General features: G+C 28.7%; 7 protein-coding genes and 1 non-coding gene across 11 annotated transcripts; 4 read left to right on the forward strand and 4 right to left on the reverse strand.

The window, feature by feature from the left end:
• Positions 1–15224: 15224 nt before the first annotated feature.
• Positions 15225–63157, forward strand: LOC129989217 (polycystin-2-like). The gene is made up of 17 exons (XM_056097597.1): positions 15225–15347; positions 20440–20642; positions 26757–26873; positions 27792–27922; positions 33518–33774; positions 35789–36013; positions 38953–39115; positions 39546–39611; positions 40977–41207; positions 44249–44370; positions 44458–44578; positions 44666–44764; positions 44846–44976; positions 47914–48135; positions 52734–52881; positions 54045–54161; positions 62857–63157. Exons 2-17 carry the CDS (start codon positions 20441–20443, stop codon positions 62875–62877), a joined length of 2373 nt encoding a protein of 790 aa, XP_055953572.1. The 5' UTR covers positions 15225–15347; position 20440; the 3' UTR covers positions 62878–63157.
• Positions 60093–60176, reverse strand: Trnal-uaa (transfer RNA leucine (anticodon UAA)). The gene has a single exon. It is a non-coding gene; the product is annotated as a tRNA-Leu (tRNA).
• A 145-nt stretch (positions 63158–63302) lies between the features above and the next one.
• LOC129989216 (chromosome transmission fidelity protein 18 homolog) lies at positions 63303–83503 on the reverse strand. 2 transcript variants are annotated; one of them, XM_056097595.1, is made up of 23 exons: positions 83272–83503; positions 82890–83051; positions 81473–81607; positions 80686–80829; positions 79656–79840; positions 79477–79554; positions 78016–78162; positions 77539–77676; positions 76241–76273; positions 76054–76151; positions 75845–75968; positions 74207–74325; positions 72426–72519; positions 72238–72336; positions 69975–70102; positions 69781–69892; positions 69207–69377; positions 67393–67542; positions 67094–67224; positions 66462–66546; positions 66254–66382; positions 66085–66142; positions 63303–63507 (listed from the first exon to the last, which is right to left on the reverse strand). In XM_056097595.1, exons 1-23 carry the CDS (start codon positions 83360–83362, stop codon positions 63410–63412), a joined length of 2709 nt encoding a protein of 902 aa, XP_055953570.1. In that variant the 5' UTR covers positions 83363–83503; the 3' UTR covers positions 63303–63409. The 2 variants fall into 2 exon arrangements, with proteins under 2 accessions (XP_055953570.1, XP_055953571.1); XM_056097596.1 differs by having other exon boundaries at positions 63304–63507; positions 81494–81607.
• Positions 83504–83799: 296 nt separating this feature from the next.
• On the forward strand, positions 83800–151533 carry LOC129987545 (extracellular matrix organizing protein FRAS1-like). Its single transcript, XM_056095513.1, has 31 exons — positions 83800–84071; positions 86907–86938; positions 101201–101354; positions 111195–111331; positions 111420–111497; positions 111658–111741; positions 113362–113503; positions 113827–113976; positions 115456–115596; positions 115715–115858; positions 119521–119658; positions 122679–122825; positions 123720–123881; positions 125591–125731; positions 125817–125960; positions 127710–127868; positions 127949–128092; positions 128995–129135; positions 129221–129361; positions 132997–133137; positions 133238–133378; positions 134764–135036; positions 138745–138951; positions 139574–139770; positions 140450–140606; positions 143848–143990; positions 144981–145085; positions 145399–145651; positions 147367–147645; positions 149373–149576; positions 151388–151533. Exons 1-31 carry the CDS (start codon positions 83957–83959, stop codon positions 151531–151533), a joined length of 4740 nt encoding a protein of 1579 aa, XP_055951488.1. The 5' UTR covers positions 83800–83956.
• Positions 151534–151723: 190 nt separating this feature from the next.
• On the forward strand, positions 151724–223423 carry LOC129987994 (extracellular matrix organizing protein FRAS1-like). Its single transcript, XM_056096059.1, has 36 exons — positions 151724–151908; positions 154215–154377; positions 154463–154595; positions 156093–156437; positions 156516–156598; positions 159081–159264; positions 163140–163451; positions 166082–166386; positions 168299–168439; positions 170750–170989; positions 174490–174582; positions 177334–177484; positions 178608–178834; positions 178989–179069; positions 181479–181638; positions 181852–181932; positions 184828–184997; positions 188745–188868; positions 188977–189173; positions 192871–193009; positions 195324–195532; positions 196852–197002; positions 197096–197299; positions 197402–197589; positions 198624–198707; positions 200664–200840; positions 201775–201898; positions 202996–203138; positions 205833–206162; positions 208813–209071; positions 210789–210949; positions 212725–212840; positions 212970–213136; positions 215375–215580; positions 218967–219113; positions 222785–223423. Exons 1-36 carry the CDS (start codon positions 151805–151807, stop codon positions 223292–223294), a joined length of 6609 nt encoding a protein of 2202 aa, XP_055952034.1. The 5' UTR covers positions 151724–151804; the 3' UTR covers positions 223295–223423.
• A 14375-nt stretch (positions 223424–237798) lies between these two features.
• Positions 237799–263778, reverse strand: LOC129988289 (vacuolar protein sorting-associated protein 33A-like). Its single transcript, XM_056096477.1, has 16 exons — positions 263644–263778; positions 261476–261541; positions 255763–255890; positions 255578–255662; positions 255069–255173; positions 253726–253842; positions 252723–252897; positions 251930–252120; positions 248711–248801; positions 248530–248604; positions 248366–248445; positions 246612–246698; positions 245476–245607; positions 244936–245104; positions 240678–240800; positions 237799–238063 (listed from the first exon to the last, which is right to left on the reverse strand). Exons 1-16 carry the CDS (start codon positions 263749–263751, stop codon positions 237972–237974), a joined length of 1824 nt encoding a protein of 607 aa, XP_055952452.1. The 5' UTR covers positions 263752–263778; the 3' UTR covers positions 237799–237971.
• A 372-nt stretch (positions 263779–264150) lies between these two features.
• Positions 264151–271201, forward strand: LOC129988247 (growth hormone-inducible transmembrane protein-like). Of its 3 annotated transcripts, none has more exons than XM_056096427.1 (8): positions 264151–264296; positions 264670–264906; positions 265462–265573; positions 265655–265796; positions 267327–267525; positions 268330–268428; positions 269223–269394; positions 270969–271201. In XM_056096427.1, exons 2-8 carry the CDS (start codon positions 264699–264701, stop codon positions 271051–271053), a joined length of 1017 nt encoding a protein of 338 aa, XP_055952402.1. In that variant the 5' UTR covers positions 264151–264296; positions 264670–264698; the 3' UTR covers positions 271054–271201. The 3 variants fall into 3 exon arrangements, with proteins under 3 accessions (XP_055952402.1, XP_055952403.1, XP_055952404.1); XM_056096428.1 differs by having other exon boundaries at positions 264155–264296; positions 264675–264906; XM_056096429.1 differs by having other exon boundaries at positions 264181–264296; positions 264722–264906.
• A 2528-nt stretch (positions 271202–273729) lies between these two features.
• On the reverse strand, positions 273730–282398 carry LOC129988557 (C-terminal-binding protein-like). Its single transcript, XM_056096807.1, has 2 exons — positions 282243–282398; positions 273730–275316 (listed from the first exon to the last, which is right to left on the reverse strand). Exon 2 carries the CDS (start codon positions 275174–275176, stop codon positions 273980–273982), a length of 1197 nt encoding a protein of 398 aa, XP_055952782.1. The 5' UTR covers positions 275177–275316; positions 282243–282398; the 3' UTR covers positions 273730–273979.
• Between the last annotated feature and the right edge of the window lie 5960 nt (positions 282399–288358).

Consider the following 288358-nt stretch of genomic DNA (forward strand, 5'->3'; position numbering starts at 1 on the left):
CGACCTCGTCTTCTGACCGTGGTTCAAAATTACGAGGTTTGTCCAAAAATAGCCCTAGTGTTGCTTTAAAATGGGACGTTAATATAACCAAACTATCCAAGAATAAACTACCTGCCCAATTTGGCAGCTCCAAGTCCAACTGCCGCTCTGTTCCAATTTTAATCTCATTCGGATCCAATTTCAACTTACACAATCCTCTTTGACTGATATATTTTATGTAAATATATTAACCCTTTAATGGGCCATTTTTTTCTAGTCATATTATGTTAAAATATTTTTAGGTTTGAAATTAGAATAAGAAAAGAGATTCATTTAGCTTATTAGATAAATTTAATTTGATTAATTAATTAATTTGGTTCATTAATAATTAAATAACTAATCAAGACACATAATTTTGTCTGAGATAAAGAACTTAAGCATCTAAGTTTCTGACTTACTAAAAAAATTTGTCAGAACTTACGCCAACCTACATAATTTCATACAAAGATTGGTAAATTTGGTGGGAAGAATACTTCCCTCGGCCCTAGAAAGGGTTAAATATCAATTTTAAAGAATAAAATATTTTGAGAAGGATTACCCAAATTTGATAGAGATAGTAAGTTATCTTCGAATACCAACATTTTCTCATTTGCTTGTGACATTGGTTTTATGCATATTAATTAATTTCTCACTATTCAGAACCCTTTTTCTTTTGAGTATATTGAGTATACTATTTCATATTAATATTATTTTAAGATATGTACTTTCACTTGATCTGCGCTTGGCGCAGCTTGCCCAGTATTAACCCTTATGAAATAAAAAAAAAATATCAGTTTGTTGTGAGTTTTAAATATTTATTTTCATCATTTTTCGCCATCATCATCCTAAAGTGATAAATTACTTTTATACAGTTTCATTAATTTAAATCAAGTTTTTTTTAAAAATATCAACTATACGATATTTAAAATAATCAATCAAGATTTAATATATAGTATATCGGAGCTAAAAGCATCTGAATTTGGCTTATTATTAAGGAATTACCTATAAGAATTTTAAAAAGTGCATTTCAATATAAAAAAACATCTCAAAAACATCATATCAGAAGTTATTAAATGAATTACTTGAATGATTTTTTGTTTATACACATTGAAGTTAACTAATCTCCAAGCAAAAAAAAAAAAGACTTTAATGGAATCAAATCCAGAAATCTTGGCGGCCAGATGATTGAACATTCTCTTCCAGTCCAACTCCCAGGAAATGTCATATTCAAAAATACGATAAAATTTTCCTGATAGTAAGCTGGAATGCCATCCTGTTCGAACAGGAAACCAGATGGAATTTGTGGAATAGCAAAGTAGCTTTGTACTAATATAAGCTGCTCTTTACTAACAAAACTAGGACTAAATGAAAAAATAATTAAATTAAACTAAACTAATTAAAAATGAAACTAAAACGAAATCGTTACTAATAAAAACTTGTTGAACAGGGATTTTTTTTTCCTTCATGTCACTTTCTGACATACATGTGCCTAGATCTAGTTTGGATCTAGATCGTATGCGCGGCTGAACGGTCTGGACTCAAAAACGTTCAGAGAGGTTTCCGATCCACGGAGGAACAAACTATTCTATTCTAATAGGTAGTTTCGTAATAATAAGTCATAACTTAGGGATACTTTCAGCCTGGGCATCGATATTATAAAAAATTTCAAAAACACAACACAAACATATGATACCAAATTTTTGGCTTAAATAACAATCTGAGATACCTGTGGAAGCAGATATATTTGGCGGTTTCTTTTGTGGATGCCCATATACACTATTAATGCTGAAACAGGCTGTTGGCTCATTGATTTTATTTGGACATGCCGGAGCCAAAGTCAAATTCCTGTTAAAAGATAAAATTGAGATATATATACTTTAAATTAGGTTAGTAAATAAAACAAAAGTGAAAATGAAATGCATGGATTTCATTTGGTTCTTTAGTGAATATAGCACATTGTGTCATGCTAATATAGAATTGTTTTTAGAAAGTAGTAAATTTTATTTTTATTTTGTAATGATGGAATTTTGTATTCTTTTTATTGTTGTAATTTTTGATGTGCTACAGTTTTTAGATTTTGATTCTTGTATTCTTGATTAAAATATATATTTTTAAGGAATTCAATTTTCATTCAACCAGTTCTTTTAATTACAATTTCATTACATATACTATAGAACCATTTGATAACAAATTTCTGGAAAGAAAAGTGATTTCAAATTCTATAATTTGAAATCCCTTTATATAGACTTTAACAGACTTTATATAGACTTTTTATAGAAATCACTTTATCTTGAATTTACTTTATTATAGACCAAAAACTTAGCAATAGGAAAAATAATTGTAATAAAAAAACATATATTTTAGTACACTAATAAAAGTATGATTTTTAAAACAGTTTTTTAACAAATGTTATTGTTATACTTTTATTTTCTAAATTTAACTGTCCGACTTGCTGTTTCTTCCATAATTAAAAGACTATGGTAGAACTCTGAACATATAGAATTTTTTTTACATTTTTAGAAAATTTTCGGAGCCATAAAGTTAGCATCTAAAAATATAGAGATTATTTTCTAAAATGTTATATCAGATAGTTTTTTTTTCTCAAATTATGAGTTTGCATCAAAATTTTCCCGATAGAAAGGCTTTTCATAAAATTCCCACGAATTTGATCTCGATTCTTCTTTTTCTACTTTCCAGAGTCCATTAGTCGGGGTGGGTTTGCATTTAGAAAGCAACAGACCAAAAGCACAATAATCTATAGATGAAATGCCAGCGGTTTTGCAGGAATATGGTGGCAAGGAAAATTTGCAATATCTGTATCAATCTTTATTTGATCATGGAATGAAGGCGATACTTTTCGAAATATGACTCGTAACTTTGTTTCGATGAAGCTACATTCTTTAAAATTCATTGAGATAAAGAGATGAAATTTGGTCTGTAAAAATCGAAAGTAAAATTTTTTCTTGATAGTACGTTGAATATATTTTAACTTTTTTCCTACTCTTTTTTTTATTAATATTTCCTTCAGGTGGAGAACGGTGAGATAATCATAAACACCTAATTGAAAGTTTATTTGCATTAAAGAAACCAGACTTGTACATTTTTTTCTCTTCATCTTCGATAACAAACCCATTTTTGGTGCAGTTATTAAAATAAACCTACATTTCATCAAAAATCAAAGTGTATAGTGGAATTTCACATAACAAGCATAATTCGTTACTTGTAATGAGAAATGCCCATTAAGTAAACCAATAAAACAATATTTCCAGTAGGAATCCATCTGAAACAAGACAATGAATTCCATTCGGAAAAGAAATAAACAAATTTCTAATTATGTAATTTTTTATTAATAATAATATTTTTATTTACAAGAAAGTTATCTAAACATATTTGGCTTTGACTAAGCTTCAATGTTTGGAGAAAATTAGACACAGCATTATCATAATAGGATTTACCAGAGCTCACAGCTTTTCCTTATTAGGACGATGTTTCGCAACGTACGAAGCAATAATTTTCCATTGTTTCAGCATCTCCCTTATTTCACTAGAAAGTTGTTTTGTCAACAGCATTCCTCTCCAGACCAAAGCTGGTCCATAGCTTTTTAGTATGACAAATATGCAGCTGCATATTCATTGTTCTTCAGTAGTTCGTTCTAGAGATGTTATTTTACCAGCTCTTTATTAACACTTTCGTATTATTTGAGATAATAGAACACCCGCCCTTTTAGTTGATGAAGTTTCAATTAGTCAGCTCTATATTTTTTTACATTGAATGTACCATATATGTTTTTAAGACATGTAGTTAGTTATCCATGTATGTTTTGGTACATCGCCAAATGTTAACATTAAACGAAGCACTTAAAGAAATCAGCTGGTTCACAGAGAATATTGATTATATACAATTCAGATAAATCGCTTAGATGTATGATTCCGCTGTTTATTATGTACATAAATCTTTCTATTAGAAACCAGTTATAGCACCAGTTATATAATATTATAGCACTATTTAAAACATAAATGTCTGGTTCATCTGTCTTCTAAATTTGATGATGTTGTAACTTACTTTTTTTTAAATTTGTCTTATAAACTGCGCAGATATTATTCATTGTTTAGCTTTCAACAGCGGAAGAAAATCCTGCGATTAAATATTTGATGAAACAATAAAAACGGTTTGACATTCAGAACTTTGTAAAATGTCTACGATGTTGTAATGGATGGATGTTTCTATTGTTGGGAAAAAAGGTAAAATAAAATTTAAAAAATGTAATTATCAAATTTAGAAAAATTCTGCACGACTATAAAATTGGCATTATTTAAAAGACATTTTTTTAATTATGAAATGGTATAGAACTAATTTTTGTGTAATAATATTTTTGGAAGTTATCGCAAAAAAATGCCAAAATTTAGCTTAATTTTTAATTTATTAAAATTTTAAAAAATTTACTTCGAAGGGCACATTTATATATATATATATATAAAATTTGGTAGCTATAATCCAACAGATTTGGCCTGTAAAGTCACAACATACATACAGACAAACACACACGCATGCATCTTTATTAGTGGTAGAGATATTTTTATTTTCTCTTCAATGATGTTTACATCATATAACTGTTATAACTTCATATGCAATAATTCTGACCTTTGTTAGGTTTCCGATACTTGAAATTTCCCTTGGAAATAGTCGAGCATATGGAGCGATGTAGATTCCTGTTTTCATGGGAATAAATTAGTTTTTTTTTTTTATTTACAAAAGACATAAAAATACCTAATTTCGAATAAATCTCGGTATGCCAATTTGTAAAAAATATATCCAAGTTTCATCATTATAGTTTAGAGAAATGAACTTCTAGAGATGCGGTTAAAGGATTAAAATCTGATTCACATGAATTGCAATGTTCGAAATGCTTACCCGCAATTTTTCACAACAGGTAAGGGCGGTCGGTTTAGTGAACAGGAAGTTACGAAGTCTTCGCCTCGTGGCATCAGATGTCTCCTGTCTTCTTCAGCGAGAAAAAAAGTTCGGCTGATATCACCCACTTTTAACGGAATCTAGAAGAAATTTTTCTGCACTTAAGTTTTTCAGTTAGCATTTCAATAAGAAACATGCTTACTTTTATCTTTAGAAAAAGAGCATTATAAAACTCTATAAAGTATCTTAAACATTAAGAAAAACACCAGATTTTTTATGAATTTTCACATTTCAGAGCCCCTAAGTACTTAAAAATGCCTTTTTCATTATACCTATCTATTTGTCTTTTAATATGCTAAATTAAAAATACCTTGAACTAGACAAGTGAAATTCGGTATAATTAAAACCAAATTTGCAGATTTTCATCAAATTTAGAATGAAACGTATTCACAAAAGGTTTGGCTGGCTGACTGTTTGAATACAAGTGAACTCATTAATTATAAAACACAATGAAATAAATAAATAAAATTCGAGAGAAAATATTTCAATTATCAAAGAATTTAAAGTCGAGATTTTGAAAAATTTTCCATATTTGGGACTTCCCTTATTCCAAAAAAATATATTTCACATTTGAATTATATCTGCCTCTCTGCGTAGACGATACCTCAAAAGCAATCTGATCTAAACGGATGAAATTTGGTATATGAATTTAACACCAACTTTTTAGATTTCTCTTAAATATTGAATGAAACTCATTCAGAGGAATGTTTATCCAATCGCTCAAGTGCAAATGAACACGATAACTATAAAACGTATATTGCTAGACAGATGAAATTTGGCATATAGGTTTAGCATCTAAAATGTAGATTCTTATCAAACTCCGAACCAAAACTATCAAAGAGTTGACCAAACGTTGGTCTGTACTATCGCATGCATGTAACCGCAATAACTTAATTCAATGAATTTCGGTATGTAATCTTGTGACTACAACAATAGTTCTGTGTTTCAAATGGGCGAAATAAAGAGATGTCCAAAATACATATTCACATCATAGATCCAGTTAAAATACTAGATTCACACCTAAAATCAGTATTTCATAACTATTGTTCTCAAATGCCATGTAAAGCAATCGCGACAATTCCACACATCCACAATTTTATGTGGGGGTGAAAGATATAACCTTTATTGGAGAATATGAGAGAAGGTTTCGGAGAGACCCCTCACGCTGGTTTTTTTCATCAATTTCAGGACGATCCCCTAAATGCTCCTAGAACCGAATCTGCGAAATAAAATGGAAGTTCAAGTCTTTGCATAGCCGAAGTTCAAAGTCATTTCATTCAGATTTCCTGAAGATATTCGGAAAAATGCGTAAATGAAAAAGTGGCTGGATACTTTTGATCATATAGTGAAGTATTTCCAGGTCAATTAAATATATCTTGAAGTTATTTATCTGAGGAATTGTTGAAATTTGCTTATGCTAGTAGAATTCCAGATCATAATCAGGACATATAACCTTGAAAATCATTAAGAAAAAATTTCTAATTACTGATTTTTTTTAGAAATCAAATAAACCTGAGGCAGAGAAAAATTCATATTAAAATGTAGGGAGTATTGTAGAAAAATTATTTTTTTCTTTTTCCTTGTAAATTAAAAATATAATCCCTCAAACACATTTGTCTTAAAGAAATATTTTTTACAAATTATGATTTTTCAAATACTATCACCGAGGTGGAATTTTAAAAATTTGCCCAAGTTTTTTTTTTGTTTTGTTTTGTTTTTGTTATCTTTGTTTTACGTTTAGTTGGATATGATTCAATTGCCTATGCAAAACAAACCCAATAATAGCATACCCCATATAGTGAGCTCACCATTCTCAGGTGGTCAGACTAATCAGAAAAGGGAAAATATTTACTATTTAACACTTATGGCTTACTTATAAGACAACGCCTCCTCACTCTAACGCTCGAAATTACTTCTAATGAGATTAAATTAAAAATAAAATAATTGCACTTAAATATAAATAATTTATAACTAAGAAAATTTCTAAATTACGGCAAAAATCAAATAAATTTTTATCAATATTTCTAGATTTTCATAATAATAAATAGTCAATAATTACCATGATCCCAGGATAAAGTTCTCTCCTATTGCAGTATCTTCCTGCAGGATAGCATCTACAAAATCGATGTTCTAACAGAGGTTTCCTACATGGATAATGTTTGCAGTACAATGACAGCCTCACCCTAAAATGAAAATGGGTTAAAAATGATCAATAAATAAATAGATAATAAAAAATATAGAGAAATGAAGGGTATATTAAAATTCAGTATACAAACAATTAGGAAGTTATAAATCTCAAATTTGGGCAAGAATCATTTCGTACCAATGTTGTGAATTGCATAGTGGTGTCAATAGTATGTGTGTCTGTATGTGCATATGCTCGTGTATGTGGTTACAGGCTTTTGTATCAGTGGCATAAATAAATACTTTCGGCAATTATTCAGCAATAATTATTTCCTAATGAACAGAATTCTTAAAATTAAGCAGATTATAAGAACAAAATGCTCAGTGTAATTTTGTGGAGCTTATCTAGTTTGGGTAAAAAGCCTTCATAGCGAAACCCATTTACAACATAATATCTCTTATTCGCAAATGAATATATTTATGAGACTAAAGGGTAATGTTTATTCTTCCAGATAGGAGCCTTGACATTTCTTTTTTCATACCATAATTTAGTGTTTTTTGGTCACTGAAAAGCAAATATGGCTAAGAGAAAGACAAAATATTGCTTATTCCTTGAGATCTACAAAGGGACACTTTGTGTAAATTTTGCATTTTTAAGGAAAATGTTACAGCGGTTGGTGGTTATACAGTAAAACTGCTCAACAGGTTCGAAATGCTTTTTCTTCACAAAGACATGAACGCACAGACAACGAAACACAGTGCACACAAAAAAAGCATTTGCTGTAAACAGTAGCACAGAAACAGCAATTTCATTACAAATAACCGTAACAGCACAAAATACACAAAGAGAATACGGAGAGAGATACTTCGTTCATGCATTCACATCTCCGGAATTGTTTACTCCTCGCTTGAGCTGAACTCAACTTCCGACGCAATCGAATAATATTCGACTACAAGCCCAACTTCCATATTTGTCTCGCGATTCTTTATAGTTTCCATGACAGGGCAACGAATGCTATAGAAACACTTACATAACTTGCGTCCTAAGAGAGCTATAGCCTAGATTCTGGTTGTTTCTGGTATTTTCGATTTTATGATCAAAGTCGCCGTATCGTTAGTGGAATCAATGTTATAATTTTATGATACAAATAAGTAGTACGTATTGCAGTGTTAAAGACAAAGTATAAGGCGTTACGAAATCGGGAAACAAGCAGCGTTTTAAAAATGCGAAGTTCTTAGGCACTGTAAAATGTATTTAAATATTTAATTTTTTATTTCTATAAATCTAATTGTAATGCATTTTTCAACACAGTATTTGAATTATTTGTCTGCTCCGTTTTTTAAAATCACCTAAACTTATAAATGAATATTTTAAATTTAGTTCTCTATTGAATAACTGTCTTTCATTTCTTTTTTAACTCGAGAAACTGATTGTCTATTTGCTTATTTTTCCGGATTGATTCTTTTTCTTCCCTTTTTTTATGAAGAAGCGTTATTAAATTCCATTATAGTTATATTTCATTCCATATGAAATCAAGTTGTCGAAATTTTGCTGCTATTTTAACACTTACACTGCATCATGCTAAAAAATGACTCCTGAAATTTAATTAATTTACAACCAAATTGTAAGAAAAAATCTTGGATGAAGTTTTGGAAAACCGAGTTGTGCACTTTGCCATACTTTTTACCTTCGACATCGTTCTATAATAGTATTGTATGGAGTTTTTTTTCATATTATATCGTCTTACAGTTGCTTCTTATATAAAATGGTTTACTGGTCAATAGAAATAAATTGAAATAAACCTAATTGCAATTCAATAAAAATAAATAATGTTATGTAAATGTTACAAAGTAATCCTCTTTACGACACCCTTTTTTTCAAAGGCAAAAAAAGAGAAATACGGGTTATATATACCAAATGATAAGAAAGAAAACTATCTATAAAAATTATTCTAAATTAATTTTTTAAAACAATAAAGAGTATTGTATTATTACAGATGGTACGATTGCACTTAACATTTCTGTTGTATATTGTGTTGAGATGAAAGCGATATTGCCATATGTTGTGATACTTGCTTTACTCACTTTGCGATGTATTAATGGACAGATAAAAACTTAGAAAATGTCTACAATTTTTTCTCGTAAACGTAGTACAGAGAATTGTAGTAATCGTGAAAAAAATTCAAACTTGAGATTTTGACGAACCTACACTTTTAGACCCTCTTGAGTTCGAAACACACTTTTGGAAAATGTCCGTCGGTCTATCTGTGACAAATATAACTAGAAAACACTTTGAACTATACTGTTGAAGTTTGGTGTATGGTCTTTACTCAAATTTGCAGATTTCTATCAAATACTGAGAAAAATCTGTTCAGAGGAAATCAATATGTTTGTCTATAAATAATTACAAAATAAAGAGAGCTAGATAGATAAAATTTGGCAAATAGATTTAAACTTTATAGAGTAGACACTTGTCAAATTTTGCAGTATATCCAACGAAAGGTTGACTGTCTCTCGGTCTGTATTTTCATAGACATGTAAAAGCGATACTTATGACTTAAATATATCAAATTTGATAAAGGATTTTGTGACTACAAGCGCAGTTTTTTGTCAGATTTTTGGTTCATCCAATTGAAAAAAAACGCGTGGAAATTTGATATCGATTTTGGTATATTATTAATGCTTCCCAGGGATTAATCGCCAAGGATGGCATGATAGATTCGGTAAAAATGCTACACTCAGGCCAAAAGTTAACATTTCGTTAATATTGCATGCCAATGCCATGTAAGGCGTTCTCTGGCATGACAAGTTTATTAGAGTCTCTGCGAGAAAGTTTTGGTGGGACTACTTCCGCTGGTTAATTATAAATCTTCCGTGTGTATTGTATGTGCTGTTGTAATTAAATTTCTTATGGGCAGTATTCATCCCGAACTTCCACTAAATCAATATTTCTATATTATGAGTGTCTTACCCATTTGCATCACATGAAGTTATAGCTCATTATTGCGAGTGTCTTACCCATTTGCATTAATGCAATTATAGCCGATTATTATGTCTTACCCATTTGCATCACAAGTAGTTACAGCTGATTATTATGTCTTACCCATTTGCATCACAAGTAGTTACAGCTGATTATTATGTCTTACCTATTTGCATCGCAAGTAGTTATAATTGATTATTATGTCTTACCCATTTGCATCACAAGCAGTTATAGCTAATTATTGCAAGTGCCTTACCCATTTATATTAAACCCATTATAGCTGATTATTATGTCTTACCCATTTATATTAATTCAATTATAGCTGATTATTATGTCTTACCCATTTGCATCACAAGCAGTTATAGCTAATTATTGCAAGTGCCTTACCCATTTATATTAAACCCATTATAGCTGATTATTATGTCTTACCCATTTATATTAAAGCAATTATAGCTGATTATTATGTCTTACCCATTTGCATCACAAGCAGTTATAGCTGGCATCATAATTTCGTCTTTTCGTGTGATTTGTATATCCAAAATGGTTGGATACTTCCAGTAGAGATCCATAAAATCAAGAGACTGGTAGATGAATCCCACTATGCAGCAAATGAATATCGCCAACCGTATCAGACGGACTCTCCAGCTATTAGCAATCACTATCTCCGGGATTCCAGTAACCAATGAATTGCTGTAGAGATTTTTCGCATATTCTGAAAACTCAACTTTCTTTTTGTTCCACATCCTTTGAGGATACATTTTTTCTTGTCTTTATTTTTATGATGATGTCCCTGAAAATAAAATAAAAATTATATCATAAGACTTCTTTAATCCAGTGGTTTCAAATCAACTAACAGTTTTTGCCAAATTTATTATGATTTTTTAAAGTCAATTGCTCCGATTTGGAAACAAGAAAGATAGTCATAATATGTAATAAGCACTTTTAAGCAGTTGTCTAATTTGCCTATTTGATAATCCAGTCTTGATATATACCAATAAAAAAAATATCCTTGTTGGCCATTAAATACAGGGTGGTTATAATTAAACTTCCTCTATAAACAGCATCCTACAACGCAAGCAATTGAACGGATTGCAAAGAAATTTGGGATATAGACTATACAAGAGATGCGCTCACGGAATTTTGAAAAAAAAATAAATAGTTCCAAAATGTCCACTAGAGTGCGCCTTGTCCGGAAAAACACTTAACTTAACACAATAAACGACAAAAAAGGGAATACAGAAACAGTATTAACTATCCAGAACAAGAATTATGAGTAATAAAATGAAAAACCGGGAAACGCTAGAAACTCCATAACACTTCATGTGCGAAGCATCACAACTTATCTGTTATGATCTGCTGTTGAGCACACTGTCCATCGACTCGAAATTTTGCAGGTGAATGAGGGTGGTCACTTGGAGCACCTTTCCCTACATCGTCCTGGACACGATTAACAACTACACCTCTTGAGTAATTTCTTCCTAATATATTCTTTTTTCTGCAAATTTGACTTTTTTTTTCTCAAACAGCTTATTGTTATTTTTTCCTTACCTTTACTTAATGTGGTTCGATGACAAAGTGATCTGAAACTAGTCAATAAATGATAATACTGTTTCTGTATTCCGTTTTGGTCGTTTATTGTGTTAAATTTAATGTTTTTCCGGAAAAGGCGCCCTCTAGTGGACATTTTGGAACTATTTTTTTTTTTTCCGAAAATTCCGTGAGCGCATCTCTGTATAGTCTGTATACCAAATATCGTTGCAATCCGTTCACCCGTTTGCGTTGTAGGATGCTGTTTACAGGTGAAGTTTAATTATAACCACCCTGTATTATGGTCATGTCTTAGTGAAATGCACATAAATACTGTAAAAGAAATGAAATTTTGTGTGGCAGAAATTAAATTCACTACCAATTTAGACTGGCTTAAGGTAAAAGAGAAATATGCACGGCCGTCGATAATAGCCAAGATAATTTTGGGGAATATATAGATTATTAAAACGCAGACCAATATTTAATACACAGCCCTTTATTAGTGACAAAGCCTGAAAAAACATCTTAGCGTAAATATAATTATAGGAAGCTATTCATTGATGCAAAATTAATTTCAAATAAGAATGAACATTTTTTTCAGAAGAAAAAAATTACACAGTTCGTAGAATGATTAATTATTTCTAGCAATGTTTTGTGACTCTCATTTTTTGCTATGTGTTACCCAGGTACACAAAATAAATGCAGAAATGCTTTTAATCAACAAACTTGTTTCACTAGTTTTTTCTAAGTGTTTTTTTTTCTATATTTGTCTTTATTTATTTAGTTATTCATTTAATGCATAATCATGATTTATGAGTTCGGTAGAAAATGAGTAATTGCACACAGAATAATGCTGAAATTAATTAAATATATTTTTCCTTTCCTCAGATGGATTTGCCTATTTTTATAGAATGAAATATTTATAAATAGACTTCAGTTCTTAATTACTTCATTTTATTTAAGAAATATCGTCTCTTTCATTAATAAAACTCTCTATAAATTAAATATTACTTTAGAATGAGTGAAAATATTGGTCTTTTCTTTAATTCTGTAACATTAATTTAATATTTGTTTCTTCTTTAATTGTTAATTAAATTGTTTAATTAAAGTTTGCAACAGTAGATAATTTAAATGAAGATAAAGGTAAATAATGGCATAAAAATAATTATTTAAATAAAAATATTTAATATTCCACATTTTTACAATAGACTAAAAATTGTGAAATAATTTCTCAAGCTTCATACAGATAGTCTTGAAAATTAATGATTATGAATTTAAAAAATTCATGGACTTATAAATCTGCATGGGGATATCAAAAATTATTTTATATATTTTAGTCTGTTTTAAAAATGTGGTATATTAAAGATTATTTTTTTATTTAAGTGACTATTTTCTACTTTTTAGTCTTGTGTTTATGAAATTACAGTTGACTTTAATGCGTCATGACTTGCCATGGAGCTGTCTGTCGGCAATGAAAACTTTTAATCAATCGAAAAATTTATACCAAACAGACAAACAAGAAAACGTGTTAATATTGAATTGTCTTCCAGTTCGGAATTATATCCAATTCAGTTTCAGATCTCTGGCTCCGGGAATTTAGTTTAAAATCTATTGCAAAATTTGAAACGGACAGACAGAGCAGAAAATGAGTTGGTAAAAACATCTTGTTCTTAGATCTTGTTAGAAAGATCAAAGAAATGAACTTTTTTTGGCTTTTGGTTTCATGCACTTTTATCTAGTTTAACTTGTTTCAAATTTGTAATGTTAGAATGGTGCAATCGATATTTTTTTCACTCGCTTGCTGGTGCATTTGATCCTTGAAGTTTTCTACAATTATATACTTGTTATAAAAATGGCACTAGAGCAATTTTATAACTTCACAGCTTAATTATTAATTAATCGATTCATTTAAATAGATTTTTATTCCATTCAAGTGGTGCCATCTGGTAATAAATTTGAGAAAAAAAGGTTTCAAAATGCCATATTTTTAAAATAAGGATTTATAAATTAAAAATAGAAAATAATTCTTCATTTTAGAATATTAACTAGCAATACCCGCACAGCGTTATCCGTGGTGTAACATCCAAGAGGAAAAATTAGCTTTAAACTTAAGTCTACATTCACCCGATATGACATGGGCATGTTACGTAACATGAAACAAACATTAAAATATATTTAGAAATCATCAAAAATAACTACAAAACCATTCTTTGATAGCGCACATTCAGAAATAGACTCTTAAAAAGGTGAAAATATGATATGTTCATTCGATGTTTAAAATCAGAAGTAAGCAAAGAAATATATCGTATATGCATGCCACAGCTCTTGCTGTTTGCGCATGCGCAATTTGAGGTTTTCGCACTTGAATGAATAAGTACAAAGCACAGATACTGCTGTTTTACGCTATAAAACTCCTTTTTTTATTTTGATAAGACTTCAATATACTAAAATCTTCTCCAATAAATGCCCTACAAAATGGTACAAATATCTCCAATATCAGTTAAATATTTCTCGAGTTTTCTCTTTCAAACCTACAGACGCTTTCAGGAGACATCATTTTATACTATGTATAGATAAAAGAATGTTTAAAAAAATCTCTTATTTAAATTTATTGAAGCAGGAAAAAAAGCTAAGACTTTTAATAATTAAAATACAGTAGTTTTTCTGTCAATTAATTAAAACACAGTGCCGGTGTCCTGGCCTAGGGGTAGCGCGTCTTCCACGTGATCTACGCGTTCCGGGGTCGATTCCTGGTTCGGGCATGGTTGTTCTCTTCTTTGTGTTCTTTTTGTGAGGTGCGTGAATGAGAGTGTGTGTGTGTGCTATCTTCATTTGAGCTAGAAGTCAGACTTCTGCCCTCGGGTGCTCAGGGGTCTTTACCCTCAGAAGCTACTGCTCAATAATTTCGCTTAAAATAGTCACACGACAAAAAAAAAGTTAAAATACAGTAGTTTATTCTGTTAATACTTCTTGATTTTATCTTCTTGAAAGATTTTATGATACCATCATATTAAAATGTTATTTTAATATTTTTTCTACAACATATGAAATTAATTAGGGATATCAACTACCCTCGATAGAGTCTATAAGATTTAAAAAAATTATTTTTTTTAAATTGTTCTTTTTTTCGCATATTATTTTTTCATATTCCAAATAAAAAGCATTTATAAAAACTCAAACCGAGTATTAAAAATAACTATACTGATTTCCTCCTCTCAAATCCGCCTAACGTTGACGTGCGAAACAGCTCAAAATAAAATATAGTTGTTAAAACTCCGAAATAAAATATAGTTGTAAAAAAAAACTGCCGTTCTTCACTATTTTTACCACTCAGATTAATGAAGGGGTTCCGAATACAAGACACACATTTTTGCACACAGGTCACGAAATGTAAGTCGCATCAATTTGTTGTTTTCATGAGAATTATAGCCCTTTCCCATAAGGTCGGAACCGTGTATAACTAACGTGCGTGCATCCAAGTTGGTGATTTCCATTGTGTACTAAACACGCTGCACGAAGACCCAAGTATCTCTTAGCAACAAAGATGCGTTATATCTTTTAACATTCCCAGGCTCTCTTTAATGAATCTAACAATAAAAGGAAGGTTCAGAAAGAGCTAGGCGGGGACCGGAGAAAGGTTTAAATTACTACTAATAATGAGATTAGTTTTGTGTGGTTCCATTTTCTACTTCTGTAACTAAGTCTCAGAGAGGACCTTAGAAAGAAGGTAAGGATTTAATCTCTTGATAATTATTTCGTTGGAAGATGATTTTTCTCAATATAAAATTTATTGGAGTCAAATCAAATTAGTAATCATTATTTGAAATTTTCTTGCTTAAAAGAATACATTTTTCTGCCTTTATTTTTTTCAATTAAAGAATTTGAAAAAATAATAAGAAAATTTATACAAATGAGTAAATGTTTTCATATAATAGACAAAATAATGTTCTTTTTAATTTCTTTATGTATTAATGTTATTTCTTTAAAAAAATCACTTATTAACCCATTAATTCCCGTTTAATTTGGAATATAAATTTAAGTAATACTCTTCTAAATTATGTTGAAAACACAAAATTTAAGACAATTATACCGAAAAATTTCAACATTAATAAAAAAATTTTAAATAATCAAAAAAAAAATGAAGAAAATCGGGGTTTTTTAAAGAAATATTAATTTTTTTCCAACTATAATAGCCAATAAAGAATATTTTCGCTTCCCTTTCATAACTTAGAAAATAAATTTAAAAATAATATAAATACTAAAATTTCAATAATAAAAGAAAAAAATATTTTTTAAAAAATAATGGAAAAAAGAAATAAAACCATTTTAAAAATTTTATATAGATAAATATTAATTTTTTTTTCAAATATGATAGCCAAAAATAAAGAATACTTTCGGTTCGCTTTCATAATCTCGAAAACAAATTTGAAAATAAAATTAATGCTAAAATTTCTGTACTAAAAGAAAAAAAAGCATTTAAAAAATAATGGAAAAAAAAGAAAGAATTTTCTTTTTTAATTTGCTGTCGATAAATATTATTTTTTTTCAAATATAACAGCCAATAAAAGCGAATACTTTCTGTTTTCTTTCATAACTTAGAAAATAAATTATAAATAAAATTAACATTAAAATTTCACTAATAAAAGAAAAACTTTTAAAAATTATCTAAAAAAGAAAGAAAATCGTTCTTAAAATGTTTTTATTAATAAATATTAATTTTTTTCAAATATAACAGTCAATAATAAAGAATACTTTCTGTTCCCTTTCATAACTTAGAGAATAAATTTGAAAATAAAATTAATACTATAATTTCGACACTAAAAGAACAAAACGATGTCTTGAAAATAACCTAAAAAGAGAAGAAAACTATTTTTAAAATTTTGTATACACAGTTATTAATTTCTTTTTCAAATATAATAGCCAATATTAAAAATAATTTCGGTTACTTTTCATAACCTTGAAAATAAATTTAAAAATAAAATTTAAAGTGGCAATACAAATTGTGTCCGATTTCATAGTCTAACTAATTAGTGGTATATACAAGTTGAAAGTTGTTTAATAGCTATAAACTATATATTTTTATAGCATTTATAGTAAGCAAAAAGAAACAACAAAATATGGTCAGTTTAATCATGAAATTGGGATGTAATTGTCTTCAATTGATGGTATTGGGTTAATGAATTAATTAGGATTTTTTTAGAAAACTGCAAATAATTTTATTATACTAATTTTATAATTAGATGTAGCCTATTAATAAACAACTATAATTTTATAGATGTCTGCTTCGCTATTGGAAACTGTGCCTGAGTGTACCTAACTTATTAACTGAAATCGAAATACAATCACAGTTGATTCCGAAATAATTAATTTATTATTTGGAAAAATACTGGATGGAAATATTTTTTTTCGTTTTCTACTGCGTAAATAGTTTTATGAAAAATACTATTTTAGAGTTGATTACTCATAATTCATTAAATGTGTTCGTTAGATATATAGCTTTTAGAGCAATTATTTATTTTTTAAGCATCTTTTTACTGAAATTCAAATTATTTAGAGGTCAGCATTCTTTTACCCTGATTTTTACAAAAAAAGTTTTAGAAGTATTTTATTTTAATTAGTTTTTGCATTAATTATTTCCATTAGTCAATAATTCATAGTACATAATTAATTTGTACTACTAACTATGAATTTGTAATAGTACATAATTCATAGTACATTTCCAACAGTACATAATTAACGTAGAAGGAAATTTAAAAAAAATTAGAATCAAATTGATAAGAAATATAATTAAATTCGTAATTAAAAAAGACAAAGGGTGTGATCGCCCCAAAACTTCCTCGCATATTATCTAGTAAATATATTTGTGTGTTATTAACTACATGGCACTGCGAATACTCGTTACAAAAGAGCCTGTTAGAGTGCGATCGTTCGTGATTATTTTAAACACAAGACTCTATGTCATATTTCATATATTTAAGTCATTACGTTTTTGATTCATCGCTTTTACATGCATAAGAAGGAACATATTGACAGACGGACAACCTCTTTATGGATTTGGACCCAAATTTGATACATATCTATGCTTAAGAAGTTAAATACATGTATAAAATTTTAACTGACTTTTTTTTTATAGTTATCGAGTGAACTTGTGTTCGAACAGTCAGACAGGCAGACTTCCTATGAATTTCGTTCAGAATTTCATAGGAATTTACAAATTTGTTCTTAAGTTCGTGAATCGAATTTCAACCATCTAGTTCAAAGCAGTTCACAGATATACAGACGGATGTAATACCAAAAATATGCTTTTCGAATTCAAGGGAGGTCAAAAACACAGATATTCTTCAAAATCTCGAGGTCAATTTTTCGACGATGCCAAAATCTCCTCTTTGTATATATCCCGTATATGGGACACTTTTTTAGCTTTAAAAATGTTTAAAAAGTCTTTCAAAGTTTTCTTAAAGTCAAAAATATATATTCAAAAGTGAAATCGATTCTCATTCCAGAAATCTTTTATGCCATAAAACTACTAAAAAATTATAAATTCTATTTTAAACATCTATACCCTCAAAGGCAAAGGGTTTTTTTATGCAGTTTTTTTTCAGAGAATAAAACAATGATTTTCAACCAGCTAATCTGCACCAATTGGAAGAAAAATAAAAATGAAAAAAGAAAAAATTCAGAAAAATAACTTAATGAAATCTAAACCAAAAAATGAAAATGGGAATGTAAAATGGAAGCAAAGTACTGCATGTAGGTTTCATATCCTTGGTGTTACTAAATAATATGATCCCTAACTATATTTTGTAATATATATATTGTAATAGCAGATTTGGTAACCAACATATTCATCTGGAATATTGGATTTCTCAGCTCTTAAACTATTGATATAGAATGCAATTATTTAAAAATTTCACGAACCTTTTTATGATTTAATTTATGAATTTAATGGAATCAGTCTCAAATTATTTCCTATGCAATTTAAAAAATGGATTTATGGCGAAATAAATGAGGAAGTGAAAATTCCAATCTCCAAGGAAAACAATTTTTTGTCTTAATTTCAACACAGGTAAAAGCACACGATTGAATGATTTGGCAGGACAAGGAGTTCAGTTTAAATTTGATTGGAACAATAAAAATATTGTTATAGATTGTGAATCAAATTAATTTTAAGAAATTCATAACTTTATGATTGTGTCATTTAATTGATAGCTTTCAACGGAGCAATGATTTATGTAATATCTTATTAAAATAAAATATGAAGATGTACAGAGAAGAAATTAGTTATTAGTAATAACACAGCAACTTCTTTCTCCCTCTCTCTCCTTTTTAGATTAAAAATCATTTTTGTAAATTAATATTGTCAAAAGATTTAGCTAAAATATATCAAAAACTTATTTAATTTATATTTTAGTTAATTTTTACACTTTGTAAATTGACATCAGCTTTTGTTTGGTCTTGAATGTATATATGCATATATATTTGGAAATTGTGGGTTAATGTATTGAATAAAATCGCATTTTTGTTACCGAAATTTTTTTAATGAAATAATTTTATTTCTTTAGCTTGCAAAATCTGATTGAAATCTGATTTTATGTTTTCAAATATTCGAATGCAGATACTTGTTTTTATATTGGATGAAGTAACATTACTTTTAAGCAATGCTTCTTTAAATAGAATGATTTATTTTTCTGAACTTTAAGATCTGCTGAGATCTATTTGAAATTTTTAGAACATGCAAAAAGATTCGATTGTTAGTTCAATGAAAGAAATTACAGATTTTTTTTTATCTTGCATTTTAGAACGAATAAGCAGACTGGCAGATTTCCCTGCGGATGATTATTTCGTCCAAAATTTTGAAGTTGCAATATTGATGGGAAAAAAAATACCAAATTTTTTCCATTTAACTCATTGTTTTCAAATTTATTGTATTCACATATGAATCAATAGACAGAGGTAATTTCATTTTTTTTCTCCAAAATTCAGCATATGTATCAAATTTAATTAATGTCGGACAAAGATTGTTAGATTTGTATTAAAGTTTGTGAAACAGAGATTATCGATTGCTCTATATATAAAAGCCTATATACAAAAGCAAACATTTATCTTTATATATAGACATAGAGGGGGAGATAATTTTCTGTGTAATTCGATGTATTTTTAATATTATAGGCAATGATAATAGAGTTTTAAGATGCTGTTTAATATTATGGCAATGATAATAGAGTTTTAAGATGCTGTTTAATATTATAGGCAATGATAATAGAGTTTTAAGATGCTGTTTAATATTATAGGCAATGATAATAGAGTTTTAAAATGCTGTTTAATATTATAGGCAATGATAATAGAGTTTTAAGATGCTGTTTAATATTATGGCAATGATAATAGAGTTCTAAAATGCTGTTTAATATTATGGCAATGATAATAGAGTTTTAAGATGCTGTTTAATAACAAAGATAAAAGAGGTTTACCTATCAGAATATTTGGCTATCAGCTATTTAATAAAATTCAACTATTCCTGAGATTTTGAGAATTCGACGATCTTCTAATCTCGTATCAGCTGGATTACTGAGAGTCCACTGCAATAAGATTATCAACAGAAATTGACAGAACTATAATTATGAGTGAAATTATTCTTATAATTAATTTCCTTGAAGAAAGCTCAAATTTGAGAATCTCTCACTGTTTTAGTTAAATTGGGCATGAGTTATTGGGATCTAAAGCCCTTTAAGTCGAATCAACATCTTTGAAACAACTTGTATTCATAATCATTGTTAAATAACTTATTCCTATTTGGCACAAAATTTCCCTTATTCATTTAGTATGGCTGGACAACAGATCGCCAAACGTCGGCGACCCTCCATTGCTGATGATGAGATTGGCGAAGCGTGGGGCAATACAACCAAGGATAACGATGATGAAGGTATCATGGTTGATGATCTGTACATTCAGGCCGATGAGACGGATATTGTGCCTGAAAAGGAAAGAACCGGATGCTGGCATGGTTGCATGCGTAGCATTAAAGGTGAGAATATATATTCTGTGTTTTCCAGTATATTCATCATTTTCTTGACCTTTCACATTCATTGCAAAGGAATACTAAACAATAATTTGTAATTATTGTTTTGTTAAAATTTCTTTAGTTATTGTTACAATAATGTTACAATTATCAGAATGCTTCAATTTCCACACTTTAAGAGAATTTTGTTTTATTTATATTATCATCCCACAAATGCTAATTTGGGACGAACCTCGTTATTCTGAATTGGAATCAAATGAAGAAGATGGCATATAATGAGCATACTATTGCTCTAAACTTTCAGGTCCTAATTATGGAAAAAGGTTTGACCTTCAATGTTGGATATAAAGTGCCACAGGTGCACATTCTCCACAAATCTTTGTTTTAACCCTCCATTAGGATACCAAAATTAGTTTACACCAGGACATTGCATTTCCTATTTTGTAAGAAGGAAATAATTTATAATTAATGTCTTTAAGTTGCTATCCAGTGAATAACAGAATCGATAAAATCATAAAGATAATTTAAATGTTTAGAATACAACTTAAAAGATTAAAAATTTGAAGTTATGTTGTACGTGCTCCTCCTCTTCCAATTTAAAGATTGAAGCACTCATAAGAATTTTATGCAATGATAAATAAATAAAATCACCGGGGAATACTGTCAATCATTTAGAAATCCCATCAAATTGAAGCTGATTCATCAGGAACATTGGTTGTACTTAATTTCAGATGCATGTTAAAATGTAATTTCATATCCATGGTCTCGCTAAATTAATAGGCATTAAAGCCACTTTAATTTAATGATCTTACTTAAATTCTATTTATTATATACATGAAGGCTTCTAATGGAGACTAATCCTATCAAAGAGCTATTAAAATCTTTAATGCTTTATAAATTTAGAGGTATTGCAACTTCACTTTTTTATGCGTCTTGTAAACCATATTGGTATTAAACAAAATCCGACTTTTAAATTTCCAAAATTGTTTTTAAGAAATTGGTAAAATTCTGGGACAATTTGCTTGGCTACTTAATTAGTATCATTAAAAAGATAATTTTTTAATTTTTAAAACGAAAATATAAAATTTATTTCTGTCTAGTAATATTTCTGGAAGTTATTGCAAAAAATCATTAAGATGCCAATTAATTTTTAATTAATTAAAATTTAAAAGCAACTACTTACTCCGAGGTGTACATTTCTTGCCTCCTAGATATATATGTACAAAATTTGGTATTTATAGCTCAAACAATCTAGCCTGTATAGCACCAACAATAAACATTTATCCTTATTATAAGTAGAGGTAGAGACGGAAAATTATTTCTTTCGTATAATACCCAAACATTAATTATTATAACTTTTACAATAATGAGAGAATCAAATTACTTTTCTCTTAACACTTCATATATTTTCAGCTTACTGTTATATATCATTAAGGCCATCCGCTTGGTGCAAAAACTACGTATATTAACAAATTTGACTCTAAAAGAAAATCATATCTATATAAAAACATAAATTTTGTAATTATTTTTATATATTGCATATCTAACCTATCTTATAGAAAGTTTTCATATATTTTTAATAGATGTTTATAATATAAAGATTTTGAAAACAATTCTTGTACTTTAAATATTTTATCAATTACGCTTGATCTTTGCCATCCTTCTATTTATTTTTATTTTTATTCTTTTTCTAAATTTCTTAGATTTTTTACTTAATTGGATATTTTGAACAACATTTTCGAATGTTCGAATTCTGTTCTATCATAATAAACAGAAACATTTTTAACACAAACTCTTTAATACATATGTTTAAATGACTATTGTAACATTTCTACATTTTTTTTGATAGATGAATTCTTTTCAAATAGAATTCTGCTTCAAGCTCCACATATCTTTTTTAGATAAATTTTAGGAATTTTTTTCCAGTCAATTGGAGATTTTTCTTTTATTGCTAACAGTTTTGCCTATACAGATTTTAGATATAATATTTCTATGACATTTACAGTTTTCTTAAGTAACAAATTGGGAATATATTCTAGAACTTTCATTAATCATTTTTCATAATTATGTTTTAATTTATTATTAATCTACAAAAAACATTCTGTAATTTAAAAAATGCTATGAAAAAGCAGACGATAATTTTACGTCTAAGCAAATAACTATAGAAAAATAAAACTATTTTAATCTAAACTATTTATATATATATATCATTAAAAGCGTTTCAAGTTGCTCCTCATATACCACATTACCTCTTTGGTATCATAGGAAAAAAAATAACATATTGAGCATAAAGTTTTCACCTTTTACAGTGCAGAAAATCCTTGCCTTAACGACGTAATTCCCTCTTTCGAAATAATGTAATCCAAGGGAATCAAATAAACATTAAGTTTCTAATAAAGAACACTAGTGTGTTTATGTCAGTGGGTCAAGTATAAAGACGTAAAAGTACTTCTATGACTATCACAAGCAACTTCAAGTCAACCATAAACCAACTCTATGAAAGCTAACATTAAAACTCCTTCATTTTCCTTCAGTCGTTAAATGTTTATTCGAATTCTAAGCAATTTTCCACTGACTATAACACATGTTTTAACTAACATAGTAAACTTGATATGAAAAAGCCACTAACAAAGAACAGATTTAATCACTTTTTCAAAACGTTGACGACGTTTTAATTTCGTTGTCATGGCGACAAATATATTTTCGCCGTTTCACACCGGTTACCACTTCACACAATCATTCCTAGAACGCCTAAGTAGAAAAAGTAATCACGGAATCATATTTAAAAAAACAAAAACAAATGAAGTGTATACGTTATAATTACAATGAATTTCTCTTTCATGAAGCAAAGCTCTATGTTTATTCTTGTTTTTAATAAAGACAGAAAGATTAAAATGTTGAAAGTATTTCTTATTCTTTGTTAAATATTTGTTTTGTTTAAGAACACCAATGAAGACTATAATCCAGTATAAGAAATCCTATCACTTATAAAAATATTAAGGTGTGTAATTGAGTGAGTTTTATTTGCTAATTTCTCAAATTTTAATATAATTAATTTTTAATAAATTTAATAAATTTTTAATAAAATAATTAATTTTTGAATATTTGCATAAATAACGTGAAATTTTCCATCTTTTTTTTCCCACATAATGGAATATTAAAACAATTATAAAATATTTCTAAATGAATAGATTACTTATTCTCTATTTCAGGAATTGCAACATATTGAGAAATTATTATATTAAATTTGAACGAAAAATGTGCTTTAAATTTTAATTTATGGGAGTTTTCGTAAGAAAATTTAAAATGTTATAAAAAATTAAAATTTGAGAAATTAGCAAATAAAACTTTAAAATAGTATTAAAACGTATGTAAGTACAGATCTAAAAATTTATTATACATTTTAATTATATTGTGCGTGTATTATTTGATAAAATTTAATGTATTTAATTAAATAATATAAATTAATAATACTTAATATAATAATTATAATATATATAATATTAATATAATAATTACTTCTATAATTATAATATTAATTAATAATACTTAAATTTAATGTATTTAAGAATGTTAATGTATTAAAAAGTGATAATCTATACTTACAATAAAGCTCAGTGTGTGTGTGTGTGCGTGTGCGTATGCGTGTGTGTGTGGTGAATAAAGGGAATTTTCCTTCGTTCTTATTTTAGTGTAAAAATTCTTACCAAAACTAAAAATATTCAAACTTTTTATGTAATAAATGATTATCGAAATTTAACAAAACAACGTTTCTTTTTTTTTTTTTAATAAAAAGCATCTTTTTTTTCTTTTTTTTTTTTTTTTTTTTTGTCATTTACATAGCCCAATAGTATAAACATTCAACCACAAAAGGAATACTGAGCGGAAAATACTAGAATAAGAGATAATGAAGAAATTTAAACAAATCCGATTCCAAATATCGTATAACATTGTGAGTGACTAAATTGTTTGAATTCGAAATTAAAATTCCTTTTCAGCTAAGCTATATAAAAGATATCCAAATCTTTTACAATGCCCAAATTTTTGAGCATAAATTAATTTATACGAAAATCGTCAGCAATTTACATTCCGATTGGACATTGAGTCTCCTCAGAAGGCCTCCATTCAATAATCGCAATGTAATGAACTAACATGAAAATAATTGAATGAGAGAATGGAAATAAGAAATTGTTTATGTGAAATAATAACCAAAAAAAGATTTAAATATATTTTATTATAAATAGCTTACAATAATGTAAATGATACTGCTTGAATTTAGCATTAAAATTCAATTTTCAACCAAGCAGTGTTTAAAAATATATCCAAAACATTTACAATAGCTAAGCTCCGATTAACACGAAATATGAATGACAACGAGCTTCCTGCAGATTGAACTTTCAGTTATTTTTCTCAGTGTAATGAATGCTTCTCATACGATATTAATTAAATGAAAATATCGCCGAATACTTTTACCTGTTGCCCTCAGGGATTGTAATAGATCATTTTTATTATAACAATGCCGAATGTGAAAATGCATAATGACTATCCCCAATAGCTCATTTTCTAACAATATTCATTCCCACAATTTTCTAAGCTTATATGAATGTAAAAAGGGTAATCGTGTAAGAATTAATGCTAATTTTACCAAAGAGCCAAATTTAATTGAACAGCCATTCTGCCTGGAGAGCGCACAGGGTCATCTTCGATGAAGTCTCTAACCCGGATTCTTGACAAATTTCATTTTTGCCATTTTTATATTTAGCCCTCTTAAAAGCAATCCCTGATAAAGCCTCCAGACCGATAATCTTGATTTTTGTCTTTTTCACATTTAAAATTGATGTCTACTGTCCATTCTAAAATTCAAAAACATTCCGCGCTTTTGCGCATGCGCGAGGATGTGTTTATTTAGTCAAAATAGGGGTGAGAGGAAAGATGAAAAGAGGAGATATTTACATTTAAGAATAAGATGAACTACGGTTATACGCGGACATAAAAGCAGTGAATAAGTCATAATATTGTGGGGAAAATATACATATTCACAGAAAAATACTTTAGAGCAGTTTTTATTTACCACAAGGAACTTTAAACTATGATTAATAAATAAAAGATTTTCATTCTTGAAATTCGGTCATTCGCATTTTTACAAAATGGTAATAATTCTTCATTTTAAAACATTTATTTCTTTTATTTGTAATCGAATTTTTTGGATGACATTTTGAGATGAACAACGATTGATAATCTCTGTCACATTTAATGATATTAAATAGAATATTCTTCGTACTACTCTTGAAAGCGTTTTTGACACTTAAACTAGCCATTTAAGGAATCATTGCAATTTTGAGTTAAAATGATATGTTCAGAAATGACACGACACTCACATACATGTGGAAAAAATTTAAGGAAATAGCATCTAATGGAGCAAAAATCAAGGTCAACGAATGATGAAGAATTCCGGAAATGCGCTCATCCTTAAGCATCATCACCCTTAGCAAGATAGTTTGGTGAATAGCATATAAGCCAGTTAACAACTACGCCGCACATGCAATTGCTTTTGCATAATGGTTTAGTTACTGGACTGCGAACCACAAGGTCCCAGGTTCTATCCTAGCGCATCACATATCACTAAATTGGTGACCTCGGACGATGAACCTTCAACCTTCGTACAGCGGTTGTGGCGCCATCTACCCACAGCAAACCAAAGTCGTCAGACTCACTTGACGCAGCAACCCAAAGTCGTCACACTCACGTGACGCAGCATCAGAAACCACTCACCCACACACACTTGCTACTCAACTGGGTACAGGCGCATTAGACAACAGCTACTAAAATACATTACCACTCAACAACCATATCGTTCGTTTCACCTCCGACTCACGGGAGGGAGAGTCTGTGGTGAATAGCATATAAGCCAGTTAACAACTACACTGCACAGACAATTGCTTTTGTATAATGATTTAGTTACTGGACTGCAAACCACAAGGTCCCAGGTTCTATCCTAGCGTTTCACATATCACTAAAATAGAATTGCCGAAATGTGATAGTGTCAGGATACTGAAACGAACAGTATGTTTATATAACTAATATGTCTTGTATCATGAATGCCTGTGTTTTTGTTTGCAGGAGTGTGGGCCACTCGGCAAATGGCTGCCAATGGGGAGACAGATCGGGAGTGGTACGTGAAGACAACCATCAAGGAACTGGTCATCTACTTAGTTTTTCTTACGATACTGTGCATATGTGAGTATATGGTGATAAGACCCACGTCATTTTGTCTTCTGTCCAAATATCTTCTTCTTGTACTTATTTTTGGCATCTAACATCATCAAGAATATCAAGTTTCATAGAAATTAATGAAATATAATTTTTTCGATGCCAAATAGATATATATCTCACCCGATTTAAGAAAGGTAGGAAAATCCATATCCGTATCCAAACACAAGAGGGCTTAAGGTTTTCTATTCTCATTCCATTAACCTTGCAATATATTTGGCATTCAGGAATAGTAACTTCTTTTAGTAAAATATGTTAGATAGTATTTTAAAATTATAAATGTATGTATTGCATCCCTCTTTTTTTTTACCAAAAGCATTATATAAATGCAGTAAAAATATGAGTTCAAATCTACCCGTCTCATAAATTGACTTGAAAAGTATTTTTTTTAAAATTATTCTAGAGTTAAAACATTCTGATATGAAAACACACTGATATTTCTAACTGTATCATCTATCATCTCTTATCTAATCACATCATTTAAAAAAGACATTTAAAAAAACGACATATCATCTGACCTAAACAAATTTTTGTATATATTTTATTCATTATACTCAGGTACATTGAACTGTGACGATTTATTAAAATTTCTCCTTAATCGATACGAATTAAGCATGGGTGTTTTTCATCAAATCCTTCTAAATTACAAGAAAATTTCAAAAGAAACATTTTATTTTAAGCTAGAAAGATTGCTTTAATTCTAAAAATAGTAAAATTCCTTCTTTGTTTGAACTATCAATGTCCAAAAATAGCATGAAGAATTTGGATGCCAGAACGAATAGCATTGTTTACTTCCGGATGATTTCCGTTGATTAGCAACTTTATCTTTCGCTTTATTAGATTCTTCCCGAGTGAGTCCTAATGCCACTTCTTTTATGTATCTAGTGACTTTCGGAATGATGAGTCCTAATATGTATTACTTGACCAAAGTCATCAGTGAGCTATTCCTGGAATCGCCCTACGAAGATACCAGAAACAATGTCAAGGGATCAACACAAATAATCGACTTCTGGAGGGTAAGATTTTTTTTTCCTACCTTTTTAGTTTTTGTTTCATTTCTATCAATGACTTCTTTTAGTATTCATCAGCTTAACAGCATAAAAATATTCTCTAATTAACAAGTTTTCTCTTACTTCCTTTACTTTTTTTGCTGGCAGAGATGTATTATAAATCAATCTCGAAATATGGAGATATTTTGAGGTTTTTAGATACCTCTGAGTCAGAAATATATGTTTGTGTGTAATGATATCTCTAAATATAAAATAAATCCTAATTAATTTCCTAATTTTTATCTTAATTTAACCCATATTAACTTAATTCTAAAATGTCGTTCTAATTTCTTGATCCAATTCCAGCTTTTTCATTTAATTAATGCTACACAAGCTTTATAAAACTACTAACATCGGCAAGTTCCCACACTGCGAGTGAAGGGATAAAAATCTGTCGAGCTACGCAAATTATTTTAGAAGATACCTATAATCCCCTTACCTAAATCGCCAAGCGTAAAGAAATCCCTATAAGAATTTCATAATAATCACCGGGGGGGGGGGGTAGTATTCCGTTCTTTTTTGCTCTTGTGTCACGCTATGACTGACGTAGCTCGACGGTTCTTTCTTATTCATAAATTATGTCTCCCTGGATGAAATAAAAGCGAATTTAAAAAAATTAAAAGTGTTTTTTCTCTCTTCGGCCATTTTACTGTTAAATTTTTTTTTTTTTTTACATTTTATATATATCTATGGGATGCGTACCTAATCAGGCATCGCCATCTATTATCCAAAAGAGAAGATAGAGTAATGCAATTGCTACATCCCCCCCCTACACCACCTAAAACCGTTTCGGCGAAGTGGTGTGATTTTGGATATTTTTTGCCTTTGATTGAAAAGCCATTTATTTCGCAATTACTGAAATAAAATAGGAAAATAAACAAGAAAATGTGAATATAAAGGATCAGTTATACACCTATCCTCTGCTTTGAAGATACAAAAAAAAATAATCTTTAAAGTAGGCAGAACACAAATTATTTAAATCTCCGGGGATTTTTTTAAGAAAGCAAAAAAAAAAAAAAATCAAGTAGGAGATAAAATATATTTTTAGCAAAGGAAAAAAAAATATTTATGTTCAAAATAATTTTATGCGTAAATATTTTAGATGAAACCAACATAAAAACGGAAATTAAGCTCAAAAATATATAAATTTTTAATTTTAACTGCAACTTCATATACACACTTTATAAAGAAAGACAAATGTTTAATTTTGATAAACAAACAAAAAAAGATATGTCTTTGATATAGCAACAAACAATTGTGATTAAATTTGCGTAAGTAGAAAAATTTAGCTCTTCAGAATTCTTAACCAAAAAAAAAAAAAAAAAAAAAATTAAATAACATGCTGAGAATCAGAAATAAATTTGCACACTTTATACGGTTAAAAAATGGCATATGCTGAATCATTACTCTGAAAATAAAATAAATCTATCAAAACAGTTCTTTCGTTATACCAAACAGAAGGAAAAAAGAAAACATATTCAATACTTGTTTAGACTAATCATTTTGGGAGCAATGAATCAGGAATGCCTAATGAACGACTGACGTCTCCCAAGGTCAAATGCTGCATTCTCGGCTTGAAGAGAAACACATCAGATAGGATAAATCAAATCCGATTTGAATAGAATATAGAAATACTCAACCTTTGAAAAATTCTATATGGAATAACTTAATTATTTAAAAGATACATTCTTACGCTCTTTTCAAGGATTGAAATCAAGTAACAACACAATACAGATATTTCAATATCTAAACTTGCAACGAAGAATATGCTATGAAACTTAGTAAGAAAGAAGAAGTAACTTGGAAAGTAATACATATTAGTAGAAGTAACTTAGAAATTAATAAATATTAAATAGTATAAAAGCATTTCACACAAGACGAAGAATCTTGATGTATTCAAACATGAAGAAATGTGGTATTTCAACGAATCAAATGCTGGATGCTGTTGAATTTGAACAAAAAAAATACAGACATGTTATGACACTTTTCTGATATCGATCAGGAAAGAGCCAAAAACAAAACTGATGTATAATAAATTTTTAGTGCTGTAAATTGGAAAAAACACACACACTCCTTCTTTACTGGATTTAAAAGCAGATTTTTGCTGGAGATGCACAAATAATAAGTGACGAGACAAATAACGAATAACAAATAACGAGTGGCACAAGTGTGTCCGTTTAGAATTTAAAACTGAATGCTGGAATATTCCTTGGGTCATCAACGACGCGAAGATGGCAGACGCTGATTTATTTTGAGGCCTGGATGTCTGGAACACAATGGTGAACCGTTCTGGGGATGGGAAAAATTATGCCTTGTGTCAGGACGACACGTTTCATTTTCGTTTCATAATTTGCTGCTGGCGGGAAAATGTTCTTGCTATCGTCGGGACGACTTAACTTTCGTTTCATCATTTCACAGGAACACAATGATGAACCATTCCCGAGATGAGGAAAATTCTTCTATGTGTCAGAAATTCTTTTTCGTTGGGCGCCAAAGTGGTGGAATGAAGATCATTATGATCCATGCTGTGGAAGCAGGAGGACACATGTTTTCAGGAACATTTCTTTAGAGATCACATTTCACACAAAACAGAAGACAAGACAATAAAGCGCGCACACCTTAACGGAACATTATCTCTTTTCATTTCTTAATATTTGCAATCGCAATGCACGATGAGATGAGAATCTAATCTGGCATCGCCATCTATTATTCAGAAGACAAGAAAGAGCAATGTAACTGCTACATGTGTGTGTGTGTGTGTGTGTGTGTGTGTGTGTGTGTGTGTGTGTGTGTGTGTGTGTGTGTGTGTGTGTGTGTGTGTGTTGCTGACAAAATATGAAACGTCGGAATAGAATGCCTAGGCATTCTATATATAGACCGGACGTTTTTAGGCAAAGTATGAAATGTGAGAATTATGACATACTTTGCCTAGACACTGTATATAATATCTAAGTGTTCTGTGTAATGACAAATGCTATTTCGGCAACGTATGAAAAAAGCTCCTGATAAGGCTATAATATAAAATTTATTGCATGAGGAATTTGTTAATATTAATCAATTTCAAGAACAATTAATAGAAATACAAAGTGACCAAGCACTTCGATACAATTTCTACAAAAACACTGAATATTTATGTGCTTTCTGGTTAAAATTAAAAACCGAAAAGCCAATCATTGTTAAAGAAGCCCTAAAAGTATTATTGCCCTTTTCAACAACATATATGTGTGAGGCTGGATTTTCGGCTCTGTGTGTAATCAAAAACAATTACCGGGAACAAGTTAAATCCTGAAATAGATATAAGGTGCTCCTTGACAAGCATTCAACTGAGGTTTGAAGATCTTTCAAAATGTATTCAAGCACAAGGTTCTCATTAAAACTGTATAACTTGCATTTAAAATTTAAAAGTCTTAACATATGTATTGATATTTCTTTTTTTTTAGGAATAAGTTAAAATGTCAATTATTTTCAAAAAGTTATAAATATATTTTAATTTGGTCAATAAAAATTATTAAAAACACTTGATTATTAATTAAATTTTCCTTGGGTCGAAAAGTACTTTTGTTTATCTTTATTATTAAAAAAATAAATAAAAAATTTGTAAGTTAAAAAAAAAATCATCATCGTAGGATTGAAGATTTTTTAAAAATACGATCTAAAATAAAGCAATGAAAAAATTTTGACTTTTTCTCAAATATTTCTCAAATTTGGGTCGCGGCTTAAAAAGGTTAAGAACCACTGCAATATGGTAATAATGGTGATGTGAAAAGAGCCTTAATATTCCTTTTAATATCCTCGTTACTCTAGAATGTGCTTTGACCTCCTAGCCAGTTCTTAAATTCTGAGAAGAGGTGAAAAATCATTCGGCTCTAAGAAGTCGCGTTCTTGATGAAGAGAGACAAAGAAGAAAGTCTGTCGCAACAGAAAGTTTTGATCACAGAGTGGATCACGTGCCAAGAAAGAAACGGATGATGCCTGAAACTGAGACAATAAACTGACCGAAAACGAAACAACATTCCACAATTGCCACTTTGTAGCTGAGACATTCCTTCTCCAAACTTGAAATTTTATTTTGATGGCTACCTCGCCACGTTGGTATTTACGGCAATGCATTTGCCGATGCTGCCGCAAAGACAGCTTTCGTTTCTTTAACAACGGCCACCTTCCTGCTTTGACGTAAAAAGACATCTTGGCAAAATTATCCATAGATCTTGGAATTTGCAGGTCTCTAACAAATTACAGTTTATTCATCCTTCTCCCAATTTGTGATCGATTCTCTCGGTGCGAGAGTATGATGTCAAAATGACTCGGTTGACCATAAGTCATACCCGTTTCGCACACAAACATCTTTTGTTAAGTGAAGATTGCCTTGTTGAATTTACGGTAATTCATATATTATCAGAATGCCCTGTGTTTAATCACCACCGAATGCACCTTTTCTAGTTCATTATCACCGAGCATCTGAGACTTAGTGCGTGTGTGGGGGGGGGGTCCCCATCGTAACATTTTTACATTTCAGAAAACAATTGAATATTTAAACACTACTTTTTTTTACATTTTCATCCTTATTTAACAGTAAAATTATTGCATTTTAAAATGTGCATTTCGTAATTACTGATATATTTTACCGTACCAATTAATCAGTAAATCCAACCATAATATTGGAGCAGCATGGCCAAATCCGGCTCTTACGTCATTAAAATAAACTAATTAACTAACCTAAATATTCTTTTCTTTCAAGAAAACTTATTCCAGATTAAAGATAATTTTTTTAAAAAAAATGTTCAAGCCCATCTGGTGACAACGTTCTTCGGAGATGAGGTTGGAACTGATCCACCAATATGACAAATACCTGAATCTTCAAGGCAATTTTGTCGAAAAAAACAATGTTTGCGTAAAACGTATAGTAATAAATAACCCCTACGTTATCCCTATAGTAATAAATAACTCCCGTCCTTTTATTTTTTATGTATTTATTTATTTTGTTATTGCTATTGTTGTTATTCATCGGAGATTGAAATAAGCTTGTGCATTTAAAGATTTAAACTATCTATGCCGAATCTTTCGAAATCTGACTTTACCTTTCTCTTAAACCCCCGGGGGGGGCACCACGAAATGAGGATGAGATGCTTCCGGCATGGTGGTTGCATCTCGCCACCCTGGAGGGTACACAAATAGGAGGGGGGATCTGACTCCTCCCATCGATGACGGGACGTACTTCCTTCGGGGAGGGTTGTAACGTGGCCGGTGATGGCCCTTAGGACTCAACCACAGTTCCCGCCATTATTGCTGTTGCGGCGGTCCGGTCATTCAGCCTTATGGTTTAAATCCGTGTGCCTTCGTGGCGGGTCGGAGAGTCAGTTGCCTGACTTATCTTTCTCTTAATTTTAAGGAGAAGAAGAAAACCTCACATTTAAATTTGGAATAAGGATGTATTTATAAAATTCGATTTTCGTTTTAGAGAAATATAAAATCATTATATTGCAAATATTTGGGACAAACTGATAGTATAATCATGTAATCTGAAGTAGTAAAATGATGTGATCAGTTTATTTTTCATTCTAGTTTGATCAGTACGTACTGCACGACTGTTTGTTTTGGGAAAAATGGTACGATAATGATGGCACGCCCACTCTCCAAGAAGATAGAAATGTTCTATACGAGAATCGACTTCTGGGCTCTCCAAGACTTCGAATGCTGCGCGTTAGAAACGATTCCTGCGTAGTCCATGATGATTTCAAATCCTCCATTTCAGAGTGCTACGATGTGTATTCTCCTCAAGTAGAAGACAAAAGGTCATTTGGTGTGATGAACGGGACCGCGTAAGTATATTTTTTTAAATCCTAATTGGTGTATTATTAAAATTTAAAATAAAAAAATATTCTCTATGACTCTTTTATATAAAGTAAAATTTGGCTAATTAAAAAGTGCTGGGGTCACAATAAGACTTACATTGTTTGTTGACATATTCTGAAAATTGATTAAAAAAATAAATATAACAAAGAAAACGATAGTTTTGAAAAGTGACAGAAAAAATATATTTTTTGTATATGATAGTTTAAGAAAATAAAATATAATTAATAAATTAACAATGAGAAATTTTAATAAATAAGGTGTTAATAATTATAAGTAAAAATATTATAATTTTTAAATGTATAATTTAATTTCACCTAAATAGTTACATGAAACAAACAGCAAACAATATTTTGAATACCACAGTAACACGACAAAAGAAAATTCGGTTGATAATAATCCTTCAGAAGTTAAAAACACCTGTGCTATTGTTAAAAACCGTATTCAAAGTTTTTTAAAGCAGAGAAAGTTCTTATTGTTTTTTTTAAACATTGAACAGCAGGAAAGTACTAGTGGAATTAAAAGTAAAAAAGATTATTAGAGATAAAAACTTAAATATAATGTTCAGTTTTAACCTCTATTTAACCAAAATAAATTCCAACCAAAGAGGATATTTTATTATTATGTTGATAGCAAATTTAAGGAATTATTGAAAAATTTCAATGAATTCGAATTTAAGCCCTCGAAATAATAAAATACATTTTCCTTTAAAACTTTAAATTCTTTTACTTGTTTAAAATGTCATCTTACGTTTCATAAAATAACAGGTAAAATTAAATAAAATGTATAATAATTTGATAGTTTTGCATAATGATTTTTGGATCTATTTAAATTCTAATTATTCTATAACTTAACTAATTGGAACTATAAAATGAAAACATGATTATTTTTTCTATTAATAATAAAGGCGTGTATGTATGTGTGTGCGCGTGTGTGTGTGTTGTCTCTCTACAGTCTAGACTGTTTGACCGGCAGCAACCATTTTGACACATGCATACCTTAGTGGTTGGTAATGTGCACCTCCGAGCTTCTTTTCTAGAAATTAAATAAATGTAAGCCGCATTTTACTGCTCTTTCCGATAGCTTCCGAAAATATTATAGTATAAAAGTAAATTTTACTAAGTTCAAAATTTAACGACTTTAATTATATCAGTTTAATAATAAATCACATTTTTCCTGAATTTTGGTATTAATTTTTTGTGTGCATAATTTCCCTTATTTTTTTCCCTGAAATTCAAAGAGTTTTCTTTATTTCACTAAATATTTAATAGCATGATTTTATTTCCATTGTTGAAAGCTAAAGAAGAAGAATTTAGTTTTATATACATAATTTACAAAACAAGTTACAATATCGTGAAATTTAGAAATTAGATTAACCATCATTTGCTATTTTAATGACACTATGATATTATGGGACTCAGCTCTAATAGAAAAATTCATATTTCGATAAATAGAACTTAGAACTATTAAAATAATATGCCTTTAATATCAAAAAATTCGGTAGAATCAAGAACATGAATCATATTTAAATGACCTATCTGAAATTAAATATAACTAATATTCCCGGCGACCAACTGATCACCTGAGGCGATTGGTCATTCATAAGTAAAGAATTATTCTGCTTCTTATCACTCCTTCATAATAAAGAAGAAAGATCCTTTCCTCTGTTGTATCTTTATAAAGTTTTCCTTAATAGTTTAATAGAATTTTTCAAGCATCATGTCTTCTTTTCTCAAAGTTTAATTCAATTTGATTGTTTTAATATTTAATACTTTAAAATAAGAAACTTTATTAAATCAACCCAAACTGGAAACTTAGTTAATGTAACTAAAGAAATTGATTTGTTGCCTATTTCATGTTTTTATTTTAAGCAAAATAAATCGTTTGCTTAAGAAATAAATACTTAAAACGATTCTATAATTAACATTTGCTTATATTTGAATATTTTTATATATTTTATTATTCAAATAAATTATCTTCCAGGTGGAATTACTTTTCTGAAAGAGAACTGGGAGGATCCAGTCATTGGGGTTTGCTGGCAACCTATAGTGGAGCTGGTTCATATGCAGATTTGGGTACTAGCCAGAACGAATCGAAGACAGTGATGGCATTCCTCAAAGAAAATCTATGGATTTCAAGAGCAACCAGAGCCGTATTCTTAGATTTCACGGTTTATAATGCAAATCTGAACTTATTTTGCATTGCAAAGTAAGAAATGCAAATCCGAAACTCTTAGTGAAATGCAATATAATTAATATTTCCTAATCAGATACAGAATTTCAATGTATCGGTTAAAAAATCTGGATCTACTGCTAAATTAAACCAACGGGTATAGTACCCTATAAACTTTCTCGCATATTTCCTAATAAAGATGCTATTTCCTATTACACCAGCATAAAAATTGCGGAACAAGAAGAACAAGGACCTGGATGTAATAAATGCTCAAATTTTTAATTTTAATGTTCCGTATTTGACCGTTTTATGCTTTGTAGAGTGAAGGGGAATGAGTATGCATTTTGGACACCTTCTTGTTAATAGATTAAAATCAAAATATCGTGCAGAACTGCAATGGTGATAACAGTATCACATCCAAATTTCAATTATATAAATCGTTACTTTTGTTTAGTCATCATTTTTAAATTCATGCGAATACACAGACAGACAGATGGTCAATCGTTTAACGGATGCAATTCAAAATTCAATATGGATTTATAGTTTAGTTCCAAAATTGTATACGAAATTCAGACGATTTCTTTATGCAAACAATTTTTTTTTATTTGTGGATGGTTTCGTTTTAAAATTTGATAGAAACCTACAAAGATAGTATAAATATTGCATGCAAAATTTCATTCATATAGATCAAAAGGTTTTCACAGACAAATAGACATGGTCTAAATGAGGTCTAAAATGAGAAAATTTATCAAAATACCACAATTAAAATTTTTGAAGACTGCAATATTTTCTCTTTGCATACTTCATACAGAAAAAAATAAAAAGATCCAAGAGTTTTTATATTTTATTATTCTACAAACTTGTATTACAAAGCAATTAAAAAAACAAATGCCCATTAAATTCTAAAAGACGGCATGCAATGTATAAACTTTCAAACAGCACAAAAAAGAAATCGCAGAAATATTTTTCACGATTCTTTGCTGTAGATTTGTTTGGATGATTTAACAATTTTAAATTATTAGACTTATTTAATTTAACGAAGCAGTTTTTATCATAAATGAATGATTTTGACACAATACAATCAAATACTTTCATAGTAGTCTTTTGAATCTAATTAAATCAAAAATGAACAATGACGCAAACGATATTTAAAATAGTGATTTCTATTGAGCCAAAGTGCTTACATTCAAATATAAGATTTAAATACTTTTTAACAGTACTGAGAGAACAAATTTTAATGTCTGGTTAATGTATTCCTTTTTTGTTAACACCAGAATGGCGGTCTAAAAATGTCTTTCTAAAATGCTTATTGTGTTCTCTGAAACAAAGTTCTCAGAAAGAAAGAAAGAAAATCTATGTTTGAATAATTCATTTATAACAAAAAATATATAAAAGTAGTTAAATAATGCGTATCACATAGGAAGACTTTTTTTTTTTTACTTAAATGCTAAAGTTATGTACTAATAATGCATTAAGGTGTCTGACTCAAAATATAGTGCCAAAAAACAGAAATAGTCTTAAAAAGTCACATTTAAAAGAAAGAATATATAAATTGTCATCACTTTCTTTTTGTAAAAAAAACTAGTAATGGAATTTTAGTAAAATTTTCAGTATCATAAAAGCAACATAATTAAAAAGAATCAAAATTTATTTAATCTTCATTCACATTTACACTTCTCCAACTATATATAAGGCAGGAAAAAAATTTAATTATTTCAGTCATAAAATAAAAATTATTTTTGTATTAAATATTTTACATTAATATTTTTTTGTCAAATTTTTACGTTTTTTGGCTGAAATATTTTACTTTTTTAACATAACTTTATTAATTCATATTTTACAATTATCATAAAATTTACCGTTTATTATAACTTCGAAGGTTTTGAAACATTTAATTCATATTTTACAATTATCTTAAAATTTACCGTTTATTATAACTTTGAAGGTTTTGAAACATGTGTACCAATTTTCATTGAACTATTTTGGAATATCACGTTTTCCTTGAACCAATCGTTGTGAAATATTTAGCATTAAAAAATGTATTTAAAACGCACGTTGGATCATATCAAAGCACTAAAAATAATCTCTGTCTCCAGGGTTTTTAACAAAATCGTTTGGCAAACTGCAGCTGTGTAAATAGAGAGATAATATAAACATTTCAAATAATATTTTCGGAGAATTCATCTTAAAAATAAAATAAATCACTCGTTTCCCATTTAAGCAAATATTATTTCCGATCTTTTGTTTATTTATTTTTTGTTATTGAAATTGCTTATCTATATCACATGCATTAAAAACAAAGACTGTAAGTTTATTCAAAGGTGAAGGAAGGTTAGATTCTAAAATCTAATCGCCTAATTAAATTTCGAATTACATTTTAGAATCTAAAGATTTAGATTCTAAAAAAAATCTAAAAAGTCGGCACTTTATTGTTGAACCATAAAAAAAATTTAATTTTTCCACTGAAAAAAAATCTTTTTAGTCAAGTCAGAATCTTAAAAGGAAGGAATCCATAGAAAGCAATTATACAAAAGAGGAAAAGATAAGAAACGTTTGAAAGAGTATAAATTTTTAATGTTTCCCTAAAATGTAAAGTAGTTTGTTAACCTCTGCATTTGAAACAACGTGGAAAAATAGTTTTTCTCAATTTGTATGTAATTTGCCGTACACACTAAGCAATTTTGAAGATCAATTAGAAATTTTCGAAGAAGAGTTGAGAAACATTTACAAGAAATATTTCGAGATGAGTTGAGATTTTGAGAGAATCTACATTCGAAATCAAATATCTATTCCTAACTGTGATTAGCAAATTATTTATTCTTTTTGAAAAATATTTGTGCAATAATCTCAACATGATTTAACCCCAATGAGATTTTTAAATGTTTTATATGTGCTACTATCTCAATTATATTGAATTTAAAAACAAAAAAACTAACTTTTATTTTTAAAATACATAATTTATTCCTTTGACATAGGATTGTTTTCGAATTTCCGGCAACAGGTGGAATGATTCCTTCATGGAGTTTCAGAACAGTCAAGCTTCTTCGCTATGTGACAACAAGCGATTACTTTATTTTTGTATGCGAAATCATCTTTTCAGTCTTTGTTGTATATTACCTAATCGAAGAAATATTAGAAGTGAGTACTTACTTAGAAGTAGTAAAAAAAAAATTGATAACACTTCTTAATGCATTAACTTTAATAACGTAGTTTTTTAAATATATATACCTGTCTTATTTAAAAAAGTCGTACAAAAAATTTAAATATCATATATAATCATAATCAATTGTAAATACGAAATAAAATCTGTCATTTTTAAAAAAATTTTAATCGAAAATATTATTTAAATTTTTGAATAGTTTATCAAAAAGTCAAAACTTTTCATAACATATACTATCTATAAAATGTGAATATTTTACAGAAAAATAATATTTAACTTGCAAACTTTCCCCTCCTAAAATATTAAAACAATTTAACGAATAAAAAAATAAATGTAAAAAATGTAACTAGATTATAAATGCATGTACACTTCTTGTTCAAATATGTTTCATCAAATATTTTTTTACAGATAAAACGGAATAAATGCAAATATTTCAAGGATTTTTTCAACATTCAAGACATCTTGGTTCTCACAGTGAGTTATCTTTAAAAGTTATATATCTTTAAATGTAAATGAATAATGTTAATTATATCATTTTTAACCCAATCTTCTTAGCTAGAACTGTTTGGGACGGTCAGCTCTTCATCCTTATATTATGCAATATCCAGGAAGTATATCCTGTTCAACAATATAATAATAAAATATTAGCATATTATACAATATTAAAATGATGTCCAATATTGTATAATATGGTATCGAACAATATTATGCAATATTTTGCGAAGTTATATTATATTCTTTAATATTCCACAGTATTATACACTATTGTAAATATTGTTTAATATCATACAATATTGTACAATATATGTTTGCTACTAGGTATGGCGGTTTGATGTTAATCTCAAGGCTAAGTTCTCAAATAATTGGAAAGAATTCGATTAGAATAGGAGGAAAGTGAAATTATTAATTTCTGAAATGGTAACTTGAAATTGAAATTTCAATAGAAAAATTGTAAATGCATTTTGTAATAAATTCTGTATACGTTTTTCTCTGAAAAGGAGGATCTAAAAATTATTGACAAATTCCATGTAAAACACATACTTTTCACACGCGCAAAAAAAATATGTTCATGATATTTCGTGTGTCATGAAAGTATAATAAATATTTCCATAAAGCCATTTATTTTATATAATATTCTTTAAATAATTAAAAATTAAGAGCATTTGGAAAATTATTTTAAACTAAATATTTCGCCCATACTATATCAAAAATCATTGGTAGAAATAAAACTAGAGCTCAATACTTATTCTGTTTCTACATAAAATTTTTGTTTGAAAATGCTCATTAAATTAAAAAAATGTATATATGACGAAAAATAATAAAAATAAAATTAAAATTTATAATTTTTTTATTTTAATTTTGAGTTAAAAATCTATCAAAAATGAAAAATTTGTGGAATTTTACCAAAGAATTTACCCGCATGCCTAAAATGGTCAAAATAAAGAAATTTTGATCATTCAATTTGAAATGCGGTCGCGGATATTGAGATTTAGTAGCTTCAAAAAGCTCAATTTTAGTGCAAACAGTTCAAAAAGTACATGATTTTTAATATTTCTCTGCTAAATTTCAAAAAAATTTGAAATCATAAGATTCTATGATTTTTTTTAAAAATAAGAATTAAAAAATTTAATATCAATCCTAGGAAATCAGTAATAAATATGCTTATCTCTTTCTTTATAAATTACGATGTTTTACAAAAAAAAAAAAAAGATTGATACAAAGCTACAATACTTTAAATGCTAATTAACACCAATTCCTTCCCTTTTAACATTAATGTTGTTTCAATATAAGCTTAAAATACAATACGTTAAACCATTAAAAATCCTTTTCTTTTTTCAGGTATCCATTATGTGCATCGGCTTTAGTGTGTACAGGAACATGGTTATGGATGATTTGCTCCAAGAACTGTTGAGTCAGCCCGACAACTATCCGAATTTCGAATTCTTAGGATATTGGCAGACACAGTTTAACAATCTTGTTGCGCTGACAGTTTTTCTCGCATGGATCAAAATATTCAAATACATCAGTTTCAACAAAACCATGACGCAGTTATCATCCACATTGTCTAGGGTAAGAAAATACCTAAACACAAATTGTACTGCTTCGATCAAGAATGGAAAAAAAAAAATGCCTTAATCAGGAAATCAGCGAGAACAATACGTGTTGATAGTTAATGGCAGTTTATGTTTTCATTTTTATTTTTGAAATCAGTTCTTATTGCCAAGTTGAAAATACAACTTAATGCTGTTCTTATTGCCAAGTTGAAAATGCAACTTAATGCTGTTCTTATTGCCAAGTTGAAAATACAAGTTAATGCTTTCTTATTTCCAAATTGAAAATACAAGTTAATGTTGATTGTGACTTATCACATATTTTTGCATCTTTGTTGCAAGTGATTAATTTCCGATTGATACATTCTTTATTATTGTATTTTCATCGTGACAATATGATCTAATTTCTAGAAATTAGTACTGAAACTAGAACTCATTTTTATGGAGAACATCCTAATAATATATTTTAAAGAATTGAATTTACGTTTTTGCCAGCATTAAAGATTAATAGGCAAAATAAAGTTAGGCCTACGAAATCCATTTCCAAAATATAGTAAATTTCAAAAGATTTTTACATCTGCACTTATTTATTATTAAATATTTTTTATTTAAATATTTTTACATAAACAAATATTTTAAAGAAAATTATTTTATATAAATCCGATTCTTAAGCTCAATATTTATCATTTGCTTCCATTTTAATAATTTGATGAAAAAAGTTAGACCTATGAAGTCCATTTCCAAAGTACAGTAAATTGTAAAATATCTATTTATCTGCACTTTAAATAAATTCACATAAAAAAATGTTTTAAAAAGATCGATTTTATACAAATCCTTTTCTAAAGCTCAATATTTATCGTTTGCTTCCATTTTAATAATTTGATTTGAGAACAAGTTAAATCATTTCTTCTTTTTACTTGCCATATTCACCGTCTTGTCTGTCTTTTTTCTAATATTTTTATAAATGAACAAATTCTTAAGAGAGAACAGTTGTCATATATCATATTTTTCTAATAAATATAAATGTTTATTATGTAGATCTTTCAGGCAGCCAGCATTGCTTTACCATACAGAGTTACAAATAGCATGGGAAATCCAGTATCAATCTAAGTCAGACTGGGATCTTACTCGCCGAAAATAGATAAAAGGAAATATCTGAATCGAATTCAAAACAAAGAATCGAGAGAAAGTTCGAATAAAAAGATGAATGCAATGCATTTCAGCAGTGTGTGTGTGCGTGTGCGTGTGTGTGTGTGTGTGTGTGTGTGTGTGTGTGTGTGTGTGTGTGTGTGTGTGTGTGTGTGTGTGTGTGTGTGTGTGTGTGTGTGTGTGTGTGTGTGTGTGTGTGTGTTTCAATCAAACTTTGCACACTTATTTTTCAAGGCAATGGAAAAAATGGAAGTAAAAATGAAATTAACCGAAATTTTACCGTTTTCCCGCAGTAACTTTGAAAACAAATATTCTTACAATAAATATTTCAATATCTTTTTAAAATTCAAAAATTTACTATTTTAATGAGATCAATTCTAATTTTACATATTATTTCTTTCAACTATTATTAATTTTTTATTTAAATTTAAATTCTTAAAAAAATCTAAAAGCATTAAAATTAATCTTCAAATATTTTATGCCTTTTTTTTCTATTGTTCAGAAATTACAGCGAGTTTTTATTTACTACAATGCAATGATTTAACAATAATTAAAAGTAAGCATAGATAAGTATTTAACATCATCTTAAAATTCAAAATTTTACCTTTTAAATGATATCAATTTCATTTCTGTACAATATTTTCGATAAGTATTATTTTTTTCAAATTTAGTGCAAGTAAGTCTGAAATGCAAAAAATTTATAGATACTCCATTGCTAAGCAACGTTAAGACTTTAAATTTTCCTATAACTATTTTTTTTTGTTATATATATATGTTAAATATGTTAATACATATAAATATAATAACAATATAAATATAAGTTAGCAATATAAATTAACAATATAAATATATGCTATTACAATATAAATATGTTAACAATATAAGTATGTTAACACATATTTGTAGTCAATATATTTTATTTAAAAATAGTGAGTTATGATATACCAAAGAAAAGAATGTGAGTGCACCACTCAAATTCAAATCAACGCTCAGAAAGCAAAACTTTCTTGAGCAAATTAAATATTTTCTTACTTTTGATGAATAAAGAATGCATACGAAGAGCTATTTCCAAAATACATCAAAGAAAAAACTAAAATCAGAAAGGATTAACAATTTGAATCAGGAAAAATGTTGACTTAATATATTTTGAAGTTCTTATTAATTAAAAATTAATTATTTATTCAATTATCTCTCAAAATGACCTTTAAATCTTTCTTATAATTCTGCATTTAGTGAACAAAAATTTCATTACTTTATTTGTTATATAAGTAATGCAAATTTTTGAATAAGTAATTCAAACCAATGGGAAAATCCAACTGTCGGCGATTTTTAAAATCGTCTGTTTCATTTGATATTTTCTTTTTAATTTAAAAAACAACAATTCAAACGATAAAAGGATTTTGCTATATTATTTCTGCATATTAACAGAATAGTAAAGCAAAAATACAGGACTGTTAAAAATAAAAATATTTTAATGTTTTATAAAAAAGTAGTTTTATATTTAAAAAATTAGATATAAAAGTGTTTTATTTCCGGGTAACGTCAGGTGTATCATCTAATTATATATTAAAAATGTATTTAATAAGAAAAATTAAATGCTTTGCAACGCTTATCCGTATTAAACAAGATTTGTAATAGAAAAATAAAGGTAGAAGAGAGATCATTTTAATTCTTTTTTACATCATAAATCTCACGAAGTTAATATTGAAAATTGTAATTGAATTATTCCAGAATTCAATTAGAATTTTCAAAAAGTGAAAAGTAAATCACATATTATGTATTTTTAATTGGAAGGAATTATAAATTAAATACAAGAATGATAACATAACGAATGTATTTCCTTTAACAAAATGAGATATAATAAACGAATTGCATAAATAAAATAATAACGAATTCTATTCTTTCTTTTAGTGTTCTAAAGATGTGGCAGGATTTGGAATTATGTTCTTCATAGTCTTCTTTGCATTCGCTCAGTTGGGTTATCTATTGTTTGGTACTGTTGTTCGTGATTTCAGCACATTTGCGAAAGCTGTGTAAGTCATTAATATCTTGTTTAAGAATGAAAACATGTAATTTCAGCCCATAGAAATACAGAAAATAACCAACTTCTTCATTTTCAGATTTACACTATTAAGACTTATTCTAGGAGACTTCAACTTCTACGAGTTGGAGGCAGCCAACCGAATTCTAGGACCTATTTACTTTCTAAGTTATGTGTTTTTTGTGTTCTTCGTTCTGATGGTAAGTTGAGGTTAATTAAGAAACATCATATATTATTTTAGTGTACATTTTATAATAAAAAAAATGTTTTATTTTGTAATTTTCTAGAACATGTTCTTGGCTATCATCAACGACACATATGCTGAAGTAAAAGCAGAGATTGCATCTCAGAAGAATGAATTTGAAATTGCTGATTATTTCAAAAAGGTAATATTTTGGTGCTCTTCATCAAGTTAAAAATATTAAGGACTAGTTTTAATTGACTGTTTTCAAATATTTTCCCGATAGGGTTTCAACAACATGATGGGTAAGCTTGGAAAAAGAAATCAGCTGTTGGATCTTCAAAATGCTCTTAAACTTGCTGATTCTAATGGTGATAACAAACTGACTTTTGAAGAAGTTCGTCAGAAATTAAGACAGTAAGTACAAATTTCCTTTTTTTAGTAAATGATTTTAGTAAGGCTTTTAGTAAATAAGATGATATTTAGTAAATGAGTTCTTGAAATGCTAATATTTTAAATAAAAAGAATTGCATTCCTAAATCAACTAAATCAGTCATTAAAACTGACTGATTTACGAATATTTGAATATCACTATTCAATAAAAACGGATGATACTATACCACTTCATCGGCCATTTCAAAAATGGATAACAGAAAGTAGTAGTTCATTTACTTATTTAAATGTTGCAGTGTCTAGAATATTTCGCAGAATATGATTCTTTAGGACCAAAAGACTGTATAAAATTTAGATTTCATAATTTTTTGAAATATATTTGTAGACCAAAACAAAATAAAATATTCTTATTGACTTCATTTAAATCCTTTTGAAAGCAAAACTAAAAACTGAATTTTATGATGAATTTGGGAAATTTTTGTAGAATATTTCTTAAGATACTACATAAATTATGAAAATTTTTCTGTAGTATACGTAAGACTTAAATGCTGATCGATTCTGTTTTCAGTATTCATTTAAAAAAATATTTGATTTCAGTAAAATGTGTTTTTATATTGTTTGCAGTTTAATCATTTCCATATTAATTTAAAGTTGAAATTTTAAGGGAGCTAACTGAAAATTAAAGAGATACATGGTGCATTATGGCTTAAGGCCTTCTTCATAGTAGGAATGGATTATATGACTATCAAATTTTGAAAATTAAAAATATTTTGATGAAGAAGCTATTAAAGAAAAGTTACAGAAAATATTTAACTGAAAATTTTAAACAGCATTAAGATCGGCGAAACGGCTGGTCACCTAATGTGGCTAGTATTCAATAAAGTTCATAGAAATGTCATAAATTTCATATTGTTAGAAATTTCTTTTAAATGTGCGGATTGATAATAATCACACATTTAAAAGAAATAAAACTTCATCTATTTTCTTTTTTACTTTAAAATTACGAAATTAGATGCACATGATCGAAATTTCCTTCTCCTTTATTTAGTTAGCTTTTTTTTTTTAACTTTTAAGATTTATTGGCAACATTGCATAAAATTATCCGTTTTAGACGGCTCCAAAGCTTCTGCGTGATGCATAAATTTAAGCGCATACATGAGATCCTTCGAATTCGTTTTATTGTGACTTTTATTTTTTAGAAAGAGAGTGTTTGGAATTTCGTTTTCTTTTTACATCACATTTTAAAATAAGGTAAATTATTTCCTAAAACTGGCTTTTTTTAATGATAATATATTAATATTTTAATAAATTCTGAACTTTTCTTTAACTAAGATTATGTAAGTTCTATCATTCAATTCCAGCAAGAATTTGTGTAAGTTGAAAACTACTGCAAGCAACAAAAACTTTGATACATCTGATCTTCTCTAAAAGTAATAATTTTAATGAATTATTTTAATTAATTAAAAAAAGCCTTATCAAAAGTTTACTATAAAAATATTATTAACCAGTCATCTCAGAAGCCCATCTGGTTCCCAGAAATATTAATTACATTTCATTTCAGATAAATCGTTTGGATATAACTTTACATCCATGATTCCTCCAAACTGTCTGACATTAAAGTTGTGTCATTTTAATTAATTTATTATTAGTTTTGCTCATTCAATGCATAGACCTTTGTAATAGAGATTAGTTCCATAATACCATAGTGCTATAAAAAAAACAAATTTCTGATTCATATATTTTTTTAGGCCTTACGATGTCGTTATTTCAGTTTTTTATTTGTCTTGTAAACTACACAGATACTAAACAAATTCTTCCTTTTGTAGTTTTGAAACAATGGAAAAAAATTAGGAGATTAAATATTTGCTTAACCTGCGAAAATGGTTTAATTTTAGGTTGGGATTAAATTAGGATTTTAGGTTTAATCTATTATTAGAAATCAGTGAACAATTTTTTTTAATTTCTAAAATTCAGGACTACTATTTAAAATAATATCATTAAAAGAATGTTTTTTTTTTATTTTAAAATGTAGAAATTTTTTTGTAATAATATTTTAAGAAGTTATCGAAAAAAACGACAAAATTCAGCTTACTTATTAATTAAAGTTTCAAAAATCATTCCAAAATATTCATATCCTCCAAAGTATATATGTGCCAAATTTGGTAACTATAGACTAAACGGCTTGGTCCGTAGAACATTACCACACACACGCGCGGGCTCACACGTGATCTCTCGGGGGTCACGGCTCACATCTCTCATATTCTTAATACTCCAACATTTTAAACAAAAAAAAAATGCATTCTATTACCTAAAGGGATTTACTTATGATACTTTAATATTATTGCTTTAGACAAATTTTGTTCATTTCAATAACTGCATCGAGGAATACCCACCAATCAAACAGTGGCATTTGCTCGAGTCAGCTGCTGATTGGCTTAAAATAATGAAATTCAAATCTTCGTACGGTGGTCGATTTTCAGTTACAGAAGAATGGAACTTTAAAAAAATATTATTATGGATGGAATATTTTAATAAGTATAGCTAATTGAACCAAAGTACTGTATAACAATGCAGATTGTAATTTTTTCAGTAGAAATTAATTGACTGAAACAATATCGGGAAAAAAAAGATTTTTCATCGCTTAAAATATTTCTTCATGCTGAAGCATATCCTGTCTTTAACAGTTTAAATAAAAGTTATTAAGTCACGATTAAAGTAGTAACCTTACATTTTTTAATTTAAATATTTATAAGTGAAATGATAGTATAATTGCCTTTAAATCGGACAAATCTGAGCTCCAAATGTCTCTAATTTCGAAAAAATTAACGAAATTTCTGAAATTTAACAAAATTCTCAAAATTTTTTTCCAAATAAATGAAAATCTTGCGAAATTTCTTTGAAAATAATTCTTTAAAATGCGTTTGTATATTTTAACTATCCGATTCCTTTTGATATTCACAGGCAAAACTTTACGGACATGGAAATCGAAATGCTGTTTGCCAAGTACGATATCAATAACGATCGGGAGTTGGATGCAGATGAAACGAAGATGATGCTCGCGGATTTGGACAACCAGCGCTTAGAAATCGAACGCCAGGTCCACAAACCTGAATCAAATGAATCGTCCAACGCCGTCAATTCTGTTGCCATGGCTTCCCTTGTCTCGCAACAAGACTTCAATGGGTGAGAGCACACAGAAGGATAACGGAATTTCATTTTCTCCCTAAATAGGGATTTTCTTAGTTGTAAATTTTCCCCGCGGGAATTCAAACGACGTGTAACTGTGAAACACAGATTTGAATTAATTAGATATCAATTGGGGTAGTTTAAAATTTCACAATATTTCATATTTTTGGTGATAGAAATAATTTTGATTGTGTGACAGCTGACTAATTAAAATATTGTTTATAAATATCCATTTACTTATATATATTATTAATTGCTTCTAATTTTTCTTATATCAGAAAGGATTTTTTTTTTTAATTCAGCACGTAGAAAGAAAATGGAATTTAATTTTCCGCATATAGGGATTTTTTAGATGCAAATTTTCCCCGCGGGAATTCAAACGATATGTAGCTGTGAAACGTAGATATGAATTAAGATTTCCATCGGAATAATTTAAAATTTAATAATATTTCATGTTTTTGGTGTTAGAAATAATTTTGATTGTGAGACAGCTAATTAATTCAGATATTGTTTATAGTAAATATCCGTTTATTTATCTATATAATACTTTTCTTCTATTCAAAAGGAATTCTTTTCATTAAAAATTTATATGCATGTAAAAAATTTATGAAAAAAACAGAGAATTATATAAAATGTATGACATAAATATGCCCATAATTAATATGATTAAATATATTTTTAACAGTATTTAGATGCTAAATTCGATATTTCAATTATTTTTTTATAAATAATCTCCTAGTAAAGCATCTTCGAATAAACTGGGAAAATTTTCAGATCTTGAATTTTTGATAACCGAGTTTACAAAGTTCCATTTTAAATTCTGTAAATATCAAGTGTAATTCATTGCACCTTTTTTTTTTTCGATTAAGATATTAGAATGAAAATTAATTATGTAAACAAAGTAAAACTTTCGAAAATTTTCCCATCGTTAAACAGAATTTAATCTATGTAATCCATAGCTTGAAAGCATGGCGGAAATGGGTAAAACAAATTTTGAACAAATTTTCTTATTGAAACCGAAACAAGAAAAATTCTTCTAATACGAAAATTATGTTCCGTCTTGAAATGAATAAATAATATAAAATATATAACGTGTTCTAATTTAGGGATTTAAAATTTCATACATTATTAAAAAGACAAAATAAGAAAACTGATCTTATGTAAAAAGATTAGATTTTTTTCTTTACTCACTTTTTTGGTATCTGAAGAAAAGAAAATAATTTAAAAAAAAACATCCAAATGAATTATTTCCATTCATTTCAAAACTAATAATTTAATGATTTCTCAAAATTTTACATCATTTTTCAAAAACTACTAATTTAATTTACGCATCAAAATTGAGAATCATTATCTAACGTATATTGATAAACAAATATTCCGTGAACCATTTCTTTAATCGCACGGAAATAACTTGTATATTTTCCCTCAAAACAGAGAACCAACGTTATTAATATTTTAAATAGGGATTTTTGTCACATAGATAGCGAGAAACTTTAGTTTCAGCCGGTAACGATACGAACACCGCATTTTGGCACTGTATGAGAATTGTAGCATTCGAATTAATTCAGAGTGTACATTCTTTTTCTCCAAAACAATGAAGGATTTGATTTTAAATGTAAGAGAATTTGAATTGAACAGAGATTACGGCTATAATGAAAATCCCAACACATTTTGTGAAATAGAAGCAGAAAGCTCCAAATGCGATGTGCAAAGGTCAGTTGTTTTGTTTCATGTTTTCAAAGCATTTATTATATTTGAAAAATATATACTATATCGAACCCATTTTTTCTCTCTTCTTCGTGGAATTAACTTGTCTTGTTATTAAATACAAAAATATAACTTTTAATGTAGTATTTGTAATTTAAAAATCCTCTTCAAACGATTTCAAAACATAAATTGATGTAAATAAAATCTGAAGTGTTTTAATATAGTGAAAACTTTAATTAATAATGCTAATGATTTTCATAATTATTTCTTATCGAAAAATATGTTGACATAAAAAAGAATAGGGAGTTATTTGTTTTTAATTTTCAGGAACTTTGGAATTTCTAAGGATCCTATTAATTTAATTTATAAAATCAGTGTGACTTCAACAATATCAAACAGTTTATTTTCAGGAAATATATTATATGCTAACATTATTTGAATATGTAAATTAAATCATTTTTATAGATTTTATTGTTTTTAGAATAAAAAACAAATTGAAGTAGTGTCAATAAAAAAAAGAATAAAAACTTAGTTAAAAATTGTTATTCCTTTGAATGAAAATTATTTAGAAAAATCATCATCAATTTAAACAAAAGAATAAAATGTATTAATAGTTGAAAGTAAAAACTTAAAGCAGTGCAATTTTTAATGCAAGCAGGGAATGCCAATATTATCTTTGAAGATTTGCGATACACTTTTCTATCTAAATTTGTTGGAATTTACGAAATGGTTATTTCCTATTGACGAATTTCAATATTTAACTTTTACATAATGATAACGATAAAAAAGATAACCCATTTATCATTTTGTTATGGGTTTTTTTTATGAGTATAAAAAAGAACAATTTAATTGAAATATATCACTACTCGGGTAAACGATTGCAATATTCAAAAAACACAAATTTAATTTACTGAATTAACTCTATGTTAGATATTTAAGAAAATTCTTGACCAAAATGAATTATCAAAAAACAGCAAAAGACAAATATATGGAGATAATGATAACTCTTTGGATCATAACGGTGTTCAGTCTTTTTCAACTTTTTATTACCAAACCTATAAATGGTTTGTATTAACAACTTTTCGTCCTATATATTGACTGATGCATCTTATAATAGTGAATCATTACTATTTCTTTCCCTGCGGTAATTAATGGGTGGCGAACAACAATCTGTTGATCAAATACCGATAAATATTCAAGCTAGAATCGTTGCGAATGATGCACTAGTTCAACGATGGTGAAGTTGTTAAAAACATAACACGAGTGAGGAACGCAAATCAAAAGAAGGTTATCAACTCTGTCCTTTGGATATATTCTAATTAGAATTATTCAAAAACTGATTGCAGATACGTGCTTTAACAAAGAATTATTCTTTACGCTCTGACAGCCTTATTAGTGCAAAATGCTTTATAATATTGCTACAGAATATCTTATATAACATCTACAGAATATCTCCATGCTTTGTTCACAATATCATGGAGCATAAAGAATATCCAAAAAAATTGAAAAAAATCATTTATACCATATGCTAAAAGAGTGGTCTTTGGAGATGTTCCTGCAAGCAAAACGCATAGGTGGATTAATGCCAAAAGACTAGTTCACATTGACAAACAAAAGGTCAATCATTTGACTTTCATGAGTTCTTGATTCATGGTTAATTAAGAAAAAAATTAAATGAATTGAGTTAAAATTAAATTAATCAAAATTAGAAGGCTGGTTAAATTAAGAAGCAATAGGACACTTTTATTAACTAGAAAGTATATGCATATAATACTTGAATGATTATGGAAATAGCGACAAATTTTCCAATCATTTGGATAAAAGGAATGTATTCTCATATCAAACAATAAAAAATCCTCATCATAAGAGTTATTTTGAGATTTTCTTTTACAATTACAATGGTAAAGTATTTAATACACCTTGTACAGTTTTCTTAATCTCACATATTATTTATTTCGGATAACACAGGACACATTAATCTTATAAATTTAAACGATTCTTTTATATATATAACAATTCTTTATATATATATAAAATATTCGTGCATCTCAGAAACACCTCCAACAATTCCAATAAAATTTTATACTGAACTAAAGTTTTGCTTTTTGAGTTTATCTATATAGTTGCTTTTCCTGAAAAAACGCGTTTTTATGCACAAAAAAAAAATTTTCTAACTATTTGGATATTCAACTGCGGCTTCGAAGCGTGAGCAGTGCAGTATATGAATGACATGTGTCATTCATGTATAAACAACATGAATGGCATGTGTGTTGCGGATCCTCGGTTCGAATCGTGCCTTTTGCTTTATGTTTTTACTTGTGAATTTATATTTAATAATTTAAAGTTTTAAATTTATCGATATAGGTGTCTTTCCTGAAAAAACACGATTTTAAACAGAAAAAAATTTTTTTTTACTAACTATTAGAGCTTTTTTCTATTTGCTCTCATGCTTACAATACCAGTCTCAGACCCGATTTCAACATTGTAAAATGAGTGTAAATTCAAAAATCTAAGTAATGAAAGATAAACTGTAAAATGAATTATGTAACATAATAGATTGTTTCGAATAACATGTTAAACTAAGTGCATTCATGATTTTTTTTATTTAAATGACCAGTTCATATGTAGGTAAGATGGAAAAATATTCATATGTAATAAGTTTGTAATTTGTATTTAAATATTTTCCCCTGAAAGCACAGTTTAAAAAAACTGCCGAGCGAAGTTTGGTTTTCTAGATACTAAAATTAACTGACACAAATTTTCTATTTCTTTTTTAATGAATTTAGATCATATAAAAACAATATTACAGAAGAAAAATGTTATCAGAATTGATTTCAAATTGAAAAAAATTTTTAACTGAAGATCAAACGATTTTGCATTTTTCACAGTTTGTCGGAAAGAGTGGATAAAATGGAGAATTCCATCGGCAACATCGTATCTAAAATTGATGCAGTTTTGAACAAGATGGCGGCTATGGACAGGGCAAAAGTGAAAAGAAGAGAAAATATGAATAAAATACTGAACACTATTTCCGAAGTAAGTGCCAATTAATCGTTTATTATATCATAAGCACTAACAAAACTGAACAGAACTAAATATTTTCAACAATGTGAGCATGAATTTATAAATCAACTTTTCTTATATTTAAAAAACTGCTTTAAGTTTTCGACTAGGTTAAAAACATGAATTTGGATGGAAATTCGTATTTTGGCAGTTTCAAAAAATGGATACATTTCTGTTTTGTCTATATGTCAATTAGAAGCCAAACTATAGCAAACTATTGACATGTAAATGATGCTTATTTATAAGCATTTAAAAACTTTACATGCATTTTTTGAAGAACGAGTTTTTTTTAAAATCGTACTGTACGGACGAGTATCGTCGTATCACAAAAAATAATCGAGAAATCTTAATGCAATTTATAATTAGTACTCGTTATGTTATGCAGAATGTAATGAACTATGGATTTGTTGTTGAATACTCTAAAACTGGATTTATGGTTACATAATGTAAATATTGTTGAAAACTTCCAAAATTTTATCAATAATTTCATATATTACACACTGAAATATTATTTTTGAATATAATAGTTAAATAAGTGTTAGTTACACTCTGAGATATGTTACCCATGTAATGTTACAAAGAAAAATGAAAAACTGTAACATTTTTTTCCCTTTAGAACAATTCTAGATTTTGTAAATAAATGCTAAATTTTACATCAAAATGTACTTTTTATTCAAAAGCTTCATATATATTTAAATAATTTCACTTTTATTCATTCTTTTATCCTTATATTAATAAAAAACATCATATAAACATTTTTTTTTTGAAAATCTCCTCCAAACCTAATCGGATATTAAAATGGTTTTAGTAAATTTCATGTAATTTAGTTGCTTGTGAAATATTAACTCATTGGCTAACAGTGAATATGATTAAGCTGTGTTAGGGTTGATTTGACAAAGTTTTACATTCTAATGAACGTAGATGGATTTCTCTAACAAAATATTTCTTGTGTTGATAATATAAATGGTGATCACCATCTTTGTCATTTTAACATTCGTAGAACGATTTAGTTTTTAAAAGTAAAAATAGCATGTTCATGCTCAAAATTGAAAATAATTAAATTAAGTAATTGCCGTAATTAAATAAGTGGTGTATTATTTTATTTTTGTGTATAAGTACTTCTTCGATTTTTACAGAGTGGAGACTTAGACGAAAAGGCAAAACGACATCACATGGAAAAGATGGTTCGTGAAGAGCTCCAGAGATGGGACTCGGAGTCGTCTCTTCGAGTACCAAACACCAGCTCCATCCCAGTGAGTTAGAATTCTTTAAGTACATTAGAATTTTTAATATTTTTTTCTGTACATAAATTAATGATTGATTTATCAAAGTTCAACTTGGAATCCAGAATTATTTCATAGTTTAGGTATAATTATTAAAATTTATACTTTACGATGCAAGCAGTGTCTCTTGTAATCGATGCCTTTGTAATAATCAACATATTATTTGAAACAAAAAACGAATTTTGGAAAAGATCGCACTCTTCTTACTAAGAATGTTCTATGTAAATAACTTTATTTCCAAACGTGCTTTGAAAGTTATTCTTCATTGATTAACTACATCTGGTGAATGCGCTGAAAATTAAAGTTTTCTGAAATACCTATAATTAAAAACTTTAAGGTGAATTCAATGAATTCCAGAAAATTTGTTCTAAGTGAAATGTTTCAATAATGCAGATGTCCTAGACATAATTAATGAAACATAATCTTCAAAGATTGTTTTAAAATAATATTGTATATAGACTTGTATTCAATGTAAATTGTGATATATTTGAAGCAAAAATCCTGTACTCTGAAGGCTGAACAGTAGGACTTAATAATTATATAGCAAATTTGACGTACTTGGTTCTTAAGTAATGGGTGCTCACAAAAAAAGGCATTGTTCGAAATTTTAATTATATTTTTAATTAAAAAGTAATCAATATTTTAATTTTTTCTCAATAATTTCACAGCATATTATTGCACAAGAGTTTTTCACACTATTTTAAAATTCAAAAATAAAGATTTTTATTGACACCAATTGTGTATCCGCGCAATTTTTCTCTTATTTTAGCAACTTTTTCGAAATATTTTTAATTAGGTTTTATAGCAATACTTTTCATTGTTTTGTTGAATTTGCATTCAAGCGTGTTGTGACGATATTCATTTTTTTTAATGTTGCTGTAGTTACGAGTAGATTTTTAAAAGTAAGATAAAAATAGACGGATCAAGCCTAAAACAATATAGTGCTACAATGTTTCGAAATAGAGATTGGAATCATCAACTTTTTTAATATCACCTTTTCATCCTTTGAATCTATTTTCTGTTTTATAATCAATACATATTGCAACGAAATGATTATGGTATAAAACCAGGGAAAGAGATCTTCCCAAACCTTTCTTGCATATTCTCTAATAAAAATGCTATGCCCCTCCCTCCGCATAAAATTGTGAACCTTGACTAAAGTCGAATGATATTGATTAAAAATAGTTACGAAATAAAGATATATGATATATGGCACGTTTGTATGATATATGGCATAAAGATATATGGCACGTTTGTACTGAATCTGTTATGCAATCTTTAGTGATTAATCCCACCCTATTAGCACAAAATGCCCAGCAATATTGTTTCTATATCTTCACGATATTGGCCGATATTTAGAATATCGTAGCGATATCATACAATATCTTATGCCAATAAGCATTCATCCGGTTAATACGTAAGTTAACAGTATGCAACAAGCAATATGTTACAAGTTATTAACCTTCCAACAGTGGTGATGGGGATGGGATAGCCTGGTTGGTAGAGCATTGGATTCGTGTCCCTTTGGTTGCGAGTTCGAACCCCGCCGGCCGAAGATTCCCTGCGTGCTTGGTGGCTGACGCGCGTATAAATCTGTCGTGGTCAATAAGTTCTCCATGTCTAGAGTAATACCACTGGGGTTACTGGATGAGGGGTGCTCGTTCTCTGATTCAGGTCTAAATTATGAAGTCCCTCCCGTAGAAAGGGTTGTGACGTGTGTGTAGTTAAGTCGTACTCTTGGCCTTTGTTGACTCTACGATAAAAACAAGAGGCGCTCCCCCTTAGGCTTAAATCGGCTGTCTTCGAATAGCGGGCTTGTCTGCAGCAAGCGCCATAAGAAACAACAACAACGGTGGTGTAGAGGGCCTAGACAAGGCTTAAAGCTTTATATTGTGTAGTCAATAAGGTATACATGTGGACCTTCGGCTTCGAAACTCCATATCAAAGATGGATCGTTGAACAATTTGTACTTTGAATAGTTGTTGATATCCAAGGACTAAAATGCGAGGAAATTTAAGGAAATGTTGCACGTCTATCACATTGTAGGATTCTCGTCAATCATCGATGGTGCTTTTCATCAAGGCCTTTCTCTGGCCGCACTGATGATCTTTGATGTGTACTGAATATTCAGTATTCAAGGTACACTCTTAAGATGTTTATACCGAAAATCCAAATTTCATCACTATTGGGAGATATTACGTCACATCTCTATAACTATACGCTCTGTTCAGATTCACTTACATATCGGTAATTTACCATTATAACAGCCAGGATAGATCTAAAGCTTTACCAGACTGCAGTTCTTCGGTATTTGAAAGAAGTAAGCGATTTGGATTTATAGCATCAAAGGCTGGTATCCCCTATTTCCAGATGAAGAGAGCAAAAAATTTATATCCATAAACACAAGAGCGCGCACTCACACAAAAACAAATTGAAGTTCCAGTCAGTTAACAATTACAAAGCAGTTCCGCTGATGCGATTTAGTCCATATTCGAGATTCTAAAGTTCCAGTGAAAAGAAGAGGTACAATAAGTTGGGACAGTTCCCGCAATACGGAATGTCGATAAAGAAAAGAGACTCAAAAATTGCCTTATAAAGGCGTTGCCACCGGCATCTCATTATGCTGATTTATTGCTTACCTCCGTAATTTGCAAATACCTCCAGTGTTTTTTGGCTCTTCGGTATAGTTTGTTGTGTTTTTGAGTTCGCATCTTGTTCGCGCATATATGGGCTGGCAAATAAACAATCTGTTTTTGGCGGATTTACACCAAAATTAAACCGAAGTTTATGATTTTGATATAGGGAATATAAATTAAAACTCCAACTAGACTCAGATGTTATTGCTTCTTTGAGTTATGATATTCGCCGGCGTCCTGGCATAGGGGCAGCGCGTCTTCCCCGTGATCTGGGCGTCCCTGGTTCGAGTCCCGGTTTGAGCATGATTGTTCTATCTGTGAGATGTGTGAATGTGCCCTCCTGTAAAAGGGGTTCTGCAAGCGAATGAGTGATGCAGGAGTAGCAAAGTCGTACTCTTGGCCCTAATTGGTGCTACTATAAAAACAAAAGGCGCTCCCCCCCTCCGGCATAAATCGCTGCCTTCGTAACAGAAGGCTTGTCCGTGGCAAATGCCATAAGAAACAACAACAGTTACGATAATCGCATACACACAAACAGACAGATCGACTGGGAATCATTCCCAAGTGAGATTTGGTCCAAAATTTGATGCAAATCTAGAATTTTGGCAGTAAAATTCTAAACCAAATTTTAGATCTATAGTTCAATGCGTTTTTGATTAATCATGTTCACTACCGAATCATGTTCTAATCACACACTACCGAATGTCCCAAAAATGATTAATGGAATTTTGAAAATTAATTTTAAAGAAAAGATGAAATGCGATAGAAATGCAGCTATAAGCTTAGGAAATCAGATAATTATGTCACACCAAATTGCAAATTTGATTTTTAGGGGATATGTGATGCGCTAGGATAGAACCTGGGACCTTGTGGTTCGCAGTCCAGTAACATGACCAGGAAACAAAAGCTTATGCTGGTGTAGCGTCGTTGTTAACTGGCTTATATGCTATTCACCACAGGTTAATATTGCCCCCAGAATATGGTGGTGCAGGTGATTTTGTAACAAGTGTAGTTAAAAACAAAGTATTTGGATCTGGAAATGTTTGCTTCGAATTGCGCTACCACGTTGCTACAAATTGTTGGTTATATTAAAAATATTGTTTAATTTTTTTCAACAGTCCTTATAACAATTTCACACTGGTTTTTATTTTTCCTATTTTGCAATGCTACCTGCCGATGGAAATAGTAATTGAATTTCCAGTTTGGTAGAATAAAATTAAATTCCCGGATTTTCCAAGCGTGTAAAGCCACAAACTATACATTTCTATCGAATCCCATTTTTTAGAGATTTTCAAAAATCTGTCAGCCATTTTGGGACATCCGGTGTATATATATATATATATCATATTTTGGTTGAAGTAGAATACAGGTTCAAAGCGGTGAAGAGACTTGGTATTTTTAATTTCGTTTTATTCTATTACGAGTGGTAGGCATCATTATATACAAGAAAACGCAGCGCGGCACACACAGAAGTAAGAAAAGGGAAAAAAGGGACGAACAGATGACGACTTGCCTTATATAACATAGGATTTCCGGCCACGCTCCGAGGGAATGACCTTTGACACCTGTTCAAGGGTACCGAAGTATCACTCTCATTTGAAACGTAGTTCTTGATGGCGCATTATTTTTGCGGCACACACAGAAGTAAGAAAAGGAAAAAAAGGGACGAACAGATGACGACTTGCCTTATATAACATAGGATTTCCGGCCACGCGCCGAGGGAATGACCTTTGACACCTGTTCAAGGGTACCGAAGTATCACTCTCATTTGAAACGTAGTTCTTGATGGCGCATTATTTTTGCGGCACACACAGAAGTAAGAAAAGGGAAAAAAGGGACGAACAGATGACGACTTGCCTTATATAACATAGGATTTCCGGCCACGCGCCGAGGGAATGACCTTTGACACCTGTTCAAGGGTACCGAAGTATCACTCTCATTTGAAACGTAGTTCTTGATGGCGCATTATTTTTACAAAGGGATTAATTAAACTGAAAGTGGAATTGGATCACGGAATAAGAGAATATTTTAGAATGAAGTTGGGAAGGGCTAAATTAAGGTAAAGTTTTGGAAATTAATTTGGATTAAATTAAGAGTTTAAAATATCATTACATACATATATAATATAATTTTTATACTTATTTACCTTATTTTATAAATCTTTTAGAAAGTAAACACATTAATAAACCTAAATATATATGATATAAAATCTTTAATTTCCATAATTCGGTTGTATTTCTCTGTTACCACCCTATTTTCGTATTATCTTAGGATCCTTCCCCCACCTCACACTTAGTCTTATCAGTTATTTATTTTATTCTGTGTTCTATTCATCATATGGTCACGCAGATTTTTAAGACACAGTGTAGGGTCAGATTTAAAAAAAAATCCTCAGATCGCCTATGAAACGGAGCATAAATCTTATTAACTATGCGAGAACTATAAGAAAACAACTATTAATCACTTGAACTTTTAGTACGAAACATCATAATATCATGTTTCAGGCTTGATTCGTCTACATTTATCTTAATTTTGAAATTTTCTCTAACTTATATAACAGCAATTATGTGAATAAAAAAATGTATTTAATATCGTCACAGATTAGTCTTAGTATTAAGAGTGTAAATTCAACAACGAAAACAATGGAAAAATATTGTTGCAATGCACAATTAAAAATATTTTTTAAATGTATGGAAATATGACATTAGGAATCAGTGAAAAGCTTAATTTCTGAATTTTAAACTCATGAGAAAATGATTTTTTTAACAATATACTTAATTACTGAAGAAAAAAATAACATTTTTTTTTATTAATATTTAACTAAAAATTTTGAAACCCACTATTTTATTGAGCATCTATTAACAATAAGTAAACATGAGCCAATATTTAGCACTCTTGATTCAACGGTCTATCCTGTAGGACGTTTTGAAGGTTCATTCATGAAGTAAGTCGCATCACGTAACAACAGAAACATGAAAACCTCATAAATATTAAACAGTTAAAAAAAATCGTAGAATCAATCCAGTAAGCCGATGACGAATTTGGAAATTCGCCAAACGGAGTGAAATGATTCACTATTTACAGCGAAAGGGAGTAGAGCAACAATTCAAACATAGCAATTCTAAATTAATAAGAGGAATCGCATTCTAAAAGTTTAACAGGTAGTTTAAAAAAAGCCCCATTGGAAGCTGAATCTCTTATTTTCCAGGTAATGACCATACAATTTTAAAAAACGGCGTGAATTTCTCAAAAGAAACCATCGATTTGTCAGGAGTGGGGTTCGAACCCACGCTCTCTTTCGAGAACCAGAGCTTAAATCTGGCGCCATAGACCGCTCGGCCATCCTGACTACACACACCAGTGTTACTGTAAACTTAAAACACACATTTATCAGCTGTCAAAAGACAAACAATGGAATGCAGCTGTAAAATGACTCGTAGTTTATTTGCGAAAGAACAATAAACCTGAAAAAGGCGTTATCATTCATTCACACAGATATTTATCAATAATCTATGAGATTTGTTTCTCCTCTCTTAAACTTGAAGTTGACGTTTTGAAATAATCATTTATTTTTGTGTTTACATTTTCGTTCATAAGTACAGTAGAAATTTAATTAATTTTTATTTATAAATATTTTTTTTCAGTTCTTAAATTTTGACCATTTAATTAAAGAAATTTTTACATCAGCGTCATTTGTGCTTTTCAAACAGTCTAGTTTGATCTAAATTGTATTGAGACTTTTCGAATTTTTGATTTATTTAGTTACTAAAATAACTTACTAAACTAATTTTTGTTTATTTTTATAATTTAGTTCATGTAACACCAGTATATTTAAAAAGCAGCTGCGCTTAAAAGAATATAATATGTAGCATACGTCTTCTATTCGAATTTTGCAATCTATGCTTTTAAAAGTTAAGGATTGTTAAAGTGAAAACTTAAATAATGGTTTCACACAAGAATCTTTTTTGTATAAGAGCTAAAAATTAAATAATACATTTTTGTTTGTTTCTTCCTCCTCTAAAAAATTGTGTAAACTATCAATAAAGTAAGATGTTAGTTGGATAAAATATACGGAGTGAAATTTATAGATTAATTAGCATACTATGTTAAATGTGCCATGTGATGGCACTACATTGATAGAATCTATCAATAAAAAGTATTCATCCGATTAGAATAGAAATACTTTTGTGCAATTTACTCGTAACTATTTTTAAAAATATCTAAAAAATCGATTATGTAAAAACTTGTTGTTATTTAGTTACCTTTGTTATTTTTCTTTCAAAAATATCCTCAAGTTAAAAAAAAAAAAATTTTTTTTAAATCTTTTTTTTCCTTAAATATTTAAGAGTTCTAATTATAAAAAATAATAAGATTTTTATTTCTAATTTTATCTGCTTAAGGTAAGATTGGATTATACTTAGTGATGATGCTGCATACAGGAATTTTTGCTTAAACTGTTTTTTTTTTTTTTTTTTTTTTTTAATTGATCACTTAACCCTTTCACTACTAACCCAGTGCCACTGAGACCCATGGGAAGACAAGCAGTCATGAATTTCTCATGAGTCATGCTTTAACCTAATCATGAAAGTTCTATATAAATTGGCCACTGTGGGTCTGGTTTTTGCTTCAGATAAGGGGTCCAAGATGTGAAGCAATTATCACTAAAGATGTCCTTGCTTTGGGGCGAAAAAAAAAAAAAGCCACTGAAAAATGGCTCATTAGTATGGAACTTGCATGGCCGGATTAATAGTGACAGAGTTAAGGATGCAATAGCATATAAGATTTATATGATATTGTAATAATCATGTGCTGACACAGATGTGAATTGTTCTGCAAATCTTATAAAAATGGGTAGCCCTTGGTCAGCTTTATGGTGTAAAAATGCAGCATTATAGCAGCAAGATGATAATATGACTTACTTTGAACAATCAAATTTCATTCTAAAATATCTTTTAAGGTATGAATTTGAGACAACACAAAATGATATAAATGTGCTGTAGAAGATTTTTTTTTTGTTAGAAAATGATGCTTTTTTACTAAATAAAAATGAAAAGCATATATGAAGGCCCTTTTTATTAATTTTAGTTAATGTTTGTCAACTGCTCTATAATTATATCTTGCTTACATTAACAAATGTTTTCTTAAAAATATGCATTTTGGTCTTCAATGCATATAATACTATTTAACATATACTTTTTTTTCAAAATGTGCTGCGTAATTGCACTATTTTCAATGATGCAGCATTTTGAAGGAAACAATTTTAAAACTTATAAAAACTTTTCATGATATATATTTATATTTGTTCTTATAATATGGCATTATAATTCTTTTTATAGATATACTGGGTGTTCATTCTAATGATAGCTCAATAGTTAAACTTTAAAGCATTGTTATTTCATAAGTGTTAGAAAAAGGCATATACTTCTATTTGGAAAAATACAATATTTTTTTAAAAAAAGTTTTATTTTATTTTATCAGAGTCAGTATATGTACTGCTGAAAAGTTATAGAATCTAAATATTTATCCAGTGCCCCTGGTTCTATTAATCATATTTTGTGAAACATTCTTGACACATTAATACATTTCTATGAGACTAACTGAAACTAAGTATGTAGCTTTAAGCATCTAATATTATAAATCTTTAACCACCTTTCTCTATTATAAACCATAATAAAATCCAGAGGTTCATAAAACAGCCAGGTTAGGTCGCTAAAATGTAAAAAAAAAAAAAAAAAAAAAAAAAAAAAAAAACTTAATGCATTAAGAATATTTTAATGAGTATGACTAATAAAACATGGATTGCATATAAATAATTTCATAAATTTTACAGTAGTGCATGTATTCATTCACATATGAAAGGAAATTTGTAACATCAATTAGAATATTTTTTCGACTGGAAGTATATGCCTAACTCTAAAAGTTTAGAAATTAGCCAATGAGCTATGATTATGGTGCGTTCCATGTAAATTTCAACAGACCTGTGATATGTTATTTAATTAAATAATTAACATACTTATTTATTTTTATAGTCCCCGAAAAAGAAGAAATAAGTGTCTGAGATGCTATACTCTTCCTCTGTACTAAAAGCACCCAGGACACAATTATATATATATGTCTAGTCATACAGATTGAAACACTAGACACACACACCAACAAAAAAAAAAAAAAAAATATTTGCCTTTGTGATGCAGTTCTGTAAGTTAAAAACTATTCTATCAGTTGCACTAACAATAGAAATTACAATAAAAGTAATTTCAAAATGCAATTTTGTTGTTGATCCAAATATTCCTTTGCTTAATTTTGAGATTTTACAAAGTTCCATTTCCTGATTAGTATGTGTAACATCAAATATATAAAGAATTTTTTTATTAGTAACAAAACAATTTCTAATTTGAAAAAGCATATACCACTTTTCTAAGAGAATAATAAATAGTCATTTTAATTCTTAAACCTTGAAAAAATACACATCCACTTTGAAAGTAAAGTTAAATCAGTGAAAGCGGTGATAGTTCTGTATAAATTATGTTTTATAAAAATAGTCATATAACAAATAACAACTGCAAAATAAAGTAAAAATAACTATTATAACAAATTTTTTATATGAACTGTTCTTCGTACGGCATTGCTATACCCTTCTTTAAAGTGGAACCAGACTTCTTCATCCCTTGGATCTTTCTTGTCTGAAAATTGTAACATTTAAATTGTTTAAATTACATTTGTGTAAAATTGTAATTATTAGAAAAAATAATAACTAACTAATTTTTGTAATTAAATAGGAAATACTCAATTAAAAATTTAAACATATTCAAAAATACATTATTATTTTAAGCAATGGATAATTTTGTTTAATAAGAGATTTTTAGATGGAAATGTAAAATGATTCATGCTTAAAGAAAAAAAAAAGACATAAGTCTTTCTAATACCATATAAAATTTGGAAATTACAGATTATAAAAATATTATAGAGAAGATCCTGAGAAATTGATTAGGAAAAAATAATTAAAAACCAAAATGCAAGATTATAAAAAAAATCAAATGAAAAATTTAATAATAAAATATACTTATTACAATTTAAATTACTTTCAATATTCTGAAAAATGAATTTTTAATTTTTTTTAATATGGATTATCACTGAAAATAACTGTTGCAAGTAATAGAAGATAATGAAAATGAAAAATTCAGAACCCTTCTCTTCAGTAAATATACCATAGTATTTATTTGAATAATTTATAGTAAACTAAATAACTTATGGTAAGTTTCAAAGCAGCATAAAATCGACCACAAGATTTTCAATCAAAATAGGCTATTTACTTCTCTTTTATAATGAAAAGCCATGCATTAATGCTTCTCATTACAATCACTGACAACACAACTAAAGAAAGTTAATTATTAATTGAAATTAATTATTCAATTTTTAATTGAAGTAATCCAAATAAATTCCAGAACATAATTTCGATTTATTTATAAATATATATATTTGAACAGAATTTAGTTGTCAGCAGCCAAAATACAAGCCTGAAAAAAGAGTTAATTTGTGACATCCACATTGCATATCTGCTTTTTATTTTTACTGTATATTTACTGACATATTGAGAATGCCTTTGTCAGCGATATTAAAAAAAATTAGAAAAAAGAGTAATACAAGGTGTTCAATCCAATTGCGGCTTAATAACTCTCACACACTGAGATAAATAAATGCTTACAAATGAAAAAAAAAAAAAAAAAAAAAAAAAATGCTCTAAATAATGGAAAGAATTACATTTCATTTTTCCAAATATTATGAAGCCTACATTTTTGTGCTGTCACCAAATGTCACTACTTATATACAGAAAAATATTCTAGCCTACATTTTTGTGCTGTCACCAAATGTCACTACTTATATACAGAAAAATATTCTAAGCACAAAAAGAAAGTTCCACTTTTCTGTGATCAAACCTGATTGAGTTAAGGAGCTGTGAATTAAATTATTTTAGGCCAATCAATAAAAAAATACTCTGTGTTGATTAACAGATTTGAAGATTAACTTATGCCTGTCACATCTAAGTCAATTTTGGTCATATAAGAGTCAAACTTTTTAATATGGTTAAAATATTTTACTACATATGACTACAGGGCAATTATACAAAAATTTAGGCAATGCTAATTTCACAAAAATACATTTATTGCTCAAAAAAGCATTATTTCACAATTTTCCAACTAGAAATATATATCTGTCTCTAATGGATATACTGTTTATTTTTACAAAACCCAGGTTGGCAACTTTCAGATTAAGTGAAGGTTGCCAAGTTCCATTATACTTAAGATGCCAAGAGAGTTGACAATTTTTAAATTTTTTAAGGGGAACATAAAAATAAGCAAGTAACCTAATAGATTAAAAATTGAATTCTGATAAGAATAGGCACCTTGCTTATCTATCTATATTTCATCACACAGCAGCCACAATTTAAGACATAAGAAAATAAGAGACATAAGTATTGAATGCATTCCATATTTTCTAAAATCTATCGACTTGAATATCATCGATTACAATGATTAATTTTTTAGCATAATATGAGAAGATGACAAAGTAATTTTCCTATCAATTCATTATATTCTTCTTTAACAATTATTGTGCAAAATATTTTTAATAATTCCATATTTAAAGCAAAACTTCAAAAAAAAGTTAATATAAACTTGCCAGTAATAAAACAATTATAGGAAGGCAGACCCAATATATTTCAAATAAATTAACATGTATTCACTATAAGGGTATGTTTCATACCTTAATTTTTATTTAAAAATCACAAATTATAAATATAATATCTTAGTCACTTCCTTTGTCAAATCATCTTTACATCCTTGAAAATTTCTCAACAAATCTTTCTTCAGTTAAATCAAATAATTTAATTCCCTTTCAATTCATAATATTATTATAAGTACTGCAACTAATATACTGTCAATTTAATAAAAATATCAAAAATTTTTATGTACCACCCATGCACAATCATCATCAATATACCTATTATTACCAACTTCCAAGTCCTTAAATATCTTTAACAAGGTTACAATGAATAAATACAAAGGTCAACTATGAAATAATGCTATTAACTGAATAATAAATTGATATCATTATACTGAATCACTGAAGATGACCAAATTAATGCATTTCAAATCAAAACATATTGTTAGTAACAATGAATATACATCATAATATTAGCTATAAATCGTAGAAAATAAAATGTACAGATATCAATGCAAAATTATTTAATGGTATCTTACTTTCAGTGTCCTCTTTTGCAGTTGGAATAATTTGTCTCCCAAAGAAATCCAAAACAGGCTTGGGGAAAAAAAGAAAAATTCAAATGTCCATTTGATGAATTTTTATTATAGTTATATTAACTATTACAATAATACTACTCTATTAAATATTTTCAATATAAATTTGTACCCTTTCAGAAATTTCCTTCTGCTGAAATATTTTTGGCTCTGGTTTATGAACAGAAACTTTTTCTTTTGAAACGTTTTTTGCTTTTTCATCTGAAGCAGAATCTCCCTTTCTCATTTGTTCCATTTCCACCTATGAACAGAAAAAATTTTTTATGAAAAATTTTAAGAATAGCCACTAAATATTAAAATAAACAAAAGTGATAAATTACCTCTCTCGCAATCATCTGCTTTGCTGAATAAGTTAAAACGTTTTTTGTTTTAATATCACTAAATCTAATTAATTCTTCAATGTTTCTGGAACGAAAAGATTTAAAGGTATAGTCATAAAAATACCAAAGAACACAGGAAAAGAGTTATTATCAGAAAATAAAAACAAAGTTATACAAAAGTTTACTATAATAGAATTTAATGTATTCATTTGCCTACTCATTACTTTTAGCTAAAACTTTAATGAAGTACAAATATTTAATTATTTGAAATATAATTCAACAAATTAGTGAATAATTAAAATATACATAAAAGAAAAGAGAAAGGAAAAGGAATATAAAAATTTCAAATATTCAATATTTAAAAAGAGACTGATTGATTGGGTTTTTATGGTGCAAAAGCCAATTCTGACCATTCTGCACCAAAAAAAAAAAAGAAAAAAGAGACACAAAATAGAGACATTAAATTCAAACATGATTACCAAAACCAATTTTAAACATAAAATGAAATATTTTTTTTATATTTGAGGTAACCCCAAAATCAAAATGACTAAGTTCATGATAGGGGGGAAAAAAAAAAAAAAAAAAAAACTGAATGATAAATGAAAGTTTAAAAAAAAAAAACAGATACTAACGGATCTAAAACATAATTGTAGGTTCCTTCTAGTGACCTTTCTTGACGATAGTTAAGATTAAATGCTAACATCAACTCAATTACTCGTCTTAGCTCATTCTTTTCTCGTTCACTGTACAACTGTGTATTAACCTAAAGATACAAAAATAAAATAACAGTGTGAAAAATACAAATAAAATTCAATTAAAAACGAGATTTTAAATGATTTTCAGTCAAGTATTTATTTTATGGTTTTCTTTTAAATATCAATTAAGAAAAGAAAAAAAAATTTTACAAAGACAACACATAAATTATACTTACAGGCCTTAAATTAGGTTTGATAATTTCAACCAGAAAAGGGAATACATCTGTCAATAAGATGGCAGAATTCAGAAATGTTTTCAAAGATGCTGTTATATCTTTGATTAAACTTGTTAAGGTGTTGTTCAACTGAGACACTTTTGCTCTATTCTGAAAACAACAATAACATCAAAATATTAGAAAATGAAACAAATTTTGAAGAGCACCAAAACAAATTTAAGATAAATATTATTTGAATAAAATATATATAGCAAGTAATAAAGCATATACATCAAAAATATAGATAAAAACAGATATAAAATTCAAAGAATTTCCAGGTTTTGTAAAATTTGATAGTAATTTTAAATTAAACTTAAAAATTTAATTCTAGCATTTTAATTAGAACAGCAGTTTTTTGTTTATATTAAAGTCTATAAGTTGCCCATAATTTTCTACTTATTGTAATTACATGAAAAATAGCAATTGAAGGGTTTGCTGCAAAAAGGATGTAGCTAAAATTAGGGGAATTTGGGATTATATGTACTATCATGTTGTAAAATAAAAACTTGTTCGTTTGGTGCCAGAAAGATATAGCTCCAATCGTTAGTTCTTGTGTTAACTCAAGCGATGGAGTTGTTTGTCTCATTAGTTTGTTGCAATATAGAGGTAGCTCCTGGTGCTACCGCCATCTTTCTGCACACTTGAATAATTGGAGCTACCTCCTTTTTGAAGGAAACCCTTTAATTTAAATACCATATTTTAGAATTTTTTCCACCAAGCAAGTAGGTCTTCACAAACAAGAAACAAAAGAAAAAATAAACTTTAAATCCAAAACAGGAAACAGAAGTATCATTTACAAACATTCTACATCACAAATTAGTAAAACAATTAATGTAAACCTTTTTTTATAAAAAAAAAATATTAAAAATTATTAACTTGTTTTACCATTTTCATCAAAAATTACCTGATTAAAATAATAAACAAGAAAATCATTCCTGCAATTTTACTTCCAATTGATAAGATACAGGAAACAAAAGTATCATTTGCAAATATTCTACATCACAAATTAGTAAAACAATTAATGTAAGCACTTTATTAAAAAAAATAATTAAAAATTATTAACTTGTTTTATCATTTTCATCAAAATTTGCCTGGTTAAAATAATAAATAAACAAATTAATCCTACTATTTTACTTTCAACCTTTAATTCTTTAAATGTGACGAATTTGATATACCTACTTTTTGAAAATTAAAATTTATATAATGTAATCAAATATTCAATATAATTTTAAACATCATATGTAGTTATCTTAGAAAAATATGCACATATATCATATTTTTCCAAGTTTAAAATTAACTCAAAACAATTAAGCAGCTCTAAATGATATATTTATGTTACTTATCTTTCACAATTGCTCAAAAATAGTTAAGCAGACAGATTTCATAAATAACTAAAAGAAATCAAAGCATAAATGATGATTGGTAACTTCAAATCTGCAATAATTGTTCATAATTCAACATGTAGATTTAAAGACAAATAAAAAAAAATCAAAATTTTCCTAGTTAAATTCAACAAAGCATATTTATCATTTACAAACAGAGATTTTAAATATTAATTAATTAGAAGCTAATTAAAACTTCCCCATAGAATTTGAAAACAATGTTTCAAAAGAGAGAAATAAAATGCTAACACTACTTACCAAAATAATAGAAAACAATGACTTTTCAAGTGATTGTTGCAGATAAAATATTTAAAGAAAAAAAATATTTTAATTGATTCAATTCATTAATTTGATTATATAGTGTTTTTACTGATTATCTGAAACAAAGCTTACTTCGTAAAATGCAGTTGGATAAGACATATGTGGATATGAATTAGATGCAAAAAGTACATGAAAAGCTACAGCTGGATATGGAAGATATGGTATTAAGAAGAAAAGCTGCTGGTGAGCAATCTGTTGCTGTATTATATCAACAAAACAAAGCCATTCTGAGCCCATCCAAACCTAAAATAAATATTGAAATAAAATATTCAATAATTAATCTTTAAGGCTGATGACACATTAAAATGTAAAACTGGAATAACACTAGGAAAAGCAAAAAACATTACTCAAAAGTTAACTTTTGTTTACAGTCATATACTTTCAGTAATAATCATATATTTTTTTCTTAATTGTTTGCAATTGTTTATAAGAATCGATTTCATCAATTTTAAATCCAAAATTAATTTAAGTAATGCACATGAATTAATGAATATACATTAAGTAATGTAAGATCTAAAGCACACACACACACACACACACACACACATTAATAAAAATTATTTACATTAACTCATTTAAAAAATTAAATTCTTTAATACTATAAGAAATTCAACGTATTTATGGTAAACATAAAATAATTACTTACTGAATCTAAGTTCCTGTGCTTAAATTTAATATTTAGATAATTTTCAAATAATCCAATATAGACTTTTTCATAATCTCCAAATGCTTGCAATACACTCAACACATTTGAAAATCTGCAATTAAAAACATTAAAACAATAATTAAAATTTCTTGCTTGAGGAATCTAAGATGAAAGCAACAATGAAAAGAGCTTACGATTTCTTTTCTTTGTAATAAAATACGTCCTGCCATACTCCAAAAAGACTTTTCTGCATATCCTTTTGACCAATTTGTAAACCCTCTAGGTCAGATAACTTCAGTTCCTTTTTGCTTCTATGAAGAAACTGGAAACAAAAATTATTAAAAGATTGAAAATTTAAAAAGTGTTTTTAACAAGTTTAAGAAAAATTTATATGATACAAACATTTTGTGATTATACAATATATATATATATACTAGCCGCCTTTGGCGACCAGCCGGTTCGCCAATCTTAATGTTTGTTAAAATTTTAATAATTAAATATTTTATGCAATTCCAACTTTAATAGATTCTTCAGCAAAATATTTTAAAACTTCAAATTTTGAGAGTCATATAATTCATTCATAATATTATAAAGGCCTTCAGTCATAACGTGATATGTATCTCTCTGTTACCCCTCGTAGAATTTATGCTTTAAATTAAAGTGTAAATGATTAATCTGCAATTAATATAATATTATTTTTTACTGAAACAAAGCATTTTTTTAATAATATGATTACTGATAATAGAGTCACTGAGCGTTTAAACTTTATGGGCACTAAAGAATATGTTTCTTAATTTATGTAATATCTCAAGAATTTGTCAACAAAATTTCTCAGACTCATCATGAACAGATCGATTCATTAACAATGTTTAATTTTAAATGCAGCAAACACTAAGAAAATAAAATGAATCGTTTAAAATAATCGGTCTAAAACAGGTTTAAAATAACTACTTAAAAAACGATGTACTTAAAACTATAAGCATATACAAAAAAATATATAACTAACATAAATACAATTTAATTACAAAAGCATGCAACTAACCTAAAAATAATTTAAATCATTGGAAACAAGTTAAAAAAAAACTACTTAAAAACCGATGTACTTAAAACTATAAGCATATACAAAAAATATATAACTAACATAAATACAATTTACTTAGAAAAGCATGCAACTAACCTAAAAATAATTTAAATCATCCGTTGATAGTGGTTGTCATGACAACAATCAGAACAATGCGCATGCGTGAATTTTCTTCGCCAGTTAGGTAACGCAAATGCGTGAATTTTTCTACGCCAGTTGGGGTAACGCTATGCAGATTATACATTTTTAATTTCCTTTATTCTGTGTTATTTTAATTCAAAAGTACTTCAGAATGAATCTGAAACATGGATTAATTAACAATGTTTCATTTTAAATGCATCAAACATTAATAAAATAAATAGAATCGTTTGAAATAATCCGCCGAAAAATATTAACCCTAGCCTCATTACTGTTGGGAGAAGAAAAAAAAGAATCCTTACTCATTTGGAAATTGAAGATTATTTTGGCGGAAAATTTGGCGGTGGGGAAAATGGAAGATTTTTTTGGTGAGAAAGTTAGTTTTTAATTAATAATTAAAATTTCAAAAAAAGGGACCCCAGGTGCACATTCCCGACCTCTAAGGTATACATGTACCAAATTTGATAGCTGTATGTGAAATGACCTGGCATGTAGAGCGCCAACACACACACACACACACACATGGAGCTTTATTATAAGTATAGATATAGATGATTTTATTAATGTCATAAAACAGATTAATTGTTATAAAATGTGCATCATCTAACAAATCAAGCAGTTTATCTTGATTAGATAGCAAAAAAAAAAAAAAAGTAATGCTTTAAAAACAGATAATAGTTTAACTTTATATTACAACATAATTCATGAATAGTGATATTTAAACGTAGATCTAAATGAATACAATAATTATGCACTAGAAATAATTTATTAATAAAAATGCCTTATATTAAAAAAAATTATTAATATTCCTAGCAACAATGACATAATTCTTAAACATACAAAGTGTTTATTATGCAAAGCATTAAAAAAAAGACAATATTAAATATAATGGCTTTTAAGAAGAAATATAAATATTCTATAACATTGCAGTCTTCTTCATAATGATTTTAATAAAAATTCATAAAAATTTCACAAAGCAAAAACAAATAATAAAATTTCAGCTAATAATAAAAATGCTTCCCAGGAAATAAAAAGGAAGTTAAAATCTATCTGATCAATCAAGAGAAGTCTGTGTCATGAATCTTAATCATTTAAATCGTCCACTAATTTTTAAAACATCAGTTTATTCATACAATAAAAATGCATTAGAAGCATAAAAGAATTAGAATTTTTAAGTAAAATGTAATGTAATTTTTTAAGTAAAATGTAAACTGACTAATCTAATTTGATATTTTTACCTGCAAAGTTGACAAACATGATCGAACATCATTACAGGTTTTTTCACAAAGTAAAGTCAAAGCAGCCATATCTACATGTAAACCTTCTTTTGAAGATATCTGGATTGGTAAAGAAAATGGGGAAAAATCAATCAGCAAAAATACTGATAAAACAAGTTAAACTCTTTAAAAAAAAAAAAAAAAAATACCTCTTGTAATCGAGAAGCTAAACGAGATGTTGCTGTAGAAGGAAAATTTAAAACCAAAGCTAACTGTCTAAGTGGTTTCAAAGCAGCACTGTACCTAAAAAAAGTTTTAACCAAAATTGCTGATAAAAAGAATCATATTTGTGTTAAAAAAATATAAATTTTTGAAAAATACTTAATTCTTAAATAACTAATCAAATGTAAAATTGGTCTTGGAAGTAATATATAAAAACTTTTGACTCATTTTACAATGAGAGATCGATTATTACAGTAAATATCTGTATTTTTATATATTTGATTACTTTACAAAACTTATTATAACCTAGTTAAAAACTATCCATAATCTTATATATTGAACAAAAAGAAAAATCTTATTCAACATTTTTAAAATTTACAATAACTGAAACTCAACCGAGGTACAGATTGAAAGAAAATATTAACTCTATTTCATCAGACAAGTCTACTTTTACCCCTCCTCCTTTTTTTTCTACACAACAAGATTAATTATTAGATTTATATCTATAACTTCTCTTTAAGATTTATATCTTAAAAGATATTCTCTCTAGATTTATATCTATAACTTCTCTTTAAGATTTATATCTTAAAAGATATTCTCTCTAGATTTATATCTATAACTTCTCTCTTGACACAGGGCTCATTAGTATCTAGTTTCCACCTAAACTAAGCTAAGAGTTTAGGCCCAGAGCTTATAAGAACAAGTTGGTATCTGCCAATGAAATTTCATCATTACTTAGTCAATTTGAAAGATGTGTTATGGAGTTCTTGAACTCAAGTTTCTTAATCTCCAAACTTATCTTGCACATCATAATCACAAATAGTTATTTTAATATTAAAAAAAAATACAGAAGAAATTCATTTCTATAGCAGTAAAAGCATACTAAGAGTTTGTGATTTCATAATGTAAAATTCAATATTTTTTTCTTCAAAAATTCAATTTTTTCTACAAATCCAATATCATTTATAATAATGCTAAATATTTTGATTTCTTTTACAGTGAAAGACCAATGAGCTGGTATCTGTTTAATAATTTTGTTTATATTAACATTAAAAAATATGATAATATGAAATAATTTTTGATAAACAGTGGTATTGATACCACATATATATTTTTCTAAATAAAATGAGAGGCAATGTTATTGAATTCAGAATATTTTCACTGAAATTTTATTACAGATTTAGTAATGTCGTATTAATGATCAAGCTCTGAGGAAGGGACAATCAATATGATAGTAAATGAATATGTCAGGAAATCAAATAATACAAAGCAGATAGATTCAAACAGCTTTGAAACATTCTTTTATCTAGCAACCAAAAAAGTTAACTTCTGTTTATTCATTTTTGCAATTTAAAACTTTTAAAATTATCTATAACTTTAGAGTTAGTTGACATTTTCTTTACATTATTTTATCATTCACAATACTATTTTTTTGCACATTAAATAAATAAAAAAAAAACATTTAAAAAATACAATTTTTCCTGCATGGATAAATATTATTAAAGTCTTTTAATTTCAAATACAACCCATGAAAATATTCCTTAAGATCCATTGATGAATACTTCTTTCCCTACCCCTTTTTTAATCTAGTTAAAAACATAAATTCTAAGCAGTAATAATAGTAAAAATTAATTAATTAAAACTTCAAAACAAAACAGCGTAATGCAGAATTTCAGAAACAGTTCTGGTTAGTCTATTTAGAAATTAATTGTTTTTAAACAATAAGTACATAAAAAAAATGTTATATAATATGCAAAAAAGGACTTACTGATCATTACAAATACAAATAATTGGTCTTGTAAGTAGAGGAATATCTCCTTTCTTACGTTTTTGGCCTTTTGGAATGCCAGCAGATTTGATGAAAGAAATCAAAACATTAATAGATGCCTGTAATAACAAATAATACATTTTTATTTTTTATTAATCAACAACTAAAACAATAAGTAACTTTCAAAGATAACTTGACACATATATATTTACATTTGTCCATGATTCATTAAAAAAAAGTGGTATATCATTTTTCTTAAAAATATAAAACGTATTAAAAAAATTTTCATATATTTAGAAAAACTAGAAGGAAGGTGGGGTGGGGTTTAAGTATAAATACATCCAGAATAAAGAGAAAACATTTAAAAAAAAGTAAAACACTGAAAGATTTGATTAAAAATCTAATTTTGAAAAAGTTATTACATTTAATATAAAACAAAAATTATTTAGAAATTATAAAACATATATTTGAATTTTCAAAATCTTATGCTCCAACGGGTCTTTTCTATTTCTGATCAATACAGGCACAGATATACTTTTCCAAGATAACTTTGCAGATTTTTATTATATTAGTTAATATTGACCATATGACAAAGAAAAAATATACCCTATATATAAAATGTAATTATAAATGTTTCAGAAATTTTCTCAGTGGTGATTAATATAAAACAATGGAAACTGCATAATGAAATCTACAAGCAGAGATAATGATCTAAAATAAGCAGACTGTCATTTTTCATTCTAAATGCACCATGATTAATTAACCTTTTAATGTGCATAAAGTCTGTCAAATTTATATTCTTTATTTAGATTAACATAATTTAAATTAAAGCACTTGATTCAAATTAAAATACCTTTTACATTACTTTTTAAAAAATTTGTAATGAAAAACAAATGCATATAAGAATTAAAACTTTCTATGGAGGTAGACTATAAATATTTTTATATTCTTATTATTTCTTTAAAAATGTCAATGTCTATAGTTCAATTTAAACAAAAGTAGAACTCTGACAACAGCTAATCTAACCTCTTCCAATAATAGCAAAAAATAAAGAACAATATTCATTGATAACACAATAGCCAATACCTGGATTTCTTTTAAAAAAAACTCAAAAGGATTTTTTTCATTTCATTTGTTTTATTGTTAATTGTGAGTACCAAATAAATTTATTTTTAGCAGAAAGAATTTAGAAACACTAGAATATGATAAGTTGAAAAATAGTTTATCATGTATTTATGCAATAAACTCTGCAAACAATAATTACTATAATATTCACAATGTGTTTTATAAGCCTCTTTAGATTCAAATCAGTATATCCTTAATTAGGAATGTAATCTGTTCCATTTCTCATTAAAGATATGACCTATTTTAAGGATATAAAAAGTTTACCCATTAATTCAAAGCTCTCCTTTTATGTTTAAATATTCAGCAGTGATACTCGTAATAATGTGTGTAACATTTCAAAGTGGTTGTGGTTTGGAATCTATTTTAAAATGATGTCACATACCTTTTGAAGCATTTTGTATTGATTACAAGAATATCCAAACGTTTTTAGAAAATTCACTATAAGAAATGACAAAATGTACTATGTTGCATATATATATATATTGGAAATGAAAAAAAAAAAAAATTACATACAGCAGGAGCACCATCAATTTCATCCAATATTAAGCAATTTGGACGATGATCTTGATGCAAAACAGATTTCATTTGAGTAGCAGCTTCCAAAGCTGTTCTGAATGCCTCAGGATTTCGGTCATCACTGAAAAAAATTTGTTTCTTAATACATATTAATAGCAATAAATAATATTTGAAAGGAAAAAAATTATAATAAAATACTAACATACCTCGCATTTATTTCTACAACATTATAACCAGCATGTCTGGCAATTATAGTAGCTAATGTAGTTTTTCCTAAACCAGGTGGACCACATAAAAATGCTACCTGCAGAAAATTAAATCCAAATTCTAAAAATAAGCTTTAAAAACAGTATATAATGTCTTTACAAAAATGAATAAAAATAATATTTTTACCTTATGGTAAGGTCTTCCATGCTCATCTAAATCCTAATAAAGTATTTAAAAGATGGAAACAATTAAACATTGTAGTATTAATATATATATATATAATGTAAGCACAGAAAATTAGATTAAAAATTATTTATATTATTATAATTATTATTATCTTCAGACAAAAAGCTTGCAATTTTTCATATATACATAATATAAGGGTTAATTCTGCCTTTATACAGATCAACTTCGAAAACTTTTTAGAAATAACGCAATGCAAGAGAAATAAATAAAAGATGACATTAGATAAAAAAAAAAAGTATTGTAACTTAAAAAACCAGATATCATTAAAACAGGTTTAAATTTCAGAAAGTAATCTGCTTTCTGATTTATAGTTTAAGTAAATGATTTGAATGTTGTGCAATAAAATGTAAAGACGTTAAGATTCATTTATTTTGCTAATATCATGGTGTGCTTGACTGATTGCATAAATGCATGAAATCACATATATATCAAATAAAAATTCATAATATTATCAATTTAAAAAAGAATCTAAAGAATTAAAATTAAAGAATTTAATCAAGAATTTAGATATCAAAGAATTTTAAAAAGAATCTGAAGTTTAAAATTATCATGCAAAATTAATTTTTTAAAAAAGAATTGAAGGTCAATTTTACTTTCAAGATTTTCCTATAGAATCAAACTAAAGCAATTCAAATTCAAAACCTGCTTCAAAGTAGTTAAAATTGTCATTTATTTTTAAATATTAGAAAGAACCAATTATTTTAATTTTCTTGCAATGTTATGAAATTATTAAAGAAGGAAAAAATTGTATTTTATTGCAAATATTTGCAGAATACTAATTCATCTCTAATACTTTACTATTTTTAAAGTTAATTTATTAATTCATTTTTTTTTTCCTTCTGTATGTTATAGATATTTTTTAAAAATAATATTCCATTTGATAAAAATTTATATCTTTTCAGAATTGTGCCATTGTTTTACATATATTTCTAAAGAGATGAATATCAATCAAGAAATTCCTTTCTTTTTTTTTGGGGGGGGGGGGACAGGTAGAACATAATATTGAATTGTATTTACTCATTCAATAAACTAAAGTTTGCTGTGAAAAAGTCTGATCAGAACTCATTTAGATAGTTAAAGCAATTTTAAAAATAAAAGAAATACTCAATTAAAATTCTGAGCAAATTGATATCACTTATAATATCTTTTATTTCATTCATACATATGTTTAAAAAAATATTAAACAATATAAGAACATCTAAAAAAGCATGTTTATAGTTAAAAAAAACAATCCATACCTCAATTAATTCCCCCCAAGTCTTCTGATATTTGTTAGGTTTTTTTGGCTCTGCTACTTTCTTCTTGGCTTTCTTTTCTTTTCCAAACACAACTTTATCCCATAATTTTAACCATTGTAAAAGAGTGCGATTGATGCCCTAAAAGGAAACAAATAAATAAAAAACAATTATTTACATTACTTTTTTTTTTTTTTGTCAAGAAAGGTGAGAAGATAAAATTCCCTCAACATAAAGAACAGAAAAATTTATAAACTATAATTTAAAAATGACATAAAATTGCTTCAAATAAGTATTATTGTCAAATTTATTTAATAAAAGAAAGAAGGAATACTCATCTTATAATTTATCTTGATAGCATCAAAATACAGAAAATACAATATGAGGAAATATATTTAAAATGCATAACAGCATGAAAATATCATTCAAACAAACATATACATATTCATTTGGTATAGCAGATACAAATAATAAAAATACCTCTTCACTTAGGAGATGCATGTATGATAAGGGGCGATATTTTTCAACCCATAATGAATGCTCAGGAATATTTTCTTTATTTTCTTCAAGCATTACACAGTCATTCTCCATTTGTGCCTCTTCTTGTTCTTTCAGTGCTTTCTCTTCCTAATGAAAATAATTTCAATTGTCTATAATTTTCTATCTGATTTTACTATAGTATATCATATACATTAACCATCAGATATGAAGTAGCTCTTTTCCTAACTAATTTCAATTTCAAAAACAAAAAAAAGGCATAAAATGTCCATAAACTTTTAATGCCATAAATCCTTTTTTTTTTTTTTTAATTTTTAAGGGGAAAAAATAGAAAGAAATTTAATAAACATAAAAAACAAAATATATTTATTTAATAAGATTTGCAAAAATAGCAGCACCATACTAAAACAAATAAAATTATGAACAAAAAGAGTAGAAGACTAATGCATCATAGAACAAAAATTTTGTAATTGCATATAAAACATCAAAAAATTGATTTCTAAGTTAAATATTTCTGAATGCAGTTTCATCTTACATTCAATCACAAATGATTACAGAATGAAAGAGTACATCAAATCTTTAGTTAAATCATTCATAAACATTTAAATTTTAAAAAAAAATACAAAAAAATTTAAAATGCAACTGATTTGTAAAAATTATTTTGCATATAAAAATTAAACACAAAAAAAAATTCATTGAATTTAAAAATTGACTAAAAACACCAGTATAAAAAATCCAAATTTCTAACCAACACCAATTTAAAACAATTTTTTAGCAATGAAACATTAGGCAAATCCTTTAATTATCCTGAGATTGTTCTTTTTTTTCTTTAATAGGTATAATTAAAATTCTTCAACCTAATGGCAAATATGACCTTTATTTTATTTTCTATTTTAGGAAGATGAACATAATTTCCAATTATTGCTTCAAAAGGTATGCTAACTAAATTACTTCTGATATTATTTTGCAAATGGAATCCAAGAAAAAACTTAATTAATGATGATGATAATTTTATAAAGCAGCAGTACTCACATTTAAGCTTGGAGATGACTAAAGCCCTGATTTTAATTTTTTTATCCACAAATTTAAAAATAAAACTTCAAATAATGTTGGCCTATATTTTATTTTAACAAAATACTCCATCACAAACTAATACATATCATTACTTAATATACAAAAGGACAAGTTTTGCTTTCTCTTTTCACAAACAAACAAATTTTTACAACAATCTAACAAATATTAATGAAGAACATGTGAAAAGAGAGAAATATAATTTAAAGTTTATTGAGAAAGGAGGTAAAACTCAATTAAAATAGTAACATGAAATCAAAAATATGAACTTAATCTCGTATAAAAATATGTAATAAAAAAATCAATAGCAAATGGAATTATTTTTAATTTTGCATTTAAAATTAAAAAACATAAAAAAACCTTCATAAATACCATGGCAAAATATTGAAATTTAAGAAAATGTATTGGTATTTGAAGTAAACAGCTAGTTTTCTGACTGAAACTTTCAATCTGCAATTGAAAAGAAAATATGTTGAAAAATTTTGAACATACTTATACATAAATGTAACATTAATGTCAGAATTAAATATTTGATATTAAAAGAGTTATACTTTATTAGAATCATCATCTTCATCATTCAATGAAAAATAAATTCTCTGTCCATCTGAACGAGTAAGAGTTAGTGTTTCCTTTGAACTATTTAAAAACGATCTTGAATAAGATGGTTGTTGAGTAGATGTTGAAGGAATACTTGAAATATCTATTTCTGATTCACTAATATTACATCTTCTTTTCCCTATATAAAAATAAACTAAAATTAGTATAAAAGTAATAATGATGAAATTGAACTGAGTTCTTCAGGCATGACACAGGCAAAAGAAATCAAATTAAAAAAACAATAAATAATATCCTTTATCAAATAATGAATTGTACCAAACATAAACATTGAACAATAAAATGAAGAAAAATAATATTTAAAAAGTCCTGAAGAACTTAAAAATATTGTAGAATTATAAAATAAAAGAAAATTAATCAATCTAAAGAATGATAAAATTTGATTCAGAAAATGCTGAAACCAACATTTCCATGGAAATGCATCAATTCAGGTTTTCTTAAACATTCTCATTAAAGTTTTTAAAAAATCACATAGGAAAAAATTAAAGTTAAAAACTTTTTTAAAAAATGAAGAAATGAATAATTTAACCTATGGTTTTTTCTTTTTTAATGTGGCTTTTAGGACGATGAAATCTTATTATGGATGATATCACATATTTTTATTTTGATATAGAAGAACTTATTTCAATCAAATTCTTAAGTCATAGCAAGTAGAATCAATATAAAATAAATTTCTTCGATTTGAAACATTACATTATAATTATTCAAATAAATATATTCAATACATTTTTTTTTCTTATCATTAGAAAATGCTACATTTTCCTGTCCGATTTTTCTGCAAATATGTATATTTGAAATTGAGATTTCCTTTTTTTAAATTTAATCACAAGATTGCAGAATATTTTGTTAACTAAAGTAGGGTAGTCAAAGGAATCATTTAAGCCCTATATATAAGCAGAAGTTTAAGATGAAATTTAATTTCAATTATCAACGGCATTCAGAAAATGCATTTTTATTTCATACTACCTGTATTTCCTGACTGTACACTGTCATCTGATAAATCACTAAGTTTTCTTTTCTCTGTTTGGGATGTTAAAGATTCATCACAATCAAGATTTTCTTCTGTATTATTCAACTCAAATAAAAGATTTCTTTTAATATTAGAAGTAGCTAAAAAAAAGTAAATTAAATAAGAATTACAAAAAAAGAAATGTTATGGTAAACTCATTATGAAGATATTGACAAACAAGATTGAAGGTAAATTATACAAACAAAAACATTTTAAGAAGAAAAGTTCATGGACTAAAGAATAATCATATAGGGAAAAATAATTCATTTCAATTAGAAAAGACTATTTAGTCAAAATCATAACTTTTTTTAACTAAGAATTATCCTTGAATATCTATTATACAATTCTCATTTTATTTTCAATAAAAGCTAGTGATATATATAATATAAAGCATTAAACTTCATAAAAAAAATGTATTTGTAAAACATAAAATTATACTCAGGAAAACAAAATTGCCTACAACTGTGAAACAAATTTAATAACTGTAACAGATTACATAAAATGATAAATTATATGTTATATATTATTATTCTGCACCGATCTTCTAATGTTATTCAAATACATAAAAGATATTACTAATATTTCCACTTATATGCTTCAAAAATCCGGAGGAAATATTATTATTTTGAAAAAATTAATATACTGAATATATTATATATATGAGCATTTCATCACCACACACATTTAATTATTATTTATATCTAAAGCAGCAGGGGTGGAGGAAATGTAAATAGTAATAACTACTCCAAGAAGAGTAACAGGAACCTTCCAATGTGCTTCTCTCTGCACTTTTAGGAGAATTCTCAACAGCATTCTCTGAATGTTCTTTTGATTGCTTTGGAGAACCACAAGAAACAGAAGCAGAACTAGAAGACTTATCTGAAAGAATTTTGTAAAAATTGGAAAGTTGCAATAAAAAGAAAATAATTTCATTCAATACAATTTTATATATTTAAACTAAAAATTAAATAAATAAAAAAATAAAAACTAATTATATAAATAATTATAAAGCATTTAATTCCAAAGATTTAAAAAAAAATTATTGTATAATTATCATCCTAACTGATGTTATTTCAATCAGGATATTTCTTTGAAAACAGAAAAGCAATAAATTATAAATAAATTTACTTGTCTAAATTTCAGTAAAAATGAAATAGAAATAGCTGCATATTTTCAAAAATACTTCTTAAAGCTCTAAGATATTAAAAATTATGAAATTTTTTGTAAAGTAAAATTAGAAAATCTTAAATTTTGTTTGATTTAATATAAAAAAATAAAAAATTTCATACAAAGATTAGTCATAATAAAGCATAAAAGATTTCATTACTATTACTTGCAGCATGCAGAAGACTGATTGAAAAAATAATTTTCTGTCCATAGATCTAAACTGAATTAATATTAATAATTAAATTCATTTTTAACTATACAAGTTAATAAACACTATATATGTGTTTTTCAAAATTGTTTCTATTGAAAAAAAAAAAAAAAAAAAACCTTTTGTTTTTAATTACAAATTTGGTTAATAATAAGATAACAAAACTGCTAACTAGGAAAAAAAAATTCTTTTTCAGCAGTTTTAATTTTGGGAATTAAAAATATTTGGGATTTTTTTTTATTTTATTAGTTAAAAACAATTCAAAGAAATTTAATATAGAAGTAATGAAATTTTTAATAACTTACAGAGCTCTTTTAATAATATACGAATTCAAAATAAACAATAATGAATTAAAAATAAACATTTTTTATTAGTATTTTTCTTAGAATTATGACTTTTGTTTTTACTATTACAAAAGAAAAAAGAGCTATATGAAATGCAGAATATTTTCACATAATTAGTCGTCAAAAGAAACTAGTCTGTTAGTATTCAAGGCATATAATTTTTTGTGTACAATGCAAACAATTTAATTATCAAAAACTTGTACTAAAAGAATATTAAAAATGAAGAATTTTATAATTTGAACAAAAGATATTAACAGTACTACAATGAAAACATTTTATAAGATATAAAAAATATAGCAAGCAGTTAAACTACTCATCATATCAATTTTAAAATTGCCTATACATGAAAGGGGAAAAAAAAAAAAAAAAAATCTCCTTCATATAATATTGGCTCTGTATTTGAGAATTAAATAAAATACAGAATTGTTAAAACAACCTTTACCTTCACCAGTCCTGAAATTTTTATTTTGCAAATGTTCATGGGAACCAATAATAGAAGTACTAACATTCTGATTTGAATCACAATCATTCACTTTTGCTTTCTTTGATACAGGTTCTCTGCTTGAGTAAATTGAAAATGGATCAAAATCATCATTTCCGTAAGCTGAAACAAACATAAAAAAATTCTAAATTAATTTAAAATTAAAACGAAAGTTGATGTTTAATAAAGACATTTTCTTCCAATATTGTATTGACATACGGCACGCAAAAAGTGTAAATGGAATTTTATTTAAAAAGAGACAATCAGCTATAATTGTTTCATAAAAAACAATTTCTCACTAGCACATATATTTTTCTTAAACTAGCATCAATTAAAAGCTTACGGTCAGATGGTTCTATATCATTTAAAGCATCCAATTCATCTTGATGTTGAAGCTCATACAATTCTTCTTCTGTTGGATAATCCATGTTCATATGGATTAACTTTGAAGCAAATAATTTAAATTATTAAGAATAATATATACACATATATGTTGAATCATCTGTAGACCAACAATAACGGCAATATCATCAGCGTTTCATCTTAATATATTCGACCACTCCAGGTTTTTGTTAGTAAACAAATTTCCCACCAAAAGTAACAGTACAGTTGAAGTTAAAATTTCTTCATCATCAAAATTAACGTTTGACATTATCTGAAATTATACTCTATTCTTATTCAGCTACATTTTACGTTTGTGGGAAAATAACTTTTATTTTATTATAAATCAATATAATGAATTGTTAAAGTCTTAATTCGCCCTTTTTTTCTTCTTTGATAAAATAAGAGGCTTTTTATCGATATTCAACTCAACTCGTAGTTCTGTTTTGTGTTTGTTTTTTCAAGCTGTCTGCTAGCCATGCGTCAAGATTTTAGCGCGATGTTCAGACTTCTCTCACAATGCAAGCATTTACAACCCTTTTCGTTCTCAAACGCAGCAATTCGATGCAGTTATGCCGGCATAGTATTAAAATACCGCATTACTGATTCATTCAAATTCAGCTGTGATTTATCTGTCTAATACGAATATGTTTATTAATTCGGACATCTTCAAATGTAGATTTGCTTTTAATAAAAGTTTTAAGTACAAGAAATTCCTTTCGCTTTTTTTCTTCATTGGTGCCATGATTGTATGCTGCTCTGGTAAATATTTTTTTTTTTACCTTTCTTAACTATTTTAATCCATTTTAAATCATATAGAGAATCTTTGGACTAATATTTTCAGGAGTCATGTATTTGATAAATGGAATACAAGGGCTGAAATGAATAAAAATAAGAATGAATTAACAATTAAAATAATTTTTAAGCATATATCATGTTCATATAATCTTATTATATCTTTATATATATTATTATTAAAAAGTCATCACTTTAATTTTCTGTTTGTAAAATACAATTATATAGTTATTGGATTAAAAATCTGCGCACAGCCCTCATGTTTAAAACTATCAGTACTGATCCTGTTTTGTTTAAAGTATCAATAACACATGGTGGAGAGAAATCAGAATGTTAGTATTTATATTATTTTTGGTATTTATTTACAAAATCATTTATTATACACATTTTAAAGCTGAGAGATAATTCAGTATCTGATTTAAACTAAGTATTTTATTTTATTTTATTTCTCTGCTTCTGTAACAAACAGTAAATATCTGAAAGAAAAGGCAGTATTTCTGCTGTATATAATGAAGTAAATTTTAAGTAAATGATCTTCAATATTTTGAAAATAATTTCATACTTAAAATAAAATACTAAAAAAAAATTATATTGAAAACTGCATATTGTAGTTATAAAGCTCATTAAATTGAAAACATGAAAGTAGTATCTTATACTTTATTTATATACATTCATACAAAAGAAATTATTTTAAATTATTGAAATCAAAATTCATCACTATTAAAAACTGTTTAATTTCAAAATTTAGTATAACTATAGCTATTTAGTATAATTTTTTTTATTATCTCATTGTTTTAGTATAAATAAATGAATCTTAAATAATTGTTAGTATGAAAGTTATACAGCATTTGTTGATTAATCATTTACTTGATTATCTTCTAACCATTTGAATAGAATAGTGCATATATAATATAAATACATATGATTTTTTCAAACTAATTTTTGAATATAGGCTGACCTAATGATTTTTTTGTCTTTTTTTTTACTGAAAGTCATCAAATTCAGTTGAAATTATTAGATAATTGATATAATACCTTCTATGTTTAATTAATTTAGGATTTTTTTAATAAATGTGTTTTTATTACATTTAGATACTTTGTTATGTAGTTAATTTTGTTAGTTATTAATTATTTTTATGATTTAAAATTTTATTTCTTTTCATCTTAAATTTGTATGTAGTTTGTTTGTTTTTAGGCTGTTTTGTTTTCATTAGGTGTGTAAGTAGATTTTTACTTTTATATAGTAAATGAAACATTGAAAATGTCATTTGAATTTTTAATAAAGGTGAGCAATATCAGAAGAATTCTCAAATTGTTCATGATGAGCGTTCAGTCAGTGCATGACAATTCCATTAATGACGAAGCAGGAGTTGAAACTTTCATAGGTTTTATTTTCACACATATATGGACACGGACATTTCTAAGCTACCACACAAACACATCACAACACAGAAGATGGGAGAGAGAGTATGTACATGTCGCCGTGTCGGCATATCGAATACATCTGGTTAGGGGAACAGAATTTCCCCTTTTCTCCACCGGAGGGAGTCAAAACTCTAACAATGAGGGTTGATGAAAAACATTCTAATTCTCTAAATGGATATATAGAAACAAATTGTTACTTTAAATAGTGGTAATAAAGTAATAATTAAAAGTTTTAATATTAAACAATTTTTATCATTGAATTAAGAATCCTAAATTTATTTCCTTGAGGACTTTTTTAATGGTTGAAGTAAAGCCAAATGTGAAATAATTTTGGCTGTATCATTATTGAAATTAATAATCTTAACATTGTGGACTTTGTCTTATCTTCGCATAGGGCCTCTTTCTGTTTATGCCTTTCAGGATTTTACATTTTATGTATTTAAAATAAAACCAATGAGAAAGATATAAAAATTAAAATATTGAAGCATCACTACATATCTTAATTAAGATTCTAACTTATATTATTTAGTAAGAAATAATAGGTATTTTTATAAATATTCTAATGAAGTAAAAATGTTGCTACATCAAAGTTTTTCTTTTTTTCCCTGCATAGTACTATGAAGTGAGTTAAATTATTCTGTTATTCTAATAATGTTACTGTAGTCAAGTAAAATGATAAAACATTGTGTACATTTCAGTTTATTGTTTTGTACAATTATTAAATTTATTATTGTACTGCATAAAGAATATTATGTAGCATTGTATTTTCATATAACTAACTAACTCTAAGTAATATTGCCAAATTCTTTATTATTTTCTAAAACTTTTTAATAATTTATTTTCTATAGAAAAATTGTATTAATTTTAACTGCTGTGCAAGGATATATTAATTATGTAATTTATTTTTAAGCATATTCATAGGGAAGAATTTTTTATGTGTCTCTTTATTAATTGTGCCTGTTTTCTTCTTATTATATTTTAAGGTGATGATAGGAATTTAAAATGTACTTATGTTGCAATATTCATACAATTTGTGATTAATCTCTAAATAAAATTTATTTTGTTTTCTTATATTTAATCCTACATTTCAATATTTATTATGGTAAAACAGTTTTGGATTAGTCAAGTTTTTTTTATATTGGATATCAGTATTTGCAAAGCAATATTTATAAAAAGCTTTATCCATATAAAAGTTCAATAAACATTATGCATACCCTGACCATTTATTTTTTAACTCGAAACGACACATCTATCGATTTAAAATCATCCAAAAGGCATAAGACTAAGAATTTATCTAGAATTTTGTATATCATGTACTTAAAACAGCTTTTGTTCTTAAAACACGTTTATTCTTTTTTTTTTTTTTTTTTTCATGCAGGTAGCTGCACGTTCGAAGGCAAAAATTATATGGTGAGTATTTTTTTTTTTAACGTTTATGCTTGAAATTCTTAATTTGAAAAAATAACGTGTTTATCTACAATGAAATTGGTGAAAATGTGCATTAAAATTGTTTTGAAAAAGTTAATAATTTTGCATATGAAGAATTTATTTAAAGAAAGAATCTATGTAAATATCAATGCTTGTTTGTATGTCTTTTTATATGATTTATATAAACAGTTTTTATTTGATTTTGATGAGATTTTGCACAAGTACGTTTCAAAAAATTTGACAAAATATTACCTGAAAAAATAACTTTTACACTGCCTTAAAACAAAAAAAAAACCTTTTATGAATCAATTTTATCTTGATGCAATTTTTTTCTAATTTCAATAATTTTTTCAAAATTTAGTTTGATCCACAATCTATAATGATATTTTTATAATTATGATAAAATTCTTTAATTGGGTATAATTTCTTTGTTTCTTGAAACCATTTAATTGCGTGCTTTTTCCAGCGCTAAAACCAATATAAAAAAAAAATCGTTTTCTTTAGGCATTGACTTACAATCAAGATTGTTCTCTTCAGCTTTTAATTCGTAATACATGTAATTTTTAAATTGCACGAACAGTAATTTGTAGTTGATTGATTCTATTCAATTCATATTTTTTTTTTTAAATCTTATCAGTTAACAAGATAAAATTTTAAATGAATGCATCCCATATTATTAGTTTAATAGCTAGGAGAAGCAATATACGAAGCAAACAAGCTGGTCGCCAAAAACGGCTAGTAGTTAAATAAATAACTTACTAAGCATACATAAAAATAATTCATGGATTTACTCTATTAGTTTTGTCGATTCTATTCTTATTCTTGCTTTTTGTTTAATATAGCTTGTTTAATATTTTAATTTTGCAGAATATCCTTTTACCAGTGTAAGCTAATTTAAAGAACAGTGAAATGTCACTTTCAAATTATTTCTTGGTCTTTGTCATCGTAATTTGTAATATCTCTTGATAGGATTTTTGCATCGGTGATAAGAATTCCATGTTCAGAACCTGAGAGTCGCGGGTTTCCACCACAGATCTGCAGTGTGCTCTCGCCTGCTGCAGTTTTAACCCCTTGACTTAAGAATTAATTCCTAATGAGATAGCACTTCCTATTCGGGACATGTATTGTTATTTCAATTCCTGTGTTAATTTAATGGGAATTTGAGATGTTGGTTTATAAGTAATTTTTATATTTCAAATTATTTTATACTTTTATTTAATTGCAGTTTAGGACTAAAAAAAATTCATTTATTCGATGGCGCTTAAATATATCACTGTACATGAAAAAATTAACGCCGAAGTCAAAAGTCTCCATGCAGGCCTGGTGTGAAAGTTTGGGAATGGGTGCCAGCTTGGATATTGTCCTTGACATCACGTGACTGCGATTTTACGTACGTTGATTTCTTTAAAAGAAAAAGTTCCAAGTTGAAAAAATGCTCCAGATTTGTTTTGTTTTTTAAAAAAAATCATTTGTAATGTAAACCAGCGGAAAAACTGAACCAGATAAAATTTTCTTGTAGACTTCCTAATAAAGGTTTACACCCCTTCCTTCTGTTTAAATTTGTGAACTTTGAGCAAGGCACTGAATGTCAAGAGTGCTCAGATTTTTATTTTCAGTCACTCGCATGAGAATATTTGCTTCGTAGTAAAACATTCCATGAAGCGAATTTGCATTTTAATCAATTTTTTTACAAACGATTATGACCAAAATTCAATGTAGAACTATAATTATAATAACAAGATCCTGTTAGATACAAGATTTTATTTATTTATATTGGTGCTATTTTGACTTATCGCCTTTACATCATGTGAAAGTTAAGACCAACAGAACTTTTCAATATATTCAGGTTAAAATTTGATATTGATATATACTTGCTAAATCTGTGCATTAAATTTTATCTCTCTATCTCTTTACATTTTGTTCACTTTTACTTAGTCAATTCGATCGACAGAATTTCTGTAAATAGAAATCTACAATTTCGATGTAAAGACCCCATAACAAATCTCATTCTTCTAATTCAGTCTTCCCACGGGCCTTAAAAAGATCTTAAATATCAAAATCCTACATAAGACAAATCCTTAAAAAGACAATTTTTTTTTTCTTTTCTGGGTCCTAAAAAAAGCACTTTTTCTATTCTTAGACCTAAATGTTACATATTAATTCAGTTGTATTTTTTTAACACAGTAATAATACTATATTCTTTAAAATTTCTAAGATAAGATTCATCAGAATCAATTAGCACTGACAGTTTTCTATATGTGTATTTAGAAAGGCATAAAAACTTTAGCAAATTATGTAAAATAATACAGAAATCTTAAATACTCTCTCATGACCAAGCTGATATATAACAGCTTTTTTTTTTCTTGTAATCAAAGAATTGAAATTGAAAACCCGAAAGAACAATTTCTCATAGCTCAACGAAGTATAATTGATTATTTGAAATATTCTGAAAATTTAAATAATTTCGAATCTCGGAGGAATTAAGATTGACTGAAGAAGGAACAAGACAAAAATAGTTGACTGTTCTTGAAAATCAAAAGCACCTTTAAAAGGAAAAGAAATTCAAAATAAAAAAATGCTTTTCTGATGATTTAACAATTTAAATGGCCATTTTTTTCTAGTCAAAATATTTTTGGGCTTGAAATTAGAATAAGAAAAGGGATTCATTTAGCTTATTAGATAAATTTAATTTGATTAATTAATAATGAAGTAACAAATCAAGACGCATCATTTTGTGTGAGATAAAGAACTGAAGCATCTAAGTTTTTGTCTTTCTAAAAAAAATTGTCAGAACTTATGCCAACCTACATAATTTCATACAAAGATTGATAAATTTGGTGGGAAGCATACTTCCCACGGTCCTAAAAAGGGTTAAAGTAACTAAAAAATGTATATAAACATTTTTGCAATGTGCAATTATTATTTTTTTTAAGAGAGAAAACAGAGTTAATAAATGATATAAAATGTCTATCAATCGAACAATTTTTGCCGCTCAATGGAAAAAAAAAGGAAGTATTGGGAAAAAAATTAAATACAGTGCTAAAGAATTAAACGAATATTAATTTCCCCTTTTTGAAATGATGTCTATTATAGCTGCTGCATTTCTGTTAGTCAAACATACATAGTTTTCTGACTTCTGAAAAAAGTTGCAATTTTTGTGCTCTTCATGTTGTTATAAAGAGTAAAATTGTGTTGAAAAATGAATAATATTTATTCTTTTGAAACATGATTCATAATCAAAAAAATTTTTATGTATCAAATTGTATATCCTTTATTATTATTATTATTGCTTTATTTAATTATTTATAAAGACAAACTCTAAATGTTAATGTAATCTAGTGGGAATACAGTGCTCAACAATTTTTAAATAAATTTGTTAAACTAATTGTTCATAATATATCAAATCATTATATTCTAGATTGCCTTAAAAAATAGTGACAACAGCTTTTTAAAAAAGCCTTTCAAATGCCGGCCTCAAAATTTTATGAAGATAAAAAGTGGGGACTTTGCCATTCAAAGCATCTTTTGAGTTATTGTGTTTACAGTTAGACAAATATAATTCAAAAATGAAAACTGAACGTGAAAACTCGTCAAAATTTCGAGTTCAATTATTTTTCAGCGATTATAATATTTTCCCTTTGTATATTTACTATACGAGAAAGTAAACTTATGCTATTGATAAAATACTTACTTACAAGAATCATGAATCTGTGGTGAATTGTTATGAGCGAGGATAGAATCTGAGACCTTGTGGTTCGCAGCCGAGTAACAAGACCACAATACAAAAGCAATTGCCTGTGTAGCGTAACTGTTAACTGGCTTATAAGTTTTCTCCACAGACTCTCCCTCCAGTGAGGCGGGGGTGAAACGAACGATATGGCTGATGAGTGGTGATGTATCATGGCTCTTGAGTTTAATGTGCCTTAACCCTTTTGCGTCAAGTGAGTCTGACGACTTTGGGTTGCTGCATCAAGTGAATCTGGCGGCTTTGGGTTGCTGTGGGTAGATGACGCTACAACAGCTGTACGAAGGTTGAAGGTTCATCGTCCGAGGTCACCAATGTGGCGGATTGATATGAGCGAGGATAGAATCTGAGACCTTGTGGTTCGCAGCCGAGTAACAAGACCACAATACAAAAGCAATTGTCTGTGTAGCGTAACTGTTAACTGGCTTATAAGTTTTCTCCACAGACTCTTCATCCAGTGAGGCGGGGTGAGACTTACGATATGGCTGATGAGTGGTGATGTATCATGGCTCTTGAGTTTAATGTGCCTTAACCCTTTTGCGTCAAGTGAGTCTGACGACTTTGGGTTGCTGCATCAAGTGAATCTGGCGGCTTTGGGTTGCTGTGGGTAGATGACGCTACAACAGCTGTACGAAGGTTGAAGGTTCATCGTCCGAGGTCACCAATGTGGCGGATTGATATGAGCGAGGATAGAATCTGAGACCTTGTGGTTCGCAGCCGAGTAACAAGACCACAATACAAAAGCAATTGTCTGTGTAGCGTAACTGTTAACTGGCTTATAAGTTTTCTCCACAGACTCTTCTTCCAGTGAGGCGGGGGTGAGACGAACGATATGGCTGATGAGTGGTGATGTATCATGGCTCTTGAGTTTAATGTGCCTTAACCCTTTTGCGTCAAGTGAGTCTGACGACTTTGGGTTGCTGCATCAAGTGAATCTGGCGGCTTTGGGTTGCTGTGGGTAGATGACGCTACAACAGCTGTACGAAGGTTGAAGGTTCATCGTCCGAGGTCACCAATGTGGCGGATTGATATGAGCGAGGATAGAATCTGAGACCTTGTGGTTCGCAGCCGAGTAACAAGACCACAATACAAAAGCAATTGTCTGTGTAGCGTAACTGTTAACTGACTTATAAGCTTTCACTACAAATTTAAGGACCTTAAGGCTTTCCTCTTTGTTCATAACGCCCATGAAAAAGGAAAATCAGTTTAATATTTTTAATTAAAATTAGAAATAATTATATTTAATTAAATATGTTTGTTTATTATTAAAATGAGAAAATTCCTAATCAGTCATTACAAAATCTGTGAAAATAGTCCGATTTCATTTTAAATTAGCTATCACCTTTTCCCTCCAAAGTAATCCTGTTGTTTTCATCTGTTTGTCTGGTTAATTTTTCTAATTTACGAAAGTTATTTTCTAAAATAAATATAGAAAGCAGATTTTAACGAACTTCTGAATCTTTTTACTTTCTCGTATATACAAAGAGAAAAAATATTGTAACTGTCAAAAAATTTGATTTCAAAATTTTAATGAATTTGTACGTTTCAGATTTCCTTGAGTCTGAAAAACAGTTTTTGAAATATGTCTGTGAACACAATAACAAAAATGCTTTTGGCTAGATGGATAAAATTTTGTATGTGATCTCTACTGTAGATTTTAGTAGAAACGCAATCCATTTGCAGAAAATATCCATTTGTCTGTTTGCGTATCTGAATATAAGGTAACACGATAATTATCAAACAAAGAGAACTAGATGAGTAAAATTTGGTGCAAAGATTTTGTATCTAAAATATAAATCCTTGTCAAATTTGGAACCAAATCCATTTACAGGGAGTCCTGTCCGAGTGTTAGTGAACACTGTGATTATAAAATGGAGAGAACTCGGCGGATAAAATTTGGTGCATGGATTTTTTATCTAAAATATAAATCCTTGTCAAATTTGGAACCTAATCCGTCTAGGGATTGACTGTCAGCTGGTCCATATTTTCACAAGCATATAAATGCGATAATTCAAAAAATTCAATGATTTAAATATATGAAATTCAGTGTATGATTTTCTGACTACAATTATAGTTCATTGTCAATTTTTGGTTTCACTCGATTCGGAAAAACTCGGGTTCACTCGGGGAAATAAGAAGCCCAAATTGCATTTCAGTTTTCTGGTACTTTTGTATTAACCACATGCTAGTGATTAACACCCAAAGATCGCACTATATTAAGCTCTATTTTTCACAATGGCATGCGGTTATAGTCTGTATATTTTCTGTAGGCTGTTCAAGGTCACGTTTTCTACCGCGTTACTGGTACCAGACAACCAATAACGAGGTAGAAAATGTGACCTTGAACCGCCTACAGAAAATACACAGACTATAATAATTTGCAAGTATATTTATTAGAGAGTATGAGAGAAAGTTTCTTGGAGATTACTCGCACGGGTTCAAATGAAAGAAAATTATATTAAACGCAAAATTATATAAAATAGCAATATTTGAATTAACTCCAGTTTATTTTTAAAAAATTTATAATCGCAAAATATATTATAATGTATATAAAATAGCAATCTTTGAACTGAGTGCAGTTTATTTAAAAAATTCATAGTCTCAGAATATATTATAATGTATATTATTTGAAATATTGAAATGATAATTTATTTATTATATTACTCTCTCAAGCTGTCATACTTGTTATTTACCACCATTCTTCCGCCAAAAATAGCATCGACTACCATTTTATAATAACTAACTATTCCTCTGCTCTTTAAAAAAAATGAAATGTAATTATAGCAACAAAGAAAGATAAAGCAACTGAAAAGAGAACATATTCATTAAATTCGGTTAAAATATCAAACTAAGTAAAATAAAAGCTTTATGTGGTGTCATTAAAATTATCCCTATTATAGTCGTCCAATATGGAAGTCACTAAACTTCAAGCTTATTTTTCTTTCATATTCTTCGAATATTAATAAATAAAAATATTAAAGGCTTTTTTTTATTTATTTGTCACTCTTTAACATTTCGTTTTATCATTTATTTACCAGTTTCAGAGTCGTAACAAAAATTTTTGGATAGAAAAAGTATCAAGACAAGTTCTTCCATATAGAAAGAAGTCGCAAATTAAAAAAGTTTAAATCCCATTTGAGTCGTTCATTACCAATGTTAAAAAAGAATTGACACACATTTCATCGAAACTCCTTCACTGTGTGAACATATAAGCTCTAAAACAGATATCAGTCCATGACTCTTTTAGCTATGCAATCCTTTTTTTACGCCTCATATTTTGACTCATGGCGTCACTTCCACTAAATTGCAATACGATATTCAAGTATAACATTCTTCAGGAGTCTAGGGACAGCAGTTCAAAGGTCTTCTCATTCGTGGAAAACGCGAACGAAACAGGAAAAAGCGCGCAAGAAAGAAAGAGAAAAAAAAAAGAATATCCATCTTCATAAAAAGATAACCGTATAAGGTTTCATGCGGCAGATATTGCTAAATAGGAAGGCTAGTTATTGGCCTATCTCTTAGTCTTTTTAGGGTTCTTTTTTTCTTCGTTGGCGAGATCTGAAGAGTGACGAAATATTTGCATGAACTATGGTGTGTTACGCTCTGATAGTTCGGAAGCTGGGCCAATTTAAATGACATAATTGGCGAAAAGGTATCACATTACATATGAATTATGCGTCTTGTGATTGCTGACGTTTTCGTAAACACTGTAAAAGATGACCGCGTTATCGTCTTGCTGATAACCATGATTCTAAATTTAGCGTTCTTAATTAATTATTTAAACATGACTTTGATTCATTCTGTTTTATCATTTCGACTGCCCGTGAAGCTGAAGCCAATACTAATATGTGTAACTTTGTTTTATAAGAGGCCATTAGGAAACGGATAATTAAAAGACTGTGTGCATTTGCTCAGTAAATACTAACTTGTATGTTTGGCACTCAACATTTCCATATTTGTTTTTATGGCGTATCCATTCAATAATTTGATCCTATTGATTGAATTTTGGCATTTTAAATAATTTATATCATATTGCATTCATGTGTTACCTTCATATATTGATTTCATATATTCATGTGGTACTTTCATATTTCAACATTATTATATATACAATAAAGAGCACAAAAGAGAATTCTCATAAAGGTTTTTTTTTTAAAACTATTTTTTTTTTGAAATTATTTTTTTTTATTATGAAATTTAAAGGTTTAGAAAGTGAGTATTTATTAGGGCTCTTAAATTCAAGATATATTTTACATTCCTCGACAAAATGTAAAATCGAAACCGATTATTCTGGACTCTCTGGTCTCTTTAAACATACAAAAAAAAAAAGAAAAAAAAAAGAGAAGTTAAGAGGGAACTTTAAACATATAGAAAAAATATATAGGTTGAGAAGTTTACATTTTTATCGAAATAAAAGTTTAATTCAATAGTTAAATCTAGAACTTTGTAAATGAAAATAAAATTCGGGACTATCTGGTACATGTGATTGAAAAGCGGGACACTTTTTTGGTCTATTATAATAAAAATGCAAATCTGCCCCGGTCAATCTGGGGCGTAGTCAGGGGCGTATAATTTCTTTAGTCAAGATCGGGTTATTAATTAGGCAAAGCAGTAAAATGTCCCGACGCCCTCTAAATTTATAAACAGTTTTTATTTCTGTTTTCAGAATTATTTAATTCTGTGCTTTCATTTGATTTATTATAGTAATATACTTTAACATATTCAAATAAAAATTAAATATTGCTTAAGTTTTTAAACGTTACTTTTATGAGCCAGTTTTCTTATAAACCAGCAGTCCTTATAAACTTTATATTTGATAACTTTTTAAAAATTTTGTTTTAAATAAAGCAAATATTAAATTTTAAAAATTTGAATTTCCTTTTTTTTTTTACCCTATATGTGTGACACAAAAATCAACTTTAGATAAGGCACCCTCAGTAAAATGTTATTTCAGTTTGTCGTAATATATACTATTAAAAAATTGCTTTTACAGAAATTAAATTTGACCTCCAGCAACCAAATTTTGGACATATACAATTTGGAAATTGTGAATGCGCCTACGAACGTTTTTTTTAATTTTAATTATATTTTTTATTAATTAAAAATTAAGCTGAATTTATATGGTTTTTCGAAATAGGTTCCGAAAATAGTATTGCACAAAAATAAATTTTATACAATTTCAATTTTTTTTTTTAAAGTTATGATACCAATGATGATTTATAGTCGTAAAGATTTTTTCTCAATTTTGGCATTCTTTTTTTAATTTTTGCCTAATTTCCAACAGTAGATTATGTTGTTGACCTGAAATTCAAACTATTTTAATTGTTTTATCAAATATCTAATCACGTTATTTTCTTCCATTGCTGAAAACTAAAGATGAAGGATTCTGTTTAAGTGTGTCTTACAAGATGAATAAAAAAAAAGTGAAGTTACAATATCACAAAAGTTAGAAGAAATAGAAGAACCGGATATTTAAATTTTTATTGTGCTATAATGTTACAGGATTGATCCCCATTTGAAAAGTGCACATACACAATAAATAGAACTTAAGTAAGCCACTTTAAATACCACGGCTTTAATGTCTGACAATTATGCGGAATCACAGATGAAGATAGACATCTAAATGATTTATTTGAAATTAAATGTAGCCAACATTCCTGACAAACCAATTGGTCGTCAAAGGCGACTAGTAAAAAGTATAGAACTTTTGCAATTCGGATGAAAAATAGGGACCCTGAATCTTGTATTGCTACTGTTGCTTATCTTACCATGACATGCATATTAGTTTACGCACGGTATAATAATATTCACAGGTAATAAAGTATGAAACTGGATATTAGTTATGTTGGAAAAGGTAGAACTCTTCTTGCCAACTTTTAAAAAATAAATCAAATCATGAAGTATATAAAGGAGGTACTATTATTGTCAGAAAATTCTATTTAAAATTTTGATTAATCTTCACAATTTGATTGCTCCTAAATAATAATTTTTAGAAAATTGATTTATTTTTTCACGTCACCCTGTGGTGAGTTTATCTATCCTATCATGCTTATGATATATATATATATATATATATATATATATAATGAATCGCAAAAATTCATTGTGAATTGTATATTAAAAAAAATACTTTCTTATTGAAATTCAGTTAAATCCTAAGTGTTTTTTGATCTTAGATAAGCAGTTAAAAAATAATTAGAAAATCATTCTTGATTAGCATAAAATCTTTAATATATTTTTTTTATAATCATTTCTTACAAAGGACTAGAAAACGAACTGAGTTTAAATAAGCAAATAATGAAATGAATTTTTAATTATTGTTTCGCAGTAGCTGCACCAGACCCTGAGCATCTCCTATGATTACTCCATTCGCTTAGACTTCTAGCTGCCCTTATTCAAAAATGACATACTATCTTCTATAGCCTAGTTAGTTCATTCCAAATTTTATTAAAATAGTGTTTAACATGTTTAACTCGAATAAAAAAGTGTATGATGAAAACTTTCATGCTGTTTGAGAAATGTCTTTGTTTAGCCTCATTATATGAAATCTATGCTTCTTGGAAGATATCGTAGTAGAACTGTTACTGTCTTTGCATCATGTTTTAAATAATGTTTATGTTTTAATTACTCTCTTTTTTTCAGAGGAATAAATTGATCAAAGGCTTTAAGACAGAAAGCCGCCACTTTTAAGCTACGAGGCTATACATTTCTTATCACTCGTTTTTTTTTTTTTTTTCTTTCCATCCCTGCTCTTTTGAAGCACGTCTAACACTACTTGTAGAAAGGGGAAAAAAATCCCAAACGCCTTTGTCGTTAGCTTTAAACTCAAAAACTAGAAGCCGTTGCAAAAAGAATGCACTTTGCTTGGGAATGAGATCACCTCTTGCTGCTGTTTAAACTAGCCGCTCCATTCATGACCGCTTTATTGAAAGGAATCATTTATGAACACATTGATGAATAATCAAACATGGAAACATTGTTTGATTATTCATCAATGTGCCAACCATCTTATTTTAAAGTGCATGAAATTATTCAAGAGACCGTTTGAGAAACGGACTAACTTAAATTTAGTCATTTTAATGAAACACTTTTAAGCAGCGGAAATGCTATTTTGAATTGTAATTTAGAGCTTTGGTATGATTACAAGTACGACATCTCCATATTTTATCTCCAAACTACCACACCATAGTAGCAGAAGAACATTTCACAACATCGGATTAAACGCTAATCAGGCCGGTGTCCTGGCATAGGGGTAGCGCGTCTTCCCCGTGATCTGGGCGTCCTGGGTTCGAGTCCGGATTTGGGCAGGGTTGTTCTATCTGTGAGATGTGTGAATGTGCCCTCCTGTAAAAAGGGGTTGTGCAAGCGAATGAGTGATTCGTGAGTAGCAAAGTCGTACTCTTGGCCCTAGTTGGCGCTACTATAAAAGTAAGAGACACTCCCCCACCGGCTTAAAATCGCTGTCTTCATAACAGCGGGCTTGTCTATGGCAAGTGCCATAAGAAACAACATCATCAACAGGTCGGTGTACATTGTGAGCTTTTAGAGAAATCACTTCTCTATCCCGTAGCTTTGTGTTTACCACCAGGTCTTGATGTTACATAAGGAAAGAGGAAAAAAAAAACATTTTGTAAGGTGTTTGCAATAATTAAATTAAAACATAAATATATAAATTCCTAAAAATCTTTTCCGGATCAAACCAGCCAACATGGTTGTTTTGTCATCTCATATTCCATAAAAAAAAAAAAAAAAAAAAAAAAAAGCGATACGTTTACCACCAGACATAAAAATTGTGAATTTGGAGTACAGCCATAAATGCATTGTGTCCCAGATTTTTATTTTTACAATCCTTGAAATGAGTGTTTAATGCATCGCAATATAGTGAGGAAAAATCGGGTATGCATTTTGGACAAATTTACGATGGCCGATGAAAATATAAATTTGACATAGGTCTATAAATTTATTACTAAGACCACATGCCGAATTTCAGATTTGTAAGTCATATATATATATATATATTCGTATTTTTAAGCCTTTTCGAGCAATCGCGTTTGCATGCATGCAAAATTACACACCGACAGATAGTAAACCTGTGGACAGATTTGGTTTAAAATTTGATGCAAATTTACATTTAAAAACTGTTTAACGAATTTTATGCACCCGGCTCAATGTATTTTGCAATTATCGTGTTCACTTGCTCTCGGACTGACAGACTTCCTGAAATGAATTTCTTTCAAAATTTGGCTGAAATTTATAAATTTGGATTGCCTTCCAAATTTCATCATTCTAGTTCAAAGCATTTTTAAGGGATGGTTTTTAATGACAAATATAAAAGCATATTCCAAAAATGTATTTTTCGTAGCCGGAAGATCTGAATCGTTGATTCATCCAATTCTCGAATTAGAATTTTTTTAAATAGATTACAATATTTTCTTTTGTAGTCATCCTATATGAGAAAGTAAAATTACAAAATGAAAAGCATTTACACATATTTTGGAATCATAAGTAAAATCAATTCTCTACCTGAATATCATTGAGATTTCTTTAATTAATAGCCAGGTCAATCATTATTTAAAATTGAAGATCAAAATTTAAAGCTTGTAATTTAATTCAAGATCAACTGTAAAACCTTTTTGACTATCGACTCTCTAATTTCATATCTTGATTTTATAATGATTCTTTTCCTTTCATAGTCACCATTCTGGTTCTCCAGAAATACAAATTTAAACTTTTCCTGACAGAATAAACGGCTAAACCAAAACGTAACCATCACATCGGAAAGGTCACCTTCTCCAAATCTCCAAAATGCAGGAATCGCAAATTGAAACTTTTTTTAAGCGAATGAAAGGCACCCCTTTATGTAATGAATTATAAAATATACACACTGCCTTGTGCCTTAAAGTCTGCCGTAAATAAATTTCCGTGATATGTTTGGCGGCACGTCTGAAGGTCGAGTTCAACTTTCTCGCGCCCCTTCCCTCTTAAATACACGTCGCAAAAAAAAAATGATGGTATAGATAAGAGCCTGCAGCATTAGGAAGTTATGTAATTTATTTTCTAGTTTCACTATAAACGCGACAGGCGTGGGAAGAATGCTCTGCAATCCGAAACTTGTGAAAGAACTGAGATGTTCGCTTCCTGGAGTATGTAAAAAAATCTAGTCTAAAACGTTTTAGCATAATAATAATAAATGGCGAATTTCTGATTAACTAAATTAGGCAGCTGCCTAGGGCTTCTGGGCTAAAGAGCACCGTAGACAGGTTGATTAAAAAATATTAATCTAGTTGTCAAATAAATAAATTTCAAGAAATACAATTTTTATGAATAATGAAATATAAGACCTACAATATACATTGAATTAATGAAATAATAATTAAATGAATTAAAATATAATTAGTTATAATATTCAATAATAATAGTAATTTAAATGGTTGTGTTATGTTCCATTTGACTGGTCCTATAAAATGATAATTTTTTTTTTGAAGTTTATGACTTCCTTATAATTTATCATAGCAATTCAAGTCATTTATATTACTTATTATCGTTAAATTCTAAAGAAATTTTTTTTTACTTCAGTCATTTTTTTATATGCATATTAAAAATTAAAGCCGGCATGGGGGTAGCGCATCTTCCCCGTGATCTGAGCGTCCCGGTTTCGAATCCCGGTTCGGGCATGGTTGTTCTTCATCTGTGTTCTATCTGTAAGATGTGTGAATGTGCCTCCCTGTAAAAAGGGGTTGTGCAAGCGAATGTGTGAGTTTCATCTTCATATGAGTTAGAAGTCAGACTTCTGCCCTCGGGTGCTCAGAAGTCTTTACCCTCAGAAGCTACTGCCCTCCTCTTCCGTGGTAACGCGAACACGACATCATCATCATCATCACTAAAAATTAAAAACATGTATTTTTACAAAGCTACTAAAAAATAATTTTTTAACTAAACTAAATTATTAGCATATTGATTAAATTTTAAAAAAAATTGAAATGCGAAGCTAAATTTATTTATTTTTTAATGCTTTATTTTGAGTTACCTTGAATTTCAAAAGGCCTAATTTCACTAATGATGATAATATTTTAAACTTGATTCTATCTTATTTTACTTTTAAAATTGTTTTTTAATTAAACAGCAGCCTTAACTTGTACATAAAATGTATGTAGCTTTTTTAACACCATCGCAACGTGCGTAAATGTAAATTCAGTTACAAAAATAGCAGATTGCTAAATTATTTAAAATATTTTTTCATTTATTAAAATTAGAGAAAAATTGCATTTGTGTGTCAATAAAATCGGTATTAATGAGAAATTTTTATTATTTTTAATTTTTAAATGACGAATAAATATTTTTATACTATAATATGCTCCAAAGATAGTGCAGAAAAATATTAACATTTTGATTAATGATTAATTTGAGATTCAGATAAAATTTTCTGAAACCTTTTTTTATTATTATTGAGTCATTTAAAAATAATATTAATTCTTTTGATTTTTTTTTTCCTCTCAAAGGACGGAGAAATATGGAATTCAGCTTGCAATGTGTGCCACTGCTATGCTAAAAATGTGACTTGCACAAGAGTTGCTTGCCCAGTAATTGACTGCAGTGCTGCAGAAATTCCTGCACCTAAAAACAACTGTTGCCCGCAATGCGATCCATTGAAAAGTAAGTCCGTTACTTGAGTACTTCACTTTAGCAATGTATATTTTCTGATAATTCATTAAAATGGAATCTTCAGGAAATGTCATGATGATATTTTCTTTTAAATTTTCATTTATTTTATAATTTTAATAATATCTTTGCACTATTTACTGGATGTTGCATAGAACAAAACTTTCTTTTCGGCAAGCGGGACAGAATTTTTTGTTGCTGTTGTTGTTTAGATTTAGTCTATTTATATTATTCGTATATAAGACGAATTGGAATCGATTATTGATCTCGCTAGTATCCGGTCTTCGAACTGACACTCTGCCATGGAAACGGATTTTCCATGGAACTGGTTATCGACCTGACATGTCTTCGGTCTCGAAGCCGAGTCTCTACCATAGAGTCGCCTTGTTTTTGGTGGAAAAAAAAAATTAAACTTATATTGCGATGTTTTTGTCTATTAGTGGAATTAACGACTAAGAGATGGCAGATAATAAACCAACAAATTTGTAAGATAGTTATTTATTACGATAAGGCAATTATTTTTTCTTTCTGTCAATATATCTTCAATATTTAGACCGTAATAAGAAAATGTAAACTCCAACTCTCTCCCATCACCATTTCTTCCTTCTTTAAACCGTGATCAATTTCAGAACTAGTCCAAAATCATGCTTCTTCTTACTGCAAAACTCTTATGCAGAAATTTTCTGGGAGTCATATCTTTAGAAATGTTGCAATAGGCGGATTTCTTAAAAGCAATGGCGTAACAATGGGAAACGATGAGGAGTTTGAAATCCCAGGCTATCATTTTGAGGGAGAACCATGGTGACCAAACAACGTGTGTTAAAAAGCGGTGGAGAGGGCCTTCTGTACTCTTGCAAAAAAAAAAAAAATGTTATGCCATTTTTTATAGCTGATTCTGGTTAAAGCTCGTACATCCAATTTGGGTTCGAAGAGCAATTAGTAATACATAATCTCTTAGAAGTGATTAGAAAGATCGAAGTACATTGATAACAGATAGCCACTACACAGTATCTCTGGTTCTCTTCCGATTTTCTCCCCATCTTTGGGGAAATTATGAGTAAAAGTGTCGCAAATGTTTTATTCGACATTTTTGGACATGGAAGTTCTGTGTGCAGTGCCAGTTGCTGTCGGTGTTCTTCTAGCTGCTAATCATTTCACTAGCATTTTGTGTTGCTATTGGCTCTTTCAACACAAATCGAATGACTCTTAAGAACGAAAAAGTAAAGCCATGTCCTGGACGACATTTCAACTTATTAAGCCACTGGCAACAGAAATCGTATTGTTTTTCGTCTAAAAAAAGGGTTCTATTTAAATTGAGCATATTATCTATCCCTGACAAGGCGATTTAAAATGAACAAAGAATTTATAAAAATGTAATCAATTTTACAAATGCTGTACAGGAATTTTCGATTTGAAAATTCATACATTTTTGTGACTGACTGCTTTTCTATTCTGTAAACAAAACCCGCAAAACTGAATGTGTCAAAATCTGTAAATTTTAAGAAAGTTTTTGTTCCATCTTTTTAAAGTCATTTCATCTCTTTGCCATTCCTATTCCAGGATCTGTATTAAACTATATTTTAGAATTGAAAAATAGCGCACTTGCACTTGGGACAGTGGGCACACCAATGCACTTGTGACACACCACGCTGTTCCATTTTTAGTTCGACAATTTGGTTCGATCTTGATACGCGCATTTTACATCAGCTTCAGTTTAAGTCCTTCAATGAATACCTAACCAACTCTTCTTCTCAAGCCCCCCCCCCACCTCTTTTCCACGGCCGCGGTGGCCTAGTGGTAAGGTCTCGGCTTGTGAGCAGTAGGGTTTCAGGTTCGAGACCAGATTCCACCGAAGAACCGTCGTGTTGCACGTTAAATCCGTCTTGCCAGACGTCCTCCCGCTATTGTGGTGTGGTGTGGAGAGGGGGATGCCAGCTCAGGTGTCGTCCTCGTCATCTGACCGTGGTTCAAAATTACGAGGTCCGTCCCAAAATAGCCCTAGTGTTGCTTTACAACGGGCCGTTAATATAACTAAACTAAGCCCTCTTTTCCACTTCCTTTATTCGCCCCAAGCTTGTCTTTCACACCTATATTCATTCAGCAGTCCACCATGCGCCAATTCTGATAGGTGTTTGCATTAACAATTTCAAGCTGCTATCACTCAGTTGATAAGATGTGAAATTGTCGTGATTATTCGTCTTTAAAATCCTGAAGATTTCAAGTGCATTAAAATAAATGAAATTGCCATTATATTGTTACGAAATTTCAGGGGGTTCGTTTGGATAGTGGGAGTTATATGGTGTGGAGAACACTCAATCAGCAGGCGGCAGTAGAAAATAAAACAACGACGTTTATTTACACGAAGACACACAGGGCAGCACAAAGACGACAACTATATACAGCACAGAAGACGATTATCTTCAGCCGAGATGTGCAGCATACAAAACAGCATAAACAGCAGCATACAACAGACTCTACTACAGACAGTAGCACACAGCTTAGTTCAGCACTAGCTTCACTCCGTCGCTGCTCCGCTTATCTCTGGAAGGCCAGTTCTTTCCGTCGGTTCCAACTACTGTTCGACTCCACTGGCTCGCGACTCAATTCACCGTCTGTTTCACAGCTCAATTCACCACCGCTCCCTGGCAGCTGCAGCTCCTTTTATAGGTCTTAGGAGGCGGGGCTAGAAGCCTCTCAACCAATCAGGAACGTTCGAGGCGTATCTCCGTTCCTACTGGACGGATCGGGAAAATTCTAGATGTTTCGGGTATAATCCATTTTGGCGCCAAAGTCGCCCAATTCGTCGCCAAGCTCTGGGACCTCCTATGGACAGGGGTGTTTGTGCTCCGGGGAAACCCCGGAATTCCGGGGATTTTGAACTTCGATCCCCGGAATTTCCGGGGATCGTCGTTCAAAAGGAAGTAGGAATAATAATGAATTATTTATTTTGATCTGGGTAATTTTGTTTGCTTTTAAAGCAGAAAACGCAAGGTCAGTGTGTGTGGTGAAAACTTTTCCTTTCTTTCTCCAAAGGCAGTGATAATGCGTGAAAAGGGGGAAAAAACTTCTTTTTTGTTCTTTCCTTATTGCGAGTTATGACTCATTCCCCCGGTTCTCGGACATTCTCTTCTGGATTCTTTTCGGCAAGTAGGCGCGGCAGAAAAAAAAGGGGGAGACTTCGTTCGACCAGATGTGCGATAACGTGACTCTGGGTTCAAAGGTCTTATCTCTACTGGCGTGGCGCCAATAAGTAGAGAAGGGGGATTTTTCGCCGTATCAGCTATTTGTCATTGATCGCTTCGCAACTTTTTTTTCTCCGCTGTGTAAAATTTTCGTTTCATTTATTGATGCACGTGTAAATTTTTCGTTTCGCTTATTGAAATATTTTTTTATTTATGTACGCAAGAGAATTTCATTTAGAAATTTCAGCATATGAAACAGAAATTACCCCTTAAAAATTCATATCTAATTAGTTTTACAGCATTAGATCCAGAGCTAAGAGGTAAAACCAGTACAATATTAGCTTTTGAAAAATTATCATCTTTTATGTCCCATATTTTTAGTGATAATGAAAAGTCAAAAGTAGAAGCTGAAATAAGGTTATACCAGAGTGATATTGATATCACCAAAGAAATGCTCTACACATCTGATGAAAGTGGAAATCAAGTCAAGTGTACAATTGATAAATATTGGTCTAAAGTTTTTAATTTAAAAGATGATTTCACAAATGATTATAAGTATCCTACATTGGCTAAATTGGTTAAAGCCTGCCTTAGCTGCTTCCATGGCCCATTAGTGGAAAGTGCATTCAACTTAATGGATGCACTTGTCACTGACTATAGAACCTCTCTTAAGATTGATTCCCTAGATGCAGTGCAGACTATTAAATATGATTTAATGGCTTCTAAAGAAACCTCATGTGAAAAATATGGCTCAAAAAATCCAATGACTGATCCAATTCACAAAGATCTCTTACTGAATATGAACAGAAGTTGGAAAACATATCAAGAGGACTTAAAAACATGTATTTCAGATGAGTCACCTATAAAAGTCTCTGAAAAACCTTCTACATTAGCAGAAAAGCAAACTGCTTCTACCTCTGCATGTGCAGTTCTCGAGGAAATTTCTTCAACTGTAAATGAGGAAAATAAAAGTCAACCTTCCTGCAATTATGAAGTTCACCACAAAAGAAAGACAAGCCCACAAACATCAGAAAATAAAAAAAAAAGCAGCAGAAATTAGATAATTTTTTTTAAAAGAATTAATTCAGGTAATTTAAAAGATTTGCATAAAATGTAGTAGTTTATATGTTTGAAAATTTATGGTTATTAATTTTGCAAAAAAAGTAATTCATTGAACTTTTATAATTAGGTCATTCAATACTTCATAATTGTAATTTTTCATTTCTCCCCCCCCCCCTTCTCGAAACTCCAAAATGCCGGTAGTAAGTCCGTAAAAGTTTCCGGGGATTTTTTGGGGTCCCACAAACACCCCTGTATGGAACCCAGTATGCTGGGAAGCCGCATCGCAGATTCGTAACAATATGAATATTATCCTATCGAAGTTTTATAAGCTAAATAATAAAAGTTTTTGTAGTTATAACGAGTGCCCCTCCCTCTGAATTTTACTACAAATCCTCGAGCGCGTACCTAAAAAACTCATGCGGTGCCGCATGTTAAAAAACTCAGATCCGAGCCTGTTGAACTCTAGTATTGATTCAGATCATAAGATTTAATGTTTAAGTCGTAACGCAGAGCTTATACATTAAATTTTTTAAAAGATAATATTTATATCTAATTAAATATAAATAGCTGTACAAATTTAGAGGATTTTCTTCCTTTACCTCTCAATTTTAACAAAGAAGCTACGCAAGATTTTTGAAGAAAAGATTTGCATAAATCCAATTCTCACCTATCGATTAGGTTTGTCAGAAATTCCCTATTTATCCATACTCAAAAACTTTAAGGATTCCAATGCTTGTTAAATTCTCTGATTAATTCAAGTTTTCATCTTTCCAATGCATCACAACAAATCAACGCTCCTACAACATACGGCATTTCAATATAGTTTAGAAATTAAAAATAGAATATTGAAGAATTGTTTTTAAAATATATATTTCTAGTATAAACATCAGTGTATGCGTTTGTAGAAAATCAAAAGAGTTTGCTTCTACAAACAGATAATACTGTAAAGTTTAACTTAATGATATACTTATTCATTTCAACATAATCAGTATCACTTTTTAAAATAAAATGCATGATTTTATTATGTGTTACTTTTGAATAAGATTGCTATGTTTCTTCTTAATTGACACTACTTAAAATAGCTGAATTTATCTTTAATGAAATATGCGTGATAATAATGAAGCCTATCTTTCAAAGTCGAAAAAGTATCTGCTTAATTATAAAGTAGTTTATGTCCTCTGTTTTTTACACAAGTATTTATTTGAGCATCAAAACTAATTAGCTCTTCTGTAATAAAACTTATTTATATCTTCTTGTGAAAAATGACCCTCTCGCTCTCGATCGTTTGTTATGAAGCTGAAGAATTTCTCTATCCATTTGAAGGAGTGTGATTATTTTTCAGAATTCTTTTTAAGCAATAATAAATTAATTAATACCCTAATTCAGATTTCTTTTTTAATTTTGCTCTCCAAATCCTGGAGGATCATACAGATTTCATGTTCATTGTAAAAATTGGTTGTTTTATAGACGTGGTTTGATATGGTTTAGGTTTTTTGGCGCTAGGTCCAGTTTAGGACAAGCTGTGCCATCACAAAGATTTTTAAACGGTTCCATTGTAAAACGTCAAGAAGATCTATGATTTATAACGATTTGTCACAAGAATAAAAATAAATCTCAAATTTTAAACGCTATGAAAAAAAACAATGGCTTTTAAAGAGTTAAAATGTTTGAGTGAGGTTTCTCACCCACCAGGTCCTGTAAATTTAAAATAGGTGAATGAAAGAGAGTTAAACGATCAAAAGTAAAATTAGGACATTGAGTAAGAATATGTGCAGTAGAATTGACCCCTCCACAGTTCATACAATGAGGGGCCCGTTCACCATATAGCAAATGTCTATGTGTATACCTTGTATGTCCAATGGGTAGACGAATTAATTTTACATCTGCACATCGGTTCGATAAAACTGACCAAGTATTTATTTTTGGTTGAATAGCATGTAGTTTGTTATCAACTTGTGTGTCCCAAACTTTTTGCCACTTTACATAGATATATCCTGAAACATCACAAACAGGAACACGGAAATTGAAAGATTATGAAGCTAATTTTGTATCTTGATCTTGACTTGAAGGATACTTGTTGTATTTAAATTCATTTAAGGAGCTATAAGACCTTTAACAACTAAAACAGACCTCGAAAGTTGGTAAAATGTGACTTTACCTTACGCAAGAAAAGATTCTTAGATTTTTACCGTAATTTTACAAGACATTTATTCTTATAATTATGAATTTTTAAGTCAGTGAAATATTTTTCATTAATTAAAATATATAAAAAAATCACATTCCATATAAATTGCCGAAGACATAATTTGCTTGCGCGCAAAGTTTTTCAGAAAATAAGCAACTTATGCTAATAAATATTATACCAACGTACTACCAAAGAACCTAATTTGATAATCATGCAGTGTGATGAATATTTTAAAAGATTTACTGGAATTATTTTACTTTTTTATGTTGATAAAATATGATAACTCTTTTTTTAAAAAACATAACATTTTTAATATATTTGCAAGCATTGAAAAAAAAAGGTTTACATTTGATTTTGCATGATTTTCTTTACTATGTGTGTATAGGCATACCTGGAAATTTTCATATTGATATGATGAACCACTTTAGTTTAATCCTGCGCGCAAGCTCTGCAAATGTAGTAATGAGAAAAATAACTTTTAAGTAAACGTTTCTGAGTGGAAAGTCAAACGTGTCACGCTTTCACGTTTTTAACTACATCTTTTAAATTAATTAATGAACACATGTGTGCAATATAAAAAAATATTCAGATGGGTTTCGGCTATCAGGCAAAATGATAAAAAAAAAAAAATTTAACTTTTAAAGATCCTATATCCCCTTAAATCTCTGTCGATACTGCTTCGTTCAGTGTTGACGGAGAGGTCGGCTGTACACAAGAGCAAGAAGCCCCTTTAAATCTCTTATACATAACTTGGATTTTTAGGATTTCCCCTACAAAATATTTTTGAACATGATTTGGCATTAAAAATGAATAAGGCATTAAATTTGTGCTATTTTAATAGATTGTTCTGTTGATTGTGTGCAAGAAAATTCATAATGGAGTTGAACCCAATGCCATTTTATGGCATTAAAAGCTTAACTCAGTGGATAATCCATCTTATAATTAGTATATTTCCTTTTGCGCTGCTGGAATTTGACTTTCTTATTTCACAGTTAAACTGCACAAATAATACCGAAAACCTTTATTCCTCAACTTTAAAATATGGAAGAAAATCGCGGTGTTAAATGGAGATAATGGAAACGATTTGAAATTCATTTTATTAACGAAATGTATTGTGGAAAATTGTGCAAAAAATTTAGCAAATGGTCAAAATTTAGCAAAATGCTGTACGATTTCTAAATCTGTATCATAAACAAAGAACAGTTTCTTTCAATTTTAAAATATAATTTTTTGCAATTATATAATTTAATTAATTGTCACAGATTACGCCAAAATTTGGCCTAATGCTTAATTAATTAAAATTCGAAATAAAATTTCAAAAATACCACTGGAAAGAGCATTTTTCAATCCTCCAAAATTAGTCCGTTCCAAATTTAACATCTCTAAATTAAACAATCTGGCCTGTAAAGCGCGAATTGATACACACTTTCTCTTTTATTATTACTGGAATTACTCAGATATGGAAACCCTTGTAGCCTATGCGCATGCGCTAAGAAGCGTTTATTTTTCCAAACTGATGTGAGATGGAAAAAAATTGCGTCTAATGGAATGGAAGTGAAGATGAAGGCTGACAACAAATTTCGCAAATTAGCGCATCCTACAGCATATCACCCCTTCGTGATTTTAAATTGTAAGAAAGTGCGAGAGTTTCAGATCCTGAAACAAAGAATTTCTGGAGATTGCACATCAACAATGGCTTTGTAGTTTAACGTTATGGCTTCATAGTGGAGATCCTTTTCTATCCCAAACTCAAAACCTTAACATTTCATACTTCATGAGAGAATTTTCCTCTGTTCCTTCATATCTCTCTTTATGAGGGGCAGTCCTTTACAGAAAGAAGTAAATTTCTTTAATTCTCTTGTCAAATTAAAATTAAAAGCCATACTTAGTTTTTTAAAATCTTATGTGATGGTGTTTCATTGAAATTCCCACTGAATGTAGAAACCTAAAGTCCCCATTTAATGTAAAAGCTTTAAGTTTCCACTGAATTAAGGGGACACCACATTTTTTACTCATCCTCTGTATAGTTAATACTCTTATACACTAAAAAAATAATAAATAGACCACATGATCTCCTCAAAACTTTCCTGCGTGCTCTCTGATCAAGTTCTCATACCTCTCCCATCAGCCCCGAGTGGGCACCTCGAAAAGAGGATGAGATACTTCTAGTATGGTGGTTGGATCTCGCCACCCTGGTGGGTACACAAACAGGTGAGGAATCTGGCTCCTTCCATCGATGACGGGACGTACTTCCTTCGGGAAGGGTTGTACCGTGGCCGGTGATGGCCCTTAGGACTCGACCACAATTCCCGCCAATGTTGCTGTTGTGGCGATCCGGTCATTCAGTTTTCTTTATCTGTGTGCTTTCGGGAGGGTCGGAGAGTCAGTGATATGACTTACCCCCTCCCCTTCCACATAAAATTGTAAACCTCGAGTAAGGTCGCGAATGTCTTGTTTGGTATTGGTGAAAGATAGTCACGAAATAAAAGATCTTTGGTTTGAATTTCGTATTTCTATTAAATCTGTCATGTGAACATGCGTTTTTAAAATTCTTTTTTCGATCGATCGAAACCAAAAGTGAACTAAATTTCATTTAATTAAATCATTGCGTTTATCAGTTGTTGCAATTACATGCATGCAGCAGATTTGATTCAAAATACGATAGGAATCTACATTATAGATTTAAGCCCGTGTATCAAAGTTTATGTATGTTGTTCTTTACATTTTGTAGTCATCGAGTTCACTTGACTCAAGCAGCCAGACAGACTTCCTCTGCATGGATTACGAGCAAAATTCAATAAACATTTAAGAATTTTATCTTAATTTGATATACCAAATTTCATCTATCTAGCTCAAAGTATTTTGGAGTTATCTTTATTGACAGACTAATAGACAAACTAACAATTATAATGACGAAAATATTTTTTTTTTCAAACATCGGAAGGTTTGATTCGTGGAGATGTGTCAAAATCTCGAGTTTGAATAAACAAGCTTCGATGCGAAGATTGATGCCAAATACACAATGGTGTGCAATTCGTTTGACAAACTTTCTGAACTGTAGTCTGTGTTGAGACTGATCGAAAATATAGAAAAGAAACCTAATACATTTTTATTTTAATTTCTATTATAATGTATAAAAATTTATGTTTTACAAAATCATCCCCTCTTAATACCATTTTTTAAAAATGATAATAATAAATAAAGGAAAAAAATCCGTAAGCTTTAAACTATTATTTTTTCTTCAACCATAAAAAAAAATAAGCGAAAAGTAAAATAAGATGCGTTATTTAAAAAATTTTATGAAGTTGTTACCTATAAATAGAAAATTCAGCAATAGAATATTTATTGTGATCTTGTATTCCAACCTGCCCTTCGGAAGTTTTAATTAAAAATTTTTATTTTCAGAACCCTGCTTTGTTGGTACATTTAGATACAGCCATAACGAGGTCTGGCAGTCGCAACTTGATTGCATTTTGAACCAATGTAAAGATGGAATTATCGTCCCATATGTTATTCAGTGTCCATCAATAGTTTGCTCAAAGGTAGCTGTTTTTCTAATTTGTTTTGAATTTATCTGTAAATATGATAAGAAATTGTTTTGTAACTTCCAATTTTTATTTTCCACTGTAGGGTAAGAAACTAAAGACTGTTCCAGGTGAATGTTGTCCTAAATGTATTTCTGACTGTTCATCTACTAATAGCGCATTAGTAAGTATGTGAAGATAACATGCTACATATATATTTTTGATGAAAGTTCACTGGATTAATGATATATTTTTTTGATAAAAGTTCACTGGATAAATGACATATTTATTTTATGAAAATTCACTAGATTAATGATATATACATATATAATATTGCATTACAGAAATCAACAGACAGTAATTCTGACTGCACAGATCAAGATAAAAGTGCTACTAAAGATTGTACCTCGTTACCTGGACCAAAAGAGGTACATTTTTTTTAATTATTATTTTTCTTTAAATGCCCATATTCGTGTTTTATAACAGCTACATTCATGTTATAAGAAAATGCTAAATACTGTGAAATATAATTAATTCGAAAATTTTTAATTCGCATTTTTTGGGTTTAATTCGGAATCAAAATTAAAAATTATTTTCGTATCTGAATGATATTTTGTTATTTAAATATATTCATAACATGTATCCAGAATGATTGCATGAGAATAATTTATTGCTTCATAATACCGCCAATCATAAAAACAGCGAAAAGTGTAATAATTTTTAATACTTTTTAGTGCCACGACTCAATCTCTTTATTCGGACCATATATCTAATTAGATGGCCCCTTTTTCTGCTATCTTTGAATTGTAATAGAGAAGGAGATCATCTAATTAGAAGGTCGGTGTGAATCACTGGCGATTCACGGGGCAGCCAATGTATTAAAAAACTCTGAATACCTTAGAAACAAATTGTACAGTTTATTTTACAGTTGTATAAAAAATTTTTTACATCATGTGTTATTTATAGATTGTTTATAAAAACTGCTTATTCGCATAATTTTCCATTTTTTAAATTATAAAAAAAAACCATTCTTCTTATTAGTTTTTTCGTTCATTTTTGTTTATTCATTAATTATATAAGTTAAATATTAAATTTGAATTGCTTTTTTTAATTTAAAAATAACCCAATAACTTGCTGTCCTAATTTTTTTATTCAATTTTTCTGAATTTAAATTTACAAATTTCTATTATGATCCATCAATGTTGAATTTATCATATTTCTATTCATTTATTTTCATAATTTTTGTTTACATTTTATTTATTAGATTAGAGACGTTTTATTTAATGTAATATGCTACATAATTTTTACAAATCATATCAGTTCTATGTAATATTTAAAACCATCAATGTTATAGGAAAGTAATTAAATGATGGAAGGAAAATATTTACAATTTATTCACATAAAAAAATCCTGCCATTAATTCCATTTCATTTTCTTCGTTGTTTATATTATCTGTTCACTTTAAGTTATAGATTATTCCAATTGCTATTTCTTTTATTTAAGCACACTTCAAGATGGGAAAAAAAATGTTTCCTGCAAAAACATCATTTTTACAAATACCAGATCCTGTTCAAAGCATTACCTTGTTAAATATAATTTTTGTGCAATTTTTTTCATTGGGAAGTCATAAACTAAATTTGAATTATAACTTTGGGAACAATTTATTTTATTTGCATGATTTCTTATTGAAATGCATAATTTTTAGGGTGATTTCTAAAAACATTCTTTTAAATTCTATCAATTAATTTTTTTTAAATTTTTATGTTTGAATATGAATATGTTTTTTACTTATAGTATCAACCTTTTTTCCTTTGAATATCTTTATACCTTTGTCTTTATTTACATTTTTAACATCCTATGACCCATACCATAAGAAATTTCATGACAATATGAAATACATATATGAATATTCTGCAATGATATAAATGACAACTTTGTTGCATTTTGGATTTTTAAAACTATTGTGTAATTTTCAATTAGAATTTTTTTTCAAAATTTCTGTAACTTGTTAACTTACTCAAGCTATTTTCAATAATGTATGCTTTTAGAAACTAAATGTGCACTACAAAGATCCATGCACAATATGTGTAAATGAGAAAAATGAGCAGAAGTGTTATTCCCCTAAATGTCCTCCTTGTAGTTCAAAATCTGACTCTTTCCTTAATGATTCATGCTGTTACTGTTTCCAAGGTTAGTATTGTATTCCAGAATTTTAGTAAAGTATGATTTCTGAAATTATAAAATAATATATTAAAATCAGTAATAAATTACTTTTTAAAAAAATATGCTTTCAATATTTAATAGCTTAAGTTTTAACATTTTTCATTAATATATTACTTATTTCAGTATTTAATTAAAATTATTTAAATTCAAAAAATATTCCTCTTTTACTTATATAGTCATTATACATTCTTTAGTTTTAAATTTTTAGTTTGAAAGTTTTTCTATTCTGTCTTAAACTAAGAGAATATTTTTTTATAGATTTTAAATTTTTTTGTCATTTTTCTTTTTAGAGACATGTGCAGATGAATGTCTCAGTTGTGAAGATGTTAATAAAAATTTTTGTTTGGATTGTAAAAATCGGAGTAAAGTTTTATTTCAAGGAAAGTGCCTTACAAAATGTCCTGATGGTTATTTCAGTGATGAAAACAATGAATGCAAAAGTAAGCAAATTTTTAAGTATTAATAATAATTATTTACTGTCTTTTTAGATATCTAACAAATTTTTCCAAACAAAATTGAATGATGGATATTTTATTATAAGTTTGCTGCTATGAAGATCTATAGTTTTCATTTTGCAACTTTAAATGCTATGCTGTGCCTCTTAGTATTTGAACTTGCCAAGAAGTTATTATAGTCTGTGTAATTTCTGTAGGTGTTTCAAGGACACTCGTTTTCCCTACTTTTCACACTTTCTCCTTCTCAGTTGCCATGGTTTCGACAAAGCTTGTTTTTTTTTCCCACCGCCTTACCTTCGGAATACCTTAACAGCTGTGTAAAAACAAAAAGAAAGAAAAAGAGTGACACTGTTTTCTGCCTCAGCGTTGTGAAGCAGACAACCAGTAAGGAGGTAGAAAATGTGACCTTGAACTGCCTACAGAAAATACACAGGCTATAGAGCCTCTTTTCAATGGATCCTATTGTCCAATAATATACATATTTATAATTTCTGTTCGCGTCAGGCTGTTTGTTAGTTGTTGACACAATGTTACTGAAAGTATTTTAGAAAACCTTGGAGTTACTAAGAATTATCCAATCTTTTTTTTTTTTTTCCTTATACAAATCTAAATTTTTCCTAAAAGCCAATTAAAAAAAATATTGTCAATTATGCTTGGAATGAGAGGCAAATTGATTCAGTATTTCTGAAAAGATTTCTACAAATTTTTTGCTTCATTTCTTTAGCTGATTCTTACTTATTCCTTAAATACCCTTTATTTTATATTGATTATTTTTGTTGTTTGTATTAGTTATGTTTAAGTATCAAGTATAAAGCAGAAATTAATATTCTCAGTTTGTTTGTTGTAATTCTTGAAATAAATAGAAGTAATGTTTTTAATGGCCAACATAAATATAAAGAAAATCAAAATACTTGTTCAAATAAACCGAAAATGTGCTCTGCTCTTTATATCAAAATATGATAAATAAATACATTTTTTAATAATTATCTTTAAGAGGTTTTATTTTAATATCCTTTTATTTGGTAAGATTTTTACAACAAAACTGAAAAAGATTTCATTAAACATTTTTGTTTTCAAATATCATCTGCAATTATTTCTGTAATTAAAACTTGCCTAAAAAGTACCATTTTTTACTTAAGCTGTATCATATTTTAATATTTTTATTCAATTGTTGAAATTCAATTAATAAACTTTGCATTTCAAGGAATATATAAGAAAAAACTTATGAATTTTTTAACTATCATTTGTTGAATAAAGAAAGTGAAAATAAAGCTTTATAAATTAATATCTTATTTATTTTCTTTCATTTGGTAATTTCTTTTTAATTTATTTTTCTCATGATACATAATTTCTCATAAAATAAAAATATTAAATTGTGAGAAACTAATAATAATAATCTAGAATTTTAATATTTTTCTATTCTGAATTCATAATCATAATATGACATCCAAAAAATTTTTATAGGCTGTTCATCTTCCTGCAAAACTTGTTTTGGCAACATGACATCTCAGTGCTCAAGTTGTGAAAAAGGCTATTACCTGCAAAAGGGCCAGTGCGTTAAAAGTTGTGATCCCAACTTTTATGCCTCTGATGGCTACTGTTTGGGTGAGATCAATTTTTTTTTATTTGTATGCACTTCTGAATATATTAAAAGCAACATCATTTCAAATAAGAAAAACACAGTTAGAAATTTGAGCTAAAATCTATCCTTTATTTTATGCAGAATGTCATGAGTCTTGTCTCTCCTGCCATGGTCCAAATTCCAGTGATTGTATATCATGTGCGTTGTCTGGTCAGTTATTGCAAAATGGTACCTGCGTTGATGAATGTATTGGGCATTTTTATATAGCCGATGGTTATTGTTTAGGTATGTATACATTGATTTTTATTAAACTTTTAAGATATGACAGATATATGAGGAAGAGTCAAAAAGTAAATGGACTTTTGAGAAAAGGTGCATTTATTCTAAAGATAGAAAACTGAAACATATTAAGATGTCCCAAAAGTTTCTTTCTCATCGCGCTATGAATGGCCTTATCTGGCTCTGCTTGTTCAAACATGCAGGCTTATCTATTAGCCGTCTAGGTCATCGGTTTCAGTAGTACCAGAGCTCTACTACACTCCAAGCCGGGACAATACCCCCAAAAAGTTCTTTTGTTAATTTGGTGGGATTGGAAAGGCGTAATTTTCTACGAGTTCCTTCCTCAAGGTGAAACAATAAATTCTACGAAATACTGTCATCAACTACATCGATTGAAAACTGCCATAGCAAAAAACCGGCCAGAATCAATGAACCGACAAGGCTTTGTTTTTCATCATGACAGCGCGAGACCACATATTGCATTAGTCATAAGAGGGAAACTCTTATAGTTTGATTGGGATGTTTTACCGCATCCTGCATACTCTCCAGGTCTCGCTTTATGTGATTATTACTTCTTTTTATCTTCAAAAAATTCTCTTCGCGATAAGCGCTTTAAATCACATGAGCGAAATGAAAGCGCACCTCGAGGATTATTTCTTGTCCAAACCACAACAATTTTGGGAAGAAAGCATAATGAGGCTTCCTGAGAGATGGAAGAAGGTAATAGAGCAAAAGGGTTCTTACATAACAAAATAAATTATATCTTAAACAGTAAATATTGTGTACTCATTTCATATAGGAAAGAAACTTATGGGACACCCTAATATATTATTTTTCTACATAACCACCTGGACTTCAACACACTTTTACCAACGTTTCACATTTTTTTTTTTTTCCTTAGGGGGAAAAAAGCTTTCTGTTGTATCTGTAACCCAATGACTTCATTGATTGCAAATCTTCTTCCCATTGGCGTTTTCTTCAATGGTCCAAACATATAAAAATCACTTGAAGCCAGACCAGGCCTGTATGTCGAGTGTTTCAGCTCTTCGAATCCTAACTCCTTTCTTGTTTCGGCCGTCCATTGGACAGAATGTGGCCGAACGTTATCTTGCTGCGGAATGACACCTTTTCGCAGTTTCCCCACGACGTTTGGATCAGATTGCAGGTTTCACTTTAGTTTAGTTTAGTCTGTTTTCCATCACCGTACCCTCAACGGCTTTCAAATTCTTCTCAGTTGGTGATGCGGATGGCCTGTCCGATCTTTCGTCGTCACATAAATTTCTTCTTCTTGAAGTTATCTATCCAGACGTAGATTTTGCTTCATGATAAATAGCTGTCACCATACTACGCTAGCATTCGACGAATTATCTCTGCAAGTTTAACAGCTTCCACAATCAAAAAGTGAATCACTGCCCTCATTTTCACCTGGGTACAGATAGACAATGGAGCTGCCATATTTAACAATCTGTTACACTCCAACGACTAACGAGGGAATAAGTTTGACACGTTGCATACAAGTGAGGCGGTATGCGACGCGCTAGGATAGAACCTGGGACCTTTAGGTTAGCAGTCCAGTAACTTAACAATTATACCAAAACGATCGTTCGGGTAGAAGAGTTGTTACTGGCTTATATATGCGATTCACCACACAAGTGTTACCAAACCCTGCAAAGAGAAATTGCAAAAATCCCTTTACTTTTTGACTTTCCCTAGTACATGTTTCAGATAAGCGCCTTTCATTTTTTAAAGGCATGCAAATATATGTCACCTTATTTAATGAGGCTACTTTATTTAAATATTAGTCATCTTTACCAATAGCTGATTTGCCGGGGATATTGGAAATATTTCAATTAAGTCATTTAGAAATAATTTTATGCTTATTATTCTGTTAAATTGTCAGATATAAAGCTGTGTTATCTTAACTCTCGTATATATTCTGTTCATTGAGTACATGAACTACTGGAGACCAACCCCAAAACATCATAGCGTTATTAAAAATGTAAATGTTTAATTTCTCTATTTTCTAAATTTTGCAATTTCATTTTTTTATTTGTTCTTGTAAACTGCATAAATATTAAACAGAATCCTCCTTTAGCTTTCAACAATTGGAGAAAATCACGCTATTTAATATTTGATGAAACAATGAAAATTGTTTGAATTTACTGTTGGAAATTAGATAAAGAAAATATTTTTAAAAAATCGCCAACATTCAGGAAAATTTTTCATGAATATTAAATTGTTATCATTAAAAAGACAATATTTTAAATTTTGAAATGACGTAAAATTCATTTTTTGTGCAGCAATATTTTCGGTAGTTATTGTGAAAAAACTCTACTTGTTTGTATAAATTACAAATAAACTAGTTGGCTAGTTGTTCATCCGCCAAATTAACATTAATTTAGAAATATCACTCCTTTTTGATGAGCCACATCTTATCATATAAAAGTACTATAGATCTGCACAATTAGTATAAAATATACTGATTGGCTATTATGCATGCAAAGTGGTGAAATTAATTGACAAAATCGATCCTGTTGTTGAGAATAGAGCTGTGTCATTTTTTTTCCTCCCCTGGAAGTTGCTGTATTACTGGCAATTGATGAACTATATATGGGTTATAATCTTTCATGTGTTATAAAAATTAGCAAAATCAGTACAGTCTTCGGATCTGGGAAGATTCTTGATGAGTGAGAGTGGGGGTTCCTCTTCTTGGAAAATACATTGTGAAATAGAGTTTATGAGATTTCTGTCAAAAATAGAAGTGAAAGGTGACTGTCGACCATTGATGACACATCTAAATATCATTATCGTTATTACTAAATAAAAATTATGGAAATAGAATTAGTGTTGGGCCTGAGGGATTTTGATATCGTTTTTTTTATCCTTTTTTATTCCCATATGGAATGTGCAGTCAGATAATATTTTTGAGATTTCTCTCGAAAAAGTCAAATAGTATCGTTTTGGAATCAGTTTATTTTTGCACAAAACAAGACAGAGAGTTTCATGTGGCTTTTTACATAATGATGATAGAAACGTATCAGAGTATTTACGGATGAAGCAGACTGAAATTGATCAAATGATCCGTGCATCAAAGAGATGAAAATAACATAAAGTAAAAGTTCTTTTCTTAAAGCAAACACAACATATTCTACTTAAATCAATAAACTGGATTGCCAGATTCCAAGCTGGAATCAGATGCAACGCAAACTCTAAAATGAAAATAAACAGGAAATATAAAACTTATATCGGAATGGCAGCACTACTGTTATTAGCTACTAAAAAAAGTTAGTTACTACTGAAATTTGGGTGGCGAAGAACATTATGAATAACCATTCATGATATATCTAAGGGGGTCGTGAGCTTTTATATTAAACAAAAATTTGCAAAATCATTGCAGTGGTTGCCAACCAATACAGTGTTCAATCAAACCAATGAACATGGAATTAGTTCATTGGCTTTGCCAATTATTTTAAATATACAAATATAAAATTACTTCTTTTTGTAATTATAGTACCTTTAGAAAATTTGATTGAACGTAAAATGCTTCATTTGCGTTTAAATTTGTATAAGTATATTTAGTTTCCTTTTTAGAGCAAATTAATGTGTTGATATTTTAAACAAATGTATTAATATTTTTAATTTACTTATATGTTTATTTTTTATGGCAGAATGTAATGAAAGCTGTGCAAGATGTTTAAAAGATGGGACATGTCAGTATTGCGAAGATAATTTCTATTTAGAAGAAGAATTCTGCGTTGATGAATGTACTCCGGGCTATTATAAATTTCTTGATGCTTATTGTCTTTGTAAGTTACTGTTTTTAATTTTATAATTTTTAATAATGATAATTTAAATGATGATATGATAATTACTTAATAAAATAGTTCTTACACTGTGGGTAGCATGTTTTTGGCGGTTTAAAACAAGATCTTAAATGTAAACACATTTCTACAATTTGTAAAAATGTGATATTGGCTTAAAAATGTTAATGAAACCACATGATACGAACACGATTAAAAAAATAGCTCAATATCCAAACAATTGACTCGTATCGAATGACAACAAATGAAGTAACAGAGAAGTTCCTTTTAATCTGCCGATGACGTGTATAAATAATCTACATGATACAGCTGTCCCATCCTTTATTGCTCTAATCCCCACTTCCCTCAACGTTATGTCCCCATGCAGATCTCTTTGATCCTGCCCATCTTATCCTTTTTGATATAAAAGCTCAATTCAGTTAGCAAGTTCATTAACTTCGAAATACTTCCCTATCTTTTGTATAACATTTTTTATATATATATTTAATAGCAAATGTTTTTTCCCTCCATCTTTACAAATATCCATTTCATAAAACCTCTTTCGGGGAAAGAAAAAAAACGTGTGCTGCTCATTATCTCAGAAAAGAAAAATCAATACGTCGTGGATGAAGCGGGTCGTTTTGTATTCGGTTTCAAACAAGTAATATACAATATTTAAAAGTTTTGGAACCCATGTCTTAGCAAACAAAGTACGTCAGAAAACTCCGTCAAAGTTATTACATCATAAAATAGAAGTTAATTAATTTCTTTTTAATTTTTGTTCATTTCTTTTTGTCTACCACTTCAATTGTAACATATCTTTTAGTTCAAGTATTGTTTTTTGGCTTTTTTCACAATACCAAAAAAAATAAAGCAAGGAAAACGACAACATGAAGTCGTTTATTTGCTTAATATGCCTCGATAAACAGTGTCTGTTGCAATCTATCGTTTCAAAGAACTTGGCAATGATGGTCAAAGTCCAGAAATTGAATCAAAACGTATTGTGGGCACTTTCAATGGCCATAAGGTTATCAAAAAGCGAGTTCAATGAAATTCGAGAATTTCCATGAGAAAGATCGCTCGTGAACTGGGAATAAGGGGCCGATCAGTGCAACGAATGACAAAAAGAGAGCTTGAATTAAAGCCTTACAAGTTCCAAAAAGTTCAGCTTCTCACTGAAGAAAACAAACTCGTACGGTTCCAAAGACGATTTTGGAACCGTATTTGAAACATTTGAAAGTCAGCCCTAAGAGAGATTCCTTTTCACTAATGAGAAGCTCTTTACCGTCCAAAAGCTCATAACGCCTAGAACTATAGGATCTAATCTGTAGGCACTCCAAGCACTTCAGCAATTGAACATCTCAAAAATCCATTGGCGGTCGTGGTCTGGGGCGGAATTTGTGTAAGTGGCAAAATATCTCTGGTTTTTGTGGATGAGGGCGTTAAAATAAATCAAAAAGTGTAACAATGGGAGATTCTAGAAGTTGGTGTATTTCCGTGGGCCAAAACGAACCTCGGCAATGTAAAGAGTGAGTTCCAACAAGACTCCGCACCAGCTTACAAGGCTAAAAAGACAGAAAAGTTGTGCAAGGCGCATTTTCTGGACGTGATGTCATCTGGAGAATGGGCACAATATTCACCGAATCTCAATCTCATGATTACAGGTATGGTACATTTTGGAGTCTAAGACTTGCACTAAACAACATAAAAGTTTGGACTCTCTAAAAAAATGGCTTCGGCAGGAATGGGATAGATTAAAGGTAAAAGACTTGCGGCCCATTGTTGAAAATTTCAATAAGCGTTTGCGCCTCTGCATCACTGAAAAATGCGGCCACTTTGAAACAAATTAAATTTGTTTATTAGTAAAAGTCTACTCTTATTATTATTTGTTACATTTTGTTAATTCATTTATTTTTAATAAAGTTATAGTAAAAACTGTTTGTCCGGATTTTTCTGCCGCACCCTGTATTTTGTAAGATGGTGATTATTGGGAAAGTTTGCCATTATTTATTGGTTGATATTATTGTAATAATAATAATAAATTCCATTTTATTTTTACATAATATTTTTTTTAAACATCCTAAATGGAATATTATAAATGTATTTCATTTTTTGCAGATTTAAAGGAATTGTTAAAATAATGCTTGCGTTTTCTTGTCAATTATATCACGACGTTGAAGGAAAGAAAGAATAAATTTTAAAACAAAAGTCCAAGATCTCTCAACACAATTATTTATTTGGCAGGGATTAAAAGCCATTGAACTATATAATTTCCTGATTCCCTTTTAATGATATAATTATCAACATTCTCATCTTATCAAAGAGGCATAGCTACTACAATTTTGTAATAATTGCTTGAACAAATATGAATTTGATAATAAATTTCCTGCAATTGAGGAACTTAAGAAAAGTTTGAAGAGGAAATGCAGTTTGAAGAATATAATTAAGTATTTTTCTTGAAAGATGAGAATGTTATACATTAAATAAATGTTGTTCTTAATTTTAAATATTAATAAGCCAACCTTCATTTTTTAAAAAAAAATTTTCAAACTGAGCATCTCATTATTTACTTCGGTCCTTTACCATTTCATTGTTACTACAATCTACAATTCTTTTGCAATTGTGATATATAAATCTTTGTAATCATAAAATAATGAATATTTTCAAAATACGGTATAGGATGATTTAAGTAAAGTATCCTGCTACTGATACTCAAATTTTAATTACTGCTTCAAATTCTACAATTCTACTTTTAAGAGTATTCTCATAATCAGTTAAAGATTTCAGTTAATTGATTAGGCTTTATTGCAAACTCCATTACCGAATTAGCTCCTTAGAATTAAATGATCACCTTTCTTTGCAATGAGTTCCAAAAAAAAAGATGATTATTATAAAATATACCTTTAAAAAGAGAATATTTATTCATCTAATTTGTAAAATAATGAGATCTTAATTTTCTTTGTACCTAAATCTTTTGTCATAGATTGTGCATAATATGTCTATAAAATTGTATTGTTCTTCTTTAGCTTGCCATGATGAATGTCAAGGATGCTTTGGTCCTTTACCATTTCAGTGTACCAGCTGTCCATTTGGTCAGTTTCTTTTACAAAATTCTTGTGTATGGGATTGTGGTCAAGGATACTTTGGTGATCTTGGAGCTGGGATATGTGGAAGTGAGAAGCAATTCTTTTTAGAATGTTAGAGAATTATTTTTATTTCTCCTCCTCTTCAGTCATTATAATTTTTTAAATATAGATACAGATAATAAATGAGATGATATTAAATAAGTAACTATAATTTAAGTAAATATTTTGTTATTATCTTTCTTATATTTTATCTGCAAATTAACTATTAAATATCAATTTTATTTGAAACTTTTGGTCAAGTAAGATATATATAAGCACAAAAAATTATATAACACTATAATTATATTCAAATTATGTTTTGTTTTGAAAATATTTGATATTTTTTATAAAAGTCATCGTTGTAAAATGATCAGTAAAATGATTTTAATACAAAAACAAGTCTGAGTAAGTAACATATCATTATTATAGCCTCTAAATTACATATTTATGTACGGCATTTTATCATAATATAAAAACCAAATCAAATACACAATACTTCAAATATGACAATCATGTTCCATTCAACTTACAGGCGAATTTCAAATTTGCTTGCTTGTTGTAAAAAAATGAAGTGCAGAATACACACTTTCTATTACACACAATATTGATTGATACTTATAGAATGAAATCAAACTGTCAGGCATACCAAATATATTTTTGGCGCCATGTGGTGTACATAAAATTCCAAAATCACCAAATGAGGATTGTGGCATCTAATGGGTTAAAATCATGGGTATACATTTTTTTCAAGAAAAGAAAATCTGCCTTGTAAGATTAATTCTATCTTAATATTTTTAACTTAAATTCAGTTGTTCAGTAATGCAGATGAGATATTTGAAAACTTATAAATTAATAATACATCTTTAAGTTTCATAACTTTTGATTCATTGAATATTCTTTTTTAGTCTTAATATGCTATCTTTTAATAATGTATATTTGTAGAATGCCATCCAGATTGTCGAGCTTGTTTAGGAGGACCATCAAAAGATAAATGCTTAACTTGCTCTAGTGGATACTTACTACCTTATATCGGAACTCATTTTGGAAGTTGTGTGGAAGAATGTCCCACAGGCTACTATTTAACAGCTGATGGAACTTGTGCAGGTAAATGGCATCTTGTATGAACTGTATTTTTAAATCATCATTCTTTTTACTGTCTATGAATTAACATGTTTAAAATATTTATTACTCCCCATGCTTTTTTTATGTTTTTTATTTATTTTATTTATATACATATTTATTTATTTATTGTATATGCTGAAAACAAAGGGATAATACAGGATGGTTATAATTAAGGTTCTACTTCGAAATAGCATAAAAGGTAAACTACTAAACCAAATGTTATAAACTTGGTAATAATTTAAAAAGTGTCTCATGGAAATTTCTTTTCTGCCCCCCCCCCCCAAATTAAGTTTAAAAACTCACCACCAGGTGTAAATTGGCGCTGTATGCAATATTGTTAAGCAAATTAGGTGATGAAGACATCGGTTTAAAATATGTTTAATCGTTTCTTAAATGTGCTACAAAGCATGTTCAGTGTGTGTTATCTCAAAAGCACTATTTATGGTGATAATCTAAACAATTTGGTGGAATTGAAAGAAGCGGTAAACCGACATGTGCATAACTTTCGTCATGATATGCTAAGAGTTACTGTTGAGAAAGCAGTAATGCGATTTAACTTGCTTTCAGAAAATGGTGAATGCCACATTGAACAAGCTTTGTAACACGTTTCTGAAACGATTAAACACATTTTAAACCGATGTTTACATGCCCTATTTTGCTTAACAATATTGCATACAGCGCCATTTCTCCCCTAGTGTTGAGTTTTTGAACGTTTTTTTTTTTTTTTTTGGCGGAAAAGAAATTTCTATGGCTTCCTGTAAACTATTACCAAGTTTAATAAAATGTGGTCCAATAATTTTCCTTTTATGACCATTTCAAAGTGGAACTTTAATTATAACCACCTTGTATTACAATCGACTAAAAATTTGACAACGAGACAACAAACGATTTAATGAAAAAAACGTTTCAGACCTGCCTGTCCGAAAAAAGTATTTTTGGAATTATGTCTGCCTGTCTATGCACCTGATCAATAAAAAAATGCTTTGAGCTCGTTGGATGAAATTTGGTATGTAGTCTAACACCAAAATTGTTGATATATAACAAATTTTGTATGAGATCCATTCTGAAGAAGTCTCTCTGTCTGACTGTCCAATTGCAATCAGTTGCAAAGTGTAAAGAGCTGTATAAAATTTGGTACCCCGATTTTACATCTAAAGTATAAATCATTTATAAAATTTTGAATTAAATCCATCAAAGGGCTGCACCGTCTGCTGATCTGCCCTTTCACTTGCATGTGAATAATATTATTCAAAAATCCTATTTTAATAAATGCAGTTTTGTTATGTTATCTTGTCATTAAAATTATACTTTTGTTTCAAATTTTGGTTTCAATTATCGAAAAAAAATTTATTAAATATTAGGTTTTCTCTTCAGTAATAGAAACACAAAACTCTTATGTACGAGATACTGAGAAAAAAATGAGCACTTGTGTCATTCACTGTCTTGCCCGAGCTTCACAATAAAGAGTGTTAAAAAGTTCCAGAGACTCCATTTTCACTGATGTGTGTACAATTTGTTATATTTGAGTTCAAATAGAGGTAATTGTAGTAAATATATAAGATACAACACTTTACCATATTCACTTTACTGATGATTGAAAAACTTAAGGATTTATATTTTATGTTTTTATTTTAATGTTATTATTACCAAAAGTTAAAAAAATTTACTGACATAATATTTTTTTTTAATAGTGTGTCACGAAACATGTGAGATTTGCTATGGATCAAATGACACAGATTGTTCATCATGTAAAAATCCCCTATTTATTAAAAATGGAAAATGTGTCCCTCACTGTTCAAATGGTTTCTTTCAAGACAATGGAGTGTGTTATGGTAAGCTTCTACTTATTTCTTGCTTCATCTCTTAATATATTGACTAAAAATATTTACATTTATTTCATCCTCCATTTTTTTTCAGCTTGCCATCCATCTTGTGCAACTTGTTATGGATTTAATAATGATGAGTGTTATACTTGTCCTTTTGGCAGGACATTCAGATATGGGAAATGTATACCATCATGTAAAGAAGGGGAATATATGAACTTGGAAGGCGCTTGCATCAGTAAGTAATATGACAGACAATTTTAGTTTCAGGAATTTCCAATACTTTTTTAACAAAAACTATATCATGAGTATTTTTAAGTTCAAAATAATGGGAATCTGAAATTTTTGATATAAAAAAATTAACCGAGAAGTTCTTTGTGTCTATATTTTTATTTTCTCGTATATGAAGTATGCCAAGAAAAATCACTACAATCATTAAAAAAAAATTCAAACTCAAGATTTTGACGAATTTCCACATTTCAAATATTGCTGAGCTCAAAGCTCATTTTTGGGAATTATGTTTGTCTGTCTGCGAACACGAAAACTTCAAAACACTTTGAGTTAGACGGATAAGATTTGATATATTGTCTTTACACCAAATTTTTATTCGATCAAATTTTGAATTAAATCTATTCAGAGGAAGTCTAGTATGTTTGAATAAAAACTAGTGCAATAACTACAAAATGTGATGAAACGCTTATAAGCCAGATAACAGCTACGAAACACGAGTAATTACTTTTGTCTTGTGGTCTTGTTACTCGGCTACGAACCACAAGGTCCTATCTAAGGTTCAAGGTTCTATCCTCGCTCATCCCAATCCGCCACATTGGTAACCTCGGACGATGAACCTTCATACTGCTGTTGTGGCGCCATCTACCCATAGCAACCAAAGTCGCCTGATTCACTGGACGCAGCAGCAAAAAGTCGTCAGTCTCACTTCACGGAGCAACACAAAGTCGTCAGTCTCACTTGACGCAGCAACACAAAGTCGTCAGACTCACTTGACGCAACAGCAACCACTCACTCACATAACGCTTAGCGCTACTCAAATGGGTACATGCACATTAGATTCAACAGCTAATACATCATCACTCAACAGCCATATCGTTTGTCTCACCTCCGACTTACTGGAGGGAGAGTACTGTGGTGAAAAGCTTATAAACCAGGTAACAGCTACGAAACACGAATAATTACTTTTGTCTTGTGGTCTTGTTACTCGGCTGCGAACCACAAGGTCCCAGGTTCTATCCTCGCTCATAACAATCCGCTAAAAAACCAAAGAGATCTACATAGATAACATTTGGTACACAAATTTATCATCTGAAGTGTGTAGATACCTATCACATTTAGATGTAAATCCGTCTAGGAGTTTGTCAGTCTGTGCTTTCACAAGCAAGTCAACGCGATCACTCAAAAGCGAAAATTTAGAATGTGATTTTGTGACGGTAGCTATAATTGAATGTCAAATTTTGGCTTCAATCTGTTGGCGAAATTGGCGCGCAAAATCCATATTGTTTCTGGTGTGTATTACATACATCTCAGCTATTTATCGCCAAAGATGGCATTGTTGTTTATCAATGGCGTGCGGTTAATAATACACAAATTTATTTATTACAGAATAAGCCTGAATATTTTGAGATGATCACTCTCGCTAGTTTATTGTTTTTTATTCATGCTGTAAGTTTAAATTTAAAATTACTCTTTATTCTTGTTCCAGATATTTAAACATTTAAACAATGGTAGTGCTTTCATTGAAAAACAGTATTTTACCTATTCTAAGTTATTTTTTCTATGGTATTTTTTTTTCTTCTTGATATTATGGCTTATTTCTATGCAACTTATTATTATTATGGCTTATTTCTATGCAACTTATTATTATTATGGCTTATTATTATTTAGCTTATATATATCGTGTTTAATGTTTATTAGTTCAAATAATACTCAATGTGACATATTTGTTCAAAATTTTCATTGTTGTTTTCAACAGGTTGTCATGAATCCTGTTCTGATTGCTTGCTAAATAGCACTGAAGGTGAAGGTGTCCAGTGTTTGCAGTGTAAACATCAACAGATGTCAATTCTGTACGGTGAATGTGTTGTGGATTGTCCTTCGAACTATTATCTGAATTCCTACCAAATTTGTCAAGGTGAGATATTTTTAAAAACATTCATTAAGAGCTCTTTTTTTTTTAACAAATAAATAATATTTAACATAATTCATTTGTAGAATGCCATCCTTCCTGTGCAACCTGTGAGAGAAGTGGAGCTACATCGTGTGTCACCTGTTGGAGTGGAAGTTATCTAACTCATTTAGGCACCTGTGAAGCGCAGTGTCATCAAGGATATTTTCCATCTAAAGGCGTTTGCCAAGGTTTGTAAATTAATCTTCAAATATGTATAGCCTATGTGCAGTACCGTTGAGCCCATTAAAAGTAAAAGAAATTGCCAGCGAGGAATAAGAAGAGGGAAAGGAATATGGATTATGGGAAATACCTTTTGATGGGAAATTATAGTATGGATTATGGGAAATTGTAGTACGAAACTTGATTGTAGGAAGAGCTGGATTAGATCCTCTGAAGAACAATTAAACAATGCAAATCTTGTTATCCCCCCCCCTACACACACATTTTTCCATTTCATCTATGACTTCTGCGAAGAAATATTGTTTAACGTCATTCATGCTAGCAGCAATTTCAGAATTTATGACAGTTGGTAACCTTCCCTTGCGTTCAGCATCGCTAATATCTGTATACATTCTTTCTCAAATAGGTTGAATCACTTTACGATGCATTTAACTCCTCACCAATGCAGTTAACTCCTTTTGCCCTCAAAAAACAAATCACTGCACGCATTTCCAATTTGATTACTTCTCACAATAGCCGAGACATTTTTACTAATGATTATCTTAAAAATGAAAATTGATGCCTAAAAGCCGCTATGCCACACGATATCGGTAAATGTCTGAAATGCTGCCACAAAGTTTCATTAAAATTGGCTTTCACTGAAAGTTTTTATTAAGGAATACAACTGACTTTTTGACTGAGCTACTAAATAAAATGACTGATTACAGAAATCTGGCAAATAAAGTGCCCTGGGAGTCCGATGTGAGCAGAGTTATTTGCTGAAGAGTTAAAATCTTAAATAACCCATTTTCTTTAATGCGCTGAAAAAGAATGACTTATATTTTGTACACATTTTACTTTAAAAGCAGATCTTAAATTTAGTTAGTTATCAATATTTTTCAAGAATTAATCTTTTTAATTTTATTTCCAGCTTGCAGTATTAATTGCCATCATTGCGTTAGTGCAACCGAATGTCTTCAGTGCAAAAGAGATCTTGTTCTACAATTTGGAGAGTGTTTACCTTTATGCTCTGATCAGCATTACATCGATGGTGTTAGCAGACAGTGCACAGGTTTTCAACGTCATTCTTGTTTAATTTTTATTTGAGAATTTCTGTTATTTGACCTTTGATATGACTTTTACCTTCTTTTTTCCAGAATGCTCAAAGGAATGTAACACTTGTCGTGGACCATCTGCAAGCGACTGCACCTCATGCTTGCCCGGAAAATTTTTCCAGGATGGCTCATGTGTTCAAAATTGTTCTGACGGATTTTTTGAAAAAGGAATTAAATGTGAACGTAAGCCTTTTGATAATAAATATATGATATTTAAGAATTATGTAAGATACAAAATCCTTTAATATTCACTTTTAATTCCATTAACTACTCAAAAGAGGAAACCAGCTACAAATAACTATAATTTCCTTATAAGCCATTGTATATATTCTTCTCTCGATTTTCTCTTGTATTTGGGCAATCTGTCGTCTTCTGTTTTATTATTTTTTTTGTAAAATTTTGTATGCCCTGAACGTATTATGTGAGTAAGTAAAGTCCCGTTCCGACGGCTCGTGTGCGTTTTGAGATAGGCACATTTTGCCCTCTTTCCTCTCTCTTGTGGTTTTCCCGGGTTCTTTGATGCTTGTTCATTTTACCAACAAATTACGGAAGCTTCCGATCGACGTCCATAAGTAGGGCTAGACCTACAATGGGTCAGATGGCAAATTTACGACCATATACGTAAAGAAATGGGCTGTGGGAACCGGACTTAAAGGTGAAGAGACAGGCAGCAAGCCCTCCAATGTCACTGCAAGTCCACCGCAACAAATTTCCATCTTCGTCATACCCAACTTCTGCTTCTTGTGACTCAATACATATTGTGACATAGTAAAAAACATGGATATGAATTTTATCGTTTTTCTTTCTACTGATTTGGTTTAGATTTTAATTCATATCTACAATTTTGGTCACAAAACGGCTCACCATTTTTCGTTTATCTAAATCGTGGCATTTTTAGATATCACATTCACATACATACGAACACGCAACTAAGTTTGCAGATGATCATCTCTTGCAAGGATTAGTTTGAAAATTCAATGCATACATACTCTTTGTGTTTTTGAATTAGCGTGTCTGCATACAAACTATCTTCTAATCAATGGATTTCCTTCAAAATTTGTTAAAGATCAATAAATTTTATATAATTATGTATCAAATTTCACCGTTTCAGCTCAATGCATTTTGGAATCATCGTGTTCAATCAAAGTAATAAATGCATAATCAGACAATTCCGAAAACGTATTTTTCGGACATAGGAACGTCTAAAATGGGATGATACATCAAAATCTCGAGGTTGAATTTATTGTCAACTAGCCGCCTTTGGCGACCAGCCGGTTAACCAATCTTAATGTTCGTTAAAATTTTAATAATTAAATATTTTATGTAATTCCAACTTTAATGGATTCTTCAGCAAAATATTTTAAAACTTCAAATTTTGATAGTCATATAATTCACTCATAATATTATAAAGGCCTTCAGTCATAACGTGATATGTATCTCTCTAATTTTCTGTTACCCCTCGTAGAATTTATGCTTTAAATTAAAGTGTAAATGATTAATTTGCAATTAATATAATAATATTTTGTACTGAAACAAAGCATTTTTTTAATAATATGATTACTGATAATAGAGTCAATGAGCGTTTAAACTTTATGGGCACTAAAGAATATCTTTCTTAATTTATGTAATATCTCAAGAATTTGTCAACAAAATTTTCTCAGATTCATCATGAACGGATCGATTCATTAACAATGTTTCATTTTAAATGCATCAAACACTAAGAAAATAAAATGAATCGTTTAAAATAATCGGTCGAAAACAGGTTTAAAAAAACTACTTAAAAAACGATGTACTTAAAACTATAAACGTATACAAAAAATATATATATAACTAACCTAAAATAATATAAATCATTGAAAACAGGTTAAAAAAACTACTTAAAAAACGATGTACTTAAAACTATAAGCATAGACAAAAAATATATAACTAACATAAATACAATTTACTTACAAAAGCATGCAACTAACCTAAAAATAATTTAAATCGTCCGTTGATAATGGTTGTCATGGCAACAATCGGAAAATATTGCGCATGGGTGAATTTTCTTCGCCAATTACGGTAACGCAAATGCGTGAATTTTTCTACGCCAGTTGGGGTAACGCTATGCAGATTATACATTTTTAATTTCCTTTATTCTGTGTTATTTTAATTTAAAAGTACTTCAGAATGAATCTGAAACATGGATTAATTACCAATGTTTAATTTTAAATGCATAAAACATTAAGAAAATAAACAGAATCGTTTGAAATAATCCGCCGAAAAACGTTAACCCTAGCCTCATTACTGTTGGAAGAAAAAAAATACTGAAGCCTTACTCATTTGGCGGTGGGGAAAATGGAAGATTTTTTTGGCGGGAAAGTTAGTTTTTAACTAATAATTAAAATTCTAATTAAAATTTCAAAAAAAAGGGACCCCAGGTGCACATTCCCGACCTTTAAGGTATACATGTACCAAATTTGATAGCTGTATGTCAAATGACCTGGCCTGTAGAGCGCCAACACACACACACATTATTATGAGTATAGATTATCGCACTTTCTCATCATATATTTTCTCTGCGAGAAAATAACAATGATATGATGAAAAAATGTTGAGCACAATACAAATGGAAGCAATTTTACTAGCATTGTCCATGTGACTTATCTTGGTCACAAGGATGATATCCAATTGGTAGTCCATTCCACTCATTTGTGAAATATTTTTTTATGCATACCTTCCGTTCTTTTTCTGCTACACGCAAAAGAGTCGTTAAGACATTGCCAATGAAATAAAAACAGAACTAATTTCAAAAAATTTTTATTATCACATGTATCTTTTACATGAGGCTATCGAATGCGCTTGAAGGAGGCGGACATGCTTCATATGAGCAGTATTTCAAAATGATTTGCTTCATTTAAAATGTATGAATTATGCTGTATTTATTTTACAGTACAATAAAATTGATGTACAGTGACCGGTTGTAAGAAAATAAAATCAGGTTAATACCGTATCCTGAGATAAATGCTGTAATTTAATTAATGAAAAGGAAATGCTTTGTGAGAAACTTTAATGCATATTGACATTACATATTTTCACTTCATGAATTTTGTAATTGCCTAGTAATTATATTCTTTAGCATTATAATATTCCAAAATATTTTGGGAAATATGTAAATATATTATGAATACTGAGTAATAAATAATAAATAACAATATTCAAAAGGTGACACATTTTTAAAGCTTAATAATTCACTTCATTTTAACTTAATAATTCACTTCAATTTTTTATTTTATTTCAAAAAATTCACTGGCACATTTTTTTTTATTAAAAAACCAAATGTTGTATAATATTGAACAATATAAACAATTCTTCAGCAAACAATATTAAAAATTCTTCATTGAATAAGTTTAACAATTCTGTGAAAACTATATTGTAAATTCTACATTAAACAACATTGTGATGACAATAACATAAAGTCTGTATTTGACAATATTGATCTAAGTTGCATTGACAATATTGTAAATTCCTTATGTAAGGAATTTATCATTAATTTTTTATACGTCTTACTGCAATGTGTGCAATCCACGATATCTTTTAGCAGATCGATCATGTTCATAAAAAATGTTGCATAAAAACATATAATTTTGGAATATCATTTGTGAATTTGTGACTACTTACATTTATTTTGATGATTTATTTCATTTAGAAAAATTCTTAAAGTGAACACTTTTCTTGTAAATTAAATATTTATGAAATCATTCTAAATTAAAAGAATTTATTTGATTTTCAGTAATACTCAAAATTCAATGCCTTGATTCTATTTGTATTTATTTAAACAGCTTGTGATTTGAAATGCAAAACTTGCTCCAGCTCTTCTCGATGCACCTCTTGTGATTTCCCCCTCCTTCTACGAGATGGTGAATGTGTAGATGATTGTGGTACTGGTCAGTATGCCGATTATGAAGTACTCATTTGTAAACGTAAGTAGGAAATTTCAATGAGCATTCCAATGAATATCCTATAATGTTACTGCAATTTTTTAATAATATTTCAAAAAACATAAGTTTAATCTTTATGTAGCTTGCAGTCCAGGATGTGCGTTTTGTCTGTCTCCAGACGAATGTGGTTTATGCAGAGATGGGTATCATTTGCAGAATTTTGCCTGCATGAAAATATGTCCAGAAAATTATTTTGAAGATCCAGTGTCAAGAGTTTGTAAAAGTAAGTTGCATTTAAATGATATTAGAGTAATTTTTTTATTAATTTATGAGAGAGATTTAAGTAAATAGGGTGAATTTTATTTTTAACATCTTATAACTTTAAACGAGCAATTCTTGTATATATACATTTTTTTCGTGTATCTTGGAAACGGTCTTAACGATCTGGATCAAATTTTATAATAATATAAGATTTTGCTTTTAAAATGTATCTATATAGATGCCTTTCCTGAAAAAATGTAATTTTACATACAAAATAAACATTTTTATAACTAACTATTAGAAAAAGTATATTCAACTTCTGCTTCGAAGTGTGGGCAGTTCAGTATAATGATCAGAACAACTGGAATGATACGTGTGTTGCGGTTCCTCGGTTCGTGTCGCAGTTTTTGCTTTAATTTTTTATTTATGTATTTATATTTAATATTTTTGCTTTTTAAGTTTATCTATGTATGTATCTTTCTTTTAAAAAACGCGATTTTACACATGAAAAAAAAATTATATCTATTAGAGCCATTTTCTATCAGCTTTCATGCTGACAATGTCATAAGTGCCCACTCGGACTCGATTTTACCATGTAAAACTGAGTGCAGATTCAAAAGTATAAGTAATGATCGATATATTGTGAAATGAATTGAAGTCTGTAATGTAGCAGATTATTTCGAATATTATGCTAAACTAAGTGCATTCGGTAATTTATTTATTTATAGGATCAGTTCATTTCTAGGAAAAATTGAAAAAATATCCCTATGTAATCAGCATGTGATTCGGATCTAAATATTTTCTCCGAAAAAAAAAACGATTTTACAAAAATAAATAAATTAACTGCTGAGCGAAACTCGGTCTTCCAGATATTTATTATAAAAAAAGTAGCCACAAACTTTTCTTTCAAACCCAATCTTATTTTCCGAGCTTTCAAATTATTTTTGTTTGCCTCTAAACGAGAATACTATAAAAGAATGAGATTAATTGGGGAAAATATGATATATATTTTCTGGAAAATGAGCAAGAGAACATTTTTTTAAAAACTTTTAAATATTAACAGTTTTAGACTTCATGATAAAGCAAAAAAAATTATTTTTAGTAGCTATTAAAAGTTTTTTATTAAATTCATAACAAACATAATTCCGAAAATATGCTTTTCGTACTCAGAAAGGTGTAAATTTGTCAAAATCTCGAGATAAAATTTGGACGATTGCAATATTTTAACTATAAGAAAATAAAGGGAAAAAAACTTTGCATTGCATTAATTTTAATAATTTAAATTATTTGTAGAAACGCTGATAAGAGAGAACATGTACAAATTTAATTTACTATCTTATCTCTTGTCCCATGGTAAATCTCTGTATGATTTAAATTATCCTGTTAATATGTTTCTTTTAATTCTAGGAAATTTTGGTGCGCCATCAATAATTATTGATAATAATCTAAGAGTTCAGGCTGGAAGTTCGATTTTGATTACCAGTTCTGTCCTCAATGCGTCTCATGTTGAATCAGAAAAATTATCTATAGTAGTGCATCAGTTGCCACAGAATAGTCAACTTCAAAAAATGTCGGACCGAGCAGAAGAGATTTTGTTGAAATCTGGAGAAAATTTTACTTCAAAACAACTGGAGGATGGATGGGTATTTTTTAAATATTTCGATGGCATGCCTCTTCAAGGTTTGTATATTTTATCCATTTTCATTTTTATTATTTACAAGCAGAACTTGCATGCCGTTTATACATGACATGATATCTGCAAAATTAAAACTAAATAATGTAAAATAAAGCTATGAAAATAAATGAACAAAAATAGTATTAACTTTGTATATTTATTTTTCCTTGTGATTATGATATTACGATTCTTGAATTGCAAACGATAAAAATCGAAATGATTTACTGAAAATAAAGACTTGCCAAAAAAAAAAAAAGAGAGAGAGAGAGAGAAATGGAATTATGAAAGTTGTTGCAAACGATTTCATTAGAATTCAGCTTATAGTAAATTAAATTTGGTTTTTTGCTAAATCAGTGTAAATTTTAAAATTGCTCGGCCTTGGATCAGACAAGAAAATCTTAGAAGTCATTAGGAAAACATTTAATTAAAAATCAATGAGGAAAAGTAATATGATTGCATTTGTTTTTTAATTAGAAGTAAATGTTCGAATAATGCACTTAAAAATTTTGAAAATAATAACCGAATTAATTACAAGCTCGAGGAAGAAATTTTAATATTAATTCTTTAATTTTTTTCCATTCGGAAAACTTTTTTTAACTTTCCAAAGATTCAGGAATGCAAAACAAATTTCTTCAGAATGACATTTCTTTCCTAACGCATTGATTTTTATCATTATATCACTTTGCAATCATTAGAAATGATATTATGACAAATATGTGCTAAAAATCATCCAAAACTGCATTTAATATTAAAATTTTAAAAATATCTATATTCAATTTTAAAATATAGCCTTGAAGGCCCATTATTATCATTATAATAAACTTGTGCCAAATTTCAAGGCTATTAGTGCGGTAGATTGTCTAAACACTGTAGATACAAAAAAAAAAAAAAAAACAGAAATAAACGTTTATAAATATAGATAAACAGCATTAAGATTGCAAAATGAATTTCAGTAATTTTATTAAAACTTTAAAAATATCTCATGGCATATATAGACATATTGTTACTAAATTTATTAAAAATAGCTTTAAACGCAGTAAATTGTTTCATTCACATTAAAATATGCAAAAACATATCAAAATTGTCTAATATTTAATGCTTAAGTTCCAGTAATCATATGTGTCTAATCTTCTTCAAACAAATAATTGCATGAAATGAAATTATGAAAAAATTCTTCAGAAATTTTTATTAACCAGAGTAATTTATACTCTTTCAAAATATTTTTTTTATCTCTCTGTTTGTCTTCTTTTGTTATAAATGCAAGATATATTTTATTTTTGGTACCTGCTGTAAGGCTTTTGTTGCAAACAAAATATATTTCTTTGTAAAGAACCCTATAAATTTCTCATATAATCTTAATATTTTTAGAGGGGATACTCTAAACAGCATCTTGAGTTATTGCTCAAAGTTAATATCAAAGGCTAAAAATTTCCTCACTGAATAAAAAGTAATATTGAACTTTTAACATACATTTTCTTTTATTATTTAAAGCAAAGAAAAAAATCATTAATATGTCATTTTTTTTTAAATTTATCCTAAAAGAATCTAATTTAGAGTATATTATTAACTGAGAAAAATTGTGCGAATATTTATAAATGTATATTTTAATATCAATCTGGCCAATGAACATACAATGAGAAAAGTCCATAAAATTCCATAATGGATAACTACGTTTTATTCCAAAGATAACACAAAACATAGATTGCAAAATGTAACCGAAGTATATACAAAGAATAGCATAAGTAAAAATTAACTACATACTAGCAGATAGCAAATCGCTACTTAAATAACAGTAATAGCACGATATCGCTCGGCGCACCAGCTCACAATGCGATAGCACTCCAAAGGCAGAATTAATTTTCGTCCGAATTCCTCTTTCCTTAGAGGCTCACGAGAGGATATGGAATTTTTTCTAAAGAATCTAAAGAATTCTATTCTCTAAAAGAAGAATTTCTAAAAGAATCTTTAGATTTCGGGTTCTAATACAGAAGATGCCATAATTCTTTCATTTTTGTCGCCAAATGATAAATCGCCAAATTGATTTGTCGCCAAAAAAAATCACCAGGGTGATTAATTTGGCATCCATTGAGAATCATTTTAAATTTCTTTCCTGTTAAAAGACTTACATTGTAGGAAAACAATATTGCGAATTCGTAAAAAATTCTTTTTTGACATCATAAAATAAATTTATTCTGAAACATTGCATAATCAGGAAATCAACGGCTGTTTAAAAAAATTTTACTTTTTGTATTTCTTCTTGTTGTCTGATTGATTCCTGTTGTTGATTGTTTGAAGCAAACATTGAGAAACAAAATGTTTGCTTTTTTTTATGTTTCCCTTGTTTTATGTAATATGCAAAAATAAATCCATAAATATATCTAAAATGATAATACGTTTCCATAATATTCTTTTAAGAAAACTACGAGTCTTATATAACCTTCGAAACAAAATTTAGTAAAAGGTTTTAATTGTTTCAGGCAATTTTGGCTTAAAAATTGTTCCATGATAAATATTATTTGTGCAATCATCTACAGATGTACGTTGTTGATGAATTTTAAAATTTTTTTTGAAGTAGCCTTAAACTGATATTTTTTATTTTGATCTTCTTTAATTTTGATATATTAGAAACTGCTTAGATTAAAATTGGACGAAAATGAGTGCTAAGTTAATCAAAAATGGTATAATCGGCATTTGAAAGAAGTAAATTCTGGGATATTTGTAATGCATTTGTGGTGAATAGCATATAAGCAAGTTAACAACTACGCTGCACGGGCAATTGCTTTCGCATAATGGTTATGTTACTGGACTGCGAACCACAAGGTCCCAGGTTCTATCCTTCGCACATCGCTTATCGCTAAATTGGTAACCTCGGACGATGAACCTTCAACCTTCGTACAGCTGTTGTGGTGCCATCTACCCACAGCAAATCAAAGTCGTCAGATTCACTTGACGCAGCAAACCAAAGTCGTTAAGGTGGGTTCACACGAGGCTTTTTATTGCGCGCAATCGTTGTCTCTCTACTGTTGTCCCTCTATTGTCCCCGTGTGAACAGTTGAGACAGCGTTGATGGGACAATGGCTAATAGTTGTCCCGACGGGACAACCATTTGCCATTGTCCCGCTGCAGTCACGTGATTTTCCTGAAGTAGGCGTGACCTTCTATTGCGCGCAATAATAAGCCTCGTCTGAACCCACCTTTAGACTCACTTGACGTAGCAACCACTCACTCACACACGCTCGCCATAACGCTTGGCGCTACTCAGCTGGGTACTGGCCCATTAGACAACAGTTTAATACATCACCACTCAACAGCCATATCGTTTGTCTCGCCTTCGATTCACTGGAGAGAGAGTCTGTGGTGAATAGCATATAAGCCAGTTTACAACTACGCTGCACGGGCAATTGCTTTTGCATAATGGTTATGTTACTGGACTGCAATCCACAAGGTCCCAGGTTCTATCCTAGCACATCACATACCGCTAAACATTAATGTAATTTTAAAAATATTTAGCACAATAATTTATGAATTTATACTTAACTTCATGGCTATTTTCATATTACTTAAATAGAAATAGATATTCTTTTCCCCTGTACCTTTATTTTTTTATTTCTCCCTCTATGAATTATGTTTAATGTATTTATTACTTGAAGCATATTTTCATGAAATTACATTCTTGAAAAATGACAGAATCTAAAAATTATTTACTTTTCCAGGCGATCTTGTTTTGAAAGTTTCTGACGGATATGTGTCCAGCAGTGATATAATTTTGCCAATGCAAATTGTTTCCAAGTTTCCTCCTCAAATAGGACAACTTGATTACATTGTTGTTTCTGAAGAATCATTATTTGTTATAAATCCATCGATTCTTGCAATAGAAGATAAAGATAACATTGCCGATGTTACTCTAAATATCGTTCAAAGTATGTAATTTGAAAAATGATGAACATTTAATTCTTTACTACCTTTTTGCTTTATTTTAAACCAAAAATTTTTATAAAAAAAACTTCTGTCATTACTCTTTGAACATGCTTAGTGATATTATAATAATAATATTTTAATAATTTAATGCAATAAATATATCTTTTTCTAAATATTATAAAATATTTTATCCTAGGAAATTTTTTACCCCATTTTAAAAGTGCTGAAGTTCAAAATCATAATAGTTTTTCGGTGCATGAAACAATTTATTCAATTTTAATTTATGCAATGTATTTGAGTATGAATATTTTGTATTTATTTCATTTGCATTTTATTTACATATTTTCAAAAAACAAGGGGGGGGGGGTTCCCCTTCTTCTTTTTTTCTCCATATTTTACATTTATTTTCTTGCTTTTCTTTCGACTTTTTTATTGAAAGATTTTACTTTCAATAAAATTATTTATTGATGATTATTTTTTAAGTGCTTTTTATTTTTGGATGCAAATAGGCTTTAATGTATATAATTTTAGTCGAAACAATTAATATCCTAGATACTTTTGTTGTTGTTTTTATTTATAAAAATATAGCTCAAAATAACATCTATCTTTCTTTTCTCAATATAGGCCCTTGTTCTGGAAAACTGGTTTTGATGCCTGATGAAAAAGAGATCTCTTCTGTGGCATATGAAGAATTTGCCAAAGGCCAACTTGCATTTAAAAGTGCCAAAACAAATATGATTCAAAAAGATAGTTTTGTCATACAAGCTTTTGATGGTTTTAATTCTAAATTGACAGACCTGAAACTGATTGTTTTACCTAAGGTATGACTGTTATGTTACATATTAATTCAAAAACTAATCATAATATATATTTTGTATTATTTAATTACTTATATAAACATTTGAAATTATCTTGAATAGTTATATTTAGCTTTTGATTTTCAAATTTTCTTTTTTCCAATCAGTATTTCTTAACACTGTAATGAAGTATGGTATACACTCATTTAATGAATAATTTTTGAAGCTAAGTAATGAATGAGCAACCAAACTGATTGATATTTTCTTCATTTAAATTTGCATTAAATGTGTAATTTTCAAAGCCTTTTTTGCTCATTTGATTCAATTTTTTTTTAAATATTGTTATTTTTTGATTAAAATAAATACTTTGGCTCAATAATTTAAAAGCCTTAATTATTTAGTTTAGATTATCTAAACAAAAAAAAATTAAGCCTTTGTTTAATATTGATTTATAATATTTGCTTTTTAACAAACATTATGAAGTATATGTGGAAATAAAATAGAAAATTATTTATTCTAACTATTTATATAAAATTGATTTACTTTATCTTACACAGAGTAGCAAGAGTAAAAAAATTAAGCCTCTGTTAAGTATTGATTCATAGCATTTATTATAAAAAAATTAATCAAGTATATGTAGAAATAAAATGTGAAAATTGTGTATTGAAAACTTAGTTACTTTAATTTATTTTGCCTTTTATAGAATAACAGCGATTTAGTTATTGTCCGAAATGAACCATTTTATGTAAAATCTGGTGAGACATCACAATTAACCAATGACATCTTGCTTTCTGTTGGAGAAAATTTGCCGTCAAGTGATATAATATTTACCATAAAACGTTCAGCAAATCCTTCAATTGGTAACTATATTTTTATTTGGTGAATCTTTCAAATTACATTATCTAGCTTTGAAAATATTTTAAAGTATTTTTATAGTTAAATATTGGTGATGACTCGTCTGTTAGGGCTACAGGTTGGGATTGCAATACCGGACCAAAATTTCAAATACCGGTATTCGGTATTTTTAAAATCTTAATACCGGGATACCGGTTTTAATACCGGTATTAGAAATTTTAGAAAAAGAAAGAAAACACAGGTGTTTCTTTGTTTTATTTACCAGTTTTGTTATAGAGTGTAAATGTCACAAAAAATAATTTATAACTTATAAATTATAACAGTATATAATTACAAAAAAGTAAAGAAACATCTTATTTATTTAAATCACAAAAAAAGTGTAAATATCACTATTCAGTCTGTGGTACTATTACAAAGTTTTGAAATGTGATCCTAAAAAACGTAATGCATCCATTGTACTGTCATTAAGCCTGAAAAGTAATTTTGTGTAAAAATTACCAGCTGTCGAAAACGCTCTTTCGGCAGTTTAGTTGGTGGTACTGTTAGCAATGCGTGATATATTTCCAAGTATTTATCTCTAAATCCCTTATCTTCAAATAAAATAAATCGATCTCTCGTCGGATGATTTTGGATATAGCTGATTTCTGTATTGTATTTTGGTTCGTTTAATTTTTTTTTATTTATCGCTAATTCTAATTTGTGTTCAAGAGACAATTCCTTTTCACTATCGATAGTAGTGACATCATAATCTTCGATAATTGAACCGAATTCTTCTGAATGTGGATAGGTTTGTGGGTAAAAAATTTTAAGAAAATTTACTATAAACTTAATCAGATTTGAATTATTTTTTTTTCTTTTTCATTTTTATTTTTAAAATCCTTATAATTATGTAAATACCAAAAGACATTTTCTATTTCGGTATGCCTATCTTCTGTGCGATTTTTCAATGTAATATATAATTCTTCAGATAATGATGTGTGCTGTTCTTTCAATGACTGCAACATGAAATTTATTGTTGCATTAGCTGTTAATAAATTAGAATCTCTCCGACATAATGCCTCAATCGTCAGTTTTATTGGAAGTAGAGCTGATATAGTTCTGGATATTAAGTCGAATTCACTATCTGAAAAATTAATTTATAGGTTTAAGTCGATTATTGCTTTTGGATTGGATTTCTCAGTTTCAAAAATCGTTCCATCATTAGGAACAAACTGTTCCAACGTGTTTTAGAATCTATTAACATATATTCTGTTTTATTTTCAGTTAGTATATATTTTAGTAATATATCCTTTTTATAGGGGAACGTTTAAATATCTGAACAATTTTTCGAACTTCCTATAAATTATAGGAAGCATTTCTTGATAGGTTAATATTTCATCCTCATTATAAATATCTTCTTCAACAATTACATTGTCATTATCTTCATTGTCAATATCACTCTCACTCTTACACTTTTCAAAGTTGGAATCCGAAATTTCTATATCCACAGTATTTGGATTCGTCTGTTCTTTATTTTTTTTGGTATAATACATCTATTACTCCTAAACTTTTTTCATAATTGTTGCTCCATCAGTCGTTATGGTTACAATATTTTCTTTCAGGGATAATCCATGTTTCGCTAATATAGATTTAAGCAATTAATTAAGTCATTAATTAGCTAATTAATTTCGCCCGTTAGGGAGACATGAAAACAAAAACGTATACTATTTTGCTATGTTTCGCGTTACCTGAACAGATAGTGGAGACAATTTTAAAAATTTCTAGTAAATACCGAAAAACCGGTATTTAAACTTGTGAATACCGGTATTACGAAATTGTACAAATGGCTCGAAATACCGGTATTCGGTATCCCGGTATACCGGTATTGCAATCCCTAGCTACAGGTCTGCAGAAATTCTGAATTTATTTTTAAAACGTGTTTTTATTTATTTATTTATTTTTAATTGGGTTTTTTTCCCCTATTTCTTTCATATTGGATTATTTTTCCATTTCGTTGAACAGTGAAAATTAGAAAAAGAATAACTTAAAATGAAAAAAGAAGCTAAAAAAAATGAATAAAAATGAGGAATACAGAAGCTGGAGGTGTACAACATATAGCGCATGAAAAATAGAAATTCTTTCATTACACAAACGCTGATTGGCTTATTTGGGGGGACTGACATTTTCTTCTATTAAATTTGGGGGTAAATAATCTGCTCAAGCTGTAATCTATCTTATATTTTTAAACAAGCAATTCTTGCATATCTATAAATTTATTTATTTTGTGCATCTTGGAAAATGGCTGTAACTATTTGGATCAAATTTATTTAGATAAGTTTTTGCTATATAAATATCTTTCCTGAAAAAAAAAAGTGATTTTACATTTTAAAAAATAAACTTTTTTTATAGCTAACAATTAGAACCTTTTTCCATCTGCTCTCATGCTGACAATGCCATATAGCGCCGTCTCAGACCCGATTTTACCACTGTAAAATTGAGTGTAAATTCAAAAATAAAAGTAATGACAATTAAATTGTAAAATGAATACTGTGATATAGCAGATTGATTTAAATAACATGTTAAACTAAGTGTATTCACGATTTTTTTCTATTTAAATGACAGTTTATATGCAGATAAGATTAAAAAATATTCATATGCAATCAGTATGTGATTTGTGTTTAAATAATTTCTCCAAAAAAACACAATTTTACAAAAAAAGGGGGGGGGGGACTGCCGAGCGAATCTCGGTTTTCCTGATATGGTTTAGTATATGACCAATTTCATGATGTTACCTTATTCCCCTCCCCCAAAGCTCTTCTTCACTCGTTTATTTGTTTTTCATCACTTTGCCTCGTTTGTTATTATTTGGTTCTAATTTCGTTTTCAACTTGCTTTGGTGAAAACTCGTTTGCTTTAGTAATCTGCATTCCTTTTGTTTCCTTAGAAGAGGCATTAAAAGAAAGATGCATCGATAATTTTATAAAATATGATTCAGATAATTGCTTTAAAAATTTGGGGTCAATTTGATGTTGAAATTCTTTATTTTAAAAAATGTGTTTTGAATATATTCTCATAAGAATTTTTTTTTTTTTTTTTTTTTTTTTTTTTTTTTTTTTTTTTGTTCTACTTGTTTTCTAAGCTCACGAACCGCCACTAAATATTGATTATGATTAATTCAGTATGAAAATTGATGTCTGTATTTTTAAGCACTGGTGTAAAAATTAATTGCTAAATAATTCGCTTGTTGAAATTATTTTTCTTTAATAGGACAATTTTTCAAGAAAACTAAAAATTTGATTGGGTTGCAAGAAATGAAAGAAGAGAAAATAAGTTTTACTCAAGCTGACATAGACAATGGAATGATACATTATAATCATGATTTGAATGGCACTTTAAAGATAAAAGTTAAAGTAAGTTTTATATGATCTCGTCTCATACGCATTCAAATAAGATCGTTAAAAAATGTCGTATTCAATAATTCAGGCAAATTTTAAAAGTAAATAAAAATGTACTTGTTAAAAATTTATGAAAATTCAATTATTAAGCTATTAATTTCTTTAAAATCATATATTATAATTAAATAATCTTAATGTATATATAAAATGTATTTCGCTGTATAAATTGTGCTTTATAGAAATAATAAGACTGTTAAATATACAGTCGATCTCTATTTAAAGAAATCTTATGTTCTTTTTATAAATTTTGTTGTGGAGAAAATTCTCTGAAAAAAATGTGTAAATTAAATTATCATAAGTTATAAATTGAGAGAAAGCTGAGACTTAAACGCCTATTACCTTAATGCATTGAACACATTTAATTTATGTTTTAGTCTACAGTTCTACATCCTACCCAGATAATATAAATAACACATTTTTTCTTAAAAATGTTTACATTTGTAGAAAGATTGAGACACATTACCTCTTGCATTTCCTTAAAATTGTAGATTTTCATCTTATCTCAAACAACGTTAGTATTTATTGCTTTGAAGAGTTTTCATTATTATCTGTATCACCCACTATGTTATCTGTTTATTATCACTTTGCCAAAAATTAGTTGCTAAATATTTTGCTAAATAAAAGTTTTTTCATAATATAAAAAGTGAATAACATGCAAATGTTCTGCAGAAAATTTCGAATTCATCTTGTCAAGATTCTGCCTAAAGTTTTCAATAGACTACAGTAAATATATCAAATTTGTTAGAAATGTGATTTTAACTATTCTTAAAAGAATTGAAAATTAATGATATTTGTATTTTTATCGGAACAGGTTTTAATATATGATTAGTGTTGGAGTTTTGCTTTGAAGTTACATGTTTGAAAAATTTTTAATTGTGGCATAATGATTTTGAGTAAAATTATTTTACTAATGATGGTTATGAAAATTTGCTTTGTATTTTCTAGGTAGAAAACAAGAATACCAAATCTTCTCTTAACTTTGACTTTGAAATTCTCAATCTGGAAGAAGGACTTGAAAACTCATTACAAGCAAATCAATACGGAATGATGGTTAGAATTCATAAAGATATTATTGCTTTCATTTAACATGCAAGCCTCGTTCCGACGCCCCGTGGGCGCAGTGTGTCTGGCACAGTTTGTAATATTTTTCTTCAATTGTGGTTTTCCGGGTTTCTTTGATGTTTGCTCATTTTACCGATAGTTTGCGTGAAGTTCCCGATAGACGTCCACAGACGTGAGTGGTCCTACAATGGATCAGATGGAAGATTTACGACCATATCCGTAAAGACAACGGGCCGTTGGAACGGGGCTTCACACTGCTTGTTTAAGTAGTTGCACACACTAAAAAAAAAACGTTTTACAGGTCCTTCAGAACCATCCAGCCATCATTTCCAGTGACCACCTCTCAACTCAAGTGAATGGAATTTCACCTAATGATATTGTATACATGATTACTAGGAAACTTTTGAAAGAAGAAGGATTTTTAGAAAATCTTGACCAACCTGGAATTAGGCTGCAGTCTTTTACTCAAAATGATATCGATACTTTGAAAATTGTGTATCATCCACCACCTTATGGAGGAGCTTCTGAGAAGCAATTTATGTTCCAATTTGTTGGTTTGTTTATTTTAATTTTTTTTTTATCTCTTCTGATATTTTCAGTTTTAGCTCATTGTTTTTAGAATACAAGCTTATTTAGAATTAACTCTTTTCAAAATCCATTGTTATGGTTTCACGAAAATTTTTATGCTCATATAATGCTTAACTATGCTGTCGTTAGATGTTGATGTATTCAAAAAAATTCTAAAGATAAACGCATTTATTTTTATAATTTCCAAAAGATCCCGATTTTAGGAAAATTTGGATTTTCAAATACAGAAGGAAACATGTCTTTCACATGCCAATACTCGAATTTGTTCTAAGCATTTCAACAAGAGAGATTTTTTTGAGAATTTTCCTAGGAAAGCAAACATTGAAATGTCTCAAATAATCTATATTATTGATTTTCAAAGCTTCATAACTTGGTTAGTTTTAGTTGGGAGAGAGTGAAATTTTTTAATGCTGTATCAAGTATATTTTACAGAATGATTAATAAACGCAGGAGACTGTATAATTTGTTTTTATTTAGATGATAAAACTTAGAGTATTTTTCAACTAGAAGGGTAAGCACAGCTAATAGAAAAAATTAAAATTCAGGATAGATACATTATATTAAAAAAATTAAACAATAATAAAACCTGACCTCATTTTTAAAATTTACAAAAATATTTCGAAGAAATGTTATGTCCGAATAATTTTTGTCTTCACCAACTCTATGGGCTGTTCGTTTTTTATTATTAATTCATTCCAAATTTGAAAATTTGCAAAGTAGGAGTGGAAAAAAAACTTTGTAGTGCCATTTTAAAGGAAGTTAAGACGGCTAAATAATATTAATGAGCCCCGTGCCTCCTAAGGCCGACTCTCAAAATAATAAGGAAACTAAAGTGACAAATAAAATCATTATTAGAAACAAAATAATAAAAAATTTATTGATATAAATAGAGGTCGTCTTTAAAATTAAACAAGTAAGGTACACAAAATTGTCTTAACGCAAATTATTCAAAAATTTAAAATTTCTTGAAAAGCAAAGAACAAATTCTTTTCTGAAAAAATTGAAATGTGTACGATTCTAACTTATATGGAGAAACGGTTTCCCAAAACATTTAATTGAGATTCGAACTTCTAACCAAAAAACATCGTAACATGATAATATTTTAGGCTTGATTCCTGTAATTTTATTTTATAGTAAAAATTTCCTGTTAATTTTACAGCAGAAAAAACGCCTTTTAATATATCCGTGTAACTATAAATCTAGTAACTAAAACAATGAAAAATATTGTTCTAATTTTTTTTTTAAATTTACCTAAAGTAAAGGGAAAAAATGTACAAAAATAAAATTGACATCATGGAAAAGTTTTTAATTTACGTTTAAACTTAAAACTGGCTTTTATGCAAAAGTATACTGTAAAATTTCTGGAGAAAAGAACTTTCATTTTAATTTTAATTTTTGATTAGAAATCTAACTAAAAGTTTGAAAAATTCCTTTCTTAATGAAATATTACTCATCTAAATAATTATTTGCCAAATTTGGTGATTTTAGACTTAAATGTGTGCCTTTTAGAATTTTTTTTTCTTTTCTTTATATATATATCATGGAAGTCACATTGATCATGTCTTATGACACAGTTCATAGATACTAGGTTATAAACACTATCAGATTAAAAGGTTCAAATTCGTTGTATTAGGTTATTAGCATCGTCATGTGACTTTCACCTTTTTATATTTTCTTCCAGTTATTGATGCTAGAATTGGATCACAGTTATCACCTGTACAGAACTTCACTATCACAGTGACTCCGCCAAAGATTGATTTCACATCTCCCGCATCGTCTATCGATTACAAAAGTACTATTTTGCTCACCCAAGGTCAGTATGTTAAGCTTGAACATAACTGGCTGTCAACTGAAGGTCATGAACTGTCAGCTGATCAACTTGAAGTGGTTCTTACTAATGCTCCGCAGCATGGGGTGCTGATACAAATGATGGGGGATAATAGAGTTGAAATTCAAGAAGGTTTGGATATTTTAAATTTCTTAATCACTATCGTACAGGCTTTTATTATATAAAATTTGAAAAATTTAGCCTTGGACCAATTAATACCAGTTGGGTTTTTTTCCATGTACTATTTCTATTTCAGAATTATATTTTCTACTTTATAATATTCAAAGAGAAGGTTTTGTAATCGTCAAAATATTCGAACCAGATATTTTGTAAAACCTAAACATTTCAGATCTTCCTGAGTCCAAAAAAGAGACATCTAGCGTTAAGTCTGTCTATGAAAACAGTAACTCAAAAAGGTCTCGAGTTAAATGTATGAAATTTGGTATGTGGCCTTTTATTATATTTATGGGTTTATGTCAAATTTTGAATAAAGTTTATTTACGAAAAGTCTGATTGTTTGAGTACATGTGAACATGTAAAGAATTGAATAAACAAACTTTACACAGATTACGCATCAACAGTGCAGATTCATATCAAAATTTCAAACAAATCTTTCAAGATGTTGACCATCTGTCGGTTTGTACTTTCACATACATGTAAACGCTATAAGTCAAAATACAGTGGCCGAAGTAAATGAGATATAGTATGTAGTATGTTTCTAGAATTGTAGTTAAGTTCCAAATATTGGTTCAAGTCAGTAAAAAAAAAAGGGGGGGGAGTGCCGAACACATGTATTCAAGTCTTAAAACAAACCTGATATAAAGTGTTGAGAAACTAAATTTGGAAGGTGTTGCAGAAAATAAATATATTACTACTAAATTTGGTTGATCTTTTTGTATAGTGTGAAATTGAAACGCCCTCATCTGTTACAGCTTACAATGTTAGAAATTATTTTTTTCAAAAAAAATTTCTCATTTGTTCAACATTTCTTTACTGAGATTTCGACAGTTTTATGGAATTACAGATTGCAATAATATTTAACCACATTTTGTAATTCAATTTCATTGTTAAAACTTACTGCCCTTCTGCTAAATTTCAACTCGTACCAAAAGCACGCTTAATCGTCTTATTATTTACAACTCAGAATTCTTTGAAAATCTGTAAATGGGGATGTCCGAGTGGCATATAAATAGGAAGAGGAAGAAACTGGTATTGTTAGAGCTGCAAAGCTGTTCAGTATTTCTTAATTATAAGGAAATTTATAGTAATCTTTCAATGTCTTTTTTAATATTCTTTCTCTCTCTCTCTCCCTCTTAAATCTTTTTTATTTTATTTTAAAATCATTTCAACAGTATATTCACCATACTTTCCTGTATTACTTATTACTTAGTTGAATTATTACAAATAAATTATTTATCTTAAATTCCATTATTAAAATAAAAATATTTTTTTCTTCTGAAAGAAATACTATATGTATGTTTTCAATTTCATTTTTAAATCAACATTTCGATTTTTTTTAATGGAAATAGTGTACTATATTGGAAAGATATTAAAACACGTTTCTATAAATGTATTAATATTTTAACATGAAATAGGAAATTTTTAAGTTAATAGAAATCTTTGCCACTATCAGTCTCTGCAAGTCGTTGCTGTTATAAATATATTTTAAAATCCTTTTAAATAACCTGCTTATTACTGGGAATTATTTTAAGGCAATTTTTGAAATTATATTTTGCTTCCTATGTAAAAAAAAAAATTATTATAAATTTTAAACGAAATATTATCATTAATTGTCATTAATACACTGCATATTTCTTTGTATTTACTCAAATTTCTTAAATTTTTTTGCATTTTTTCAGATGATGGATTTGCTTTCACTTCAATTATTAATGATGCATATTATGAGCATGATGGTTCTAATAATTTCCATGACAGTGCTGTATTTTCCATCATGGGCGGAAGGCATTCAACTCTAAATCGTGTAATATTTGAAATTTCACCTAATGACAGAGAGAGTCCTGTTATACTTGATTCCACTACCTTGATGGGCTCTGTTACTGAAGGTTTGTTTTTCTTGATATTTGGTTTCATGTAAATTAATTACTGTCAACTTATCAGTTTCTGTAAAAATTTGTTACAATCTGTTGAATGATAAATAATTTATGATTGTATATAAATTTCCTGTGCTTCTTTACTAGTCTAAATTATTCCCTACATAAATTGATTTGATACCATTTTTTTCATATAATTGTTTTATACTTTTTCTTTAATTTACTCATATAATTACTTTATTACTTTTTCATTTTAATTACTTTATACACCTGTACCATGATTTCTGTCTTAAAAATTTTTTGACTACTGGTTAACCTATTCTAGCTGAGAGATACATATATTTATTCTCAAATATTTCAGCTACATAACTTTGTTCGTGAAATAACAATTTAATATTTCACCTTGCATTTTGGTTTATATTGTTTGTGTGAAATTTAATGGTAACATTTAATAAGGTTAAATTTAATAATGGTAAAATTTAATGTTAAATTTAATAATGATATTAAATTCAATAAGGTTTAATTTAATAATGGTAAAATCTAATGAAATTAAAAATTACTATTGTAATAAATTTATTGTATGACATTCTAAAAGTAGACTTACTGTGAGATGAATGCAGAAAAAAAGATATGAATTGAATTATATCAGAATTTATATTAATAACTACCCTGTGTCATAATTTTTCTTTTATTAAAAAATTTTCGTTTATCGATTTAGTAACGATGTAAACGTTTTTGTAATTTTAAATAAATATTTTGTGTTTTCTCGTATTCTATCTATATAAGTATAAAAGTCTGAATATTGAAATTAAAACATGTCATTAAATACTTTTGAAATATTATACATGTGGATTCTATTCAAATATTCATAATGTAATAAATGTATTACTTTTAACCAAGCATAAATTTATCATTTATACATATAACAGAATTGAACGTTATCTTACACAAGCTTTTAATCGATTATTATTCCATTTATCAGTAAAATATTTGTAATATTTATGTGATTCCATATTCTTGCATTTTTTTTGTTTGCAATTTTTTATGAATTGATTTGAATATATTGATTTTATTATTGGGTATCCAAAAATGAAGTTTCCTTTTAAACTTCTACCACCGAAACTAGTAGTGTAACGTGGGTATCTGTCACTTGGAGTAAAAATCAAATTCGCCGCCCTCTTATTTTAGTATTTGAATCCAAAAGGGTCCAAAATTTACAGCACGAACTTTTCAAATAAAATGAATTTATTACCTTGTATTGTACAAGTTACAAGTAACGAAGACATGTATGCATCTTTTATTAGATAATAAATGCATTTGCAACAAGAGTTTTTACACGTATGCCACTTATCTATACATAGTATGAAATGAAGTCTCCTGAAAGTGTCTGTATGTTTAAACCAGAAAAACTCGAGAAATAGTTAACTCATATTGGAGATATTTGTGCCATTTTGTAGGGCATTTATTGGGAAATGTTTTAGTATATTGAAGTCATATTATTGAAGCCAAAATTAAAAAAGGAGTTTTATAACTGCAATTTTAATTATTTTCCTACTACGATTTGCGCATGTACGAAAATTTCAAATTGCTTTGCACTTCATTAGGCAATAAAAGTGTCCTAATAATCGTTTTCTTTCTTTTAATTACTTTAGTTTCTTGATACCTCTTGTATTATTTTATTTCATTACAGTGATAACCGAACCCTTATTAAGGTTCAAAATTATTCAAAGTAAAAAGCAGTAATTGTTTATCTCTTGAAAGAAAATTACAAAATAATAATAAAAATTTATCTTTCTGTATAATTGTTTTATACATTTTTTCAGGAAAATCCTTGACTCTTCAAAGATATCATCTTGCATTCACCGATTTAGTTTCTGAAGATAAAGATATAGTATTCAGTTTGCTAAGCATGCCTAAATATGGAATATTAGAGAAGGAAGAAAATGGGGAATATTACTTGTTGAAGTAATATTCCCCATTTTCTCCATTCCCCATATCACCAAAAGATGATAATAAATTAATAGTTCACAAATCAGAGTCTCTGTGTTTAAGAAATTATAAAAGGGACAGTAATTGTTTATCTCTTGACAAAAAAATTACAAAATAATAATAAAAATTTATCTTTCTGTATAATTGTTTTATACATTTTTTCAGGAAAATCCTTGACTCTTCAAAGATATCATCTTGCATTCACCGATTTAGTTTCTGAAGATAAAGATATAGTATTCAGTTTGCTAAGCATGCCTAAATATGGAATATTAGAGAAGGAAGGAAATGGGGAATATTACTTGTTGAAGCCAAATGATCGGTTCACACAGTTTGACATTAATGAAAAGCTTATAAGGTACATTTATTTTATTTCATACATTTATAATTTTTAAATTTTATCTTCTTTTATTTATTTAAATACTTTCAAAGAATTACTCAATGAAATTTTGAACAATTTCAAAGAGTTGTTTAATTTGCAAATTGGAACCAGATACTCATTTTATGTATCATTCCTAACGCCATTTAATAATTTTAGAAAATTATCAAAATAAAAAACAGGCATTTTTCCAAATTTTAATATGAGATGCATGTAAACATACTGTCAAGCTATTTTGCTTGAAAAGCTAAAATTGATGTCATTTCAAGCAGAAATGTAGTAAATTTGTTTTTAGAAAATAATTAAAAAATTCGTTACAAATTCAATAATTTTGTTCACATTGTCCCTCATTGCTGTGCGAGTACAATATTTAAGGATGTTCTCGTAACATCACATATGTAAACACCAAATTGCACATTTGTTCTAAAAAAATAAAATTTGTAGATGATAATAAATTAACAGTTCACAAATCAGTCTCTGTGTTTAAGAAATGATAAAAGGGACAGAAAATTCCAATTCTGCCTGTATCCAAGTAAGTCTTTTCTAATAAAAATAAAAATTTAATTCGGTTATTTTATTTATAAAAATTTCATTATTGCTGACTGTTATGTTTCTACTTGTGTGTATGTGTAAAAATTTTCTATTTTGTTTATATTTAAATTTGATTTATACCTATTTTATGAGATCAGTCATTTTTATTTTCTCATTTGCGTCATATAGAGAAACTATAGTAATCGTCAAAGATTTTGACGAATCTGCTAGTTTGATACATTTCTGAGTTAGAAAAACATAATTTTGAAAAATGTCCGTCTGTCTGTCTGTGACAAGGAAAACTCAAAAACGGTTTGAACTAGGGGGTTAAAATTTGGTACACGATCTTTACACCAAATTTTCAGATTTCTGTCAAAGTTTGAGTAAAATTTTTTCAGAGGAAGCCCGGCTGTTTAAATGTAATTTAACATGATAATTACAAAACGAATAGAACTAGATAGATAAAATTTGGTACACAGATTTAGCATTTATAATGTAGACGCCTATCAAACTTTGAGCCAAATTCAACCATGGGTCGACTTTCTGTCTGTACTTTCAGAAAACATGCAAACGCGGTAACTCAAAAACGCAATGACTTAAATATATTGTTACGAAATTTCCGGGGTTCGTTTGGATAGTGGGAGTTATATGGTGTGGAGAACGCTCAATCAGCAGGTGGCAGTAGAAAAAGAAACAACGACGTTTATTTACACGAAGACACACAGGACAGCACAAAGAGGACAACTATATACAGCACAGAGAAGACAATTATCTTCAGCCGAGAGACGTGCAAACAGCAGCACACAACAAGACTCTACTGCAGGCAGTAGCGCACAGCGTAGTTCAGCTTGACTCCGTCGCTGCTCTGCTAATCCCTGGAAGACCAGTTCTTCACCGTCGATTCCGACTACTCTTCCCTGTAGCTTCCGACTATTCTCTACCGTCGATTCCGACTGTTCTTCTCCGCCGATTCCGACTGCTCTACTCTGACTGGTTCACGACTACTCTTCTCTGGCAGCTGCGGCTGCCTCCTTTTATAGGTCTCAGGAGGCGGGGCTAGAAGCCTCTCAACCAATCAGGAACGTTCGAGGCGTATCTCTGTTCCTAATGGACGTATCGGGGAAATTCTCCATGTTTCGGATATAATCTATTTTGGCGCCAAATTCGTCACCAAGTCGCCAAATGGTCGCCAAGTTTGTCGCTAAGCTCATGGACCTCCGACGCGACACCCGGACTCCGTCTAATACAGATGACTCTAAAACTGTCTTTCTGATGATGGAACCAACTATGCTGGGAAGCCGCATCACAGATTCGTAACAATACCAAATTTCGTACAGGATTTTGCGACTACAAGTACAGTTTTGTGTCAAATTTTTGTTTCAATCGGTTCAGAAAAATATGTCTAAAACAAAAATTCCAATTTTGGATACTATTAACACATTCCAGTGATCAATCGTTATATAACTCGCCAAGGATGACACGATAGATTCATTAAAAATACTAAATTCATGCCAAAAGTTGATATTTCGTAATTGTTGTATTACAAGCATTGCAAGTTTATTAGAGAATACGCAAGAAAGTTTGGGGAAGACCTTTCCCGCTGGTTAGTCTTTTGAAAAGTGAGTTTTTTACTGTACAGCAGTTTTGTTATACAAAAAAATATAATTGTCATTTTATATTTATCTAATAATTATACTTATCTTTTTCTTAATTCCCTGATAGTTATAAAGGAATTGTCAAATTCTTTTATGCAGGTACACTGCAAATATGGGCATTGGAGACGACACTGTCCGAGATTTCTTGTATTTTGATGTGTCCGATGCCAGCGGTAATGTTCAGTCTAATCAAGTATTAACAATGAAAGTGAAACCAAGAATAAAGAATCCACCTGTTTTGAAAGTACTCAGCGATGTCCAAGTGAGTAGAAAAACAGCTATCAATTTTTATGGATGTAAATGAAGTGATTATTTGCGCTCTGAAGTATTTTATTCCTCATCTGTAGGTTAATGAAGGCGGGGAAGCAATCATTCCATCCGGCGTTTTAGATGTTTTTGACCCAGACACCCCTTTCTATAATCTCACAGTTATAATCGAAAAGCAACCTGATTATGGATTTATTGAAAATTCTAGACCAAGTAAGCCAATTTTATATATTGTTTGAAATCTCCTGTTTGAGATTACTTATTTTGTAAAGCTTATACAGTAGACTCCCGATTATCCGCGGGCGGGTTATCCGCGCCTGCCGCACTAAGTTTGTTTTTTATTTTTTTGCTTCCAAGCAAAGAGAAAATGCTTCCAAAGCAAGAAGCAAACACAAATGACTGATTTCTTCAAGAAGGTGTAGTTTTACAGTTATGCTTTTGTAATTACATAATACATTACAGTATTAAAACAGTACATATGTACTAATTTTTCTGTGTATCCTTGACGCCTCTCGTAAGTACAAAGCACTTTTCTATTTTCATTAACAAAATGCATTTTAGGTTAGTTTTGAGTGATATGCTAAAATATTAAGCGTTAGTGAAACATTTCGTGCTGTTTATTTTACGTTTTATTGTACATAAAACGGTTTTTTAAAGTTGGAATGACTGTTTTCTCTTTTGCTATACCCGTTTTTAGCTTTTTTCTCAGATTATCCGCAATTTTTGTTATCCGCGGCGGCCGCGCCACCCAATTCCGCGGATAATCGGGAGTGTACTGTACATTGCTACTTTAAAATAAACTTTGTTTTAAATATGTTGGAAACCATAAATTGCAACTTTCACGCTGAATTTGTCTTCCCACGGAAAAAAGTTTTCACCTTGCCTAGATCTGTTCCTTTGTGTCGAACCATAAGCCCTCTTTTTAACAACATATTTAAATAGAACTCACATTTTTCTAGGTGTTTTTGCCATGTCCTGTTTCAGTCGCATAAATTAATGGGTGAAATTTAAATTCAGCTTAATTACATTAACGTTTCGTTTTGAAGCAGCGCGACGGCTATTTTGAGACCGATCTCTCTGTAATCAAGTGATTAAGAAGATTCCAATAGGATAATATTTAGCCAGATGTACCAAATATGCATACAAAGTGGTTCTTCGATTGAATCGGGTTTCGAATTTAGAATTATCTGATTCTGAAGCCGAGTCCTCAACATCAACGCCCAACTGGGAAAATGTTAATCTATATCTTTTAATCTAATTTAAATCCTAATTAATGTTCTAATTTTTATCTTAATTTAGCCTGTATTAACTTCTTTCTAAAATGTTATCTTATTTTCTGATCCATTTCCACTTTCTTTATTTAATTAATTCTACACATGCTCTATAAAGCTGCTGTTTGCATAGTTCTCTCGCGTTTTAAGTGAAGGAATAAAAATCCCTAATGTTTACAACATTCTTCCAAAGATACCCAAGATTTCTTTTCCTAAATCGAAACGTGTCAAAGATATCTCTATCAAAATCTCAGAGTAAAATCACTGAAGGGAAAAATTTCTTTCTCTTTTGCTCTTGTGTCGCGAGTTTGACGCATTTTTTACCGCGTTTATCTTATACAAATTATGCCTTCCGGAATGAAATAAATCGAAGATAAATTTTCATAACGGAGAATATGAAATATTTATATGAAAATATTAATTGAAACGCATTTTATAGTTCCAGGTGCCGAAAACGACCTTGCTGGAATTCCAATCTCAGCATTTCCATACATTGACTTAATGGAAGGTTATATAAAATACATGCAGGTGGGACATCAAGGCGTGGAACCGGAGCAGGACACTGTTTTAATTTATATAACTGATGGCCGTCTGACGTCATCACAACAACTTGTGAATATAACTATACGACCCATGAATGATGAAACTCCCCATGTGTTCGTTGACGTCTTAACCGTTCCTGTGGGCGGTTATGCTAAAATAACAAATTCTACCTTATCGGTAGTAGATGCTGATACAAAGCCAGAACAGTTGATAATTACACTGGATGACCCTCCAAAATTTGGTAAATGAAGATTTTTATAGTTTAGTGATGATATAAATATAGTTACGTTTTGATTATTTTTTGTTATATTTTTTGCAGGTATTATCAAAAAACTGCAGAAAAGTACCATAAATTTCAAACAGAGTCAAACTTTGTCTAAGCAAGACTCTTTTAGTTTCCAGGTAAGTTGGTTCTCTAGAAATTATTTTCATTTGTATGTGGGTGCGTATTAAATGTATAAATATTCTTAATATACAAATAGTTACCGATATTTAAATAAAAGCCAAAGACTTGAAAAAAATTATGATATATTAAGGAAGCATCTTTATTAAAAAAAACCGTGAATAAATGCAAAATTCCTGTGTTTTCTGTAGAAATTAAACAAGTAGGGGTTTTTTCGTTCTAATTCTGCATTATATATTCTAAATATGCTTATTATTTGTATTGTATATCCTTAATATATTTTTAATGTATAACTAAGCAATTCAGTTGTTGTTGTTAAATCTGTGGTCTGTACATCAAATTTATGTTTTATTCTGAAAAGTTATTTATTATTTAATTACAATTCACTTTTATACTAATAAAATAAATACATAAATTTTAATACCTCCATCCTGCCATTTTATGAGCCATTTAACTAATGCTATATTGCTCAGGGTATTCTTAAAGCTTTTAATCTAGCGCATGAAGCAACTAAATTACTGTAACATAATAATATACGAATGAAGCATTAAACTTATTACTAATGTAAATAGCATTTTCCAAGAAATTTTCTTATTATTAAATGCATATACGAAATTATTATTAAATGCATTTTAGGAGAGATTTTTTCAACTTTTGATATGATACCTTTAAAATGACAGCTCTGATGAAATTAAAAAGTAAATATTCATGATATAAAATGAATGGATTTTTACTTTCTCCTATCTGTAGTATAGAGAAAGTAATGTAATCGTCATAAAATTCGAACTCGAGATTTTAACAATATCCACGTTTTAAACATCACTGAGTTAAAAAGACACTTTTTTGGAAAATATTCATTTGTCTGTCTGGGACAAAGATAATTCAAAAATACTTTGAGCTAAACGGAAGAAATTTGGTATACGGTCATAACACCAAATTTGCAGATTTCTATCAAATTTTGAGCAAAATCCGTTCAGAAAAAATCTGTCTATCCAGCTGTTTGAATAGAAGTTAACGCTATAAAAAAATTAAGAAGATAGATAATAAGATAGATAATTAAGATAGATAATATTTGATAATAAGATAGATAATTAATTAAGATAGATAATATTTGATATACAGATTTAACATTTATAGTATAGGCACCTATTAAATTTTGTGCCAAATCCAACAAAGGATTGACCTCTATCGGCCTGTCATTTTCGAAACATGTAAACGCAATGACTTAAATATATCAAATTTGGTACGGAATTTTGTGACTACAAGAGCAATTTTGTATCAAATTTTGTTTCAATTGGTCAGAGAAAATCGTGTCTAAAACACAAATTCGATTTTTGGATACTATTTATCACATGCCAATGATTAATTGCCAAAAATCTCGCCAAGAATAGCATGATATATTCCCGCCAAGGATACATGATGCTGAATTCTCACCAAAGGCTAATATTTCATAACTATTGTACACCAATGCTGTGCAAGGCATGAAAGAGCTAATAGATGTACTATGAGATAGCATATTTATTAGAGAGTATACAAGAAAGTTTTTGGGCCGCGGTGGCCTGGTGGTAAGGTCTCGGCTTGTGAGTCGTAGGCTTTCAGGTTCGAGACCCGATTCCACCGAAGAACCGTCGTGTAAGGGAGTCTGTTGCACGTTAAATCCATCATGCCAACCGTCCTCCCGCTGGTGTGGTGTGGCGTGGAGAAGGGAGTGCCAGCTCAGGTGTCGTCCTCGTCATGACCGCGAACTGACTCATTTTCTATTCTGTAAACAAAACCCGCAAAACTGAATGCCGTCAACATCTGTAAATTTTAAGAAAGTTTTTGTTCCGCCTTTTTAAAGTCATTTTATCTCTTTGCCTCTCCTATTCCAGGATCTATATTAAACTATATTTTAGAATTGAAAAATAGCACACTTGCACTTGGGTCAGTGGACACACCAATGCACTTGTGGCACACCACGCTGTTCCATTTTTAGTACGACAGTTTGGTTCGATCTTGCCACGCGCATTTTACATCAGCTTCAGTTGTCCTTCGATGAATACCTAACCAACTCTTCTTCTCAAGTCCCCCCCCCCTCTTTTCCACGGCCGTGGTGGCCTAATGGTAAGGTCTCGGCTTGTGAGCCGTAGGGTTTCAGGTTCGAGACCCGATACCACCAAAGAACCGACGTGTAAGGGAGTCTGTTGCACGTTAAATCCGTCATGCCAACCGTCCTCCAGCTGGTGTGGTGTGGCGTGGAGAGGGGAGTACCAGCTCAGGTGTCGTCCTCGTCATCTGACCGCGAGGTCCGTCTCAAAATAGCCCTAGTGTTGCTTTACAACGGGACGTTAATATAACTAAACTAAAACTAAAACTAAACTAAACAAGAAAGTTTTTGGGAGACTACTCTAGGTGGTTTTTAACTGTGTTTGAATATCCAAGATGTATTCAGTATCTTTTTTTTTTTAATTTGAAATTTCATACATTTTTATTTACCAATAGGACGTGCTGAATGGGCTAATTTTATATGTTCATGAGGACTTCAGATCCTTCAGAAATGATTCTTTTGCTGTCATTGTTAGTGATGGACATCATAGTCTGCTTGAAACTATACACGTCATTGTGATTGTTAATGATAGGGAAGTGCCATTCTTGGTTCGTAATCTTGGATTGGAATTAGCACCAGGTAATATTTTACTTGAAAAAAAATATTAAATTGATTGAAGTAATGTTTACCAATGAAAATTATTTGAATTTCTTTTCAATGAGTCTAAAATAAATATTAATTTAGACATTGGAAATTGATTTTTTCAATCTTTAATAGAGTTACAAAAAATTTTTCTTCTACAAAAAATACCGCCACTCAATTGTAATAACTCAGCGCATTTAATTGCTAGTGCAGCAGCTTTCTTGCTGTCTAATTCTCCAGTTTTTCTTTACCTGTCGGCGACTCCGACCACTCTCACACACACAACTTCCGCCGATAAACACACTTCTTCTGACGATACACACGACTTCCCCTTCAGATTCAGATTTCCCGTCTTTTATAGTTCCGGGAGGCGGGGCTGGAATCTTCGGACCAATCAGGGCGTACCTGGCTGTATCTTGGGTCTTAGTGGATGGATCGTGGAAGTTCTCGAACTTTCCAGTAGTATCCATTTAGTCGCCAAATTCATCGCCAAACCGCCAAATGCTCGCCAAATTTGTCGTCAAGCTCCGTGGTTATTGACGCGGCATCCACTCAACATGCACAGGACAGATCGTACAATTGTCTTTCTTACGATGGCACTATTCGAGCCGGGTAGCAAAATTACAGATTTGTAACATTGCTCCCCTCTTTAAAGACTGACGTCCCGGCAGTCCCACTTCAATCCAACAGCTGGCGTAGGCTTTCGAACGATGTGATGATGTTAATGCGTTTGGCGAGTTCCGCACTTTCGAAGATGACATCATTCACTAATTTGGAGGCGACTAACGATCCATCCAAACCTTCTCAATGCTTTTGACTCAGACCTCTTCGTCGCTTCGGATTATACATCCAGACTTGATTTCTCTTTTTGAAGTGCAAGATGTTCCATGGAGCCAAACACCGTATCGCAGCAGATTTCTCCTGAACGAATTCTAGCCAGGCTGATCCGTTTTCCATTTTGAACTTTTTCTGTCGAGTTAACCGAATATCAGGATTGTCCAACAGTGCCTTCCGGAGTCTTCTTGACAACCACGGATTCACCTTCGTCGGCAGAGCTTTCACGGGAATACCGATTCCCGGCTCATCCTCATCACTCGAGAATTGTCCGCAGCTCTCCACGCAGGATCTTTTGAAGAGGACATCTGCCTTTGCGGAAAGGGTTCCTCGGCGATGACATAACTGATCCGGATGCACAGAAGATTCCTCGGCTCCTACTTGTATCACACTCCTATACAAATCCACCGAAAGGTTGAATTCTTTAAGGGGATCGAGGCCGAGATTACAGGGATCAGCGATTCCAGCCATGTGGTCTTCATCCATAGCACTCAGTAAGGAGTTATCAAGAGGCTTGCTAAGAGGTTGTCTCGTCAACATCTGGAATGAATCCAATCCAAAATGGGTTGCATTAACTTCTGAATCCATAGGCATCGAGCACGGGTCGCCACTAACAGACCCGTCCAAACAGAGTTCATCTTCTCCATCCCCAAGTGTTTGCTGTTTCGATTCCACTTCAGGGGACTCATTCGGAGAAGCCTGTTTCAGCTCTGCCATTATTTGACAGTCCACCTGTTTGTGCATCTCCTTATCAAACTTTAGTTCATCCTCAGGATGGCTAAATTCCTCTTCAGTGACACCGGTCTCCACTCGATCTTCTTCCACTTGGCTCTCGCTGTTTCTCTCAATTTCTTCTGCGATATCATGGACGTCTTCGGTTTTGTTACTTTTATCTTCTAAAATTTCTATCTTGAATTCATTCTTCATTTTCTCATATCCGGCTCTCAATTCATCTTGTCCTTTCTTTATCTCTGCCATCATGGCAAGTAACAATGCGAATTTTTCATCCATTCCTCTGTTTGAAGGCATACACAGGAAAGTCCAACTAATCCCACTTCTGACACCAAATGTTACAAAAAATTTTTCTTCTACAACAAATACCGCCACTCAATTGTAATAACTCAGCGCATTTAATTGCTAGTGCAGCAGCTTTCTTGCTGTCTAATTCTCCAGTTTTTCTTTACCTGTCGGCGACTCCGACCACTCTCACACACACAACTTCCGCCGATAAACACACTTCTTCTGACGATACACACGACTTCCCCTTCAGATTCAGATTTCCCGTCTTTTATAGTTCCGGGAGGCGGGGCTGGAATCTTCGGACCAATCAGGGCGTACCTGGCTGTATCTTGGGTCTTAGTGGATGGATCGTGAAAGTTCTCGAACTTTCCAGTAGTATCCATTTAGTCGCCAAACTCGCCAAATTCATCGCCAAACCGCCAAATGCTCGCCAAATTTGTCGCCAAGCTCCGAGGTTATTGGCGCGGCATCCACTCAACATGCACAGGGCAGATCGTACAATTGAATTTCTTACGATGACACTATTCGGGCCGGGTAGCAAAATTACAGATTTGTAACAATAGGTTTTTCATTGAATTTACGAGAATTTTTTACATAATATCTTTTGATAAAAGTTATATTGGATACTATTAATCGTATCTTTTGATACAAGTTTATGCCGGAAAGACGTAGACTCAGGAACTGCCTTCTAAAGAACAATATAGCTTGGCCTCCTCATTTATCTGTCTTTGTATGGAGCAAATCATCTTTCATTTCCTATTGTACATATATTAATAGTATTTTCCCTGTAATATTTAAATTTTATTTCTGTGTGTTTGCCTACATATATTTGCATATATACTTTTTATGCTTTGTGCATTTGTATTTTGAGTATTTTATTTTTATTTTGGTCATGCTTCTTCAATTGTATTATATCATTTACTGTATGTTTCCGTTAGTATGTGAGCAATTTTTTTTAATTTTTTTTCTTCTTTGTATTTGTGTATTTTCTTGCTTCCCCCATTTTTCCTTGCGTTTGTACCGGCGTAATTTATATTTGAAATTTCTTCCACTATCAAATAGTATACTGACTTACTTTTGTAAGCCTTGTGGTATACTGTTGACACACAAGGAGTTTATATATCGAGAATAAAAAAAGGGTTATTAAAAATATTCTTACAAAACAATAATATATATACAAAAAGTCTATTCCTACTTAGGCCAACAAAAAAAATTATTTTAATTACTTTTTATTAAATAATTGCAATTAATATAAATATGTATATACATATGACATAATTACAATATTAAGTGGCAAAATAGAGCTTGGCGACCATTTGGCGACATAGCGACGGATTTAGCGATTTTGGCGACCAAATAGAAATTATTAGACAGATTTAATTAATTAATTAATATTTGAAAAAAACTGTATTAGCATCGTGTCATCCACTGTAAATTTTAAAAAAATGTATTTGAACTTGAGTGGATGAATAAAAAGTATTTTATTAACGATTCTAAATTTGAATAAGATATATATATAGGGAGAGTATGAACTAATAGTAGGAATTGAAAAGAAGAGTCAATAAAAATTAGTTAAAGGAAGTACGTAAAGCTTTTACATATGTCAATCATTTAAAAAGAGTTATAATTCTTTTTATTATTTTTAATGACCATCTTTAAGAGATTTGCCAAAAATATATCTGACGAATTGCCCCAATCACAGTAGTGATTCCAAGGTAGTGAAATGTTTTCAGCAATGGAAGGATCGACAAGCTAAGTGTGGAATTACATAGAGCCTACCTTGAAGAGAATTATGTTCCTAATCCCCTCACCTAAAAAATAATTCATTTTCAACCCAAACTTTTAATACAGAGCTCGTTTTGTATCAGAATCCGTTTTATTCAATGCATTCAAAATTCAGTCTATTATAGATATAAATATATAAAACTCCTGAAATTTTAAATTGATTTTATTAATTTAATAAAAATTTCATAATATGCATGTTGTTTGTCCTAATTTCAAAATTGTTTATTTTTCAGGAAACTCAAGTGTAATTACCAACGAGATTTTACGTGCTTCCGATTCTGACAGCCCAGATAACTTGCTAACGTATTCAATCATTTCTACTCCTACATCAGGCCAACTTCTTTTATTTCGTAATGGGCAGTTCAAGACTCTCTCTCCTGATACCTCGGGTTTTAACAGTTTTATTCAAGAAGATATTGACCGTCAGTATCTCAAATATCAGCACAACATTAACAATCCGACCGGAACGCATTATTTCAAATTTAATATTAAAGATCCAGCAAATAATACTCTTATAGATCAAACATTTTTCATCACTATTTCGGGTAAGTTTTAATTTTGTCTTTCTTTCCTCTCTATGTTAGATGTATTTAATTACATAAAGAGATGCATAACGATCTTATCAAAGTTATAAATTTAAGATTTGAAAGGAACAGATGTATTACAGTAAAGAATTGCGCATTTCTCATTTATACGTCGTTTTATCACAGTTCCGATTCATTTGCCACCATTATAAAGATAAAATAATTCGTTTATACGATGAGTATTCGGTTGTACGTCGTTTTCTGCCTTTATAATTTTTCAGATTTTCAGCTTCATGCACGATTTTGTTAAAAACAGAATTTTTTCCCTAGAAATCCAGAATTATCCGGAGTCGCAGTTGCTTGGTGGTACGGATTCGGCCTCAGAGCGGTAGAGTTCTAGGTTCGATATCCAATTCCGCTGAAGAACCGTCTTGTAAACGGGTCTGGTGAACGTTAAATCCGTAGGGGTCAAATGCTTTCCTGCTGGTATAGCGTAGAAATTTGGAGAGGGGAGATTCCAGCTCAGGTGTCGTCCTCGTTTTCTGACCGCGGTTCAAAATGACGAGGTCCGTCCCGAAATAGCCCTAGTGTTGCTTTAAAATGGGACGTTAATATAACTAAACTAAATTATATATAGAATTTTCCTTTCTCGTAGCCCCCAGACCACTACCATCACCTTTTTTATGCATACAGTTATGCTATTTATCAATAATATGCGTACCCCTATGCTAACATATTTTCCAATCCAGAATTATTTTTTTTCAAGTTATATAGTCAATAGAGGGTCCTAAGAAAATTGTGGCAAGAGACAAACATCTTTTTAGGAATTTATTTTGATTATAAATTAGAATGCAAATTTTTTGTAAATGTAAGAATTTAAATTCTAAAAATAAATTACTTTAGTAATCTTAAATTTTTTATAATTAACTTTTACGAATTTTATTTCATTTTGTTTTTTTAACATTTCATTGATAAAGTAACATTCAGCAACTTCATTAAGATTTCTAATTACATTTTTTTAAAATTATGATTGCTCGAATATTAAATGGAAAATTTCAATTCAATTTCAATTATATTTATATTGCATAAATTAGCAATATAAATGCAAGCAATATTATCATTTTAAATATAATGTATATTATTAAAATTTAATTGACAACTTTACTTTAATGAGAATTTTTTAAGAAAATTATTTTTTATAATATGGAAGTCATTAATCAAAACATATTTTATCTAATGGTTAATTAAATTGATTTCATTAGAAGTTAAAGAAGCAAATTTTAACAATAGTTGTTAAGCAGATACCTCCATTTTCGAGCATGTGTTGTTTTATTTGTAAACTAGCCGCCTTTGACGACCAGCCGGTTCGCCAATCTTAATGTTTGTTAAAATTTTAATAATTAAATATTTTATGCAATTCCTACTTTAATAGCTTCTTCATCAAAATATTTTAAAACTTCAAATTTTTATAGTCATATAATTCACTCATAATATTATAAAGGCCTTCAGTCATAACGTAATATGTATCTCTCTCATTTTCTGTTAGCTCCCGTAGAATTTATATTTTAATTAAAGTGGAAAGGATTAATCTGCAATTAATATAATAATATTTTTTACTGAAACAAAGTATTTTTTTGTAATATGATTACTGAAAACAGTCACTGGGCGTTTAAACTTTATGGGCACTAAAGAATATCTTTCTTAACTTATGCAATATTTCAAGAATTTGTCAACAAAATTTTCTCAGATTCATCATGACCAGATCGATTTATTAACAATGTTTAATTTTAAATTCATCAAACACTAAGAAAATAAAACGAATCGTTTAAAATAATCGGTTGAAAACAGGTTAAAAAAAACTACTTAAAAAACGATGGACTTAAAACTATAAGCATATACAAAAAATATATAATTAACATAAATACACTTTAATTACAAAAGCATGCAACTAATCTAAAAATAATTTAAATCATCCGTTGATAATGGTTGTCATGTCAACAATCAGAACACAATGCGCATGCGTGAATTTTCAACGCCAGTTACGGTAACGGAAATGCGTGAGTTTTTCTACGCCAGTTGGGGTACCGCTATGCAGATTAGAAATTTTTGATTTCCTTTATTCTGTTTTATTTTAATTCAAAAGTACTTCAGAATGAATCTGAAAGATCGATTCATTAACAATGTTTAATTTTAAATTCATCAAACATTAAGAAAATAAACAGAATCGTTTGAAATAATCGGCCGAAAAATCTTAAACCTAGCCTGATTACTGTTGAGAAAAAAAAACTGAACCCTTACTCATTTGGCGATGGGGAAAATAAAAAGATTTTTTTATTTATTTTTTTTGCGGGAAAGTTAGTTTTTAATTAATAATTTAGATTCTAATTAAAAATTCAATAAAGGGACCCTAGGTGCACATTTCCGACCTCCAAGGTATACATGTACCAAATTTGGTAGCTGTAGGTCAAATGGTCTTTTCTGTAGAGCGCCAAGACACACACATACACTCACACATTGAGCTTTATAAATAAGTATAGATTAGGTTATTAGTGTTTATTAATATGATCTAAACAGCACTCAAATATAATTTATATTTTCCTCTCTTCTTTTTTACTTTTGTTCTAATGCGAAATTGATCTTTCTTTCTACAGAGGACATTTTTCCTCCAATTATTACACGAAACTCTGGTTTAAAAGTGAATGAAAAAGGGCAAGGATGCATTAATGCTGAAATGCTAGCTGCAGTTGATGAACATCAGAAAACTTTAGATTTAGTCTTCTCAATTGTGTTGCCACCTTCACTTGGTTACTTAGAACATAAGCATAAGAGAATACAACCTTTAAATACTTTTCTTATGTCTGATTTAAAAGCTGGAGAAGTCTGTTACACACATTCATCTCTGACTTCAAATTCATTAGATAGCTTCACCTTCAATGTCTCAGATGGAAGAAATTCTGTAAGTATAATTTTTTTAAATATGTTTACGGAGAAAATTTTTATAATGTATTTTCTGTTAGGATCACAGCAGAAAAATATTGTTACTGAAGTCCGTAAAGTCCACGGGTTCGTATGTAGTGGGTGTATGGTGTAAAACAATCAACAGGCCTCAATATGAATTAACGACGTTTATTAATACAGAGATACGAATACATAAACGATAAAACAAAGGCCGAGACGTACACAAGTAACCCACAGCAGCACACATAGAACAAATAGCAGCCCACAAGTAGTAATCGATAGCTAATAAAACCTCAGCACACATAGTGGCCAGCAGTAGGAGGGAATCTATGTAGCTATTCTCTAAGGTCTCTCCAAACGCCTGCGATTCTCCACTGTCTCCTCGCTTCATCTATATCCAACTGCCGACTCACAACTATACGACTGGCTACTCCACACACGACTCAATGCTGCTTCTACAATAAACTCCAAGATTCGGCTCAGTGCTCAATTCAGCAAACGCTTGAGATCCACACAACATCTGCACTTCGTTGGAATAATCCAACTGATCCGCCATTTACTCTCTATACTAATAAACGACTTCTCCCTTCGGCTTGGACTGCCCGCCTTTTAAAGTTTCCGGAGGAGGGCAGAGAAGGTTTTCCAACAATCAAGTATAGCTCTGTTCCTATTGGTTCTATCACCAACATTCTTGAAGATTCTAGTATCATCCATTTTGTATCACTAATCCGTCGCCAAGCCAGTGGGTCACTCATCCGACATCCGATCAGCATCCAATAAAGCTGATTGTGAAATGGTCTTTTCCTGCGATAGAACTAGTTGTACTGAGAAGCAACATTACAGATTCGTAACAATATGTTATGCTGAAATAAGATAACGCATTTATATTTTATTATTTAATTAAATGTGTGCGTCTGCTATAAGCAGAATAGAACATATAGATAGGTGAATTATTCACAAATTTTTCTTGTATGCTGGATATAACTTTAAAATGTTGTTTTTATTTCATTTATGTGTATAATATGAAATTTTAAAAAATGTCATTCTAATTATAACACGTTGTGAATTCATTATAAATTTATTTCCATTTAATTAATATAATTCTCAATCAAAATATTAAAAAAATTATTCAATTTGAAATTTCATTTTTCGTCTAAATCTTTTTACTTTAATTATTATAATTAATTAAGTATAAATAATAATAGTTGTCTGTGTAGACTATTTATATAAAAATCATCTTTAAAAAAATCTAAAATCGAAGTAAAATTTAATTAATATATACATATATTAATTTTTTCTTGAATTTTTTTTGGGGGAAAAAGCTTAACAATTGTCCTGAATTATATGTACTAAAAATCGATCAAAGAAAGATCTTCTAGAAATTAAAATAACAATAAATGTCGAAGATAGAATGTATCATCTTAATAGGAAGTTAAATAAGTTGGTATGTAAAGGGGTTAAGCTTATTTTTATTGTGTTTAAAATTAATTGAAAATGTTTTAAATCGAAAGTCTTTAAACTGTCAAACTGTCTTTATTATGGAGATTATTTAGTTATTTTTAAAATCATATTTGAATTCAGGTCTTTACAAATACTTTTTTTACTACAAAATACTTGTTACATTTTTTGCTTAATCATATCTTTGCTTATTCAAATCTATATTATTTATAAAAATTAGATCTTTGGCATTTATTTTGGGATTTGTATCCTTTTTAAAATCATCTGTATGTCTTTTATAAAACAAGCACTCTATTTAAGCACTATCAAGTTAGGTTAAAATTTAAGCACTTTTTTCCCTTGTTTTATAATTAGTATTATTGACTTCGATGAACATTACAAAAATATATAACATTTCATTGTCTAATTTTCTTTTAAATTTCCTAATTATTTCTAATAATTGATTTTGACAGGTCTTACAAACATTTTACATAAATATTTCTTCTGTGTATGATTCCTTGCCAATAGTAAAGTTGAGTCCTTTGAAAATCAAAGAAGGTGAAGAAAAAGTGATTACTGAATTTGAAATTGACATTTTTGATAAAGATACACAGGTAGGAATAGATTGAGGCTTTCAAATGCTTTATTATTTTTATAATGTAAAATATCACTAAATCGGTTAAAATGTAATTAAATTGTTCGTAATTAGGGATTGCAATACCGGTATACCGGGATACCGAATACCGGTATTTTGAGCCATTTTACAATTTTGTAATACCGGTATTCACAAGTTTAAATACCGGTTTTTCGGTATTTACTAGAAATTTTTAAAATTGTCTCCACTATATGTTCCGGGATCGCGAACATAGCAAAATAGTATACGTTTTTGTTTTTATGTCTCCCTAACGTGCGAAATTAATTAGCTAATTAATCGCTTAATTAATTACTTAAATCTGAATTAGCGAAACATGGATTATCCCTGAAAAAAGATATTGTATCCATAACGACTAATGGAGCAACAGTTATGAAAAAAGTTGGAAAGTTGATTGGTGCAAATCGTTGATTGGTGCTATGCTCATGGAATTCAATCAGGAATAATAGATGTATTATACCAAAAAATTTAAGAATAGAAGAATCCAAATACTGTGGATATAGAAACTTCGGATTCCGACATTGAACAGAGTAAGAGTGAGAGTGATATTGACAATGAAGATAATGACAATGTAATTGTTGAAGAAGATATTGCTAATGAGGATGAAATATTAACCCATCAAGAATTGCTTCCTATAATTTATAAAATTCGAAAAATTGTTAAGATATTTAAACTTTCCCCTACAAAAAATGCAATATTACAAAAATATGTACTAACTGAAAATAAAACAGAATATATGTTAATAATAGATTCTAAGACATGTTGGAACAGTTTACTCCTAATGATGGAACGATTATTGAAATTTAGAAATCAAATCCATAAATCAATAATCGACTTAAACCTGTAAATTAATTTTTCAGATAGGGAATTGGACTTAATATCCAAAGCTATATCTGCTCTACTTCCAATAAATCTGACTACAAAGGTATTATGTCGGAGAGATTTTAATTTATTAGCAGCTAATGCAACAATAAATTTCATGTTGCAGTCATGAAAGAACAGCACACATCACTATCTGAAGAATTATATATTACAATGAAAAATCGCACAGAAGAAAGGCATACCGAAATAGAAAATGTCTTATGGTATTTACATAATTATAATGATTTTGAAAATAAAAATGAAAAAGAAGAAAATAAAATAATATTCAAATCTGATTAAGTTTATAGTAAATTTTCTTAACATTTTTTACCCACAAACCTATCCACATTAAGAAGAATTCGGTTCAGTTCTTGAAGATTATGATGGCACTAATGTCGATAGTGAAAAGGAATTGTCTCTTGAACAAAAATTAGATATAGCGATAAATAAAATTAAAAAAAATTCAACGAACCAAAATACAATACAGAAAACAACTATATCCAAAACCATCCGACAAGAAATTGATCTATTTGAAGATGAGGGATTTAGAGGTAACTACTTGGAAAAAGTATATCGCACATTGCTAACAGTACCACCAACTAGCGTAGATGCCGAAAGAGCGTTTTCGACAGCTGGTGATTTTCACACAAAATTACTTTTCAAGCTTAAAGACAGTATAATTGATACATTACGTTTTTTAAGAACACATTTCAAAAATTTGTAATAGCACCACAGACTGAATAGTGATATTTACACTTTTTTTGTGATTTAAATAAATAAGTTGTTCCTTTACTTTTTTGTGATTCTTTATATACTGTTATAATTTATAAGTTACATACTACTTTTTGTGATTTTTACACTCTCTTATAAAACTGCAAAATAAAACAAAAAAACACCCGTGTTTTCTTTCTTTTTCTAAAATTTCTAATACCGGTATTAAAACCGGTATCCCGGTATTAAGATCTAAAAAATACCGAATGCCGGTATTGAAATTTTGGTCCGGTATTGCAATCCCTATTCGTAATATTTGTATTTATGAATAATTAATCATTTAGTGGATTTAAATATACAAATGTCTATTTTTCCATAATGATTGCTAAATTAAAATTTAAAGCATAAAATTATTAAAAAATATAATGGAAAATAATATATTTTCACTTTTAAATTTTTACAGTAAATTATTCTTCAATTAAAATATTCTATTGATTATGTGACTATAAATTATTCTTTTGATTGGCCATAATTTTAAAATTCATTATTGAGAGTTTAAAATAAAATTGGAGTTAAATGAAAATTTTAAGAGTAAATATATGTAGTATCCAAACTGTTTCATTTTTGTCTGTATTATTCTGTAATTATTAATACTCTGTATTGTTTTTTTTTTTTTTTTTTTTTTTTTTCCATCTTTTAGGATCAAGATGTTATAATTAAAGTACTCAAACCACCACAGCATGGTGTTCTAGAAAATGCAAATAACTCAGTGATTCAAGTCTTTTCTTTGAATGACATTAAACATGGTCATATAAGTTATTCACATGATGGTTCTGAAAGTGTGAATGATAATTTTACTTTGATCGTTTCTGATGGAATCAATAAGGAATATATTTTTATCAGTAACAATCAGAAAAATATTACATCAAAGAATCCCATTGTAAGTATTTGTACATATTGTTTTTTTAATACATTTGATTTAATTATGACAAAGAAATTGAAAATGAATTCATTTCAAATCTTTATTTTTAAAAAAGCTGCTTAGCATTCATTTTTTTAACATAAATAAGTTGTATTTAATTAAATGGTTCATATGTAAAGTGGTTGGAAAGTCAAAGCCTATCAAATGATCAAAGTGATAAAATGGTATTTCTTGTTTAATCCCAAATTGTCTAAAAATAACCCATAATCATCCATACAAGAATTCATTGGAAAACATTCTTTAAAGGTGCAGATTCATTTTTGTATCAGAAGTATATTATTACATTTTGAAACTCTTGATTCAAGGTTAAATAATGTAAAATCAATATTATTACAAACTTATTATTTAATGTTAAGACAAAAAATATTATATCTTATTTACATTAACAGAGATAAAATTCTGCAGTCAGAAATAATTTAATAACTTATCCCTGATTGCATGACATGTTTTTGTCAAAGGTTATTTTTGTCCCCCTGATTATTAATTAAACAAATATTTAATATACCAAAAGTTTTAAAGTAGTATAATTTTTCACACACACACACACAGAGAGAGAGAGAGACTCAAAAACGCAACAAGTAATTTCGGATCAAATCTGTAGGAAGATTGACTGTTTACCAATCTAAATATTTATTCGCGTATGAATACTATCATATTCGTAACCAGCTAAATGAACCAATTTTAGCATATGATCTTTATTCTGGAATTAAAGCTACCTCTAATTGCTTACTATACTCATCATTTGAAAAGGCTGTTTATAAATGTTTAATGTGTAGTCTTGACATTGAAACCTTAAATTTGAATTTCGAATTGGATAACTAGAAGAATTTCAAAATGCCTGATTATTTTCATTATATAAAGTTAAACATCAGTTTGTATAAACATTCAAAAGAGTTTTTTAAAAAAGAGCACTCCTATTGTTTGAACATATAATGCATTTCAGCTCATGAGCATATAATGCATTTCAGCTCATGCATTGCAGCACAATGGATTTTCTGTTAATGATCTGTCTCAACTACAATGTATTTATTTTGACTGAGAGAGAAAAATATGGTATCTATTAAAAAAAATTTTAATTCGTCCCTTTTTTTACCAATACACTTAGGGAATTTCAAATTTTTTTTAAGAAATTTGAATTATTTGTCTAGTATATACAGGGTGTTTATAAAGTCTCGGACCCATTTTGATGTTTAATAACTCATAAAATAATGAAGATATAAACAAACTTATGGCATTTATCGATAAAATAACTCATATATTTTCCTTTTCAGGTTTGAATATTTTTACTTTTGTAAATATCGTCTGCGCGTGTGGTTAATTTCAAATAATTTCATTTTCCAGTCTAAATATCTGTACTTTTCTAAATATCGTCTGCTTATTAATTGCATTTTTCTCTCTTTTGTTTTTGGCAACTATTGCTATGTTATGTTTACTTTTGATGTGTTTGTTCTATGCAGTACTTTTGTATGTGATGTTTTATTCGAGCGGATATTAATGAGAATGCATACACCACAAGAGAAAGCACAGATTTTATGGTGGTTCATAGAAACGAAATCGATAGTGCAAGCACAGAGAAATTTCAGAATTTACCAAAAAGATCCTCCAACGTTTTCAGGAGGAGAGTGTCGAACATTGATGACCTAAAAGCCAGAATTACAACCGCAATAGGCTCTGTGGATGCCGACATGCTTGCCGCTACCTGGTGTGAAATTGACTATCGACTTGATATTATCCGTGCGACGAAGGGGGCACACGTGAAAGTTCATTGACAAGGGTCATGAAACTTTTTGAGTCTATTTAACCATTTATGTTATTAATTTTAATCTATCTTTATTATTTTATGAGTTATTAAGCATCAAAATGGGTCCGGGACTAAATAAACACCCTGTATATATATATATATATATATATATATATACACACACACAAAAGCAAAGTAATTTAACTGATAAGTTTTTATTTATTTATTTTTTTAAATTTTAGAATGGTATAAAAGTGGATTTTGTGCAATAATATATTCTGAAGTTATTGAAAAAAACTTTTTACAATTTTGATTAAGTTATAGTTAAAAACTTACAAACATTTTGAAAAAAAAAATGATAAGTTTTTTAGTAAACACCCATCATTTTAGGTACCATTTGCCAAATTTTGTAGCTATAGATCTAACAATCTGCTCTGAAGACAATTTTACATGAATTAAATCTTGTATGTCATATGTAATCTATAAATAGAATGCCAGCAAATAAGCGTTGTTTTTTTTTAAAAAAATTTGAGGCTGTTATGATGCATTGTCTAATGTTCTTTTATGCTTGCTGATTGCTCATAGAATAACACTAATTGCTTTTTTCATAAATTTTAGTTGTTTTCTTCTTACCTACTGTGCTTCTCTGTTACTTTGTGTGCTCTTGTTGCATATATTCCTATAATAAAAGCTTATAAAGATTCTTGAGTTGCTGTCATAATTTGTATTGTGCATGGCAAACAATATTGAGTAAGTTCTTAAGTTCTTTTCTGATAAGTTATTATTACTTCTATAAAAAATGATGAATATTTTTGACTATTGGATGATATGTTATTTTGTTCTAGCCACATTTGGCTACCAGCTGGTTCTTCGGGAATTGGTTGTGATTGATTTTAATTAAATCTCTTATGCATTACTTCATGTTCATGCTTTTCTCGACAAAGTATGTTTCACTGTCAAATTGTAAGAGACAATCGAAACTTATTATTTCAGTTGCCTTACACCTGCTCTGTTTGTGTACACGAACCTGAAATCGAGTTCCGTTACATCGCAGTGCCATTAAAAACTTAAGTGTTTTTATAATCTATTTCAAATTACAAATTATCTTTTGCAGCAATGTTATTTCATTTCTGATATCTCATGTGTAGATAATTAACATAATGTTTTTTTCCTTAGTTAACGCGAGGTTAATGATTTGACAAAGTAATGAAAACAATTAAATTTCATGCTGGGATGAAATTATCTTTTTAAACAATACAAAAAATATTTTACAAAGTTGTTCAAAAGTTAAGATAAACTTCCATCCAGCTACGTTGATATTATTTGAAATCCCATTTTTTTTTTTTTTTTCTAAAGTTTCAAAACATTATAGAAATCTGTTTTTTTACAATATTGTGTTTGAGCGTTACTACGAAGAAACTCCAAAATTTCGACTCAATTTTTAATTAAGATTATAATCAATATTCTTTACACATTATATATACAAAATTCTATTTTATTATTACTTGAGATTAACAAATGACTTTTGTTTTGTTTTGTTAAACATAAAACTTTTTTGTTTCCGAGAGAGAGAGAATATTATAATCTAATTCTTTTATCTATATTTATATTTGTATATATATTATGTATTATAAATTTAAGAAAATTATTTCAAATCTTTATATGTCTCTTAAGAATATTTATGTTTACATTTTGTAAATACATAATTTTTATTCAGGTATTTTCCATCAAAATCACACCGATTGATGATGAGTTTCCAAAACTTATAAAAAATGAAGGAATCAATGAATTGATACTACATGAAAATAAGGTAAGTTTTCATAAAATTGAAAACCCCAATTTTAGATTGTCTTTTTATGTGCGCCCATTTGAGATAGTGCTTGTAATCTTTGAAGACAATGACCATTATGCTACTGGGGTGGCTGTCGAGGTCGATGCCGAATTACGTTTAAAATAATTTTGTTAGTAGTTTTTGCTAGTCCGTTTTCATCATTGGCAATTTATCGTATGTCTTTCTTTTATAGATGTTATTTTTCTAATACAATTGAATTCAATTTCGGTGACATTGTGATATTTGCCTCAGAACCCGTTCTTTGTAATTTAAATTTTTCATGAAAGAAAGAAAAAAAGAGCTAAAATCATTGATTGAACTCAATTAAGGAAAAATAACTATGGAAGAAGAAGAATTTACTGTCATTTTTAAATTTTCTTTTTTTATTGTTTGAGTATTTTTAATAGAAGAAATGTGACTACATTTTTGACGAATTTTTAAAAAATGCTGAAAAATATATATGTTTTTGAGTTTTTTGCATAAAATAGATTGAAAAATATTTATGAAATTAATATATATTCATTAAATAAAATTAATATATACTCATTTTTTAAGAATTGGAAAAAAATGGGATTTTTTTCGGCTAAAAAGAGATATAAAACAAAAGCCTTATTAAAAGGTTTGTCAAACAATTTGTTCAAAATCTTCCAGGTAGCTTAAAAACTATATTATCTAGTTTCTGAATCAAAAAAAGTCTTTATTTCTATCTAATCTTTAAATTTTAGTTTCGATTGATAAATAAAAAAAATTTCCTTTTTTTTTTTTTTTTCACTTAGAGAAGCATTAGAACAACTATAAAACAATTCTAAATTGATAGATTGCTTATTGTGTAAATCAGGAGCTGCAGAACATATTGAAAAACAATTCTACTAAATTTGAACAAAAGATAAGCTCTAAATTTTAATTTATGAAGCTCTGCGTGAGAAAATTGAACCGAAATTTAAAATCCAAGAAAATAACACTTAAAGAATGTAAAATAGCATTAAAACTTGTATTAAGCAAATATAAAAATCAATGTAACTTTTCAAGGAATGAAATTATAAATAAAATCCAGATGGATTTGACATTACATGGGGTCCATTGTGTTATTTTTACCGAACCTTTATTCCTACAACCGTCAGTTGTAGACATATACTTCCACTTATAAAAACTTTCAAATCAGTTGAGTCGTTATATTATGGGTTTTTTAAATATTAAAAAAAGATGTAAACATTGTAAACTGGTCTTTTAATTGCGCCACTTATCCATAGTTATATTCGTTATTATTTTATATTATGCAGTGTTCATTTTCATTAAATATAATATAAAATAACGAATATAATATAAAAACATTGCATTGTATAAAATAGATATGGGTAAGAGTTTTTATTTTAAAATTTCAACTAACTCGGCTTATGTGTGATATACTAATTTTTATAGCCAGGATTGCAACTCAATTGGTTATATAAATTCTGATGTCATTTATCCCGTTCTTCCTAAGTAGTTTTGATATTTAATATCTATATTATTATATAATATTTTTTTTATCTAACATGGAAATTCTCATCAACTTAATCAGTTCAATTTTCAAGACAAATAGCTCTTTGCTTTTTCATCCTACAAAACGTTTTCTGTTATATTCATTAGAATGCGTTTAAAATTTTGCTGAACATAATTCTAGACAGCGTGTAACCTTATAATGAGTTAGATTTCTTGACTTTTATGAAAGTGATATCTTTATTTTAGGAAGTACTATACATTTTCTTTCTTCATTTGAAAAGTTTTTGTACTTTTGTACCCAATCTTTATTTTTTTAAAAATGGATGTACAGTACACTCTCGAGTATCCGGTTCGCGACTATCAGGCCTAATTTTTTTTTTAATAACGTAATTAAATGAAGAAGACAAGACACTGTATTGGCAACATTGCCACAGTATTAGAAGCAGGTGTCTGCTGCGGTCATCCTAGGCGTCGTGTGCAAAATACAAGTTGTGACAGAAAAAGAGCAGCGTTCTGCTCGTTGTTCACTGTTTCTTGTGTATAACGGACCTCCATTGCTGCCGCTGTTCCTGATTATAACTGCACAGTATGTACAGTATTCGTAAATTGTTCTTGGGGTATGATGAATGTTTTTTTAAGAGTATCACAGTAAAGCTTCCAAAATGGGTAAAATAGGGGAGGGGGGAAATTGCGTATTATATTTATGTTAGGAATTACAGAATTTATGTTAAAATGTGAACAGTTTATATCCTTTAACTTACTGTTTCTCTTATAAATACTTGGAACATGCAGCGCAGTATACAAACATATATAAACTACCAGTACAGAACCTTCTACTTTAATTCGACACGTTATTGGCAACTGCTTCAGTAATTCACCGGGCCGCTGCCACGTTCACGTTCTACGTGGCTTGAGATAAATGGAGGGCTTAGTACTCGATAATAAGTGAGAAAAATAGTTTCAAAACAGCAAGTTTTGTTATAAACACTTTATCTTCTGGTATTAGTGGGCAAAGAAATGAATTCATAAAATTCCTGCCTGTCCGGCTTTTTTGTTATCCAGCCTGCCCGTCCGTCACATTAGGCCGGATACTCGGGAGTGTACTGTATAGATTTTCAAATCACGGCTACTAAAATAAATGCTAGATAAAAATAACATGTTGCTCTCTATGTACTTTTTCTTAATTTATTTCTGATTCTGAAAATTCCATTGTAAATTATCACTAAATGATTTATGCACGTTTCATTACAGAGACTGGGTGTTATAACCAATGATATGCTGCTTGTTGAAGACTTAGACACAAATGATAGCAATATCGTGTATGCTATTACGTTGCAACCACATCTGGGATTTCTACAACTTTCCTCAAAACCGGGGGAAAAAATATCACATTTTAATCAAAGTAAGAAGATTCTGCTTGCTTCTGAATAAATTGCGTTTTTTAAATCCATTTTTATATTTCTCATTTGTCAGAAATTGGGATTTTAATATTTCGAAATTTATCCCTAGATGTTAACTAGGGCCATAATTATCAGCTGAAGAACCGAAAAGTGCCCAAGTGTCCCGCATTCAGAGATAGCCGATTGAGGGACATTAAAATATTGATTCTTTTTTTATATATAAAGTAGATATTTTATTGATAAAAAAAATGAAAATAAAATTTCGCTAGCTACAATATTTATATTTTCAAGACGATAAATTATAACTAGTTCTAATTAAATGAAAGTGATCTCTGCTATTCTTGGGTGACTTATCAGATTTTGTTAACACTGCCACCAGATGGCAGCGAATATTAGATGAAAAAATACGATGCAAAACGATATTAGGCAGAAATGGCTTCTTAGATTTCAAATATGAAATAAAATATGTTAACTAATTTACGAGTACGCATTTCACTTTTATTGCATATATTACAATTACAATCTATATTATCTCAAATAATTTCGGAAATTATATATATATATATATATATATATATATATATATATATATATATATATATATATATATATATATATATATATATATAAAGATGATAAACGGGGATCAAAAATAGCATAAAATTGCGCAACTAAGGGATATTTATAAAAAGAATTTATGTATATGAAGCTAGGCTAAATTTAAAAAATTGTCAAATAGAATTTTAAATAAAGTGACGAAGATTAGGGAAAATAATAAAGAGTCCATTATTATCTATTGCCCCATAACCTCTAAACTCTTGTTAACGCCCTGAAATTAAGAATAAATAATATTAAAACTACATTCTTTTATAATTAATTGAAAACCTAATTCAAGTTTAAAATATATATTGTTTAATATGAACATCATCAATTGCATATTTTATCTTGTAACTGTTAAAAAATTTAAGCATATCTAACTATTATTTGCTTAGTTTATAAAATTCTGATTTGCAGCATCTATTATTATAAAAATCTTCAACATTTTCTTTAAAAATTGAAATTTCTATTATATTTATTTATTTCTAAACTTCTGATAACATATGTATAATTTCTTTTGTTTTTTAGGGGATATAAATGATGGAAATGTGCAGTATGTATTAAACAATGACGATTTTGTGTCCACAAAAGACCAATTCATATTTTCAGTTGAAGATACCAAACCAAATAAGATGTTCAATAACATATTTAAAATTGAATGGTCTCGTTTCAACTTGAATGCTTCATTTTATAATGTATCAGAAACTGATGGATTCTTAGAAGTTTCAATATTACGAACTGGGAATCTAGAAAAAGTAAGTAATAAATGCTGTAGTGGCTTAATTCGTTTTATAAAAATGAATAATTTTTGCAATTACTTCCAGTTAATTTGGCTGTTAAATTTTATGTTAATTTTAATAAAAATTTGATTTTTACAAAGTTTCCTAATTATTTTTATTAAAATTTTAGGATTCTGTTGTTTCTTGCAAAGCTTTAGAACTGAATCCTCCTGCCTCCAGAGAAAATGCACTTGTTCCTGTAGCAAATGAAGTGAGTGAATCTTTTTATGATAAATTAAATGGTTTTGATTATATATATATATATAAATCAGATTTTAAAATATCATATATATATATATATACAGTACACTCCCGATTATCCGCGGAATTGGGTGGCGTGGTCGCCGCGGATAACAAAACTCGCGGATAATCCGATAAAAGCTAAAAACGGGTATAGCAAAATAGAAAACAGTTATTCCAACTTTGAAAAATCGTTTTATGTACAATAAAACGCAAAATAAACAGCAGGAAATGTTTAACTAACGCTTAATATTTTAGTATATCACTCAAAACTAACCTAAAATGCATTTTGTTAATGAAAACAGAAAAGTGCTTTGTACTTACGAAAGGCGTCAAGGATACACAGAAAAATGAATACATATGTACTGTTTTAATACTATAATGTATTATGTAATTACAAAAGCATAACTGTAAAACTACACCTTTTTGAAGAAATCAGTCATTTGTGTTTACTTCTTGCTTTGAAAGCATTTTCTCTTTGCTTGGAAGCAAAAAAAAAAAAAAAAAAAAAAAACTTATTGGGGCAGGCGCGGATAATCGGGAGTCTACTGTATATATATATATATATATATATATATATATATATATATATATATATATATATAATGATATTTTAAAATCTAATTTAAACTTAATTTCCTAACTTTTAACTCAATTCAGCATATATTAACTTCATTCTAAAATACTTCTTATTTCCTGAACCTATTCCACTTTTTCTATTAATAAATGCAACAGAAAGCTCTGTAAAAATGTTTTCGTCAGCGGTTCCCACGCTCCAAGTGAAGAGATAAAAAATTGCTGACCTAAACAAATTCTTTTAAAAGATCCCTATGATTCCCTTGCCTGAATTCGACACGTGTAGGAAATCCCTATTAAAATCTCATAGCGTGAGAAAATGCAGAAGTAATCATTATTATTGAGCGCATGTTGAAAATAATTAAATAAAAAAGTGGAAAATTGGATCAGGAAATAAGAAAAAAACATTTTAGAATGTAGTTAATATGGATTAAATTAACATAAAAATTTCAAAATTAAGTAAGACTTAGATTAGGATATATATATATCAGTCTACCTCGCAACACAAGAGCAAATAAGAGAGAAATTTTTTTCCTTCAGTGATTTTACTATGAGAATTTGATAGGGATTTTTTTTTCTCCTTGTGTTGATTTAGGAAAGGAAATCTTAAGTATTTTTAAAAGAATGTTGCAAGCACTGGGTATTTTTATCAATTCGCTCGGAATTTGAAAAAATGCTGAAGTTATCTGTTTTCTAGACGCGTGTTAAAAATAATTAAATAAAAAGTGGAAATAGATCAAGAAATGAGCGAACATTTTAGAATAAAGTACATATGGATTAAATTAAGATAAAAATTGGGAAAGAATATAGGATTTATATTAGATTAAGAGATGTCATGACATATATATGTGTGTAATATATTTTGTATATATATCTTGGAGCAGATTCCTTAATTTACTTGTATTAAAGTTAAGAAAAACGAAATTTATATATTCCCTGATACAAAAACAAAAAACAAACATATAAACTGGACTGTTCAGTGTAAAGGAAATAAGTAAAAACTAAAGGGGATAGTCTTCCTGAAACTTTCTGAATACTCCTTAAGGAAGGTACTATCCCTTTCCTCTTGCATAAAAGTTATGGACCTCAGGCAAAGTCGTGAATGCCACAAATGCTCAGATTTTTATTTTCCCTCGAATCACGAATGGTCAGATTTTATTTTAAGTTTCCCTCACATGAGCATTTTGTTTTTCATAGTATAGTGTAAAAAGAAGAATATGAATTTTAGATGTCTGCTTGTTTTTTTGTTTTTTTTTCCGAATGAAACCAAAATTTGATATACCAAATTTCATTCATCTATACCACTTCCTAGATCGACGGTCTGTCAACCCTTTGATAGATTTGGTACAAAATTTAAAACTGATATACTCTTTAGATGTTAAAACTGTGTACCATTTTTTTTTTTCATTTAACTTTTTACGTTTGGTAGCTAGCGTATTCAATAGTTTCCAGATATATATTTATTGTGAATGGTTTTTGCTCAAAATTTGATAGAAATTACAAATTTGGTTGGAAGATCATATTAGAATCATATTCTTCTAGCTTGACCTGGGAGTTATAAAAAAATTATCTTTATTATATACGGTGACATAATTTTTAACATTATATTTACTGACCCAACCAGTAAAATATAATTATTAATGTTATTTCAAGCTTCTTTTTTTTTTCAATGCATGTTTATGCTAATCTCTAATGATTTAGAAATTAGCTTTAGGCCATGATTACAGTGGATATTTTTTACATAATGTAATATAGAATTATAGCAGCAAATTTTTATTTGTGAATATCTTTTTCATCCCTTTAGATTCTCTTTACTAGTAATACTACAACAAAATATTGCATTTTCAAACTGCATGATGATTTAGAGTTTAGTGGCAAGCGAGAATATAATGTAATTATAGAATCCACTTCTTTACTTGGAGATCCTCATGTTGCTGCTGTTTCTCTCTTCGATGAAGAGGATGGTAAGTTTTTTTTTTTTTTAATATGCTTAAAATATCAGGTTTTTGCTTTAATGAAATATTTTATATGTTTTAATGATTTTGTGAATGCTATTTTTTTAACTTGAACATCCGATTCATCTTTGATTAATTCTCATTCTTTTGTCCATAAGAATTATAATTATATTCATATTGCATTAATTATATTGATATTGCAAAAATATTCTTGTCTTACAGAACCAGTCTTAAGCTTTACAGAAAGAATTTTCAGAGTTAATGAAACAGGAGACTATTTTCATTTCCCAGTAACTCGAAAAGGTAAGATGTTTTGCACATAAAAATTTAATAAATTAATGATGATGATGATTTCGTGTCCGCGTTACTTCGGAAAGGGGGTGCAGTAGTAGCTTCTGAGGGTAAAGACCCCTGAGCACCCGAGGGCAGAAGTCTGACTTCTAGCTCATATGAAGATGACACACACACATTCGCTTTCACAACCCCTTTTTACAGGGGGGCACATTCACACACCTCACAGATAGAACACAGATGAAGAACAACCATGTCCGAACCGGGATTCGAACCCGGGACGCCTAGATCACGGGGAGGATGCGCTACCCTTATGCCAGGACGCCGGCTGTAGTAAAATAATAAGTGATAATTTTAAATTTTATTAATGAGATTAATGGGCTTTATTTGTAAGTGTTAATATTAATTTCCTTTAAAATTATGACATCAGTATTTGGAACCGACAACGATAAATTTTATTATTTCCTACTCATTTGAAAATCGTTATACTTGTGGATATTTATTTAATTCTTACAAGGGTTTTTTAGGGGGGGGATTACAGTATTGAAACAAATAATATTAACAGTCATGATACGCAATGCATCATACATACGTCGTTTCATACATATATCTGCATTTGAATTATCAACATTTAGACTGAGCTAAAACTACAATTTAATAATAAAATAATAATATCGATCTATTAAATAAAACAGCGGAAATGGTCTCCCCGAAATTTTCTTGCATATTCTCTAATATAGGTGTCATCCCCCCCCCATCTTGTGATCCTTGGCAATTGTGTTGGATATTAATTCTTCGCATGCAATTAATAAAACCAGAAAATCGAATTGGTAATTTAGACACAGTATTTATTTCCAACCGATCGAACTCAAAATTTTGGTCAAAACTGCCATTGTAATCCCAGAATCACATATAACATTTCATATATCATTGCATTTATATATTTGTGAGACTAGACTAACAGTCAAGTCCTTGAAGAAATTGGATCCAAATTTGATAAGTATTTAAATTTTAGATAGTAAATTTTTGTACCAAATTTTACCTATCTAAATCTCTTCGTTTTGTAATTATTGTATTGTTTAACTTCGTAACCAGGCTCTGAAGGGAGGCTTCTTTAAAATTAAATTGCTGTATAGACTATATACCAAATTTCATCCCTGTAGCTCAAAAATGTTTCTTAGTTCGTATGTTCGCAAGCCTACAGACAGACATAATACTAAAAATGTGTTTTTCGGAGGTTTGCCTCGTTGAAATCTCGAGCTCCATTTTTTAATGATGTCAGTACTTCCTTTACAAGAAAGTAAAAATGCAGGCAAAAAACTCTTCTCAGAATCAACTTTTTTCGCATCTAAAAATAAATAGATTTTGGAAAAAATTGGAAAATTTCTTTAAAATTGTCTGATGATATGAATATAAAACGAAAAAAAAAAGTATTATTTTATTTAGTATTTAATATACATTAAGCAAAGTATTTAAGATACATTATTTTAAAATAACATGTTAATTATTTTGAAAATAGTATTTTATAATCTGCACATTATTTCAAATGCAGCATTATATATTTATTTTTACTGCTTTATTATACAGGGTGTCTCAAAAACCTTGACCGCGGCTTTTATTCCTTAAATATTGATCATAGACATATACTTTAAATTACACAGTTGCGAAAAAAAAAGGTGCAAAATGTTATTAAATCGATTAAAATTTTCAGGGGATTAAACTTAAAGAAATACGAAATTTAAATTTTTATACGGACCCCGTACAAAAAAATTTCACAGTGAGTAAAATGTGCCCCATCCTTTAATAAAGTCATGTACAAAATTTCAGCAATTTATCATGAAATCTCTCAAATATATGAAAATGCATAAATGCTGACTTAAACCACTTTCGATACCTGGATATGAGTTCGCAAACGGGAAAAATCAAGTCGGATGTTCGTGTTTTAGGGGTCGTACACAAATTAACAAAGAAAGCAATGATTGAATAAATAAATAATTTTGCTATTTATTGGTTCAAAAGTATTAAAAATTTGCAGAAATAATAACTTAAAAGAAATATTGCATAACTTAAAGGAAAGATTACATAAGTTTTTTTTTAAGTTCATTGACTGTGCTATTTTTAAGTTGGGTTCTGCAATTCATGATATAAAATTTCAAAGTATTTTTCAAGAAGCGTAGTTTTTAAAATTTGTATTTAAAACTAAAGATATCAAGCATATGTTATTTCCTTAGGATACATTCCTGTGTCGAGTCATCAGCAGTGAAGTTGTAAACATTTGCATTTTAATTTGTGATTGACCCTTCACCAATTTTGTTTTAACATATCTTTGAGAGTTTTCATGATAAAATTCTGAAATTTTGTACATGACTTTATTAAAGGATGGGGCATTTTACTCACTGTGAAATTTTTTGTACGGGGTCCATATAAAAATTGAAATTTTGTATTTTTTAAAGTTTAATCCGCTGAAAATTTTAATCGATTTCATAACATTTTGCACTTTTTTTACGCAGCTTTGTAATCTACAGTATATGTCTATAATCAATATTTAAGGAATGAAAGTCGCGGTCAAGGTTTCTGCTACACCCTGTGTAAGTTTAATGAATATGGAAACACTAAACATTTAAACAGATCAAATTGCTCGGATAGTATAAGCATGTAGTAAGGCATAATTAATATAAATAAACAAATAATTCACTTCCTTTTTTTTATTTTGTTACTTTTCTTCCTTCTTTTTTTATTGATTATTGCTGTTCTTATTATAGCTGTTTTTAATCTTTTGGATTTTTTTTAGTACCATTCTTCTTCAGCTTCCATTTTGAAAAAATAATTACATTAGAACAATTATAAAATATAGTGTTTCTTTTCCTTTTTTCCCCTTCCTTACTAATGGTTCACTTCTATTTTCAGGTGATCTAAGGCATGAACTAAGTGTTATGTGCACCACTGAAAATTTGACAGCACAGGGAAGTAGTGCTTTTGGATTGGAAACGGGTTCAGATTATAAAAGTCGTCCTGCAGATTATAAATCTTACATAACCTTTCCCGCTGGAGCGTCTGAAATTCCTTGTAGCGTAAAGGTATAGATTTTAATGGACTCAGTACATACTTTAAGAAAATAAACCACTTCTAAAGTTTCTAAATTAGAAATTTACATGATTAGAACTATAAAAAAATAATATTTCAGTTATTCTTTGATTTCCTTGAAAGTACGAATCAGTTTTTAATCAATTTTAATTTTACATTGAGACTTATTTTATAGTCTGTGTATTTTCTGTAGCCGGTTCAAGGTCACATTTTCTACTGTGTTACTGGCACCAGACACCCAATGATGAGGTAGAAAATGTGACCTTGAACCGCCTACAGAAAATACAAAGACTATAAATTATTTCATATTTATATGTATATCCGATATATATATATGTCGGATATATATGAGTAATCAATCTAAAGTAAGAAAAAGTTTGAAAACGAAACTAAAATGAAAACGAAACAAAACAGTTTCGAAATCGCAACTAAAATTTATTACCTATTTAAACTAAAACCAAAAAGGAACTTCATAGTATTTAGAGAGCGCAATTGCAGCTACTTCTAAAACACAGATGAATTGATACAAAAGTATTAGAATCAAGTTAATAGGAAAAACAAAAACCAAATAAAAATTAAACCAAAAAAATTATTAAAAAATATTAAAAAAGAATCCGGCCTGAAGACTTTTTCAAGGGTCACCCTCAGGCAGGGATTCAAATAAAGGGATTTTTTCTGTGAGGACATACAGACATTAAGTCTAATAATGATTCCTCGTGACCCGAAAATCCCCCGAAATTATGCTCAAGAGATATATACCATTTTAACAGAAAGGAAATACAAAATAACAAATTAGAAAAAAAACCACAAAGTAAAAATACAATAAAAACAATAACAATAAAAACAAAAACTGAATTAAAATTAAAAACGAAAAGGCCAGAACATACCATCCAACAGTGAACGAAACTTTAAACAATCGATTGTGATTTCCTGTTTTTGAAAGTTAACGGTAAATTATGTAAACAGAGGTAGGCACCCAGCGCCATCTATTGAGTGATCCAATATGCAAGTAAATTTCTATTTTTATTTAAGCCAAAAGATTAATCCCAAACCATACCTTGTTTAATTAAAAAATTGACTTTACAGTAATTTCTAGGAAAATCATTTTTAATTAAATTTTTAAGGAGGATATTTGATGCTTCAATATAAGAATTTTTATTATTGCAAACCCTTTTGATCCTGTTAACTTGTGAGAAAATAAGATTTTTGAAAATTTTATATATGTCGGATATATATGTATATATGTCGGATATATATGTATATCCGACTTATATAAAAATACATATCTTTTCAAATGCATGTATTTAAATTTCTTTCGGGATATTTTCCTAACTCTCATTCCAAAAATTTGGTTTGAATTATAATTATTCTTATATTAGATTTTGTACCAGTATTTTATAACTAAGAATCCATTAAAACTTATTTCAAGCTGGAGTTCCTTTTTTTTTTTTTTTTTTTTTTGGTCATGCAAAAATTTATTTATTTATGAATTTATTTAGAAAATACTTATGTATATTTTTTTGTATATAAAAGGTATCTTTAAAAAATGGAACAAAGAAGTTATTTCACTAAATATGCACCAAGACATATATTTCCAATTACAATGTATCATTAAATAACATGGATAATTGTATGTAAACATTTTGGCTTCTGTGAACACTGACAATAAAACGTTTAAAAAAATTAAATTTTTATACGACACTGGTATTACAAAAGTGTTAATTAGTAAAATGTTTTCTTCTACTTTTATCTATGCATACACAGAGTTCCATATTTCTGTCTACAAAATTTGCAGAGATATTCTTATTTTTAAATTTAGAAGGACTGATCACAAATTTAGACATTTATTTCAGAGAAGTAAATTTATTCAATATAGAAAATCCCATGTAAATATTTATCGAATTGTACATCATCCAATCATCATGACTTCAAAGAAATTTGTTCATCACGAATAATGTTGTTCATTTTGATTGTTGCAACATCAGCTTTATGAAAAAGGGAAGAATAACTTTGAAAAATTTAACATCTAATGCATCTCAGAGAAGTACTGGAATCCCGAGCAAGAAAAGAAAATTCTTTCCTCGTATTTGTATGCTTTCTAAATTCTTTCAAAATCAAAAATAAGGAATGTTTAGACTGACATTATTGTCATTCTAACAATAATGTCAGTCTAATTATAAAAGAAAATAAACATCATTTCCTGAATTGCTGGTGCTCTTCTAAAAAGTGTGTTTACAGAATGATTTAACAATTATAAAGTACAGAATCCTTACTTTCCCAAAGTGGAATGAGACGTTACACACATGAAGCAAAAAGTGACATTCTGGCTTTTTTTTTTTTTTTTTTTCCATTTATCCTTATGCTGGTTTATAAACCGTCAGTTCAAAACTCAACATTTTAAAATCAAAAATATAGAGAATACTTCAACATAAATGTTATTATCCATTAATATTCACCATGGAATCCATAGACTGATACAGCAGTTATATGGACAACTGCTTATTTGACATCTAGAATTTTGCAACTTGGTCTTACCGTAGGTAAAAACCTTATAAGTTATTCTTTCCTGAAAAATGCATTTTGGACAAGCTAATTTTTAATTTTTTAATCGAAATAAAAACGTTAATCTTTAAAATTATCACTTTTGGAACTGTAACTAAAAGATGAATTGGTTTTGGCTCTATAAGCTCTTAAGATCATTACCAATGAATTAAAAAAAAAAGTGTCTTTATATCACAAATGATGAAATGCCTCGCATATACATAAGTATTGTTTAATGGGTGTAATTTTGTATACATGTTGAAGATGTTCATTTTGAACAATTTTTTAAGCACTTTAATTAATTTTCTATTTAACCATTTTTTAAAGAATTATTTTCTATTTCTGATTCTGCCCTTTTAATAATTTTTCATATTCTGTATATCATCCCTGAAAATTACCATTCTCCCTCAAATACAGTTGAGAAGTATAGATAGTCCATAAATTTTCCTGTTAATATGTCATCAAATTTTACAGATAAAATGAAACTTTGCATTTGTAGTGAAAACTTATAAGCCAGTTAACAGCTACGCTACCCGAGCAATTGCTTTTGTATTGTGATCATGTTACTGGGCTGCGAACCACGAGGTCACAGGTTCTATCCTTGCATCATCCCAATCTGCCACACACTCTTGTAAATGTGTGTAAGAAAAACAACTTACCCATTAACTCTTTTTTTTTCAATGGGGACAGTATAAAAATTAAATTTTTATAACTCTTTGTTATTTTCATCTACAGAAGGTACATTTGAGTACCTTATTTGTTAAAACTTTTCTCATTAAAAGTACATGTCTAATTGCAATAGTTAAGGAGATGAATGCATGTTCCACTTTTTGGAAACTTTACCTGCATTCAATTTCTTTAGAACCATTATCACAACTACCCCATATAATTCAACAACTACCAAAATTACAGGAAATAAATAAAATTTCTAGTGCATTAAGTCCATTTTTCTTTCTCAAGAAAAAGTATGCTTGATTTTTGGTTTGTATTGATAATTCTCTTATAAGATTTATATTAGGAATATTTTAGAAATAATGTTCATGTTTATTCCTCCTAATTACATCTTATTTTTTGATAAATATGTTATTTTGCATTTATTGAGTTATACATCCTACGTAAATAAAATTCAGTCAAATTTTTTAGTTATTGAGCTTTATTTTTCTGAAGTTAAGATTCAAAATTGCTTTATTTTGTTTCAGATTATTGATGATAACTTATATGAAGAGGAGGAAAGTTTCCAATTAATTCTGTCTAATGCTCATCCTTTTGGTAAACTTAAGAATGATATCATAACTACTGTGATTATAAATGGACCTAATGATGGTATAACTCATTTTTTTTTTTTTGTCTTAAAAGAATGATGCTGCTGTATATTAAAACTTTGCTTAGTCTCAAACTTTAAATTTTTTATTAATATGCTTTTTCACACAGTTCCTAGGGTGTCCTTAAAAAAAGAGCACCGTGATATAATTCAGGGGCAAAAAAATATCACTGTGACTATTTTACGAGAAGGAGTTGACGTTTCTAAAGAATGTGTCTTATTTTGTGGAGCACGTTTATCAGCATCTTCCGAAGAGAATTTGCTTTCTCTCCAAGAAATTAAGTTTCAACCATATGAAAAAAGTGCGGTAAGTTGTTATATATATCAAAACCTTCCTCCGTTTTAGGAATGTATAGCTTGTTGTAATTCATGCATTAGTTTTAAATATATTTAATGGGAAATCAGGAAATTTTCATTCTATTACAAACTTCAACGTTCAAAAAAAAAAAAAAAATCTACAGCTCATTTTATTATGGAAAAATGGAATGCATATAAAATCTGTTTATTTAGTACTTCTTTCGAAGTAACTGTTCTGAGCTGTTATGCACGCTTTATCATTTTCTATTGAAAAAGAATATGAGAGATTTTTTTTAAATATTCCTATAAATTATTTAAAATAGAGTTGAAAAAAAAGGAATTTATAACCAAACTTATGTACAATCATGGTTATTTTTCGACGCAATCGTCGGGAAGATTCAGAAATTTATTATGTCGGTGGATCAGGTTTCTGATCCCATATTCAAAAAATGTTGCCACCAATGAAATGAAAAGGGCCTCATTGTTCCTGTGAAGCTCCTCATTAGTCTGGAAACTTTGGCCTATTAGCTACATCTGCCATTTTGAGAAGGGATGGGAAAGGAAAAAAAACCATTCGTCTCTAAGTCGTGTTCTCGATGAAGGGGAATAAGGAGGCAAGTCTGTAACAACAAAAGATTTTGTTCAACGAGATTTATCGCATAGCCCAAGGAAAATGAGTGATATAGTTCAGCAACGGATTGTAAAACCCTCCGCGCTTTTGCGCATGCATTAGAATGGGTTTAATTTTTCAAAATAGAAGTGAAAGGAAAGATGAAAGAAAATGTTTACATTTACTAGTATGTGATATGGAAAATCCAATGTCAAAGGGAATACCGGAAATGCACTCATCGTTCCGCGTCTCACCCCTTAATGAGATGGAGTCGTTGAAATGCGGTCGTCTCAGAATCCGTTGACGAACTATACCGGAAACACGAGCAACGAATTGGCTCACCATCGTAGCAAAATGCTGACTTTGGAGAGTGAATGTTTAGACATTCCTGTTCCATATTCTTTCTTTAAAAGGAAATTCAAAGAATTTCCAAATTAATGAGGAGCTTCAAAGCAACTTTAAGATCGATCTCACATTATTGGGGGCAATGTGGGGATTGTAAACATAATCCTCCGATATGATAAATGCTTGAATTTTCACTGTCGAAAAGTAGCGATAATTGTATATAAATTTTGGTAATGCATCCATTTTGTTTACCACCCTTGTCTTGTGTATTATGTGTGGTCCATCGGAGTTAGGGGGAAAAAATAACTCTCTATATGCGAATTACAGGCTTGATTTAATTAATTTTCTATAATTCCATCGCTTCACTTCTAATAAACTCGTGGTGCTCAACCAAGAAGAAAATTACACGGAACGAGATAAGGGAAATAAACTGGTTGTGGAATCACACCGAAAAATTGATAATTAATTGATAATTTGATACCTGTAAACCGGCATTTCATCGTCGTGGAGTACTCACAACTTCTTCACGACGGGAGCTTTTGAATGCTTATAATAAGAAGCTACATGCAGGCACTATATCTATTGGCACTGGATGAAACCTATTCTGAATAGTCATTCGCGTGATACTCTTTACTTGGTACGTGGTAAATGGTATAATTCATTCATATTTTGTAAATATTTTTAAAATGCCGAAATTCTTTTGATGTAAAATTAACTGGATTGAAAAACTGTCAAAAATTTAGTAAGCCCTTGTGCTAAAACCACATCCTACACTATATCTTTCCCTCCTGAGTTGCTTGTTATATATATATATATATATATATATATATATATATATATATATATATATATACTAGCTGACCCGGCAAACGTTGTTCTGCCTTATAAATTATTTCTATTGAATATTTTGGTTGTTAACGAATGCATTGTAAGTGTGTGGGGTTGGGATCTATGACAGAAAGAGGAATGGAGCGCTGTAGATGATGATCGCCGATAAAAACAAAACCATTCATTTTCTCAATACAATGTATTTAATTAACGTAACGAACATATACATTGTTTGAACTCTTAAAAGTTAAACGTAAAGTGAAAAATGTAACAAATTTTTTGTCCTAATATATAAAAATGAAATAAAGAAAGAGTAATTGAGTAACGATGTACGGTATTTTTTCTCAGTCTGTCTTTAGTCAACACAAATAAGCTCGATAGTTTGCCCACGCGAGAACATGCCAAGTGTGAAAAACAGGGTGTGCCCAAATCTAAGCCGCAAACAGACATCGTTTGGCCTTGCGACTTATTGATTGTCACTGCGAATGCGAATCTAATAGGAAATTGAACGCGTTTGGATTCCATTGCCACGTCTGTGAGAATCATTGGAATTCGTGGCAGCAAAACATTTTCTGCTAGGAATTTACCATTCAAAATGGTGGCTCCGATAAAGTTTTTCATCAATTTTATAATGACCAATCGCGTGTCATTGCACAGCCATGGTGGGTTCAAATTCCGAAGTAAAATAACCGGAGATCCAACTTTCAATCTTAGAAGGTGTGGTGGCATGCCTGACAAATCCTGTGGGTTCAAAAACTCTGTTGGATAATTTACAGCTTCGTTAGCATCACAAACTGTATGATACCAAGTCACCTGGCAACGACTGCTGTATCTTAAAGTCTAAATCGTTGACTTCCACATTTTTTGCTGCCAAAATGGTTCTTTCTGCCAGCCACGCATGATTTATGTATTATGTGCGTACATCGGGAAATATGCGGTCAATGAGAGCATTTTGCAAATCAACGACAGTGCAGAAATTAGTGGGCAATTTTATGCATCCAATATTTTCATAGACAGCAAATTTTCCATCGCCGATATATAGCAATTGGTCAGAGAGTGTGTCAGCAGATGGATAGCATTTGGACGGGCGTGTTTATTTTCAGCTGGACTGTTTCAACATTACGTCACAGTGGCGAGGATTTCAAGCAGGCGTTGATCTCCTCAGCGTACGGTGAACGTGGATAGGAACACCCTAATTACACAGAGTTATGAAATATATTTTACGACCTATTCTCTTACCTATCAAATACACATAAAAAATTTCATGAAAATCGGTCGAGCCGTTTCGGAGGAGTACTAACAGAAACACCGTGACATGAGATTTATATATATATATATATATATATACTGGATTTTGAAAAGTAATAAATATTATTTTTTCAAATAAATAATTTTTAATCATAAAATATTGCTAATTTACATTAAAAATGTTTTAAAAGAAGCTGTCGTAGATAAAAATGTAAACAGACTTTGAATTATTTGCTTATTCCTTATATACCATAAAATTGTCTGTTAAATCATTCATTTATAATTTTAATATAATTATTAAGAGTAATCAGCATCTTATATATTGAAATACTTTTTTAATTAATGAAAATGATTTAATCGTCTAAGGACTACAATTTCAGTATTTCTGTCTACTCACAGAGCGTTTGTTACAAAATATTTAATAATTATTTATAGCAAAGCATTGTAAAAAATAAGTGTCCTCTTTTTATTTTTAAATTATTCCAATATATTTGAAGTATTTCTTCGTATTCAATTTCTATATGTATTCTTCGTATTCAATTTCTATATGCATTCTTCGTATTCAATTTCTATATTTTATATTATATTCTAAATAATTTTATTAAATTATTTTAAATATTATTGCTTACTTATAAGTTGCTTTGATAGATATAATCATTATCAAAATTTTTTTCAGGATTGCCAATTACCTTTAACATTTGAGAAGAACTCTGTCTCAGAAGATGAAAAAATCATTATCTTCTTGAATAATCCAGTTGGATGTGTTTTATCAGATCAAAATATGTTGTCTTTTCCTCTGAAGAAAGAAAAGTTGAGTAAGTAGAACCAATAATTTGTAAGGAATATACTAGATTCTTTGATTGAGTATTGAGGAGAAATTCTGAAAAAAGCAGGATAATTTTAGAATATCAATTAATATAATCTCAGTACTTACATTAAGGTAAAATAAGTGCATTGAAAAAAATTCTTATTAAGAATTTTTTTTTTAATCTAACATTTCTATTGACTTAGCTATGCCAAAAAGCTTGCTGTAATTGGAAATTTTACAATTATTCATAGAGAACTACTGTTTCTCAGTTAGATATAGGCATATATTTCCAGTTGAAAAGACACTCTAAATGTTGTAAAAAATCACATTTTATATTGTTTGATTTTTAAAATGTACTCAACGAATGATGACTCCAAAATTTTTATATAGTTGTCCAGTTCTATTAGTCATATTTAGTAAAATACAGAGGGTATATATTTAAAATACATATTTTTAGAACGATTCCAATGAAGAATTTTAAAAAAGCAAATGTTTTGGAATAAAAATTTCTGGAAACAGCTTATTATTTGAAATGGGAAATATCGTCTGCTTCTTTTAAATTTATTCTTCTTTCAAATTATTGTGTGTAAACAAGCTGTATATTGAAAACATGTTTTTGCAATTTCTATTGAGGGATATTCCATTCCATAATTCAAAAGCATTGTGAAATTTATAGTTTTAGAATTTCTTAGTGGAAAATAAATATTATTAATCAGAAAGGGAAAACCTATTAATAGAGGAATATATAATAATATTTTTGATGGAAAAAACGAACAAATGAATATCCGGACAAATTATATCCCATTCAAATATTTCTAATGTGAAATCTAACCAGAAAAGAATCTGACGACAGAGAAGTAGTTGAAAAATCTTTAAATGTATCTGTAGCAACCATAAATAAAATAATTCACCAGAATTTACAGCTTAAAAAATTCTCGAAAACATAATTCATCAGCTTTTGTCGAGGCATTTGACTCAATGCAGGACAATTTGTAAAATCCTGTATGAGAATTATTTAACAGGAGAAAAATGGAAATACAGTATGACCTTTGATGAAGCATGAGTTTGCCTAAGTCACTGTAACAAAAATAGGTATATACATTTGAAAACGAAGAGAAAAAAATTTGCAAATCTAATTTTGTTAATGCAAAGAAATTTTTAATAAGAGGTTTATTATTGTTACAAAATCCTCATATAGTTAGAAAGTAAAAATGAGAACAATGAAAAAAAAAATTTTTTAATCAGCTATCCGCAAAAATTTACGTCTGAGATTTACTGAAGAAATTCTATTTCTTTATCCCAATTATTTTCAAATGTTGAAGCTTCATCAAGATGAAATTATAAGCCGTACTTCGAAATGTACCATTACATTCCTTGAGAAAAAAAAATGAAAACTTATTTATGTACCTGATATATTACTTTTCAATATAAATTTGGGAAATTCCATGATGTTTCACTTATGGACTGTTTTGTCTGAGAAGAGCTTTTTCTAAGCGCAAAACCACTGCGATTGATAGATTCTGGAAAATAAGGAGAAGTGGAAATAATAGGAGTGGAAACTTTACGAAACTCTCGTCTTACATGAAGCTCATGATGCAGAATTATAATCCAGAAAAACGGCTATTAGAATTTCAAATGAATAAAAATTCAAATTCAATTCAAATATTTACCGAAATAATATTTACATTTTTAGCATTAATTAAGAAACTTCTAAGTTTCTCTAAAAATGTGTAAACTCCCTCTGTGTTCGTGAGATTTTAGCATTTTAAACAAAAAAAAGTGCAGTTGATCACCAAAATTGACTGAATTATTAAACTTTGAATATCACTATTTTATACGATAGACTATTTCAAACGCAGCCTCTTGGAAGATACATCGGTCAACCTACGGTGCATTCTTGAGGCGATTGTTGGCCTAAAATAGTGAAGTTCAATATATGGTGAATAACATACCGCTTCAAATGCCTCATAACTTTGTCAGATTTAATTGCAAAAGAATGGACTATTTTTTAAATGGTATATCCTGAATATTTCTCTAAATATGACTGATTTGACATAGAGAATGTATAAAAATTTAAACTACATAAATCAATTTTTTTTTTCTATCTATAATGCATATTTATTTAAACAGCATAAAATATAATTCGTTATTTCATTTAAAGCATTTGTTTTAATTGAAAGTAGTATATACTTATCTGTAATAGTTTCAAAATTAGTTGGTAGATCACGAAAAGAGCAGACACCCCGTATAAATATGAATTTAAAAATGTGTTTTAGTTATCCTAAAATTCTAATTATTACTTATCATTTCTGTATTCCTAGAACCATTGGTTGAATTTGGTGTGGATCAACTTACAGTGAAGGAAGATTCCGGTACTATCCAAATACCAATAACAAGAACAAAAGATACTTCCCAGAATTCAACCATTTATTGTGTTACTCACGACGGCACAGCTCATAGTCGAGAAGATTTTGAAGAGAGATACCTAAATAGGAAAGCGTCTGTTATTATTTTTAGTTCTAATCAAAAGGTAATTCGAAATGCTGAGAATTTATAAAAGTTATCTTTATGTCAAAAATTAAGTGACACTTATATCGATATATTGGATTTGAATGTCTTTTTTTAATCAAAATTCAGAATTTTAAAAGATTCTATGTAATGATAGTATTTTTGAATTATTTATCCCAGCCTTTCTTGAAATTTTTAAGACTTATTTCACATAAATAAGAGTCAAAATTATGTGCATCAACATAAAAACAATTACCAATCACTTATAAAAGTATCCATATTAATATATCTATACTACTATTATAAATGTGAAAGTTTGGATGGATGGATGGATGGATTTTATTAGTCAATCACGCCAGAACGGCTGAACAGAATTGGATGAAATTTAGCAGAGAGAGAGATTATAGTCTGGAATAGGACATAGGCTACTATTTATTCTGTTTAATTGGGTGGTTAATTGTTTATTAATTAAAAACTAACTTTCCCGCCAAAAATAGCCAAATGAGTAAAGCTTCAAGGGTTTTTTTTTTCCCCACGCCATTGAGATCAAGCTTAACATGATTTTGACTATTATTTCAAACGATTCTGTTTATTTTCTTAGTGTTCGATACATTTAAAATTAAACATTGTTAATGAATCGATCTTTCGGATTCATTCTGAAGTACTTTTGAATTAAAATAAAACAGAATAAAGGAAATTAAAAATTTCTAATCTATATTGCGTTACTCCCAACTGGCGTAGAAAATTCATACATTTGTGTTGCCCCAATTGCCGTTGAAAATTCACGCATGCGCAGGAGTAACAAAAGATAAAGCCATGGATGCTATAAATTCCAATCTATTTCCACGCTTACCAAGTCGCGGGTAAAAGCTAGTAATTCTATAAACAAAGAATAAATCAGTTGAAATTTATATGATTTATACACTTTCATTTTCATTTAATTTTAAATAATAAATATTATTAACGTTAAGTGAAATATATTAGAACAATTAAAGACTCATCTTGTATTTAAAATGCATGAAACTAAAGGAAATTTTAAATAATTTTGATAAGTTACTGATAATAATTAACACTTTGCACTCGAATGGTACCTCTCAGGCATCATTCAAGAAATTGCATCATTTTGATGCTTACTTTATTTATTTAATTTTCAATTTTGATTGTTAAAAATACCTACAGAATGGTAAAAAGAGGTAGATTAATTTGTGGAATAAATTCAACTTAAAACAATTATATAATGTTTTTTGGAACAGTAAACAGCTGTTGTATTAAGTGAATAATTAGGCATCGAATTATTTTTCCGAGTGCAAAGAGTTAAAAATGTTATCTTTTATTTTTAAGGAAGCTGTGTGTACAGTGATTGTTTACAACGATGATACTTATGAAGGTAAAGAATCATTCACAGTGGAGGTGGTATCACATGCTACAGACACCGAAACTTTAATTGGCAATAAGAAATCAATAATCGTTGAAATTATTGATCCTGAAGATGGTTAGTTAATTTTTTCGGAATTCTAAATTTATATTTATTTCAGAATGTTATTTATTTCAAATTTTTTTAATACATTTCTTTTACTTTAAACAGCTACAATAATACAACTAGAGAAAGCTGAATTTGTTGTACCACAGCGAACGTTTCTAAACAATATTTCAACATCTATAGTCATACCAATTTTGCGATATGGTGATGTTAGCATGATGTCTAAGATACGAGTTAGTACTATTGATGGTTCTGCTTCTTCCGGATTGGACTATTATGCCAAAAGCAAACTTATTACTTTCACACCAGGTTTGTAAATAAATGTTTGACCTCTTCTCATTTGTATTTCAATTTATAAATTTTACAGAGAGATGTAAAAAATAAATACATAATTATTTTGCTTTATCATAGGTGAAAGGAGAAAGAATTTTGAAATTGAAATTCTATATAACAAGCGCAGAAATTGGGCGGTTGGTTTCACTGTCATTCTAGGACCTGATGAAGTGATAAATGCTAATATTGGAAATATTTCAAGAGCATTTGTGAGAGTAGCGAGTGTACAATCTACTGAAAGTTTGATATTACCTGCTGTTCCTCTTGTACGTTTATAGAAATCTGATTATAATAAATAAAATATCAAATAAATATGTGTTCTTAGTTTGAAAATGCACATAAAAAAGTGTTGAAATTCATATAGTCTTTAATATTATATTATTAATTTTTAACTGCTTATTACAATGAATGATATAATGAGATTTTAATAATATATTTCTATAAAAAATAATGCAATAAAGTGCAACAATGAAAATTATTATATATGTTGACCAAATTAGAGAAAAAATTATTTATTAATTTTCAATATTTGAAATATTGAAAATTATTAAATAATTTTCAATATTTTTTCAGGTAATTATATTTCAGGTTATAATTTTAAAATATAAATTAATCTTTCATTTATACATTTCATTTTCAGAAATTGATATAAAAATGTGTAATAAGGTTTAAAACCAAACATATGATTCCAGATAGTGAAAATATATTTTTATGATACCTGCAAAATAAAACTAAAAAGGGTTATCTAAAATAATGATATGAAGGTAATCTTCTGAATTTATGTTTGAAAATTACATAGCAATAGTAAAAGTTATAGGAGAAGACTTTAAAGAATCTTAATCTGAAAAAAAAAAGTTATTTTTTAGTTCCTGTATAATTATAAATTCATTATTACAAACTGTTGATTACTATTGAAATTTTTTTTAATAATCATTCCATTAATAGAAATACTATTTCTATTGAAATATCATTAATTTACTTTATAAAAATGCATAATTTCATAAACTAAAAATTTGTAAAAATGTGAGAGGTGATCTACTGTAGTTTCTAATTTTCAAATATTTCTTACTTTCCTGAAATAAGAAATGTTTTTTATCATTAACTTTGATTTTGAAACTATATTTATAGTAGGCATGTCTTTAAAATGGATAATTTTTAAATCATTTGCATATTTGAAAATGATTTCCTTTCATTACTATAAAAGCATTATATTATTACATTTATTTTCTTTGTTGAAAAACATTAGAATATATTAACAAAAACGTATTTATTTAATGTAAAATCTTCCATTATATTTCAGGTTATATCTCTATTGCACTATGATAATGTTACTAAAGGCATGACAGAAAATCCCAGATCTGGATATCCTTTGATTTGTCTTACTGTAAGTTACTCATAACTTTCATTAATACAGGTACTTTTCCAAATCAAAAGGTCACCAAATAATTTAAGCATGAGGCAAAAAAAAAAAAAAAAAAAAAAATGTTGCCAAGACCTGCGCCAACTTACATACAAACCTAAGGCTACAACTTTGTAGGGCGCAATGCTTTTTGGGTGGCCCAGGTCTAAATTATTTGGCGACTTTTCGCTTGAGCTCGGCTAAGCAAAAAATGCCATAATGTTGTATGTTAGCTAGTTAAAGAAAAAGAATTTGATAAAAAGCGAATTTTTGAATCTTAAACATTATTTTACTGACTTTGTGTGTGTGTGTGCGAGTACCAGTCATTTTCCATTGCATAGCAATAAAAACAAATATACAGGGTGTGGCAAAGAAACTCAAAGTTATTGCATCATAGAATAAAAGTTAACTAATTTCTTTTGAATTTGTGTTCACTTCTTTTTGTCTACCACTTCAATTATAAAATATTTTATAATATATCTCTTAGTTCAGTTTTTTTAGTTTTTTTTTTTTTGCGGGGGGGGGGGGGGCTTTTTTTACAATGTCAATAAAAAGGTCTGCTATTTTCGAGTTATTTAAGCAAGGATAATGACAGTGTCAAATCGTTCGTTTGCTTAATGTGTCTCAGCAAATAGTATCTGAAACAATCTATCACTTCAAAGAGCTTGGCAATGATAATGGACACCTAGGGAGTGAAAGAAAACGTACGGTGAACACTTTCAATAACCGTAAGTCCATCAAACAGTAAGTTCAGCGAAAACCAAGGGTTTCCCTGAGAAAGATCGCTCATGAAATGGGAATAAGCGACCGATCAGTGCGGTGAATGGCAAAATAAGAGCTTGAACTGAAACCTTACAAGTTCCAAATATTTCTGCTTCTCACTGCTGAAAACAAATTCGTGCGGCTCCAAAGATACCGAAAACTTTTAAGACGGGTCACAGGTCAGCGCTGGGAGAAATTCCCTTTCCCTAATAAGAAGCTCGTTACTGTCCAATAAGATAATAACTCCCAAAACGATAGTATCTGGTCTGTGGTCGGTCAAAACATCTCAGCAATTGTTGAACATCATCAACATCCAAAGTTGGTCATGGTCTGGTCGGTTATTTGGAGCGGCAAAACACCTGATTTCTAAAGATTAGGGTGTTAAAATAAATCAAAAAGTGTACCATCGGAACATTCTAGAAGCTGCTGTACTTCTGTTGGCAAAAAGCACTTAGGCAATGTAAACTGGGCGTTTCAACAAGATTCTGCACCAGCTCACAAGGCCAAAAAGACACAAGAGTGGTGCAAGGAGCATTTTCCGGACGTGATATCATTTGGAGAGTGGGCACAATATTTGCCGAATCTCAATCCCATGGATTACAATGTATGATCCATTTCGGAGTCAAAGGCTTGCACTAAACCACACAAAAGTTTGGAATCTCTAAGGCAATCGCTTTGGAGGGAATAGGATAGATTAAAGGTAGAAGACCTGCGGCTCATTGCTGAAAATTTCAATACGCATTTGAGCCTCTGCATCGCTGTCAAAGGCGACCACTTCGGAAACAATTAAACTTATTTACTAGTAAAGGTAAACTCTTATTATTATTATTCTTTATATTTTTTTAATTTATTTATTGTTAATAAAGTCATTTTAAAAATTGTTTGTTCGGGTTTTTCTGCCTCACCCTGTATAGGTATCCAGGTTCAGAAATGCCAAATAATAGAACATTTATGTCAGTTTATAAAGCCAAATATAATATTGATGAGCAAAAAGATGTGTCTCATATATTGTTATCTTACTCCACTTTGCTATTGTTTATGTACTCTATATGCAAATCCTCAAATTCGCTGATGGGGGGAGGGAGGCTACACTACTAGTATTGTACAATTATTTAATCCGGAAATTCTATAGAAATTACTGTACTTATACTCTTGGAATTTTTTTAAAACCATTTCTAGCCTTGTGATACTAATTACCCAGATTATGCTGCAACTGGTCCTCTTTGTAAAGAAGCAGGCATCATCCCATCAAGATTGAGTTATTCGTGGGAAATAGCTATGCCATTAAGTGAAGAAAGTATATCACCTTTTGAAACTGTTACTGATTCAACATTATTTACTTCTGCTCATCATAAGGCAAGCCTTATTTTTTTAATTATTATTATTTGAATGTTAATGTACATACAAATGTAAATGTTTTTTTGAAAAAGATAAGTAGACGCACAATTGATCATTGAAAAAAATGTAATAATGTTGTAAGATTTTTTTTGAATCAGAATATATTAAATTAGTGTTTCTACATTCGGTAATATAAGTATAAATTAAGATGAATATAAGTTCACAGTTGAATCACAAAATATTAATTCTTAAATTATTGGAATATCATTACATAAATAATCATTAATAGAATATTTTGAATATCAAATAATTTAAAACTCACAAAAAAGTATTGTTTATGATTTAAATTGAAATGTATTAAAAATATTAGCTAATAAGTAAATTCCAAAAGGGAAAATCTACTAGGCTATAAACAAAATTTCTTTTATTTATAATTAAATATATATATATATATATATTTTTGATAATTTTATGCAATTTTCATTCCATTTTCATTTAAAAAATATTATCTGAAATAATGTATTAATACATTTTTAAATAATTATGATTTCACTATAATTTTTAAACAATTTTAGAAAGCCTTTTTTAGAGAGCTATTTGATTTATTGCTCTGAAAGTCAATTACAAACTCCATACCTCATTTTTAATGCATAAATAATTCCTTTTTCCAAATATTAATTAACTTTTTTATATTGAAGTAACCTATACTGCATACATTATGCATGAACCAATGTTTACATTTTAATCTCTATACATAACACAATGTCATATAAAACTTTATTATTGTAATATTAAAAAATTCTAGAAAACACAAATTTTAATTTTAAAGAAAATAGTAAATTTTTTATACATTTTTAATATGTTTATGAATTATGTGGGAGTTATATATTTATAGAAATATTTTCAGAACCCTTATATTAAATAAATTATGAATATAACAATTATATTGCAGGTACTGGATAGTATTTATTTCCGTCCTCAAGAGAGAATTCGTTGTGTTGTACAGCCCGTTGATTCCAAAAGTAATCTGGGCATCCCACTTCAGAGTAAAATGATTAAAATAAGTTCTGATATAGGTATTGTTTTTCTTTTTTTGATTTCATACTGTTCCTTGTTTCTGCATTTCATTGCGTGTTATTTATTAGAAAAATATAACTTATATACACAGCTTTTCTTAAATATTACATCACTTGACGGTAAAAATAAAAATTATTTTTACATTTATAATTTTTTCAAAAGATAAAACTTTATGTATGCTGCTTTTGGTCTTCAGAGTAGGCCGCATTGGCCTGGTGTTGAGGCCTCGTCTTCGGTGCCCGAGAGTTCCAGATTCGGGACCCGATTCCACCAAAAAAACCATCGTGCAAGCGGGTCTGGTGCACGTTAAATCCGCCTTGGCCAAATTAGTTTAGTTTAGTTTAGTTAGTTATATTAACGTCCCGTTTCGAAGCAACACTTGGGCTATTTTGGGACGAACCTCGTAATTTTGAACCGCGGTCAGATGACGAGGACGACACCTGAGCTGGCACCCCTCTCTCCACACCACACCACACCATCGGGAGGACGTTTGGTCAGGACGGATTTAACGTGCAACAGACCCCCTTACACGACGGTTCTTCGGTGGAATCGGGTCTCGAACCTGAAACTCTCCAGTTCCGAAGCCGAGACCTCACCACCTGGCCACCATGACCAAATATCCTCCCTCAAGTATGATGTGGAAATTCGAAGGGGGTGCCAGCTCAGGTGTTGTTCTCGTCATCTAACCGTGGTTCAAAATTGAGGTCCGTCCCAAAATAGCCCAAGTGTTGCTTCAAAACGGGACGTTAATATTACTAAACTCAACTGAACTTGATCTGAGTTTTTGAGTGAACATGCTTGTTCATTCGTGTAAAGTGACTAAAATAAAGATTAACTGTTTATTTTTATCTCACTATTTATTTTTTTGTTACCTGAGGGAAAGAATAGTGTAAAATAATTTTTTTCCATTAGAGTAATCCTCAAAATATATTATCAATGGAAAATCTACTGGCAAAATAATTTTTTCCAGTAGAATAATCTTCAAAATATATATTAAAATTCCAATGAAATTTGATATTTTCACGTTTTAGTTCCTATTTATTATTATTTTTGTTTTTCTGTTGGTTTAATTATTTTATATCTTTTTTTTTTCCAGGATTTTGTCATTCAACAATGCGATCACCTTTCTTACAACTGAATCTGCAATCACAACCATTTGTAGCTAGTCTTAGTTACCTGAACTCATCACATCCTACTCATCCCAACAAGCTGCACATTCATATTGAAATTCCCCATGAAGTAACTATGACATTTCTTTTCCTTTTGGTATTGCTATTCACTCCTAATCAATTATAACTATAACAATTATAACTATAACAATTATAGCAATTTAATTGTGTGCTTTTTATTTTCCATAATAAAAGTAATTTTCCATAATTCCATTCCGTACTTTTTTCATTAAATTCCATTTCCATAATTAAGTACTAAAATAAGTATCCTACTAAATATTTAAATTTAAAAAAATCGCATGTAAATACTTAATGTAAATTTTTGCTTTTTTTGGATTTGAGAGGAGTTGAGTTCTTGAACTTAAAGTTCTTAATCTCCAGATATAACAGGTGAGTAGAGTGATGGCACGAGATTACTTAGTAAGTGTTTGTGATTAGATAATTAAAAATATTACTTAGGAATTTTTTTATTACTCTCTTATTCTTTATTATTAATTATTAATAACAATATTGTTAATTTTTTTAACCTCAAACATTTCGCTGAAGCAAGTGAAGCAGTGCTTCTGTATGAAGCTTGTTTAATAAGCGTTTCCATGTTTGAATAGAAGGAAAGAACAAACCTGCCTCCTTTTATTTCATGATAAAGCAGTTAGAAAGTAAGATAAATGGAATGGATTCTGTCATTCAATATTTTTGTCTTTCCAGACGATTATAAGGGCAAAGTAGTGTGTGTGTGTGTGTGTGTGTGTGTGTGTGTGTGTGTGTGTGTGTGTGTGTGTGTGCGTGCGTGTGTGCGTGTGCGTGCGTGTGTGCGTATGTGTGTGTGTGCGTGCGTGTGTGTGTGTGCGTGCGTGCGTGCGTATGTGTGTGTGTGTGCGTGCGTGTGTGCGTGCGTGCGTTAAGTAAACAAGCGATTCGTGGTTCATCTCACCAAGAGCCGGCCCTCTTGATATTGACTCTATTGGATCTGTGCTCACTATATAATACTCTAACATCGATCAAATGAGTAACGTCAATCGAACATGGACTGTGCAGAGAGAAGGAAAATTGTGAAATGAAATTTTTGCAGTTAATATAAATTTGACAGAGACCTTTGAAATAAAAATGTATTAAATAAATCCAATTATGTTGAATCATATTAACTTTACAGTGTTGAAAGTAAGGGGAAAAAATCCAACGATGAAATATTATTATAAATTCATATTTGCAATTGCATGGAAATTAATGTTCTAAATGTGAAATAAAATTTCGACTACTGCAGTAGATTTTGTAACCAGGCCATTGTACCTTGCGTACATATATTTGCTTCTGAATAATATAAAATTGTATGTTATTTATGTTGCAAATGTGTGCAGCTGCAATAATTTTGTTGATATAAAAATTTTAAAGATAGATACAATTTGATGAATATACATCTAATTTTTTAAGCATATAAAAATCTTAAGTAATTTACCAAAAGTCTTATTTCTAGGTAATATATTCCAATTTGAGTATAGTTTATTTTTATACTTACTTTTACTCAAAACTTACTTATAAATTTAAACATATTCATACAGGGCTGTACCAAGGGGGTAGTGAGATTGGCTCCCGCTTAGGGCACAAAAAGTGGAACGCAAAAATGACTATTAAAAAAGCTTAAGGGTTCGATGTATTGTGTAAAAGAATTCGGGAGTAAGCAATGTGTAGCTGATTAGAAAATATCAATAAATCTAAAGTCTATTAAAAGATAGATGAAATTTATTATTTGTTTACGGCTGTTATACATTTTATTTGTAGTTTCAACATTTTTCATCAATAGACACGATACATTTTTGCGGAAATACATTTTTCAGAGTTTTCAGAATCGAATTTTATCATTCTTGAGATCGATTTTTTATGTAATAATTCTGCAGTATATTTAAGAACTCCGGCACTTTTTGCATCAATTTATTCATTTTATTTTTAAATTAATCATATTTACATATTTTACTTCTGAGTTTAGTATAAATAATTATTTTTTGAAGTTTTTTTTCAATTTTTTTCAATCTTTTTTTTTTATCTGTCAATATATTGTAACGAATTAGTAATACTGCTTCCCTGAGCAGTTACTAGTTGTAACGGATACGAATGGATGGCAGGTAGATGACTTCTGGCTTTAGAGACCATTTAGCGACGATTTTAGTGATAAAAATGAAGGGTCAAGGATATTCGAGAATTTGCTCGATATCTCAGTTATGAGCGAAGATACAATATCTTTCTAGAAACTTCTTTGCTCTGTCACAGAAACTATAAATAGTAGGGAGATAGCTGAGAGTCAGTCGATATTGAGTAGCAGACAAGTAGGCAGATGTGAGTAAAATCTCTCTCCTATGAGTTTTTTCTGAGCGCTTTGTGCTGTTATTGTTATTTGGTAACGATTTGCTGCTTGTGAACTGCTATGTTACATTATCATCTGTTATTAGTACGTTCATGTAGAATAAAAGGTCGTTATCCATTATTGAGCTTGCTGGATTTTTTATTATTCAATCCAAGGACGAATTCTGGATAATTTTCTGTAACAATATGTCCGAATTTTTACTAAACATATTGACAAAAATTGCTAAACTGTATTATCTGTAGTAGGGAGAATTGAAATCTGAGATAATGAAAAATTAACAAAAATATAACATCTTGCTTCAAGAGGTAATTCTGTCAGAAAAGCAGTATCGTCTCGGTACGGCTCTGTGTTCATGACTTGTTATACATTTGAGACGAAAGTGTGACATTTCTCGTAATTTCTTTACAGGACGGGCTTCTTCCATTGATTTCAACGTATCCACTTCATAATATTCAGTTCCTGTTAACACAGAATATTTACCGGCAGCAACATGTTTGTTCCAATCTGCAAAGTGTCTCCCCACATATAGTAAAGAATACAAGTTTTCTGAAAAGTTTTAAACCTTCAAAAGATGACCTGCATTTAGCTTTTCCCTATCATGGAGACAAATGCGAGAATGATACTGGAATACTTTATCAACATCTTAATTTAAAAAGATGCAAATGGTCTTTTGATGCATGGTATTCAATGGCTGAGCTTGTGGAACTTTGTGGTGGAACAGTAACTTCAGATTTTAAGGTAATATCTAAACAATATTTATTAATCTAAATAACTGTTTGCATGTCTTTTGCTATACTATTTAAAAACTGTCGCCACTGGCGATCATTTGGTTCGTCTGGCGATACTGATTATGTTTAATTTCAGTTATATCTAACTTTATGCTCATGATTTTTTTCAAATCGTCAGACGTTAAAACGTGTCATTTTAATTATCTTACAGTTTGTTCTGCTTATGGAGTATGTAAACTTATCTAATGGAGGCCAATTCTATGACATCATAGTGTTTTCTTCTAAATTTATCTTCTAAACTTTGTAATTCTGTAATTTCACTTTTTTATTTGTCTTGTAAACTACACAGATATCCTACTTTCTTAGCTTTCAACAATGTGCAGAAAATCGCATGATTAAATATTTTATGAAATAGTGAAAAGAATTTGAGCTTCAGGACAACAATATAGGAATTAGGGAAAAAAATTGTCAAAACTCAGGAAACATTTGCACGTCTACTAAATTAGTATCATTAAAAAAAAAATTAATTTGAAATAGTGTAGAATTTATTTTTGTACTGTAATATTTTCTGAAATTATTCCAAAAAACATCAAAATTCAGTTTAATTTTTAATTAATTAAAATTTGTATTAAAATTTCAAAACGCTTAGCTCCTAGATGTGCATTCTAATACTCCAAAGTATATATGTACCAAATTTGGTAGCCGTATGTGAAACAACCTAGCCTGTAGAGCGCCAACACGCACACATGTCCATCTTTATTATTAGCAGAAATAGAAATAATTAAAAATGCCATACCATTCCATTTTCAAAAATTTCAATGGCTCAGAGGAGATGAGCAATATCTGACTTAATTATATAAACTTAATATAAAGCTAGGTTTGTATTTAAAGCAGTATTTTCATTGCCTGCAACATCACATAATGACAGAAGGAAGAAAAAAAATGGAATAACATGTAGATCTCTCCGTCCGCTCTTTCTGACCACACACAGCTAGCTGAAGCTGAAGATATTGACTAAATGTAAATTCACTGTAAAAGTCGCTTCTCAACGCTTATTAATAATAATGACAAAAAAAAAATTTCCTTTGAAAACACAAAGTTTGAGGTTTGACATTTCATTCAATATATCAATATTTTGGAACGAATGAAAATAATCCAAAAAAGGGTTAAAGAGTAATGTAAGAATAAACTTTTTTATATATTAGATTAGATATGAAAAAATCATAAAATTTTAAATATTGTCAGCTTATTGAAAGTGTTACTACTGTGTAGCAAACTCTAAGTCATTTCTCTTTCAATTAATTCTGGTTTTTAAAGAAGAAATAAATATTTATTTGCTTGTAAAGCAGTTAAAAATTATTTCGGATGAAAAGCATGAAATACAAAATGTCACTTTTCTTATTCATGTTATAGCACCTGGAAGACAGATTTTCGCTCGGCAAGTTTTTGTAAAATTGTAAATTAAAATCCTAACCCATGTCTCGTTTAAAATTATAAAATCTAATTGCAAACGCGAAATCGAACATGAGAAAAACAGTCCGAAGTGCTAACCACTACTCCATCTCTGATACGTTTTTGCAGGTCATAGTTGCAGATTTTGCATAGAAACATATGAATATTTGGTTATAAAAAAAACTTGTATGTGTGTAAAATCTCGTTTTTTCTGGAAAGTCATCTATATAAATAAATTTAAAAAGCAAAACCTAAATATAAAATTTGATACAAATCATTACAATCGTTTCCGAGATACACGAAATAAATTATCTATCTATCTATCTATATATATATATATATATATATATATATATATATATATATATATATATATATATATATATATATATATATATATATATATATATATATATATATATATATATATATATATATATATATATATATAGTTATTTTGGTTGAGTAGAAGGCAGGTTTGAAGACGTTGAAGAGACATATTATATTTTTAAATTAATTTTAATATCCATTTCATGAAAGCAATTATTTTACAAGCAGACGCAGTACGGCACAAAAGCAGAAGTAAAGAAGGCAAAACAAAGGATCACTAGTCTTATATGAGATAGGATTTCCGGCCACGCGCCGAGGGAATACATATGTTGACCTTGAGAAGCTCAACGGAAGTATCACTTTCATTTGATACATAGTTCTGATGATGCTTTATTTTTACAAAGGGATTAATTAAACCGAAAGTGGAATTGGATCACGAAATAAGAGAATATTTTTAGAATAAAGTTACGATGGGCTAAATTAAGATAAAATGAAAATTAATTTAATCTTGAAACTTAATTAAATTGAAATTAGAATTAAAATATCATTACATATATATACCAGAATTGCTCTTTAAAGTTATAATATACCATCTTAATTTTACTACAATAATTTTTTCATTTATATTAAAAGTATTACAGATTACTTTAATAGTTCAATCTGGATATAAAAATCCAAAGTAGCTATGTGAACTTTACCCATGATAAGTTTTTATCCCTAAGTGAGGAATGGGTGCGATTCGTTTCTTACATTCGTAAATTAACCTTCAATAATTAGAAATTGAAATTTTTCTATAGCTGACATTTTTCAGTTATTTCGGATACCAAGACTCTTAAATCTTTAAGATTCCTTTTAAAAACACTTTTCTTCCTTTTCAGGCCCGAGATACAGATCAAACCTATGTAACAGTACTTCTTCCTTTATATGTGACATACGTTTTTGCTGCTGCCCCAACTGGTTGGACATCTTTCGAACATCGAACAGAAATGGAATTTTCTTTCTATTACGATACATTTTTGTGGAAGGCAGGTTCGCATAGCGATAGTTCATTGAATGCCACCGTTGGAATGGTTCGAGTGGGGACAAATTCTGCAGGACATATGTTCTTTGAATTCAAAACGGTTGCAAAATTCTATGGTAAAAAAAAAAATACGAATTTTACTTATAATAAAAGTAGCTTTGATGTTTTAAATGTTTACGCATTTAAGTCTTTAGTGCATTTCTATATAGAAATATCAAATTTACTTAATCCTTATGTCCTATCCTAATATCTTCATATTTAAATTTATCTATCTTTGTTTAAAGCTATGACTTATAAAGTTTCAGCACCGGATTATCAAATAAGAAAATTAGACAAACGCCTAGAGACCCTCCCGCGAAATTTCATTTTTTGCGATAAGTACTGAGTGATGCTCATTTTTGGATTCTGAAATCCTCCACACTTTTACGCATGCGTCAGGATGCATTTATTTAGAACAAAAGAGAGGTAAATATGGAAGGAGATGTTTATATTTAATAATAAAGTTGACTTAGGAGTCGTAAAAACTGCGAATAACTCGTAATATTGTCGGGAAAAGATACTAATTCACAATAAAATACTTTAGAGCAATTTTCATTTTTTAAGAGGCTTAAACATGATATTATAATGAACAAATGAAAAATTTCTGTTCTTAAAATTGGTTAGTTCACTTTTTTTGCAAAATAATAATAACTTTTATGTTAAAACTTCTCTTTTTGTTGCTGAATTTTTTTCATAACATTTTGAGATTAATAACAGTAGATAATTTCGGTCACATTTAATGATATTATATAAAATATACTTTGTGTAACTCCTGAAAGCTTTTTTTTCCACTTGAACTAACCATAAAAGCAATCAATACTCAATTTTGAGTTAAAATAAAATAGTATACTCAGTTTTTTTCTATGTGTGTTTAATATTGCGGAAATCAAAGAATGAAGAAGAATTCCAGAAATAGCTCGTTCTTCTGTGTCTCACCCATTAGCAAGGTAAAATCGTCGAAAAGTGATAGTTTCGGGATGCTGAAACAAACAGTACATTAATTTTATTTTTTCTTTTAATTTACATTGTCAGTGCACTAGAACCCATTCAAATTCAAATTAAGTATCGATTGAATGCTAAAACATTATTCTAATATTCTTAACTATAATTGAGGAGTTTTATATTATAATGTTTCAAATCTTTGATTTTTTTTTTTTTTTTTTTTTGCTTTTTATTTTAAAAAATAGGTCTGATTCTGTAAGTAAATGATATTTAGAATATGCCCAAAAGTTTTTAATTTTTTTAATTGTTTTAAATCTGGATCTTGAATTGTATTTTTTTATATGAAGAAAAAATTGAAACTAATTTTCTTAAAAAGGACCATAATTAAATATTTTGTTAGATTATTAGAAATCGCTGCATAAAATTGCCTATGCAAATAATTAAGAACAATAAAAAAAATATCAGGTGTAGAAATTTAGAGATTGGAAAAGCAGGCATCCGAAGATGCATTACCTAAGTCGCCCTAGAGGACTCAATTTGTCCATAGTTCTTACTCCTATATATTACAGTATCAACATATTTTATGCTCACCATAAACTGCATTATTATGATGATCACTTCATAACTGTAGTTAATAGGTAATAACAATACAGAACTCAGCTAACTGTTTTAACCGATTATCAAAAAATTAATAATTTTTTAAAATATCTAATATAAAACAAAAGTTTAGAATTTTCTAAAGCAATTGTTTGAAAAGGAATTTATCAAATGGCATATAAATAAATCTTTCTTTTGATTTGAACTACTTACTCCTGTTAATACATAAACTAATAATACGATTCTCTATTCAAGGATGCTTTGTATTGGATCACCATACCTTACCAGGTGTCAAAAGCTCTGTGTCTGCTCCAAGTAATCTAGATGTTCAGTTTGAGTTGGAATTGCTGTGGAGTGAACAGACATTTGATGGCCCGATCCAGTTTTGGAGATCGACAAGCAAATACAATCTAATGGTAAGTCAGCCATCTAACTTTCCGCCCGGCACGAAGGCACACGGATTTAACCCATAAAAACTGAATGACCGGACCGCCGCAACAGCAACATTGTCGGGAACTGTGGTTGAGACCTAAGGGCCATCACCGGCCACGGTACACCCCTCCCCGAAGGAAGTACGACCCGTCATCGATGGGAGGAGTCAGATCCCCCACCTATTATTATACCCTCCAGGGTGGTGAGATCCAACCACCATGCCGGAAGCATCTCATCCTCATTTCGTGGTGCCCCCCGGGGGTTACAATCTAATGGTAAATCGGGAGTAGATTTACCTTTCATTATTATTTACTTTTGGAATTAAGTTGTCTTCTCCACCCCCCCCCCTTTTTTTTTACTTCCTTGTATACAAAGAGAAATTACTATAATCGTGGAAAAAAAATCGGACTCGAATTTTCAGTCTCCACCCTCATTTCTCAAGAATTCGAAAAGGACTTTTTATTTTCTCTTATATGAAGTATAAAGTAGTAATCGTCAAAAAATTCAAACTCGACATTCTGATGAATCTCCATGTTTTAGACTTCCCTAAGTTCCAAAAACACATTTTTTGGAAAATGTCTGTCTGTCTGTGAGAAAGATAACTCAAAAACACTTTGATCTAGACAGATGAGATTTGGTATACGGCATTTACTCCAAATTTGTAGATTTCTATCAAATTTTGAGCAAAATCCGTTTAGAGGAAGTCTGTTTGTCCGGGTGTTCGAATATAATTTAACACGATAACTACAAAACGAAAAGCGCTAGATAAATAAAATTAACATCTAGACAGACAGAATAATATCTATAATCTAGACACCTTCCAAATTTTGAGCCAAATCCAATAATCCGTCTGTCGGTCTGTAGATCAGAAAGATAGAAAAGGGATAACTTAAAAACTCAATGACTTATATATCATATTTAGCATGGGATATGGTAATTACAATTGTAGTTCTGTGTCATTTTTTTTATTTCCATCAGTTAAGAAAAACACACCTAAAACATAAATTCGATTTACGGATATTATTATCCGCAATACAGGGATGAATCGCCAAAAAATTCGCCAAGGATTATACTACAGATTCAGTCAAAATGTTAAATTCACGCCAATGATCAATATTTTGTAACTATTGTACGCCAATGCATGAAGGCGTTTCTGGGATAATACCTTTATTAGAGAGTATACGAGAAAGTTCTGGAGAGACCACCCTTGCTGGTTGAAATATTTTTCTATCCATCTAAAAACATAAAAACTGAAAAAAACTTGGAGCTGTAGTGGTGGTATTGTATTTGATATGTGGTATTTACACTAAATTTGTAGATTTCTATCATTTTAAATGAAATTCATTTAGAGGAAGTCTATATGAGTATTTAAGCACAAGTAAGCACAGTGACTACAGAATGCAAAGAGCTAAATATGTATCTTGGTTCATAGATTTAACATGGAAAGTGTAGATCCATGTTGAATAAAATCCGTCATGACCATTTTTTGGTATGTATTTTTGAAATTGACGTAGAATCTACATCAATGAATCTGAAATGTAGATCTTCGTCAAACTTTGAGTTCAATCCACCACAGAAATGATTAATTTGTATGTCAGTTGCGTAACGAGAATAAGTGGCGCCCGTGGTTAGCATGATTTGTTTTCACCTTCTTCCCGTCGTCGTCAGTAACTTAAAAGTATGTTTATGTGAATAAAAAAGTTCCTTTAACCATGTAATATAAATTGTTGATATGTTAAGCTATGACATTTTGTTTCAGGATTATAGTGGCTATTATAGCTTGTATTTAATTCCATGTAAAGTCACAATTTCAAAACAGACTGCATTATATAGTGGATCTAAATACCTTCCATGTATAGCCCAGACGCCAGAGAAGTAAGTTAATTTTTATTTATTACAACAAAAAATATATAGAATTTTTTATATATGTTTATTGTTTAAAGTATTTATTTAGCATGAAGAGCAATCTTATTTATTATATTTTTGATATTCTGTTTTTTTTAGGTTTGAATTGCCGATAGTCTTTCAGCAAACAAATCGTCCTCCACCAGTTACTTATGCTTTAGAAACCTTTTTCCAAATATTTAATAATGAAAATGTTTTCAAGTTGAACCCCTTTGAAAATTCTCCCAATTTTCAATACATTGAGTACAAAGAAGCATTTTCCAAAGGTATAGTTCCTCCCCCACATCATACTTTTAGTTTTATTTTTTTATCCATCATTTTTATGTAATAATTAATATTTATTTTCAATGAATTATTTAACATTCTGATCAGCCAAACTGGTTTTTATTAATCATGTTTATTTTCCTAAATATCCATGGGTAAAATTTTAAAGACGTGACCAAATACAATATTTTATACTACTCACCTTTGGCGACCAACGGGTGTGTTGAAAGTATTGGTTATATTTGATTTCATTTAAATCTTTTAGATAAAGCTTCACCGGGATAGCCTGGTTGGTAGAGCGTCGGATTCGCGTCCCTTAGGTTGCGAGTTCGAACCCCGCCGGCCGAAGATTCCCCGCGTGCTTGGTGGCTGACGCGCGTTAAATCTGTCGTGGTCACAAAGTCCTCCATGTCGAGAGTAATACCACTGGGGGTACTGGATCAGGGGTGATCGTTCTCTGATTCAGGTCTAAATTACGATCTGTGGTTGAGTGAATGAAATGCGTGAATGAAGTCCACCCCGTAAAAAGGGTTGTGACGTGTGTGTAGCTAAGTCGTACTCTTGGCCCTAGATGGCGCTACTATTGAAACAAGAGGCGTTCCCCTTGAGGCTTAAATCGGCTGTCTTCGACAGCGGCCTTGTCCATGGCAAGTGCCATTAGAAACAACAACAACAACAGATAAAGCTTCATGCTCGTGATACTTTTAAACTGTCAGATTTAAAGCATCATTATTTTAACAATCTTCCATATGTTCTGTTCACTGTGCATATAAACTTTCCTAAAAGAGAACAGTTCCATGACGTCATATCTTTACTATGTTATCTTCTAAATTTGGCGGTATTATAACTTCACTTTCTTGTTAATCCTGTAAGCTACATAGGTAATCAACAAAATCCTTCCTTAGTTTTCAACAATGGAAAAAAATCACATGATCAAACATTGAAAACGATTAAGGTTTCACTAACAACAATTAAAATATTGCTGTGAAATACGCTAAAGAAAATATCTGAGAAATCAATTAAATCTAAAAAAGTTTACAGCAGATAAATAAGAATTATGAAGAAAAAAATGTTTTTGGAATTTTAAAATGGTGTAAAAATTATTTTTAGTTGGGAATGTTTTCGTATCGCGAAAAATCATCACAATTTAGCTTATATTTTTAATTAATTGAAATTTTTAAAAAATCGCACTGAGTTGTACATTTTTACCCTCCAAAGTATATATATGTGCCAAATTTGATAGCTGTAGTTCAAATGATCTAACCTATAGCGCCAACATGCACATTCATTTTTATTATTAATTTATAAAACTTTGTACAAGGAAGAAGCGATGATCAAAATGACGTCTTTTTACGTCACGGTATAAAATCAAATTGGTCGAAATTTTTTTCCTCAGTGATTTTGTATGAGATTTTGATAAGGATTTCTTTAACACGTTTACACTTAAGAAAGGGAATCTCGGGTATCTTTAAAAGAATGTTGAAAATATTAGGGAATTTTATCCCTTCTCTCGGAGGTGAAAAAATGTTGAAATCATCAGTTTCCTAGAGCATGTGTTGAAAATAATGAAATTAAAATTGGGAATTGGATCTTGAAATAAGAGAACAATTAATAATGAAGTAAATATAGGCTAATTTAAAGAAAAGATAAATGTTTAAATTCTAGTTTAAAATATCGTGTGTGTGTGTGTGTGTGTGTGTGTGTGTGTGTGTGTGTGTGTGTGTGTGTGTGTGTGTGTGTGTGTGTGTGTGTGTGTGTGTGTGTGTGTGTGTGTGTGTGTGTGTGTGTGTGTGTGTGTGTGTGTTACATCAAAAAGTATTTTTTCTCTCCTCAAATTTGTAAGATCAAAATGACAGGATGCCTGAACAATAGAGCACATTCATTAGAAGTGATTAATTTTTAAAAGCTTACATTTAATGTGTTTATGAATAAAAAGTAATAATACAAAATAGACAATAAAGTTCTTCTGAAATAACTTTCAGTAGTTGTGTTATTTATGTCTCTTATATATTATATGCAGGATTGAAAACTACTAATTTTCCGTTTTATTGAGAAAAATTGCTTCCTTGATATATGATACTATTTTAAATAAACCAAAATAAATCTTTAAGTATTTTTATATGAACAAGAAGCTGTCATTTTTCATATATGTCAATTTTAAAAAATTATATTCTTAATTTATAAAAAAAAGTTACTTTTTGTATATGATGTAAGTATATCCAATCACTTTTTCTTTGTAGGAGAAAATGTTTATGGTAGAGTTTTCTGGAGTCCGAAGCAAGGATTAGAATCTGCATACCAACTGAATATCAATGAAGTGATCATTTGTTCTGGAAAAAATGGCTTTATGCCAGTTTATGATCCTACAGGTAAAACATATGGTAAAGGACCTCAATACGGTTGCCTACTGCCTAACAAGAATTTGAAATACAAGTTTATTTTATTGGTAAGTTTTTGTAAAGAAATATAGTTTCGTCAAAGATATATAAAGAAAAAAAAGAGAGGGGGAATATTGGCAGGCATTTCATAAACGCTTTTGGACATTTTTTTAAATCCCAGATTAATTTTGGAACTGTCCGTATTATCTCGTTATATTAGAATTATCTATCAATATCTACTACATTGTTTTAACATCACGACGACACCAGTTTCTGTTTTAGAAACGCAACGATTTATTATTTATTTATTATATTAGCAATGATTTATATATATTTGCGAATAATGAATGCCAGCATAAATAATAACTATGGAATAGAAAATGTTATGCTGAATTCTAGCATGGCTGAGGTCTGCAATTTTATATTATATATATCTTCGTGCGTTTTCTCCTGAATAAACTCGGAAATATTCATAAATGCACATATGGAATTGTACTGAGAAATTGGTAATAGTAGTAATTAATCACTGTTTGTTCCAATCCGATTTTAATTATTAGTTTTAATTTGTTTGTGAATACTATGCATAGGAAAAATTCCACTTCGGGAAAGAAAATTGCATGATGAAAAAAAGGTAAATTTGTTATGGTTTCGCTGATTTCCCAATTTATATACATTTTTTATGATGGATTGTAGCAAAGATGATGAGCTGAGATTTGTTGATTCATAATATTCCAACTTCATGTTGATTGATTCATTTGGGTTTTTCGGCACTACGACAATTTTTGGCCATACTGCGTCATCCAAATGGTAAATCGGAGCATTGTTAGTGTTTAAAATTTTGTATAAGATCGAGTATGTTCATGCATAAACCAATATAAAACAACCAAATGAAAACGAAAGATGAGATATTTGTTTTAAAAGAAAAATTAATAGACGGAAATTGTTGAAGCTAAATATACGGTAAAAGGTGTATAGCATTTGAAAATGTTTGGATGGTAATTTTTTCCCCAGCAATTCTGGGAGAGTTACAAACGATGAAAGAAAAAAAATAGTGGTGGTGTTCGTTAAAGGTTGGGAATTTAATTAAAATATGATGAAATGTCACTTCATTTGGGAGACTATTGCTGAAAAGCAGTTTTTGTATTTTGCATTGCATTTCTGCGAAAATGAGGATTTCAGCATTTTCGGGATTAAATTTTATCGTAAATGAGAATTGTTTAATTTTCTTCAATAATAATTCTACAATACTCATAAATCTAATATATATTTATATATAAATATATATAATATCTCAAGCACTTTTGCACTTTTTTTTTTACAAATTTATTCGTGTAATCATTTTATTTCTCGATGTCTGTGTTCGGCAGAATTCATTATTTGTTCCAAGCCTGATTTCTTTCTCTTAGTAGGTTACAATTTGTTTCAGTATCTATCATATCTGAGATATTGTTAATAAGATAGCAGTCCATCTAGATGAGCACAACACCTAGGTTTTGATAAAAGGAAAGTCAACGCTTTTGTTCTAATTATTAACTTTAAACAAGGCTTCTACCTTTAAATGTAAAGGATATTTGTTTATAAATTAATTTCTAACAAAAGAGATCTCAGAATTTACAAACATCTTATTTTAAGTATTAATTTTTCTGTTTAAAAAAATATTACTGGTATTTTACTGCAATTATCACTTTTGGAAGAGATTAATTTTGTTCACACAAATTTCTCTAACATTGAATTTCAAAAGAATTCTTTGTGAGTGAGGAGGGAAAAGTTAGCGAAGTATGACAATTTTGAGGCGATAATTGGGCATTTACAGTTTAAAAGGCAAGAAATACAGAGTGAATAATTACATAAGTTTACCAAAAACATTTCAGAGAGCTATTTTAGATTTTAGTAACTATACTCTGTTTCACCCTAACTTGGCAGTATTGTAAAAGGTAGAAAATGTAACGCTCCGGGTTGGGAAAGAGCTCCTCATCAATTCCGATTTTAAAATAGTTAAAATGCGCAGAAATTTATCAAATAATATCATAAATTACAGAAATCCTTTTTTTTTTTTTTATCAACATGTATTTAAAATTATTCTCAAGTTAGGAGTGCTTATCTGTTAAGTATTTTGTAAATAAAGCGAACGAATAAAACTAAAAGATTGACATAATGAATTCCACTTTGGCTAGAACCGGTCTTCAAGGTCAAATATTTGGCGCGCTTTTCTTTTACGTCTCCGCCAACTCAGCTTCATTCAGTTCGCAACCGTTATAAGCTTTCGTACTTTTTTATTCTCGCTTTTTTATCAGCTGATATTTTTGATACTATTAATCACATTAGTAGTTATTAGTTTTGATTGTTGGATATTTATTCGATTCGTCATTTTTATTCACTTCTAAAATGTCTGAAAAAGAGAAAGTGTTATCACCGACTGCTCTGTGCACACCTTCAAGACGAGTAAAACCAACAAAAAGTACAGCATGCAGAAACATATTAAATGTTTATTCTCGTCTCCGGGAAAACCCTCAAGATTCTATCAATCAAATCGTTGATAAAGTTTCGCATCTTACAGATGTTTCCCAATGAACAGTTTTCCTTTTGAAAAAAGAAATAAAGGCATCCAGTCCTTTAAGTACCCCTGGAAAGAAACGACCAGGCTCAGTAGTGAAACATTCAGGTTTTGTAAAATATGAGGATTTTACATTATCCTGTATTTGATGAATAATCCATGCATATTTTCGTAGAAATGAGATCCCAACATTAGATAAAGTTTTAAAAGATGTGAACGATTATACAGATATCTTTTCGAAAAAACATTAGCCGAACTACGCTTTACCGAATATTGAAAGATTTAGGGTTTTCGTTTGAGAAACGATGAAACGAAATGAAATAACATTAATGATTTATTAAAATAATGTATCAATAATATTGAAAAAATAATGGAAATAAGGAAAATATTAATTCTTGGATAAAGTGATAATATAATAAAGTAAATAAATATTTACTATTTGGCGAAAAATTTGCGAGATAAAGTTTTGCCAGAGATCTGCATTTCTATTAACTTTGTACCTTAAAGTAACCCAGTTCCCCTGACAACGACTGCGATTCGGCATGCCTAGCATATACACTACTGCCAAGTTAGGGTGAAACAGAGTATAATTTAGCATATTTAAAATATGAGTATTACAGATATGAATTCCATTTTTACGAGCCAACAAAGATTTTTCATAACAATGAATGTCCGTTAATCTAATTTTCATATAATAGATTATATAATAATATTTTAAAATATCCCCACGCCTTCTTAATTAAATGAAGTGGTTACAAAAGTAGAATGTGTATTTCATTGCATCATTTTCCCATTTTCTTTCATTTTAAGTTTTCATACTTTATATTAAATATCCTTGAATTATACATATGTTCTTAATAAGAAAACTTATAATCAAATATATAATATAACTCATTTCAGGATAAACATGACCCTGATATAGTAACTGAAGAAATACATGGAAAATCTTTCAATGCAAGATTTATTGAAGATGTACCCAATTTTCAAAGTTTATCTGATATTCCAGGAGTTGATGGTTTTGTATTCAACATCGACCCTTTATATGAGGTAAGATTAGTATTTAATTTATTTATTTCTTGTTCTGTTATTTGCCAAATATTCACTCTAATCTTGGCCCAATAGCTAAATTCTAAGCTATTTAAAACATATACTTCTATTTGGAAAAAGACTTAAAAATATAAAATATATTTGTTTATGCTATGTAAAATTATTAAATAGAATAGATTTTAGAAAAACTTACCACAGCTAAATTTTTACATAATCTTTTTACAAAATCTTCTTGACATGCAAATATTTTCAATAACACAACCTCCTCCTTTTTGCAGCTAAAGTTGATGAAGATTTGAATTTCATTATTTCATACCAATCAGTGAACATATCATAGTTCTACTATATATTGATTGGTCTCCGCCCAACTGGATAAATAATTAAAAAGATTATAGTCGCAGGGGCATGGAGAGATGTTATATATTGATTGACTGAAATGGTCTAAAGTCATAATATTCATAGCTTCATATTTCAGTCTACCCATAGACGTTGTAGCGGATTGGCGATGCGCGAGGATAGAACCTGGGACCTTGTGGTTCGCAGCCCAGTAACATGATCACAATACAAAAGCAATTGCTCGTGTAGTGTAGTTGTTAACTGGCTTATAAGCTTTCACCACAACGTTAACAACTTTTATCTTTACAAAGCTCTTAGCACGTTAATAGTACTAAGGTACTTTATAAAAATTGTGTTTGTTATCAGTACAATGCATTGACATGATATCATAAAATATAAGTCTTTTTCTCTAATCGAAAGTATGTACTTACATCTCACAGTTAAAAGTTAGCTATTTGTCTAATTTCTGAAGGCAGGATAGACACTACGCATATTGTACCTTCTCTGACCAAAAAAAAATAGTTATTGTTTAAAAGAGGATTAAAAAATTTTAAAAATTAACTTTTTGTCAATGATAGTGATTTAGAATTTATCATAAGTCTTTTTTTTTTAATAGAAACCCAATGGGTTCAAATGTATAATCTTCCTTAGATTAAAAAAATATTAATTTTGTGTGTAATATCAAATTTTAACATATGTGTGACCCTAGCTAGTCTCTTACCTTTTCCTTAAATTATTTTAATTTTAATATAAATCATTGCAGCTATATATGTATGTTTCACATCTCCTAAAATCTATCCATCTGTTAAATTCAACCAAAATTTACACACTTACTATTTAAAAAGAAGAATACTGTCAACTTTTCAAAGCACAAAAATTAAGTTTTCAGTTAATTAATTAGAAATTAACAAAAATTATATTAAAATGTTGTTTGACATTCTTTTATTAATGTCAAAAGTGACTTTGGAGATTTAACCGTACCTGAAACTAATAATCGCTCGAACGAATACAACCCTCCCTACATTTAAGTATTTGTGATAAAATTTGCAGTACGCATATAATAAATATAAATAATTTATGAAGAAATTGCTTCATGCTTTGGTTGCTTTTATGTTCATGCTATTATGCTTTGGTTGGTTTTTAAAAATCATCTGATACATTTGATATCTAATTTTAACTAAAAGCAGATAATAAAGATTTCAGATGATATAAGGACTTTGTACATCATAACATGTTATAAAAAAAAATATTACTTTAAAAATATTATTCAGGAAATAATTCATTGTGAAAAAAATAAAATCATTTTCTACTTTGGTTCAAAACTCTTTTACATTTTTTTAGATACATATTAGCTGAAAAGAAGTAGCATCATTCCTTTTTTTTCATTAATTTATTAAATCGACTCAATTTGTGCCATTACCGAAAATTAAATTATAAATTATTTCTTCAGGTTTTAGTTCTAATCAAAATAATGCAAATGTTAAATCCATAATAGTCAGATCAATTCGTTACTGGACACCAAGAAATTAATGATTAAATGATGAAATTAATTTTTAATAAATTAATGATTAATTTTTACTGTTTCCTTTTCAAGAATATCATCGAAATGATCAGCTCTTTAGAAGGTACAATGTACAAGGTACTCTGAACACTGCCCAATAAATAATTTTTAACCCATTAGAGATAAAGATATATTTCTGAGAAAAATGCTTTAAATGATATATAGATTTATAAAAATTATATTTCTTTATCAGCATAATTATTGACTCAAGTAACATAAAATATAAGTCTCCTGGTGCTATTAATGTGTTGAAAACATTAAAAAAAAAAAAACAGAATGAGCTATGAAACTTTGCATATCATGTCTGTTGATGTTTTCAAAGATCTCTAAATCAACAGATATCATAACTACATGGTTTTCATTGATTAGCTTAAATAGTGAACTTCATAATTAGTCTCTTTAGTGATAGAATGGGATTTTTTTTTTAATTTAATGCATTAAATATTTTTTAAGTAACACTGAAAGTTGTATTAAAAATTAGAACATCATAATTTCATAATCAGATGAGCAATTATTGATTCAAACCACATAAAATATGTATTTGCCCATTTAGAAGATTTTGCCAATTATAAATATCTCTCTTGAACAGTTTTAAGATTTAGAGTGGGCATGATTTTATATCCTGTTAAGTACTCGTTGGTATATTTGTCAATATAATACTGCTTTGAATTTATAACAAATGTATTAAAAAGCAGACCCTCTAATAATGAAAACATAAAAGTCAGTAATTTAGTTATCTTTTTACCAACTGTTTTTGAAATTAAGATTATTAGGTATAAATATCCAGGATTTTATTAATCATAAAAATCTTACCTTTACCAAAACATTGTCTTTGAGATCAGATACAAAATTCTAGTTAGATATCTTAATGTTTCTGAATTTGTCAGATCAACTGGAATCTAGAAACCAAATATATAACTTTAATACAATGGGCAAAACAGAATTTTGTATCTTATCTAAAAGATACAAAAGATTTATGATTATATAGCAAATCATTAAAAGTTATAATATTCTGAATATACCAACATTTCTTACGTTCATAGTATTTAGTTTGAAAAAAACAATACATAAGCTGCTGCTTTATTATTTTTTTGTCATAAGGTTTGCTTCTAATTACCCTATATATAAATTCAAGATTGTGTTATTTTGAAAAATCAATGAATAAGTATTTTTTTATCATATGCACTTTTATACTATACAAAGGATGAAATTATAGGATGCCCCCTTAATTTGTTGCCCAAAACTTAATATTAAAATTAATATTATTTAGAGAAAGATATGTAGGTTTAAATTTGAAAGTCCTCTAAAGGACATAGAGAATTATATTTTGTGCGTTTCGGACCAATAAATGTACCTCTTAAGAGAATTATGAAGCCTAAGTTTTTGTATAGGCTTTCAGTCATATTTATTAAAATATTTGACATATTAATATTTAAACAAAAAAGATTCATTTTTCTATTATTAAAACTGATCGAATTTGATTTTTGTAGCCAATCAACAACTTCCTCAAGGTGGCTATTGAAATTGTCTAAACTTGTTAAAAATAGTTCAAAAGCTTTATAACTTGGTCAATTTTAGTTGCAGAAGTGTGGACATTTTTCTTAATTTAAAATCTGATAACTGTATAAAAAATTTAGATAATAATTTCTGTATCTGGAAGTAAATACCTGTCTTCAGAATTTTAAAAATTAACTATATGGGCATAATTAAACTGAACACACTATGAATTTGAGGATTTGTTTAATAATATTATATAAACTTTTTATTCTTTCAGATCAGCTCTAGCCAGCAATGGTTCTTGCAGATTATTTATGTCATAAAGCCTATCCACAACACTCGAATTCCTCGTTCAGTTGATGAATTGGAATCAATAACCACTCGTCCAAGTAATGGCTCAAACATAAGGGCTATTTACCTCGAAAACCTAGATTCAAGAGAAACTAGTCCCATCACTTCACCTGCTGTGGCTCATCCCCAGGAACTACACGTCTACTTCGGGTTGCATCATTTACTGTACATAATTTCTGCATTGCTCATCATCTTGGGCATCATCATCCTTCGGTCAAAAAAATCTCATTTTGAAGACATATTAACTTTTTCAAAAATTACAAGGAATTCTTATATTTTTAAAACACCAGCTGCTATTCAAAATTCGTCCAGCAATGAAATTTGCGAAATTAAATGCAAACAAAAACTGAAGAAGAAAGAAGTTTATAAAGTCAAAGTCTATTCGCCTAAAAATGAATTAAGTGCAATCGATCATTCATCTGGGACAGAAGTTTAATTTTAGTAATGAATAATATTTTTTACATAATTATTTATGAATACTATTCATCCATCTTGAATCAAATGAGAATATCATTTCATTTAAATTTTTTAATGATGTTAAAAATAAATATATTGAGAAATAAAAAAAAATATTTATAGTGATGGCTATGTTTCAAATAAACGAAAATGTGTTTAAGAATACACGCAAAAAATCTTCTGAAAATTCTATATTTAAATAATCATAATATTATTTTGAAAAATCTTACACTTATGTTTGTTTCAACTGTTGAAATAGCATACAACCATTATTATGTTCAATTATATTAACGTCCCGTTTTAAAGCAACACTAAGGCTATTTCTGACGGACTTCTTAATTTTGAACCGCGGTCAGATGACGAGGGCGACACCTGGGCTGGCACAATTCCCCCTTCTCCAAGCTTCCACACCACACCAACAGGATGATGTTTGGTCCCGACGGATTTAACGTGCATCAGTCCAGCTTACATGATGGTTTTTCTGTGGAATCGGGTCTCGAACCTGAAACTATCCGGTTCCGAAGGCCTGGTAGTAAAGTGTACCACGGCCCCACAAACTAATATTCAGTTTTATATTAAAAACTGCTTTTAGTATGACTGTCCACTATAATTTAAAATAGAACAGAATTTTTTTAAAAAATCTTCAATCCTCTTGTACTTGCTCTTCAATTTCGTGCTAAAACTGTTTACATTACAAAATCTGAAATATGATTAGTTTTATTTAATGTGCACTCTGATTAGAGAATTGAACTTCTTCTATTTATTATATAACTCTAATTCTTGAAAGTAATTATATAAAATTTTCCGTTTTAGTTTAAAATATGTCGACTACAATTTGATTCAGAAGAACAAATTATTACACTTACTGACATTAAATAATATTATAAATGATAATTTTAAGCGATTATGCTTATTACAAATGGCTATAACTTTCTTCTATATAATGGACAAGTGTCGTCTTCGTCATCTGACTGCTGTTCAAAATTACGAGGTCCATCCTAAAATAGCCCTAGTTTTGCTTTAAAAGTCTAAACTCTAGATAATGACAAGAAGAAAAAAAACTGAATTCACTTGGGTACTTAATAATCGTACAATATAATTCCCCTTTGTCACATGTGCAACATTCATGCCATGATCCGTTTCGCTTCCATGTAATACGCTCTCTATGCATACCTTCCATTCATTCACCATTGTATGGAGAGAGGGTATTAAGGCGAAATCAATGACTATCTAACTTCAGAAGATTTAGATAGTCACGTACATGTAGTTATTGAATGAACATGCTTCAGTGTTAGGCAGCATCCATGTGTTATTCGATTTCATGCCAATGTCATAAAGGAATGTCACACAGTGCCTAAATAAGATTTAAAACTTATTTATTAGTCCGTATTATACATAGTTAAAAATTGTAATTGTTTCGTGAATTCGGTATTTGAATACGACACAAATATTGCATTAAATTGAAAGTAATATTCTTTTAATAAGTACGTGAGTGATTTTAATAATAAACTATTAATTATTTTACTTACCATCATTTTGTTGAGAAAAAAAAACATAATTCTGAAATTTTTTTCTTAAGTGACACCTCCGGAGGAAAAGGCCAGTATTATTTTGAGATTGGAAAATTGAAATAAAGAATCTGTACCACCTAAAAAAGGAGATTAAAATCAAGCATTTCAAAACTCACTTTAGTTAATGTGTCATTCTTGTATAAATTTTAACAAAACGCTTTTTTTTTTTTTTTTATAAATTTCAAGACAAAATTAATTCTCGGGTCTTTTTCACTCGTCAATAAAAATTATTTAGCAAGAATTAAGGACCTGAAGTGATAAATTAATCTGTAAGTGACAAAAATAAAAATTCTCGGAAGTAGCCAAAAAAATTCATAGTGATAGAAATTTTGCTTTCTAAACACAAATAAAGAACCTCATTCCTTTTAAAAATCAACTACATATTAAACTGATTGCGTATCTCTCTGATAGTTTTCAATACATTAACAATTTACCAACTAATTAGAAGTGTCAAAAAACAGAAATTATATCACAATAATATTTTGCTTTAAATCTACAAGTTAAAAAAAAAAAAAAAAAAAAAAAAAAAAAAAACAGTAAAAAAATCTTTATTAATAAAACGGAATAAAGGGAAAAAAATCAACAAGACATTTCCGTATTTGTTCGTTATTATGGAATGAATACTACATTTAAGTGGCTAGCGTAAAAAAACCTCATGAATGAATATGTGTCACCTCTAAATGAAACGATAAGCAGCATCAGATAATTAACTACAACAATTGCCCTAGATGTTATATACTGAATCTAGCCTGATACAACCCTTTTATGCAATTTCCAAAAATCAGTCACTTTCATAGCTATCTAGTTAAAGCATTTTTTTTATATTATACTAATAGAGAAATTTCAAATATGTACATAAGTATAGAAAAACGCGTAAATAAATTTTAACTGAAATTCATTTGATGTCAATACATGATGGGTTTGATCTAATCTGCCTTACGAAAGAGAATGATAGAAGAATGTGGATTATAAATCACTATAGTAACCGTTTTACTTCTTATCTTTTTCAAGTTATGGCGGATAATGTGATTATGCTACCAATCGGGTAAAAAAACAAACCCTAATTTCTAAAATTTCTGACAGACTTGCATGTAAAACAAGTATATATTTTGATTAACAACAACAACAAAAAAAACCTGTAAGATGACATATTCACTAAGATAAATTAAGGTTACTGAATATAAAACCGAAATACAAGTGCCGAAATCTTGGTGGAATGAGAAATCGAATTATCATTAAAATCTTTAATGCTTAATACCATTCTAACTACCATATTTTAAAGTTATCAAAAAATTATCGATTCCATCAACTTTCGAATAAGTCTCCAATAAACCGTATCAGTGTTCTAATTCAAGAGCAGTCTGTTCTTTCATTTGCCGTATATCATTGAAAACGGTATTCGTCAGAAAAGAAAACTCAAGAGAGGCTATTGTCCCTACTGATTTTACTTTCCTGTCTACCTCAAGTTTGGTGTTTTAGTTAGATTCCAGAGAGCAAATTTTAAAGGCAAATAAAAAAAAGTATCATTTTTATCAAATTATAAATTGAAAAATTGAATTGAAACAAACCGACAAGCATCTTCATATCCAAAAGAGTTCAGAATGGCGGATTTGTTTACTTCGATTTATCCGCCATCTTTTCGTTTGCAAACTTCCCAACGAATGTTCATTTCGAAAACCACACATACTATAAGTCCCTCTATTAGCAAAACATATTGTACGATATTCCCAAGATGCTGTTTGATGTTCGGGATGCCGGCCAATATCGGGAAGATATCAAAACAATTTTGTTAAGTATTTTGTGCTAAAAGGGACTCAATCCATTTTAGATACATTGCTCCGCCGACATTGTCATCCAAACTTCTTGCTAAGTGGTTCAGCCGAGATTCGAAAACAATCATAATCCCATTTTCATAACTTGGTCTTCATTGATGGCATAAGACGCATTTTAAAAAACAATAAACTGATTCTAAACAATAAACTATGGAATTGGAATGATTAATCACATCCATCAACTCTCACTGGAAGAAGTTATAAAGGAAGCGATAAAATAAGTGACTTTCAAAATACTTCACTAAACTTTTACCAAGCAAAGCTACTCACCTTGATGGAATACATGTCATAAACTTCGAAAGTATGAGTTATATTTCTGAATCTGCCTACATAAAACATAAATACCAGAGACAATTATAAATCGATATACAGTGTCTCACAAAAGTGATGGGACACTTGTGCTTTACAAAAGGAAACTGTAATAAAATAAATTAAAAAAACATGTACAAATTTTTTGTGGGTGTGTTTCATACTTAAATTTAGTAACAATTATTACTTAACATACATTTTGTCAAAATATTAAAATATTAATTTGATAAAAATACAATTGTTTAGACCGGAGCAAAAAATAGCTCACATAAGTGATGGGACACCATTAGATATGCAACAAAAATCGTCTGAAATAAGCAATAAAAAAATTTTTAGTGGTTTTATTTTTACTCAAAAGCAATTGGCAATAATTTATAAAATCGTCTACAGTATTTCTCTCCAGTTTGTTTTGGAATTTTTGTGTTTTTTAGCTCTGTGCAGCCATGGATGCTAAACGAAATGGAACTTCGTCTGAAATTCGAAAATTAGTTATTAATTTGCATATTGAATGTGGAAAATCTATTAGAAAAACTGCTGAAACAGTTAACTTGAGTCATTCGTTTTCAATATCATTAAACGATATAAAAAGAATCATATTATTCAGGATAAAAGAAGACCTGGCCGACCATCAAAGCTATCCAATGGAATAAAGCGAATTATCGTTCGAAATATTTAAAAAAAATCCAAGAAAGAGTGCTCCTAAAGCTGCTGATTTACAAGCATTATATGGAATAATTGTTAATACTGAGACTATCAGAAGGGTAATTCGATCTGCTGGATATCACGGTAGAGTAGCCAGGAAAAAATTCTTCGTAAGTGAAAAGAATAGAAAACTCAGACTAGCTTTCGCAAAATCCAACATAAATAAGAATTTTGATTACTGGAATAAAGTTATATTTGCTGATGAGAGTAAATTTAATATATTTGGTTCTGACGGTAGAATTTTGGTGTGGAGAAAACCCAGAGAAGAATTTCGCAAACAGAACTTGGTGCCAATTGTAAAACATGGTGGAGGAGGAGTTGTGGTATGGCGATGTATGTCGTCCGCTAAAGTTGGTCATCTTTTTTTTATTGACAGTATAATGGATCAGTACAAGTATATTGACATTTTAAAGCAAAATTTGAAATCTTCAGCACGAAAGTCGAACCTTCATAACGATTTTAAATTCTACCAGGACAATGACCCCAAGAACACTGCTTTTCTGAAATGGAATCACTTATCAAAAACATTTTTGAAATTTGGAACTAAAAAAGAATACTCAGAACTAAATATTCTCCGCCAGGTGGCAAATAATATTCCAGTCACTTGGTTTAAAACCCCGAGCTCTGATCAGCTTCAAATCATCGTAAATGTAGTATTCAAAAATGCTTTGATATCCCCAATGATTAAACTAAATAAAAACAAGATTAAGATTTCTGAAAAACTTTTGAACGCATCCTTTCTCACAGAATTACCCAGACTTGGTTTTTAACAAAAAAAAAACTAAAAATATAAATAGTTTTACTTCTTTTTGTGACAATGAAACCACAATATATAACATTCATACAAAAATCGCAGAATCACATGAACAACATAAATACACTATAGGTGTCAATTTAAATATTCAGGGCGCTTCGACTCATTCCATACTGATGAACTTATTTCTAAATGCCTAAACCTTGGAATTTGAGGAAAAATGGCAAAATGGATTTCCAACTTTATTCAATAAGGAGCTATTGAAATAAATTGGAGAAATTCCAAATCTAGAACCTTAATTAATGGTTTATCCTAAGATGGCATTCTCTGACCAATCCTCGTCGAAAAATCAAAAGCTTATCAAAATTATGAACAACAGCATTTGTGGTCTGTTCTTCCATAGATGCATCATAATAAGCAAATTCGTTTAAGTGCTTTTGTTGTTGTTAAAGTGTGTACTCAATAAATTATAGATTGGTTATCTAGGAAGGATAAAAAGCTATGTATGCAAGATGGTATTTTTCTTATTGATAATTAGATGCAGGCTTTGAGATGCAGAAAAATCTTTTCTTAATTTTTTCGCAGACGGAAGTAGAGCGATAAATCTGGATGAGTTAATCTCGGATTTCTCTTATTTGGTTTGGGATAGGAATTATGAATGAATGTTTCCATTGTTCCGGAATATTGATTGCCGACAAAATTTCTTGGAAAATATGATTAACTAGAAAAGATTATTGGTGCAGTTTGCAGGGATACTGCCAGAACTGAAACTGAAATACATCTGAAAAAATATTTTTAATTTTCTGGATCGCTTTTCGTATTTACTGGAGATGGATCGGAGTCTTTAATGTATTTTCCACCATTAAAATCTAAAGGAATAGGATCGTGGATCTTACTACTGGTGAAAAATATCTACAAAAAATAGTGCTCTATTGCAGGGAATTCGAAACGCAATAATTACTGTGCAAGATGAATTTTGAAATATTTGCTTTTCGAATTAAATGGTTGCTGAATCTTTTAATGATTGAATAATATTCGCGGTAGTTCAGAGTTAAAGTTAGACATTTTATCTCAATAATGTGTGTATGCCCTTTTCTTGTTAAATCAAAGTTTAGATGTATATATTTTATATTTAATCCAATCTCAAGTTGAGACTCTTCGTAATACTCTATTCTTAAATTTTTTCTTCAACGTCTCGATATTGTAGCAAGAATGCTTTATGAGAGTGGGTAGCTATTTTCTGGCAACTTAGCAATTTAATATTTTGTTTAATTTCCTTAGAAACTTTGCGCATTACAGAATGAAGATAAACACTTGCCAGAATGTTTTTCTTCAGCTTCATGACAGCTGAAGAAAAACATTCTGGAGAGATTGTCACGTTGAAATTCCAGTTAATCGTTTTAATAATTTTTGAAATCTGTTCCAAGGGTAAACAAGGATTGTGATCCCAAAAGTGGAATCCAAAACGGAACAATCAATCTGGTGATAAATTGAGGTCGAGCACAGTTTAATGTCAAGAATGGAATTAGTTCCTGGGAATGAAATCGGTTTAGATGTATTGAGAAGAATAAATTTAGAAGTCAATCAGAAACTGTTGCTAAATGGTGGTGAACTTTTTGAACCAGACATTTGATGATAGAGATTAAAAACACAAAAACCAATTATTGAAGTCGAAAGAGAGTTGAATACGACTTTTGCCTGTAAGTGTAGGGAAGGTATAAATTAACAGTAATGAATTTGTGGTTATCAAAAATCAGTATTTCAGGTTAGTATCTACAGAAATTGGTGTTTGAAGAATTCTTCCAGTGATAATCTTTAGAATGCTTGTAAGAAGACCTTATCCTAACCAGTCTTATCTGTAAGAGTAGAAAAAGATCTTATTGGAATAGCGAAGATGATTATTTGAGCTTAAAAAAAGTTTCTGGTAAAGTGAAATGTAGAAAAAGAAGTCAGAGCCAATCTCTTTTAATCCGTAAATATGTACACTCCCATTGAATAAAGAGAAAATGCAACAGTGAAAGTAAAAAGAGCAAGAAGAAGAAGAAGAAATCAGCATCTCCAAAGTGTTAGCAATTTAGTAAAAAAACCATGAATTTATGGTCTAAGAAAAAAGGAGGCCGTTAACTTACAAACGAAGCAAGGTGCCCACCTTTATCTACATGTATAGAGTACTACATGATTTTCCACTGCACTTCCACCATACTGAAAAAAATTTTGGAGTAGAATATTGACCGTTTTTTCAAACATTATCATAATAGCATTTTTCATGAAGGGATTGCATGATAGATTCCGTTTTTCGATATACTGTGTTTTCGAAATCTTTGATGATGTTTTATTTTACTGCTTGATACATTATTGCGTTGATTTTACATGCTTTGCGTTGGAGGCGTGACAAAGTACGTCTCGCTTTTCCTATCGTAGGATAGTTCTTTGATTTTAACTCTAAAACTTGTTCTTTACGAGTCAGATTTCAACAGAATTTAGCAGTGCCAAGAATAGTTACAAAAACTGATGAGGTTTCGTGCGATGAGATTTATTTTGCGAATCTTCGTATATGGGAATTGATAATCCTTCAAGTGAAGTTTACAATGAAATATCGGAAATTTCTCAAATCACATCTGTAGATAGTGGGGTACCAAAAAATTTTTGGAAGATAAAAACCCTTAATCGCACAGGGTCCGAGGTGGAAAAAAGGATTTTGCGTTGACAAGTGTACCTTTTGCATGTTTTTTAGAAAACTACCCATTTTCTTAAGCTTCAAACTATAACTTGCAGAGCATCTTAAAACTAAAATAATACTCCAAGCAATTTAGAATTCCATCGGCTTGTTTATTCTTTCAACATAACAGCGTATATTACAAATATTGCCAGATTCCAGAAGGTTTACAATTCATCATCAGCTATTATGAAAAAATAATACTAACAAAAGCGAGTTCGCAAATTGTACAGACTAAGTCTATGGCAAAGGATACCGACGTGCTCTGATTGGTTTAAGCCTTGGCATCTTTTTGGCAATGTTTTGCCAAAAAGATGCCATACCGAAATATATTTTTTATAAAAATAAATAAAATTTGTGAATTTATCCCCCCCCCTTATTTTTTACTGTTTACATGTAATATTAATCTGGAACACATATACAGCAGAAAAGATCAAATCCTGAAACCTAAATTCAGGAAAAATATTTTTTGTGTGTGTTTCTTCTTAATATTATTTTGATACAACTAAAAAAAATTAGCTACGAAATCACATATTCCGTTAAAGCTTACATAATTATACGTTTTGGGCATTAAGTAATCATCTCCCCATATGTAGTTGATGGGAAAGTAACAAATGTTCAGCAACAAGTTTCAATGACTTCATAAATTATCTAATAAAGACACGAAAATCATAGAAAAACAAGAATTATTTAATTGCTGCATCATATGTTGAGTAATTACTTTCATTTAGTTTTTATACTTATGTGCATAAACAACATTAGTTACTTGTATTACTAGTATTATAAGTAATATTTATTATTATTAATAATAATTAGTATTAGTAGTATTACTAATAATATTTAGAGAAAACAATTATATAATAAAAATTAGATCGTGTTTATATTCACTCGTATCTTCCATAAAACTAATGAAAGGTACAAGGATTGGTCCAAATAAGCGAAAACTACACTATTGCGAGTGCAAAACATTGCCAAAAAGATGCTAAAGCTTAAACCAATCAGAGCACGTCGGTATCCTTTGCCATAGACTTAGTCTGTACAATTTGCGAACTCGCCTAACAAAATATGTTTATCAAAGAAAAAAATCGTTTGCTCTTACTTTTTAATAATATTTTAACAAAATAAAAATAGTAGCAGCTACAAAATGCCTGAAAAGGAATCTTTTGCTAAATGTCTATTAACAGATTTAGATTGTGATATTTAACGAACAGTACCCATATTAATGATGTTCGATTGTTCAATTATCTCTTACTTGATAAATGACTTTAGTTAAAAAGGACTCGAAAGAGACATTTTCATCCGATGGTCCTTATTAGCGATAGAATGTTGATTTTTTCAAACTGCTTTTGATATAGATACCGAACAATTCATTAGTAGGCTTAGCACTTAAGAAAAATCTGCCATTAGATGCAAAGGCGGTATTCGCTAGTTCTTTCATATTATTCAAAAATGAAAAGATCATCATCAAAATCAGGGATAGACATAATTGAGTGGCTCAGATTATGTTGTTATGAAAGTACAAAGCCAAAAATTAGGAAATAGGAATCAAATTGGACAGAACTTACCTGATTGTAATAAAAGGCAGGAATGAGAAAAAACACGAAATATGTAGTCAAATGTTTGCCAAAAAAAAAAAAAAAAAAAAAAAAAAACGAGTTTGAGATGTCATGTTTGTTTACTTTCGAACTATTCTAGACACAGTTACAGGGAAATTGTAGAAGTTCTGCGATCATCCATTCGCACCATGATTATTTATGAAGGAAATTGTTTAGTTTTAAAATTTTTAAAACTTATAAAAAAAACTTAATAGTAAGTAGCAAGATGATCAAGTAAACAATTGACCAACAAATGCTGTATGACTTCCAAACTATTTTCTAAGATTGATTCTTTTATGCTGAAATGGAGAAATAAAAGAAATTATATTATAATTATTGTTATACTAAATTTGAAAATTAACAATTTTTAATGACGATAAATTGTGAATACAGTAACATAAAAATAATTTTTTTTCTCTTATGAATGCATGTAAATAAAGCAAAAGGTACTATCTTCATGTTTTAAAAGTTTTCGAACTACAATACATAGCATTTAATGTAATTTTTTTAGAATTTTATTTACGCTTTTTAGAAGTTTAGTTCAGATATAGTAATGTCCCATTTTTGCAACAACACTAGGGCTATTTTGGGACAAACTTCATAATTTTGAACCCTTGTCAGGTGCTGAGGATAACAACAGAGCAAACATCCTCCTCTCCAAACTTCAGCACCATATCAACAGGAGGTTGTTTGGTTCCTGTCAAAGCATCAGGTCCACACACACAACAAATCTTTAATAGAATCAGGTCTTGAATTGGGAGCCCTCTGGCTCCCAGTCTATTTTAGCAGCATTCCCCTTATTGGTTCTACCATTTTCTAATGGTTTAAAAATTAGCTGCTGAGTCATGTTCAGTATACACATCCTATATATTGTATTATATTATCTATCCAAAGATCTGATCACTTCACTACAGATATTCTTTAAAAAAAATCAGCAAAAATAAAACCTTTTATCCTTGATAGATATTTGAATATGTCCTTTAATATAAAAAAGGGAGAGATTGGAAGAAAAAATTAATAGCTAATTTTTAATTTATTCATGTGTTAGATCAGCTTGTTTCTTGTCACTTGCATTATTTTACTATGAAATAAAACTAAATCAGAATAAAATTGTTCTCTAAAAAAATTCTTTTACTCTTTTAAAAAACTGTTCCTTTTGAGTCAAAGGTTCTTTTAAAAAATAAATATTGTTGGAAATATGCAATGTCGCCCCCTGCCTCCTCATTCGTTTCTTAAATTTGTCCATCTTGGACCCTCTTTTTATTCACAACAATTAATGATAAAAATATGCAAAAGTGGACTCATTACTGAAAAAAAATTATTTCTTCATAAATCAAAATAACCAGATGTAATACTGATCAAAATAAGGTATGTAAATCTTATTCCGAAATTGGTTTTCAGTGATTGGTTGATCTACAAATTTATGACGATCAAGGTACCAAGCCAAAATTTTGTACCTTATCTCAAAGACACAATTTTTTTTTTTTTTTTTTTTGAAAAAATAAGATTAATAAAATTAATTAATGAAATTCCAATGAGCTACCATTTGTTACATAAAAAAAATTAATTTGGAAGAACAATTAGTAAAAAAAGATAGTTAAAGTATTGTCTTTATCATTTTGCTGTTTTAATATCTGCAACTAATTCAAAGCATTATTATTTTGACAAATCAACCGAAAAGTACTTTAGACATATGGTTGTTTAAAACGTAATGATTTTTGAAAGAGTTATGTTACAAGTGTCCTTTATAAAACTGTGCTATGCTCTCTATAATTATGATCCAATACCTAATTTTTAGACTTTTGGATAAAAGTATATACTTCTAATTGAAGAAATACTCTAAATACTGTGAAGAATTATTTTTTATGTGATTTGGATCAATAAATGTACTTCTGAAAAAAATTACAATTTCTAAATTTAAAAGTTTCACTCTTCTATGGCTTAAATTGACTAAAGTATGAATTTCATTATTCAATTAATTATTACTTCAAGGAAATGTAATCTATTGGTTAGTAGATCTAACTTCAAGCAGTAATTGAAGTGGCTTGTTAAAACTTCATTGAATCAATGAATTTAAATAAAGAAATCACTTTGCCTAAGTAATAACTCAAACATAAAGACTATTTACCTCGGAATCTTAGATTCAAGCAAATCTAGTCCCATGACTTCATCTGCTGTGACACATTCTGTAGAACTACATATCTATTTTGGATTGTATCGTATTGTACATAATTTCTGCATTACTTATCATTTTAGGCATCTCCAGCCTTCGATCTAAAAAATCTCATTTTGAAGATATTTACTTTTTTTATAAGTTACAAGCAATTGTTATATTTTTATAATTTTATTTGAAGCTCTAGTTTCCATTCAAAATTCATCTTGTAAAATACAAACAAAAACTGAAAGAAAAAAAGACCTTCAGAAGAAGTCTACTCATTTAAATATTAATTATGTGCAGTTGATAATTCATCTGAGATCGAGATTTAATTTAAAAAATGAGTTACATTTTTTTACACATTTATAAATACTGTTACTGCATTCTGAATAAAATAATATTATTATCCCATTCGATTGTTATGATGTTAAAAACTGATTCAGTAGAGAAATTTAAAAAAAAAAAAATCATATTATGACTTATTTTAAAGTAGATTGTACTAGAAATTTCTCAAAATATATTTACGTTGGTGTCATGTTTAAAATGAATGAAAAATTGTTTTAGAACACTTGGTAGTAGTGTTACTTTCTGGAAATAGAATTTACAAATATATCATAAAATAGAATAAAAATTCTGTTTAAATAATTACAATCTTATTTTGAAAAATTTAATCCATATGTCTGTTTCAACTGTTGAAATTCCGAGATAAAATATAACTAATATTCAATTTTATATTAAATTCTTTCAATATGACTGTTAATTTAAACTTATTATTTAGAATCCAGCAAAATTGTTTAATCAGAAAAAAATCTGATTAATCATTTACTCATATTCGTTTGCAATATTGATCAAAAACATTTCACATTACAAAATCTGTATGTATGGTTAACTTTATTTAATATGCATTCTAATTAAAGAATTGGACTCTTTTATTTATTATAAAATAAATCTTGAAAGTAATTATATAACATTCTTTATCTCAGTTTTAAATGACTTTACAACATTTTAATTTGCAAGTCTTTTACTACACTTACATTAAATAATAGTATACAAAGTTATTTAAAGTAATTTTACTAATTATAAATGGTTAAGATTATTTTTGTAAACAATGGTAGCTGAAAAAATTTGAACACAAAAGAAAACTTTAAGTCTTGTTTGGATATCTAATAATTTCCAATTCACAGCCATATAAATCATTATCTATCAGTACTTTCAGTTGATTGATTGTTGCATTCACAGGAAATATTAGATAGAATAACTGTCCAATTGCAGAAAATGTAGATAGCCATGAAACAGACTACCATGTGGATAATACCCATGTGATCAAGATAAGTTAATTATGCCAATTATAACTGGCCTAAATAAAACTTTGTTTTTAATACCTATTATTTTTTTTAAAAAAACTAAGCAACTGATTATAATTTATTTATTTTTTTCAATTTTGATAGTTATAACTTTTTGTTTATTCTTACTTTGTAAATTAAGCATTATGTAATATTCACTTAAAATATATTATAAAGTTTAATTTTTTTAAATGGTGCAGATAAAATTAAAAATATTGAAATGACTTATATAATTTAAAAAAAAAACTTTGAAGAGATATTTCCATTAATATAAAAAGTGAATTCTTTATAGAATCGTTCTATTTAAATAATACTAGCATTGAGATTGAAAAGATCTGAGAACACAGAAAGTGAACTAATTATAAAATCCATGAAAAGTGAAATGTTATTTTTTAATAAAATTTAGACCAATTCATATTTTCAGATGCAGTAACTGCCATTTAATATAATCCTTTTGGGACTTAAGAATTTTAATAACAATAATTAAATTGGGAAAAAACAAATTTTTTTACTTATGAAGAAAAAAAATTTCAGGTTTATGTATGATTTATTTCAAAAATATCTATTAAAAAGTTTATTAATTGTTACTTATTTCTTAATAGTTCACTTATATATTTGTTCATTCTTATATTGTTTTTAAAAAAATTTCTGATTTAACTCTATTTAGGGTTCATGGATAATTTTTTTTTCAATTTATTCATCCCTCTATTCCATAAATGTTTATTATTTATCTTCACAAAAAGTCCACAGTTTTGAAAAATTCTACAGTGGAGAGGCAATAGCCCACAACATTGCATCGGCCAATTTTAGGTCAATTTTCATATTTTTAAGCATTTTAATTTTATCTTAAATCAGATCAGTTCTTTTTTTTAATAAAAATATTTTTAATGCATTTTTATTTTTGTGATTCTGTTGCAGGGAACAACAGTTGATGATATTTCAACAGATATCAATCCACATAAAAGAATGTAAAAGCCATCACATGGGGAAAATGGTAGATGCTTCCTTACAAATGGAGTGAGAATTTCACAAAAGTCAAATGTTAATGCTGATTGAAATTGAGCGATAGATTAACTTTCTACTTTAAAACTGATGGCATTAAACAAAGCAACAATCACATTTTAAATGGTACAATTGAATATATTGGTTTAGGACCAGATGATTTTGATAATATAAAATGAATAATAACAATAATCGGGATCACATTAAGAAGCATCCTTCGTATTTTTCGATTATATAAAGTAATAAGTATATAACTAATAAATATGATTTAGGTATCTTCAAAGCAATATGTTGCATTATCAGACAAACAGGTACAATTAACATAATTCTTTCAAATAATTTTTCATTTTACTGAATCTGTTTTGATAAAAATACAATAAAAACCATAAGATAGTTATTGAATTACTTTGAAATTTAATGAATAAAAATTCATTATTCAAGAACAAAAAGTTATTTTTAAACTCAGCAGAAAATAATTGCATGGTAATAATTGCATCTACGAAAGAAAATGGAATGTAAATTTTATTAAATAAAACAACATTTCAGTAATTATAGAAAAAATAGAATAAGAATTAGCAGTCTTTAAATGTATAGAATAGTTTGTTTGTTTTTCTATATGGCAAAATGTATGAAACTTTAATTCAAATATTTATATACATCAACATAATCCAAAACAATTTAGCTTGGAAACTTTAAGACCTCTTGCAAGTTTTCCAAAAATGTCCTTCCATTCACAAGTTTCGTTGTAGCTACAATGTATTCCATTGGAGCTAAAATATATATATTGAAAATGTTATTAATTTATATATATAAAGTTATTCTGATGTTTAAACAATTAAACAAATATTTTTTCAATAGTCATTATAAGTACAGGACGTCCACTCTAATCATGACTATCTAAATTTTTAGCCATTAAAGATAGGCTCATACTTTTGTTTGGAAAAATTTTATAATGATGTAAAAATTATATATTATGTATATCAATTCAATAATTGTACAACAAAAAAATTATGGTATCTCAATTTTAATATAGTCTCCTGTCCTGTTATATTTAGCAAAATGTTCTTGACACACTTTGACACACTAACATTTTACATATTTTTAAAGCCCTATTCTTCTGCAACTGAGTTATGAAGCTTTGAGTTTTATTATAATAATAACGCTATACTGTATGTGCTATATATATATATTATGTGCTATATATATGTTGCTTAATAATGTTATGTATTAATAGGTGGACTTTTCTTTAGTAGTCATGGAAATTATCTAAAATAATGATATTAATTTTATTAACTTCTTTATTGGTTTTAGCTGCTGATCCATGCATTTTTTTTTTAATATGCCAAGAATATTTTGCTAAATATATGTAATAAGAGAATAAAACTTAATAGAAACTTAAAACATCTAATTTTTTCAAATGTACACTTATGAAAATATAACTATTTAGATTATTAATCATTTAGGGTATTAGATCATTATTCATTGAGTGTATTTTCCAACAGGAAATGTATCATTCTCCCTAAGATTTTGAAAATAATTATATAGCCACAATTAGAGAAGATACCTATATGGTTATTCCAACTTTATTTATATTTTCTTTAAAGTACTTCAGACAACATAGGATAAACTTTGTACTCTTCTTTACACACAATAAAGATTATGTATCAGTGGATTTTTTTAAACCTTTGTTTATGATAAACTTTGTTTGGTTCTTTATACAACTAGCATATAATTTGGCTTTTACTCTCAGCTTAATTAATCTGCCTCTCCTCAAACCGCATAATTGAAATTAATTTATCCCCCAGCCTAGTTCAGTTACACCATATTTAACAGGTATACTCGTTGCTAATGATAGCTAATGATTAAAAATGATTGCTAATGATTAAAAAAGATTGCTAATGATTAAAAAAGATTGCTAATGATTAAAAAAGCATTCGCAAATAGTTAAGAGTGTTTATACATTTGTATCTAATTATTTAAAAAATGTAGAAAGCCCCTTTTCTTGCTTTGGCTAATTCCTATCTTCCTTAACTATCCATTAATTGAAAAAAAAATTATGAAATGATAAAGCATGTTATAATTTTTTTAGCAATGCATTGAGTAAATAATGCACAGAATCATAAACACACACACAAAAAAATAGGCATGCCAATTTTGCCACTATGTACTACAAATTCCCTTAATCCAGAAATAATCTAATATCTACTCCAGATGTCCATAATAATAATTAACTATTACAAATCTCCTTCAAAGATGATGTTAAAGTAAGCTTCACAAAAAGTTTGTTTATTGAGATTGTTTATGATATACCATTGGTTGTTAAAAATGAATTAAAATTTCAATATGATAGAGTATCAGCTCTTTTCAGATTCAAGTCCACAATAACATGAATACCCCCTTTGATATTTGATGAATTATACATATGATCACCCCAACAGCTTAATTTATTGAAATTTATATCCTTTATGGGAGACAACTAGAAATTATGTTTTAGTTATTCTAAGTTTATAAAGGACCTCATCTACAGATTTGGATATTTGTTGCTAATAGATCTTATATATATATAGATATATATGTTGTGGTTGCACATTAGTGAGAAAAAAAACACTTGGTATCTTTGAATCTGTATCAGTCACTTCATCAATGCTGTGAAGCATGTACTACTATTAGTAGATAACAATTTTTAACAATTGTTGCAAAGAAGACTGCTAAAGTACTTTTTTTACAATAGTGTGAATATACAGTTTGTGCTTCCATTCATGTCTATTTCATATGGTTCTTATTTCAAAATATTGTCAACGATCATATATTTTTGTATTAAAAAAAGATTTGTTGCAATTTATTTTGAAATTTTTAACTTTGTGCTATGAGTTCTGAATCATCGTATATATGAGAGATCACTCTTAACGAAGAGTACTATTTACAATTAAAAATAAATATTAATACATGTCTTCCATAAATGCGATTTTCTGAAAGATCATAAAATGAAGTATTTTAGACTCCAATATTAGCAAATCTCAAAAATTTAAGGAACTAAATGTATTAAAAACTTTCTCTTGTATAAAATATTTTTTTAAAAAAAAATTAATAATAAATAATGAGGCCTTTATATTTATTTGTTTTAAATGTATAAAAAATTTCAGAATTTCAATCGCATCATAGCTTAAATTTGCAAAAAAATTTTAGAATTTATTTAGTATCATGTAAAAGACAGATCTGAACATGTCAGAAATATTTTTTAAACTAAAAGTAATGAGTATTTAACTTATTAATCACGTATGGTGAATTATTTCTATATGAAATGAGTTAGATATAAGTTAATTGACCAGTTAACAAGCATATGACTGTTTTCAATAAGAAATCTATATTTATTATCTTACTTACCATCATCTTGTTGAGAAAGAAAACGTAACGCTGAAATTTCAGCATAAGTAACACCTCCAAGGAAAAAGACTAGTGTAACTTTTTGTTCTTCAGTACTAGATTGAATTGAAGAGCCTGAGCCACCTGTAAAAGGATTTTAAAAAGATTAAAATTAAGTATTTAAATACCTACTTTTAGTAATTAAGGTGTCATTACTGCACTGATTTTAATAAACTGATATTAATTTTAATACTTTTTTTTATTTATTATTTTTTTTTATTCATCAAAGAAAAGTAACTTAGGAACAACTAAGAAGTAAAAGTGATGAAATTTGTAAGTGCCAAAAACTAACACATTCGGAAATCATTAAAATTGTTCAAATTGGTTATAGAAATTTCCATACTAGTGACCTAATCACATCCTTTTTTGAGTTATTTAGAAAACTTTCAGGGAATATAGTAAATGTAAAGGGAATATAGTAAAATGTAGCTCATTTGACACTTTAACATTATTTTTTATTCATTTATTTATTCTTTGCACTTTTTACTAATATTCACCTCATCATGTTTACATGCACACAAAAAGCCTTACTCCTTTCAAAAAAAATTATTGCATATATCTTTCTCATGTTTCAAAATGTGGAATAAATTAGAAATATCAGCAATTTACCAATTAATTAGAAATGCCTAAAATTAAGTAATTTTGCTTCAATTCTAAAGGTTTATAAAAATGCAGAGTGAAATTCTCAGAAATGATACAAAATGCATTATAACAATATATATATATAAAGAAGAAGAAAAGTCAACAACAGACTTTGTCAAATCAGTGCAGCGATTTCTATAACTAAATAGCTATAGATGGATAAAAACTATAAGCATTACTGTGATTGTCTGCAATGGTTACCCAATTGCAAAAGCTATGCTGTGAATTTAGCTCATTGGCACCTTTTTATACACTAACAGGGTGCGTAGTGTGAAATGAATGCAAAAATTAAGCACCTCTAAGCACTTTTTAAGCATCTTAGTAAAAAAAAAAAAAAAAAAAAAAAAAAATTAAGCACTTTTGTACATGCACGAATACATAAACTCAAGAATTTTCTACTCATAGGATTTTTTATAATAAATTATAGTTTTTATTAAAAAAAAAAATTAAATATGTGTTTTTAAATTTTTTTAAAATTTTAACGTTTGATTAAAAAACAACTTTTCAAATTTTAATCGATGTTTGGATGTTGAATCCAACCTTATCATTTATTTAAATTGGCAACATTATCTTCAACAATAATTAATACAAAGAAACTCTGAAAATTTGAATTAAGAACAAACTGAATAGAATCAATATATGTTACAAACATTAAAGATCCAATAATTGGTAAATTCGATAAAAATGGGTTTATAAAATTATTTTCACAAGATATTGGACGAAAAAATTATTTGCTAACTATAAAAAAAATCTATAATAAATTACATATTAGCTCAGAAAACTTAATTTATTAATACTAAATATGCTGACAGATTCTTATCAGAATAATTTTAATTTTTTTTTTAAATCAGAAAAAATATAGTTAAATAACTTTTACGTCTTAATAATTTTTACTTTTTAAGGGGTACAATTTTTTAAAAAGTACACACAAAAAGTAACTGACTGTTTCCCTACCTTAATTTTTAAAATATTCAACCCAAATTTTAAAATTAAAATACAAAAATCTGACAGTATTATTTTGTACTGATAAATTAAATTAACTAATACATACAGCTTTTATTTTAACATTATTTTTTTAAAAAAAATTGATTATATAAGACATTTTCTATTCATATAAATATTTATATGAATGGAAATAACAAGCATAGAAACAAGAACACTATTATTACAACTAATTAGGTAGGTAAGTAGGGAAACATTATTATTACAGGTAATTTTACATTTTTTTTAAAAATTTCACATTGACAATTTCAAATTCTACATCTTATAAAAGTTTTTTTTTTTTTTTTTTTCTATCCTACTTTTTTGAATGTTGTTGCACTTCTCTACGAGTGAAAAATCCTTTGCTAAATTATCTTTTCGTGACAGGTCTTTAATTTCTACAGTGTATAGTATATATGGGTTGCTGAATATATTCAAGGGAAAGTCGGTAGCATTCATTTTTTATGGAGGATAACTTACAACTGCTGCACGCGATACTTTCCCCTTTGTGTTCACTAACGGATTTTTGCATTAGATTTCTTTATCGGAATTGAATTCCAAATATATGTACTAACTATGAATTTGCTTCTTTCGTTATAAAAAATGGGTTTACAAAGGAGAGGGGTAAGAATTAATTGATGTAATGCGAGTGGCTAGTATTTTTCTGAAGCTTTAAGACGAAATGCATCAAAATACTATAAGCGAAGGTCAGATTTGGAAGCTGTTAATGGGAAAATCCGTCTATCATTATCACAGTTAATGCAAGCCTGACAAAGTCATCTAAATGAGATGTAACAAGCGGCAAACAAATTCACAGAAGAGTGTCGGAAAATATTTTACAAACACCTTTAAGAAGATGTAAAAATAAATTTTGTGCCATAATATTCCTTATGTTATGTGGAAAGTATGTTAGAAATCTTAACTTTTAAATTAAATTTCTAATTAAAATTTTACAATATCCATCCTTAGTGATATATCCAAAAAGTAATTGCCCGCTAAATTTCAGTGATGCTCCGTATAAATCAAGCAAATCTTTATATACCGAGAAAGAAACATTTCGCAGGAAAACCACAAATCTTGTAAAAGTAACAAAAAGAGGGGAAAAAAACTTTTAAAAAAATGATATAATCTAAATCATAGAGGTTTCTTAAAATCTTTTTTATTTCTTTAAAATTTTAAATATTAAACCCAGCAGAATTTTTAAAAAAAAATAAAAACTATCATTTGACAAGATTGATTCAACAAATGATAATTTTCATAGGAATGGGGACATTTAAAAAAGGACACCGCAAAAGAAATTATTGAAGACTTCTGTCTTCAAATAAAAAGATTTGCGCAGATTTGCTAGATTTTGCGCAGCGACTATAGTAATTACAATCGCAATAAATAATCATACAATAAAATCGCTCCAAACAACATATTAACGACAATGATGACTGAATATGCAATGAGACTTCATGGTAATCAGAATAAAAGCAGTTAAATATCATAAATATCTTTAAAGTACGCTTTAGAATAACTTCTCCAATCCTTGATGTATCCATTTCTTTTACTCACCACACTGTCTTATTTTTCGTCTAACGGAGCTAATCTGCATTGTCTTTAAGAATACATAACGAGTTGAACATAAAGTCACCAGGCATAACTAAAATAAATTATTCGCTATTTAGGACACTAATTATAAAAGAAGTTCAAACGCTTTTCTAGTGCAACCAGTTCGGCATATTTCGTATTTCGCTCTTTCGGAATAATCATTCCAATACTTCAATATACGCTGGTGCCCATTGTTTAAAAAAGAAGGAATGAAAAAAGGTTCATTAAGCATTTTCTTAACATTGGTTGAAATTCCTTTCACCGAATGTTTTCCTTTCATCTGTTTTCTTTAATATATCCAGTAAATAAAAATTTATGACTTTTACCGATTTATCGTATTTATCGCCTACGAAAACAAAAAGGAATATCTTCTTTACACTTCTCGGGAAAATTAAGCACTTTTTAGGACCTTTTTTCCAAAATTAAACACTTTTTAAGGACTTTTCATGATGCTACGAACCCTGACTAATCCATAATCCACCAGTTTTATAGTTATTTATATAAAATTTTATTCCTAAAACATAGCTACTTTACAGAGGAAGTTTAATAGCAATGTATTGATTGATTGATTTCTAAATGAAATAAGAGTAGCAATACATGAGAAATGAATGAGTGAAAAACTAAGTATGCAGAGTCCAATAATAATTTATACTGAAAAATAATAACTAAATAGCCACTGATTATTTTTTTTCAGTAAATTTTACCTTTACAATTTATTTCATTTCTCAACCCAGCTCAGAACTATGCTAATTAATTTTTTTTAAGAGTAAAATTATATATACCATTTTCTGGAGGAATATCTCTAAGTGCTAAACTATTTTTAGTCCAATATTCAATAACAAGCAACAATTAAAAGTTCGAAATTATTTTATGTATCATTTATTTAAATTTTTTTTTTCCTTTAGTTCTGTAAAAAACATACAGTTTAGAGTTTTGATCAAGGTTAAAAATCCATTTTAAAATTTCAACAAAAAATTTTTAATATGCTGAAAATTTCACTTACGTCTCTTACGCAGCCCCCTAGGAATCTTTTGAATACCTTCAACAGTAGGTCCTGGCAAAATATTCAGCACATCAGGTATTGCTCGCCATCCTGGTTGTGTTAAGAACTGTGCAAGACGAACACTTAAAGGAGCATATCCACTATGCACATAAGATATATCTGTTGGTGACTATAAGAAAAATATAATAATATGAACAAACCTTGCCATTAAACTGTTTGTTTTCTAAACAAAAAGAATATTAAAGAAATTTATAATCAGAACTATGATTCAAACACTCAATTTCAAATAATTTCTTAATTATACTTTCCCTCTACATTATTATGAATAGTGATTCTGTAATTCAATTTATTTATAAAATCAACAAGGAAATGGGCTAAAATTAACTTTCCTAAACAGCAAAAATAGTTTAAAAGCATCTTTTAAATAAATTCACAGCTATAATGAAGCAAGAAAATTAAAAGATTATATCCTATTAGTGGTTGATTTTTAATCAAAATATATTCTTATTATATTATTTAAAACATAATACAGATTATTACCTGTTCGTTCACATCATCAACAGTCAATCGTAAAGTTTTCCTAATGATAGAATATGTTCTTGCTCCCTGTACTTTTAACAGGTCAGCTTTCTCTAAATTATTAAGTGTAAGACAATGTTGATAACCATAAGTCTGCAAAAAAAAAAAAAAAAGCAAGAAAGAAATTTAATTTAAAAATATTATTCATTTTGTCACAAAAAGGGGGGTGCATAGCAATTTAACCAGTTTTAAGAAGGAATAATAAGCACTGCTTGGATAGAACAAGCAGAAAAGAAAAACTTTTAAAACATATATACAGATTTGTTAATAAATAATAATAAACACTATATAATTTTTGGCTGCTACACTTAACATTATGTGCAACTCTATGAATAAATAAAAGGGCCCTTTTTTGTGAACTGCTGGTAAGTTATATATATATATATATATATATATATATATATATATATATATATATATATATATATATTAGAGAAGGAAATTTCTTAATAAGAAGGCTTAAAAATTATTGATAATTGAAGAAAAGCTTGATATTTCTTACCAATAATAATATTTTTAGACTTTAAAGGGATTAAGTAATCAATTACAAAAAAAATTTAATTAAATTAACTGATTATAACATTCACTGATATGACATGCTTTAAATGCCCAATAACTACTTTGTGCATATGATAGCTCCAAAATTTAAAAAAAATCTATTTCTGAAACTAGAAATTAATTTCTTATTCAAGATTTGCCACTAAATCTTGGAATAACCTATAAAAGAAATAAATGATTTTTTTAAAATATGACACACTGCAAAATATTATGATCAGGGGAAAAAAAAAAGATTCAATATATGACATTATTTTCTCAAAACTAAACATGAGGATTTTTTTTTAAAAAAAATTTCAATGTCTTTGTACGCATTTTCTTTTTAAAGTCTCATAATTAAGGAAAATGTTAATACAATGTGTAAAATATGTATTTATCAACAGATTAAAATAATTTTAATGATTTCATGGTACAGAAGATAATTAAGTTGTATATATTTAAAGATTAATATATTTAAGAAGACAATCTAAGAATGAATCATAAATGGACAAATAAATACATTTTTTGTAAATATCAAACACAAAAACACAGAAAAAAATTACTTGAATTATTTCTCGTTTATAATAATCCAATTGTTTAGGCTTCAGACCATTGTTTGCGAGGGATTGTAAGCATATCAATCTCAAAACCTATGTATATAAAAAAAGTCCATTATAATGCTAATCAACCATTTCAAAATATATAAAGCATATATGAAATTAACCAACATATCTTGATTGTAGTTTAGATAAATTTAAACCAAGTAGATAAATATTTTTTTAATCTGTTAATATTTACTAATCTATACTTAAAACTTGAAATTGATTCAAACATTATTACAAATAATAAATATTTTTATTTCAGGAAAAATGCTGATTAATAACAAAATCTCTTAACATATTAATAATAAATATTAACTAAATATAACATATAAATTAAGCTTTTTTATTTCATAAAATAAAAAAGTCACAAATAAAAAAAAATTAAGACACTTATTTTTATAAATCTAGGACAGAAAAAACAATAACAAGACTATTTTTTATTTTTATTTACAATTATTTTTCTAAAAATTTTTTATCAAAAAACCATAAAAGGATATGTATTCTTTATTGAAGATTGTTTTCAATTAAGATTTCATTACCTTTCTAACTATTTAAAAACTCCATTGCAAAACAATAGATATATAATATCTTGAAGGTATTGTTATGTTATATGCAAGAAATCATTCAATACTTCAGAATAAAGCTTTGAAAACTGCAGTTCAGTAACCATTTGCTGTTCCTTATGCACATACAAATGGCTCTAAGAAAAAAGTAATAAAACTATCAAGAGTTTCATTTATACTATTCTTAAAAAAATTATGCATCATGATGATTTTATTTATTTTATAGATTTTGTGAAATTTCAAAGCATTATTACAGTTTCTCAACATCATATTTTATCTGATATCACCAAAATGTACCACTTCATCAGTGAAAAGTATTTTGTTTTCAATCTTCCTGAAAATACAACTCTGCAGTTTATGCTCACTGCATCTTCCTATCTACATGCTTATGTGAATAATGATTTTCTAACATGAATTTTATTAAATACCAATTTGGGAATCAAATTACGGATGCTAATTGAAAATGACTGGTTACAGGAACTTTCCAAGAACTGAAAATGACTACCATGCATAAACTTCATAAAAAAATAAATAAATCTGAAGGTATTTATTGCTTTATTTTATATTTGGAACAACATGATTGAAATCTGGCCAGCAGGTCAATAGACTTCATCTATTAATCAAGCAATTTCATCACTCAGACTAATTAAAACTAAAGAGTAATGATCTGAAAGGCATTTTTTACTTTAATGAAAATAGAATTGATATTGTTATAATACTAAGTTTTTATCTGTAAATATATAAAGCTAAAGAATTATAACAAAATAGTAGATGTGCACTCAACCATATAAGGACCATTTTCAACTATGCCAGATTTTAAAATATATGGATGGTTTGAAAAATATACAAAACAGAATATGTCAAATTTATCAAGTTAAATAAATGCATCATTCTTAAGAAAATAAATTTCTTAAATTCTATTTTTTTTTCATATGTTCTTTTTCATATTCAAATTTTAGAGGATGGAATTTATTATGACAGATATTGAGAAACATCATTGCATTTATAAAAATATTTTCTGAAACATTGATATTTTCATTCATAAGATGAAGTCTTGGCAATTATGCCATTGTTATGTCTAAAACAAAATTTATATACTCAGATGCCAATTTCATTATATTATTTAATGTATTAATTTTCAACTTTAATTACTTTAATAAGAGGTTCTTCTTTTGCAATGCAGTCTTCTATGTGAGCATTAGTTTTGTCAGTTTCAAGTCCATTTATGAATTCTGAAAAATACATTAATCATTTCAAAACAATTTTAACAGAATTGCAAAATATAATAATATTACTGATAATAGCCCTATTCTTACCTTGCTCTGTTTGCAAAGAGTTTAAAAATGTTTCTGAATCAGTTACTTCTTTTACCAATTCAGCCATGGAAGTATCTAAAAAGTTCATAGAAAACAGATTACAAAAATGTCTTTTTTTTAATTCTAAAATTAGAATTAATTTTTTAACACATAACTCAAATTATATGTAAAAATTTCTTACGTGTAGCTAGAGACTTTTTAGCAGCTTGCATATGAGGCAATTTTTCAACAAATTGCTTGATAGCATCAATGGTCTTAGCTCCATGCCTCTCCTGAAAATGCAAAACAAAAACACTCATTTATTAAAAGAAAAATAAAATAGTTTTTTGTTTGTTTGTTAGTTTAAATTTTCTGGAGTAGTTATTTCTTTAAACAACTCAGCCATGGAAAAATAGATTTCAAAATCTATTGAAATTCTTCATTCAATTTCATATTGGTATAATTCAATTACCATTAGTTGATATAATGTTAGAAGAGATCCCCAAGTTTTATCATTGCGATTAAATATTTTATAGGTATAGGTTATAATAGTAATTCCCAACCGTTATTATTATTCTACATCTGTTGATTAGTTTTTTTTTTTTATTTATCTATCACCCACCTGTCAAATGGCTTCTTCAACAATCATTCATTTGCAATAACAAGATTTTATAAATAGTGCTAAAGCAGGGTATATATAAATAAAAAAATTTAAAAAAACATATTTCAGAACCTTTATTGTATAAGAACTGGTTGCAGTAAATAACCGGCATGACATTTGATAGAAGAGATCATCGAATTTTATAAATCTCATTGTGACTGTAGATTTTCTGAATAACTCCAGAACAGCTGTTCTAAAGTCTTTTTCTTCCATAGACTTTTATTAGTCTTTTTACTTTAGTCCCTCTCCCGTAACCACCCTTCATGCAAAGAAGATTATATTAATCTTGTTAATCCTATATTGGTTTAAAAGTCTATTGCATCAGATTAAAGTAATATTTGTAGCATATAATTTTAATTTTAAATGTTGCCATTTTCTTCTAGTGTCAATAATTCAATTCCAAATCAAATGAAAATATATTTCAAACAATTTAATATAAACTTCTAACTACTAATGATAGTGACAATCAATTATTAAAGTACAAAACAATTTAAATGTGACCCCTGAACTTGTTTTATGGAGCTGCAAGTTTTATTAAATTAAATCCAAGCAAGGACAGATACATCATATCTGAAAATGCATCATGTTTACTGCATTGTCTGTTCATAATATAAGACAATAATACTATTTTTAAAGTTCTGTGCTTGTAATATTCTATTTTATTCTTTAAATATTCTATTGTTTTAACTGAAAATTAGAAGAAACAAAATGATTTTTTTTTTCAGTTTAATCTCTTAATTTTTTTTTTTTTTTTCCTGCTAATACCATTATTGCCTTACATACCCAGAAATGTATGTGTAACACGGGTAAGGAGACTCCACTCTAGAAGATTATAGCAAGCTTTTGTCATCCTTGTCAGTTCTTTACAATAAAAGAACAGGGTGAACAGAGGCTAAAATTTTAACATCACAATTATAACAATTGTGTTTCCTACACTGGCAATTTCAGATATTTTTTCCAGTCATCTTTTGATAAGAGTCAGGCTCAAATGCTACTCCTGTCAAATAATATGAAAAAGTAAAGGACTCAAATTACAACTGTAATAAATGAAATGATATCAGTTTCCAAGAATTATGGAAGAAATTTTAATAGTGAATGGCTATGTGTGATGCATAGAAATTACAAAAATCTGTAAAGGCTACCATATAAAAACTTGAGTAATATTTTAATATTTTGCAATAATTCTGCATGTTGACAGCAAAATAAGTTTAGAATCTGGAAATCGATTGAAAACTTTAGCTACACCTTGTACTTATAACTAATTATCTTCTTTCCCCTCAAATAAGGAAAACTGAGTAATATTAAATATTTTGAATATATTAAAAATTTAAATAAGTTTTAAATTTTGGCTTAAAATAAACAATCGATAGAAAGAGAAAACTACTTTTAAATTCACTTTGTAACTACCAGTATATTTCTTATAAAATGAAGAAACAATTTTTAATTTCTATTATTTTTAGAAATTATAATATTTTATCAGTCATTTTTACATCGAACAAATTTTAAGAAATTGTAATTCATCATATATAAAATTCAAGACAAAATCAAAATAAACTTTTCTACAGATATAACAAAAATATCCAAACATGAAACTGAATTTACAGGGCCATTAATTACTATCACAGAAAAATATTTAAGATTAAAATCATGATCTGGCATGGAAAAAAGCATGGTCTGTCAATGCAGAATGTATAATCTATTAATATATTTCTTTAATATTCTATCAAAATGTAATATGAATATACACAATTCATAATTCTGTAATCATTTATAATTATTTCAACAGAGATAATCTTAATAATAATCAAACCAATATTAATAAAATAATTTTAACAAGTCAAAGTACATTACAAATGAAGGTAACTTTATAGATGAATAAAGAAAATTATTTATAATCATTCCACATACAAAATCTTACTGAATTAAATTATATGCATTACAATAGTCATAGCATTTTAAAATCCTACAGAAACATTTCAAAGGATTCGATTTAACAATTAAATATTAAAAAGAACATCTTAAACCAATGGTGTTTGACACTTTCGTAATTTATTTTTAGTGATAAAATAAAGATTGCATCACAAATTAATAATTCTTGAATACTATTAAAACCATTTAACAGTTAAAGATTTTAAAAAGCAATTGTCATTTATTATGACAAACACAATAAAATTCATTAAGATTAAATATGATATTACTTCTGAATTCATAATGCAGAGTCAAATAATATAAAATATAATCCCTGAATTACTTTAATCAAATGAAAAATTCCTAATACATAGTATTCACAAAGAACTCCGGTGATCGAAATTGTCATAATTATTTAATTTCTTAAAGAGGGGGGCAAGAGGAGAAGGAAAGATAGCAAACAAACTATTAAGCAAACACAAAGTAAAAATAAGTGCAGAGAATGAAAAGAACAGAATTGGCAGATACATTCAAGCAAGATAATTTTAATAATTATTTTTATAAATAATCATTAAAAATTATTAATCAAATAACATATTAATTAATACATTATAAACAATTTTCTTTTTGTTTTAAGATATAATTTTTTTTTCTCTTCAATTTTCCAGTTACCTAAATATATTATTCTCAATTGTCTTCTCCTAGTTAATCTGGATATTTAGAGTTTGAGTAAATACTTCAGTGAAAATGATTAAATTCTTTAGGAATGCTGCATCTACATGGCATCATTCATATTATATAAAAATAACAGAATTTTTATTAAATACAATTATTCAAACAGGAACAACTTACATCAAACTGAGCAGATAAAACTTTTGCTTTTCGACTCAGTGTAGGTCCTACAGCATTGAAATTTTTATCCCTTAATTCAGCAAATAATTCTTCACTTGAATTCAAAAGAAAACGTTTTGGCTCGGTAGGCATTTCCTGTAAACCTCCTTCATTTGATTTTGAAAATTTTTCAGGAGGCAGCTCTATTGTATCTATAAGAAACAGATTAATAATATTTTAAAAGTGCTTTATTTATTAATTAATCTATCTTGAAATTGCTCTTTAGTTTTTATTAGCAAAACAGTTAAAAATTAAAACATGATGAACCAAGCTCATGAATCAAGAACTCTTGATAAAAGAGTAGAGATATCTTCAGTTCTATATACTTCAGTTCAGTTCAGTTCCTCAGCCATGCTAAGTCTTGATTCCTTGTGTATTAAATTATACAAACTCTCTCTATATTTTTATGATAGATGAGTGAATATCATTATCATTTATATTATTATTATCATTGAATATCATTTATGAAATAAATTCCTCATATTCCATTTCTTTATAAATGCTGACCAAAAAAAAAAAATCAAAACTCATATTTAAATATATATTTAAGAATTTTAACATATAGTGACAAGTTATCATTGATATTTTACGAAAATTATGAAATGAAGTTTACAAAAACAAGATTGAAAAGAGTGTTCAAATTTATCATATTTGGTAATAATAAATAAATAATTTGACTGATAACACTTCATCCATATAAAATTCTGAAAATAAATTTGTCTAAAAATTGTATCATTATGATTACTAAACTTACTATTGTTTATTCCAAAAATTTCATCTAATAAGCCTTCATATGTCAACTGAGTTGCAAGGACAGACACAAGATCTACAGCACGATCCAACAATAATAAACAATCAATTTGAGGAGTAACCTGAGGGTCATTTCCTGATAATTCTCGTCTCATTCTTGTCATCAAGTCAAAAACGTGCTAAAAAATTTTTAAAATAAATTAATTACAGAAAAATATAGCTAGAAAATATGTATATTCTGGTATAATGAATTGAAACCCAAATCCTAGATCATTCAAAACTGTGAAAGTTTATGTGATACAGAATGTGAATTTACATATTATCAAACACTTTTCAGTAACTTAATTCTGGTATACTTGCATATACTATGTGCACATTATTTTGATTAATACTATTTACTATTATTTTCTATAACTTCGGATTGTATTTTATTATATATTCATTATTCTTTCTCTCATATTATAAATATTTGTAATTATTAACAAAAATAATAATACTATAACCAAGTTTCTCTCAATTCACTTCATTTCATAATATTTTTAATTAAATATTGCTTCATTTAAATGAATGCTGGAATATTAATAATATAAATGCGATTGATAAAATGATCTAATGTGGCAGCTTTATAACCCTTAAATAATGCTAAAGAAATGTTATACAATATTAAGTTAAATTATTATTTATAAAGTTTTATTATTATTTAAAACATCTTTATTATTTCTATGAATTTTTACATTCAAAATTTATATACAAAAGTAGAAAATAGAACTACATAACAATAAAAAAGTTAAACATAAGACCTGCCGAGATGTTTTTATTGAAATTAAGAATCAATTTTCACAGAAAAATACCAAAACCAATACAATATTAAAGTAACATTTATAGTATGACAGAGGTGAACATATTTCTATAAATATGTGAATAGATATATAATTAAATTAATATAAAATCATTTTCATTTTAAATAGCATTTTTGTAAATACAATAATTTTTCAATAAAGTGCTACCTTTGCACATTTCCCTTTTCCATATATGTTTGGGATAATACCATACACAGCTTGTACAGTCATCAGAGCTTTGGCAACATAATGCATGCTTGTCAAATCATTATCAATATAGCATTCCTAAAATGCACAAAAGAAGTTGTTTTAATAAATTTTCATAAATTTAATACTCATATTTTTCTTTAAAAAATTTATATGTTATTATTATCATTATTATTTTTGAAAGAATGCATTTTAGACATATCATTGATTCACCATGCTAATTTTAAATCAGCTTAATGGACTGTAAAAATATTAACTGTGAACCCGATATAAAGTGAAATTACACTCCTGAATTAATAAAAAATTATAAGCACCTCTCTGAATTATGAATATTATTTAATCAAGCATTTTACTACCTTAAACAATTTCGAAGCATTTGATTTAAAAAAAATGTATATAAGATAATATGCATGCTTGTATAGAAGTTATTAGAATAAAATATAATATAATAAATATATTATGTTATATTTGTAACATCGATTGATGTTATGAAATTGTAACATCGTTTTTTGGTAAGTAAATAGCTTTACAAATAGCTCTAAGAGATGCTGAATGGATGCCGAATCAATAATTCCCAATCCTGGCCACAAAATCAAAAATTCTAGAAATTGCAAGAATTCTGACAATAGACCCATTAGGTGTGAAGATACGACATATCTCTAAAACATTTGGGGCCTTTTTACGAAAGTTATAAAAAAAAAAAAAAAAAAAAAAAAAAAAAAAAAAAAAACCGAGAAACAGAGTTGAAGCCAATCAGTACTGAAAGTAGTAGACGGTCGAGAGATGTGAATAGTTGAGTGAAGTCTCTCTCCTGAAGAAGTTCTCGTGAGGGGCTGTTTATAATAGATTTACTACTTGTATGTTGCTATTTACTGAAAATGCTGTTTCTTTGTATGCTTCGGCTGCATTCTGCTACCCGTGTGTTACTGTCTCCATGTTAAATAAAACATCGTTACTTTATCGTTATTGAGTCAGTTGGACTCTGTTTACCATGTACCTTCTGTAACCAAATCTAGATTTTTGGACTTTGAATTTTTCATTGGAATATTTCTAAAAAAAGAAACTTATTAAATAGTCCTCTATTGATGAAAAATAAATGAAAAATTAAGTGTTGCTTCCTGAAAAACAATTAACAAATAACTAAAAAATTTCGATAATAAATATTTCTTTGGAAATATTCTAATTTAAAGAAATACGATTTTGAAAGAAAATCCTTATATTTTTATAAAGTGAATAAATTCTGTGTAAGAGAAACAAAAATATATTACTTTAAATAAAAATACTTAAATAAATAAAATGCTTACTTTAAATGATGTTTCTAGCTCCATAGATAAAACATCACAATCAACAGGAAACAACTCTACAGTATACTCAATTTTATTGGTAAAATTTCCCCAAACTCTTCGTTCCTTTAAACAAAAGTAAAGACATCTTACAATCATAAAAAATGCCACACAGATTTTTTAATGTTCTTTTTTTTAATAAAAGAAAATACTTTAATAATTTCAAAAAAAGAATTTTTTAAAAAATCCTTTATATTTAGTAAATAGTTGTTACTGCATTAAATTTCATATATTTTAGAATCTATTTCAAGAGAAAAATAAGTATTTTTTATAAATAATTATTAATTTTTTTAATTGTAAAATATTTTTTATTCAATTCAAGATTGAAACCTTCAAAAATTACAATTAAAAACATTCAAGAAATATTAGTGAAACATAACATGATAAGCAGTATTAATCACAGTGGTAGGATTCTGCTTGTTATGCATTATGAGACATCACAAACAGAATGCATTAAGTCTTGTACATACCTTAAGTCTTTCTTGGCAAAGTTCATTTTTTCTAGGCACAAAGAAAATATGAAATTCTTTCTTAGGAGCTCTCATGCTTTCAACTCTATATTTTAAGAAAATAATAATTCATCATAAATTGAAAAGAAGAAGAAAATAAAAACACATTTTTTAACTCGAAAAAAGTATATGAAAGAATTATTTACTTTAAAATATAATCAGCTATTATATCCATAAGAGCTAACTTTGGACGAACAATAAATATAATATTTTGAGCATCAACAGCCGGAAATCTGTTGGGTTGTAACTGGAACATTTTAGTAACTTCATGTTCCTAAAAGAAAGACAAAAGTAAATAATATATCTTATAAAAAGTATTGCTTTTTTTAAAACATTGGTAAAAATTAAAGTGGTGTTTCATGCCAAATTACTTTGTAGTAATTGTATTACTGTGATGAATTGCATAATGATCATTTCTGCTTAACTTAAAATATGTCATTTTTAACTAACATTCATTGAAAGTTGTTAATTGGAATAACTATATATGTAAGCATAAGGTTATTATTTATCATTATGAATTTTTAAAAATACTTGAAGTGAATGCTAGTCATGTCTAGTAATTCTTCCAGTCAAATTTCTAGTAATAAGACCAATAACTTTTTCCTTAATGTTCATATGACCTATAGATTAAATCCCATCTAAAAATTTGGTACAGATTCACAGTTTTGGTACTAAAAATTGTATTTAATTTCATTCAACTATTTGGTTGTTGTATTATTGCACACAAACAAATTAGCATAATACTTTTTAGGGGGGGGGAGAGCGAGAAAAAAGAGGAGGGTATATGAAGGAGCTGCTTTTCCAACGGGAATGTGGAAACTCCTCAAAATCACTAAGTCAAACACTGACAATTACATTTTCCGCATTGTATACAATTAATTCTCATAAATAAATAAATAAGGTACTAAATATGCAATGGTGCTTTGCAATAAGAATATGATTATTGTTCATCTTTAAAAATTCACATTCATTCAAACTTCCAACATCTTAATCAGCATGATAATTAAAAACAACAATTGTTAAATAATATTAATTATATTTTCATTTTCTTTTATTATTTATTATCAAATCTTATCATTCAAAAAATTTGTTCAATCAAAAAATATTTAAAACTTGATTTCCTTATTGTGAATCCTTTCTTATTACATAAATAACAGGAAAAATAGAAACGCAGAATTCTTAATGTGTATGTTCAAACTGCTATATCTAGAACTAAAGGAAATCTCAGAGAATTATAAAGCTTGTCTAAAATAGAGGACAAAGAAAATTTTCTCATTTAATTTTTTTTTATTACTTATCAGCTGAAAATGCACAGATACAAAGAGCAAATTGCTGATGAATTTAAATATTACATGCAATAACCAAATAAATAAATAATTGAACTTATTATTTTAAGAATACTCAGAGGAACTGTAGTCTCAAAGTACATGTGCATGAGATGCACCTCCATATTAATAAAATGAAATAAATCACAATAATTACACGGTTGCATTTAAAATGCTTACAGTAAAGATTTTAAATATTTTGCTAATATTTATAATATCTACTCTAATTTAAAAATAGATTTCACAGATTTTATCTAAGATTCCCCAATTTCAATATAGAAATTTTCATGTTTTATAGGTACAAATTAGGATAAGGATTTCAATATTATAATTATTAAAAAAAAAATTTAAAAAATTGAACAGTGTGTGTATGTGTAACTGAATGACTGTTAGTAGCTTGGCACATCTATCCCTTAGAACCTGGAAGGATTAACTAAGCTGTTAAAAAATGTTTATGATGGGGGTAAGACTTGATTTTCCCAGCAAAATTTTAGAACATACTGTAATGTGCAACAAAAATTATTTTTACACTGCCTTATAATCCAGAAAATGTGCTCTTTTTTTAAAACGAATCCAATTTTCTTACAATTGTTCTCTGATTTTCAATTTAATTTTCCAAAATTATTTTAAAACTAACCTCCCCCCCCCCTCTTTCTCTACACATTTAAACTTTTTTACTATTCATTCATATCTAACACTTGCATGCCTTTGTTAAAGTTAAATTGCATTGGATATTTTATTTAAAATCATTGGATATTTTTATTTTGCTATTTAGAATAAATAACTTTCAATGAACTTCCATAGTTATTTATTTTTGAATACTCTCTTTAATACTTAACCTACCACAAATGGTCAAATGACTGTTTTCCAATGGCAGTTACAATGTATCAGTGAAATGTCAGTATATTCAAAGTTAAAAATTGTTATAACTTCTTTTACTGTTTTATCTAATGCATTTTAATGCTTTTAAATATATAATGCACCCATTTAGCATATTATGTCTTAGTATTTTTTTTAATTCCTACTTTCTAATGTGAGCTTACAGCATTATGTATAACACTTTGTTTTATGTGAATATCATTTTATGTTTCATTTAATTACACTAGTCATTTGTTTAATTTCATTAGCAATAAATGTATAAATAATTCAGGAATTTTGTTTTCCTATTTACAAGACAGAAATTTAGGGTTAGAGGCTGGAAATATAGTAAAGATTACATTATAATCTAATATATTTATTAAACAAGTTCTATATTCTTTAAAATTTAAGAGAAAGGCATAAGAAAAACAAAAGCAAAATCATTGAATAAGAATTTATTTCTCTTTATTAAATTTCTCAATTTTTATTCCACTGTGATATATTTAATAATATAAAGCTCAAAGTTTTTTAAATGTGTAGATGGATATCCGTTTTTAACTCTGTATTTTCTAGCTGCACAATTTTTACCAGTTCTTTTTAACTCTGTAGTATTGAGAATTAAACTTTTAACTATTGCTGTCATATCATTAAATTAAATTTTGATTTTATCTGATTTTTCTGTCTCAATACCCAAACTGAAAGAATTAATGTGAAATGTCGTTCCAGATATAATAAAAAATCATTGATTTCAAAAGCTCTCATGTCCCACACAAAACATGTAACTTTCCTTATAAGAAATAAGAAAATTGTTCTCTTTTATTATTTCTAATAAAGGGAATTACAACTGAGAAAAGAGTTCTTAAGTAATATGCCATTTCAACTTTCAATATCTTCAACATCAAATTCATTTTGCTTCTATAGTAATACTTAAGAAAGGTGAAGAAAAAACTTTGAAAATTGCTAGTAGTGTCTAGAAACTATTTTTTTTTTTTTTTTTTTCCATTGTGAATTTTATGTTGTATGCTCCAGAGTGAAAACTTCAAGCAATCTAATTTTACATGTACCAAATAATGAGAATAAAAGTGTTATATATATAATCTAGATTCCCAACTAGAAAATAACCAAGGGCAAATATGTGAGAGGACAATAAGCAAGTTGATAAATAAGATATTATTAAATAATTGCCAAATAAATCAATTTTTAAAGAATACAAATTTCATGAATTATAAAATAAGATAATATTTTCACAGTACCAAGTATATTCAATATAGCTGATTTATTAAGTATTACCAAGTATATCTGATTTATTAAGTTCACTTAATTATTATAATAAACTACAAGAATTGTTTAAATATAATTGCATACACATGTGCATTCTGCACAGCCAATAAATAAATAAAAGCATACAATTTTTTGAAATTGCTAAAATAATAAATTAACTAAATAATTTACAAGCATATTAACCCTTTCTAGGGCCGTGGGAAGTATGCTTCCCACCAAATTTATCAATCTTTGCATGAAATTATGTAGGTTGGCATAAGTTCTGACAATTTTTTTTAGTAAGTCAGATGCTTCAGTTCTTTATCTCAGACAAAATGATATGTCTTGATTTGTTATTTAATTATTAATTAATCAAATTAAATTTATCTAATAAGCTAAATAAATCCCTTTTCTTATTCTAATTTCAAGCCTAAAAATATTTTAACATAATATGACTAGAAAAAAAATGGCCCTTTAAAGGGTTAAGTAAAAATGTGCTGAAATGTGAAAGTAAACTAATAGGCTTAATAAAAGAGAGGCCTCATTATGTGCATCGCCTAGGGCAGATATGAAAGCTTTAAAATAATAATTAATTAGGAATGGGAACCCTGAAACTTTCCAACAAGTTGATAAATGGGCAGGTGATAGAATTGAAATTTTTCTTTCCTGAAAAGAGAATTAATTAATGCAGCAGACAGCAGTGTACCAGCTAGCAACATAAAAGAATATATTAGTATAAAATATATTACTCAAATATAAATTGTAGATATTTTGAAGTTTCTACATAATGCTTTCATAACTTGATAGAATATAATTTTATTCTGCCTTTCAAAACAAGAATCTTATAAAATATTGTAAAACCACTATAAACAATTTTTCATGAAGACATAGATAATTTTAAATTTCTTTTCCCTTTTCCAGGCAAAATTTTATATATGGGGAGGGGGAGGAATGTAAAATTTGGAAACAAAATCTTTAATTACCAATCAGGACCTGCACCAATAAATTAAATCAAAGTACATTTAGGAATATCTAAGAGTTAAAGCAATATTGAAATGAAGAAAAGATAAATATTGATAATAGAAGGCAATTATATATTCAATGCATTATAAATGGAAAGAACATATATAACCATCTTACACTATGTAGGTATATATGTACATGCGTATATGTATCTTCTCCTAAACAACTGAAATGAATTTAATCAAATTTTGCATTCATCTAAGACATGCAAAAGAATACTATGAACTTTACAAAGCACAAAAATTAACTAAATATTTAATTAATTAGAAATCAACAAAAATGTTGTTTTATTTTAAAATGTCTTTTCACAATGCTTTTATTGATTTTAAAGTAGTGATTTAATTTAAAATTAAGCTTAAGCCACATGCTCAGATAAACAGAATCCTTCTTATATTTCAACATTTTTAAACACAATTTGCAGTATTAATATAATAAATATCAATAACTTATAGAGAAAATTAGATACTGGTGGCTTTAAAAAAATCGCTTGATTCAACTGATTTTCAAACTTTCATTAAAAATAGATGAGAAAAGATTTTAAATAATAAGAAGATTGTGTATATTATAATATTTCATACAAAAGTTTCTATGTTAAAAATGTTACATTTGAAAGGATTTAATTCTGAGCAGCATCATGCCTATCAACTAGTTTATAAAAAGAGGAAAATATTATTTTTTAGAAATTTCATCTATTAAAACTGTCAGCAAAAATTTAGTTAATCTGGTTTGCATAACTAATGTTGTAGAATGCTTTTCACCCGTGAATAATTTTTTTGCAATTAATTGAGAAATAATTACAAAACAAATTTTTTGCAATTAAGAAATTTTTTTGTACAAAGATTGCAATAAAAATTTTATATCAGTCAAATTTGCAATGCTCAGTATTAGACAGAATGAATTGATTTAAATCCCAATGCTAAATTTTTGATAAATTTTTTTTTAAACTTTAAAATAAAAGCAAGAAATATATAAATATTTTATTACTTTAATTTAATGCTATTTGATGTTGGTACTTTGCCACTAGATCAACTACAGTCAAAATTATACCAACTCATTCAAAATATGGTGTGAAGCATGAATCTTTTTCCCATCTTTACAAGTAAGAAAGCAATATTTTATACGATTGTAAAAATTTTGCATCATACTAACCAAAAAGTGATATTTCATGTAAATATTCACATTCTGCAACTACTACTATCAAGTTAAAAAAAAAAGAAAATTCAAAATGGTAATGTTTTAAGATCTATATTATTAGAAAATATATTGAAACTTAACAAAAAAAATTATGTTTCCTGTTAATTACTTACCTTCCATGTTCCCTATGCAACCAACATTTACATAAATATTGATGAAACTGAATTTTAATTTAAACAAGAACAACAAAAAAAAATACCTGTAGTAAAACATATTCAGCTATCAGGCCAAATGGTCCACTCAATTTTTCATCCCAAAATAAAGCCTAAGAAGTAAAAACCATGATTAATTTGAATAAAATGTTTAATGTAATCAATAATTAAAATTGATTATTATTTTTAAAAGCTAAATACCAAATGCAAACATAAATTTTCATTAGATTGAAGGAAGCTAGCTATCTTGCAAGACATAGCTTTAGCTTGCAACACAGATATTATTTTAAAGGCTAACAATTAAACAAACAAAATTAAAATAAAGCCATTTATTAATAACCCATTAATAATAATAATTTTTTTAAAAGTCTGAAATAAATATTGTGCGATACTATTGAATTAGATAATTCAAATACCTGTACTTTGCAAAGCAATTAAAATTTGGAAAGAAAATAGATATTAAAACTGGATGCTTTTGAGACAATCTTAATACAAGCAATAATGTACAGAAGACTGTTATACGTTGGATAATGTATGTATTAGCATTTTGAAATAAACAATTGATCAACTAATATTACATACAAAAATCTGTCATTGCTTAGTATTTTAAATCTTGTTGTTGTTGTTTCTAATGGCTAATGACAAGCCCACTGACTTTAAGAAAGTATTTAAATATTATTTAGGATTACAGCTGTGAAATTTTTTTTCTATGCCAAATGTCTGAGAAATCCTAGGTTTCTTTGGTAATTAATTATCATTTATAAAGTTCAAGTGTTATATAAGAATTTCATCAATATTTTAATTTGTGCATATAATTTGGTAAAAAAACTACATTTTATAAGTAAGTTTAGCCATAAACTGTAAAGAATAACATGTATTATAGCTATAATTGCCACTTGTATCATGGATCATTAATTTCAGCTACATAATGTTAACTATCATGACATTTTGCAGGTTATAATAACAACAGAGAGGTATGGAAAACATTTATCTGTAACTTATAAAAATATCAAGTAAAGCAATGTGCAATAAAGGGGGAAAGAAATTAGAGATAGACATATGTAAAATGTTTAATGTTTGAAACACTAGCTCATTATTTGAGGTGTTTTTTTTAATCTGGGGGGGGGGGATTAAAATGCAAGGTTTTAAACAATAATATAAAAGCATTATCTGGAAGGAATAAAAAAAAAAGTTTCATTGGAAGAGTGTTTGAATAAAACTGCAAAAGCTGGATAATGGATTGACAAAGTAAAGAATTCACAGCCTAGCTTTAAGTTGACAGTAGAAAAAAAAAAAAAAAAAAAAAAACTTATAAAACAGATATAAGAAAAACATAGCTAGAGAAGAATGACAGAGACAATTTATAAGACATGCTGCAATTTTATCTTCTAAAAAGAAAAGAAACAAAGATCCTATTATTATTAAAACTTTTTAAAAAATAACATCAAAAATATACATTGAGATTAAACCTTTTCCTTCCTCACTTTATCCGGAATTAGCATAAAACATGACAGATAACAAATGGTCTAAGACTATCTAGCATAATGACTCAGTTTGCATATAATTTTTTTAATTAATATTCCTTATTTTATTGTTTACATATAGCAATGACCAAAGTTAAATAGATATTATATGAAATAAGACATTTATAAATAAAATAAAAATGTAAACGAAGACCTTGAATTCTGAATAGCAGTCAAATGATGAAAGCAGTATTCCTACATCCAAAAGCAACAATCAAAGAACTTTTAACCCATGACAGTTGATTTTAAAGAAGAATTCAATTAGTACAATATATAAAAGGAGCAGATTTTTAAAGATAACCCTCATCAATAAATCTTAATAAATCAAAACTCAAACAGAAAATATGACAAATGAAGAAATTGTAATGAGTCTTCATTAATCATGTTTTATTAATTCTATCTACCAAATCTAATTTCATATAAAAAAATACATCCTATTATTTTTTATACACAAATGTCCAAACCTATTTTTACTCCCTTCAAACATGAAGGAAAATTACATATTCATATTGTCTGAGGTGTAATTAGAGATTTTACTCACAATCAAAATATGATACCAAACTAAATTTCTATTCAATTATTTTAAAACTGTTTAAAATGTTCGAGGAAACAATCTAAGAATGAAAGTGAATTACATACTATATGTTTTTAGTACAAATTAACTTAAAAAGAAAACCAAGAATTCGGTTAACCTTAGTTCCAGGGCATTTGTCGAGAGAATCTAATAACAATCTCCGAGCATCATCTCGTAATAATGAAATATTTACACGGCCACTGGACAGATGAGCTTGAGATGTCATGTTTGTTTACTTTCGCTCTATTTTAATCACTAAAAACACAGTCACAGTGAAACTGTAAACTCCCTCTTACTTTTTTAAGATTATTGATATGTATCCATGCAGTCGCACCAGAGGTATATTCTTGATTTATTTGATATAGTTTAATTTCAAACAATATATTTTTAAAAAATAACCGGAAAAATAGCAGAATAAATATTCTTAATTTAAAAAATCTTTCTATTTTAAAGCTTAGCTCAAAATTCATTAAATTTCAGTCGTTTTAAATGCGGTTCTTTAATCACTTTGATTTTATGACGATCAAGTTAAATGCATATTAATATCCCTACAAACTTTTTAGGATAATATGATTGGTTGATATTAAAGTAAGTACTGTCTATACATGCCTTTTTTCCCTTTTTCCCTCGATGTTGCATCACGTTTTCCAGACGTTTCTCTTTCTTACAAATACATTGCGTGCAACGTGAGTTTGGTGTTATTTTTCATTTCAAGCGTACGTTCGGAACTCATATTTCAAGTACACACGTGAAATACAGTTAAAATATTGAGTAAGTGACAAAATCAGAAGTTTAGATGAGGCATTAATTATTTCAAATTTAACTTCATTGGTTAAAACAAAGTTCCAGGTTATCATTTTTCCCCCCTGCTTATATAACCATTAGAAATTATTTTAATTATTGAGTTTGAATGACGAAATGTTATGTTGTAGTTTGTAGATATTAGACATGACGCATTTTAATTGTATAGTTATAAATGGAAGAATATCAGTTGAAAGTTTAAAATATGATGAACGATTTACAAACCACAGATGCTTAGTATTTTAAATGTAGTTTTTTCCTGCATGTAAATCGGAACCATTCGTAACTTATTTATAATAGATTGCATGACACCATATTAAAAGATGTTTCCCATTTTTTTCAGTTTAGCTGTGGAACTTTAATATTTTAACCATGGCCGCTGCTTTATTTGTTAGGCCATCTTTGCATTGTTTTGCAAAAAATGCATCTTTGAAATCTGCTGTACTGTCTGTGAGATCAGCAATGGCTAATCAGTCAAAAAGTATGGCCAATGATGCCCGATCTGCAGCTCGCAGAGCACGAATCTCTACAAGGAGTCCTACATTAAAAGAAAGATTGATGGCGCCTGAACAAGGAACAGGTATATAATTAATATTTTGTTTTCTTTCTTAGTTTATTCACAATGAAATGAGTAATATATACTATGTGAAACTCTTTTATATTGTTATAATAATGTGCTATTTGACAATTTCATCTAATGACCAACACATATTTCATAAATTTAAGAACAAATGGTACTTTATTTTCATATTATGATAATAATCAACCTGATTTTGTAAATAAATCATTTTTATGTTACAAGAATATAATTTGTGATAGTGATTGAAAAAGCCGGATCAAAAACATTTTTGAAATATATTGTTAGTTATTAGAGTGGAAAAAATGAGATTTTATGAAAGTTTGTGATGCTAGAAGCAGAATTCTTGGTCTGGAAAATTATAGATTATCATTTTTTAGAAGCCTTAAAAATGATTTTGTGAAGAAATTGCTCATTTAAAAAACTAATGGAGTATTGCATTACATTGTAAAATTTAATTTTCTTGATGAAAAAGTGTGCTTTTTTCTTCCAAAAAGATTTTTCTTTATTGTTGATTTTTAAATATGTTTTGTGATGATGCATATTTTTATTTTTTAGCTTTTAATTTGGGAAAAGGTCTGTTAGTTGGTGCATCTGCTTTCGGCATAGGTTCTCTTTGCTATTACGGATTAGGGTTATCTTCTCAACCAGGAGCTTATGAAAAATCTATGTAGGTACAATTTTCATTTATGTTAATGAAATTATATTAATTTCTAATAATTTATTAATGTTATTGAAATACATATTTCAGGGTTTGGCCACAATATGTGAAAGATCGTATTAGATCCACATATGCATATTTTGGTGGAAGTATTGCTATTACAGCTGCATCTGCATATGCTGTTAGTCAGTCTCCAAAATTACTTAATCTTATGATGCGGAATTCATGGCTTGTAAGCTATTGATTTTTTTTTATAACTGTATATAATTTAAATTTAAGTTATTTAGAACAATTTAATGTGAATTTGATGTTTTTTGTACATATGATGCTCATGTATACACAATCTTCAAATCTTTGTTGTTGTTTTTTTAATTATTTGGAGTGTGAAATATTTAGCATTTGTATTTAATCTTGTACATTATTTCAAAAATATGTATTTTCTTCCTTTAAAAAGAAGTTCTAATATCATGCAAATATGCTAAATTTGTATATATACTTATTCCAGTGTAAATTTCTTTAGTAGTGTAAATTCTAGATTGACCATATGAGAAAAATTATTTTTGTGTTGATTATTCATGGAAAGCTATAAGCAATACCATTGCAGTTATGAGACATGATACAAGTTTTTTCCTGTTTTAGCTGTAGAAGCATTTTAAAAAAAAATCAAATAAGTGATTTTACATGTTGAATTTTATCAGATTGAGTAATTATAATTTTTATTGTACTTTCAAAAAGATTAAAAACATATTCAAGACAAATTCGATGCAAGAATCCTTGGTTTGCCTTTTTTTTTATCAATTAAAATTATCGTGGATTGTAAATTTAAGTTGCAAAATCATGGAATTGATAAGCACAGCCTTTAATTTTAACATTGTTAAGAATTATAACAAATAATTAACAACTCTATATACGTCTATTCTCATTGAGTTTATTTTTAATGTATTTATAAAATTTATTAGAAGGCAGTAGTTAATAATTCCACTTTGGAGCAAATTGAAGTTCTATGCTTAGTATTTTTTTTAAATTTACATTGTTATTTACTGAATTAATGAAAAGATTTACATGAATACTTTTATGAATAAAGTAAAAATTAGATGTAAAGGTTTTTTTATATATATATTTTCTGACACTGATAAATGTATATTTTTATATTAAAAGATTTTTCTTTTCCGTAGTAAATGGCTGATTAGCAACTGAGGTTCATAATGTTTTGATTGAGTGATTTCTGTGCATTAAATATTTTGGCTTTTAGGGGCTATTACATTAGGAAACAGAAATAATGTAACTTTTATTATTATTATTATTATTATTATTTACTCTTTCTTAAAAATGGGTTGGGAGTGATCGGAGTTTTTAAATGCATTTTATTTTTTGATATGGTATCAAAACTTCAAAATTTGAAGAATATTTTATCTGTAGGAATTTCAGAAAATGTGCAAATATGCAATTTGCTTTTATGTTGAACTGTAGAATAAGTTGACAGTAACTTATTTAAACTTAATTAGAAATGAAAATGTTCTGTCATGAATAGTAAAGAAACTTGATGATAGTCTGTTAAAAGGACTATGTATTGGCAACCATTTTACACAATAGTTCCCAACAAAGAAGTTGTTAAAAAGTTTGCTGTTAATATTTAATTGGTTGTGTTATGGTCTGTGTGACTTTGGCTTCATAATCCCTGTAACTGATAAGTAACTGAAAATTTTTAATGTGATATTTGATATTTCAATTGCATGTTTTAAAATATCTTTTAATTTGTCAGGCAATTGGAGCTACTTTTGCAGCTATGATTGGAAGTGGAATGGTAGTTCGATCTATGCCGTACTCAGAAGGCTTTAATGGAAAGCATGTAGCTTGGCTGGTACATAGTGGAATAATGGGAGCAGTTGTTGCTCCTTTATGCCTTTTGGGTGGTCCACTACTAATGCGAGCTGCTTGGTACACTGCTGGTGTTGTTGGAGGTACATTCATTTGCTTCTACTAGTTTTTAAAACAGTAAATGGTTTAATTTAAATAAAATTAAAAATAAACAAAACTTGGTTACTTTTTAGTAATGATTGAAGATTTTTAAACAAGTTATTATTACAAATACAATTTTAATAAATTATGTACTGTACATTAAAGTTTAATTACAGAATAAATATATTAATTGCCTTTAAATTTAATGTAGTTAACTTGTTTTGAATTGATAAAAGATTTTCTATTGATGAAAACTTCTCAGATTTCTTTTTTTGGAAACATTTAAAACATGATTTTATTATTGGAGAACAACTGCAATGTATAATCTAATACCAACTATTGAAGAATGCCCTTCCAATTATTAGATTATCTGCATAATTATAACCAACATAAAATTAATAATTTTTGGTGATTTATGGTATTTTACATTAGTTGAACAGGTTTAATGTAATAGTATTTCAACATATATATAAATTTGAAAAGGGGAAGAGGGCACTTTGCAGTTCATTGCTGTATTTCAGATGAAATTTTTGATGTAACTTTCATGTGTAACTGCTTCACAGTATTTAGATTAATACAATAACTGTACTTTAATGTTTTTGTTAAACATGTAGAGTATGCCATTCTTTATTTTTGTTGTTATTATTAAATCTTTTCTTTTTAGGTATTTGGTACCTTGTTGAAATAAAAAGTTTTGAAATGATAAGTTTGGCATAATTTTTTGGAAATCATTATTTTATACATGTCTATGCAAAATTTATTGTGTCAAAATTTTCTGTTATACAAAAATACCTTTATTTTATTAGGATTGTCTACTGTTGCTGCTTGTGCACCAAGTGAAAAATTCTTATATATGGGTGGTCCATTGGCTTGTGGTTTAGGAGTAGTTTTTGCTGCTTCTTTAGGTAAGAATTTTGTCTTGTCCTCAATAGATTTTCAGATAGAATGTATTTTACATAAAGTTCTCATTTTACATTATATTTAAAATTATATTTCGACGAAAATGATATCTTTAATTAGCTTGTCAAGTTTATGTAAATTTTATTAATATAGTCTTGCCTGGAATGAGTAGATAATTAATAAATTGTTAATAAAATAATAAATTTGACCAGTTATATTATTGTTAAATATTAATTATTTTTTAAGATCTTATAAAGTTTCTGTTTTATATATGAATATATATTGTCTGACTATAAATTTACATTTGTTTCATATATGTATATTTAATTGTAACAAAAAAAAATCAATTTTTTTAAAAATGTTATAATGCATTTCCAAAGATTATAAATCTTTGATTAAAAGAAAAACAGTAAATATATTTCATAAAACAGAATGAGCAGTCTATTTTTTAAAAGATAAGGTGGATATAAGATCTAATCTGTATTCTCAATAAAAATGGCTATCAGATGCAACTGGTAAACATAACATTAGAAGAAATAGACTAGACTTATAGGATAGAGAGCATGGTTTAAATTAATTTTAAAAAAAAACACAAAAATGTTTTTTTTTTTTGAAGTTAGAAATGTTTTTGGTTATATCAAAAATCGATTTGTTTAAAAAAGGTAGAAAATGCAGGTTTCATGGAGTTTGATGTGAGAGCCATTTATGATTAAACTGGTAATATATGGAGTAGCACATACAGAAGCATTTAATCAGAGACTAAATATACTTTATAATTTTTAAAAAACTTTTTTATTAGGTTCAATGTTTTTGCCACCTACCACAGCTTTAGGAGCTGGTTTGTACAGTATTAGCATGTATGGAGGACTTGTCCTGTTTGGTGCATTTTTATTATATGATACTCAACGAATAGTTAACATGGCAGAGAATTATCCAGTTTATGCTCACAGACCTTATGATCCTATCAATGCGTAAGTTTATATTACTAATTTTGAATGTTTAAACTCTGAAGATAAGTCGGGGTTTTTTTCAACTCTATTAAGACCCTATAAGATTCAGTAAAAATAATAAGAATTGCAGAAATGTAACCTTGCTATTTAAAATTTACAAAATTATTTTTAACTGAATGCCTCTTTATTCATCATTAAATAATCTCATGTTCCCTTATTTATTTTCCAGCTTTTAAGTCTGGATTAAAAAGTACAGAGATAATTAATGCAGTTTAAAAAAAACTGGCCATAGGTTAATTAGTTTTAAAAATTTAGAGATAAACTATATTGATTCTTTTTAAAAAATTAATCTATACAGAATGATAAGTTTAGTTCATTTGTTGCAATCTAAATGTAGTATCTATTTAGACTGAGAAATTCAAAACTTGGAAATAATTAGTGCATTATATGCTAGGATTTAATGTACAAGAAATAAATTACCTATTAAATGTGCAACAATTGTTAATTGAAGATAAGACTTAGAATAAATTGTGATTTATTCTATCTGAATTTATTATAATATAAGGTAAAAAGCAGAACGAGCTGTAATCTAAGGTGAACTTTTAAAGTAGTATTTGAAAACATTGAATATCGTTTTAGTTTTTAGTAATTGTTTATATATATATATATATATATATAGTAGTTTATAGTAAATATTTTTATTATATGTTTAAAATGTTTATACATTCTTAAGTGTACCAAAGAAAATACAATTTATTCATGCTGATTCTCATTTATATGAATATTGACATTGTGTCTGCCTTATGTGATCATTAGGCAGTTGTAAATATTTATTTGGATAATTAAATTGGATAATTTACTATTGGATAATTAAAATGGGCAATGCCTAATCTTACGTGGCTCAGCATAATTAAATTTATTAAGTACCAAACTTTTGCCAATTATTTAAGATGGAAAAGCAATAATTTTCTATTTGAAGAATATATTTTTGCTTCCATAGTAAATCCATAAGTAGGACTGTTATGAATTTATTGAAACTAGATTACATAAAAATGTAATCATTACAACTGGATAAATTAAAAACATTAACTAAAGTTTCACTGGATATTGAATATCAGAAATGACAATATATCTAGTGCTAAGTAGAATTTACTTCTCACATTAGATAAAACAGAAAATAATTAAATGTATTTAAAATTCTGATATTAATATTCTTTAAAATATATCCATTCAATGTCTGTAATAATAATAATAAATCTTTATCAGATATGTTTATATTTTTCTTCCTTACTCCTCGAAGAAAAACTAAGCCAGGGACGAAAAAAATATTTATGTTTCACCATAAATAGTAATATTCAGTTTTTATAGATAAAATCTGCATCATTCATGAATACTGACTGTTCTGTAAAGGCTTAGAAACAACTGCATGGTAGTTTTGTTAGGTTAAATATCAATTATTGACACAAGTATCCTTGGTATGTCACACTTGTGAAATTCCTTAAAGTATTTAATACAATCTGCTATGCATTTAGCCCTTTCTATTGTCCTTTCATTAATTATTGTATACTTGTTATAAACAAAAGCTTTATTTTTAGGTCTATCTCCATATACCTGGATACATTGAATATCTTCATCCGAATTGCAATGCTATTAGCTGGCGGTGGTAACCGAAGAAAATAATATAATCAACCTATTCCTGTAAATAGCATGCTTAAGTTGCAAAATTAACATGTATTTATTAGTGTATAAATTTCAAAATTATTTGTAAATTTTTCCATTGTTTTTAGAAATTTTTAGTTTCATTAATAAATTTCAATTTTTTTTTTTATGATGAGTGATATGCCATTTCATTTTGTTACAAAGGAGATTGAAAATTAAGCACTATACATCCAATTTAGAAAAGCATTAATTTATAAACATTTTGCTTAAATAATATTTCTGTAAGTAAGAAATTTTGAAATGTTTCTAGTCCTTTAAAACAATTTCATAAATTGTTTGAATAAGTATTTTTATGAAATATGGATCAGTTAACTGCAAACTAATTTTTATGCATAGATATAAAAAGAATCACAATTCTCTGGCAGCTAACCAATGATACAAGTATCCATTCTTTTCCATCATTTTAATTAAAAGATTAAACGAAACATTTTAGAAATTCTGCTGATAAAACAAAGTTTTGATAGCATTTTCATTCCTATGAAACAATTTTTTTAGTTTAGGTGGTACGATAACATATATAAATTTAGTTTAAAATTATTTTTGAAGAACTTTTTAAATAATTATATTTCATCTTCATTCAAAATTATTCAATCTCGAGAGGGATGGAACTCAATTCTGAAATCCACATTTCTGCAGAATTATCCAACAGCGATAAATGACAATACGATGAGATCTGAAATGCTGTAATTGCAAAATTCAATTATCACCTAAACACAATATTATGATCACCTCTTGAATTACAATTAAAAATAAGGCCATGCCATCCTTTTTCTATTATTAAGGAATTTATAATCATTCGGGTTTATTTAGTTAAATGTAACTGGTAAAATTTGTATTACACAATTTATTTCTTTTATCTTTATATTTAACAATAAATAATCAAATCTTGCATTTTATTTGTACATAACATTTGATCAGACCAAAGAGTTATAAGTATCAAAGATGTATCTAACAGCTTATCATTAAAGATAGGTACTACAGACATAGATTAAAGCATTTTGAAACCCTGCACAATATTAGTCTCTCAGAGTTTGCATTTCAGCATATTCTTAAACAGGATTTTAAAAAAACCTTATTATAACCCAAGACTTAGAAAATCTGCATTTATATGCAAATATATTTAAACTATGTAAACTATAAATACTGTACTAATTAATCATTATTGAACTGGAACCAGATCAATTATTCATAAAATGTTCTATTTATCCCGATATTTCTAAAATATATTATATAAATGTATTAAATATTCAGATTTTTGTCTGACAGTCAAGGTAAAATAATTGCCTGTAATTAATTAGACAGGTAATAATTTACCTGCCTGCATCTCCTCAGCTCAGTAATTCTAAACAATTGCCTATTTGGAAATCCAAAAAAAATCTTTTGACTCGCCAAGAAATACTTAAAATTAGGTCATTAAAAAAGTTTCAATTAATGAGAATTTTCAATTAGTATGGACATTTTAATCTGTTTAATGGCTTCAATGTGAAAGCTTTTAAAAATAATAACAGTTACGATAAGATGCAGATTAAAGTTAGTATCTCTTGATTATAAAAATTTTATTTACTTTTTGATTACATTCCAGATTTTTCAATTTTAACTTATACTCCTTTTGTTAATTGAAAAAAAAAATATTTGTCTGGAATGTGAGAAAACACTAAGGAAAAAAAATTAAACTGGCTTAAAATGAGGGAAAACACAAAATGTTCAGTTAAAAAAATATAAACAGAAGATGCACTTCCATTTATACAAAGATTCAATTTTATTCTTTTTACCTACAATGCAATAACATACTAAACATCATAAATTGCAAGTATACATTGCATATTTTATTTAAACAATGCATTTAACTTTGCAATATGCATGCAACACTCATTTATGCAATAGGCCTTTTAAAATTTACACAATGACAAAAATTAGAAGAAGAAAAATGAACAGTTTGTGGAAAGAAAATGTAAAGCTTACAGTTATCAAATAAAATAAACCTCTTTTTATTCAGACCTAATAACAAGCAATACATAGATGCCAGCCTGAAAGATATCAACAGCAGTTTGATTAAATGCAATTAGCCATAAAATAGCTCAAATCAAAATTATTTTTAAAAATTCAATGAATGACAAATTATTTTCTTGTAGCAGATTACATGAACATGCAAGTGATAATTTACAACTTTATGTTTCAAATGGTTCCACATTCATATGCTATGCTTCCTGGGGAAGAATAAATGTTCTGATTTTCCCTGATATATTTCGCTTTCTGTACAAGAAGCCTTATCGACAGAACAAGTCAATAAGTGATGGACAAGTAATTTAAGCTAGAAAAACAGGAATCTCAAATATGAAAGTACAGAACAAAGCGCCACTGTACCATACAAGTTCTTAAAGTGAGATGAAACAGTTGATATTAAAAAAAAAAAAATCTTTCGGGGATACGATGAATGTGGTAATCTGTTTCCAAATATTAAAGAACCTATCTTTCATGTTTCCCAAAATCCATGCTACCTATGGCGAATGATAAAACTACATGTAGTCAATAAGGTATGAAACACCTGATGATTCCTTTACAGCTGTTATCAAAGCTAGACTGTAGATCACAATATCCAGTCTTCTGTGTTTAATATTTTCAAATAATCAACACCACTGTCATTATTTTGATTTATTTTTTATTACAAATATATAATAAAAACGTTTAACATTGAGAGTGAAGACATTCATCCCCCAAGGGCCAAAAGTTCTTAAAATTGCATTCTGGATGGCTAATTCTTTCTTTGAAAAGACTAAGTATGGAGCTGTTGTAACAATCTGTGAGGGACTGTTAAAGCTGCCACGGCAAACAGCCCAGATTTTTCTGCACAGATAGGTGGGATACAACTTCATGGCACAGAGGAATTTTAATGGACTTCAGAGCTCTCAGGTTTTGGAACCAAATGATTAGGTGTATCTTGAAGAGTTGAATGAGGCTGCGAATGAGGTACAGGAATAGCTGGTGATGTAGACAAGGGTTCTAGAGTGGTGGAATGAGGAACCCCCTTTGGATTGTAGTTATACCTGCCAGCTCCATTCATGCCATCTCCGTATTGACTGCTCACAAAGTAATCTTTGTTCACACAATTTCGGAGTGAGTCTGGGATTCGACCAACAATAGCTCTACGAATTTCACTTGCAGCCATTTCGCGCAATTCTGTTGCACTGGCATCACTGTACCAAGCAGCATGAGGAGTGCAAATGAGATTTGGTGCATCTTTTAGAGGACCAGCTAAGGCATTATATGGCTCATTTTCATGGACATCCAATGCAGCCGCTCGAATTCGGCCTTCTTTCAAAGCAGCAGCCAGGGCATTTTCATCAACAAGACCACCTCTAGCTGTATTGACCAAAAACGCTCCTGGACGCATTTGTTTGATGGTAAATTCATTAAACACATGATGATTATGCTCATTTAAAGTACAGTGAAGAGATACACAATCGCTCTGGAAAAGCAAATCTTGCAATGTATATACTCTAGTCAAACCCAAAGATTTTTCAATGCCATCTGGGAGATACGGATCATAAAATATAACATTGAAACCAAAAGCTTTGGCACGAAGGGCTACGGCAGTTCCTACACGACCAAGTCCAATGATGCCAAGTGTGTCGCCACGAATTCTTGCACATCCTTGAGCAGCTTCTCGAACTTGTTCTGGACCTTGAAACTTTTTTCCTTCTCGAACCATGTTTGCCAACCAATAAGTACGACGATACAAATTAAGAATGTGACACATGGTAGTATCAGCAACTTCTTCAACTCCATAGCCTGGAACGTTGCAAACAGCAATACCCAATTCACCAGCTGCTTTGATATCAATGTTGTCAACACCCGAACCTATCCGAACAATAATCCTCAATGCCTTGAATTTATCTAAATCTTCTTTTGTTAAAGTGATGGTATGCCACATTAGTGCTCCTACTGCTTCATTTAGAACTTTTTCATGAATTTCTTGAGTGGATTGTGCATCACAGAATGCTACTGTAGCCACATCTTTAAGAATGGGCATTTCGACAGAGCAATCTCTGCCATCTAAAAGTGCTACTAATGGCCGAGTGTGCATAGTTCTGTTTGGAATGATGGACGACACTTTAGTTCATAAAATTACCACCAAAAGAAATTTGCAGCAGCTTTTAAAAAAGCAGCAGGTCTTTTTATTCTTGTTTTATTAATAGTTATAAGCAGCAAATTCTTCAGCAGGTCCTAGAAATAAAAGTAAAATTAAATTTAGACTTTTTTTAAAAAATAAACTAATAATATACTAATAGATAATTTAATAAGCCACTATTATACACACAGTTTTTTTTCCATCTGTATAATTTAGTAAATTCAGCAAGAGCCAAATCAGAGTGGCTAAATGGTGAAATAGATACCGCAATTATCCAAGTATTATTCATTTTCAAAAAAATGTAAATATTTCTGAATTATTATATCAATAAATTTTATGAACAAACTCCTAACCATGCTAAACTACTATGAAATGGTTTTTTTATTTTGATAAAAATGCATTTTAAATAGATACTTAATTCTTAAAATTTTAGCACTTTAAAATAAACAAACAAAAAAAATGCAAACAAATATTAAAAGTATAGCTTTGCAGCTGTCATAGTTCAGTGGTATTAATAGAGGAAAAAACTTCACAAATTAGAATCTTTATTTTGGAAAGGCAGGAGTACTAAAGGGATAGAATCCTGATAATCAATAAATGGTTCCAGACTATTATCAATAATGTATATAACAGATTATAAGCAAGAATATGTATACTGAAGTGACAACTACTGAACAGTAAATTTATACACTGATATTTATTTCATACTAAATAAAAACAAATATTTAATAACCGATATTAAAGGATTATTAACATATAACAGTATAATTTTAAAATATCATTAATTAGAAAATATAAATTCTTGATTTATTAAACTAATAAATGAATATTAATGAATTAAGATAAATAAACACAATATTACTGTTTGATCAAATTAATTAATAAGATTAATTCTTAATCCAGATAGTTTTGAAAATTTTTAACAACAACATTCAAAAATTGAAACTTAAATTTTCATTACATAACTCTACTATTTTATATAATACTAGGTGTCTGGTGACCAACTGATTTAATGAGATAACTGATCTCTAAAGTTTAAAAATATTTTATGTAATTTGGTCCAAACAGCTTCTTTAGGAAAATATTTTTAAACTTCCAATTTTTATGCACACATAATTCATACTATTTTAGAGGTCCTATGCCGTTCTAATCATTTTACTATGCATTTCATTTATTTTCTGTGAATTCCTCCAAAATTTATAAAAAATTTATATACTTTGTTATTTTTGGCCTTTTACAATATGTTTTAATTTCTAATCTAAAACAATGCAAAATTTAGCTTTTTTTTATTTATTTAACAGTATTGTAAATATAAATTCACATCATTTCCAGATTTTTTCCCAGAATTAGGTAAATAAGTATAAACTTTCCTGAAATATGCTTCCGTCTATAACAGAATAATGATTTGTGTTAGATGGAATAATAATTCAGAATGCAAAATAACAGTAAAAAGTATCTGCAACTTATATAGTAATTTTGGCATTGTACCAGAATTTTTACAGATATTGTTGGAAAATATGCTTGAAATATTTTTTTAATTCTAGTTCTAATATAATTTTAAAAATCAATTTTGCATAGCAATATTTTTTTAAACTGTCACAAAAAAAAAAACAAATTTCGGTAAATTTAATTTTAATTATAATTTTAAAATAAAATCGCCATGAAACACACATTCTCATCCTAGAAACTATATATGCTATATAATAAACATTCATTAAAAAAATATATAAATAATATTGCATTTTTATAAATAACATCTTTAAAACTAAGGGAATGAAGTAGAACAAGACAAAGTTTTAAAATAGTATATAAAAAAAAATCTTATACTTAACAAATTAATCAACCTCAAATTATAAATAAATATTCTGAAAACTAAGGAGTAATCACAAGAGTCTGCCCTGTCCTACCCAAAGACATTCCTATAATTCTGAATGATGGAATAGCAGCATTGACAGGAATTACACTTCGAGCCCTAAGGGCTATCATCAATACACAGTACAACCTTCCTGTAGGAGGCATTTCCCATCAAAGGTAGAAATTTGAACATATAATAAAGAACAAAATTACCTCCTTGTCCCCTCCCCCTAAAAGCATTTAAGCAGGAAACAATTGGTTAATTGTTTTGAAAAGAAATAAAGATAATTAAGCATAGTTTGAAGCTTCCATAGCCTTTCAAAATATATATCATCACCCTTCAAAATGATACATATATACTGATCATATTAAGAAGGCAATATTTATTATAAAATAAACGAATTCTTCAGACTATTACTTAATTTTTCCCCCCATTTGAACTAATCATAGCCAAGCCAATGTAAAAACCTGTGACACATAACATACCTAAAGCCCTTCTTTAAAACTACAAGCTGAAAAAAATGTTTACAGCAGTAAACCAATATATTGTAAAATGTATACCTCAGTATCAATATATTCATTTATCTTTTCCTTTTTAACTAACCTTACTTGAATGAACAAAACAGAAGTAAAATAAATAAAAAAATTATTTTACACAAATGGCTTAATATATAATTATTCTTTTTTTATTACTTTTAAAACTAAACAATTTACAAAAAGTTGGCATATGTGATCAAGCAATAATTAAGTTTGAAGTTTTCAATAAGTATAATAATCTATGGAAGTCCTAAATTATAACTAAATTATTATAACATATATATTATAAAATGAAGGATATACATTAAAAATAAACAAGAAATGATATAAAAGAAGGGAATTAATGAACTATTTGCAATGTAAAAATATATTAAATCCTCCCCCTTCTTTTGACTATTCACAATTCTAAATCTTTATTTTGAATAATCATTTAATCTACTTCATAAAGCGGATCAGAAATTCTTGTATACATATTGCATGATAATGCTAATAATTCATTAAATAAATATGCTTTAAATATAAGACAAAAACCATCATAAATTACCTTAATATAGGATTTAATAAAATACTTTAAATATAAGATTCAATAAAATAAAAAACTGAATAAAGAAAGGAATAATATCAATTTAATTGTAGATACACAAAGATTAAATGTCAATACAACACCAAGTGTTTTTTAAATATAGAGTCTCAATAAAAACTTGTAGAAGGCATTTCAAATAGTTCAGATTTGTCATTAAATCTACAAATAAAATTGCCAGCAGATATTCTTAATATAACCACAAAACATTTATGCAGTTATTAAAATATGATAAATGCAATTATAATCTTATAGGTGGAATATTCAATTCAGCATTTTTTTAATGAGAAGTATAATTAAAAAGTTGTTTGTTTCCAAACAGATTTCATTTTGCTAATTACTCAGAAATAAATTTTCTAACGAACATATCATTTGATAAGTTATTATACATAAAAGGAATGTGTTACTATAATAGGAAATAACTCGTGCTGCATAGCAAAAATTATGATGCATTAATTCGATATAATGGGACTATACTTGAAACAATGCGTTTTATTTCAAGAAAATCTTTACATAGCTCTAACATATATAGATACACATTCTTTAACAATTTAGATATTTTGTTAATACAAGTTAATTTTTGTTATTAATGAAAACAGAAAAGAAAGAAAAATTTGTTTCTGAAAATAATTTATTGGTTATGAAACTAAATTCCATCTTCAATCCACAGGGAAAGGAAAAAAGTCTCCCTTCCCACATAAATTCCAATATTTTAAAAGCACATTTTTGGGTAAGGGAGAAAAAAAAAACAACATTTAACTAGGGCTTTTTTTTTTTTTTTTGCACCACGCAAAACAAAAAAAAAGTAAAGAACTTCAAGTTACATACATCACTTTATTTATATATATATATATATATATATAATTAACTACACAGAATGCACAAAACCTAAATATATTAGAAAATCTCAAATTTCTTTTAAAATTTTCAGATTTACTTAACTTTTATTCCTACAATATATTTAGAAATTTCCTGAAAAAGCTATAATTTTAAAAAAAGGGCGGGGGAAAGTAGAAAACCTAAGGAATAGTAATTGAAAATAAGTAGTAATTAGAAGTAGGTAGTAATAGTAGTAGAGGCAATTGAAATTTTATGTTCTACTCTTTCAAAATGAATTTTTAATCTCATTTAAAGAAACAGTACCCGCAAGTTAATTAGTTAAATTAATGATATAAGCAAAACTATTCTTTCATTTTTTTTAGTTACAGAATTCTTACAATAACGAAGTCTTAAGTGACCAATAGAATTGTTTACACCTTAGATTTAAAGTTACAATTATATATGCAGTAAGTATTTAAAACAGAAATGAATTATTTTTTAGAAATATGTACTTGTAAAAACACATTTGTTAACTACTCATCATTTGCAACTTTCTACATTAACATAACTCCTTAAAATGCACACTTTTTTAATGTCCTGATTACACATTGCAATTTATTTTAGACATATAATGTCATTCTCTACCATAAAAGAGCTGAAAAAACACTTGGAATACATAAAGTTGACATGTTCATTATGTGGGCATGTTCAAATAAATTTTTTTTTTCTTTTAAAAAAAACATGTGTTAACAGAAATAAATTTAAATTTGAAAATCTAATAATTTCATGCACATTTTGCTCTCAATTTCTGTGAAAAGGCTCACATCATTATTATTGCTTTGCATACTAAATAAGCTGGCGTATCATATATTTGAGTCAGTTTTTATCATTTACTTCATTATATTGCTTCGCCTATGGAAAATTTACTTTCATTTTCAAAATCATTTAAACAAATGATTATTTTATGATTTCTCATAAAACTTGCTCAACATTTCACTGAACAGAAAGTGTTTTTTCATTTCTAATTTACAACCCTTAGTTTTACTTAATTAAAATTAAATGCAAAAATTCCCATGACAGATTTGTAGCATTTTATTGTATTTAAATATTTGAATGGAAACATCCAAATAATCAACGTCTACATAGATTATTTTCAATAAACCAAACAAATAATAGGTATAATATCACAAAGGTAAAGATTATGGTATAATCAACAAATTAAATTTTTTGAAGGCAATGCCAAATTGTAATGTTTTATGAGCGATAAAATGTCAAATATCTGATTCTTTACTTAATATTTGTCACGATCTAACAGATTGGCAAAAACTCTGTACTGCATTCTTCAGTTTTATCTCAACATCTATCAGTATTTGTGTATTAACTGCATACCAGAGATTAATTGACTAAAAGTAAACACTACAGCTTCTTTCATAATTAATGTTCACTAAATGCATATGGTTAATAATAAAATTAACAAATGCCATGCAGTTAATACACAAATGCTCATATCTAATGCAATTTTTCAAACTGTAATTAAATGTTAAAATAACCCATCATGAAACATTTACTTAATAGAAATATTTTTTCAACCTAAAAGATAAGTTGAAATGATCCAAATATTTTACTTTTTTTTTTTTCTAGCTGCATTTATACTCTATTAAAATGAATTTTCACTATTTCAAATATTTAAATAAAATAATTAATAAAAATAATGAAATGCTACCATTACTATATTTAACCATAACACATATTTTGCTCATATTGTACCACTTTAAAAAGGTAACTTTTACAAATATATAATTTATATATATATAAAATTTTATAATTTTTAAATAAAGAAACAATTTTAAACTCATGCAAACATTATGAAATTGTTTAATTCTTGAGGGAAAAGAGGGATTTTCAATAAACAAAAATAAAACCAAACAGAATGGAAATTAATCCAACACTGTGCATTTTAAATAATAGAACACATTTGGTTGTATTTTTTTAGGATCAGTACTTTTAAATATTTTTTAAACATTGGTGCTTTTAATTTCTGAATAACAGAAAGCAAAATGAGATAACAATTAGTTGATGCTGAATTTTGACAATATATATATATATTCTATTGGAAAAAAAGTACTTATCGCAACAAATATATAATTTCCTGAGCTATGTGGATGTTATTTTAAGATAAGCAAAGCTTATCAGAAGTTTTATGGTACATTAAACTTTTTTTATAAAAGCAAAATAACAAATAACTTCAAAGCAGTAGCTAGATTACAAATGCAAATTATGGAAAAATACAAATATCTTACAAATCTACAAATAAAGTTTTTTAATACAATTAATTTACACATGCATATAAACGCCAACAAGAACCATTTCGGTTATTATGCAAATACAGTGAATGTGCCATTTACAACCGAAAAGTAACTCCGATCAGAATACAAAATACTACATTAAAAAAAACCGCTTTTTCTTTCATTTGTTTAAAGGCACTTAATTCTTCGAAAATTTAATTAAAATTCATTCTTACAATCGAATATATAGTTGAATTGAACTTATTCAGTTAACATATGAAGTAGGCTTCATGATAAGGAAGTAACAAGCAAAAAACTAACAGAGAAAAGGAACAAGAACATTCGTGGTAAAATAGTGTTATATTGTATAAACACAATTCGAAAACATTTTTAAAACAAAATATACACTTCAGGAATAGACAGGCATGATATATACCATGTATCACGCACATTCAAATTTTCTTTATGCCCTGATCTTGCAATTTCAACACATTCATAAACAATAATATTTACTAACTTCAGGCATTAACAGTTGTGTTAAACAGTAGAAATTTACCACTAAATCATAAAAACTGATCGCATTTTGCACAACTTCAACCAAAACGGTAATGCGTCATTCCTACCTCAATAATGTTGATAAAACTCAGTTGTCACAGGTGATACGAATGCACAAATAAAACGCCTCCTGTTATTTATATGACAGCTAAAAACAATTTAGAATGCTTCTCTGATGACTTTCTTGAGTTTAAATAAATTGCATTCATCTTTTCAATAAAAACAATACTAAAAATTACTATCCGTTAGGGTCTGCGACGATATCGCCATACTTCATTGATTTGGATGATTGAATGACAGAAAATACTTCGTAAATACAACAAGCACATTATTTACAATCATGTATATCATTCTAAGACTCATAATAATAAAATAGAACATAAAATCTTACCAGTAAATTCACTTTTTAAAAAAATGTCACATGGACTTCAAGCGTCACTACACTTTGCCCACGCCATGCACGACGTTAAAGAAAGGAATCTTCTTGCCTCAGGTCAAAGAAGAATTTTTCTCATTGGTGGAATTCAATGTCAATCAGTATTTGAAAGGAATCCGGCAACAGTATGTTTTGGACACTCAAAGGAGAGAAAAAAAATTAATTCGACACATGATTTTAATTTATTTGGCTTGTTTCATTAAATTTTTGTTTGAAAAAATTATCACTTGTTAGGAAGAATCATAGGAAGTTATTTTGCATGTGGTCATTACTGAAAATCGTATGATAAAAGTAATAGTATTATTTGTACCAATGATTTTCTGAAGCATTTGTGATTAACAATTTTAATAAAATTTTGCTACTAATAAAATTACATTTTCTGTTTCATTTATGTAATATATATTATCTTCTAAATTGTATTCTCAATGACACAAAGATTCATATTTCCTAAACGATTGCAAATTAAATGGTACTCTTCGGTGCGATCGAGCTGTTTGGTAGAAGAAATGTGCACTCATTTCTTCTAAAAGTCTTTCAGAAAAGTAATTAAATCTTTTAAAGAACTGTAAAAAATTTGAAATCTCGTACCTTTTTAACCTAACCTTCAAAATAAAGCTCCATTTTATCAATTTTAATTTAGTCTTTATGTAAATAGTTTTAAGTAGCAAATTTTGTCAAGCTGAAGTAATACACAAATTTCTTTAAAAAAATGGGTTTCAATATATTGCGTACAAAAAATACACAAATGAAACTTTTAAAGAAAGTAATAAAAAAATGCCGAAAGTTTCCTCCCTAAAGTTATTGTAGCCGGTAGGTAATAGCCTACTTTACCCATTTAATAATCCCTGACCCCATACATCGGATTTAAATCAGAATCCATCTTATGTACTTCGAATTATTTTAATCAATAAAAGATACCTCATTCCTTTGCCAAGATATTTCTTTTCGTTTTTGTTCAATCATAAGTCATACCGAACCCAAACCAAGCGGGAAATGCAAGTGGCTTACGGATCATTGTATGATTTCCTTCGTTCCAGACTCTTATTTATTTTAAGATGTAACCAAATACTATATTTTATTTTTGTGGTGTCTCTTCTCCTAATACTTTCTCATGTTCAAAAGAACATCCGTGTGAAATATGATGCATTACTAAGTAACTGTTATCAATTTCTTTCATTCTTGATGAAAAAATAAATTCTGACTACGATGCAAATTCTGAGCAAAAACGTTTTATGTCAAACGTTTTTCACCCATTTAATGAATTTAGTAATTCTTTAATCACTTGATACCTAATTACTTTTCGATATTGCAGAAAAAGTATATTGTTAAAACTTTCTCATCGTTTTTAAAAAGAAATTTTAGCAAAAGTGAAGTTTTTTATTTTTAAAGGAAGACATGACATTTGCCCTAGATAGTTGTAGAAAGATAAAAAGATATCACTTCTATCAGTAAATCTCAACTTTAAATCATTACAAATATTTTTATAATATGTTTTATAAATTTTTTTCTAAAAAAGAATCGGCTTTCTTGAACTCGGATGTTAAAGTTACCAAAGTTGTTGATCAAAATTTTGATTCAGTCTGATTAATGTGAAAATCTTGCAGGAAGAAATGTTCGAAAACTTGTGTGCCTTATCATATTTTTCTGCTTATGGTGACCAGTGGTGTGATGACTACAACGCAAAAGTTGAGGTAGAGATTATCCATATCCATTCTTAGTGAATACTATTTAGTGCGTTTATGCTATATTTTACAATCAAAGATTATGAGGGGAGAGATCATTCCCATTGCAAAACCTATAAGAAGATTTTTCCAAAGCTTCAAAGATTATTTTACATTTTCTTAGATATTGACTGCCGTTAAGTTCTGAAGTGGCAGTGTTTGATTTCGACATCGGGTTCCAGTAAAGATCCATCGCGTTTGCTTACTAAATCTACTGAAATGAAACTTCCGCCTATTTCAATATAGTAAAAGTTCAGACAGCTATTTGTTGGTTCGGATATTGGCCTCATTATATTCGTATAGTTGAAATTTATGAAGTCTCTCCCCAAATAATACAATTAGAATTTTAAAAGCAAACTCATATCTAATCTAATCCAATCTGTTGACTGTCTGGCTGTTGACAGAGCTCTTCTATTTGATGCTCGGTCAAGCACATGACATTTTACATATTTTCCATTTGTAAAAATTGTAATTTTTTTTCACAGACCTTCTATAATGAAGTTGTGTCCTTCTTCTTCTATCTGACATTATTTTAAAAAGTTCCACTAAAATAAAATTAAGTTAATCCAAGATTTCCAACCGAAATTTCAAAGTCAAGTGGAGCCAATGAAATAAGAAAGTTTTTCAAAAGAATATACTGTCAGAAATGGCCCGATGAAATAAACAGAGTAAGAAGATAAAATAATAGGATTGGTGATACTGTACCAACCTGAAAATTTGTATCAATGTATGCAGAAACTATACAGATCAAAAGTATCAGGCATTCAAATCAGTTTTGAAATTTGATTGATAGCGATAAGAAAAGCTACTCTCTACTCTACTCGTTAGTTTTCAGTTGAGTTATACCGTATCACCAACCTTTATGCACTGGCCTGCCTCGGCGATATTATTAGCATGCGTTCAGCTTCTTCCTAGAGTGGCTATAAAATAACTTTCTCCTTTTGGAAGCATCTGCAGCTAAAACTAACGAACTGAATGGAGTGAAATTAAATCTGCAAAAACAATTCATTTCCGAAAAGAAATCGCAATAAAAAGGAGTATAAAAGTCATCGGAAGGAAAAGTTCGTGAGCATTCCGAATTAATGAACTGAAATCAACAACAAAGGCACGGAAAACCGATTAGACGAAATTTCATTAATATTTGGGTGATTAAAAAAATATTCGTTGGGAAATGGTTGATATGCAGTATGAAATTCATCGAATAAATTTTTTAAAAGATCAATTTTGCTGTATTTTTTGAATTTATTATTCTTTTTTTATGTATACAAGATACTGCATCGACAACTGTTTTTTTTTTTTTTTTTTTTGCGAAATTCATCTCCTATGCCTTTCACAGTTTGCATGCGAAATTCAATTTAAATCCTACATTAGTTTTAGCTACCATGTTTCCAAATAGGTGCAGTTATTTTGCCTTCTATTTCTTACTATTAGCAGGAAAAAATATTTCTTACGCCTTTTTTTTATATATTTCCTTGCAGTATTTATAAAGGAAATAGAGTATAAATATGCAGTATTTATAAATGAATGGGCAAATGTATTTTGGTTTTAAAAAATGCTTATTCGAAATAAATAAATAACTCAAAATGACAGAAATATTATTTTAAAAATAAATTGAGCAGAAATGAAAATAAAATGTTGGTAACAAATAGAATTTTCAGAACATAACGACTTAAAATATATATTCGAAAAGAAGTATAGTATCGTTTGAATATCTATATCGGTTTGTGTCTGACACAGTAAAACTAGTCTTCAGCCAACTCTGTGAGGTTACGTTTGCGCATGTTTAAAACTCATAATCCTCACCTTTGACTTGTTGAAACAACTTGAGATAACAAGTTCACTGGAAAAGATTTTCACTAATTCTCTCAGCAGAAATGCAGATTTGAACAGTATAGATTCAAAAATGCTGAAGTAGTTGAAACATCAACAGAACCTCAAAGTGGCTTTTCCATATGTACAATCCATTGAAAAAAAATCTGCTTAATTCTATTCTTTTCATCTACTCAGGATAAATATTTGACTATTTCCCTATATGTATACTGAAATCAACAAATAATTGATTATTTATTACCCTAATATGAAATTATAATCTACAATTCTTGTTTATTACAAGTCACTTATGGTGATATAATATCCTAACTGCTACTTCATTATTAGCAAACGGAAAATACATAGACAAACGTGCCATATCACCAAAGGTGGCTATAATAAGGGAATTTATTGTCTTACTCAAGTCGCCGAGAGATTGCGAGTTTTGTCGGTAAAAGTCTTCTCTACTTCGGAACGGTTGTAGAGAGCTGGATATTAAGGAAAGTGATAATTTAGAAACCATCATAAAGTTTATATATTGTAAACAATCGAAATATCCAAGTACGATTTAAATTAGCAGAATGACAACATTTGACAAAATAGTCGACAAGATAGCAAATTCAATAAAATATAGCATTTTACCGATATTTTTTGGTCAGTTTATTTTGAAATCAACGCGATGGATATCGGCGGTGTTAGTCTGTATCTTCAAACATACGATTCAAATGTCGTTTATTCAGTTTAAAATTTACATTACATTTGACAGTATAGCAGACAAGGTGACAAGTTCACTCAACTTATAATTTGCCTTAATTTGGCAGAAGAACAGACAAGGTGTCAAACGAATAAGATTTTGGGCAACTACTTTTTTGCCTTTCGGTTAAAATATCATAAGGATTAATGAAAAAATGTTTGTATCTTCATACAATATTTCGATCACCCGTTGGTGGAATTACCAGGAAAATTGAATTATTCATCATTTATGAATAGGGCATTAGGGTTGCTGTTTTTTCATTAAGATTTTATTAAAAATTTGGGAGAAGAATTGTCATTTTATTTATTCCATTATTGCTTCCTTAGCAATGAATATGAAAGTTTTTTTAAAAATCTATTATGTTTATTTTATTATGATATTTCTCTGTTTAAAATCTGGTTAAGGGTTAATCCAAATTTAATAAAACATAGACAACTATTATAGACAATCTTTTTCAATATGTATGCCAAGGAAAATTGCTTTGCTGTTGCCAAATTATGTGAATTTACTATAAATCAATAAAATAAATAAATTGTGTAATTGTAAATTAGGCTTATTTGATATTAAAATAGCAGGGTTTTTTTTTTTTTTTTTGCAATCTATTAGGCAACAATTATTTCACTAATGAAATATTACCGATTGAAATTGACGACGAAAGAGAAATAAATATATGTGATATAGGTTTATATATTAAGTTTTCTAAAACAGCCTAGCCAAGTATGCACAAACAAACAAACAAAAAAAAACAAAAAAAAAACCTGAATTTTTTAGATTCTAAATTTAGTATTATTAATATTTAATCAGCGAATGCAATTTTTTTCTTCTTTAATTTTTCTTTCAATTAATTTTCACGACATAAATTGTACAATTCCGAATCTAAATTTTTAATAAACTTTGCATTAAATGGTCTTAACAAAGCGATGATTAAAAGAATATTCATCCAGAACACATTAAGAAAAACCAATTCAACCATGAAAAGGGGGCGGGGCTAATTTTTAGGATTAGTAGTTTGCAATAGCTCCGATGGGGGAAAACGTACTAAGTTTGTAATAGCTCCGAACGGGGGGAAAATGGCTTAACAATAAGAACACGTGCCTAAAAATGAAGATAGAGGAATTTCAATTTAAGATTTAATTGTTTTTTAATAAAATGCACTGTTTTTTAAGTCTAAACAAACGCATATATGCATAAATTTAGGATTAATATGGAGAATCTAATTTTAAGTCGTACATTTTTCATATTTATTTAGTATTGCATAAAAGAATAAGTTTGTAAATATATTTACAAAAGAATCAGCCTTTCTCCAGCCTTCATTTAACCCCCCCCCCTCCCCATCATTATATCTTTTTCGTATTCTATACTATTCGTGTTCGAACAATACTAATTGTTTGTTCGTGTACGTAAATTTATTTTACTCAGAGTCGAAACAAATCTGAAATGCTACTTCTTATTGAAAATGTTATTTGAAAATTCTTATAGATATATGATTGTGCTAAAAACTCGATTTTCGGCTGAAATATCGAATATTTGTTTATTAATTAATCTGGTTTTCTGAAAAGTTTCTTTGATGAAATTGTTTGGATTTTTACATTCATTTTATGTAGCCTCCATTATAACAGCATACATTCCTTCATTTAGTATGACATGCAATCCAGGAACATTCGATAAAATTTAATGCACTTTTTTTTAATATCAAGAATGCATTGATACTGATTGTAGTAACAGGAATGCGAAGCGTCCAGAATCAGTATCAAAAAAATCAGGTAGTTCTAGTATTAGAAGTACAG

Source organism: Argiope bruennichi, chromosome 10, assembly GCF_947563725.1.
Source record: "Argiope bruennichi chromosome 10, qqArgBrue1.1, whole genome shotgun sequence".
NCBI lineage: Eukaryota > Metazoa > Arthropoda > Arachnida > Araneae > Araneidae > Argiope > Argiope bruennichi.

Coding starts and splice junctions, on each gene's coding strand:
- LOC129988247 (XM_056096427.1), top strand. CDS start 264,699: ATGGCCGCTGCTTTATTTGTTAGGCCATCTTTGCATTGTTTTGCAAAA. Junction 264,907..265,461: donor GGCGCCTGAACAAGGAACAG/GTATATAATTAA, acceptor TTTATTTTTTAG/CTTTTAATTTGGGAAAAGGT. Junction 269,395..270,968: donor CCTTATGATCCTATCAATGC/GTAAGTTTATAT, acceptor CTTTATTTTTAG/GTCTATCTCCATATACCTGG.
- LOC129989217 (XM_056097597.1), top strand. CDS start 20,441: ATGGCTGGACAACAGATCGCCAAACGTCGGCGACCCTCCATTGCTGAT. Junction 33,775..35,788: donor GGTGTGATGAACGGGACCGC/GTAAGTATATTT, acceptor ATTATCTTCCAG/GTGGAATTACTTTTCTGAAA. Junction 54,162..62,856: donor CAAACACCAGCTCCATCCCA/GTGAGTTAGAAT, acceptor TTATTTTTATAG/TCCCCGAAAAAGAAGAAATA.
- LOC129989216 (XM_056097595.1), bottom strand. CDS start 83,362: ATGAACATGGATTATCCAACAGAAGAAGAATTGTATGAGCTTCAACAT. Junction 72,520..74,206: donor ATTTGTATTTGTAATGATCA/GTAAGTCCTTTT, acceptor AACTTTTTTTAG/GTACAGTGCTGCTTTGAAAC. Junction 63,508..66,084: donor TGCAAAAGAGGACACTGAAA/GTAAGATACCAT, acceptor TACAATTTTCAG/ACAAGAAAGATCCAAGGGAT.
- LOC129987545 (XM_056095513.1), top strand. CDS start 83,957: ATGTTTATTAATTCGGACATCTTCAAATGTAGATTTGCTTTTAATAAA. Junction 119,659..122,678: donor TCTTGATGCTTATTGTCTTT/GTAAGTTACTGT, acceptor GTTCTTCTTTAG/CTTGCCATGATGAATGTCAA. Junction 140,607..143,847: donor TTCAGCAAATCCTTCAATTG/GTAACTATATTT, acceptor TTTCTTTAATAG/GACAATTTTTCAAGAAAACT.
- LOC129988557 (XM_056096807.1), bottom strand. CDS start 275,176: ATGCACACTCGGCCATTAGTAGCACTTTTAGATGGCAGAGATTGCTCT.
- LOC129987994 (XM_056096059.1), top strand. CDS start 151,805: ATGCCTAAATATGGAATATTAGAGAAGGAAGGAAATGGGGAATATTAC. Junction 168,440..170,749: donor TTTTTGATAAAGATACACAG/GTAGGAATAGAT, acceptor TCCATCTTTTAG/GATCAAGATGTTATAATTAA. Junction 193,010..195,323: donor TCTGAAGAAAGAAAAGTTGA/GTAAGTAGAACC, acceptor CTGTATTCCTAG/AACCATTGGTTGAATTTGGT.
- LOC129988289 (XM_056096477.1), bottom strand. CDS start 263,751: ATGACATCTCAAGCTCATCTGTCCAGTGGCCGTGTAAATATTTCATTA. Junction 255,174..255,577: donor TTTGCCAAGAAAGACTTAAG/GTATGTACAAGA, acceptor TTTTGTTTAAAG/GAACGAAGAGTTTGGGGAAA. Junction 252,898..253,725: donor GAAAAGGGAAATGTGCAAAG/GTAGCACTTTAT, acceptor AAAATTTTTTAG/CACGTTTTTGACTTGATGAC.